The sequence below is a fragment of the Lontra canadensis genome, unplaced genomic scaffold (assembly GCF_010015895.1).
Source record: "Lontra canadensis isolate GAN:19392208 unplaced genomic scaffold, GSC_riverotter_1.0 scaffold68, whole genome shotgun sequence".
NCBI lineage: Eukaryota > Metazoa > Chordata > Mammalia > Carnivora > Mustelidae > Lontra > Lontra canadensis.
The window spans coordinates 1,494,015-1,781,691 of NW_022631062.1; the positions used below are offsets into that span (position 1 = coordinate 1,494,015).

Genomic DNA, 287,677 nt, shown 5'->3' on the forward strand with positions numbered 1-287,677 from the left:
ATTCGACAGTACAAAGAAAAAAATTAATGGAGATAAAATTCCCTTTTCAGGATGTAATTATGATTATTCTAAAACAATCATTATTCATTTTACATATTGGGAGATTGCTCCCAAAACATGACCTGTTTGGAGATAGAAGGCAGCTTCAGTGTAATTCTCTTAAAGGATTTTGATTCTTTATCTCAAATTCAATTGCATTCTAAGAAATCAAAAGAAAAGTGCCATTTCTTAGAATTAGAATTACGGTTTTTGATTGCCTTATGGGGGGAAAAAAGGACATTATGTAGGTGGGCTGATTTGGCAATATTTTATCCTTGTGTGTGCTGTGCTTTTATTTGTGACCCACAAAGTACAAAGGATATTTTTTAATCCATGACTAGACAAAAGAGGGACAAAGACTGGATAGAAGTAAGGTTTGGAGCAGGTGGGATGACAGAGAGAAGGCAGAACTATCCACTTCCTAGTCTGCCTCTGCCTTTAAAAAGGAGCAAAATTGAAAGGAATCAAAGGTAAAGCTGATAACCATTATGAAAGGGGCACTGAGGGTAAATTGAATGGGGGAAAGAGAAAAATACTGAGTAGCTATTATTTAAATCCTCTTACCAACGCGGCAAGTCTATTGTCTTCAGTTTGTGGCATGGGAAACTGAGGCTCAGCTAGTAAGGGCTCAAGCTGAGGTTTGATCCCAGGTCGGTCTGCTCTTGATACTCATTCATTCATTCATTCACTCAACAAACGTCTGTGAGGCACTAAGGACACAGAGGAGCACAGGGAGGAGAGTCCAGCTGGTCCTTGGCGTGTCTCCAGGTAAGCTGGGAATGAACACCTCTTACTCCTCCTTTAAGGTCAGTCCAGGATTGCAAGCCTGTCAGTTTCCATCCTTGGACTTGAGCTTGGGCTTTGCAGGTGTGATCACAGACCCTTCATATCATGTCAAGATACACCAGGAAACTGGATTGAAGCAGGAGTCTCCATCTTAAATAAAGGGAAGGAGAGAGAAAGAGACATCGGTTTGGCAGATCTTGGCAATAACAACAAAAATAGCAAGACTGAAGGCAGGGCTTTACCTTAAACCACACGTTTTCAAATACTCTTAAGAGTCTCCTCAAAATCTCATGAGGTAGCAAGGGCCAGTAGCCTCCTTCTCTGCCTCTCAAGCAGGAGGAAACAAGTTCAAAGGGCTTAGGCCACTTGCCCAAAAGGAAACAGCAGGTGGCCTAGTCTCAGCAACACACTTATTTTTTTTTTCTAAAGATTTTATTTATTTATTTGACAGACAGAGATCACAATTAGGCAGAGAGGCAGGCAGAGAGAGAGGAGGAAGCGGGCTCCCTGCTGAGCAGAGAGCCCGACACGGGGCTCGATCCCAGGACCCTGGGATCATGACCCAAGCCGAAGGCAGAGGCTTTAACCCACTGAGCCACCCAGGCGCCCCTCAGCAGCACACTTCTAACAGGGCGCTGATATTGGCAGGCGGGAAGGGAAATTGACAAGGAGTCATTGTGGCCTCAGTCAACAAGTTCTAGTTCTGATCATCCACGAGTCTCACAGCCACGCTCAGGCACTACACCACTCCTGGTCTGAATGATTTGGCAAAATTTTGATAATACAAATCCTGCCTACCTCTGTTTCATGAATCCACTGATAAATGTATGTGTATGTAGTGTGCATCTACAGATGTATGGTAGAGTGACAAGGAGGATCTCCGAGCATTTTTAAAGGAAAGAGATGGTCAGAGGGAACAGCATATATTAAGGTACAGCAGTCTTCTGCCCCCCCCCCCCACATACAGCCCCAACTTCATTACTTTGCTGGATAAAGTTTCTAGATGGGAGAACAGTTGAAGCAGAGGGAAGGAGGGTCCTGAAACCATATCACGTGGCCTCATCAGAGCAGCAGAAACTGGGGCACCGCCAGTGCTCCTTGACCTTGGTTTCAATCCCGTACGAGAACAGGTTCATTCTCCATGAGGCAGTTTCTGGGCATGGAAATATGCAGCGGCTGTGTAATTCTTGCATCTGTTCCTCTTTCTGAGTTTTAAATGGACCTTGCTCACAGTGCATTTTGGAAATCACCCTGTTAACAGGTGCCTGTCCCAGCTGAACAGCTGAATCCACCCAGAACTCGGTGTGTGCTAAACACACGATGGTCATTTTCCACAACACAAGTTATTTCCTTGTGGACAACATACAGAGATGTGTGCTGGGTGTCAACACGATTGTGGATTACCGAGCTGGCTGAAAAAAAGTCATGCTCGAAGAATGCTGATCAATACGTTGAGGTCAACCAGAAGGAAGAAAGATTGTCAAAATCAATATTTTTATCCACAAGATGGATGGAAATTCAGAAAGCCTGTTCACCAAAAGTTGGAGGGGTAGCTAGTATTTTAGGTAGAAGAATCAAAACTCAGAATGATACTTCTAAGACGTCATGATACTTTTTATACAAACAATAAATTTTACAGAGCCTTCGTTTCGAAATTATATAAGTTCAAATGAAGATACTCATTTATTCAACAGTAACATGAGCATCTGATACATTCTGTGCACGGAGGTTACAGCAGTGAAGACAAACAAGCTTCCCACCCACCTGGAGATTGGATGCTGGGGCGAAGGGGTGAACCTGACAAGGAGAAATAAACATAGTCATTGACAAGGTCGTTTTAAGTAGTAGCAAAGGAGACCGAGAAGCTGTATCCAGTGAAGTAAAAGGAAAACCAGAAATGTGTGCCTTCATAGAAGCTGAGATAAGAACATGTTTCTAGAACACGTTTCTCCCACTGCAAGAGTCCCATCCGACCACGTGGTGATCATTTGTGTCCTTGAGAAGAACAGTTTCAGCAGAATGATGATGCAGGAGTGACAGAAGTCTATTATGATAGGACTGGAGTCCTGGAAGGAGGAGATGGGACAGGAATTTAGAAACTTTATGTTCAAAAGACATCCAGATTTTAGTTAGGCACAAGTTCAGAATCTCACAAGGTTCCTCAAATATTAGCTCCTTCTTCGTCAGCGCATTTTAGTTTATTCCCACTATAGTTATGGCTCAATGGAGGAGAAAAATCTACATTATCTATTCACATAATCGGAAGTAAAATTCCAACTGTGGCGGATCCTAGGAAGGGGAGGTGGTTGGTGCCAGGGGACTGTCAGCTGGGGCACTCACTGACTTAGTAGGGAAGCCAAAGAGGGATTCCCTGGGGAAATGATGCTCGGGTTTTGGGCCAAATGATGTCTGGGCTCCAGCCGGGCAACGAGGCAGCAAGAAGGGCATGTGCAAAGGTCCTGCACTGGGCAGGTGGGCCCGTGAGAGGAGCAAGGCAAGAGCATAGAGAAGGAGGGCAGGCAGGGGGAGGTTAAGGTGGGTCTAGGCAGTGCCTTAGAGGCCATGTCAAGGGGTCTTAAAAAATAGAAAAAATAGATTAACTGGGGGGGCACCTGGGTGACTCAGTCAGTTAAGCGTCTGACTTCAGCTGAGGTCATGATCCCCCCAGTCTGCGTGGCGATCCATGCTCAATGGGGACTCTGCTTCTCCCACTCCCTCTGTCCTTGTCCCCACTTGTACTCTTCCTCTCTCAAATGAATAAAAAAATCTTTAAAAAAAAATAGATTACAGGGGCACCTGGGTGGTTCAGTCAGTTGAACATCTGACTCTTGATCTCAGCTCGGGTCCTGATCTCGGGATCTTGGGTTCGAGTTCCACCTTGGGCTCTGTGCTGGGCATGGAGCCTACTTTAAAAAAAAAAATTATTTTACACCCACTAGGACAACTCTGATTTTAAAATATGGAAAATAAGTATTGGCGAGAATGCGGTGAAATTGGAACCCTCAGACACTGAAATAGGGAATGGTGCAGCTGCTTTCTTGGCTCTTCAGAAAGTTAAACAGAAAATTGCTTCATGGGGCGCCTGGGTGGCTCGGTAGGTTATGCCTTTGCCTCTGGCTCAGGGCATGGTCTCAGGGTCCTGGGATCGAGCCCCGCATTGGGCTCTCTGCTCAGCGGGGAGCCTGCTCCCCCCCGACCCCGCCTGCCTCTCTGCCTACTTGTGATCTCTCTCTCTCAAATAAATAAATAAAATCTTAAAAAAAAAATCGCCTCATGACCCAGCAAATTCCACTAGGTGTATATACCCAGGAGGATATAAAGCAAGGACTAGAACAGATTACTTTTACACCAATGTTTGTAGAAGTATAATTCACAGTAGCCAAAAGGAGGAAACCATTCAAATGTCCCATGGGTGAGTGGATAAACAGATGGTAGTCTAGCCACACAATGGAATGTTATTCAGCCTTAGAAAAGGGAACGAGGGGCACCTGGGTGGCTCAGTGAGTTAAAGCCTCTGCCTTTGGCTTGGGTCATGTTCCCAGGGTTCTGGGATCAAGCCCCACATCGGGCTCTCTGCTCAGCAGGGAGCCTGCTTCCTCCTCTCTCTCTCTGCCTGCCTCTCTGCCTACTTGTGATCTCTCTCTGTCAAATAAATAAGTAAAATCTTAAAAAAAAATTAAAAAAAAAAAAAGAAAAAGAAAAAAGGGACCGAAATGCTGGTACCTACTACAACATTAGGCTGAACAAAAGAAGCCAAGACACAAAGGTCATCTCTTGTATGATTCCATTTATAAGAAAACATCCAGAATAGGCAAATCCCTAGAGACACAAAGTAGCTGAGTGTTTGCCTGGGGCTGGGGGAGGAGGAATGGGATAGCCTCCCTTTGGGCTGGTGACAATGTTTTGGAACTAAACAAGGTTGATGTTTGCCCCACACCCCAATGTACTCAATGTTATTGAATTCTACACTTTAAAACGGTTAATTTTATGTTGTATGTATTTTACCTCAATGAAAACAAACCAAAGAATACTTATTACTTCAAGTGTTTCCAACTCAAAGGAAGAAAGAGTTCCAACCTAACCAGCTGGAGATTTACATCTTAATCACAGCCCCCTACTTGAAGAAGAACCTCACAAAATGACAGAACGTCAGCGATAGAACAACCAGGAGGCCAGGAGAATTTGACAACTTTCGGAAGGAAGAACAGTTAAAGGAGCTTGACCTAGCTTGGAATAAAAGGAGCCTCCCTCAGGGATGGACAGTGGAGGCTGGGAGGCACAAAGTAGTTTGGGATGGAAAACTTTTTTTTTTTTGGAAATTAACATATAATGCATTATTTCCCCCAAGGGTACAGGTCTGTGAGTCATCAGTCTTACACAATTCATAGCCCTCGCCATAGCACATGCCCTCGACAGTGTCCATCACTCAGACACCCCATCCCTCCCCCCACCCCTCAGCAACCCTGTTTGTTTCCTGAGGTTAAGAGTCTCTTATGGTGGGCGCCTGGGTGGCTCAGTGTGTTAAGCCTCTGCCTTCGGCTCAGGTCATGATCTCAGGGTCCTGAGATCGAGCTCCGCATCTGGCTCTCTGCTAGGCAGGGAGCCTGCTTCCCTCTCTCTCTCTCTGCCTACCTCTCTGCCTACTTGTGATCTCTGTCTGTCAAATAATAAAATCTTTAAAAAAAAAAAAGTCTCTTATGGTTTGTCTCTCTCTCTCTCTGGTTTCATCTTGTTTCATTTTTCCTCCCTACCCCTGACAACCCCCTGTCCTGCCTCTCAAATTCCTTATATCAGAGAGATCATATGATAATTGTCTTTCTCTGACGGACTTATTTCACTTAGCGTAATACCTTCTAGTTCCATCCACGTCATTGCAGATGGCAAGATTTCGTTTCTTTTGATGACTGCATAGTATTCCATTGTCTATATATACACCACATCTTCTTTATCCGTTCATCTGTTGATGGACATCTAAGATCTTTCCATAGTTCAGCTATTGTGGACATTGCTGCTGTTAACATTCGGGTGCACATGCGCCTTCGTATCAATATGTTTGTATCTTTAGGGTAAATACCCAGTAGTGCGATTGCTGGGTCATAGGGTAGCTTTATTTTCAACTTTTTAAGGACCCCCCCATGCTGTTTTCCAGAGTGGCTGCACCAGCTTGCATTCCCACCAACAGTGCAGGAAGGTTCCCCTTTCTCCACATCCTCACCAACATCTGTTGTTTCCTGACTGGTTAATTTTATTAGCCATTCTGACTGCTGTGAGGTGGTGTCTCACTGTGGTTTTGATTTGTATTTCCCTGATGCTGAGTGATGTGGAGCACTTTTTCCTGTGTCTGTTGGCCATTTCGATGTCTTCCTTGCAGAAATGTCCCTTCATGGGGTGCCTGGGTGGCTCAGTGGTTTAAAGCCTCTGCCTTCGGCTCAGGTCATGATCCTAGCGTCCTGGGATCGAGCCCCACATCGGGCTCTCTGCTCAGAAGGGAGCCTGCTTCCTCCTCTCTCTCTGCCTGTTTCTCTGCCTACTTGTGATCTCCGTCTGTCAAATAAATAAATAAAATCTTAAAAAAAAAAAAAAAAAAAAGAAATGTCCCTTCATGTCTTCTGCTTTGGGATGGAAACATTTCAATCACATTTGTTGAGAAATTACAGTAGCGAGCTTCCTGTCCTGAGAGGCAGTCAAATATACCTGAATGGCTGACAGCCACAGATAGTACACGAGAGATTCCTGGATGTGGAGGATTAGTCAGACTGAATTATAAAATTCCCTTTAACTCCGAGATTTCTGTGAAACATTTTCAAGTATCACTTGGAAGGGGTGAGAGAAAAATTCCAGCCCAAAGTCACACCATTTTTTTTCTAAGAGGCTACCAAATTCACTGTTGCCAGGCATGCGGGAAGCGTGGGAAGAGTAAGAGAAATCATTGTCAGCAAATGAAAATTAAGGGCTAATGAAATAATTTTGAGCTCCTCACATGGTTCAATTTTAAATCTCATCTGCAAAACCCAAGACCCACTGTCAGATAAGCTATATTCTTTGGTATTCCTGCGAGTTCCCGATCCCCGCTGTGAACTCTGGTCTGGATTCCTGGATGCGGCCAACTCTGCCATAGTCCGAAAGTAGAGTGTCCCGGGAAAGACACAAGCATCGGAGGTGGACAGAACCCAGACTTACGGATTGAAATGCTCAGGACAAAGCAAAGGAAGATCACTTGCCGATGGCTCTGCCTCACAAAAATACAGCAACCAATGAGCTGTGTGTTCAAGGCAGGATGGGCTTTTTCAGCCAGCTTGCAAATCCCGGGCCCCCTGGGATGTCCGGGTTCTCTCTTACCTGTGTCCTCCTCACAGGCAGCCTGGCACTCTGGGACACACCCTGGGCAGGATGTGGCCATTTCTCCTTCTTGAAGCCACAGCTGAACGTGAGGTGGACTCCGGAAGAGGACCCTGGAGACTGGCCCCTGGGGTTTGCCCTCATTCCTGGTGCCCAGACCTGCAATCTTATGATCTGGAAACACTTTCTATGGCTGGTGCTGTGGCAGAGTGGACAGAGCTTGGATTTGGATAGCGCTGGGCTCAAAGCTAAATCTGCCTTTGCCATGTGCTCAGAGTGTGACCTGGGTCACATGACCTCACATCTCCAGACCCAGTTTCTTGTAACAACCATGTGAGGCGGGGACTGTGATTGTACCCATTTTACGGATGGGTTATGTCTGGAAATAAGGTCTCAGGAGCCCAGAAGGCATAGAGCTAACCACCCGACGTGCATGGGTGCTTTATTTAAGTATATCCAGCTGTCATAGCACATACATGTGAAAACAACGACATAGAATGGTAGCACTTGGTGAAAAGTTCTCCTAGCCCTCTCCTCTTCGAACTATCTCTTGTTGGAGTTTCCCTGGAAGTACTTCCACGATCCAGATAAGGTATTTTGGCTGTTCGCATGGGCAGTTTGGGTTTTCACCGGGACACCAGTGGCATTTAGCGGGCCCAGGACGGGGTGACGGGCCTTCCGCAGTGCACAGGAGAGTCTTGCACAATGAAGACATGTCCCCAGTTCCTGACCAATGTTTTTAATGTCCTCTGGACATTTATGTAGATGAAAAATCTGCTTCTAGGGTCTGCCCCCTAAAAAATAAGTCCAGCTTACCTATAAATTTACACAGGATATTTTGCAGTGGTTTTAAGCAACGCGAATTTTTATTTATTTATTAATTTTTCAAGAATGCAATTACTGGAGAAATTGAGGGAAGACAGCACTTTGTCTTGCTTGGAAATTTACCAAGTTGTTCACCATTTTGGAACATCACGGCACTGATGGCAAGGCCACTGTTGGTATTCAAATGCCCAGTCCAACATACCTCAATTGGCTGGCATCTTAGGAGTTATACTGATCTGTTCTTTAATTTGGATTTCATTTGTGGGGAGCCAAAGGGGCATCATAAATATTTGTTAATAAATGACATTAGATCCGATAAGGTTGTAACAGTGGCTCTAATCTTGGTAATACGCTTAATTCTCTCTTCACCAACTTTCAATAATATCTACTGGCTCCTTGACATGAAACATGAGGACTTATGTCCCTTACATCATCCCTCCTCTCAAAGCTCTAGTTCTTTTTCCATCAAACTTTGACAGTATCTTTCGACCCTCACTTGAGCAGCTGGGAGCATTATTGGTGTTGCTTTTTCATTCATATTCTTTCACGTTCCCCTTTGTGTTGTCTGTGCTTTCACTGGCATATTCAAACATGTCAGAGTTTGCTAACATTTTCATTTAGTTCTGCAAACAGAGCTCCGTGTTTTGTTCTGTCCATAAGGTGACTATAAAGTTGAAGACCAATTCATGGACTTCCCATTGGTTCAAGAAAGCAGCCATCTTTCTGAGGAACAGGGGAGAAGGCTCTACAGTGTTGAAATTGTGCCTGATGGGGGCTCCTGGGTGGCTCAGTCAGTTAAGCATCTGCCTTTGGCTCAGGTCGTGATCCCAGGGTCCTGGGATCCTCCCTACTTATGCTCTCTCTCTCAAACAAAAAAAGTCTTTTGAAAAAAATTAGAAATTGTGCCTGATGTGTCAGGAAAGTAACTCTAGTAAGCAAGAAGCAGAGAGATTTTAAGAATCAAACATCAAGCCAAGATTCCACCCATAAGGAGATTTTTGCCCCATGGACAAAACTCATACGTAATTATGAAACAGAAAGGAGTGTGGGGCACACATGATTAAACACCCTAAAGAGACTGGAGCAGACAAATTATGTCCTTACATTTTACAATGAACTTGGACTCCTCGACGAGGCATTGGGCATCAGTAAAACCAGTCAAATTGTATAAAATCAGTTGGAAATGGGATTTCACTTATAGTTTAAAATTAAATAATTAGGAGACCATCTCTACTGTGGAGTAAGGTACAACTATATATTTTGTCCCGAGTCTTAAAGTAATTCTTGCTCGCTGTAGAAGTTTGGGAAAACACAAAAGGGTATAAAAATAAAACTAAAAACTCCACTAATCCCAGAGATAAGCCCTGTTTATATTTTGATATGTGTTACAATATTGATATATTAATAAGGGTAGGACCTCGGCTATAACAAATAAGCCCCCAAACACATAATGGCTTAAACATAACAGTAGTTTATTTTTGGCTCCTGTGCGTGCCCAGGTTAGCTCCCTGCTGTCAGAGGAGCAGGGATGTGTGAGCCTCTGAGCAAGTATAAGCATTCAAGTTGGAGATTTTATGGGTAAGGCCTGGAAGTGGTGGACAGTACTTCTGACCTCATTGGCTAGAACTCAATCACTTAGCCCCACCTAACTGCTAAGAAGTCTGGGAAATGTAGTCCAGCTGTGTGGGCAGAGAGCCAATTTATGTTTGGTAAATTAAGTAATAGTCTCTACTAGTGCATTTTCTTTTCTATATATTTTTTTAAAAGATTTATTTATTGGGGCGCCTGGGTGGGTCAGTCGGTTAAGCGCCTGTCTTCGGCTCAGGTCATGATCCTGGGGTCCTGGAATTGAGCCCCACACTGGGCTCTCTGCTCAGCGGGGAGTCTGCTTCTCCTTCTCCCTTTGCCCCTCTGCCCAGCTCATGCTCACTCTCCCTCTGTCTCAAATGAATAAAAAATCTTTAAAAAAAAATTTATTTTTTAAAATTTTTAAAAAAGGTTTCATTTATTTATTTGACAGAGAGCACAAGCAGGAATAGCAGCAGGCAGAGGGAGAGGAAGAAGCAGACCCCCTGTCGATCAGGGAGCCGGATGTGGGGCTGGATCCCAGGACCCTGGGATCATGACCTGAGCTGAAGGCAGAGGCTTCACCAACTGAGCCACCCAGGTGCCCCTATTTTATTTATTTTTGAGAGAGAGAGAGAGGGAAAGAATCATCAAGCAGACTCCCCACTGGGCTTGGAGCCCAGACACAGAGCTCAACCCCATGACCTGCCAGATCACGACCTGAGCTGAAACCCCATCGGTCACTCAACCAATTGAGCCACCCAGGCGTCCCGTCTTCTCAGTCTTCTAAAATACACATATGTACATACACACATGACAAGGATTATATTGTACATGTAGCTTTTTATTCTGCTTTAAAAAATGACAACAAAATATCCGAGCATTTTCCCACATAATTCTTTGCCAGCAAGGCTGCATAACGCGTTAGCATACAGATCAGGGTTTCACAACTTCAGCATGATGGACATTTGGGGCTCGATGGTTGTCGTTGTGGTGGGGGTTGTTCTGTGAATTACGACACGATGTTCAGCAGCATCCCTGACGTCCAGTTACCAGGAACCCGTGGCAACCCCTCCCCAGATGGGACAACTAAAACTGTCTCCAGGGATTGCCAAATGTCTCCCCGGGGGAAAACCGTCCACGGCTCAGAGCCACTAAACTAGAGCAACAATAATTTATGTAACTTCTCCCCCTTTTATTGAACCTTGGTTTATGTTTCCTCTCACATCTTGCTCTGAGATAAACATCTTTTTACAGTAATTTTGACTGAAACAGTCATTATTTACTTAGGACAAAGTCCCAGAAGCCAGCTTATTAAGTCAGAGGTTATGAATATTTTTATGTCTCTTGATAGGTATTGCCAAATAACTTTCCAGAAAGGCTCTACCAATGTACTTGCCCACCTGCAAAGTAGTCTTGCTTTTTTAGAAATATTTTTAGATATCTTATTTTTAAGTCATCTCTACACCCAATGGGGGGCTTGAACTTAAAAATCCCCAAGATCAAGAGTCATATGTTCTAGCCACTGAGCCAGCCAGGCGCCCCAAATCTTGCTTTATTTTTTAAAGGTTTTTGTTACTTGAGAAAATTTATTTATTTATGATTTATTTTAATAGTCATATTTTATAAATATATATTTTATTATAATTACTATTTATTTATTATTTAATATAATTTTTATAATATGTTATTTTTATTTTTAAATTAGCATTTCTTTGAGCAATAGTCAAATATGCTTATTAGCCATCTTCTGTGCCCTGTCTGTAGTGGTCTTGCTAATTTCCCAACTGCTGGGGTTGGTTTTTTTTTTCTTCTTTTTTCTCCTTCTTCTTAAGGGTGTTAGGGACAATTACTTGTTGAAATAAGTCCGTGACATTTCCAAAGTGAGTAAAAATTTCTATGAAAATGTGGGTTTCCTTCGACATTGTGTACACAACTTCTGTAACTCGGTTTTTTATCACAGCACGCCCTTGTGGCTCTCTCTAATATTTGGACAGCTGTTATTTCTTTTCTTTGGTTAAAAAAAAAAAAAAAATCCAGGACTTCTAGGGAATGACCGAAAGTGGACCAAAGGGTTGACTTTCATCTTGGTGCACAAAACCTTAGAAGTTTTGGTCCCAGAGTGGCAGACTGAGGTCAGAGCTTGCCGAAATGATTTCAGAATGTCATGCCCGAGTCTCCTGCTGCTTTCACCATCTCCTAGGAGTCTCTCCCAAGATGGAGGAACCAACCAAAGCCAACAAGGTTCTTCTCTAACCCAGGACTTAGAATTCCTTTTTGCCCTCCCTCACTTCCACCTTTGGCTCCGGCCTTTGCAAGCCATGTCCCCTCCTGTCCCCGGCACTATAGATGCGGGGGAATTCCCGCATCCTTGCGATGACTTTCCTGTAACCTGGGAACAAAAAGTTAAACCTACGAGCTCCCTGTTTTATTAATGTGTAGAGATTGGTTAGGACTAACTCTTCCCCTGGGGTTGTGAAAATGAGCCAGTGATCCCCTTGGCACAAACCTCTCCCCCTTTATGCAAAAATAATTATTAGGTTTTCTAGAGCTCTGCCTTGATGAAATCTTTCCTAATACAATAAATTTCAATAGATGAGATGTTTGCTCCCTCCGCCCCTTCTCAATCCTAAAGGTTCTCTCTCTGGGGTTAAATGTCGCTTAGGTGTTAACTATGGACTGTTACAGTTTACGTGACGCTCTGTTCAAGTAATACGATGTATTTTCAAAATGACGAAACACAACATAAACTATATGAATCTCGAGCTCACAAATGTCTCAAAAAGTATCAGCTGTGGACAAATGGCTAAGGGTCTCAGAGCTTTTCTAACACCTTTGGAGACAGGAAAACTATTCGCTAAGGCCACAGAGGGAATTGAAACCCCGGCCACTGTAAAACCATTAATTCACTTCCAGGCTCCCGTGCAAGGCCTGAGCGGTGGGAGAAGCGGGGATCGGGGCGAGTCTGCAGAGTCTCCCAGAGCCCGACAGCGGTGGCCTTCCAGGGACCAAGATGGCCGATTAAGGGCACCACTAAACCTCTCACCACCCCAGACTGGAGGGTGCCGCCCGTGCCTTCCCACATCACTGTTGCCCACAAGTAGCTCAAGTCAGTGCTGGCCACGTTGGATGAGCACTGGAATCACCTGGAAAACCTGCAACCAGGTTTTCAAAGCTCCCGGGCTGGTTGTAATGTGCAAACAGGGCTGAGCACCACAGAGTTAAGTAATCACCTGCAGCTCATACAGGATCCGGGACTACCGACCGGGCAACTGCCAGTCGCTGGCCGTCCTTGGGTCGGTGCACAGGCCTCAGTTTCTTCATCTGCGCAATGGGTGAAGACTAGGATTGCAAAGCCCCTTCCAGCTGTTAAACAGTTCGTTTCTGGGACGCGGATCCGCGCCCCCCAGATCCGTCACTCCCCCCGCTCCGACCCCCACCCCCACCCCAGCTTCTCGCGTTCCCGCGCCCGCCCGCTTGGGGGGTCCCAGAGGAAGCCGCCAGCACTGCCGGCCACCCTGGCGCGCCCGCTGCCGGGTTCGGGCCCTCGCTGCGGGCGCACAAAGCCCCCGGCGCTGACGTCAGGGCCCCTCTCGGCGCGGCCGGCCCCCAGTGCAGGCGGAGCCGCGCGGCGCTCCCACCCCGGCCCCGGAGCCAGGAGCCAGGAGCCAGCCGCCAGCCGCCAGCCCAGCAGCGCAGCAGCCCGCCCGAGCCCGGCCCGCGCACGTGCCGGCCAGACCTGCAAACTTGTGCCACCGGCTCTGCCCGTCCCCGGGGAGCCCGCGCGCCCAGAGCCCGCGCCCCTCCCGCCAGTCTCCAGCCATGGGTAAGCGAGCGCGTTGGCCCCGCGCCACCGCCACGGCCCGGGCCCCCGCCCCGCCCCGCCCCACCCCCGCTCAGGTGGGGCTCCCCGGCCGCCTCCGCGCCCGGAGGCCGGAGGTGGGAGGGGCGCGTCTCAGGTGCCGCGGACGCCCAGGTGCGCGTCCCTGCCCCGCGGCGGGGGCGTCCCGGTCCCCGCCGCCCCCTGCCCCCCACCCGCCCCCCAGCAACCCCCGGCGTGCGGCTCGCGGAAGGGCGAGAGCCGGTCTCCCGGGAGGGGGTGCGGAGCGAGCAGACGGGGCGTCCCGGGCGGCGTTATTTAAGGCTGGGGAGAGAGGAGTCTCTTGCTCATTTCCCGGGACGCTCTCCCCGTCGCCCGAGCTCTCCGCTCCCGGTCCGGTCCTGTCCCACCCTGCCGTGGGCTTCCTCCCTTTCCCCCCCAAACGAAACAAACGCCGGGTTCCCCAAGGCTGGGGTCTTCCGAGAGCCCTTTCTGGAGCCAGGACCCTTGAAACCAGGAGCGGGGGAGGGGAGAGGGACAGCATGGGTCAGAGGGTCAGCCTCTTCTTTGTCCCCCGTTGCAACTATCAAAATGCGGACCCGGGCGCAGGTGGAGACGGTTTGCCAAGCGAATTCGAGTGCGGTTGGGGGAACCGACGAGCAACGGTGAAAGCCCAGTTCTGGAGACTGAAAGGCTCCAGCCTGGCCCGGGGCGAATGTTAGGCGGCCGCGGGATTCTTTCCGTCCCCTCCTAACACCCCGAAATGCTGCCGTCAGCAACGTGTCGTTACACGGGGACCCCATCGGAATGGGAACTCGGGAATGCCGTGGCAAACAACCCAATTCCGCCGCACCCCTGGAAATGTCTGCGAGCGGTGATTGCGAGAGGGTTCTCTCCCTGCTTGTTAATCCTTCTCTGTGGCAGCCACACTGCAGCCACAAAAGCCACAGACTGAGGAGCCACGCCGAAGCATTCCTAATGAGGAACGCCGTGGGTTTAACCATTGCGGGCTCGTGGTCAGGGCTTGGGAATCGCTGCCCGTCCCCCATCCCCACTCCTGGCCTCTTACCCAGTCTGCATCCGTCTGCTGTTGAGAGTGTGTGTGTGTGTGTGTGTGTGTGTGTAAGTAAGTGAGGGGGTGTAATTTTGTGCGTATTGTCATTTTGGTAAGGGACAGCAGGGAGAGCTTATTATGTTGAATTTAAAGGGAAGAGCAAAGAATTGTACAGTTAATTCTTAATTTACTAGATGATCAAAATATGAAAGGAAACAAGGCCCCCGAATCCGCAAAGAAAATTTTGGACCAGAAAGTTAGGGGAGAGCTAGGATAAAATCCTTCTAGAAGGGGCAGAATTGCACGACCTGTAGTCTCATCACTCAATGCTCACTTTTATTATTATTACTTTTTAAGATTTTATTTTTAAGTAATCTCTACACCCAAGGTGGGTCTGGAACTCACAACCCCGAGATCAAGAGTCCCCTGCTCCACCAACTGAGCTAGCCAGGCACCCCTCAAGCCCCCCCCCCCCCCCGTTTTTAATGCTCCCTTTTAAGTGAGGTTCAGACACAAAAATCAGATGGCTGCCGCTGAGCATGGAATGATTTTGGCAATGCTTGGCACAAAGATGTTGAAGTTAGAGAAGTACAATGCTCAGGAAAGCATGAACTGGTTTTCCTGAAATAAAGTGATTTCTGGTTCATTAATGCTAGGCATTAGGATTTGTACCAGTTCGAAATGGAGCGTCCAGTTACCACATGGGCACCTTCTTGAGGATGGCTGTCACAGGACCCCGGGCCTCACTGGGGGCAGGCTTTAGTGTTTAAATAGGTGTGGAGGTTAGATGAAGGTGTGCGGAGGTTCTCCTGAAGCAAATAGCCAACCAGAGGCCTGTTCTCAAGGAAGTACTTAGTGTCTGGGACAATTGTTGGTTCTACACTTCAGTTGCGAATTTATGTTAATTTGTGCATACCTTACTGGTTCTGGCAGTATCCTTGGTTTTAGTTTTTAGTTTTAACATTAAAAAAAAAATGCCCTTCATGCCAAAAGGAAACGTACTGATTTCCCTTGGCAGATTCTTCGTAAATACACCACAAGGCCACGAACTGGTTTTATTTTTCCAGATGTATTTAATTACCCAGCATACGCTTATGAATGTTTTAATTGAAATGATTTAATGTTGGGAAAATTCTCACCGTTGGTGCACTGAGTTGGGACTTTGGTTCTTACGCAAGTCACTTCCTTAACCTGGTGTTAGTTCACTTGTAAAAAGGGTGAGGTTTATGGAAATAATGTCCCCTTTGAACTCAAATTTTAAGGTATTCAACATCTTTAAGATGAAAAATTCCTGAGCAGGAGTGGTACATGCGCTTTGACCTATCAGTGTCTCTGAAAACCCTTCTCGTTGAAGGAGTTGCGGGTTTTTTAGGGCTTTGTTGAGATATAATTGACAAACCACACAGTTTGCACATTCAAGTGTACAAAGTCTGATTTTTGAGTGTGTTTCAAGTTGTGCCGCCACCACCACTAAGGACGTCACCCCCTTAAAAGGAAACCCTGTGCCTGTTGGAAGTCCCACCCCATCCTACCCCTCCCAACCCCCACCCCAACCGCTAATCTACTTTCTATGTCTAGGGATTTGCCTCTTCTGGACAGTTCTTGTAAATGCAACGAGCCAGTTGATGTTTGCAGTGTGTTTGACTACTCAGTAACTTTGGTGGTTTTTGCCCAATGGGAAACTGTTGATGTTTCATTTGTACGCAGTACGTGACCTAAGTGAACGGGGCAAGACGACTTACTCCCCTGGCTGCAGGGTTCCGCACTTGGCCAGGGCGCACCTGTGCGCATGCGCACAGCCATTCCCAGTTTTACTGTGGTTTTTTCTGTTGGGAACTCCTGTTGCTTAACAGAATTTTTTTTTTAAAGTAATCTCTGGGCGCAAGGTGGGCCTCAAACCCAGGACCCTGAGCTCAGGAGTTCCATGCTCTAGGGACTGAGCCAGCCAGGCGCCCCCAGAACCCTTACTGTTACCTTATTCACAGCCCTGACGACCTTAGCAACTGCTCGGATTCAGTGTAATAACTTACGATAGAGGCATCTGGGGAATATCGACCCTGCTCTGACACGGCTCACGTGTCCAGAAAGAAACGCTGCTTCTGTTTCATTAGTTGTCGTTTTAAATGCAAATTCTATATGAAATGATCAGAGACAGCAAAATAACTCCTGATTTTCCACTTTGTGGTTAAGGAAGTTCTTGTGAGGGTCGTGAATTTAAATAGTCATTTCACAAAACAGCATTGCCAGCGACTGGTTCCGAGAGCAGTTTTTAACTTAACGTGCAGACAAACCCTCTTTGATTTTGTTAAAAAAGCAGTTTGTCCCGCAGTGGGCCTGGAGGGAAGCGGGGATTCTGCAGGTCTAGCAAGTTCCCCAGGGGGTGCTGCTGGTGCTGGTGCAGCAGGTCCCCAGGGTGGGGGAACCGAGGACAAAACAGGGCCAGCCGAGGTGTGGGCCGAGGTGTGGGCCTCAGTAATCGCAGCAACGTGCTCTGTGGTCTTAGGTAAATCCTTTTCTCGCTTCTTGATCTCCCTTTACATCAGAATAAAAGGATGTGACGAAGTTATTTCTCTGGGCTCTTACAGATCTAAAGGGGTGTAATTTAGAAAAAAGAAAGGAGAGGGTAATGTTATGCTTGAAAAATAGGGAGAAAACAGCTTCCTAATTGTTTAAACACTATTTGTGTCCGTGAAGGCAGCGTCACAGGACTTACTGGAGCCGGGTTGAATGCTGGCACCGTGTCGTGCCCGCCAACGGGAATATTGGCCCCCTTCCAGGGAGCCTGGTGGAGCGAGCTGTGGTGCTTCCAGCTTTGGCTTCCTCTGCCCTCTTCTCCCTAGAGCTGGCGGCTCCAGGAACCTTTTCCCTCCCCACGCACGGGGCCCCCATCACCTTCAGAGGCCAGACTCAGAAGGAAGCCCCCTGAGGAGCCAGACAGGCATACCTACGGGTCTGGTTCTAGAAGTTTGCTTAGAAATCCAGACGCACTAAGGGTCTCCTGATGAACAGCTGTGTTGGAAGTATTTCCAGATTGTTCTAGCCTCCCTCCCTGTGAGTGCAAAGATCTGACATCGAGCCCAACCTCAGGTCTTGGAGAGAGCTCCCTTGAAGTCCGGCTGCAAACTGAAATTTTAAATAACCCTCACAGCCCAGTAGCCCTGAGCTATGTCTGCGACCAGCAGGAAATAATTAATTAGTATATTTTTTGCTCCAGCAAAAGCTGTGGCCTAAACCACTTGACCCCTGCGAGGATTTTAGAGCCGGTCCCCGGGTGAAGCGGTTAGATGGTTTATGGAAAATGCCGAAGCGGTGACTCACCCGAAGTGCCACACGTGTGTCTTAAACATTCTATTTAACCTTAATTTGCCAGTATTTTGTCGCAGAGCTGAGGCCTTGGCTTTCCGTGTGAGCCCTGGTTGGGATTCCTTGAGGTCGCAGCCCGAATTCATTGGCTTCTGATTGTCAGTTTCAGATTCTTTTAAAGTACAGCGAGCGCTTCGGGGCCTGGGGAGCCAGTCTCTGTGCGGAATTCTCTTCTGTCCTCTACCTCACTCCCCCTTACACCTCTACAGTCGTCCTGTCCGTGGTTTTAGGCTGCCATTTTTGCAAGTGACTCAGTTGTAAGACTTGCCAAAGCAGTGAGCTTGGGTTCCGAAGAACTAAAGCTCTTTCTTTTGCACACGTTTTATTAGTCCGTGTAGCATGGAATTAAATTTCATAATTTCAGGAACAAACACAGTGGACATCAATAGGCTGGGAAGCAAATACAAGTGACTCTTAGGTACGCCGTCCAGCTGGTGGCTGCTGTCCACCAGATGTCCTACAGAATATAGATGTTTATATATTCTATCTATTAATATTATATATTCTATATTAATAATTACATATATAATACGGAATATATATCAATATATTCTATATATAATAGATGTCCTACAGAATAGCCTTGAGGCCTTGAAGTCTGTGGACAGTGGTCAGTGTGGTTTATAAAAGGAGTAGAGGATAATAGAGGAATTGGGTGGGTCTGTGGGGTAAACGCTCTGTTAAGGTCATCTGTGTTACCAACGCTCAGATCACAAGGTATGTAAAATTATATCGATGTATTATAAAACTGTGATGAATCATACTAAATGAAAGAGGGCGAAGGACCTCAAGTACTGTTCTTTAATAACATGAGTACTTTCAGCACAGATTTTCACAGAATAACGGAATTCAGAGCTTGAAGACGCTTCAGAAGTAATTTGCCACAGGCAGACACAAAAACAATTTACAGAGTGGTTTGAATGTTGTGTCATTACTTTTTTTTTTTTTTGCCTTCAGCTTTTTTAATTTCTTCTTCTTCTTTCTTTTGATGTCTTAAAATATTTTCCTGTCCTTGGTGAAAAGTACTTCCCTCTTGTGAGATTTCTGAAGTTCAGGGCAGCGTGGAGTGAAAACACCGTTGTGGGGAAATTCGTCATTGCTGCCGGGACCGAAAGGTGACTCCTCAGTCGGACGGAGCGTTTCCATTCTCCTCTGCAGTTGGGTTCAACGCGTGCCACTGCGATGCCCTGTGACTCTGGGTCCTGGGGGCTTGAATTCTAGTTCGAACCCCACCTTAGGTGTAGCGATAACTTCAAAAATTAAAAAAAAAATTAAACAAACCCCCCAAACTGAATTCTATCCTCAAAGCAGCACATCCATCTCAGAGAGACCGATGACAAATCATAGTAGAAGTAAGTATAGCTCCTGTAGAATGATTTCCTCTTTCTGAGGAAAATGAGGTGTGTGTGTGGCTGGGGGGTTGGTGTTGGTATTTCAGAATGGGGTTCCCTGGGGAGACAGTTACCCTTGATGGAAGACTGGAAGGATGAGCAGGAGGACAGGGTGGCATTGGCCGGGAGAAGCTGTCCTAGGCCCTGGGTACAGATGTGCAGGAGCGGGCAGTCCGGGGAGGCTGCTGGATCCGGGGTGGGGGGTGGGCAAGGTCACGGGCGTGGCCTGGGTGTGGGGACGCTGAGACCTGCGGTGGGGCGGGGCCACAGGTAAGAGCAGCAAAGAACTTCAGGTCACCCTCTTAGCTGGGGAGAATTACCAAGACATTTCAAGCGGGGAAGGGACGGGTGGATCTGCCAACCGGAGATGAAAAGAAACCACTGAGCTAGAGAATCGTCAGTGTCTAATTGTAAAATTCCAAATGGAAGTCTAGGAGTTGTGAGAAGGGTGAGATCTTGTAACTTCTCTGAAGCTTCTGGTGGAGACTCGGATTTGAGGTGTTTTGAGAAGAGCGGAAGGGCTTAGGGTGCCGCGGAAGAGAGGTAGGAGCAGGCAAGAGTTACAGGTGGAATCCTGAAGAAACTGGCTTGGCCCCAGCAGAGAATGGGGGTGGGGAACAGTAGGAAATAAGACAGGGCCCAGACGCGTTTTAATTACAACTGGGCACATAGGCGGGGATCTTGCAAAATGTTTTTTAATATTGTGTATGGCCTCCTCCCTTTCGAAGGATAAAGTAGAGAAGGAAAGAAGTGTGAGCCTCTCTGGGATGAGAAGGGTGGGCATTGAAACAGAACCGGTCTTGACTACTTGTGTATTTGATAAGTGATCTTAAAAGTGGCGCTTTTCTTCCTTAAATATTTGAAACGGTTCGCCAGTGAAGTGATCTGGGTCTGGAATTTTCTTTGTGGAAATGTTTAAAGTTCTATGTCCAACCCCCCGCCCCCCGCGCCCCCAAGATAGTACTACTCAGATTTACTCTTTCCCTTTGTTTGATTTTGCCGGGTTGTGTTTTTAAGGACTTTGATTTTGTCTAAGTTATCAAGTTTATGGACATAAAGTTGTTCTTAATATTCTTGTATAAACTGTTGAATGGTGTCCTCTGCAGGCTCTGTAGTGATAGTCCCCTGATCATTCCTCATGATGTAGGCAATTTGTATTCTCTTGTTCTCGATCAATCTTGGGCATTTATTTTAAAATTTATCTCGATAGGTTGATGCTTACATCTGATGATTCCATCTGCTGGATGAACTGACCACTTAATAAAAAAGGAGTACATTTTCTAGTAATTAGAAGATAGGATTTTAATGTCTAGGAATAAAAACTGCTTATTACTTTGTTAGAAAACAAAATCTGCCAAAGGAAAATGTTTTTAAACCTGATCTTTTGAATCTTATCCTTCATGGCTGTATAAAACGCAGTATATTTGAACTCGCTGTGACAAGATGTATGGTAGAGGATGTTGAGTTAGACTTACTGCTTAGTATTTGGTTGCCTGTTTATTTGTTTTCTATAGGACTGTTAAATTCTATTTTCTTCTCGGACTGCTGGAGACAGATACTGAAATAAAAGAAGGCTCCTTTACTTTCTTTTTTGTTTTTTTTTCTTATTAAATATTTTATTTTTAAGAAATCTCTAGAACCAGTGTGGGGCTCGAACTCACCACCCCGACGTCAGGAGTCATGTGCTCTACCCACTGAGCCAGCCAGGCGCCCCTCCTTCCCTCTCGATCGCAGCCTCCTCGTGATTGGCATTTTGGGCTGGACCATTCTTTGTCGTGAGGGGCATCCCTGGTTACTATGTGCTAGCAACACTTTCCTTGTCGTGACAACCAGAAATGTCTCCAGACGGGCCCAAATAACAATCCTCGAGGGGCAAAACCCTCCCATGTCAAGAACCCCGGCTGTAGAATAAGAGGGACTGAAAACCTTTGGTGCTTCCCGGTATTCTAAAATCTCACTAGGGGCATCACTGAGGACTTAGTTGAGCACATTTGCTGAACAGGAAGACCTCTGGTTTGTAAAAGGGCGTTTGCCTTCCAAAAGGGATGCTTGATTTTTCTAGCCGAAGGAAGTTGCTTTTTTTTTTTTTTTTTAACCTTTTTTCCAAGATCATCAGAGAATCGAGATAGAATGGGGGCCCTTGCAGACCACCTCGTTCACTCTTTCTTTGGAGTAAAATGGTAACTAAACAATCTGATTGATTAATGAGACCAAAACCCTCTGGGAATGGAGAGTGTCCTGTGTTCCTTGGTAACCTGTTCTGCTGTTCAGCGCACGTACCTCTGAAAGGTCGGAAATCTATATGAAATTGGCCTTGCTTACTAAAGTCACTTACGTCATCTTTTGTGCTCTTCATTAGGTAGAAAGACATCAAGGATCTAGTCCCATTTTTTTAATATCCGTAATTACCTTGATGGCTTTTCCATGTTTAGAATTTATCTCCTTAGCTGTAATCAAATCTACCCAGATTAAGCCTTTAAGGCAACCTTCCGGCACGTTCGTTCTGTCCTGTCCTGTCCTTAGGGCCCGTAGTCCTGACTTCATTACATTTTTCCATGTGTTCGAGAGATGCAGGCGTTGTAAGAGAAAAGACTGATTTCCCCCTTGTTGCTCACAGAAATTCTTTCCCACAGCTGCATATTTCCCTGCAGCCCCCTCGGTGCCCCACTCTGTCCATGTCCCCCCCCCCCCCAGCCCTGCCAGAGACCTTAAGTTGGTCTGTTCGGAGAGGTTTGAGCCATTTGGAGACTAGTTCTGGTGTAAAAAGCGCAAGAACGTTGGAAGTGCCGGTTAGAAGGAGCCTAGGAAACTGGCTGTTCTATATGTGTATCGGGTCCCTCTGTTAGGTTTAAGAATGTGATGTTTCACAACTCCCCAAAAAGAATGTTTAAACGGAGGGTTTTAAAACGGCAGCTTGAATTCAGGCATCTGTTCTTCACACAAGAAGCAAAGAATGGAGATGCAATTAGCAAAGAAATTCAAACCCTGAAGATAACTTGATTTGATGCAGCACTTTATTTTATATTTTCCATTTAGTTCTCTCATGTGACATATTCTGACAGTTTCCATGGTAAGTGAAACAGAATTCAGAACATTAAAGAGATGAATTTCCATTTCATGAATTATTACCGTTTCGCAAAGCCAGTGTCCCGGATTACCAAAAACAGGTCTGAGCTCTATTACATAAATGCTCTCGTCACAAATACTTTTAGGTGTTTTGTAAGAGGCATGGGTATTATAAAAATCATTTAAAAATTTGCTACTGAAGTATAATATATACATAAAAAGTGGGCAAACCGTAAGCAGACAGCTTGGTAAGTTTTTACCAAATTAACCAGTATGTAGATTAAGAAGCGAAACATTACCAGCGCTGCAGAAATTCCCCACAAACTCCCTTTGAGGCACCCAACCAAGGGTAACCACTTCTAATTTCTGCCAACATAGTTTTGCCTGTTTTTCTACTTTATATAAATGCAACCACACAGGATAAACCCTTAGGTCTCGCAGCCTTTTTTTTTTTTAAAGATTTTATTTATTTATTTAACAGAGATCACAAGTAGGCAGAGAGGCAGGCAGAGAGAGAGGAGGAAGCAGGCTCCCCGCTGAGCAGAGAGCCCGATGTGGGGCTTGATCCCAGGATCCTGGGATCATGACCTGAGCCGAAGGCAGGGGCTTTAACCCACTGAGCCACCCAGGCGCCCCAGGTCTCGCAGCTTTTGATCACCATTAGTAACATTATTTTAAAACTCGGTGATGTTCTCTGTCTGAAAAATAGAACTGCTTCTATCACTATGGTTAAAAGCACTTACTAGGGGCGCCTGGGTGGCTCAGTGGGTTAAAGCCTCTGCCTTCGGTTCAGGTCATGGTCCTGGGGTCCTGGGATAGAACCCCACATTGGGCTCTCTGCTCAGCGGGGACCCTGCTTCCCCCTCTCTCTCTGCCTGCTTCTCTGCCTACTTGTGAGCTCTGTCAAATAAATAAATAAATAATCTTAAAAAAGAAAAAAGATATTCTTCTAAAAAAAAAAACACAAAAGGCTTTGATACATAGAGGTATTCTAGGGAGTCCATAAACCACTGGTTCCTACCCTCTGTTTTCAGTGGGAAACATTGACACAGCAGGTGTGAGAAGGGCTTTGAAAATAATTGATGAGCAATGAGACAAGTACAGGAAAAACATACACATGGCTGAGGAGATTACAGAGATAAGGTAGCCTAGCCCCATTACCCCTCTGGGAAATGGAAAGTACATGATGGCGAGGTTGTAAATAAAGGGGCGTTTGGAGACTAGCGTATTTTTTTCAGGATCTGATCGATACAGCTATTTTATGGCTTCGAATTGTAAGGATGTAACAGATGTTGAGACCCCTTGCCAATCAGTTACTGAGAGAAGATGGTGTTTTAAGAATTTTCTGAATTAGGGGCGCCTGGGTAGTACAGTCGGTTGGCATTGGACTCCTGGTTTTGGCTCAGGTCATCTCAGGATCGTAAGATCGAGCCCGGTGTCGGGCTCTGCGTCGGGCTCTGCACTCAGTGTAGAATCTGCTTAAGATTCTCTCTCCCTCTCTGACTCACGCTCCCTCACTCTCTCTCCATAAAAAATCTTTTAAGAATAAATTGTCTAAATTAATAGTAGCTAGTGGACTGGTGGCTGGCTGTTCCCAGCACAATGCTGGGAACAAAAGGCCTGGGATGACTTCTGGTTTTCATCCTGACAAATTTTAGAAATTTAGATATAGAAGTGTTTTTGCTTGAATCAACTTCTTGTGTTGTTTGGACCTAAACGAGTAATCATCTGCCTTCATTCCTTCAGTGAGGAGCTTTGTCCTCTTTTTGACTGCAGTAATGATGTCGTCGTCAGAAGGAATGCTTTGTCGACACGTGGAGCAAAGTGTCCTCGCTGATTCCCGAGTAGTGGTATCTGTCACACTGACGCCAACAGTGTGTGAACGTGTGTTTCTCTGTACCTTCACCAGTGTTTGGTATCGTCAACAGTGTTATTTTTCAAAAAAATCTGATAGGTAGGAAGCGGTATTTTGTTGTTTTTTATGTTGGAGTTCCCTAGAGAGGTTGAAACTTTTTGGTAGGTTATTGGCTATTTGAGTTTTCTCTTTCTATTTATATCCTTGTTTTTTCTTTTCTTTTCTTGTTTTTTTTTTTTTTTTTTAAGTAGGCTCCGTGCCTAACATGAGGCTTGAACTCACAACCCTGAGATCAAGAGTTGTGTGTTCTCCTGACCCAGCAAGCCAGACGCCCCTATGTCCTTGTTTTTTCTTCTCCTTATTTATTATTATTATTTTTTAAGGATTCTACTGATTTGAGAGAGAGAAAGAGAGAGCATGCACGTGTGCCCAAGCACTGGGGAGAGGGAGAAGCAGGCTCTGTGGCTACCAGGGAACTTGATGTGGGACTTGATCCCAAAACCTTGGGATCATGACCTGAGCCGAAGGCAGATTCTTAACTAACTGAGCCACCCAGGTGCCCCAACCTTGTTTTTTCTTACTGGTCTATAGTGATTTTTTTTTTTTTAAGATTATTTATTTATTTATTTTACAGAGAGAGAGAGAGAGAGAGAGATAGATCACAAGTAGGCAGAGAGGCAGGCAGAGAGAGGGGGAAGCAGGCTCCCCACTGAGCAGAGAGCCCGATGTGGGGCTTGATCCCAGGACCCTGAGATCATGACCTGAGCCGAAGTCAGAGGCTTTAACCCACTGAACCACCCAGGCGCCCCTACAGTGATTCTTTATACATTCTGGATATATTAGTCCTTGGTTAAATGTGTCCTCAACGTCCTCTTCCTCTCTGTGGTTTATCTTTTAACTTCAAGGAATGTATCTCTTGTTGTACTTAGTTTTTTTGTTGTTGTTGTTGTAATAAACCCTAACAGATCTTTTATTCTTTTATGATTTGTGCTCTTTATTTTTGCCTTATTTTAAAATTGTTCCTAAAAAGAGGAGGGGGGGTGCAGCCTGGGTGTCTCGGGGTCCTAGAATCCAGCCCCCACACTGGGCTCTTGTTGGGCTCTTTGCTCAGCAGGGACCCTGCTTCTCCTCCTTTTGTCTCCCTCTCTGCCTACTTGTGCTGTCAAATAAATAAGTAAAATCTTAAAAAAAAAAAAAAATTGTCTTTATCTCCAAGGCCATGAAGATGTTCTTCTGTTCTTCTATCTTTTCTTGTCAAGTTTTTTTTTTTTTAAAGTATGCTTTTCATTTTTCAGTCTTTATTCTGTTGGGATTTTAGTTTTTTGGTTTAAGTATGTAATAGGAATCTATTTTTATTTTATATTTTCTGTGCAGAAACCACTGTGTACTTAATGGTTCATCCTTTCCCCACTGATTTTTATATAATGCCTTCTCTCGTGTTTTAAATTTCCCTACTGATAGTGTGTGTACATCTCTGGACTCTATTCTGTTTCTTGGCTCTGTGTTTGCCATCTGTGTGCTCAGAGTACACTGTCCTGATTGTTGTAGATGTATAATAAGCCTGGGTATCTCCTAGGAGAATTTTTCTTCTCTTGCTGTTCTTTAAAAGTACCCGAGGTAGTCTCATTCTTTTTTTCTTCTTGGTGTACTTTTGGAATCTGCTTTTCATGTTCCACAAACATCCCCGTTAGGATTCTGGTGGGCTTAGCATGAATTTACAGGATAATTTCCATGCTAGTCTGTGTATTTACCATGTCAAATCTTCTATTAGTATATGGGATGTGGCTCTTTATACAATTAGATCTCCTTTATATCCCCCAATAATGTTTTCATGCACCTTTTAAAAAAAAAAACAATCTGTTCTTTAGTAGATCCCTTCTAGTTTTTGTAGCTTTTTAAAAAAGGGAAACAGTAAATCAGTTGGTGTCAAATCTAATTCCGTGGGATGTCATGGTTTCTTTCCACAGACCTGTGGCTTCTGGAAGTACAAGGTAATAGTTACACTTTTCACACAAACATGGAGGCTGTAGAGGGAAGCGGATTCTCCATTACCATGTACCAGCCTGCTTATAAGAACACAAGTGAAGTGAGGTATTTGTACTAAAACGGACCCCTGACATACTCTAGTGACATTAGATAAGAAAACCCTTGATATGTGAAGATGTGGATTTCTTCTTCTTCTTCTTCTTCCTTCTTTTTTAAAAGATTTCATTGATTTATTTGAGAGAGAGCAAGTGAACGAGAGAGAGAGAGAGAGAGAGATCGATCACACAAGTGAGCACATAAGCCGGGGGAGAGGCAGAGGGAGAGAGAGAAGCAGACTCCCAGCTGAGCAGGGAGCCTGATGCAGGGCTTGATCCCAGGACCCTGGGACCATGACCTGAGCTGAAGGCAGAGGCCTAACCCAGCTAAGCCACCCAGGCACCCCAGATGTGGATTTCTTCTTAAAGAAAAATATGACCCAGTTGGCTCCATTACAAAGACCAAGTTTATATTCAGGATGCAAATTCTTGGTTGGAAGAGACGAAAAGCCAATTTTCCACTCATCTGTTAGAGTGATGCAGCTAAGGTAATCCTAGAGTGGTTTAAACATCGCTATTCTGGTGGATGGTTATTTCCACATTTGGTGATGTTATTCAAGAAAAGGAACTTTGTTCATGGCCGACTCAACATTACCCAGTTCCCCTAAGTAGTTCAATGGAAAAGTTTTCCTGGAATATTTTCACATAGCTGTTCACCCTATGCAGAGGGGGCTGCCCTGGGTTGGAGTGCAAACTTGATTTACTCCAGAAAGTGATTTATTCAGCTGTCAAATGAGATTACGTGCACGGCTGTTACCCATCACTTCACAGAAATATTCTGCCACAAGGCCTCAAACGTTTGTTTATCTATTTGGAGGCAACAGAAATCACAAATTTGAATTCTTCTAGGATATTTTAGGAAACGCAATTTTTAATAGATGGTTGTTTCTCCTTTACTGTTGGTGATGGCCAAAACAAGACTGGACTGTCGGACAGTTTCTACACGTTGACTGCCCTCCCTGGGCTCCCTCCCCCACCAACCAGTACACACATATACCTCCATACATTTATTTTTATTTTTTAAAGTTTTTATTTCTTTTTAAGTAATCTCTACACTGAACGGGGGGCTTGAACTCAAGACCCGAAGATCGAGTGGCACACTGTACCAACTGAGCCACCCAGGTGACATGTTGAGTGGAGAGCCTACTTAGAAAAAATGAACAAAAAACTACCTCCATGCATTTATTTCTATTTTTAAAAAAAGATTTTATTTATTTGACAGAGATGACAAGCAGGCAGAGAGGCAGGCAGACAGAGAGGGAGGAAGCAGGCTCCCTGCTGAGCAGAGAGCCCGATGTGGGGCTCGATCCCAGGACCCCGGGATCATGACCCGAGCCGAAGGCAGAGGCTTTAACCCACTGAGCCACTCAGGTGCCCCTATTTCTATTTTTTAAACAGATTTTATTTATTTATTTGCACTTGCACGAGAGAACACGCACAGGAGAGGGAGAGAGGCAGAAGCAGACTCTCTGCTGAGCAGGGAGCCTGATGCAGGGCTCGATCCCAGGACCCTGAGATCATGACCTGAGCCGAAGGTAGATGCCTAACCGACTGAGCCACCCAGGCGCCCTGCCTCCATACATTTAAGATTTGAATAATCTTGCAAAAGTCTGCTCATGAGAATCCATTCTTAAAATTCACCTTTCTGTCAAGTGTTTTTGTTTTGGTCTCTTAATATAGAAACTCTAGAATTTTAAAATTGAAATCTAAATTCGGATGTGAAATTAAGTTTTTTTTTGTCCTCTTATTTGATCATTTAGAGATTGGAACACAAATGGGGGCATTCCTGCTTTTTGAGTGCATTTGATTTCTTCTGCCTAACATGACACAGGAGATACCATGAAAAGGAAGACTCAAACTTCTGATCAAAGTAACCATGACGTAGAGTGGGTTGTCCATTAGAAAGCATTGCTTGGCTGGTGGCTTGAAGATGTTTGACTTGCTGCCTGGGTAGACTCTTTCTTCAGTGCTCAGAGGTAGTATTTGGAAAGTCAGAGCCTCCCTCATTCAGGGAATGGTGAGCTGTGGAGGCCTCAGTTTCTTTAAGAAGCAGCAAGTTATTTTGTGTTCAAAGACTCTGTCACTTAGTCCAATAGTTCTGCTCTGGGGTCAGTTTTGCCCCCCCCACCGGCCCCGGGGACAACTGGCAATGTCCGGAGCCATTTTTGGTTACTACCCCCCAGGGGTGGAGGCCAGAGACGGTGCTAGACATTCTACCTGGAGCCCAGTGTGATGAGTGCCAAGGTGGGGACACAGACGCAGACTGAAATTTTTGAAGTCCCAAAAGACACTCACTGCAGACCTTTAAAATAATAGGCTGTGGCAATTTGGGTTTGGGGCTGAGGTAGAGCGAGGGACAGTAGATCCCAAATAAAGGGGCCCAGGCGTGGGAGTTGCAGGCTTCAGAAGGTGCCTTTCTGAAGGGGAGCCTTCAGGACGAGCCTCTCTGACGTGGACAGACCTAGTCCTGGAAGTTACTCATTATTGGTGCTGTTGTGAACCTGGTAGTTTAATTCCGTTGATGGCCACTGAATTCATACCACAATCAAGGCTTTCTTCATGGTGACAATATGACACAATGACGAGACAAATGGTTACGTGTCTGATATGAAATGGATCATCATTAGATTCAGAAAATTCTTTTTACCTGAGGAGTCTTTGTTATTACCAGCCTTGTTCTAACAAACTCTCCGGTACTTCTGTAACAAAAAAAGAGCACAGAACATTGACATGAACCGATTATTTTTGCATTCTCCATTTAATTTTAAGCAGTAAGGTTAACTTTTTTTTTTTTTTTTAAGATTTTTATTTATTTGAGAGAGAGAGAGTACAAGTAGGCAGAGAGGCAGGCAGAGAGAGAGAGAGGGAAGCAGGCTCCCCGCTGAGCAGAGAGCCCGATGCGGGGCTCAATCCCAGGACCCTGAGACCATGACCTGAGCCCAAGGCAGAGGCTTAACCCACTGAGCCACCCAGGCGCCCCAGGGTTAACCTTTTTATTCTAAGAAGGAAATATTTCCTCCCAAGCGCCATTTCCTGCCTGGCTCTGTAGGGAGACAAAAGAAATCCCCATTCATTTCTTTTTCCTTCTTCCTTTCCTTTCCTTTTTCTTCCTTTGCTTCCTTCCTTCCTAGTTTGTTTGTTTCTTTTTTTTTTTTTTTTTCCTGAAGCGTCGCAGATGGTGGCTCTGGGTTCCTTCTGAACAGTGTTCAGAGGAATCTGGCTTTAGGTTTCTCTGTCCCCAAACCTGGGGTTTCCCTCACAGACACTTACCTAAAGAATACTGCCCTTTGACCGCTCCCTTGCTAAAGCAGAGAATCCCGCTCCAATTCATCTGCTTGGGAAACGTGGGTTTGTGTGTGCCACATTCTCTTCAGGTGTGCAGTACCCCTGTGTGGGCAGTGGTTAAGTACCAGTGACGTGGGGGAAGCTGTGCCCAGTCACGTTCATTGTGTTTGTTTGCTTAAACGTATTAAGTGCTTCTTAGTGGCTTGATATTGGCAGTTAAAAGTACCTCTTGTGAATCTTTGCAGGAAAAGTTTTTCCTCCTTATTTCTAGTTGAACTTGATAAAAACGGCCTTTCTAGATAAGTGTCATGTTTTTATGTCCATGCCCTTTCATTATTCCTAAACATATTTATATCTCTCTTATGAATGTTCGGTTGGTGCATCTTTAGCATCTTCGTGAGAAAAAGCCAATATAATTTCAGATACTGAGGCTTTTACACAGTTTATTAGAAAGTCTTACTCTTTTGTGTTATTTCTATAAAGCTGCTAAGCATTTGCGAACATTCCTTGAACTGAATAAATTGCTCTTTGAGGATGACATTAAGAATGGTGAGACCCATCTTGGTTTCCTAGAATTGAGAGTTCATCCTCTTAGGAAACAGCAAGTAAACAGAACCCTGTGTATTACAGTGCTTATCGTTCTATTTGAAAACAGGCGTTTCTTCACAAAAGTCTTACCACATGGAAATCCTAGAGCTGCCTGATTGCCGGGCAAGAAAACGCTCGGTGGCCCCCCGCCCCCACTTTTGGCCTGTTTGCCCCCATCCTCGGTGGGGGGGCCGGGAGGGTGCGTATCTGCTGTCCTGGGCATACTGGTATTTGAAATCTCTGTGATGAAAAGGTTTGGCTTCTTGACCCCTCCGTGAGACTGAAGAGCGTGTTGGTGCTTCTCCAAGGAAGTAAGTAAAGGGAGTGGAGAAAAGAAAGCTCTGTCCCCCCTGAAGGCCATCTGCTCCCCTTGTTGATTTCCTCGGAGGCTCACTTCCCCAGCCTGCTTCTGGGTTTTCATGGTGCGCACTCCCTGCCCAAGTGCGCTTGTGTGTAGGAGAACCACGATGGTGCGCAAGAGAGTCCTTGGCCTTGAAGAAGAGCCCCCAGACTGGTGGGTCAGCTGCACCTGTGAGCAGCGACATTCCGACAGGGATGAAAAGCAGAACAACAGAAATGTGTTCACAAAGGCCTTTTCTTCTAGCGATTGAATAGTACCGATGCTGGTCTGCACGTCTACGACCTACGTGACCTCACAGTGCTGTTTCTCTCCTTGGCCCCAGTCGTTGGGTATTTTAAGGATGGTATTAACAGGTTTCAGATTCAGTGATAGCCGAGTGTGGTTACTTTCGTGAGCGAACATCGTGCTGGAACATGGCCAGCGGGGGAGGATCAGACCCTTTGCAAAAGGACATTTTCGGAATGTTGCAAATTATTGTTCATAATTCAAGGTCATTAGGGAAATAGACATGGTTGGTAATAAAACTGATCCAGACCCCAGGTTAGGTCACAGAATAAGCCACAGATGATGCCAGTAGCTATTGTAACGTAGTGTACCTCATTATAGGGTGCTTCTTTCCTTAGGAGCCTGGCGACCCCATCGTAGGAACCCCAACATGAAGATGTTGCCCGAACGCCTGGCGAATTCTAGTGTCTCTCCCAGCTGAGTGTGCAGTGGAAAGCCTTATTTCCCCGATTGTATTACCTATGAATACTTATCTTTAGGGTGCAGGAGATAAGGTGTATGTTACTGTTGCCTTGGTAACTTTGTACTCAAAATGGCAGGCTGTTGCTTACGCGATTTAGAATTAAGTACAGTTGTGTTGCCGTAAAAATCCCTACACATAATTTTCTCAGGTGCGGTGAGTCACTCCTCATGTAACTGGCATTTCAGCATATGACTCGATCACATAGTTGTTTTGAGAAATGCCAGAGGTTCTTACTGTGAAGCATGGAAGTTCTTTTAAATGTCTCTCATTTTAAATGGGGATGTTTACCCATAGCATGTTTGTGTCCTTGCCACGTTTAAATGAGTGAAACAACCTTAATGGACCGTTTCTAGATCCCTGAGGAACCTGGGGAGAAGTCGTACTTGAGCACAAGATGGGGTAGCTTGGCTTTGCAGCCTCCCTCCCCCCAACACTGGGCTTGAATATTTTAGTCTCCTTCCATCTCTCCTCTGCTGTCCTGGAGGTCCATTATAGCCAGTCTGCCCCCTAATTTATTTATTTTTTGAAGGTGGAACCCCCTTAAAGCACACACATACCCGCCTCCGCCTCCCCACAAGCTAATACATGAATACATGTTCTTTGTAAACAAATTGAAGCAGTGGCCTACTTGGCCTTCCTTTCTGTGCAGTAGCCTGGAGTGGGTGCCCAAGGGCTTTGTTTCCTTCTTTGTGGAGTGGGCTCTGGAGCATCTGTTGGCCACTCAGTCTTTTTATGCTTGACTATTTTGCAAATGATTGAGGCTTCCAGAACATTTCAGATGCTGCATAAGTTAGGGGAATAACAATTTGTGTCGCCCCCATGCACGTACAGATTGCATTCTGTATCCACACTGGTGATGGAAATATGTCCCGTTTTGGAGACAATGACAGTGACAGTGCTGCCCCTCTTTTACATGCAATCCAAGAACTTGGGGTGTGGTGTGAGCTGCTCTTTTATCCATTTCTGCTCTTCTGGAAATCTTTCATTAGCAGAGTGTATTTCTATGTTACCATCCTTCTTAGCTGGCTCAAATAAGCTCCCTTGGTCAGTGAGAAGATAAAATGATAGTTCCGAGCCCCACAAGGCTGGTCCAGAGACTGCTGCCTTGGGTGCCGTGCCCTTCCTGCTCTGTCCCCGCTTGTCACATCCGCCCCTTGGGTTTGTGCCAGAGCAGCTGAAAATCCTGCTGGGCCTTTCAGAGCGCCTTAGGGGACGTGTAAGTGGCAGATGGACTTAATCATGAGGTATATTATTACAAATGCAGGAGAATAAGCTTTGACAAGATTTTGAACTTGGGACAGAGGGACACTTTATTTTTATGGGTCAACTTGGTTTTCTCAGAAATCTGAATATATGTATGCATAGTCGAGAAATGGAGCCCCCCCCAAGTACATATATACGTACATCCCCGTTATAGATATATAAATGGGTATGTTTTATTTAACGGAGATGTGTGCAGACAGACACGCACGCGTATCTGTTGTACGTATAACCTACATTTCTGTTGTATACATATAACCACATGTGATATATACACACATGCATAACACTTATATGATACACATACACACTTTTGGGGGAGGAAAAATTCTCTACCGTTTGAGGTTCCTCCGGCCGCTTTAACAATTAAATTGACACGAAGCAGATCAACAGGAGAAATCAAACAAAAGTTTAATGTCCTGTACACCTCCCGTATACAAAAGAGAGATCCAGGAAAACTGAGTAACTCTCCAGAATGGCTGAGGCCACCACCTTAAAGACCATCTTTGGCCCAAGGCAAAAGATTTGTGGGTGGGGCACCGGTCATAGGAGATCCCCAAGAAAAGCACCCCTAACGTGTAGGGTTGTTATGCAGATTTCGGTCCTGGTCTTCGCCAAGCCTAAGTCTTTAGAAATTGAGGGTCCCCCCGCCCTCGCCCCCAGCACCAAGGGAGACACTCTTACAGATGGAGATTTCCCTAATACATGTAAATGTCCCTTACAAAAGGGCAAATTCTTGCTTTTCAGAGCCTCTCCAGGGTTTACAGTTTATTAAAAATAAGCAGCCTGGGACAGGATGTTGAAGAGGGACAGGATGTCGAAGAGGCACATGTTGGGTTGGCCGACTTTGCTCCTACTTTGCTCGCGTACAACTTACACACGTAGGAGAGCTCCTTGCTGGGTGGAGGCACCATTCTAAGTGCTTTACCTCCATCAACGGGTGTAATCCCTGCCAGTCTCACAGAGTGCACCCCTGAGGTCCCAGAGCCAGCAAGTAGCAAGGCCAATGTTTGAACCGGAGCTCTCTAGCTCCATCTCGGTCTTCCTGACCTCTGCTAGACACAGGTGCCACAGTCCATGTCAGTTACTGGTATGGTGGATTTTGTCTGGTGGCTGTTGGAGCTTATAGGCACAGGGGACCCTCGGGTGGGGTGGGGTGGGGGGTGGATATGGAGAATGCCATTTCTCCTACTTATTTTCTTCTGCCAGTGCAGGAGAGGGAATAGGGAAGCCTGTTGCTCATTTGTTCTAGTGATTTCAGTGGTGAAGCACTTTTGATGACGGGTTAGGTTTTGAAAAGTGGTCAGTCTATTGGACGATTTATAGTTGGTAGGGTGAGTGACTGTTCAGAGGACTGCCATTTTCGGGACCCCATAAAAATACTGTAAATCTCTGATCCTCTCTGAAGATACTTGGAGAACACCGTCAGATGCCAGATGACTTAGAAGAACAGTTCTTTGTATACTTCTGTAATTGTTTTTTTTAATAGAGTAAAACATAATTTCATTACTTTGTTATCATAGTGATTAGCTGGGATATAGGTTTATCTACTATAATGACCCCCCCCCAAGAATGTGAATAATAACTTCTGCATGCCAGTTTTCATCCTTCTGTTGTTAAAGTGCCAGCTGGTATGGTGGCTCTCCTCCAAAAAGGATTCAGAGGTCCAGGCCCTCTCTGTCTGTTCTGTCTTACTTAAGACTTAGCTTCCTTTTCTTGGTCCAAGATGGCTGCCGCAGCTCCTGCCATCGCCTTCAGATTCCTGCTAATAGGAGGAACAAAAGGTGGCACAGACTTTCTAAGGCCATTCTGTGGAAGTTGCATGTGTTCCTTCTGTTCATATCTCAGTGCCTGGAACTTGGGTCGTATGACCACACCTAACTGTAAGTGATTGTGGGAAAGGTATTCTTTTGCTGGGCAGCCAGCTAAAAATACTGTTACTGTAGAAGAGGAGGGCAATAGATACTGGGGAAACAGGAAGTAGCGTCTGCCATATATATTGAAAAGAGGAGTAAAATTGGTGAACATATCCTGTAAACTATCAGATTTTTAAAAACCTCAAATGTGGCAATAATTTGATTTTTCTTTCAGAATAATGACACACTTGCAATCCAGGTTTCATATTAACATTATCAATATAAAATTAAAAACTCTGTGTAGCTGATGTTATCACCATTACATCCAGGATGGAGAAACGGAAGAGCTTTTTGAGTGCTTGGTAGGGTTAACACATTTTGAATAGAAATTTTCTTGTTTTGTGAAATGCTCCAGTGTTAAGACTGAAAACGAGATAGAACAAGAATATACTGAAATGTTTGTTACCATTTGAGTAGTACATTAGAGTGTCGGCTTACCCCCGCCTTCATTTCACATTTTGGCCGGTGTAAATCGAGGAAGAACACATTTTGTAACATAAAATTGTGCTATTTTGAAGTTACATGCAACATTGAGACAATGCTGCCTCAAGATCAGGTGTGGTGGTCTAGAGAGAACAGAAGGACTGGCCTGTCCTGGGAATATTTAGCGTCTCCCTCGTATTAGCATATAGCTTTTAGCGCTTCAACTTTGGATTATAAATATTTAATATCTTTCATCTAAAAAAAAAAGTAACTAAGATAGTATATTTTCCCTCACACTAACGGAATAGGATGGATGGAGTCCGTAATTTTGCCGACCCCATATGGAGTTTTCTTCAGGCCAAGATGTAGAATCAAAATAAATAGATGAAGTAGGAAGTTTCATCGTTCTCTTTCAGTAACCACGTGGGGAGCCATTTTTAAACAACCTAAGCAGGACCAAGCATGGAAAGCCATGGCTGTGTCAGGGGCACACGTGAGGGGAAGCGACCGTGTCTTAAAGTGCTCCCTCGTTCCACTGTTAAAGCAGAATTCTTTCTTTGATCATCTGTCTTCAGTCTTCTCTTTCGCTTTCACATTATTGGCTTCCCCTTTAGATGATCGTTCTAATTAAATTTTCTTTCAAGTATGAAAGAGTACTGACCTCCTTCCAGTTGTGTCTATCAAAGGGATTGCTTCGGAGGCATCTTATTTAATTGCTCATCTAAACTCCGTATAAACATCCATCATAAGGAACACAAGTAATGGGGGTCAGGCGATCTGGGGGGCTACGGTCGGTCTCCGCAGTTGGATTTTGGATGCTAAGAAGGCGTTCTGTGTAAAACCAGGTTTCAACATTGACAATAGTGAAATCTGTTGCTTCAGCATTACTTTGCTCTTTGAACTACAGAGAAGCTGCAAGGAATTGGCCTCTTTTCCTTAATGGGAAGCAGGGCATTCCAGAATTCAGTCTTAGAAGCAGGAAGCCAAAATTTTGGATTTTATTCTCGGATTTAAATTGGATTAAGCATGTGACTCTGGTAAGTTTGTTCACCTTTGTCTCTGGCCTGCGCCTTCACAGCTCGGGAAGAAGATGGTGGAAGACTAAGGAAGTCATGAAGACCCAATGCGGCTGGAAGGGCCTGGGGCCATAATGCCTTCAATTTCACAGTTTGGGGCGGTGTTCCAGGCAGGCCCAGGCTGGGTGACAGGCTCCTGGTCAGCGAGTTCACACTCCGCTTATCTTGAAACCTTTTCCAGCTCTTGGAAACAAGCTACGTCTTCAGAGTGCAAGGGAACGGGTAATGGCTTTTCTTCAGCAAATATTTTCCTTGCCTCTACTCCATTTTGTGAGTCACACATTCCAGTTTATGGCCGAGCCTGCTGTGGTGATTTTCCCAGACAAATACCCAGTGAGATCACAGAGCTCGTGCTTGTATAAAGCCCTCGGTGGCCTTTTATTTCAATAGAGCTTGAGCTGGGCTGATGAGCTGTTAAATGAGCTCGGAAGCAGAGCCTGGAAGTGAATTTGGTTTGCAAAGTAATTGTAAAAGGCGAAAATGAGAGACCTTTCGTGCCCTCTCTCACAGTGTTTCCCATATGACAGTCCCTAGCTATTTCAATTTGAATTAGGTTAAATTAAATTAAATTCACTTCTTTAGACACATTAGCCACATTGAAAATGCTCAGCGGTCACACGTGGCGAGAGGCTACTTACATTGGACAACACAAGTCTTGTATGTTCTTGTCACTATAGAAAATTCTTTTGGGCAGAGCTAGTCTATAGAGAGGTACCCGAGGAAGACTAATTATGGTAGAGCAAGGAGGAAGCTTGGACTGGAAGTCAAGAGAGGATTCTGTTCTGATCTGAGCCCTTAAAAGCTGTGTGAGGTTGTCTCTGGACCACTCCGGGCCTCAGTATCCCCATATGCTCATGTGTATTATGAAACTAACACGACGATCTGATGTCATAGTGTCGTATTGTGCTTAGAGGGTAGACTTGGAGCCCGACTACTGGATTTACTTGCCAGTTACCTACTGGAGCACTTCTCTGGGTCTTGATGTTCTACTCTGAAGCACAGAGACAATGACATTTCTGTACGATTGAGTGGTAAATGGTTGTGTGTGTGTGTGTGTGTGTGTGTGTGTGTGTATGTGTATATATATATATATATAGAGAGAGAGAGAGAGAGAGAGACTGTAGAGCAGTGGTTGGCCACAGAAAATACTCAATGTTTAAACTTTTATTATTTTTAAATATTTTATTTATCTGAGAGAGCAAGAGAGCACAAGCCGTGGGGAGGGGCACAGGGAGAGGGAGAAGTAGGCTCCTGCCGAGCAGGGAGCCCAACGTGGGGCTCGATCCAGGGCCTGGAGATCATGACCTGAGCCAAAGGCAGACGCTTAACCCACTGAGCCACCCAGGTGCCCCTGTTATTATTATTATTATCACCGGTAACAGTCGATTAACACATATTTTTATGTTATATGTATTATATACTTAAAGTCGGCTAGAGAAAAGAACAGGTTACTAAGAAAATAATAAGGAAGAGAATACATTTATAGTACTGTAGTTGTTAAAAAAAAAGTGCATATACATGGACTCTTGCAGTTCAAACTCGTGCTGTTCAAGGATCAACTGTATTATTACTTCATATACAAAGAGTATAAGGTGCCATCACATGTTTTTTGTTACAAATGATGTTTTCAGTTTGCTGGTATTTTCTCTGTTTTTTTAACCTCTTTGCAACATGTTGCTGCACCTGAATATAAATATTCCACATTGTCGCTTCTTAATGCTTCTGTCCTGCATAAATTAAGCCCATCTGGGGAATAAATTACTTAGCGTGGCAGTCTCAAGATTGGGTCTTTGATATTTTAGCAGTGTAAAAGAAATTAATGAGTTCGATGTCAATACCGAGAAATTCCCAGGAGCAGCCTCTCTTTCGGTGATATTTACATTCATGTCTCTCCAGTTCCATAGATCACGAAGTAAATCACGGGGGCCAGTATTCTGTTCGTAAAGGTTTTTTTCATACCCCACAGGTGGCTAGCATCCTTTGTCAGTGGGCAGTCTGACCGCGTGACGAGGGGGACGTCATGATCCAGAACTCCGAGTCTCGCAGTGGGTTGAATCCCTGGTCTCCTTGTGGGTGAAGGGAAATGTACAGCCCAGCGGTCCTCAAACCCAGCTGCACCCTGGAACCACTGAGCGAGCTTTAAAAATGTGGATGCCTACATTCTGCCCCCAGAGATTCTGATGTAATGGGCTTTTTGAAGCTATCGGGGATTCTAATGAGCAGCCAGGGCTGAGAACCCCTGGGCCACCCTCTACCTGGTGCGGTGCAGTGGACATTTTTTTAAGTGTGTCACAAATGTTCCTGGGTCATGAGCCACATCACCCTGGAGGGAGGTAGCTGCTGCATTTTCACGGGTCCTGTTCTAGGTCCTCGTTTTTATCAGTGATCTGGGTCAGATCTGTGGAACACGGAGTTAGGCTAGAAGGAGAGGGGAAATGTTAGGTGACAGGCACCAGCGACATTACTGACAAGTTAGAGGGCAGAGTGGGTGCATCTAAGGGCAAGTCAAAGAGGAAGAAACGTGAAGCCTTTCAATTACTGTAAATGAAGCCAAGTGAACACATACAGGGCATGGAAAGCTTAGACTAATGGCTGGGGATAGATTTCCATTGGCTGACAGCTGCAGTGATTGGAAGCACATACTTAGAAACCCTTCCTGTGTTTGGATCCTGCTCCAGTTTCCTCCTGGGTGATCTGGAACTTGCCCCTTAGCTTTGCTGGGCTTCAGTCTTCACTATGTCGAAGGACAGATAAAAGGCACCTAATTCCATTATTGTGACCATTACCTGTAATGATGTATGCGGACTCTGAGCACAGCGCCTGGCCCATAATAAGTGCTCAGTAAACACATGATGAGTGCCAAATTGATCTTCAGTGTCATCCGCATAACGAATCTGCCCAAAGAGCCAACAGGGTCAGCTACTGTAGGGACATAAGTATCTGGGGTGAGGCTTGTTATTAATCTTGACAAATATACCATAGTCGTATCAGACATCAATTAATACTAGGGGAAACTGGGTGTCGGGTATATGGGAGCTCTCTGTACTATTTTCACAATAACTCTCTATATCTAAAACTGTCCTAAAATAAAAAATTGGTTTAAAAAAGGTATTGCCACAGTGGTATTGCCTTGTTAAATGGAATTGAGATTTATTTTTCAACGCACATAATGTGTGCCAACTCTGTGCTGAGTAAATGGGAAGTTTATCCCTTTCATCAAGAACCAGGATGTTTTTGTTTTAAATATTTCGGGAGCAGAGATTTCCAAGCTCTCTTTTCCATATGTATGGGGAACCAAATTTGGTCCATTGAAAATTTTGTTTATTTTGAAATAATTTTAGAGAAACATTGTAAAACTGGAACAGAGTTCCTGTATATCATTCCCCAAGCCTCCCCCTACATCGGTAGGCTACACGGCCCGGGGACGATGATCAAAACCAGGAAATGAATACGGGCACGTTGCAGTTCACTTAAACCACGGCGTCCTTTTGGGTTCCATGGGTTTCTCCGCTGATGCCATTTTTCTGTTGCAGATCGGGTTCCGGATCCCACGTGGGCGTGAGCTATGACATCTCCTTAGTCTCCTCTGATTGATGCCGTTTCCTTACTTTCTCCTCTTCTCTCGAGACCTGTACTCTTTTGAAGTGAAGCGGTCAGACACCTGGTAGCCTGTCTCTCACCTCGGGTTTGTCCCATCTTTTGTCCCAATTAGCTTGAGGTTGCACACTTGGGGAAGAGTACCGTGGGGTATCTGAGGTCGTTGCCCTTTGCAGGGTATTGGGTCCGAGGACACGTGCTATCAGTATGTCTAATTGCTGCTGGTACTAACTCTCATCATTTGGCTAACAGAGGCATCTGTGGATTCTGATCGACTTTTGTAAGTATCTTCGAAAACGGACACTCGCGTGCCGTGTTGCAATAGAAGAATGAGACAGGAAGACTTATGCCTGAGCCCAAAAGTGGCTTCAGATAGCTGGGCTTTCTCGGTATAATTTTCATAATTTTCTCTCTTTAATCTCATTTGTACTCTCAGGGATGCCTTCTCCCCATTTTCGGAGTTTTGCCACTAATTGTGGTTGCTAAAGCAGGTAATCAAGCTGTTAACATCGTATATAAAGTAAAAATGCATGGGGTATAAATCGGGACTTGAGAGGGTCCTCTGAAAATGAAGAAATGAAGTACATGAACGTTAACAGGTATTCTTCAAACCCATTTTTGCCCTGTTAACTTTCAAAAGGAAGTGTGGTATTTAATAATCCATTTTAAAGCTAGACAAATCTGGATTTGAATCGGACTTTACATGGTTAGGAGTCATTTTTATTTATTTTTCAAAAGAATTTTTTAAGATTTTATTTATTTGACAGACAGAAATCATAAGTAGGCAGAGAGGCAGGCAGAGAGAGAGGAGGAAGCGGGCTCCCCTAAAATAATTTTTAATGTATTTTAAACATTTTTATTTATTTACTTGACAGCGATCACAAGTAGACAGAGAGGCGGGGGAAGCAGGCTCCCTGCTGAGCAGAGCGCCCGATGCGGGGCTCGATCCCAGGACCCTGAGACCATGACCCGGACCAAAGGCAGCGGCTTAACCCACTGAGCCACCCAGGCGCCATTTTTTAAAGTCCGGCAAACCTGGGCTTAAATCCTGGTATTGCCCTTTACTAACCAGCTATTCAGCTTTGTCAGGCCACGGTCGCCACAGAACATGCAAAGGTAGACAACTAGGGGCACCTGGGGGGCTCAGTCAGTTAAGCGTCTTTCGCAGGGGTCATGATCCCGGGGTCCTGGGATGGAGCCCCATGTCGGGCTCCCTGCTCAGCGGGGGCCTGCTTCTCCCTCTCCCTCTGCCGCTCTTTCAGCTTGTGCTCTCTCTGTCTAATAAATAAATAAAATCTTAAAACAGAACAAAACGGTAAACAACTAGCTTTATGTCCTAATGAATCTGCAAGTGGGTTGTAGAACTAAGAAAAAACCTAGAAACAGACCAACCCCCCCCCAAAACCCTCACCAAATTCAAACTCTTTGGTACAGTTATTCCCTCAAATTTAAGTGCACTTAGAGGATTTTCAAGTTAGTAGTCTTACCCTTATGACCATTGTTCCAGAATCTTCCTGGGAATGACCGCAAAACCACAAAAGAGCATCTTTTGCAGAACCACCACAGAACTTACTAATAAAAGGAGGACCTTTTGAGATTAGCTTATTAAAATTGTTCTGTGGCATCAGTTTGGGGAGTAATGTGATCACAGAAAATGGTTTATGAACTTGGGTGGTGATTTTCTATCCTAGCCGCTGCTCTGTTCTTGGGAACAGCAATATGGACAGCAGTAGGTTGCACATTTCTTCAAAGGGGAACAAAAACCCCACAGAAATGCTGGATCTGCTCTGTTTCTAGGAAGGTGGGATCTGGTTAGGTGTGGTTTGGAAAATACAAGAATCCTGTGATGGTGTGGTACAGCCATTGAATTTAAAATTTCAGGTAATCATAAAGTTATTCCAAAACAAAAAGCTTTGTAGCTTAGCTCTCTTTTTAATATGCATCAAATCTTCAGAACATGGTGGCCAACAGAATCAAATTAAGCTCTTGTCCCACTGCCCCCCCGCCCCCCCCCGCGATAGGGACATGGTGTCCTAGAAACAGCCAGACCTCTACTAGGTTCCATTTTCGGCTTGAGCCTCCAAAATGGGTCTTTAGAATTAAATTTGGCTATTAGCCCAGATTTACTCAAATTTTTAACAAGCGCAGCTTTGTGTTTCAGCATCCCCCCGCCCAGGGCCCCAACTTTGTAACCAGTTAGGGGAGGGGAAGTGGGAGGAGGCCCTCAAACAAAAAACAAAGGCAGCTGCGGGAGAGAAAACCCGCGGAAAGGGGGGAAGAAAAACAGTTCAGCCGCAGCAGCTGCTCTGATGATCAAAAGAGGAAGCCCTCGCCCTGCATTTGATCACTCTCAAGTTTTTGAATAGATGCTCTTTATCCGGGGGGGCGAGAGATGAAATGAGGGGCGTGCCTGAAGCCGGTGGATGAAGGCACCAGGGAGCCCACGTGGGGAGGCCGGGGACTCTGGAGTCCACGGGCCCCCGCTGGCCTTCGGAATTGCCACCTGTTGTGCGGGCATCCTTGTAGGCCGGGGTTGCTTTGCTGTCTCTTGTCCTGCCCCCTTGTCTCACAAAGGGAGGACGGAGCTGGCTCAGGCCGGGTCTTCCCATCTCCGAGGTGTACTAGGGGCTTTGAAGCTTGGGACAGCAGAGCAACACGCGCACGTGGCCCAGAGCCGGGCACACTGGCAGGGTGGGCCGCAGGCTGGAGCCTCGATGTGCTTCAGGGGACGCTCCTGGGAGAGCAAGTCGCATGGAGGCCTGGTCGGAAGAAATCCGAATTCCCTGGGGCAACACGCAAGAGGCCGAGGGGCTCGCTGGCGTAGACAACCCTTTCCTGGACAGGCTCGTTTCCCCGTGGCGTGGATGGCCTGGGCGTGTGCCCCGCTTCTGTCCTCGAGCTTCTTAGGCCCCGGGAACAAGTGCTGTGTTTGACCAGGGAGCCCAGTCCGGCAGGTGGTTTTATCTTCGTATTTGGGAAGTGTTTCATGGCAGCCACGGAGTCTGAAAAGCTCGGATTCCAGGCAGAGCCGCATGTGAGTCCAGGTTGATCGGGCTTTCTAAAGGCCGTAGCCTCCCCTGGCTTCGAAACATAGAGTTTTCCTGAAGGCAGAAGCCAGCCGGGGTTGCAGGAAGCTGCTTCTGGCCTCGGGCTCCCGCAGGCCCAGAGGCGAGCTTCTTGTGCAGAGAGATCCGGAGGCCTTGGGGCTGGATGAGGCGGTAGACGCTTGCCTGGTCAAGCCCGAAGGATCTGCTTGGAATCCTCTGTCCCCTCTGCCACCCCCAGAGTCTCAGGCCCGAGCGGTGGCACGTCCCAGACAGAGACTTCCCGGCTCACTGAGTCTAACACAGGGATAAGCCAGGTGTTTCTGGAAAGAGCCAGAGAGTCAGTGTGTGTCGCAACTGCTCAACTGTGCCGTCGTAGTGCAAGAACAGCACTAGACAATTTGGACGCAAATGGGTGTGACCGTGTGCCAATAAAACTTTATTTACCAGAACAGGCAGCAAGCGGGATGTGGCCTCCTTGCTGGAGCTTGCTGACCCCCTGGGCTAAATCAAGGGCTTCTTAAGGGCTCCACAGGCCTCCAAGGGGCTCCTGGGGATAGAACTCAGAGGGAATTGGGATAGGAAAAAAATACATCCGTATTTTCACTAACCTCCAGTGAAAACTTAGCGTTTGTGTTCTTGTAGATGTGGGCAACAAATCACAGGGACTTTAGCAGTTCCTGTGACTTTGTCACTAATAGAAACCACATATCTATTCGTATTTCATTATAGTGTGGCAGAGACCTCAAAATACTGTTACAGCCGTCACTCCTTTGAAATCGTACGTTACGCCCTCCCCAGCATTAATAAAGGACATGCCTACTACGGAGGCACATACAAGTACGTTATGTGATCAGGTATATTTTATATACATTTCAAACTGTTTAAATTTTGATAGATGAACGTCAGTTCATTTTCTTCTAAGTCCTCTGTGTTTTATTCCATACAGTCAGCGCATTATTCTAAGAAGGTATCCAGAGGGTTGGGCCAATGGCCAAAGGGGGCAGAGGCTCTGTCCTGCTTCTGGGTTGTTTCACAAGAACCCCGCTTGTCGGGTGGTACTGTCCCTCTGCTCCCAGCCACTGAGGAGCGCTCGTCTCCTGCTCTGCCCTGATATGCTCCATTCTTCCCACATCTGTGGCCAGCGCGACCTTAAGTCCCAGGCACAGACGCACATCTGGCTCCGCCTCGCGGTGGGATTGCAATCCTTTGTTTCTTTATGGCCTAGCCCTAGCGAGACAGTCACCTCTGACATCCAATGTGCCATTATTACTTTTGAGAAGGAATTCCTTCTTCCAGCCCTTGGCGAAGCCTATGCAGGGTAACGTGCAGTTAAATGATGGTGACCTTGTTCCTTCCCCAGCCCTGTGCTGGGGAAGACCCAAGGGCCTGGGTGGCAAATCGATCATGTCCACGTTAGGGGTAAGATGCTCTCATTTCTATTGTGCTAACTGCCTGCTTTGGGCAAATACTTCCATTTATTCTCACTGATCTTCAATTTCCTCATTGTAATTGGGCAGTGTACTTACCTGACTCCCAGAAAAATGCCTGGCAGGAGGCCTGGTGCCTGGCAAATGCTCAGTTTCCGGCAGGTAGGGTTGGCTTTGGCTGGTTGGTAGCTGGGTATTGGAGTTAGTCTGTCCCTATGAATCGCAGAGATGCCTTGAAACCCTAGGTGGAAGATAAAGGGATGGAGGGGCCAGGGGCCTGGATTCAAGGGGCTTTCACCTTGCAGAGTACCATGGGCGGTGATGGTCCAGAAGAAGACCTCTTGGACAGAATGGCCATGACAACAAGAGAGCAAGTCTGTCCCATCCTGTGATTTCCCCAAGGAGGTCCCCTTTGGTGACCCTGATGCCCATAGCATGTGGTTGCTGGTCATTTCTGGGAACTACTGTCCAGCCCTAGAGAGCCCTGGGATGGTTCTAACATCAGCCAGTAGAGCCAAACTATGGGCATACCCGGTAATACCCAACTGAGCCTCCTTCCATCCCACAGAGCCTGATCCTTCGTATTTTGTCCACAGATCATTTCCCTGGGGGTGGGGAGGGGGCGACAGTAACTGTCCTTGGGATCCCCAAGGCTGTCTGGATAAATTAGATTGGCTTCTCTGTGATTGGCTTGGCATTTGGGTGTGAGGGTGGGTCACGGGCCCCGATTAGAGTGGGAGACAGAAGCCTGAGGTTCTTCTGGCCTCCTTACTGATTTTCTTCTAGGCTTCAGACAGCTCAGGTGGGAGCTCTTGGGGCCAAGGAGAAGGAGTGCTAGACTAAGGATGGGAGACCTAGGTGGGAGCCCCAGGACTTCTCCTGAGTATCTGGTAATCTTGGGCAAGCCACTAACCCCGGTGTGTGTAAGAGAACTCGTCAAAAGTGGGGTCGTACCCTCCCTGCGGAGGTAGTGAAGCAATGCTTAGATGTCACTTTGTGGGCAAGTCTTTTTATTACAATAGGTAATGCGTCCTGTCTCTAGCGTAGAGTGGCTGAAATGGTCAAGTGAGAGCCAGTCATTGTAAACGGGAAAATAAATCCATATTTATGGAATCACCTTAACAATCAGTTGAGGGGAAACATTTCTGTATTTAGGCCTGGAGTATTTCCTACTTGGTTTTTGAAGGTACCAATCATCAGAAAGGAATAATTATGAAATAGGCTCCTATTCCTATTTTTACCATGAAAGCGATGTGTTACAGAAGATTCTTCTGCAGGGTTGGTGGACCAAGTCTATCAGGGAAAACACAGCCTTGGATTCCTGTTACACAGTCAGCTAGTTTTCTGCCTCCATTAATAACTTAATGATGGTCGAGGAACTGTGAACTCTGACCAACAAGGGATAAATAAGTCTTGATACTAGAAGTTTGTGCTTCATTGCCTTTGGCTTCTGTGTGACACTTAGCAATGCTTTTTTTTTTTTTTTTTTTTTTTAAGATTTTATTTATTTATTTGTCAGAGAGCATGAGCACAGGCAGACAGAGTGGCAGGCAGAGGCAGAGGGAGAAGCAGGCTCCCTGCTGAGCAAGGAGCCCGATGTGGTACTCGATCCCAGGACGCTGGGATCATGACCTGAGCCGAAGGCAGCCGCTTAACCAACTGAGCCACCCAGGCGTCCCTATCAATGCTTTTTTTAATAATAAAACTTAAAATCAGAGGTCACTTAATGAATCTGTAATGGGAAATAAAATCAGTAAGCAGCCTTTGATCTTCCAAGCATCTCTTTATTAGTTGGGAAAGCTTTCTAGGGTCTGAATGTCAGTCATTGGTTGAGGGGAGGGTAAACATAAAGACAATTCGTTGAGTTCACAGCTGAGGTCTTGTGGTCTGTGTCTATCTTCAGGACCAAGTGCGTGTTCTCCGCTCCGGAGGCAGATCTGAATGTGGAGTCCCCAAAGCAAGCAGGCCAAATTCTTTGGATTTTGCAGCACTGACCCTGTGTGTCTGGCTGGACTTTGGGAACAAGAGGTCCTTATTCCTGGCAGGGCTAGGGAAGAGTGAAACCATGGCAGATGCTCTGGAACTCCCTCAAACACCATAAACACTGTGGCAGGGGGAGTGGATTGAGCAAGAAGGATTTTTATAGACTCAGGAGATTGCATCTTCTTTTTAGACAAGGAAGTGGGACGTTCTAGACTGTAACCCAAGAAGCCAGGGAGAGACGAACGCTAGTAAAATCTTGAGGGAGGAAATGCAATTCTCTACAGGTCACTAGAAGCTGCTGCTTCCCCCACGCCTTTCTGTGTCTGTAAACTACCTTAGTGTTTGGGATGTTTATTTTCTGTTTCCTCTATTTTTTTTTAAGATTTTATTTATTTATTTGACAGGGATCACAAGTAGGCAGAGAGGCAGGCAGAGAGAGAGGGGGAAGCAGGCTTCCCGCTGAGCAGAGAGCCCCATGCGGGGCTCAATCCCAGCACCCTTGGATCATGGCCTGAGCTGAAGGCAGCGGCTTTAACCCACCGAGACATCCACGCACCCCTGTTTCCTCTGTATTTTTTTAAAAAGATTTTATTTATTTATTTGAGAGAGAGCATGCGAGTGCGAGCAGGGGGAGGGCTGGAGGGAGAGGAACAGTTGGACTCCCTGCTGAGGATGGAGCTTGATGTGGGGCTCAATCCTGTAAACCTGAGATCACAACCAGAACCAAAACCAAGAGTCAGATGTTTAATCGACTGAGCCACCCAAGCGCCCCTCCCCTGCATTTTTATAGCCATCTCAATTACCATTATGCCAAGTCAGTAGAATAAAGGATGTTTTTGATATGGTGCTCCTTAACTCTTGGAAGGATAAGGATTATGCTTCCTTCATGATTGAGTGTCAGTCTGTAAGCAGATCTACATTCAACTGATATTTTTCAAGCCCTGGCCTAGGTAATTTCCAGATCTATCGATCTCATCTGCTTCTGAAAGCAAGCTTAGCTTCGAGATGTAGGATAATGGGGCCAGAGCGGTGAAGCGACGTCTCAGGTCACAGAAGGGTTAGTATACAGACTCCTCTCTGTGAATCTAGAACCCTCTTCACAGCTGCCTTCCATGTTCCACACCTAGTGTTACTTTTGTGAGTTCTTGAACTCTGGAAACTCTAGTTTGATATGAAACACTGTTACTTAGAAGCCTTGTCAGACAAAAAATGGGCTAGACCTCTCTGGAGGCTTCTGACTATAGTTCGTGGAACTGAATTAAAATATCTTTCAGAAGAAGGATCCCTTAGTTTCACACATCGAAGATTAAGAAGTTAAGCAGTCTCAACATATGGCCCGTTCTGCTTTCTCTTGTTGGAAACTGCAACTGTGTTCCTGTGAGACTGATCTATTAGGGAACAATAATAATCGGAATTGCATATTTGCTTATATTCTGTTTCCTCCTGGTGCAGCACGAGGTAAAAGCAGAAAACCATACCTTTCTGACCCGAGCAGAGTCGGAATGCAAAAGACACGCACATGTGCGCAGCTCCTTCTGCGAGCTCCCTTGGCTCACGATGTGGGGCTCGATCTCATGATCCTTAGATCACAATCTGAGCTGAAATCAAGGGCCATCCACGTAACTGACTGAGCCACCCAGGCACCCCACACTTACCATTGTATTTCTTAATCCTTCAATGTGTGTAACATGATACTACCATTTTTTTGATACTACCATTTTTATTGGATTTCTGTCTTTTTTTAATATGTGTCACTGATGATGTTTTTGAGTGTTGTATCCCTATCCCCATTTTCCCCATAAGCCCTGGGTTTTTTATTGTGTCTTTGGAAAAAAGTGATGATTCTTTTTTTTTTTTTTTTTTCCCGTCCTGCCTCTGTGGCACTGTAGCACAAGGGATGTACGATCCTTTTGTGTTTAACCTTCCATGTGACTACCCTATCGAATAAGTTGTTTCAGAACTGAAAATACTTTATAACACTATGTACTAAAGTTCTGTTATTTATTTGGAATCCAAATAAGAAGGGATAGACTTCTTTGCCAAAAACGCCCAAATTAACAGCATTTAAAAATCTTACAGCTGGAGAGGATGATTCAACAGGAAAATGTTTATTCGTGCCAGGTCGTATTGGACATTTGCTGCATGTCATCCTCATGGCAACCTGCTCAGGTGGTCAGGAACGGAGGCTCAGAGGTGGAGAGACCGCCCAGGGTCCCTATAGCCTGGCAGTGACTGCTGAGGGCTGACCATGAGGTCCCCACACTGTTCCTGGTCCCTGAGCCTCAGGCTTCCCACCAGGTCTCGTGCTTTCCCAGCCTCTGCCACGGGAAAGACTAGTGAGTTCCTGCGTGTTTTCTGATAGTCCGTTTACCCAAGATGGGGCCTTGAAACTTTAACTTTTAAGAGATCATTTTTTAATTTTTATTTTATTTATTTATTTATTTTATTTTTAAAGATTATTTATTTATTTATTTGACAGACAGAGATCACAACTAGGCAGAGAGGCAGGCAGAGAGAGAAAGAGTGGGGGAAGCAGGCTCCCTGCTGAGCAGAGAGCCTGATGCGGGGCTCGATCCCAGGATTCTGAGATCATGACCTGGGCTGAAGGCAGAGGCTTTAATCCACTGAGCCACGCAGGTGCCCCGAGATCATTTTTTTAATCAGTGTTTCTCAATCTTTTTATTTATCTCCACCCCCCCACCCCCTGCAAGGAGACTTTTTAGATTTCTTTTCCTGATTGCCTCCCCGTGAAATCTTTGTACCATGAGTACACGGTATGTGTGTTTAAGTATGGTGTGTGTATTTGTACTTTAAAGAGAGAAAGAGTGAGGTGGTATTTTGCCCCTCCATGTTCCTCCCACTGGAGGTAATGGTGGTCTTGCCCCTGTTGAAAGCGCACATTCTGTATCTTCAATTATTTTCCATAAATCTTCTTTTGAAATTAATAACAGGCTACCTTAGAACAATATACTTGAGTTTGTGGGGGATGAGAACCGTTGTTGGGTTGTGTTTCCCAGTATCTTTTGAGTTAGACTGGTGGGGAAGTTTACACAGTTAGTGACCGTGACACCGAGCTAATCCTTCCGTAAGAGTGGGTCGAAGAGCCAGGGCGTGATTCCCACCTGCTCAGTTTCTTTCCTTCCCTTCGTCTCTCTCCTTCTCCCTTTCTCCTTCTCTCTCTCCCCCTGTCCCTTCACACCTAGCTGAAAACAAATGGGAAGAAATCAACCATTGAGTGATAAGTGCCTCTGGTGTGTTAGCCGTATTTGGCACCTTAAGTCATGCACCGTCTTCTTGGTAAGAACCTGCACAGTAGATGCCAAGTGAGGGTATGAGATGCGTGCTCTCTAGACTTTAATGCACATCAGCCTCCACAGTGGATCTTATTGAAATAACGGATTCTGCATTGGCAGAGCTGGGGGAGGGTGCTGTGAATCTGCATTTCTGGAGGCTCCCAGGTGCTGCTGGTCTGGGAGGGGGGCCACGCTTGGAGCAGCAATATCCCGAAAGAATACAAAGGCGGGTTACAAAGGGTCCTCAAACTAGTCTCCACTTCCAGAAAGTCGAAATCTGTGGTTCTCGGCTGGGGGTGATCTGTTCCCCAGGGGCCATTTGGGAGTGTCCCATCTCAGGGGTGGTGCTGACATCTAGTGGGTAGAGTCTAGGGAAGCCGCTGTCCTCTTATAGCATGCAGGACCGCTCCCTTACCACAGAGAATGATCCGGCTCCAGGTGTACAGCAGTGCCTACATAGGAAACCCCTGCCTGAAGGAAACTACACACTCCCCTCCAGTAAGGCAGCGCAGTGGCCTAAAAAAATTCCCCCTCTCCTTCCCAACCAGAGTGAGATGGATGTGGTGTGGTAGCCCCAAGTAGTCTGTGGTGGTTGGGCTCTGTGGTTGGCATTAATAGATATGTCTAGAAGTTTAACATGGGGAAGGAAATGAGCAGTGATCTGAAGAAATGCAGTTAAGTAGATGAAAAGAGAACACTTCGAAACATGAGCTCTCAGGGGAGACCTCCAGGTCCATGTGGCAGGAGACCCTGCCGTGGAAGGGTGTTATGGCCTTCATCTGGTGGAGTGTGAATGTGGTGGGCTCCCGACCCAGCAGTGCACGCTTGGCCGCCACTATTTACTGGAGTGTGAGGCAAGGGAGCCCATCTGGATGTTTTTCGGACAGACTTGGGACATTCCTTTGGATTCTGGAAGATGACTTGCAGCTGGATAGGAAAGTGGTGTGGTGTTATGATCCACAAATTGAGGACTCTTGAACAGTTGACATAATTCGCTATGGAAGATTTTCCCCTTGAGAGAGTAACAAGTACAGACTGATGGCTGTGTGGGATGTCCACAGGGCAGCATCTGGACTGTTTATTTATTTTTTATAAAAATATTTATTTATTTATTTGAAAGAGAAAGAGAACACACACGAACGGGAGAGGGAGAGAGAATCACGCTGAGTGTTGAGCCTGACACGGGGCTTGGTATCAGGACCCTGAGACCATGACCAGAGTCGAAACAAAGAGTTGGACGCTTAAGTGACTGCCCCCCCCCGCCCACGGTACCCTGGATTTTTAAATAGAGTGATATGATCAGTTTGTATATGAATCATTTAAAACAACAAGAGCGAGACATAAACCTGCTCATGTGAGAATGGATTGTTGGAAAGTTCTTTTCTGTCAGGTGTAATTTTCCATTGGGGTTCACAGAATTTTAATATTGTGCGATTTGCTCCTGTGACATATTTGTAAGTTTGCTCTAACTAGAGACTTTCTTGGACGATGACATGCTGGTCAGCTCGTGTGAACTGAATAATGCTGATCCTCTTGTAGGAGGGAGACAAGGTTTGTTGGGTCATTTAAGATGATTCTACAACTTGTTAACCCCGAAGAAGGGAATTGTGTCTGAAAAATACAATTCATACAAATCCTAAGGCCAGTGGAATTTTATAGACCGAGCTCAGCTGTTGGTCAAGGATTGTGAAGCCTCGGTGTTGTACATACTAAAACAAATCCAGACTTTTCCCTGCAAGTAAAGACCTGTCTGCTGAACAGGTGACTTTGTCATCTGGAATAAATGTTCCTTATTTTTTGTTCCCACCCGTAGCATCAAGTTAATCAGCTGAACCATCACAATTTCTCTTGTTTAATTTTTAAAATGCTAGACTACCCTATTGTCTGCCTGTCTCTGTGTCATTCCCCCGTTACACTGAACCATGGGAAATGGCCAGCGCGTGACCGCTTCTGCGTTCAGAATCAGCAGTCGCACATCCCCGCGGTATTATTCAGTCTAATATTTAGTGATGTATTTTAAGTCTTGTGTTAAAAATAGCTTATAGAAGCACAGGGAGCAAGTAATATATAGGTATAATGTGTGTCTTTTTGAAGAGCTGGCTCTGCCTGTTGCGTGTTTCATCTCTCTCTGCGGTACGGTTTCATACCAGTAACACCTTTCGCTTAGGGCTGGCACTTGAAACTTCATAATGTGTGAGTCACCTTGCTTCATTCTGTTATTTTCCAGGCAACTGGAGGTCTCATTTCGCTTAATTTTTAAAGTGACGAACTCCTTATCGTCTAGCTCTATATGTTTTTAAATTCTTGTTCATAAGCCCTATATTTAAGATTAAAAAAAAAAAAAGCCCTAATCATATCTCAGCTTTTCTGTTCCATCAACTGGACAAGTATCTCAAGATATTGACAGCTATTCCTGGAGGGATAATGGGGATTTTGAGGTCACAGAACTTTCTGGAACACTGAGATTTGAAAAAACAGTTGGTTTGCTGCTAATCTCCTAAAGTCCATTACTAATTTCCATGATAGGGATAGAAATAATATCTTTTTTTTTTTTTAAGATAATAAACTGTGAAATACCTATCAGTATCTCTTGGAACTTGCAGCCCTTTATATACAGTCTGGAAAATCCTGTTCCATCCTAGTCACTTTCCAGAAAGGTTTATTACTAATTGGCTACGATTTTGTCCCCCTAGATGATTGTGTTTTTTCCCCCAGCTTTTGCTCTATTCCAAAATACACATGGGCTTGACCTAAGAATTTTGCTAAAGGAGTATTATTTCCCTCCAGGGAAATGAAAGCAGCATGTTTCAACACAAGTTTAGAAATCTTAAAACAACTAAAAATGAAAAAAAAATCCAGATTATATGAGGTTCTGCAGAAATGAGGTTTGCAAGTTCAATAGTGGCCATTGTCCGTGCCTTTACTGTGGGGCAGGGTCATAGCAGGGAGATGCTAAGGCGCTTACTGGCCCCTCTGGGCTGTTGCAACTATGTGGGTCTATTTGGAAGCTGTAAAGAAAGCAGAGAGCATCAGCCAAGATGCTCCAGTGCACACTCTCAAATTAAGATCTCCCATTACGAGAAAAATCCCCAAAAGAAAATATTTGCATGGCAAGTAACGATGAGCTCTTTGCTCACCAAAATGATGTTGTAACATTTCAGGGAAAGCAGAGACTGCAACTCGCTCACTGTTCTCCTTTCTGTCTCTGAGGGCCGAGAGGTTGTCGGAGAGGATGGGGCCGGGGAGGGTGGGGATATCCAGAAGGCCTGCTTTGGACCTCTGCTTATGTAAACCACGTTTGAGCAAATGTGTAGGTTATTTCCTTCCAATAGGTTAAAAGCAGCAGACTTCTTTTGCTGCAGAAGCAAGGTATAAACTATAAAATGGTCCCAGAGCAAATCACCTTCCAGGAAAGAAGCCAACATTGTTATTTCTGACCAACTGGGTGATCTGCTGTGTTACTTACTCTCAGGAGGTTTTGTGAATTCTTGTTGGATGGAAGTAATCGGTGGCAGATGGATGTATGAAGCTATGATTTAGTTTGTAGCCGAAAGTTAGAGTACAATAGCCCAGTCTGTGATTCAGCTATTTCGGAAGAGTGTGCTCAATTAGGGATATTAATTTCTAACCATAAGACAAAATGAAATAGATGCTTCTGACCCATGGATGAAAAGAAATGCCTTCTACACACTCACACAGATCAAGTTTGGGTGGCAACTGCGCCATGAACTTTCACCGTCTAGCTTGTCTGATACGCTAGATTTCACAGTATTTTGTCTAAATGTACCACAGCATAGCGTCGTTTTCTGCGCCCCCCCCCCCCCCAAAGTCTTTTGGTGCCAGAGTGGGGTGGTTAGTTTGGAGAGGAAGGGTTCTGTGTCATTCATGCAGTGACTGTGAGGCACGCTCATTTAATCTGTGGCCTTGCTTCAAGGCTTAGTGGGCAGAGATGTTTTTGGGTCGCCTGGAAAGGATCAGAGTGGCCAGGCTTTGCTGCTTTGTCTCTGTTCTGCCCTGTGACAACGGTGTCCCCTGAGATGTCCCGGAGTGAGACCCCCTCCCCAGGCGACGGTGACTTGCAGTCTTAGAACCTGCTTTGCTGACCCCTGGGGAGGATCCAGGCCCTGCGCCAGCAAGTTCTCCGCTGAGGACTGGAGAGAGGGAGTGACCTGCAGGGTCGCAGCCTGTTACTCTAGATCTCCAGGCAGGCCTAAGACCCCGGGGAGAGGAGGAGAGTGGCCTCGGGGAATGCCGGCTCCCCGCATAGTAGGCAAATGCCCCTCTTGTGCAGCATCCTAATGACAAAGGCGTTTGTGCGGAGGGCAGTAAGGCAGCTCTGTGCATCGTGGCCCCGCACGGACTTGGGGAATTCCAGTTCGTGGCTGAGAGTAAAGACACCAGCTAGTGGGTGGCTTCTGGGGTCCAAGCCTTTACTTGGAGAGAATTGAAATGTTGGTCACTTGGTGATCCCGGATTTCCTTCTCTCTGCCTGCCTCTTTGGCCATTAGGATCGGCCCTCAGATACAGAGCAGGGAATAGAAGGGAAAGTGAGGCTAGCACCTTCTGTAAATCATCATCAACTCCAGTTATGTGCTGGTCAGAGAGAAGGGGGATGCCAGTACTTGACGGAAAGAGTGTTGTTTTGTTGTAGATTGAGTCCGTGTGGTCGGTGTGGGAGTCCCACGCTACTAGCTGGTGACTCAGTTTGAGCCAGGAAGGCAATCTCGTTATTGGAGAGACCCAGATAATGATAAATAAACCTTTCAGATGGAATTGTTCAGGCACGAGATCCCGAGGATCCTTGGGACCATGTCGAAGTGCTACAGTTAGAATGGAAATCTTTGGCTGGGCGGAAGTTAGGATACACACACCTGCCAACTGAGGTATGTAATTTAGGGGTCAAATCTGGTTATAAAATGACCATCTGGACCAGCAGTTGGCAAACTCCGGCCCGTGGACCAAATCTGGCCCGCCACCTGGTTTTGAACGGCTCCCAGGCTGAGAATGGTTTTTGTATTTCTAGGTGGTTGAAATGCACATTTCGCTAGCTAACGCTACGTTGCAATATCGCCGGGCCCCTGCATTTTCGTATCATCTGTGGCTGTTTTTCTGCCCGCAAAGCCCAGGGTATTTATGGACTGGCTATACACCAGAGGAGTTCACGGACCCCTGACCTAAGCGATCCCGATTATGCATGCATGACGTTTGGTTAGATGACCTTCCAAATGAAATCGCGGTGGGCACAGTTGCTTGTGGCCAGCGGGTACTTGCCCGAGGGTAGGTCTGCTGAAACCCCTGCTCGGGACAAGGCTGCGTGAAGGCGGGTTCAACCTTAAACTGGTGACTGGGTGCATGATTTCCTGCTCCTCGCCATGCTGGGAGTTTTGTTTAAAGATCTCCAAAATCAATTTGATCATCATTGAAAAAAGGACCTAGATGCATTTTATTTATTTATTTATTTATTTATTTATTTATTTTTACAAGTCTGGGTTGGCTTAGCCCCGCATTTCCAGCCCTACCTCTCACCATTCCTGTCTCCCCAATCCTGCCCCCATCTTTCACCACACTCTGCCTTCGCATATTCTGTTCCCGGTCCCTTCCTTACCTTGCCGGCCTAACTACCCCCTACTCTCCTCTGCTCTCAGAGTCTCTCCCGGTCGCCCCCACCCCCCATACGCAATTCCATATTCTCTCCTTTGTGGCAGCGTTCGGGGAGGGGGGCTCTCTTACTCGTCAGGTCACGTAGTTTTACGATTACTTGGGTCCCTGTCTAGTTCCTTCACGAGCCTGGGAGCACTTTAAGGGCAGGGGTTACAACTTTTTAAATGGGGCCCCAAGCCTGACCCATGATGAGGTGCTTAATTAACCTGGATGTGATGGACAAATGGTCACACGTACATTAAATTAGCTGGTTGTTTCGTTCAGTGCTTAGGATGGAAGACTAAACACGTTTCGTGGGGCGCCTGGGTGGCTCAGTCGTTAAGCCTCTGCCTCCGGCTCGGGTCATGATCCCAGGGTCCTGGGATCGAGCCCCGCATAGATCCCAGGGTCTTGGGATCGAGCCCCGCATAGAGCTCTCTGCTCTGCAGGAAACCCGCTTCTCCCTCTCCCACTCCCCCTGCTTGTGTTCCCTCTCTCGCTTGTTTCTCTCTCCGTCAAATAAGTAAATCAAATCTTAAAAAAAAAATACTTTGCGTATTTGCAGAAGCTCATTCTTGGAACTCTCGTCTCTGGAAGAGGAAACGTTAGTACATCCTTCTGAGCTCTTAAGTTTTATCCTTAAGCCTGTCCTTGCCTTTCTGCGTTAGTGATGGGACCAGACTTTGGAGTGATGAGTGGTGAGAATGTGAACATCTTCCCCACTTGGTAATTTTTTTTTTTTAAGATTATTTATTTGAGAGAGAGAGAGAGAGAAAGATTGAGCATGAGTGGGAGGGGGGGCAAAGGCAGAGGGAAAAGCCAGCTTCCCGCTGAGCAGGGAGCCCGATGTGGGCCTCGATCCCAGGACCCCGGGGCCATGACCTGAGCTGAAAGCAGATGTTTAACCCACTGAGCCACCCAGGCACCCCCTTCCCCTCTTGTTAATGATTTACTGCACTGCACAGACAAGTGCTATAAGGAAAATGGAATTGGAATTCTACACCAGAACATTCTGTGTAGGAAAGAAAACGCCCTGAAATGCATTTAAGGTTAAAACTAAATTTTCATGACAGAGATCAGAGCACAGATTCATATTTTCTTTCTCTTTCATTGCCTCATATTATCTTTACGCAGGGGGACACACTTGAGTAGAATGTGGGAGATGAGAGCCATGGTCACCAACGTGGGATGCACAAGGTGGCTCCTAGGGCACAAGAAGGACACACTGACACCTCTCTTCTTTGCTGAAAACGAAATTAACCTTTATTTATATTTAACATATATGTTTCTGGTACTTTAAATGTATGATATACAATTTACAGGTATTGGGAATGTATGAGTTTTTATTCCCAAGTAATAGAGGCATAGAAATAAAAAAAATGGGGAGGGTGGCGCCTGGCCGGCTCAGTCCGTAGAGTATACGATTCTTGATCTTGAGGTCATGAGTTTGAACACCATGTTGGGAATAGAGATTACTTTAAAAATTACAAAAAATCGGGGAGACTGTTGGAAAAAGGGGCAAAAGTGTATACTTTCTGACCCTTGTATGCTGCATAGAAGACCATTTATTTTGGACAGATGCCTCGGGAAAGAGACCCCAAGTTTTTTGTGGAACCAGCTGGGGCCCCATGGACCTTGCTGGAGCCTCAAACGGAGGGAGGGAAGGATCGAGACAGGTTACCATAGATGATTTCAGGAAAACTGAATGGAGGGCGCCTGCTCAGTGGGGAGGCTGCCTCTCCCCCTGCTTATGCCCTCTTTCTCTCAAATAAATAGATAAAATCTTATTTTTAAAAAAGGGTGGGGGACGCCTGGGTGGCTCAGTTGTTGAGCGTCTGCCTTCGGCTCAGGTTATGATCCTAGGGTCCTGGGATCGAATCCTGCATTGGGCTCCCTCCTCAGCTGGAAGCCTGCTTCTCCCTCTCCCACTCCCCCTGCTTGTGTTCCCTCTCTCTCTATCTCTCTGTCAAATAAATAAGCAAAATCTTTATTTTAAAAAAAAGAAAGAAAATTGAATGGACCAAAGCTCTTCTGTATTTGACCAGGAAAGGGAAAAGGTATCAGAGGGTCTGTAAGTGTTGCCTTTGTGTGTTTCCCCAAGGACTGCCCTCATCACAGTCGAGCCTCACAGGTGTCTGTTGAGCCTGTCTCCCTAGAAATCACGGCGCGTTCGTCACCCTCCAGCAACCCAACCTTCACAGGAGGAAAACGGAACTGAGGATAGGCGGAGTAATATGGCCAGTCTTTGACTCAGGCATGTGTGAGTCTCATTGGAGAAGGAAAAATTTTGTTTTGGGGATGGAGCTTCATAGGGGAGGCACAAAATGAAAATTCGTCTTGCGTTCATAGAGACCCCAGTCTTTGTGCGAAGAAACTTCTCAACAGGCTCATTGGGGGACAATTTGGGCAGGCCACCTGCTCCCGCATCGAGCACAGAAACTGATAGTGTGGGCTGTTTAATCACCATCTAGTTTACGGCTTGTCAGAGCCCATTCCTGGAAGATGCCGACGCCTTGTCCAATTAGTCGACAAATAATGGCCGAGGACTTGAAGGCAGCGGCGTCTGGTTCTGCACGAGCTATGCCTAGGACAGGGTTTCCTTGACAAGGAGAGTCCTGAAGTCCTCTCCCTGGGCCAGAATTCAGCTAACCACCCACAGTCACTGCCACTGTGAATGCTTGCTTTTACTGATGCAGATGGTGGCCAGAAAAATCCCGTCTCCCACCCAGGGACTCGGCTGGACAGGAGGGTCAAATGCTCATTTTCCTAGCCCGGTAACGGATTGTTTCTTAGGTACACAATTTGCTGCCTAGGTCTAGAGCACAGCCCAGAAAGAAAAATGCCCCGTGCATGGTCGGCACAATTTTCTGCCTGTGGACCTTCACAAGGCAGCATTGTGGAAACAGAAGCCGCTCAAATTGTTCATTGTTCCATGGCTCCTACTCTGGCAGCCAGAAGCGAATTCATTATGCAGCGATCGCATGCCTTTCTCCTGTGTATTTCAGGCGGCGAGTACAGTACTGCCTTCTGTGCTCGGCCCAGCCTCTTCCTTTTGGCCTCTGGCTCTTTGGGTCTTCCCCTGGCCCCGCTGCCTTCCGCAACCTAGGGACCAGCACACTTGGCATTGCTTGCTTCAAACTGTAGCAAACGGTTAGGAGGATGGATTGCCCCTGACTCCGGGAGAAACACCCTTTTTTTTTTTTTCTTAAGGTTTTATTTATTTATTCGACAGAGATCACAAGTAGGCAGAGAGGCAGGCGGTGGGGGGGGGAAGCAGGCTCCCTGCTGAGCAGACAGCCCAATGCGGGGCTCCATCCCAGGACCCGGGGATCATGACCTGAGCCGAAGGCAGAGGCTTAGCCCTCTGAGCCACCCAGGCGCCCAGAGAAACACACTTTATTCTCACGTCTGGGCCGGTCAGGCAGCCAGCAAGTATGTATGAAGCTCCCAGGGAGCGCACAGCAGTGTGCCTGGCCGCCTCTAAGGGACCTCGAGCTCAGACAAATGTCCACAATTGCAAACATGACACATTTTTCCCTTGCTGTTCCCGCCCCCAAAAGTATGGCCTCTTGGGCTTAGAGGGGGGAGCTCGAGAAGCAGCCCTTTAAAAACGTCCCTTTGTTGGGCACCTGGGTGGGTCAGTGGGTTAAGCTTCTGTCTTTGGCTTAAGTCATGATCCCAGTATCCTGGGATCGATTCCTGCATCAGGTTCCGTTCTCAACGGGGAGCCTGCTGCCCTACCTACTTGTGCTCTCTCTCTCTGTCAAATACATAAATAAAATCTTTAAAAATATAAAAAAAAAAAAAAATAACCCTTTGTAAGGTTGTTTTTTTTTTGTTTTTTTCTGAATTGCTTTGTGCGCCTGGAAGACAAGATGAGCATGACCGCTCACAGGCAAAGGTACTGTTTTTTTTTTTTAATTCTAGAGCAGCGTTTCTCACACTTGGCATGTGCGTACAGATCGCCTGAGGATCTAGTTAAAACTGCAGATAGGAGTCTGTAAGTCTGCAGCGGGACCCGAGACCACCTTCCTGGCAATGCCCTTGCTGCTGCGCCGTGGACCACCATGGTACAGAGTTTCTGCTTCTGGTGATGGAAAAGTTCTGGGAATGGATGGTGGAGATGGATCTCTAATGCTGTGGATGTATCTAATACCTCTGAATCAAAAAGCTTGTGTTGATCTTACTACAATAACAAAAATCTCTGATTCTGTGATCACTGGTTGATCAATAAAACCATACGTTTGCCCAGTTCTAACGTGAAGCCACCTCCCTGTTCCCCATTGTTCTTATACTCATGTTTCTTCCCAGCGCCTGTCCATGGCTCAAAATCCTCCAGATTCTTGTGATCTGGTAATGCCTTGCCTCACTGAACTATCAGCCTTATGTGGGTAGGGCACTGTATCTTTTGTTGCCCACGGTCTCCCCAGTGCGTAGCACGGATTGCCTGGGATTTTTTATTTTTTTGGTAAGATTTTATTTTATTTATTTGACAGAGATCACAAGTAGGCAGAGAGGCAGAAAGAAAGGGGGACGCAGGTTCCCTGCTGAGCAGAGAGCCCAATGCGGGGACCCTGAGATCATGACCTGAGCTGAAGGCAGAGGCTTAACCCACTGAGCCACCCAAGCGCCCGGATTGCCTGGGATTTGGTAGGTGTTCCACAAATACTCGTTGGGATGGATGGACCTACTACTACCATACATGTTAACCTCACTGGGAAAGGGAATTGATTGTTAATCACACATTCAGACTTAATAAGATGGAGAGGAGTGTTTGCGGCCAGGCACAGTTTTTATGATGTTGTGGGAATTGCCTTCACTTAGAATCACTCGGAGCAGTTGATCCTGATGCCTCTCCAGGTCTGAGAAGTCTGTCCGTTCCTTTCTGGTTAATATCCTGTTCTGGCTGGCCCGGAGAGCTCTTGACCGCCACACGAAGGACAGTGCTGTACTTATCCGGCGGCTGGAGAGCAGTCTGCCACGCGAAAATATTTTACAGAGAAAGACGTATTGTTACCATAGGATCGGTTGTGATTCTGTTGTAGATAATTGGCTTGGGAGACAGAAGGCAAAAAAAATAAAAAAATAAAAAAAATTCTTTTTCAACTTCATTTCTATTCTCGGTTTCTTAAAACCATCACCAGGCAAAACAGGGTGGGGAAAGGCGTGTATGGATGAAATGAAATAATCTGGCCCTGTGCAGAAGGAAAAAAGAAGGCAGAAAGTTACATCTTTCTCTTGCAGAGAAAAGAATATGTTTCCTGTTTGCCCTCGCTGAGAGCTAGAGCTTACAGCCTCTGCTGAACAAAGAATAGAGATGTGGCTGACAGGGCAGAGTTTGAGCTGCCAAATATTGGCTTGCTTGGAAACCATGTGACAGTCGCAACTCCTGATTGCATTTACTGGGGTGAGAAGGAAGGAAATGTGTCTTGCTGTATATCCTTTGCGGCTTCACATGAAAAACCATCGAAGGTAATTAATTTCACCTTCCAGAGTTCTGTGGGAGCATTGGAGGAGCCCTCGTGATTGAAAGCTCCCCCCCACCCCCAGCCCCGGTACTGAGCTTATAACCAAATGGCTTTCTGCAAGAGAGTGGACTTCACAGAAATCCATGGCTGCCTGCAGAAAGGTTTTAAAACCGTGACATTTTCCATTCGTATTTATCATGTTCCATATATGTCCTGTGCGACGCCCCTGGCATCCCAGGAAAAAGGACACTGAGTGCTGAACAGGGGGCCCTGGGGATTCTCTAACTCAGTGGTTCTCTGTGTGTTTTTCTGGAATCAACCTACCCATAGAATATAAAACACAGTAGTTAGGAGCATCGGCTCCATGATGCGTGAATTTCAAGGGTAGAGGGGTGCTCCCGTTGAAATCGAAAATTCCTTCCTTCTGCTATGCCCCGTACACCACGGGTTCTCAAACTCTGCTGTCCAGTTAGAATCCGCTGAGGAGCCTTCACAGGCTTCTGCTCTCTGGTTCCCACCTCCCCCACCCCGCAGGCAGGGATTCGGATTTAATTATTCTGGGGTGCTGCCTGGCTGGGGACCGTGGACGCCCCCCGCTTCTCAGGCGCAGCCAGCATGAAGCATCACTGCATCACCGCGCCATCCTTCTCTCCCAGCATTGCAAGTTGCTCTTTCCGCCCTTGGCTTCAAGCGGGAGAGGAGTAAGCCCACGGGCTCGTGCTGATGGCAGCTCCGATGGAAATGGACCCGTGTGCTCCCCAGAGGACTTCCGTTGTGCAGAGAGGTGCTGTCCTCTCGCTACCCTTGTTTCTGGTGTAGTCAAGCCTGTATGAGGAAGTCTGTGCTGCTCAGCCTTCCCTGTATTTTCCCCCAAGGTGGCTCTAGAGTTCTCCCCGAACTGGGAAGCCCAAGGTAATTAATGGAACTAGTTCTTTCCACTTTGCTCATCATCATTTGAGCTTGACTTACTTGTCTGTTACCAGCAGTGGAAACACTTGGCATTTATCAGTAGACACACTAAATACGGATCGGACTGCAGTTAATGGAGTTGGAAGACAAAGGCCACTATTCGGGGGGGACATCCGCAGCCTAGTACCCCAATTCATGTGTAGACCATCGGGGATAAGGGCTTCTATATTCCGCTGTCATTATCTTTGATTCAGCAGTGACTTGCGGTCGAGAGAAATGGGACCCAGAAGAAGTCATTCTCTTTAGTTCAATGTCAGTCATGTTGAGAGCTGGGGAAGGGACGATGGAGGAGTCACTTCACTAAGAAGGAGGAGAGCTTAGGGGTTGATGGCCTCCCTTCATGGAGGCCGAGAGGGGAAAGGTCTTGAAATTTGAGTACAGAAGCCTGGCTCCTCTAGGGGCTCTGTCCCTTCCAGGCCCTGTAAAGTCAACAGTGCTGGGAACTTAGAAATACTGTGGATGTATAATGGAAGCATTTTTTCACATGCTCAAGTAAAGAGCTGTATCCTCATACATACAGTACTGTAAACATACAGATGAAGGAATGCAGTATTTGTGGGGAATGTTCCACGATTTTGCCAGGGAAAAACGTGGTAGCCTACAAAGAGATCCGTTGACTTCCTAAAGGGATTGGGTGAAATGAATCATTGATTAAATATGAAAATTCAGGATGAGATTTTGCTTTCTAATTTGTTAATTTAAAATTTGAATAAATTTGCATTGATGCCTATGCAGAATGCTGATCTTGGCCGCACTTAATGGGAAAAACAATAAGCATGTTATGCCTGTGAGTTGTAGAATCAGGAGAAGGGGATAGATAACAAGGTCAGCATCGCATTTCTGTTGCTCATTTAACCACTTACAAGTATATCTCCGAAGAGTGCAATGTAAGCTTTTGTGCTTTTCAGATGTTCTTTCTCTGTGTTTTAGCTCTAAAAAAAAAAAAAAAAAAACCACAAAAAACAGCCGTGTCCATTTTTCACAAGGGCCCATTATGATAACAGTTGGAAGTGATGGGGGTGAAAAACTGAAACTTCTCAAAATCAGCATTTTATAGAGTTGCTGTATGGTTTTCCCATATAAGGCAAGCCTTGTGTCCCTGCCATGCGCATTTGCCTTCTCTGCTCACTCCCTGCTGTTGAACGTCTGATTGCGCTTCCCTCACTCTGTCACTCTTTGTCACTCTTGTCTGTGGCAGTGACACCGGGGGTGGGGGGGATTTGGGGGGGGTGGTGTTGTTGGCGCATGGGAGGTTGTGTGCTCCCCTCCTCCTGTCCTCCCCCCTCCCCACTGCAGTTTCTTTTCAGATGCAAAGGGTCATGGGCACCTTTGTGTCCTGAGGAGGGTGACCACGCCCCACTGCCATTACCACATGCCCTGCCCTGCCCTCCCCCTGCCTCTGGAGATTTTGCGAAGAGGAAGCAGAAATAGCCCAGGGCAGGATGGGGACTAGAGCCACTTCTGGAGGTCCTTGCCTTCTCCCTTCCCCCAGCAAACCTTCCTGGTGCCTCAACCACTGTCAAACTCTAGCAGATGTTTCGGGAGGTTGATCTGTTTGTCCCAGGGTTAACTTCCTGGAGGAATAAGAAGGGCATTGGGCTTACCCTTCCCGGACATGTATCTGAACAGCAAAGGGTTCTCCCTTTTCCCGCGGGAAGCAAGATGATTAATGGAGTATTGAGTCGCTTGTGTTAGCTAATATGTTTGGGATGAAATAAAGTCGCAGAAACTTCGTTTGTTACAAAGTGTCTGTATACTTTATAATAACCCAGTTCTCTATGTATAGTTATAGCTTACTTATGCACAGTTTATATAGCCTTTGTTAGAAAAAATGGAACAGAATGGTTAAAGAAGATACCCTTTCCTGGGAACGCAGAGTGGGGAACAAGTTACTTGATTTCTCCTTGAGGACGGTTATAAGCTCTCTGGGTTGTAAGCCCCTTTGTGTCTTTAGGAGGCCGAATCCAGTGCTCTGTGGTGACTCATGGCCCCTGGTAACAAACGCAAACTATATGTAGATGTTCAACAAATGTTAGTTTCCTGTCCCTTCTCTGGGTCTCCTCCCCCCTCTGAATTTCAGGGTGGGCCAAACACTCTATGGGGTCGCATCCTTTAGGCCCATCACCCCAGGGATCCTCTCTGTTTTCCAGGGTAGAGAGTTTATATTTCCTTTTGTCTTTTATTTACATCTTTTGTCTCTCTGATCTGGAGTCCTTGGTCAGGAAATCGGGCTCAATTGTCCTAATGTCTGTGGGAAAGCTCAGCCCATTTAATAACATGCTGCATTATTTTGTAGCTCTCAAGGGAAAAAAAATGTGGCAAGAAAACGAAGAGTGCTTGTTACTTCTTCTTACACCGGGGTCCCAGCCTCTTTTGATACAAGTAAATAAAGATGAGGTAAGAGCTGCAGAATCTGAAGATTAGTGATTTGGCGTTATCAGTCGATAGGTCCGAAAAATCATTTTTTCTTGGTTTCAGAACAATGTAGAATTTGCTGTATGGCCACTACTTGCATGACTCCTGAAATAGATAAAGTGTAGAACATGAGTCAGCCCTCCGCATTTGGCTAAGTTGAAGGAGGCTTGATGAATTTATTTGACATCCAGACTCTAGACAAATCAGATACTTGTTTCCAGATTAAAAACCTGATTAAGAGGGGTACCCGGCTGGCTCGGTCATTAGAGCCGGTGACTCTTAATCTCAGGGTCATGAATTCAAGGCCCGTGTTGGGTGTAGAGCCTACTTTAAAAAAAAAAAAAAAAGATGAAGAAAATATGCATTGCCAACATGGAAAACTTTTTCAGATATTTTATTCAATATAAACGATTCTAGAATATCCAGGATCCATGCTGTCTAGTAGAAATATAGTGTGAGCTACATATGTGATTTTTAAAAGGCCATTAAAATTATTTAAAAGATTAAAAATGGGTAAAATTAGTGATATAACTTATTTAACGATATATCTAAAATGTGTTTCAACATGTAATCTAAAAAATTGGGGTATTTCAGCTTTCTTTCTTTCTAGATTTTATTTATTTGCCCAGAGAGAGGGAGGGAGAGAGACTGTGAGCACAGGCAGAGGGAGAAGCAGGCTGCCTGCTGAGCGAGGAGCCCAAGGCAGGACCCCGGGATCATGACCTGAGCCAAAGGCAGACACTTAACTGAGTCACCCCAGGCATCCCTCACACTGTTTTTCATGTAAGTTCTTTTTTTGGGGTGGGGGGGAGAAGATTGATTTATTTATTTTTAGAGTGTGTGCCTATATGTGAGTGAGGAGAGGCAGAAGGGAGAGGAAGAGAGTCTCAGAGAGACTCCCCGCTAGGAATGGCGCCCCTATATGAGATCCTTTTGAAGTCCAGTGTGAATTTGACCTTTAAAACACTTCTTAGTGGGCCTGGCCCCGGTCGGTCGGGTGCTCAGTGGTGATATGGGGCTGGTGGCTGCCCTATTGGATAACAAAGCGGTGGATCTTCATTCTTTTAAACCTAGGTGGTGAGAAATTAAGACCCTTGCCCTGACTTAGAAAGATGACGTGAACATTGAGAAAAGGAGTTCTTTGAGAAGAAATGTGCTAGAAACCTCAAACAGTTGGTAGTAGGAACTAAACCACTTTGCGTATAAAATCTTTGTTTTCATCCAAGGACCACAATGAGAGGCTACCTGTCTAAAATGTTTGCATGTGAATTGGAAGGGCATCTTCTCTAGCCTGCGCTTGTGAAAAACCAGATCCCAGTGACGCTGGGAGGCAGGTGTACTACACTCTAGTACATAATTTTTGTAGCTACAGTGCCTGGGTTCCAATCCCTGCTCGACTACTAACTAGCTTTGTGGTGTTGGGCAGATTAATCTTCATGCCTAAGTTTTGTTAGGGTACGGAGTCGACCACCCCTCAATTAGAGAACACTCTCGACAATGCAAGTCACATAGCAAGGTTTATTTCCAGCTCGCTGGGGTCCAAGTATCCACCCGGCGCAGCCGGTTTCAACAAGGACCCCGAGCACTCAACGCCAAGGGTTTATATAGCATTTTCAAGGCACTTTTTCATAGCTACATACATATCTTGCGCCCCACTCTGACAGTTTAACTTTGTTTAACTTTTTGCCACCCCGGTGTCACCCTGGCGCGGTTAGGCAAGATTTAGGTTTAGAAGAAATTTAGCTTTATCTACATTTCCTTCTGCCTCATCCTTCCTCAGTTTTATGGTGGGGAGGAGGACCTTAGGCCTTGAGGGACTGAGCCATTTGTCTCAGGAAATTGGGCCATTGAAGAGATGGCCCTTTTTGTTGTAAATCACCAGGACATTTGCAAACCAAGGGAGACTCCTGTCTTGCAGGATTGTGATCTCTGCAAGTTAACTATTTGTTTTTCTTTAACATTTGGTCCCTGTGGCGTCATCGCCTAACCACCCTGGTGGTATATGATTAAGTTGCTTCCTAGGTTTTAGCTACTTTCTCTTATCTCAAGTCACCGTACGCCTTGTGGGCTGGTTAGGGACGCTCAGCAAAATGGCTTCCCGGCCTTCAGGATGGCCATTCTTATGCTAACCCACTCTTACAGTGCAAGGTGCCAGCTTTTGCTTTGCCAAGATGGCTGTACTTATGTCAGGGCTAGACTCGAGGTGGGTACAGCCTTGTTTTTCTTGGCCTCCACACCTGGAGCTGGTTTCCAGGACTAGTTTTTTAAGTCCCCTGGGAGAAGGGGAGCAGGGACAGTAAAATAGGTCCTTACAGTTTCTTCCCCCGCATGCGTTGGCTGGCAATAGTAACTGTGTCCTAGGCTGTGAACGTTAAATGAGCTGATAGACGCGAAGGACTTAAATCAGCACTGAGCAGTGAGTGACTGTATGATATCATTAGCTCTTAAATGGTCATTATTCTCATTGAAAATTCTGTCAGTTGCCTTATGTCTCACTTTTTTTTTTTTTTTAAAGATTTATCCATTTATTTTAGAGAGAGAGAAAGCAAGCCGGAGTGGGAGGGCAGAGGCAGACGAGAGAGAATCTCAAGCAGTGGGGCTCGATCCAGTGACCCTGATATCATGACCTGAGCCAAAACCAAGAGTTGGGCACCCGACTGACTACACCACCCATGCACCCCTTGAGATGAACAAGATTCCTGCTCTCACGTCTTACATTTTAGTGAAGGGAAATGGGCAGTGAACAAGCACGTGGGGAAATGAGCTCATCTCTAGAACAAGTTAGTGTGACTGAAGACTTGGGGTAGAGGGTCGATAAGCAATCAAGGCAGACTTCACGCTGGAGGTGACAAGGCACTCTTTGAGTTAAGCCCTGCGGCTGGTGTGGATCTGGGCGGCAGCAACAGGCCCAGGGAATGGTAGGTGGTAAAGGCGGTGGGTAGAAACTGATGTATTTGAAGAATGGAAAGGCGACTCTTGTGCTTGGGGTGTAGACCAAGTATAGGTTAGAGGTGTAGTCAAGCAGCGGGTGAGGGCTGGATCACAAAGACCTTGCAAAGCCTGGAAGAGAGTTTGGAACCTTATTCTAAGAGCAAAAAAAAAAAAAAAAGATGCGGGGTGGGGAAGTGGCGGGATCCAGTTTGCCTTTGGAAATGGCCCTCTGGCTTCCTTGCATTTTATGGGAGTGGGAGGGGGCCCCCACTGTCGGTTTTCTACAAGAACAAGAGATGGGGCACGACTCCTCATTCCTGGCAGCGCCCCCTCTGCCTACCCTGGGTTCCACGAGCCTTCATTTTCTGCTCGTACAGGCGTGTAGTGAGGCCTGTCCCCTACTGTGGTCTGCTGTTTCAGACAATGCCATAACCACGCACATGCTTGCACGTTTCTAGGACAATCAGTGGGTGTGTAAGCAATGGGTGGGTGTTCTCTGCAAAGCGAGGGAGAAGAAATCCTCCCAGAAGCCAAAAGTTGTCTGTAATGATTTACAAGGTCGGGCTCTGTCCTTCATACACAAAAAGCTCATTCTGACCCCCATGCATCCCCTCCCTGCCGTGAAGTTGGTTTTCAGGTAAGAACCGATTCATACGGGCAGTTCTCAAAAAGTGAGAAGTAACACCAGCATCAGGTGGGAATTTGCTAGAAATGCGAATTCTTGGGTCCTTGCTCTGCTGACCAATGGAGTTAGAAACTCGGGGGGTGGGCTCAACACTGTTTTTAACGAGCCCTCCAGGTGATGCACCGTGGAATTTGGGGACCCCCTGGCTTCTGCTGCTAGAGATGGTTGCTGGGAGTAGCGCGTTTGACTCGGTGCTGAGCACTTGGGTAACTCATGGAATTAAGCGTTTGCGTCTAGCTCTTTGTGACTGAGGCTGTTCATGCTGTATTTCGGTTTTTCCTATCAGATGCTCCTGGATGGCATAATATTTACAAGGTTCCTGGGCTGGTTGCTTATCAGAATTTTTAGACTTGTAGAACTGAAGTAATTAGGTCCATCCTATGTGGAATTTTGTGGTTTAAACGAAGAAGCCGCTGGCTGTCCTGCTTTAATTTTTTTAAATTAATTAATTGATTTTTAAAAATATTTTATTTATTTATTCGGCAGACAGAGATCACAAGTAGGCAGAGAGGCAGGTGAGGGCCGGGGGAACAGGCTCCCTGCTGAGCAGAGAGCACGATGTGGGGCTCGATCCCAGAACCCTGAGATCATGACCTGAGCCGAAGGCAGAGGCTTAACCCACTGAGCCACCCAGACGACCTTTTCCTGCTTTAAAAATAATAAAAATAAATAAAATATAAAAGTTCTTCCTGAGAACAACTGGCCACATTGTACCTGCCTTTAAAAACCATGTTTTCTGGGCACGTGGGTGGCGAGCTCTTCCTCGCTTCTAAATGATCTGCTTGTCTGAGGCCTTTCAGGGCGCTATTACAAACCCCCACTGACTGGGAGGCTTACAGATCACAGAAAATGTATTTGTTCTGGTTCTGGAGCCTCGGAGGTCCCGGATCAGGGTGTCAGCAGGTGCCGTGTCTAGGGAGAGGCCTCTTCCTGGTACCTAATTGGGCTCGAGAGGGTGCAGCCTCATGACTTAAGCATCTCCCAGAGGCCCCACATCTTGGGGCTTAGGATTTCAGCATTTAAATTTGGGGGGGGGGCTCAGCGGGTTAAGCTTCTGCCTTTGGCTCAGATCATGATCTCGGGTCCTGGGATCGAGCCCCACATTGGGCTCTCCGCTCAGTGGGGAGTCTGCTTTCCCCCACCCCCCGCCCGCTTCTCTGCCTACTTGTGATCTTTCTCTCTGTTAAATAAATAAGTAAAATCTTTGAAAAAAAAATAATAAATTTGGCTGAGGGACACAGACATTCAGCCTCTAGCACTGCTTAAGGAAAGTGGGCTGATTTTATTTATTTATTTATTTATTTTAACCTTAACGTACAGTATAAAAAGTACATCTCCTGGCAGGGGAGAATGGCAGATAAACATTGCAAACAATACTGTGAAAGCAAATGTGGTTTTCTTCCTGCTCCATGAGTTTCTGGTGGCTGCTCTAACAAATTGTCACAAACAGTCGCTTAAAACACAAATTCGTGAGCTTACATTCAGGAGAAGGGGGTCAGAGTCGAACCAGGGTCTCACGGGGCTAGAAACAAGATGTTAACAAGGCCACGTTCCTTTGTACAGGCTGTAGAGAAGAAGCCCTTTCCTTGCCCTTCGAGGCTTCTAGAAGCCACCCCCATTCCTTGGCTTGTGGCCATGTTCCTCCAGTTTCCAAGCCAACCATGGCGGGCGTGCCAACACCCTGTCTCTTCGGCCTGCCTCTTCCACATTTAGGGACCGCGTGACTACAATGGGCCCACCGGGTCTTCCAGGCTGATCTCCCTATTTTAAGGTCAGCTGAAGAGCCACCTTAATTCCATCTGCCCCCCTAATCCCCCCTTTGCTGTATAATGTGACGTAGTGGTAGGTTTCAGGGATTAGGATGGGGACATCTCTGGAGGGGGAGGGGCCGTGCTTCTGCCCACACAGCAGGTCCCTGAACTTCCTGCCTGTTTCCTCGTCTGTTTATAACGGGGTAGCGAGTGGTCTTGAAGGAGCTCTTTGAGCATGTAGTGAGGTGTGTGTGTGAAAATATCTGGCACAGGGCTGTCCCTTAGGCAACACTCTTGTGCCCCCAAATCTCTACATTGGTTCCTTCTCATTCCTACCCTCCTCTGCCGTGTGCCTTGGCACCCCCACTGGTGGGCGGTCTCCTGCCCAGGCGGATGGGGAGGTGGACGGAACCAGAGCATCGGCACGTGGTAGCGGAGGGAAACACCCTTCTTGTCCCAGACCATCTGTTCCTATTTTCCCCTCTAAACCCTAAATAGGAAAAAAAAAAAAAAAAAGAGAAAAAAAAATCCGCAGAAGTCTGGGTCCTTCATTTGTTTTTTTAAATCTGCTTTATTAAGTTGAATTTTTGATTTGTCTTTCTCTGAGTTCTCTATAGGCCTCTGTCTGCTGTTGAGGGCCTTGTGAAATCCTGGATTTATTTATTTGAGAGCGAGTGAGAGAGCGTGTGCACAAAACCTAGCCACCCAGGCACCCCCCCATTTTGAACGTCTTGAGGACTGTCCCACAGTGGCTGCTGCAGTCCGCCTTCCCCCAGGGCACAGCGGTTCCTTTTCCTTCACATCCTCACCAACACTTGTTTCTTGTGTTGACTTTAGCCATTCTGACCGGTGTGAAGGGAGACACCGCATTATGGTTTTAGTTTGCATTTCCCTGATCAGGAGTGATGCTGAGCATCTTGTCGTGTGCTGAGAATTTTTGTTTTGTTTTTGTTTTTGTTTTTAACTATTGCTGGGGAAGGAACTCTAATGTTTGATGGGGCGCCCTAAGGAAACCATCCGCCTCAGCACCACTGTGCGGTTTGCACGCTCCCAGGGCTCTTTGGTGGGTTATGATTTCCCAGTTCAGAGACTGTTGAGATTCTGTTACGTTATTTTGTCCCATATGACAGTCCCCTCCTCAACGTCCAACGGCCCGTCTCCCTTCCAGAAGGCGAGCGGTCCGTATCTGGAAGGAAGGCGCTACCATCATCTGTGGTTCTCGCCACAGGCCTCTGCCGGGTGATCTTCAGCTGTGTGGGGGCGGCAAGGAGCTGCTCTGTGGGACAGTGTGGTCAGCAAAGTGTCCTCTCCTGCCCCATGATCCAGGCCTTGCAGACACTGCAACACAGCTGGAAATTATGTCACCCAGAAAATAGTCTTGGCCTATGGGCTCCTGTGAACCCCAGGCTTGCCACCCCTCCAGCTTGGGAGACAAGGTCGTTCTCCCAAATTACCCCAGTGGCTTGTGCATTATTCCAGGGTCTAACAGGGGGTGACATACCATCATGGTATGTGCGTGATGTCATCTCAGACGTTGTCAGACAACAGACCCACTCAAGTTGCGCCTACGGCCCTCTGTCGTGGAAGCCGCATCCCGCTGGGAAACGGCCGCTGTCTTGTCCGCTGGCCCCAGTGATTATAGGTAGCTGTGCTGTGCCTGAGTTTGCACAGGCTTGCAGAAGGTTCCCTATGCCCTCAGAGCCGGCCGCAGGCCACCTTCACAACGCTGGATTGTTCCAGACCACCTCGGGCCATCGGACTGGTTCCATCCCTCCATCTGCCCTGCGCGCTGGCATCTTATTCCCTGATACTCCCATGAACAGCTTCAAGGTCCACGTGACATTATCTGCTCAGAAGGGGCTTGTGTTTTACCGCTCCAGGTTGACCACTTAGGCTGGGACCGCGCAGGACTGGTGGGCTTTCATGAGAGAACACAGGCACGTAGAAATTATTAACAAGTGAGACTTAAAAATTTTGAAGACGAAGATGGAGGGGTCTCGCGTGTCCCCCTGTGTGTTTCCCTTGATGGATTCCCAATCAGTAGTTTCTCAGTGACCTTCTAAAGACCTGTGAACATTCTTGTGAGGGACCCACAGGTAGTGAAGGACCCAGTTTCTAGTCTGAGGCTGTGTGGAGGCTTGCGGATGGCCATTGTTTGTTGTGTATGGCTCTTCCCTTGCTTTTTTTTTTTTTTATTAAAAAAAAGATCACCTTAGGTGCTATATCAAGTAATCTGTGACAAATGAATTACCATTAGTTCCTTTCTTTCCACAGAACACATCACTCTCACTGTGGCTTCTGCGCTTGTGGAATTTTCCCTTGCTTCTAGGCCCTTCATTCAGTTTATTTTATAGTTGAAAACATAGAAAGTTGACCAACTAACCATCTTAAAGCATGCAATTTGGTGGCATTTGGCGCAGCCACAATGTCGTACACACATCACCACCATCTGGTTCTAGAATATCTTTGTCACCCCAAAACAAGGCCCCGTAACTGTTCCTCATCCTCCCCTCCTCCCAGCCTCTAGCAACTACTCATCTGACTTCTATCTCCGTGATTTTGCCTAGTATGGATATTTCATACAAAAGAAACCCTAGAACGCGAGGTCTTCTGTGTTTGGCTCTTCTCACTTAGCGTCACGTTGTCAACGTTGGGCTGCGCTGTAGCATGGCAGTACTTCATTGTTCTTGGTGGCTCAGTGCCATACCGTTCTACAACTGGACCATATTCTGTTTATCCGTACGTTGGTGATGAAGGGTACAGATACTATCATGGATAGTCCACGTCATGAACCTGTGAGTACAAATTGTTTGCACACCTGTTTTAAATTCTTCTGCATAGGTACCTACCTAGGAGTGAAATTGCTGGGTCATAGGGTAATTTGTTGTTGAACTTAACCACGGGTGGTTCTTCTCCTGCCAACCCTCTTCTACCACATTATGTCCATTCCCATGACCTGCCTGTCCTTGACTCTCCTATGAAGGAGCGCCTCTCCTTCAGCTCTGCCTAGAGTCACTTCACTTTGGCCTTCTCCTATCTTCAGCTGTGTCTGCCCCGTTTCTCCAGGATGGAGATGGATAGATGTTCTTTGTGCTCAAATGCACTTGGTACTATTCTTGCCTTTCTGTTTTTGGGCTCTTCTTGTAACGATTGGAGGTCACAAGAACAGATTTTTATTCTGTTGCTCCCGAAACTCAGGTTTTTGTGGAAATTTTGGCCTCATAGATAGGTTCTACCATATTTGAAATGCTAAAATATCAGAGAGTTAAAAAGTAGGCCAAAGAGAGGAACGGAGTTTGAGGAGAGGGATTAGGATGCATACAGAGCAGATATAAAAGTTGGCAGAATGATGATAATAGCATTAATGCTGCCTTCTTGACTTTGGTCTCACTGAATCTTCATGACAACCATGTGGGGTGGATTCTTTTATTCCTACTTAACAACAAGGAAACTGAGGCACAGACAGATGTAGTATCTGACTTAAAGCCACACAGCTCTTGTGTGGCAAGGTCAAAACCGACTTCCCAGCCTCTCCCCTTGACCCCTTTTCTATTCAACCACTGTGGTCCTTGAAGAGGGTATGGCCAAGATGGCGGGTATATCCATTTCCCAGGGCTGCCCTAACAAAGTACTATGACACCGTGGCTTAGACAGCAGAAATTTATTCTCTCACAGTTCCAGAGGCTAAAAGTCCAAAACAAGGCCCCAGCAGGGTTGGCTCCTTCTGAAGGATCTGAGGGAGAATCTGTTCCATGCCTCTCTCCTAGCTTCTCATTGTCGTCTGCAGTCCTTGGCATTTCTTGGCCCACAGAAGCATTTCTGCCCCCAATTTCTGCCTCTACCTTTATACTTTCCCCTGTGTCTCTTCTCTAGGTCTGAATTTCCCTCTTCTTGTAAAGACCTCAGTCACGGGGTTAGGGTCTGCCCAAACCACATATGACCTCATCTTGAGTGGATTTCATCTGTGAAGACCCTATTTCCAAATAGGGCCACATTCATAGGTCCTGGAGGTTACGATCCAAACACAGATTTTTGTTGGGACACAATTCAGCCTATGACAGTGTGTAAGTGTACCAGCATCACAGGCCTGACTGGTGAACCTCCAGCTTTCGGAGCTGCTCCCCAGCCCGTGTGTCCCCTGGCACCCTGTGGAATCATCGAGTGTATGCCTTAGGGCGTATTTGTCAAATTTGATGATCGAGGAATATGCCATTGATGCCATTAACTTTCGCCCACATACTTTTTGTTAATCTTTCTCCTTAAGCCTCGGAAAATTGTAGGCTTTTCTTTATGAAATTGTTCCGATTTAGTCCCAGATAAGAGCTTCCATCTTTACTTGCATGTGTTTACAAACTGTTGAAACAAAGCCTTTGACTGCCTCATAATGTCTTCCTTAATCCCATTCTTTTTGGATAAAAATAGTATTTAATATATCCATTGTAAATCGCTGGCAGCTCGATTTGAAATGTGTCTTTTTGCACAATATGCACTATTAAGTATTCTCCTGTGTGGTTGCTCAGGGTAAGAAAAGATGACACAGTGGTTTTTGTCATTTAAAAAAGCCCAGTTTTTTTTTTTTAATGCTCTATTTAATTTTTAAAAGACAAAGTACAGCTTAATGAAATGGGAACTTGCCATTTCAATGATGGAAAATGTGGAGGATAGGATACTTGAGATACATTTTAAAAGGAAGTATGTATTTAAATAAAAATACTTGTTTTAAAATCATCCATTAGGCAGAAATGGAGACACTTGAATGGTCTCGATCCCTTGAGTACATTTTCATGGTGCTTACGTGGAATGAGGCAGCTGGCCTGCATTGTAATCATAATCGGTATGATCGGAGGGCTTCCTGTGTATCCCACTTTGTTCTAATTGCTTAATGTGGATTGACCCATTTAATCTCAAGACCACCCCATGAAGCACATAGTCATTCCCCCCCTTTTAAAAAAGATTTTATTTATTTGACAGAAAGAGAGAGAGACAGAGAGAGGGAACACAAGCAGGGGGAGTGGGAGAGAGAGAAGCAGGCTTTCTGTGGAGCAGGGAGCCCGATGTGGGGCTCTGTCCCAGGACCCCGGGATCATGACCTGAGTGGTACTCCATCTCCACATCTCTCTGTCGTAGCACTCCTGCGCTCCTCTCAGAAGCTTCCAGGTCCTTCACTGGGGCTGGGCTGAGGGGGAAGCCGGAGAGATGCCCAGGGTGCGAAATGATAGGAGGCATCCCCTGTGCAGGTCGTGTGGGCTCAGGGTCGCGCTCTTCCCCCAGCAGGTCATGCCCTTGCCCTGTACCTCCTCCAAGGTCACGTTCAGTCATCCCTACTGGTCCTTCCCTCTCTCCACTGACTTCGAGGAGCCTCCACCTCCGACTCTGCCTCTTGTCTCTGATCATTGATTTCCGGCCTCTCTGCGGCTGCTCCCGGGCTGCCCGCCCCTGACAGCGACAGGCTGTGCGTGACTGTTTTTTTCCCTTACCCCGCACGCCCAGCTGGTGGTCCCACTCGCCTCGCGTTCTCCCGTCTGTGTGTTGAGGACTCTCAGACCCACAGTTGTAGCCCTGTTCTCTCTTCCACCGTCTGCCCTGGTGACCAGAGATCCTGGTTGCCCTGCAGAGTCCTCTAGGCACTCCTAAAAGCAGCCTCTGGTCAGCTACTGCAAACCCACCTCCCCAAAGCCTCTGCTTCAGTAAAATGTCCCCAGGCATATGAAATTCAACAGCGGAAAATCCCGTTCCCCATGGTTTTGCCTAAAGGTGGTGCCATCTTGGCTCGCTCTCTTTTGATAACAAGGAAACCTGTTTTCCAAGGATGAGGGGAGGTTGCCACACCTGCAGGAACAGCTGGATCCAGCAGCCTCCACCTCTGTTCCCTGACCTCCGTCCTCAAGGGCTGCTGCTCTGTTAACACAAGCCCAGGGCTAATAGAACTTTCAGCCCCGATGGAAATGTTCTAGGTCTCCATGGCCCAATAGGATAACCACTGCCCACATGAGGCTGTTGAGTGCTTGAAAGGGGGCTCAGGCAACTGAGGAATTGACTTGTAAGTTTTGATTTAAATGACCATGTATCCCTAGTGGGCACCGCAGCTCACGCGGAAATCTTGACAAAAGGCAGAGTCTTCCTCTGGAGGTCTGTCCCAAGACCCCAGAGCCTGCGTTTCTAACAGCCTCTCAGGGGATCTTCATGGGGCTGGTCCGTGGACCACACTTGGAGGATCGAGGCTCGAGGCCAAGCTGTTCACCACACTGGGGAAGGTTGAAAAACCTGCCAGGTGCCCAGGCCTTGGCCCAACACAGGTAAATCAGGAGCTCAGGGAATAGTCTGGGCACACGTATGTTTTGCAAGGGCCTTTGGCGACCGTAACGAAACACGAGCCCAGACAAGACTTCGCTGAAGGTTTCAGGGTAACAAAATGGGGAACGAGCCGGTGAGGACAAGTCAGGCAGTTGCCAGGGTTTCTGTGTGGGGCCCACTCCTCTCCAGCCTGAAGTCCCCGTCGGGGACCCCTCCCTGCCTTTCACCCCAAATCTCGTGCCGCTGCTAGAGGTTGGAACAGGCTCTGACTTCTTTAAACAGCTTTTGAAGCTGCCGAGCAGACTTGGCCTCGCTTCCCCTTTCTGCTGGACTCTTCTAGGCACATGTAGATTCGTTGGACGGTTTGAAGGACTTAAGTACAGAGAGCCGGGCTGTCGAGGAGTTGGGTGCTTCCAGAACCCGGGTCCGGGGTGCCAGCCTCCCCCTGGAGCAGTGTTGGGGCTCTGCTGCTCCTACAGCCCTGAGTTGGTACCTCGCAAGAATTAGGTTATCACTGGGGCACCTGGGGGGCCCAGTGGGTGAAGTGTCTGTCTGCGGCTCCGGTCATGATCTCCGAGTCCTGGGATCGAGGCCCGCGTTGGGCTCTCAGCTCTTCTGGGTGTCTGCTTCTCCCTCTCCCTCTCCCTCTGTGCTCTCCCTCTCTTTCTCTCTCTCAAATAAAATCTTTTTTTAAAAAAAGAAGAAAGAAAGGTTATCATTACTGGGGACTTGTCTCTGTGCCTATCTTCCTTCTAGATTGATTCTCCTCCAGACTGGGGCCACTGTCCTCTCTGCCACTCCATCCGGGCCACTGTGAGAATCTCCTGGGAAGCCTCCCTCTGACCTACTGGCTCGGAATCCCCAGACATTGAGGCAGGAATGTGTGTGTTTAAAAGGCTTCGCAGACCACCTTGACTTGTAGACAGGAATAAGCATCATTGCCATAGGGGCTCACATTCTCTCTGGCACTGGGCGAACTGTGAACACGTATTTTTTTTAGTGTATGGAAATAAGGCTTAAATGTTAAATCTGTGGAGAGTCTCTGCAGAGCCCGCCCTCGCCGAGGGAGATGGAGGGTAACATCTCAACACCGTCCCCCCGACCCCCCCATACGATGCATTGCCCGGGACCCGGCCTCGCTTCTCTGCTTTCCTTCCCCATCACACACAACCCGAAGCGAATCGGGAGGACTCCTCAGACAAATTTGCACTGAGGGTTGTTCTACAAAACACTTGACAGGAAGACTGAAGGTCATGAAAGCTCAGGACTGAGGAGCTGTCACAGATGGAAGGAACCTAAGGAGATGAGACCCCGGAACACACTGTCACGTCTTGAATCGGATCCTGGGATAGAAAATGAACGTTCGTGGGAAAAACTAGCCAAATGCAAAGGACTTCTGTGCTTTAGTCAATAACACCGTTATCGAGGTTAATTGTTTAGCTTTGATAAATGGTCTGTAATTATGTAAGATGTTAACCTAAGGAGACGCTACAAGAAACATATAGAGAAACTGTCTAATATTTTTGGCACACTTGGGTTATCAGCTGAAGTTCTATCAACCCGTCTCTCCCCAAAGCATGGTTAAAAACAAAATCTAGGGGCGCCTGGGTGGCTCAATGGGTCAGGCCTCTGCCTTCAGCTCAGGTCATGGTCCCAGGGTCCTGGGATCGAGCCCCATGTCGGGCTCTCTGCTCAGCGGGGAGCCTGCTTCCCCCACCCCCTCAGCCTGCCTCTCTGGCTACTTGTGATATCTCTGTCAAATAGGTAAAAATCTTTTTAAAAAAAGATAGTTTCTTAAAAAAACAACAACAACAAAAAACAAATTCTATATAAAGGAGTGGGAAGTAGTTGAAATGTCGCTGAGCAGGGGATCCTGGAAGGAGAAGAGGCCCAAGAAGAGACCGTTGGTTCAACTAAGAAACTACACTGGGCAACCTGATGATGATTGGGTGATCCCATAGTTTCATCACAAATCCCTAAGGATTTTTTTAAAATCCCTCACCAACATCAAATTTTAGAACATTTCTATCCTCCTAAAGAACACCCATCCCCATGTCTGTCACTTGACCTTTCCCCCACTCACTCCCCTGGCTCTAAGCAACCGCTCATCTACTTCCTGTCTGTCTAGGTCATCTTCTGTGCATGTCCTGTTCTGGGCATGTATTTTGAATGGACTCCTCTGTGATCTCTTTGGGTCTGAGATCTTTCATGTAGCTCTAGTGTATTTGAGATCTGTCCATGTTGTAGCTTTCGTCAGTACTTCTTTCCTTTTTAGGGCCCAGTAGTAATCTGTTGTATGGATACATTCCACATCTAGCATATCCTTGCTTCAGTTGATGGACACCTAGTATCTTCTGGACATCACTCTGATGGCTTTTGGTCACATCCAATGGTAGAATACTCCCCCAGGCTCCCATGGTCTATGCATGTGTTGTCCCAGAAGATAGACTTGTGATAACGTGTGTCCACCATCTCCAAGCGTCCCATGCGGTGCTTGTTACTTACGTACACGATCAGCCACTTTGGACCATCTTTAGAATTGAGGCAGGGAATGACCCCAGGGTCGCAGAGAGGGACAGGAAAACGTGGATTGTTTCAGGTCCAAATCAATAATCACCACTTCAGGGAGCTGCCCAGTGAATTACTTTATTGAATAAGTGTGAGAAAGGAAAGATATTATTGTCCAAGAAGGCTGTTGCCAAACTTGGTGGAAACAGAATCTGGTCTGTGGGAACAGCTTACATTTTATCCTGTGCCATGGAATTTCCCCTCGTTTGACCCAAGGGGTAAAGGAAAACTCTTATGCAACTATCTCATTTCAAAAGTTATTCTTTCCTATGTAGGCCGGGTAATAACCAACAGTAGACAATTTTATCTGAGAAAAGATGACTAAGATCCTGTATTCCATTTTTAGTGAGAGCTGATTTACATATCTAATTCATGTTCTATTAGCAAAAAGTTATGGGAAATAAGGAAATGGAAGAAAAATCCGACACTGGTTTTAGGTATGAATTTAAAATCCTATAGTTACATTCAGCTGTGAAGATTACCTTCAAAACTCAGAAACCGAGTAAGCTGTCAACTTACTCTGCTGAGGTGTTGACCTTTTTTTGAAACCTAGTGATTGTCAGTTAATGCTCTGTGAAAGTTATTTTTAATACAAAGCATTTTTCCATCTTTTAAATGACTCCTTTCTAGGAGGACCTTTATACACTCGCGTGTGAGCACACACATTTATTTTTTAAAAGTTTTGATTTTTAAATAATCTCTACACCCAATGTGGGGCTCAGATTCAGGATCCCGAGATCAAGAGTCACATGTTCTTCTGACTGAACCAGCTAGGCGCCCCCACACACTCTATTTTAATGTCTGTGAAGAGCTTTTCACTTTCTGGAAAATCCTTTGCCCAACTGGAATCTTCCTCAGGACTCTGCTGTCCTACAGAGAGGAAATGGAGACCTCCCACCAAATCTAAGCGTACCTGGCTGTGTGAGGTACTTAGCGCATAATTTCTAATATTGCCACCAGGCCTTTCACCCAGTAACTGGATTCCTAGTCATGCTGGAAGTGCGGTGTCCAGACACCAAACACAAGATGTCTTGGTTCCATGGTTTTGGTCAGTCAGTGTAAAACTTGAGTTGACCTTTTGGGGCCCACATATTTTGGGCTCAAGTTGGTGTTTCTGTCAACTAGGCCCTTCAGCCTTGTTCTGTGTGTCACTCATGAGCCTGTCCTTCTACCGCCTTCTCTCACACCCCCTCTGGAAATCTGGCATTTGGTTTCTAACAGCTAAATTGGGATCTCACCTTTGTTCCCGTGATATTTAACCTTTCCGGAGAGAGTTTCCTCATTGGACCAAGCTCCTTTTGGCATCTGATGATTTTGTCATCAAGGGTGTTGGCCTTACTTCCTAGTTTCCTGTCACCTGCTGATGTGAGGTGTCAGTACCTTTGTGTGAGCCACTGATGGCCATGGTTCAGTAGGGAAAGGGCCAGCCCGAGGCTGCCTGGCAGCTTCAAACTTCCTCACCACCCCTGGCACAGTCCGGACATCTGGTGGGGATTGACATCACTAAAGGCTGGTTCTTCCACATTCTCTTGTAAACAAGGGCCGCTTGAAAGACGTTTACGGGTGCCTTGCCTTATCCAGATAGTTTTCATCTGGAAAATTCCCTCAGCCTTCCAACTGAATTACCTTCTCTGGATGAAAACCAAGAGAGGCTAATCTTACATCCAGTAATCACTGCATCCTCTCCTAAGTGCTCACAAGATCTTCTTCAATAATCTCTCACAGACCCTTGACTAGGATGTATATCAGGTTCAGTACTCCATAGTCTTTGGGGCAGAGATCTTTTTCCCATTTGAAAATTGCAGATATATTCCCCAGACTCCATTGGTATCACAGGGGAGGACTGAACTCTTTTCTCTTCCACTTCTGCAAGTACCTGGTATGATCGGTCGTTGCTCTAATGCAGAAGTCCGTTTAGAACATCTTCTAATCAGTTTGGGACTCGGTGCTCTATTCCGAGTATTTTTTCCCTACTCCTTCCTGGCTGAGGGTCCTTGTTCTTGTCCATGTGTCAGAAGCAAAACGACGTCCAAGAGATAGACGCGTTTCCTTTCACCTATTAGAATTTAGTCTGTCACCTCCTGGCTGTTCGTGACCACGATGGCCCGAACTGCTTTAGAGTTGACGAAGTGCTCTCAGGTACGTGTGATCTTTACGGCCACCCCGTAAGCCAGTGACTTTACTACCCGATTTTAGAAATGAGGAAGCAGAGTTGAACTTAAGTTAAGTGACAGGTAGGGGTGAGTGATTTTCTTTTTTTTTTTTGGTCCCCTCCCAAGTCTTCATGGCACCAGCCCATAGCAGCGCCCTGCTGGCCTTCTCACCACACAGCCTTGGCTGCATTTAACACGTGCACTGCCACGCCCTGCGGGCTCCTGGTTCTGCCTTTATCCCCTGGGATTCTTGTTTGTCCTTGACCACATATCCTTTTCTGTCTCTCACACGCGGTGCCTGAGAAGGGCAGTTCCTATAAAGCCTTCCAGCTTCCCTCCCCTTCACCACTTCTGGGGCTCCTTGATGATTGCCAGAGTAGCCTTTTGGAGATCATCCCAGTCCTCTAAAGCAGTCGTCGTCGTCGTCGTCGTCGTCATCCCAGTCCTCTAAAGCAGTCATCGTCGTCGTCGTCGTCGTCCCAGTCCTCTAAAGCAGTCGTTGTTGTCGTCGTCGTCGTCTTTTTTTTTTTAAAGACTTATTTTTTAGAGAGAGGGAGGGAGCGGGAGTGAGCACGGGCAGCGTGGAGGGGCAGAGGGAGAAGCAGACTCCACACCGAGCAGGAGCCCAACCTGGGGCTTGATCCCAGGACTCTGGGATCATGACCTGAGCGGAAGGCAGACGCTTCAGTGACTGATCACCCCCAGCGCCCCTCTTCTAAAAACTCTGACCCTGGACTCAAGTTTGCCATTTCCGGAACCTCTGGAGACCCCAAAGCCCGCAGCCCTCCCCGCGCTGTGCCCGTGTCCGGGGGCGGAGGACCAGGCTGCTTCCTCCCCGGGCTCCCTCCACTGGCTTCAGACCTGGGGGTCAGCTTTCGGTCCAGGAGAGCGGCCTCCTTTGCTGCTTTTTGTAGGAGGGAATGGGCTGCAGGGCCACACCAGGCGATTTAGAATTCATCAGCTCTTTTTTTTTTTTTTTTCCTGTGAATAAGGCGCTGCACGGATTTGCTTCGGTGATTTATTTACGTGAGCACGCATGTGCTCAGAGAGATGGGTAGAAGGTTAAGGGTGCGCATTGATTTCTTTCAGACATGTCAGGAGTCCCCGGCTGATGCTCAGTGTCTCTTTGTACTACAAGGTGGGGTAGCAGGTGACAGATGACCTTTTTAATATAAGTTTATTGATACAATGTATGGCACCCTTTTCTCTTGCCTTCCCTGACCCCTGATGCTTCCCAGAAGCAAATGGGCCACATCCTGCTGTCGCCTGTCATCCGTGCGGGCTATAATAAAGCGAGATCCCATCAGGAGCTGCTTTACAAAAAAATACCAGTTTGGTAATCGCACGCCATACAAATAGGAAAGCGCGCCGGGCGCATTTCTGGTGCCTTTCACAACCTCGCCACAAACCAAAGAAAAGGGACAAGGAAGGGAGCAAAGGGAAATTCTCTCTCTGTTGTTTTGCCAAAGACTTCATCTCTTTCCTTTCAAACTGCCAAAGATCCTGAAGTTCTGAAAACGGCTAGAATTATCACAAGACCATTCTTTCTCTTGCAAGAGAGGGAGTGAGTTGCCCATTAGGAGATGATGGCTAAAATAATCCGTCAGCGCTGGGACCAAATGCAACTAGAAAAGGGTTCAAAAGCTGCATTCATTCGGGAGAGAGAGAGAAAGAACAACCTTTCCCATAATGAGCCCTGGGAAGTGGCCACCATGGAAAGAGGTCGCACAATTGGCAGTTTGGCGGCTGAGTAACTTCTGCTAGCATATTTTTGCGGGCGGTGGTTTAGCTTTAGTGGTTTTCTCTGAGGCTGAATCCCTGGGGCCTTCAAACACAATTTCCACTGAGTCTGTCTTCTTTGAAACCACCGGGCATTGTGAAATTGTAATCCACCATTTTCATAGGAAACAGTCACTGTGGCATAAATGAGCAAAACGGGGTTCAGGAAATTTTGGTCTCGAATGGACGTAGCACGTGGGGAGGGCGTTTGTTCCTCTCCAGAAATGAGCCGCCCTGAGACTGGGTGAAATGAGAGCTTTAGCTGTTCATTTCTCAGATTGCCCGTGGAGGATGCTTTAGTTGAGATGATTTGTATAATATGTAAACATGTGCAGAGTCCCCTTATCTAAGGAGAACTGGGAAGGATACTGTTCCTGAGGATTCTGCTTGCTGCCTATCCAAGAGGCAGAAACAGTGCTGGTTGTGATGGGGTGGGGAGTGTTACTTTACTTTAAGTTTATATGGCTTTCTGTGGTTTATGCCAGTTTTTAAACAATTTTTCTACAAATGAGGTTGGACGTGAAGAGCTCTTTGGGGGGTAGCATTCACAATACTTTTCTCATGGGTATTTTCCCAAAGCTCTAAAATGTGCCTTTATTTATCACTGTTTGCTTTTATATCCTCTCTGTTGCACCTACACGCCATGTTGCACAGTTAACTCACGAAATCAGGCATGTGACCTCAGCAGGACAGCGAGACCCGCCAAGCTCCCCACCCCAGGCTCCGCCCCCCAGGCTCCCCTGCCCAGCCTCTCCCCTGTTTCCACCTGGATCTTGATTCCTCTGCCCACTGGAAGGGGAGGCCACAGCTGAAGGCAGACAAATGTTTCCTTTTGGTTTGAGCTTCCAACGACCAAGATCTCCTTGACAGACTCTGTGGTTTTAACTTGGTGACATTTTTGCCATATCTACTGACTTGACAACTTAATCCATGACTGCTTCTCTCTCTCTCTCTCTCTCTCTCTCTCTCACACACACACACACACACACACACACACACACACCATACCCATTTGCCCTAAAACTTGACCCACTGAGCTATACTGAGAATCAGACTCCTGGTTCTCACCATTTTGGGGTCACAGAGCACTTGAAGAACGTGTTGGAAACTTCTGACATGCCTACCCTGAAAGGTGGCAATACAAGCGTGTGTAGGTTTTGCCTACAGGTCTATAGGGCTTTGTACCTTCCACGGAGCCCATGCCGAGGGACTTACTTTTACTATGTGGTCTTCATTTCCATTTTGTTTCCATCTACATATATTACTTTTGTTAATTGAATCTGTTTCGGTTACTTTTTCAATTACCAAATTAATTAGAAGACCAAGAGCCTAAAATGGATTTTTCTTATTTGATTAAGTACAATATCGAGTGCTGAGAGTGCATTTGAAAGCAGAGTGTTTGTGATTAACCTTTTCAGTGCCATAATGTGCCCTTGGGGTTGCCAGAAAGCCAGTGTTGAGAGCCAGAATTTCATGAGAGGAAAACGATTGGCAGTCGGATTCTGACCTGCATTATTTTTAACAAAGATGACAAAAGAAATCTCTTATTTAAAAGTAGATAAAGGGGCGCCTGGGTGGCTCAGTGGGTTAAAGCCTCTGCCTTCGGCTCAGGTCATGATCTCAGGGTCCTGGGATCGAGCCCCACATCAGGGCTGTCTGCTCAGCGGGGAGCCTGCTTCCCTTCCTCTCTCTCTGCCTGCCTCTCTGTCTACTTGTGATCTCTCTCTCTGTCAAATAAATAAAATCTTAAAAAAAAAAATAAAAGCTGATAGAAATATGTTCAGGGCTTGACTGTGACTGTGTTAATGGTCTCATCCACATGGGGAAAATCTTAAAGTTGCCAAAATGTCTACTTGAAAGCAGCGAGAAGGTAAGAGTGGATAATTACCACGTCAGCAGCAGAGCTCCGCAGACACCTCGCTACAGGGTTTTCACCAGAGCTTATCTTATGTGACTATCTTTTTTATTTAAGAAGCATTTTCTGGAATCATAGTGAGGGCTTTGCACGGGTTGGGCTCCACGTGGGAGCCGTCTTTTGTACCGAACCTCTCACTGTTACCAGAGTGTTGTAAGAGTGCCTGGATATTTTAAACGGCAGTCGTATTTTACTCTTCCCAGCAAGGTATATGTGGCATTTTGGGGTTCTGTTCTCACGGTCCTTAAGACGGAAATAACTAGAGGGAGGAAAGAGGCTGATGGAAAGTCAACCTCGTGAGTGTTCTCGTGCCTTCTAACGTTCCTTCCTGTGTACAAACCACATGGGCACCTAACAGAGGTTTGTTTTCAGCTCACCGAAGTGTGTGTCTTGCGCGTGTGTTGGGATGGAGTGATGTTTGGGTTGTTGCTGTAATGTGATACGGTTTGCCGAGGTGAGGAGACACGGATTTCTTTTTCAGCCTGAGCCTGGCATGGAGGCTGGGGAAGAAGAGGGAGGTGAGCCGGGGAGAGGGACAAGCCCAACCGCCAGGCATACTTGAAGTGCCTCGTTCAGCTATTTCAGTAGCTGTCTGGCCTTTCTTTTTTCATTCATTCATTCTTTTTGTTTGTTTGTTTGTTTATTTATTTGACAGCACAAGCAGGGGGAGCAACGGGCAGAGGGAGAAGCAGACCACCCCCGCCTCCCACTAAGTCTGACACCGGACTCGATCCCAGGACCCTGGGATCATGACCTGAGCCGAAGGCAGATGCTTAACAGACTGAGCCACCCAGGCGTCCCTGTCAAGCCTTCGTTTCAAACAGGACTGAATACTCCGTGGGTGGTAGGAGTATGGGGGGAGGGGGGAGAGCATCGGCACCAGAGCTAACCCCTCTTAAATCTTATTGTTCCAAGCACAGTCATGTGCATGAACTACTCTAATCTCCATGACAAGCACATGGCACAGTGGGTTTCCAACCTGACCCCTCCATTTCCTAGCTGTGTAAACATCACTTTTTTTTTAAATGATGAACTTAAAAGTACCCCATCCCTGGGGCTGATTTTTTTTTTTTTTTAAAGATTTTGTTTATTTATTTGATGGAGAGATCACAAGTAGGCAGTGAGGCAGGCAGAGAGAGAGGAGGAAGCAGGCTCCCCGCTGAGCAGAGAGCCCGATGCGGGGCTCGATCCCAGGACCCTGGGATCATGACCCGAGCCCAAAGCAGAGGCCTAACCCACTGAACCACCCAGGCGCCCCCCTGGGGTTGATGTTAACATTAAAGGAGATGGTCAGTATAATACATTCATAACTGCCTGATGAAAAAAAAAACTAAAGATGTAAAAAAAAAATTAGCAATAAAAATAAAATCCATGTACACAAAGACTTACAAGCAAATGTTCACAGCAGCATTATTCATAGGGAGCCCCAAACTGGAAACAACTCCAACATCTTTCCACTGATTTGAAAACGGATTTTAACAAACTGGGGTCTCTCCATGCTGTGGAACACTGGTCAGCAGTGCAAAGGAAGATCTAGGGATACACACAGGACCTCAGAAGAGTCGAAAACATCATACTACGTGAAAAAGGGTACATGCAAATACGCCGTATGACTTCACCAATAGGTAGTCTGGAAAAGCCAACCTCTAGCAACAAAAAGTAGGTAGGTGGTTGCCGTAGCCAAGTATGGGAACTGTTCTGGGTCTCGATCGTGGTGGTTATACAACTGCTTATAGTTGCTAAATTTCATCCCACTGTACACTTAAAAATAGGGAAGCTTAGGGTCCCTGGGTGGCTCAGTCAGTTAATCATCTGCCTTCGGCTCTGGTCATGATCCCGGAGTCCTGGGATCAAGTCCCACGTCGGGCTCCCTGCTCAGCGGGAGTCTGCTTGTCCCTCTCCCTCTGCCCCTCCCAGTGCTCGGGTTCTGTCCGTCTCTCTCTCTCTAAAAATAAATCTTAAAAAAATAGACCAAGTTCAATGCCTATAACTTCTACCTCAAAGCTAAAAAAAGCAGCTTTCTGCAAGTTGTAAGGCTGTATGATTGTAGGTATTGTTGTATCTTAGAACAGGTCTTGGGACTATTTAGATTATTTCGAAGAAGAAATTAAGCAGGTACTACCGAGCGCTCCCTGTCCGCCTGTCTGCTGCGAAAGACGCGCAGGGACCTACGCTACTCGTCTCTTCTTTATTCTTACAGAAGTTGTCAGAACAGCGCAGACCGTTCACTTACACTAAGGCTTCGAGAAATCCCATGAGCAAGTGGAATTCCAGGTGTGCAGTGCAGCTGAGCACGGGATGGATCAGAAGGAAGGGAGGAGATTCGGTGGGGATAGGAGTGGCTGGGAAACGGCCTTGACAGAGAAGACTTGAGAAGGGCTGGCTGGCTTAGCCTGGATATCACACAAGCAGTGGCATAGAGGTCACAGTGACACGGGCTACCTGGAGCCTGCTGGGAAGACTCCGAGGGTGGAGGACCGTGAGGCTTGTCATTTACAACCTGGAAAAGGACAAACGCAGTAGGTCTGGGACCCCCACCCCTCGGAGAGCAAGTTGTTAGCGGTTTACCAGCGCACCACAGATAGTGATTGGAAATAGGTATGACATTGAAAGAGAGGGGAGCAAACAGAATGATCGAGCGGTGCCTGGGGAGGTGTTGAGAGAGCCAAAAGAAAAAGAAAACTGTCATGGAGGGCAAGGAGGCACAGATGTTTAATCCTGGAAGAGGAGTGGGATCATTTTGGTTGTTTGCACAAGGACGGGAACAGTAGCCCGCCTTACCCCAAGGGCGGATGGAGTTAGCAAGTCTTGCGCAAAATACAGTATCTTCAGACCTTCAGTAAATGGGGCTCCCTCTTGCCTCAGCAACTTCTCTGAGATGTCTGCGATACCTGAATTATCGGCACTTGCGGGGTCGACCTGGTCCTCCGTTCTCTGCCCGCCGGCAGTCTGGGAGGGCAGCCTGGCAGTGGTGTGAACGCAGTCACGACCTAGTTGTGAGCACTGTGTTGCTCGTACTTTGTGTTTGCGGTGCGAATCTCACTGACTTGTGTGTTTACCTAACAGGGTGAACTCCAAAACAGCCAGGAATTTTGTTTCCTGGTGTAGCCTAGCACCTGCTACCATGCTCATTGAAATGACAAGCGAATTTAGTCGATTCCAGTTTTTTGATAACATGTAGTTATCAAAAGATCAATTACATTCTGTTCAATAAAACAAACCCAGGCTGCCTTAAGTATTAAACAGCGGGAGCACTGGATTGTGTGAAACATGGGCTCACGTCCTTGTTTCTGTACCTCAGTTTCTTTCTTTGATCTGGAAACTGAAGCCCTTCCCTGTCATGATTTCTCCTGAGTCTGAGATGCTAGGATTCTAAGAAGGGAGGAAAGCTCAGAGTCTGTGGGCTTAAAGCCGTGGGTCCTTTATTGCTGTACATTACACTACCGAGTGATACGTGGTCTAGAAATTTTCTGGATTTTTTCCCCCATTTTATTTTATTATTTTTTTTTCCAGCATTCCGGAATTCATTGTTTATGTACCATATGTTCCACGCAATCCATGCCCTCCTTAATACCCACCACCAGGCTCACCGGTCCCCCTAGCCCCCTCCCCTCCAAAACCCTCAGTTTGTTTCTCAGAGTCCACAGTCTCTCATGGTTCATCTCCCCCTCTTTTTTCCCCTCAATTCACTTTTCCTTTCCTTCTCCTAATGTCCTCCATGTTATTTGTTATGCTCCACAAATAAGTGAAACCATATGGTAATTGACTCTCTCTGCTTGACTTATTTCACTCAGCATAATCTCCTCCAGTCCCATCCATGTTGATACAAAAGTTGGGTTTTCATCCTTTCTGATGGAGGCGTAATACTCCATAGTGTATATGGACCACATCTTCCTTATCCATTCGTCCGTTGAAGGGCATCTTGGCTCTTTCCACAGTTTGGTGACTGTGGCCATTGCTGCTCTGAACATCGGGTACAGATTCTTCTGCCTATAGACGTGATGCTTTCCCCAGTTCTGTGTACATAGGATCACCTGAGTATCTTGTGCAAATGCAGACTCGGATTCGGGGGCCCTGGGGAGGAGCGTGAGCCTCTACAGCTGTGCCCGGTGGTCAGGGGACGCAGGTGCTCCTGCTACCCGCTCCCACTTTGAGTAGGAAGGTTCTGGAGGCGGCATTCATTTGCCTGGGCTTCTGTCTCCTCAACCACCTCTGGTCAGCTTTGCAAAAATACTGTATCCTGTTGAGGCTCCTTGGTTTCTAGAGGCATGTAGAGAATTCGAGAACGTTCTGTGGTGAGCCATGAAGACTTGGAGCAGGGCCAACGTGGGAAGCATAAAAGACCTGCAGTTACTCAACCGGCAGAAAACAAGGCTGGGGGATGATTTAATAATGACACATCAGAAACTCAAGAGCTCCTGAGTGGGAAGCGGTGGTTACCTGCTCCTCGTCTTTACTGAGCCAACCGCAGGGTAAAATAGCAGAAAGAACTGGGGATTGGGAACAAGGGGCTGCCAGGGAAGACCGTGGATTTGAGGTGTGCCTTCGGGCACCTGCCAAGGGCCCTGGGACCCAGCTCACTCCACCTCCTCATTCCCAGGGGATGAAATGGGCCGAGTGTGACCTTTGTGAGGTTCCAAGCAGATGATGGAGTCTGGAGTACAACTCGTGGCTTGACCAGATTCATTGTGCTCCCTCCGTGGAGGCTGTGCTGCGGGTTTAAAGATGGGCCGTTGCTTTGCTCTTCGAAGTGATAGAAAACGGAGGCTGTCTCTGGGGGGACAGGCGTGTTCTGTATCTTGCTCTGGGGTTTGGTTCCGCAGGTGTGTGCCCGCGAGTGTGAAATGCGTCCACTCAGAGGCTTTGGATTTGTGTCCTCAGCTGTCTGTCTGCTCATCAGTTAAAAAGGCGTTTTACTAGCATTTTGAAAATGACCGTGGAAACTCTCCATGATAGCCCCGGACCGGCAACAGTTCAAGTGTACTTCCACAGTGGACCAAATAAAGAAACTAGGGCATGTTCATACAGCGGATTTCTATGCAGTGGCGAGAATAAATCAACCAGTGTCACACATGGCAACGTAGACGAGTCGTGCAAGCAAGTGGCTGAATGAAAGAAGCCAGGCGCAAGAGACACCAGCCCACGTGATCTGTTGCTATAAAAGTCGAAACTGAATAAGTGTATCAGTGGTGTTAAAAGTCAGAATAGTGGCTCACTTTGAGGGGATGCTGGGGCACGAGGACAAGGGCTCCTGGGTGCCGGTGAACTGTCTTTTTAAAATCTGGGATCTGCTTACATGGGGATGTCCATTTTGTGAAAATGAAGTGAGATGTGTGCTTCTTCGTGCATTTATGTGTATTTCAGTTAAAAATTAACTTGACGGGGCGCCTGGGTGGCTCAGTGGGTTAAAGCCTCTGCCTTCTACGCAGGTCATGATCCCGGGGTCCTGGGATCGAGCTTCACATAGGGCTCTCTGCTCAGCAGGAAGCCTGCTTCCTCCTCTCTCTCTCTCTCTCTCTCTTTCTCTGCCTGCTTCTCTGCCTACTTGTGATCTCTGTCAAATAAATTAAAAAAAAAAATCTTAAAAAAAAATTAACTTGACAGCGGGACCCTCTCACAAGCCTTCCTACTCTCACGCTCTAAAGAGTTCAGTGTTCTGGTTTATCTTAAAGGCACACAGGTAGATTGCATGAGAAAATGGGTTCTTTCACAGAAACCTTGAAACATGTATGCTGGAGAGAGAAGTCTCCCGGTCAGGAATTTGGAACGTGGATATTTAAATCCCAGTTGTAACCCAAAAGCCATCTGTTCGGTAGTTGGCTTTTTCCCTGAGCCTGGTACAGCCCTTCTTGCAGGGAAATCTCTGAAGCCGGTCCCGGCCCTCAATGCCTCTTTGGCTCTTTGTAGTTCTATAGAATGAAAGAATGGGGTCATTTTTTCTTTTTTTTTTCCCAAAGCAGGAGCTTGAAATAACTAGTAATGGTGTTGGGAGACAGTTCTATCCTGCCGGGTACAGATGTGGGTGAGAGTCTCTGGGGCAGGCCTGAGGCTGCTCTCCCTAATGGGGCCTGTTCCCTACACAGATCCAGAACATTCCCTTGCTGATAGGGCTGGTCCAGAGGCGGGGCGGGGGGGAGGGGCGGGGCTCGACTGTCCAAACAGTATGGTCCGAACTCCTGCTCTCCCTCCTGGAGGCTGGGATTTGGATCTGTCTCTCTGTGACTAGCCAGAGCCTTTTTGACGGCTTCCCTAGGCAGAAACTTCTCAAACGTGTTGTGGTTCTGTTGCTGAGAGCAGGGTGTGCTCTGAGTGACAGAGAGAGCATGGGACAGTTGCACGTGGATTCCTGCAGCCTCCACGTGGGGCTTCTTTCCTCGCGGGTCGTCTGTATGGCTGTCATAAGTCTTAGCCATGAGTGTAGCCATGTGCGGGGTCCCAGTGGTCCCCTCTGGCGGATCTCTGCACATAGGTGGGGTCTTGGGGACGCAGGTATTTAAAGTAGGTTTTATTCTACTTTTGTTCCAATGAAAGTAAGGTTAGGAGATACTCTTGCGTGCTGCTGGTGGCCACGTGGACGTGGACAACCCTTGTGGACAGGTTGTCAGTCTCCAGAGACCAGAAAGCAGTGTCTGCCCATGGAGGGGGTCCCCTTAGTCTCCACGGGCACCATCAGAGGGTACGTTTGTGCTAGGAATTCCTGTGCAGCTGGAAAAAAAAATGGATGAAGAAGTTGTGCATTGCTATATAGAAAGATTTCCCATGTCTATTAAATAAAAAAAAGTTGAGGTGCCTGGATGGCTCAGTGGGTTAAAGCCTCTGCCTCCGGCTCACGTCATGATCCCAGGGTCCTGGGATCGAGCCCCGCATCGGGCTCTCTGCTCAGCAGGGAGCCTGCTTCCTCCTCTCTCTGCCTGCCTCTCTGCCTACTTGTGATCTCTCTCTGTCAAATAAATAAATAAAATCTTTTTAAAAAAGGGTGCAAAATTGTAAATGCAGTATTTTTGTTTTTTTCCTTGATGGGGAGGGTACGTTATTAAAAAGTGGTTACCTTTTGGAGACAAGTGAGATAGAACAGAAGCCAGAGAAGTGAGAATTTCCAAAGCACAGTTCCTTGCATTTGATGTTCTAATCCTGTCCTTGTATTACCTATTAAAATTTTAAAAATTAATTAAAAATGAAAAGGGCTGAGAAGAGTCACTATCAGATGTGGTATATCAAAGTCATGCTATTACAAGCAAAAATAAGAACAACTGTATTTGTATTTTCTTTAGAGAAGGGGGGGACGAAGGGGCAGGGGGAGAGGGAGAGAGAATCTTAAGTAGTAGGCTCCATGCTAGCACAGAGCGCCATGGGGGCTCGATCTCACAACCTTGAGATCATGACTTGAGCCAAAAGCAAGAGTCGGACACATAACCCACTGAGCCACCTAGGCACCTCCCAAAATTTTATAATCTTTGAGCTCACTTCCCCCCCTTTTTTTTAAAGTTTTTATTTATTTATTTGACAGACAGAGATCACAAGTAGGCAGAGAGGCAGGCAGAGAGCAAGGGGGAAGCAGGCCCCCCACTGAGCAGAGAGCCTGATGAGGGGCTCGATCCCAGGACCTTAGGATCATGACCTGAGCCGAAGGCAGAAGCTTTAACTCACTGAGCCACCCAGGCGCCCCACATTTCCCTTTCCTTAAAAAACTATGGCCTACAACCTAGCCACCTGTTTTTGTAAATAACATTTTGGCTCACGGCCATGCCTGTCCTCTTCCACATTGTCTATGGCTGTGTAGGTGGAATGGAGACCAAGATGGCTGACACAGCCTAGAATACGTACTCTCTGGCCCTCTGCAAAACAAGTTTCATGACCCTGAACCCATCGTGTTGTTTACTTGTGGCTTAGATCATAATATACTTGATAAAAAGCAAATAAGAAGATACTGTATTTATATGAAAAGCACTAGATGACCAGATAAAAAATCTGATCACTACTCTTGGGATTCATATCCAGTTCATTTTCCATTCTATTCATTTTCCATTTCCGTTCCCATTCATTTTCCACTTGAACAGGGATTGGCATTCTAGCCCTTAATGTTGGCATATGTTGTTCTGGGATTTCCTTTTACTAGCCTAAGTAACGTATCTATAGCAGATGTCATGGGGTCCTGCCCCTGTCCCCTCCCCTCACCCCTGCAGTGAACAATGGTCAACCTCCAAGTGCCAGCACCCACATTTCTTTGCCTGAGGGTTTCAGCCGCCAGATTCTGCCTTGCTTCTCTCGTGGCAGGTCAGAAGTGTCAAGAAAATGAATGCCCTCCGGGAGTAGCCGCCTCCAATTGGTGTATAAATACCCCAGCTCCCCTGCCCCATGGTGGGCTAACTGAAGCATGTCTTCTCTCCCATCTCAGAGTTCTGTAGTAGGACTAAGACCAGTCATCCTTAGTGATAACTTGCTTGTTAATGAGTCTTTATTGCCTACCTTCTCTTCTTTCCTCTCACTTCCCCTACCCACATTTCCTGGGATCCACTCCCAAATGAGCTACTTGCAAGCAAGCTTTGCTTCAGGCTCCATTCCTCCAACTAAGATGGGTTCCTTATGAACTGTCTTTCTGTTATCTTCAGGCCCACATATGAAATACTTAAGAGTGATCCTGTTCTTTCTGTATTTTATCAATGAATACAGTACAGAAGGGAAATTTTCAATGTACTTCATTATCTTTCCAAGGAACTAGATGTTCTTTCTGTAGACCAGAACACAAAGGCTAGATAAAGGGAATTCTCTTACTCTCACTGAATGTATCATAGATTGGGTTCACAATAACTTTAAAAAAGGGGCTTCCATCTCTTGATGGAAGTTGTTGCCCTAAAGACCTCTGGATGTGTCTTTATTTGATGTGGTCATTCATTTGTAATAGGTAAAGCCAATGGCAGTCATTTCAGAGAAACAATTTTTGATAAACTTTGAACACATCTCCCTGGAATTTGGAGTGTGCTGTGTTGGGTGTGTGACCGTGTAGGGGGAGGGAGTTAGGTAGAGAGGAGTTCTTCTCTACAAAGATGCATTAGTCCACGGGTGACACCTGTCACAAGAAATCTTAAGCAAAGTAACAAGTGATCTCTTTTCTAAAAATCTGTATGCCTCTGAGACAAGGAATAGGCCACTTTCCTGGCAGTGGTACCCTGGCTAGATGTTATCTTTGAAGCTTCATGTCATCAAAAATTGCGGAAACTGTGCTTCTCCAGGGGAACTGAAGTCTGGGATGGGATAATCTTCCCTCTATGTCAATTGCATGTCTGGGAAGACTCCATTCCTCCTTGTAGAACAAAATGCATTATTCTTTGAGACATGTGGTGGTTAGCAAAAGGGTGGTGGAGAGCCATAAGCAAGGCATGTCCTTTAATGATGGTGATTTTATGTGACTAACAGTGATGGTGGCTCCTGGTCCTCCAGGACCTGCTGTGTCATGGGCAGCAGATACTGGGCTCTGTGCATCCTAGATCTGTTGAACCTCCCATAGACCTTAGGGGGCTGTTACCATCCTCTCTTTACAGGTGAGGAAATCGAGGCTGAGAGGGTTTAAGTTCCTTCCCGAAGTCATGCAGCCTGTAAGTGGCAGAGCTGAAATGAGAGAACCCAGCTCAGACTCAAAATCTCTCTTCTGGTCCCTGTACTGGAGTGACGTGGGACAGAAATTAGGTACTAGGTAGAACTCTCCCCAAATAAACCTTGAAGTTCTGTCCAAGAAGTGACTATGACATAGCTTCAGTTCATTTGTAAATTGGATCAGTGCTAATGTTTTAAATAAAAATTGCAAGAAAAGCAGTAAGACATTGAGGGGGGCAATACATTATCTTCTTCTACTTTTTTTTTTTTTAAATACCACTCTAATCACACATGGTCCAAGAACACTCAAACAGGAAACCAAATATAAAGTGATGTCAAAGATCGGTCTTGAGCCATCCCAGCCAGTGATGGCACGCGGTCCTTTGATCTCGCCGACCTAAAACTCATCCACCCATCCAACCGCCAGCCACCACGCCATACAGCAGAGCTTCCTTCAGTGTGAGCCGTTGGAAGCTACCAGTCTGACCCTCTTGGCTATTTTTTTCAAGCTCCACCTCAGAGGGAGCAGCTCCACCGTGGCATGGTGCCCAAATGTGACCAACCAAGGCTTTGGGGAAGTTGTGGCCATGGTTCCAGAAAGGTCCATCACCCTGGATGGCCGCTGAATGTCACCCCTGCAATATGTCACCCCCACAATAAAAACAGTAATGCTTGTGTTCATTGCCTGTCCTAAGAGCTGGACATAATTTCACTGATATTTTCCATGGACCTGGTTTCAAGGAAGCCAGCTGTTAACAGAACTTAAGCAAATTTATCTTTCACACTCACCTAAGTAAGTTGGGTTCACCCAGGATCCAGACTCTTACCCTCTGGACCCTCTTCTTTCTCCTGCTCTCCATGGGCTTAAGACTTGACTTAGTAAAGGGACAGACTCTCAGGAAAACAAAACTGTCCCTCAAAATATTCCTGTATTTAAATTTTTCCTTCAAGATATATACATTGCACCTGTTGCTTTTGGCTGACTCCCTGATTGTGTTTTCTTTTCCCTTTTTTGCTCTCAATTTATGGTGGTTATTCTCTAACAAATCGATTTTGACTCTGTTATTGTGGTGCCAACTTTAGCAAACTCTTCTGTGAAGGTAATTGCTAGTTCTATCGTCTTCACATTATGAGGGCTGTTAATATAATCCAGAATATTCCATGATATTCAGCCTGGGGCTGATTTTGTCTCATTGGCCCACCATTCACGTGTTCTTGTGTGTTTGTGGTGCACCCACGGACACATCCAGCCTCTAGGCAAAGACAGTGTGCACAACTCAATCGATTGATCATGGAAGGCAGGGTGTGATTATGTCCAGATGAACGGGACTGAGTGTTGGTGCTGTGAGAGTTCACATGATGCTAAAGCGGGTAAGGAAAGACTTTGTGGAAATCCCAACTGTTCTGTCTTCTGAGCTTCTCTTGAATGAGTTCCCCTTACTATAATTTCATTCCTCCCTGGCCCAGGCCACCCCCGTCTCTGATCCAAATGACTGTACCTGCTTCCTGATAACTTCTCTGACATGGAGGTAGGACTTGCGTCCCATAGCATTCACCGGTATTAAAGTGAATTAAATGACTTTCAGTAAATTTGCCAAGTTGTATGGCTCCTGGCACCACAATCCCAGTTTAGAACATTTCCATCACCCAGTAAGATGCCTTGCGTGAGTTTACCATTCGGCCCTGTTCCCATCCCCAGTCCCAGGTTGCCTGGGGACCCACGAATCCACTTTCTGTCCACTGTTTGCCTTTTCTGAACATTTTATATTTTTTAAAAATTTATTTATCTATTTATTTATTTTTAAAAGATGTATTTGAGAGAGCATGTGCATAAGCAGGGGGGAGGGGTGGAGGGAGAGGGAAAAGCAGATTCCCCGCTGAGCAGGGAGCCCGATGCGGGGCTCCATCCTAGGACCTGGGATCATGATCCAGGCCTAAGGCAGACACTTAACCGACTGAGCCCCCCAGGCTCCCCGTGAACATTTTACATAAAGGGACTTCCGTATATTCTTTTGCGTCTGGCTGTTTTCACAGAACGTAACATTTCAGAGGTTCATACACGTTGACGCGTGTATCAGCACTTTGTTTTTATTGCCAGATAATATTCCACTCTGTGGATGGACCACGTCTTGTTTATCCATTTTACCAGCTGACGGGCACTTGGGTTGTTTGTACTTTTTGGCTATTGGGATTAACGCTGCTCTCAACTTTCGCGTTTATGTTTTCGTGTGGACCTGTGTTTTCATTTCCTTTGGGTATATACCTCGGAGTGGAGTTGCTGTGTGGTAACTGTCTTTAACTTTCTGAGACACTTCCATGTTGGTTCCCAAAGCAGCAGACCTGTTTTCGGTTCTTGCCAGCAGGCAGTGTCCGAGGGGTCTAGTTTCTCCATATCCTCACCAACACTTGTTACTATCTTTTTGGTGATGGCCATTCTAGTTCTTTTTTTTTTTTCTTTTCTTTTTAAAGATTTTATTTATTTGACAGATCACAAGTAAGCAAAGAGGCAGGCAGAGAGAGAGAGGGAGAAGTAGGCTCCCTGCCGAGCAGAGAGCCCGATGTGGGGCTCGATCCCAGGACCCCGAGATTACAACCTGAGCCGAAGGCAGGGGCCCAACCCACCGAGCCACCCAGGTGCCCCTCTAGTTCTTGCGAAGTACTATCTCATCCTCACACGTAGTTTTGCAAGGTGAAGGGCATTTGTAATGTGGGGCAGTTGCCTGAGTAAACAGGAAACGTGACTGAAGATCTTAGTTTATTGTTTTGGTGGGTAGCTCCCCTGATATCTTTGTAATGGCTGTTGAAGATTCATGTAGTTCTAGGTTGACACTATAGAGAGAAAATGTATGTGTTTACTCTGTACTTTACATTTTATATCTTGAAACAAAATTTAAGAACGGTATTTTAAAAAATCAGTTAATATTTAAATAACAATGTTCATAACATTTGAAAAAGAAGCCTGCTATGAAGCAAGTGTTAAGGCTATAGTTTGGAGGGCCCTTTGGGCTTGATTATAAAGTCCAAAATTGAAATTACTCATTTGATGTGATCCATAGGAGCCATTTTCTAGTGTGCCAGCATTAATCCACTTAGAGCTGAGTGACTAATGGATTAGCAAGCCATTCCATTTTCTATAAAGAAATGGGTATCACAAAGGCCAGAGCAGCAAAAAGAAAGCTGACTAGAATCATAATTCATGTATTCAAACCATGCAAAAAATATAGGTGGTGTTAATGTTGCATTTGAGTTTAGATGGGATGTTTAGGCATTGTGTCTAGAAATATAATATTCTGAAATCCATAAAGGATAGGAATCCTTAGGTGTTTAAGTAGACTCCAAGAGAGAAACTTCTTGGTAAATGCTAAAATTGGGTCTTGGAATACTTAATTACGTTAAAAATTGCTTGGACTTCAGCAAAAATTTCCTTATTGCTCTTTCCACTGATTTTCTGCCAAATTTTTTCTGCTCGGTGCGCAGAACTTCAGCAGCGACTCGTGTGTAAGGATGTTTGCAGACACACAAGATGATATTTGTGCTTATCTTAAGTCATTTCATCAGGTCTCATCTTTATGTTATTACTGGTTTAAGGATTTGGGATTTCTAGGACCTTGTTGATATTTTTGGCAGACTGAAACATGACAAGTGCTGGGGGATAGATCATAATACACAGAGACATATTGACAGACCATCCGAGCCATCTGCATGTCATGTCCAGTAGGAGTTGTCTTGTTGGCGTAGTTGAGAAAAGGTGCTCACCCTTCCCGTCCATGCCTGTGATGGGACCAGAAAGTGAGCAACGGCTGTACGTGTTGGCGGCCCACTAGGGTACTGGCGTTTGCTGCAAAAGTATGAGTCAGTTCTTGGAATGATGATTAGTCAAAGAAGAAGAAAAGTGAGTGTACCAAAAAAAAATGTGTTGGGGAGAGAGAAGTCCATATTTGCTCCAGCTGTTGAATGTCACTGTCTTTATGCTTGACTATACGGGACAAGAAAACAGAAATATGACCTCCAGTGAGTATAAGGCAGCCTTTTTGTAAGTAGTGGGTGTTGAGTCTTTTTTTTTTTTTTTTTTTTTTTTTTGGTTCAGGGAGGGCCTGGGGACATGGATAATAGTGCCGAGGAATGCAGAGCAAAACCAGACAAACTAGTGTAGAGGTTCTGGGGATGATAGGGAGCTACAGTAGATCAATGTGTGGAAATTCTGAATTCCACAGAGGAAACGCAAGCATGGGAAAGGAACAGAGCTCAGGTGGAAAAACCAGAGGTTTAGATGTTGCAGGAAGGCAGCCAAATGGCAGAGGAAAGGACAGACAGAAAATGAGGAAGGAAAGAAGGAATGGAGGGTGGAGAGCAGGGCTTTTGGCATTCTTTCCTCCCCACTCAAACAGAGAACCCACCAACTGGGGCACAGTGCCTCTTCGTGGATTGGGAGAATCCTCAGAAGAATACCACTCCCTGCACGGAGAGGGGAAGTTTCTGAGAAAAGGCATGATGGAGGGAGGGTCCGTGATTTGGAGGTTCCACCTGGCCCTGAAAATTTTACACCTGCCTTCCACAGTCGCTGGCTGTCCCTGCAGACAGCTAAAACATCCCATTGAAATGGTAGAATGCTCAAGATTTCAACAAAACCCCCAAACTGATTTATAAATCTATAACTCACGGTACGCTGAAAGCCAAAGAACTTTTACTTGACCAGAAACACAGAAGTACGTATTAGAAGAGAAAGAATTGCTGCTCTTAACTTCCTCCTGCAGGGAAAAACAGATTCCATCTTCTTTGTAATAAGAAACCTTTTGTTTTGGGAATGGTTGCAGGCATAGGTTGAAAAGAAGGCCATTTCATACAAGCAAACACAGATTCCGTGAGATGGAAAATGGCATTCTATCCTAAGCAAATACGGAAAGAGCTGGAAGCCTTTCGGGTGCTTGCATTTCTGCTGTAGAAAAGAAAAGCATTCTGGCAAATGTTAGAAGATCCCAGGTAAGTGAGGCAAGATGTCTCCCAGCTTTCTCAGTCTCACTCTCGTTAAAGACAGCGAGTTGTCTCTTTTCTTACTTTCCAACGCTAGAAGATACGCGGGTAGGTTTCGAGGGGAACAGCCTGTAGCAGTAGGCAACTGGCAAACGCCAGGAAATATTTTGTCCTGCTGCAGTCTCAGGATCCTTCTAGATCCCAACACTGACCTGTAGAATGGCATTCTTCAGTTCCCCTGGGCTCCGAGTCTATCTGTCCGAGGCCTGGCAATCATCTCATTGTATCCCGCTGAAAAAATTAATTTGATATTTGTTCAAATAATTTTGAATATACTGAAGTGGGGGAGTTGTTAAATGGGATGCTTGACTTTCATAGGCTAGGTACGTGACTGGGTCACTTTTCACAGTCAGAGGATGAAGGCACTAAGAGGTTTTGCCGTCTAATGGACAGTCGGATGTGAATTTAGGTTTTTCCAGCCAGTTCTAATATAACCAGCGTTTGAGTTAAAATAGGATTCTACCAAATTAGAATTTGGGGGTCCCCAAACAGCCTAATGACCCCCCAAACTACAAAGCTACGGTAATCGAGGCATTTTGGTACTGGCCTAAAAATAGACAGATAGAGCAAGAGAATAAAATTGAAATCCCTGGAATAACCCTTACATTTGTGGTCAGTTGATTTTGAACAAGGGTACTGCTCTAGAATAAATGTGCACCCCCCAACCCCCCACCACCCTGCTCACGTGTTGAAACCTAATTCCCAGTGGGACAGTATTTGGAGGTGGGCCTTTGGAAGGGGATTAGGTCATTAGGGTAGAGCCCTTATGAATGGGATTAGTGCCCTTATGAAAGAGGCTCCAGAAAGCTCCCTCACCTCTTCTGCCATATGAGTATGCGGGGAGAAGGACCCTCTATGAACCACGAAATGGAACTCACCAGGTAGGGAATCTGCTGGCGTCTGGATGTTGGACTTCCCATCATCCAGCACTGTGAGAAATAAATGTTTGTTATTTAAGCCCCACCAGTCTATGGTAGCTTGCTAAAGCAGCCCTAATGGACCGACAGATACCAAGACAATTAAAAACAGGGTAAGAATACTCTTCTCAACAAACGATACTGGGACAACTGGATAGCCACATGCCACCCCCCCCCCCCAAAAAGGTGAAGTTGGACCCCTGTCTCACACCATTCACAAAAGTAATTCCTAATGGATCACAGATCTAAATGTAAAAGCTAAAACCAAAATCATTGGAAGAAAACAAGGAAGTAAATCTTCATGACCGCAGGACAGACTGGTTTCTGAGATGTAACACAGAAAGTATAAGCAACAAAAGAAAAAAATAGATACGTTGGACTTTATCGAAAATACAAAGTTTAGTACTGCAAAGGACGCCATCAAGACTGAAGAAAGCACCTGGCAGACTGGAAAAAATGTGAAAATCATACATCTAAGAAACTAGTATCCTAAATATACGCACACACATACACATATATGTGTGTGTGTATATATATATTTTTTTTCAAAGTCTTAGAACTCTGTAATAAAAACAACCTGAAAAGAAAAACAGAAAAGGGTTTAATACTCATTTCTTTTAAAAAGATATGCAAATAGACAGCACATGAAAAGATGTTCAACGTCATTGGTGTTTGGGGAAATGCAAATGAAAACCACGGTGAGATTACCCCTTCACAGGCACTCGGATAGGACGGCTAGGATCAGAAAGACGCGATAGCAAGAATTGGTCAAGATATGGAAAACGTGAAACCCTCTCACACTGCAGGTGGAAGCAGAAAATGGTGCAGCTGCTTTGGAAAACACTGGCAGTTCCTTAGGTGGTTAAATGCAGTTACCATGTGACCTGGCCATTCTACCTTTGTGTATAGACCCACGAGAAAGGAACATTTAGATCCGCACTCAAATTTGTACGTGAATGTTCATAGGAGCGTGATTCATGATAGCCAAAAAGTGGGAACAGCCCACATGCCCACACGCTGAAGAATGGACAAGCTGAATGTGGTATATAGTCCCATAGGATATTATTTATCAGTTAAAAAAAGGAAGTTTGGATACTTGCTGCAACACGGCTGAGCCCTGAAAACATTGTGCTCAGTAGATTGGTGGTTGTGCAGAACTGGGGTTGGGAGGATGGGGTAGCGTGGGGGGAAGGGCGAGTGACTGCCAATAGGATCAGAGTTTCTTTTAGGGGCTACCAAAGTGTTGACAATCAGATTATGGTGACGGTTAAATCGCAGAAGCTGAACAAGTCGAAAGGAAGAAAAAAAAACCTAAAAACTATTAAATCGTACATTTTAAATGGCTGAATTATATGGTGTGTCAATAATCGCTCAAAGCTTTTTATTAAAAATGGTTTTTGGCTTAATCATACATCATAACCAGGGAGAGAAATATGCTGAGTAAATGTTAAAACATTGTTTTATCTTCTGCCCATTGACTCCTATTTTAATTAGGGAAATATGCATTTCTAATTACTGCCATTGTGTGCCTAAGGCTGATGTGTTTGGATAGATCTTTTTGACCATGGAAAATAGTTGTTCTTTAATCAGGTCAATAAAATAATTACTGCTGGCAGATGGATGTGCCTCCTGTTCAACATTGAGGTCATTCGGGGCCCCTGGGCTTCACAAACTCTAGGTAGAAAATTAAAACCACTTAGTGTTTCTACACATCGCCTCCCAACGTAACACAGTCAGCATGCAGGTTTGCGCTCCATAATACACTTGGCCAAATTTTGCCTCTACACTAATGGAGTGCTGCTTACTTACCAGTTTCTTAAAAGAGATGGTACCATGCAGTCCTTTTTTTTTTTTTTTTTAATATTTATTTATTTGACAGAGATCACAAGTAGAGAGGCAGGCAGAGAGAGAGGAGGAAGCAGGCTCCCCGCGGTGCAGAGAGCCCGATTCGGGGCTCGATCCCAAGACCCTGGGATCATGACCCGAGCCAAAGGCAGAGGCTTTAACCCACTGAGCCACCCAAGCGCCCCAATTTTTGTTTTTAAGATAGAAAAATGATACTCCAATTTTAGAAGCCACGGGACCGAAGCACTCAATGAGTTCTCATGGAATGTGAGCACATGTTTCTAAACTTAGGGTAGGTGTTTTTGGTATAGCACCAAAGAAGGGCCCTGTAGGGTCTCTGTGGCATCAGAGGTCAAAGTCATTTTGGAATGGAAGACTTAAACACGAGGGTGCTTTGTGGGAAAAGGTAGGACGTCGTCATGTGGTAAATTGGCGGGGTATAGACCCAAGATGGTCTGAGAAACGAATCCTTGGGAGGGTTTCCCACAAGCTGTAGCCTTGGAGTTAGGCCACGGAAGTGAATAGAATTAGGACAAGTGAAAGGAGGGAGGGAAGAGAGAGAAGGAAACAGGTCCAAGAAGTAGAGGCAAGAGGCGCCATAGGTAACGGAGAGAAGCACTGCAGGTGAACGCCGATGACTGGCTTTGAAGGACGGTGATCCCCATGGGTCAGCGAGAGCCAACTTGATCTAGGAGGCAGGGATTCCACTGGAGACGGAGCGAACAACTCAGCAAGAGAGTTAGGTTTGGACAGATGAGCTTTGGTTTGGGGTTTAAGATGGGGAGATCGTAGGGGTTGGGAATCAGCTACACGGCCCTGGCCTCCATCCAAGCTTCAGGCCAGGAGAGGTTGGATAAAGGGGCAAGGATGGATTTGAACTACTGAAACCCACACAAGCCAGTACCCACCCAGCATGCAGAAGTCCGAGCCAACGACTATATATTTTAGAAAGAGAGTGTGTATGGTATATAGAGAGATTTTGTGGAATTTGAGTGACTCTTCCAAACAGCACGTTGACGTGGAGACCTGTTATGACCACTGTAGAGATGTGGGCATGGATGGCAAGAGAGGTAGAAGTTAAAGGCCTGGTAAACGGAGGAGCTGGAATTCTGGAATTCTGAATGCCTAAAAGCTGTAAGTTGTTCAGATGAGGGTGATGCTTTTGACAGCAAGGGAGAGCTTCGGGAAGGATGAGGGAGGCATCAGGTGGGGGTGGAGAAGATGAATTCAACTTAGCACATTCTGAGTTTAGAAGGATGTGAAATGCTTCACAGAAAGTACGTGTATACATGAATATGATTATGCGCATATGTGCCCACCCGTGTGTGTGCACGTGCAGGAGGGTATACGCGTACATTTGCATGTGCACGTGTTTATGCGTACATACACGCGCACACATCTGTGTGTGCGTATGTCTGTGAGGGATTTTTGCCTGCATGTACATATACGTGTGTGCAAATATGTGTATCCTGATATGACGCACCTGTACACACAGGCATATATACACCTGCATAATTTTTTTTTTAGATTTTATTTATTTGAAAGAGTATGAGAGAGAGCACAAAGCAGGGGGAGTGGGAGAGGGAGAAGCAGACTCCCCACTGAGCAGAGAGCCCGACGCGGGACTCGATCCCAGGACCCTGGGATCATGACCTGAGCCAAAGGCAGACGCTTAACCCACTGAGCCACCCAGGCACCACCATCCACACAGTTTCACTTGAATGTTTTACATCTGTCACAGTTAAAAGTATTCTAAGCCGAATTCGTTTTCCTCGACCTCATCGAAACTTTGTCATCCTTCTGTTCATGTATGTATATACGTACACGTGTGTGAACGTGTGCTGAAACATACATGTGTGTGCGTTGTGAACGAGCCACGGGAGCTTCGCAAAGGAATCACCCCCGATTTCGTGTTGAGGGGTCTTGGGGAGCCACCTTACCCTATCAGAAGCGGTGTGACTTCCCTAGAGAGGCTGGACCCTTAATTCTCTGAGCCTCTTACACGCTCACAGATGGGTGAGCATAGGGGGTGGCCAAGGAGGAGGAAGACCGAGGAGAAGGAACTCCTTTTTGGAGTGGGCCAGCGTGCGAGGCCGCGCTTGAGTGGACACAGCAGCCTGACCAAGGCCTGTAGGTGGGTTAGTGGTTTGGTTTGAAATATTGACTGGACGCCCGTGCGCCAGGCACTGAGTGATGGCCCCGGAGACATCAGAAGTCTCCGATACGGAGCCAGCCCTCACCAAGTCCTCAGGCCACTGGTGGTGAGCGAGAGGACACGCGTGGCTTGAGAAAGTGGGCCTGCTCCTGTGGCTGCGGGGGTCCGGCTACAGGAGTCCCCGAGGAGGATCATCAGCTCTGAGTCGGGGTGGGGGCGGTAATGGCTGTTTGTCCTGCAGCACAGGGCCCCGACCCTGCTGGGGCAGCGTCCAGAAGGACGTATTTCACGCAAATTCATCCACTGGGTGAAGCCCAGGTCATTAAAAGCGTTTACACCAATTACTGCGCACCTCCCTAAGCTAGCATCCTGATAAAGTGTACCTTGGCAGAATGTTGGTTTGTCGATCTTGCTTCCAGTGTTGGATGGAAACACCTGTCACCAAGCCCAAGATCAGGTAGAGTTCCGCCTGTATTTTCCTCTGGGAGTTTGATAGGTTAATGTCGTGGGCCCTGAGCCGTTTTGAGTTCCTTTTCGCATATGTGTCTGACTTCGTATTTTGCATATGGACGGCCAAATGTTCCAGCACCATTTGCTGACAGGAATATTCTTTCCCCATAAAATTACCTTCTTCAAAAGTGAGTGTATTCATGTGGGTCTATTTCTGGGCTCTCTCTTCTGTTCCGCTGATCCGTGTGTGTCCTTTTGTCAAAACCACACTGCCTTGATTGGTATGGCTTTGGCGTAAGTCTTGAGATTGGGTAATGTGAGTCCTTTGACTTTGTTCTTTTTCCGAATGATTTCGGCTCTTCTAGTTCCTTTACCCTTTCTAGAAGGGCATGAGAGTTAGCTTGTTGGTAGCTACAGAAAGCTGGTCAGGATTTTGACTTGATTGCATTGGACCTATAGCTCAGATTGGAGAGAATTAAGCTATGGTTTTGAGCATTAGGTTTTGTTTTGTTTTTTTAAATACTGTATTTTTTTTCCTTCTAATTTTTCAGCTTTTATTTTAATTCCAGTGAGTTAACATACAGTGTTAGTTTCAAGTGTACCATCTAGTGATTCATGGACATCAGTTTTTAAATTGGGCTCTCATTCTTAGCAGAGCTGAATTTAGGGGAGGCCCACGCTGCTGAGTGGTGCAGGCCAGCGAGACAGCAGTAAAGAGAGACGAGAGGGCATGTGGGTGCTGTGCAGGAGAGAGTGAGATGGAGGTGGGAGCCAGGGAGTTGGGGGTCCATTGGAGAAAATGGGCCTAGGGGAGGGGGCAGTGTCTAGGCATCTGTTAAAGGCAGGATGCTAGGCCAGCTCCGTGGGGACATGGTTGGGAGGCAAAGCAGATGGCCCCACCATCGTTTTCAGCCTCCTCCTTCTCCCTTCCAGAAGGGAGAGAAGGCAGGAGCGCATGGGCCGCCTTCCAGAGCCAAGCTTAGCCCCAGCGGGCGCCTGGCTCCATCTTGGTCCTCAGGAAGGAGCTCTAACTGCGCACAGCCTCTCCGGCCTTCCCTCCCCTGGGACCTGGAAGATCAGCCCGAGCCATAACGAAGGAACCAGAGCTTTGTGGAGCAGGGCGTCATTTTAATTACCTCTGATGGTTTGGAGTTATTGTTAAGGGGCAGAGCCCTTTCAAAACATTCATTCCGAGCCAGAGGAATCATTTCTCCCCCTTGAATTGAGATTCCATCTTTTGGAGAATTAATATCTGGTGGAGTGAAACACAAATCATTTCTCTGGCTTCTTAGAGGTTTACTGGGTTGATATGGTTTTTATGACGTTTCAGACGTTCCTGTCTGCTCTGCCAGCCCGAGTCTGTTGCGGCTTTAGGGCTCTCCTTTAGCAAAGACGAACGTGACGTCTTCAGCAAACACAGGGACACAGCCTGCCAGGCAAGGTGAAGTCATTGCTCCCAGCCCATGGTCCGTTGTCTCAAGGTCATCAGGGTGTTCCTGATGCCTTTCAGCCCACCCCCTGCCCTTTTTATTACTGAAGATCAAAAACATATAAATAAACTTGGCAAGGGCGTCCCCTCCGAGCCTCCTTCCCCGCAAGAAGTATTACAGTAAGTGAATTTCTTCCTTTTGTCAATTTCTCCAGGAGCAAGGGAGGTGCCCTACTCCACAGCAGGACAAGAGGAAGTTTAGGGTTTATAATTAATTTTTTAAATCAGAGTTTAATTGCAACTTAATAATGAGAGGGAAGACGTTTATTACCTAGTGGCCCAGTAAATATTTTCTGCTAAGTTTCGAGGCCATTTGAGAGGAGACCTGCTGTAAGGAAATTGAAAAACTCGCAAGTCGCTTTGAGGGAGGCAAATCATTACATTCAGACACTGTTGCTAAGAGCAGCCCAGCCCTCTCCCCTCCTCCTCTCCCTCCGCTGGTTTTAAAAAACAGAAGCTTAAAAGCCTCCTTTGTGTGGAGGGGAGAAATATGCTAATTTGAGGCCCATTTCCCCTCCCGAGTCTTCTCTGGGCCTGTCATCGCTGCAATATGAATGATGATCCGGGCAGGCTCCGGTCCGTATTGTGCGGGGACAAAAGGGATGAATAGGGCGGCAGCTCCGCTCACCCGTGACGCCCCCCAGGGCTGTGGGCTGCGCGGAGCTGAGTGGGTTCTCATGGGTTTGCTCTGTCCTCCCACCCCCAACCCAGGCATTGCCTCTTGTTGCCAGACAGCCCGCTTCTCCAGGGCACTGAGGCCGCCCCCTTGCAGGAAGACTGTGTGCTAGGGACTCAGGGTGGCAGGGTAGGGAACTTACAAGGCAGAGCCAAGAAAAAAAGAAATGGGCCGTTTGAAATGGCAAAAACTTGATTAAGTCAAGGCCGTGACTGCAGGGTTATCCAGATCCCTGCGCTCGCCAAGGCAGCCTTCTCGCCCTTTAATTTGTTGTTTTGTCTTGTCTTCAGCTTAGTCATTTGGTTCTGTCCTTGGATGTGTTAGATTTGTCTGTGTTCAACTTTGATTTTTAGGTGGCAGAGTTAGACAGGATCCCTGTACCATGAGATGACCGTATTGGATGTGGAATCCCACGTTCAACAATAGGAAAAAATGTTTTCCTTCCTGCTCCGAATGGCTGATTTTTATGCGGGGAAGTGCACTGATTTAATTCCTGTGGGCATGGTTTAGCTCAGTTAGTTCTTTAAATGTGCGAATTTTATAACTGAGGAATAAGACATGCATTGCCAAATAGCCATTAAGACCAACAAAAGTGCTTCCCAATTGAAATTTCACATGACTCATTGGAGGCAATTTGTATATTTGTCATGTATACTTGTAGTGGCGGCTATGCCGCACGTGATCGTGAGTCTTCTACCACCGTTTGAAGCTAGAAAATGAATGTTAATTGAATTCTAGATTTGTGCTGAGTGCTTAGTAGATACTGATACGGGCACGGCCTTCCGTGCAGAACAGAATTATGGGATGTCTCCATTGTGGTGGCATCTTTGTTTCTCTTGACCATAAATTCAGGAAAGCTGCTTAATCTTTGCGCCGTAAACAAGGGGATGTTATTCACACCCAGGGAACTTCATTGGCTAGAAACCGCGGTTAGAGCTCATTTGTTCACCTCTCCAAGAGAAGTAGCTCCCGGACTGGATGCAAGCAGGTTTTCAATGACAGGCTCTGTGGATTTGTTTCTTCCAGTTAAGGTCTGGGTTTTGTTCATTGGTATGGTAAGCACGGTTTCGCATTAAAATCACAGCTGCTCGCTCAGCAGCCACCATTAATCTATTTTTCTGATTAAAATCAGTGGGTCAAGGAAGTCATGGTGAAGAAGCAGATCCGCCACCTAATTTTAGTGACTTAAAGTACCAACTGGTGATGGTGGCAAGCCCAAGACTTGTCTCATTCAAACTCGCATCAGAAAATCAGAAAGCAGTGGTTTAACACGTGTTTTGTTTGTTCATTTGTTTAACCTCGACAGGTGGTGTAAGATCGGCATTCAAGAGCCACCTTGTTCTTGGTAGCGTGTGTGTGCGTGCATGTGTGTGTGTGTGTTAATACAGAATCTTGTTGAGAATTTTTTTTTTTTTTTAAAGATCCTGTTTATTTTAGAGAGGGAGGGGAGGGGCAGACAGAGTCTTAAGGACACTGTGCTAAGTGCAGAGTCCCATGTGGGGCTTGATCTCACGACGCCAAGATCATAACCTGAGGGGAAACCAAGAGTCAGTTGCTCAACCGAATGAGCCACCCAGGTGCCCCTTGTTCAGCATTTTTTTTCTACATCTAGCAGTGATCATCCACTCATACGTTTCACAACAAAAATGCAAAAGTTGAGGGGTTCCCTGGGTGGCTCAGTCGGTTGGGCACCTGACTTCGTTTTGGCTTCTGTCATGATCAGATGCGGTTGTGAGATTGGGTCCCCCATCAGACTCCACATTTAGCCTGGAGTCGGCTTGGGATTCTTTCTCTCTCCCTCTCCCTCCCTCTCTGCCTCCCCCCATGAGTTCTTTCTGTAAAACAAATAAATACATCTTTTTTTAAACTGTAGAAGTTGAATGAAACTGGGGGTTAAGCAAACCCCTGCAAACGAGACTTCTTGCCCCCGTTTTGAAACTCAGATACACAAACCCCTTGTAGAGTGAAGGGTTCAGGCGGTCGCTGATAATGGTGGCAGCTTGGAAGAAGTCTTGTATAATGCTGGCTTTGAGAAAGGCACGCGTAAGGGACTAGCTTTTATCTACGCTGACCTACAGTTAACGCCCCACTTTGCTACATTCTTATTTACTCTCTTATGTCACTTGAAGGTGTGTGGACTGAATATGACTGGGCTCTGCAGGTGAAGATCTGGGTCCTAATTAGAGGTTTTGAGGAACTTGCTTCCCAGGTGGCTTTGGGGAAAATGGTGAACTCCCAGTTCGTACAGTGGGGTCTGGGGCTCATGAAGACAGTGTGAAATCCCCACTGCTCCATATCCCTCAGGTACCCACCCAGGGCGTCTTTCCTCCAGATGTCCTCCTTGGCGCTCACGCCCTGCCCCCAGCCTTTAACTGCCATCCTCCTGTGAGATGAGCTTTGTTCCGTCACTGCCCCGTAGCCACCCACCCCCCAGTTCCTCCCGTCCTCCCGCAGTGGGTTGTGTGTGTGTTCTGGGAAGCTGAGAACCTGGTCCCTCTGGTTGTCCCATCAGTGACACCCATAGTGGTTGCCAGATGCTGGGCCCGTGCTGGGGAACGAATTGGCTGTGAAACCTGTGCTCGTGGACTGTCCATTCTGGTGACGGTGCCCTCACACCATGGGGTAGGTTGCTATTTGCTCATCAGAAGCGAATGTTTGTGTCCTTCTGCTCCCAAGATCCCTTTAGCTGATCAGACGGCAAACCACCCCCACTCTCTTCTTAGACTCACAGGGCCCTGCACAATCCCTGGCACATGGCTGGAGCTTGAGAAATGGGTGTCGAGCAAACCAAAGAGGTAGGAAGCGTTAAAAGGTTTGGAACTGCTTTTCGGTGTTGCTAGCAGTACATTATAAGTCTTTAAAAAGGAAAGAATTGGCCTTCATCACCTTCTGTGCCCTTTCAACTGTAAGCCTTAGTGTAATTTTAATTGAGAAATAATGAAGTATCTGGATTTTTTTTTTCTGAATAAAAAACAAAGGGAAAGAAATACAGATGTTCTGGCTGAGAAGTTCAGAAGGTGAGATTTTAGGCAGAGGTTTCAGACCAAGAACCATGAGGGCAGCCCAAATGAGAGGGAGTAAAGCAGATAAATGAACTGACTGCTTTTTATTCACGATAACAGTTTATAAACTATGAATTAATTTCTGTCTTTACCCCACTGAATGTATTAAAACAAGTTTGGGGTTAACAGGTTTGAAATTGAGATCTCCTTTCGTTTTGAATATTACCAAATTAGCAGTCATTAGTGAGAAAGAAATAACTTTTTTTTTTTTAAAGATTTTATTTATTTATTTGTCAGAGAGAGAGAGAACACAAGCAGGCAGAGCAGCAGGCATAGGCAGAGAGAGAAGCAGGCTCCCCACTGAGCAAGGAGCCCGATGTGGGACTCGATCCCAGGACTCTGGGATCATGACCTGAGCCGAAGGCAGTGGCTTAACCAACTGAGCCACCCAGGCGTCCCAAGAAATAACTTCTTAAAAAGGAATAAATGCACCAGGTAATTAACATACCGACTGATCAGGTATTGGGAGTGAATGTGACAAATTACCTGTCATTTTCACCCATGAAGCTGTTCTGTGAACAGCAGAAAAAGTTACACAGTGAATAGGATTTTTGACATTTTAAACAAGCTAATTATCAGGGTGGCCAATTAGAAATAAAAATGTCCATGGGTCACCTGGGTGGTTCAGTCGGTTAAGCCTCTGACTCTTGGTTTCCGGTCAGGTTGTGATCTCAGAGGTGGTGGGATCAAGCCCAGTGTGGGCTCCATGCTCAGCAGGAAGTCTGCTTGAGATTCTCTTCCTCTGCCTACCCGGTCCCCCACCGTGTGCACCTCTCTCTCAAATCTTAAAAAAAGAAAAAAATTAAACTGTTAGATTTTCTAAATACACGTGAGTTTCACAGTACGGTGTTCCATTTATCCTTTCTCTGCCAACCATCAGAAACAGGCATTTAAAAAAACAAGGCTACAAACTCAAGTTTAGTTTTGGGACTTGAGGAATCGGCCTAAATCAGGAATTTGCTTATTTTTCTCTGTCATCACAAACATCGGGGAGGCTTTCTTCTTTGGTGATAAAACAACAGCAACAGCAGCTTGGATTCTTTTAAAACATTCTAAGTGCTGAGTGGCATTTCATGTCCCCCCAAAGCAGCCATTCTTTTTTTATTTTTTTTTTAAGATTTTATTTATTTATTTGACAGAGAGCGAGATCACAAGTAGGCAGAGAGGGAGGCAGAGAGAGAGGAGGAAGCAGGCTCCCTGCTGAGCAGAGAGCTGGATGCGGGGCTCAATCCCAGGACCCTGAGACCATGACCTGAGCCGAAGGCAGAGGCTTAACCCTCTGAGCCATCCAGAAAGCATCCATTCTGAGCTGTGGGATGGATCACACTCACGCTACAGTTCTTGGTGAGAGGTTCCAATCTGTTGCTAATAAGAAAGCATGGAGGTGTGCATAGATTTCGTTTTTATCAGGATAAGCGTATGCATCTGTTCTTACCATACACTGCCATCCCTCCCTTGCACTTTGATCTACTTTTCTGAGTGGGCAAAAATCAGTGAGACCTCCGCTGGGGAGCTGGGAATTTCCCATAATCCTCAGTTCTCCCCTGAGAGTGGGTGGAGCAGGTGACCCATACCCATGCATTATCCCGTGGCTGGGGCTGGTTGACAAGTTCCATCCTGGAGCTTTATTGCCTTCGTGAAAAAAGCATTTTCAACCCCACTCTGGTCCTGCCTATTAATCATAACAGCTACTTTTTATTGAGTGTTCCCAGCTCTTGTGCAAAGCCCGTGGCATGCATTAGCTCACTTAATCCAATGGCGTGCTTTATCAGTGGCTTTTCATTAAAGAGATAAATTGATGTTAACAAGCATTGATTTCCAAAGATTTATGTTGTCTTTTCCGTTACACTGTCTTGGCTCAGTACGATTTTACTTTTAAAAGGTATTTTGTAAAATTCATGCATGTGTTTCTTTGCAAAGATGTAATGTGTATTTTAGGAAGAATTATCTCTGTCGAGTGCGTGCTTTGCCGATTTGGTGGTTGGGCTTCATCCTAACAGAATACTTACTTTGATAATTATGCATCAGGCAAAAACAAGAGCATGTTTGGCTGTGAGTCAAGAGACCTGAATCTTTACTCCTGTCTTTCCCAATTACAGACTAGAAAAGGAGAGAAGAGCTAGACGGTTTAAAAATTTTCCTCCTGCTTTTAGAATTCTCTGTGTGCGTGACATTTATTTTAAGCTGGACTGGAAAATCAGGGAAGAACTGAACAAAACTCTTCTCGTGGGGCTTCTGTGAGGAAATTCTAGGTTGATTACAGGGACTTCATCTTAAATGCCCAGGTGGTAAAATGAAGGTAAATGGCTTGTGCTTTCTGGGCCCTGGGTGACATTGCCACCTCCGTGGCAGACGGAGGGCAGAGCCCAGTGACATAGTACTTGGTCACCTTCCTCTCTGAATTGACCCCCTCATTTGGCGGCCACTTTGAAATCACATTAGCCCATTCTGATTCCACTCGAGTATATGATTAAGTGACCTCAAACTGTTTGTTGATGGAGAACATAGAATGAACATTGTTTTTTTTAAAGATTTATTTATTTGAGAGAGAGCGACAGCACGAGCTGGAGGGGCAGAGGCGGGGGGAGAGGAAAACCCAGGCCGACTCTGTGCTCAGCGTGGAGCCCGACGTAGGGCTCCCATGTCATGACCCTGAGATCGGGACCTGAGCCGAAGCCAAGAGTCAGGTCGCTTAACCGACTGCGCCCCTCAGGCACCCCTAGAATGAACACATTTTAAAGAATTCTTGTGCGTCGCTGACATCACACACTATCTTACTCCCTCAGACAGGGGAAGGGTTTTATCCAGTGGCTTGTGGGGTCATTGTGGAAGAATTCTGCTCTGTCTTCAAATCATGGGGGGGTCGCTGAGTCCCTTCTCAGCGTCTGTCTGGCCTCACGGCGATTGTCCATAGCGGTTTTGCGGTCATGGCCAAGAGTTCTCTCAGGACCCTGCTGTACACTTTTGGGGTCTAGAGGCACGATTTTCCATTTTTGACAAAATCGTAAACTTTCACATTTAGCAATGGTGTGGCCAATTTGTGTCCTAGCCACAGCCATGGAGAGACCCAGCAGCTGATGGGCTTCGTGGTCCGTGCTCATTCCTGAGGTCGGAAACTATACCGAAGTCGTTTCTTGGAGATGTTCAGAATCTGTATATTCCCCAGTAGGAAGACATAACGTGCGATTTAATGGTGTAAAATACTGTATTAGTAGCTTTCAATGAGATTGCTCACCTAGACTCTCCATTGATGGTCCTTTCTACACACTGGGATGGCTTCCATCTGACCAGGCAGGGATGGGTTGTTATTTCAAGCGGTCTCAGTGGTTTCCGACTTCGAGAGCCCACCATAGTGGTAGAGTGAAGGACCTATCTGAGTTCCTCCTGCTTCTAATTTCCATTGCTGAAAATAAACAGAAGAGGCGATTTAATAAAATATTGCATTTGAAAAAATGTGTGTTTAAAAGTATGTGGTTGGGAGGTCTTTTTTATTTTTTTATTTCTTAATTTTGACCAGTGGTGGCGGTGGGGGGGATCTTCTTTAGTATAGATTTTCATCAGCAGTAGACTCAATGAAATAGCTCATGTTTTTGTGCAAGTCCTATATTCTACAAACTCCAGCCCAGCCAGTGGCTGACCCACCAAGGCACTGGGTTTCTGGGGACTTCCATGTGAGGGCTCTTGAATGACATATCTCCAGGTCCAGAGTGTTTCCCCGAATTAGCAAGAGCAGGCATTCTAATACCGGAAAGTCAATTTCAAAGACTCTGTCAAGCTACCTCCTGGCAAATTTCAAAGAGGTTGCCAAGCTCTGTTCTGAGTAATCATACTCTGCTGTGTGTGCGTGGTTTTTCAGACTTCAGTGTGTAGATCAGAATCCCTTGGGGTGAGGCTGCTTCTCTGAGTCGTTCGTCGTCCATCTGAGTAGGCAGGCTCAGGAAGGTCACGTCTAGAGGAGAGGAGGGGAAGGTGATAGCCACGTGCTCACCCAGATCCCCTTAATCCTCCTAGCAGTTCAAAGGCTGACAAATACCATAGTCTTCCTAGCCTAGCCTATGAGTAGCCTATTTTTTCATTGTTAAAAAGTACATAAATAGACTGTTTCGGGGGTACAACCAAATGTGATCCCTGGCCCATGAATCATTAACTGGTTTACCAATTTTCCACTGAAACTGTACCAGATTCGTGTTTGCGGCGGGAGGAAGGACGGACCAAAGCCTGTTAGAATGTCAAGTTCAGTTTTCATACTAGTCTACAGAAGGGCACTAAGTTTTATCCCTTTTGTTTGTGAAATATATTTTTAAGTGAGTGATAAGGGTCTAAATTTTGTCAGAAACTGTCTTGGTGTCATGGTTTGACTGGTTTCCATTGTCTTTGCGCTCTCAGCATATGAAGAAAATCCATATAATGTGACCACTTTGAGAGGTTCAAGGGCACGGGTCAGTGACATCAGAGCTGAGAACAGCTGAGCTGTCCCCCCAAGCTTCCAAAGAACCAGTCGCTGGCATCTCGCCCCGAGAATGCCGGGAGCCTGGTGGAATCCATGCTGGGTGTTGAGACGTCTGTTCGAGCAGGTGAAAGGTCATTTGTCTTGCACAGTTACACGACTTAGGTGGACAGGAACAGTGATGGAGAATGGGGGTGCTGCAGGAGTCCTTACGCGAGCTTCTTTTACTTCTTACAACCGTCCTGCTGAACTGGTTGGTCACTTAAGGCCCAGTGGACCTTAGAACCAGGACAGGTTTCACGAAGCATCTTGTCCGGTCTCTGACCAGCGAGAAAGCAGAGAGGCTCAGGTGTGAGAAGCCCAAGTCCTCAGGATGGCGAGCAACAGAGCCAGTGCTTGCTTAGTAGGAAACATGGCACCCTTCCCTTGTACTACCTTGGAATCTCACAGAACTTTCCCCACCTTGTGGGCCTGTTGGAATTCTGTGCTCACGGGCCATCGCAAATGTCACATGCCAGGAGGATGGCGAGGAGCTCGGGGCTCCTCCACTCGGGCGCCAGCTCCACTGGCCGATCGGGCTGCACTTGCGAAATACAGAGTTAAAGATGAAATTATGCGGAATTTGGAGACCGTGACCTCAGAGCATTAAACCAAGTTTGAGGCCCTTCTTGAGGGCAGGGCTCTCTATGTCTTTTTTTTTTTTTTTTTTTTTTTTTAATAAAAATCAGAGGCAAATCTAATTTGGTTCTGAGTACCCAGGTGTTAGCAACGTCCTCCAGATTCCAGAAACCAATTTTGACAATTTGTTAAAGAGTGCCCTTGGAGACACATCTTTTTTAATCTCATTGCCTTATTCTCCTTAGCTCCGTTTATTTATTTGGAGCTTAATCACAGACTTGAACCTCCGCTCGGAGGTGTGGGGGGACGTGGGAATCAGGAGTGCCCTTAAAAATCCAGTCAAGCCAGACAAGGGCTCTGAAATGACCCCCCCACACACCCTGGGAGACACAGAAAGATCTGGAAGGATAGAAATAATAGCACTTCCAACATGCCACATAAGGGGCGTCGTGGAGACTTTATGCACCATAGTTGGCTCCTGCTGAAGGAGGCTCTTTGTGAGCCTGTTAAATGGGCGGCAGGGCTGAGGCCCAGGAGGGTCCTGTGGCCTTGGGAGGTCGGTCACCGGTAGAGCTGGGCCGCAGGGGCTGGCAGGTCGGGCTGTGGGTGCGGGCCCCCCACTCCCTGGGGAGGAATGCCGCCCTGTGTTTCACCAGAGGGTGGTTGACTTTGGCCTCCAGTGGCCTGGGTCCAGGTTCAGCTCAGCCTCTGACCTGCCGTGTGACCTTGGCCAAGCCCCTCGGGCTGCCTTTGGTCTCGGTTTCTCCATCCGTTCAAGAGGGGGGCGGTTAGGAGACGGCTGCGGAGGAGCGAGGATGAAGCCCCCCACCCCCCGGGAAAAGAGAGGCGGCCCCCAGCGCGCTTCATGCTTCCTCTTGCTCGGATTGGTAGGAAGTGGGCACCGTGGAGGACGGGTTTGGAGGGGTCCATTCCCCCAAGAGGTACATGGGGTGGGGGGTGCGGTGTGTGCTTTCCTGCCTTTACTCAGCAGCCTAAGAGCTAGAAACCCGCTAATCCGCACGCTGACTCCGTGGTAGGGCAAGGAGATGGTGAGTCCCATGTCTGGACGACAGTAAGGCCTCCTTAAACTCACAGGGATGCCTCAGAGTTTAAAGGGCGTACCATCAGCTCTCTCCCCCGCTGCAAGGCCCATCCCATGACTTTCCAGCCTCTGTTGTGGCGATTTTCACAGCACACGTGTCTTGTGAGTTCACCTTGAATTTGAAAATGTCTGGCTCCCGTGGGGGTGGTACAGCGTGCGGGGGCCAGGGGTCCGGGTTGGCATGAGTCTTTGTCTCCCACCTGCGTCAGGCGGGGCTGGGGGCAAGGAAAGGCAGGTTGAGCCACCAGCTCTCTACCAGCTCTCTCTGGGCGAGAGACTACTCCAGCCGCCGTGGTTTCTGGCAAGCCGGGCAGGAGCTGCCCCCGGAGACACGCCTGGGTCCCCAGGAGCCGCGGGAGCTCGGGAGCCCCGTCCTTGTCCGCGGGGGCCGGGTTCATCCGGAGCCCTGGCAGGGAGCGCTCCTGGCGAGGGATCGGGGCTCCCCAGGGACGTGATAATTAGTCAGGAAGCTCGTTCTCAGTAGATCAGCTGCCTCCGGATGTGTGCCTTGTGTGCTTAGGAAGGAGGAGAAACTTTGCCTTTTTAATCAAAACCACCTCCTCCCATCGGGGCCTCCTTGCTGTTTGGGCTTCCGGTGTGGTTCCATGGCACTGGGGCCCGCTTCCCTCCAGTGTGATGAGACACACAGCAAGGGTGTTGCTTATCTCCCTACCCCACCCCACACCCCTCCCGCTCTCTGATCCCCGGTGTTCCCTGGGGTCCCCGATCCCCTAAAGACTCAGTCCCACTCCAGTCTCCAAGTGATCTGGACTCGCCTGAGACCAAGCCTCCCCTCCCATTATGTCACCCCTAACAGGGGGCTGTGGGCCCTCCCTCTTCGGGCTTTGACATGGAATGACTCCAGGAACAAAAGCCCCTTCACAGCTCCGCCCCCGTCCCTTTTCACCTCCCCATCCCCATCCTGGCCGCCTCTTCCAAGATGGGATTCCTTACGTCTTGGACCGTCTTTTTCTTTTCACTCTCTTTCCTGCTTCCTCACTCCCACCTCAGAGGGGAAGCGTTCTGTCCTCCTCCCACAGCTGGCCCCTGCCTCGCCTGGGATCTCGAGTCCTCATTTATCCACATCCACTGGCACCTTAAATCTCCTTCCCCCGCCGCTGCCTTTTCAGCGTGAAACATTCGGGGACTCTTCCTGTGTTCCCCCTTCATCCGCCTGCATTTTTCTCTCACTTTCCTGTCACTACCCAGTTTCCTTAGAAAGCCGGCTGCCCTGGCTTCTCCTCTTCGCTTCCCAGCCCTTAAGTTCACTGGTTTCCATTCTAATCTTGCTGTCGATGCTGGTAAGGAAATTGGAATTTTCCATGTCTGTGGCCTTTGCCGAGTCTACGCGTTCTGGCTGCCTTGACTGTGGACCACCTCTTCCTTTTCAGACTTTCCTCCCCCTCTGGGACAGGCCCTGCCCGGGATCACCTCCCACTTCCTGAGGTGGTTGGCCTCCCCGTAGGTTCTTCCCTCTGGACCATCTCCCAATCGTGTCCCGTAGAAAAAAAATGTTGAAGCCGTAACTTCTGATACCTGTGAATATGCCCTTATTTGAAAATGGGGTCTTTGTGGATGCAGTCCCATTAAGACGAGGCTATCCTCTATTAGGGAGGGCCCTAGTCCAGTGTGACTTGTGTCCTTAGAAGAAGAGACACAGACACACATGGAGAACGCCACGTGAAGATGAAGGCCGAGGTCAGAATGTTGAATCGACAAGCCCAGGGATTAGGGGGAGCCACCAGAAGTGACAAGAGACAGGGAAAGATGCTCTCCTAGAGCCTTCAGAGGGCTTTCCTTTCCCGGAAAGGAAAGTACAACAATATGGAGGAGGGACTGAGGAAATCAGGAAAGGGCATAAGGAATCAAAAGGCCTTATAAACCCACACTGGATGTGAAATCAGAAAGTTCATTCTGATAAAGGGAGGTCAAAGTCTTGCCCAAAGCGATAAAGCTTTGGGCAGGTCCAGTTATGAAAAAGACTGAATTCTAAACAATCCTGTTCCCCATTTCCGGCTCTCTGTTTCTAGTTCTGGTGGTTTTTAATTTATGTGACATTTTGCACAGAACACAGATGCATTCATATGTTGAATATTATTGCTACTTTATATTAAAAGTATCTTTTCTGCTTTAAAGGTAAGCTTTAAGAATTCTTGTGCTCTTTGTAATTCTTCTCTCTCCAAGGCTCAGATACTTGCTGCTGGAACACCTCTTTAAATTTTATCATGGGAAGTAATGTGAAGTAGGAGTCACTTCACAAAAATTTCTTTGAAAACACAGTTTACGTACAATGCATCCATTCAAGCACACTAGAATGTGAAGTGAGGCTGTTTCTGGGGACCAGTTTCCTTTGGGGGGCACAGGAAGGCTTATGCCTGGGCCTGTAAATTACGTGAGGCATGTGGACGCCTAGAAGGCCTCCTAGAAGGCCCCAGAAACCGTGTGGAAAGAATGGGGCTTGAAGAAACTCACTGGCTGCGAGTTGCTTGTCTTGGTTTGGAGCCGGTCATCATGATGTTCACAAATGCAGTCTTAGCTATTTACTCGGGGGTGAGAAAAGGGGTCTTGGGGAATCGGGAGGGCGTGCGGGCTCATTAGAAAGCAGGGAGCATCCATCCACCGGGAGAAGAGAGACGATCTGTAAAGAAAACTGTCAGTGGGGCTCCTGGGTGGCGCAGTTGGTTAAGTGACTAACTCTTGGTTCTGGCTCAGGTCGTGATCTCAGGTTTGTAAGGTTGAGCCCCACATCGGGCTCCACGCTCAGTGGGGAGTCTGCTTGAAATTCTCTCTCCCTCTCCCTCTGCCCCCCTCATCATCCCATGCTTGCTCTCTCTCAAATAAATCTTAGAAAAGAAAAGAAAAAAAAAAAGCAGTGACAAGAGTGGGAAGGAGAGGAAGAAGGGTCTGTCCCCTGGAGATGTGGGGCCACTAGGAGGCTGCATCTCGGATACTAAGAGGCTGGGCTTTTGGGGGAAAACCATTGGTGGAAATGTGCAGATTTCAGAGGAATTAGTAGTTTGAATAAATATGGAAACATCCCTTTGGGTGACTGAATGACTCCCCACTGGGGACTCATTCTGAGGCCAGAAGAACCTATAATATAATTTCAGGAAAGTGGAAATGATGTGGAGTTGTTGGGGTTCAGAAGGGAATCGTCTAGAAAGACTTCTTGACCATTTTTGGTGCAATAAGGTGGTTTAATTAACGCCCCGGGACAGGACCCATGGGCAGAAAGAGCGGCACTGGGGTTGTGATGGGTGACTGATTATATACTTTCAAGTGGAAGAAGTTAGGGATGGTGTAAGTCTCCAAGGTATTTTGGAAACAAGGTTTCCAGGACCTTGACAGGGCTAGCTATTGTTAGGAAAAGGTCATTTATTACTGTTTCTTGTAAAAACTCGGTCATGGGATTTTTCAGAGGTGTATCAGCGGGCCGTATGCTTGGGGGGGGGATCAGTAACACATGGGGGGGGTGGTAGAGATCAAGATGGTAGAGATCAAGGAAGTTTCCAGAAGAATTTATGGTTTTTTTTAAAGATTTTATTTATTTACTTGACAGAGATCACAAGTAGACAGAGAGGCAGGCAGAGAGAGGGGAAGGGAAGCAGGCTCTCCACTGAGCAGAGAGCCCGATGTGGGGCTCGATCCCAGGACCCTGAGATCATGACCTGAGCCAAAGGCAGAGGCTTAACCCACTGAGCCACCCAGGTGCCTCGAATTTCTGTATGTTAAAGGATCCCAGGTGGTGGGCTAAGATTGCCCTTGGCAAAGTGTCAACATCGAGGCAGCTGAGTCTCTAGAGGGAGGTCACTCTGCCTGTTGCAAGGACTTGTCAATGGGCTGTGGTCAGTAAGGACATTTCATTTTTTTCTTTTGCCTCTGGTTCCCACATCAGAAGGAGTAGGCATTGACAAACTTGATGGGTAGCCTCGTGACCTTGATAAGACTATGTAAGTAGAGTATTGTGCAGTCTCATGCGTTTATCCCATTCTCAGTCAACTCCCAGTTGACTGAGCAGTCACAGCCACGTAACATAGAATGGTGACTCACTTTCTGGCCTGCGGTGGGTGCTTAATGAACCTTGGTTGAATGAATGATTGAACGAATAAATGAACATGTGAACGATCAAACGAACAAACCAGTCACCTGATGAGGACGACGTCCATAGTGGCCCACATGAGCATCTGACTGTGGTCTTGTTATGTTCTACACTGCCATCCGTATTTGGATCACAGACATATGAGATATGTAAGGCAAATTTACTAGGAGCCATGTGGAATTGTGATTTATTATTAAAAAAAAATACACATTTGGTTTTCACTGGGGGCACAGAGCTCCTGAAACCCTTGGAATTCCTGCAATGGAGAGCCTCACAGGTGTCTTTTTTTGTTAATGAGGTGACTGACTTCTGAAAGCTAAGGTTTGGAGTCTGCTACCAGTAGAGCCAACTATGTGATTAGAATGATGGAACTTTCCATCCCAGTCCCACTGCCTCATGCCCCCCACCCCAACCTCTAACCCAAATCTCCACCTCTGGCCAATGATTTAATCAATTGTGCCTCTGTAATGAAGCCTCCATGAAGACCCAAAAGGACAGGGTTCGGTGAACACCTGGAGATTTGGGGACAGTCCTGTGCTGGGAGAGGGCTTGGAACTTGGTGCATTTCCCCATACCTTGTCCCTGTGCATCTCTTCATTTAGTGTTTGATTAGTGTCCTTTTGTATCATTTATAATAAACCCCTAACCTAGTAGGTAAAATGTTCCTCTAAGTTCCAGAAGCTGGTCTAGCAAATTAATTGAATCCAGGAAGGAAGGGGGTCGTTGGAGCCTCCGATCTGTAGCTGAGTGACAGCCAGACTTGGAATTGGCACCTGAATTTGCAGGGGTGTGTGGCGATGGGGAAGGGGGGGCGGGGGGCGGTAGTCTTATGGGACCGAGCCCTTAACCTGTGGGACCCCAATGCTGCCCCTGGGTAGCGAGTGTCAGAACTGACTTGAGTTGTAGGACGTGCCACTGGTGTGAGGCTGCTTGCTGGTGTGGTTCCCCCCGCCCACCCTGCACACGAGCGAGCATGCGGCGGAAGTGCGGGCTGAAACCGTTTGGAACAAACCTGGGAAGGTAGTCATGGAAAAACAGTGTCCCCGGGAGCATCCTAACTGGAGAGGAAGGCCGGTGGAGAAGCCCCAGGTGTCTTGTTCCTCCCCTGCCATCACTCAACCATCGCTCAAAAGATACTTTCTGCTTGTCAGTCCTCATCCTCTTTGCTCCTTCTATGGTATTGGACCACATGGGACACTCCCAGCACGGGACTGTCCCCAAATCGACGCTCTGCCCTTTGCGGACCGTCTTCTATTCCTCTCCTTCCACTTTGGCCTCGTTCCCCTGCTTCTCGCATTTTCCACCCTTAGCCTTTTTGACCCTCCCTTTTACGGTTTCCCTTTCCCTTTATAGTCAAGAGACCGTGTTCCTTAAATTCTCGTCTCTGTGTTTTTAGTCTTTGTCTCTTACCGGTCATTTGTTCACCCATCATTTAAAATATATTTGCAGAGGACCTCCGGTGTGCCGGGGGACCAAGACCATGTCCTCACCCATCCACGCTGGAAACTCCAGATTGCCTTCCGTGCCTTTTCTGCTCCCAGGCGCACGTATCCAGTGTGAGGTCACCAGGGTTCCCCGGTGCCAGAGCTCGGCCCTCACGTGGCTTGTTTGTCAGCCTCGTGCCCAACACGATAACCTTGGTAAAGCACAGGTCAGACCTGTTCTCGTGCCTTCCCTCTCTCCCCCATCTGCCTCTGGGATCAGCAAGGTGGTCCACTAACCCGATTCCCAGTCTACCACCCTCCAGCTCCTACACGCTCCAGACCCCCAACGTGCTCTTGGGCCCTCTGTTGGAAAAATCACCTCTCCAACACGCCGACAGTACCGTTTTCCTGTTTATGAGCTTTTCCATGTTTCCAGGGACGCTCTCCCCCATCCCTGTTCTACCTTTCCCTTCTCTACCTTTCCCTGCTCTTATCCACCCTGCCCTGCCCAGTCCTTTTCTACTCTTGCCTTCCCTTCTCCACCCTTCCCTACCCTCTCTTACCTGGCCATTCCCAACCATACAGCAGTAGCCAGCTCCGCTCAGGTCTGCTCTGCAAAGCTTTCCCCAAGTTCTCTTTCCCTCCTCTCATCTTCTTTGTTGTGATACTAGAGGACCTGTAGCCAGTAGGATCACCCTGGTTTCAGAGGCTTCTCTGGGGCCCATCAGTCTGTGGGCGACTCAGAGACAGGCACCATCTTGTTAAGTTAGTGCTTGGAAGGCGAGTCCATGCATGCTTATGGAACTGACTAGAATTCTACAGACAACTTGCAAGTGTTGAACCCTGTGAAGCTTCTGTTCTTAGTCCGTGTTCGCAGTTTTGTGTGGCCTGATCTAATATGTCCATTTTGTGTCAGTATTTGCTATTCCCGTCTTGGCTTTCGGAAGTAGTCTGTCCTTCAGTCAGACTGACTTAACTCAGGGGGCTCAAAGAATATTTTCCAGCTTTATGAAGACCTCTCCCATCCTACTCATTATATGTATCTAATCGTTCCAGCCAAAAATGGGGGCAGGCCCCAGAAATGTTATAAATGTATGCTCTTCTTTCTTGCTGTTGACAATTTTTCTATCATGCTTTTTTTCCCAGCTTGGATGGTTTTTCATAAACTTCAGTGAGATTTTGAGGCTGTTGGTAGAGGTAACTTTTTAGCAAATGGTCCTTTGTTATCAGCCTAATGAAAACAATATGGGGAAGTTGTGAGCAAGGCAGAAATGGTGACTGGCTCCTTTGCTTGTTGTTCTTCGAGGGGAACATAGACCAAGGTATCACCCAGAGAATGTGTGAATATTTTGTCCAGTGGTTTTGATTTCTAAGACTGTGATACAGAACCAGAGTTGTCCTTGAATTGAAAATGTCTTCTGTATTTAATGTATACCCTCTTCTGTATTCTGCCTTCCCCCTTTAACAATATCTAACAATAACATTCTTAAGTAAGAGCCAAAAGTGTTCCATCCGGTGTATAATTGAGTGGTTTTGCTGGATGCTTTTAAAAGAAGACCAATTGCATAGCTAGCCGTGATCACCCCTTTTGGTGCTGAGTTGCATTTTTGTTTTGTTAAAACTAAACTGCCGAGGGAGAAGCCCACTGCAAAGTCACAATTGTCATCTTTTGCTCCGAATGCACTTAAGTAGTCTTTGCAAAAATGCATAAGGCCATCCTGTGTGGACGCATCATCAGGTTTCCCCATGGACGTAGTTAGATCACAGACGAATTTCTTTCTGTCTGAAGTTTGAGACCGCCATGCTTTTCACTGCTCTCGACAGGAGACAGTAAAATTGTCCAGAGCCATCAGTTAAAGGAATAGTTGACTGTGGGTGCGGACTTCTCAGAGCATAGCTAAGGTGAAAAATGAGAAGTAACATCAGAAGAAAACGTTGAAACAGGCTAAACGAGTTTTCAAAATCTTTTCTGGCTTACCAGGGGCCAGAGGTATGGAATGTAGAAGGTTTGGGGGATTATCTCACACTAAGGCATTAAAAGATCAGGTTGTTGGAGGATTTTGATTTGGGATCTCGCACTGTGTTTTTTTTTTTTTTTTCCTTTGTAAGCGTTGAGCAACAAAGCATCAAACCTTGGAAGAGTTTTTTTTGGGAGGGGGGTGGTCTCTAACTTGTCTCGATGTTTGCTTCTAAGGTGGGCACTCAACCCACCCAGCTGGCCAGCTGCTAGGGTCAGAGAACCCTTCACCCTGTGATTTTCCGGATTCATCCCTGTAGTTGACTTGAGTTTCTATAAATATCTTTAATAGAGATAGTGAAGGGAAGTGGGTCAACCAAATCCTTAAATCATGGCACAGAAACCAGCGATGCTTGGAAACATATGGCTCATGACCAAGAGAAAGGATTTTCTATGCGTGGATGCATTGAGAACTGTGGTCCCATAGTGTCTGGATACATACACAGGGAGGCTCGTGAAACCGGCAGGTAGCCGTCATCGGTGCGATAACATTGAGACCGCTCTTGAAAACACCTGTTTGACCTTGAGGGAGAGGTTCTAAATGAATAAAACCCTCTATAGAACTAGTCATGGCCAGTAAGGAAAAGCATTCTATTTTCATTTTCATTCCAAAAAGTCACCAAAATGTCAGCTAGATGGACTTGGAGAGTGTCATGCTTACTTTTAAATATGGAGGGATACCTTTTTATGAATTGGGCTCGAGCTCAAGTTTCTCTTTCTGGCACAAATGTTGGTTGCAGACAGGGAACGGGTTATAATCCTGATGCCACACTGCATACAGCTGTGGCCATTTTGTGGGTTTTCTTCCCTCTTAGGTATTTTTTTTCCTCCCCTCTTTAATATATATATATATATATATATATATTTTTTTTTTTTTTTTTTTAATGGTAAATGCTTTTTTTTTTTTAAAGATTTTATTTATTTGACAGACAGAGATCACAGGTAGGCAGAGAGACAGGCAGAGAGAGAGGAAGGGAAGCAGGCTCTCCAGAGAGCCCGATGTGGGGCTCCATCCCAGGACCCCCGGGGATCATGACCTGAGCCGAAGGCAGAGGCTTTCACCCACTGAGCCACCCAGGCGCCCCTTTAATATATATCTTATGATATGTATCTAACATATAATTATATACCAATATTATCATATATATACTTGAAGTCTAGCTAGCTAGCTAGAGATGGCATGAAAGACAAATACTAAAGAAAGTGAATGCTACAGAGACCATGGGCTGGTGCTCTTACTGTGTTCTGCCGGGGTGGGGTCAATGAACTTGAGCGGCCTGTGATGCCCCACGAAGGGGTCCCCCATTGAAGGAAGGAGTTTGCAGGGATGGAAGCCCTGCGTTCTGCAGAGAGAAGAGACGTCCCGACCCGCTGAGTCACGTGGTGGGAGGGGGCTCAACCGCGCTCTCTCCCTCTCCCTCCCCTTCTCCTCCACATCCCGTCCTCTGATGTCACAAATCTGTTCCTCCCTGGGAGAGCTGATTAGCATTCAGTGGGTGCAGTTGGCCGGGAGCGAGCGGCGCGGGCAGGCGGGCGGGGGCGCGGCCGTTCCCGGGGAGCCGCAGTGGGACTGGGCGCAGGATGGCCACGTTCTAACTGGGATCCTCGCTGACGTGCGGCCGCCGGCTGCTTGGCAGCCGTCTTTGCGGACCAGTAGGCAGAGGGGAAACGGACGCTGCTGAGCCTTTTGCATCTTGGAAGGGACTGTAATCTACTGTAGGGAAGAAGAGAACCTCTCAATCACGCGGTGTAAATAAGAGACGGAGGGGAGCCCAAAAGAAAAGGAAGAGGAGGGGAAAAGTGTGTGTTGGGGGAGCGGGGGGAAAGCATTTTTGGTGGATGGTATGAAGCCAGCCATGGAAACTGCAGCCGAGGAAAATACTGAACAAAGCCAAGAGAGAAAAGGTACCCAGCGCTCTGACAATAGCCTGTTTGCAGCTTTTCACTGGGGTGCTTTCAAAGGGGTAGCCCGGTTTTGTGTCTCTTGGAAAATAGCTCTGAAACAATCCCTGTGGCATGGTCTTGCTTTCAGGGTGGTTTTTGCCTGTAGGCTGATGTTAAATTAATAGAGCAGCCTTCCTTCAGCCCAGTCCTGTTCCAGATCTTCTTACCTAGTGTGGGATTTCCCAGGATGTCCGCAGTTTGTCACCTTGGGTAGCTGAACTGGGGAAACGGTCTTTTTGGTTGTTTTTTTTTTTTTTCCATTAATATAATGAGTCATAACTTAAGTCCCACGTTCTGCATGTTATATTCCAGGGGCATGGAATGCGTTGTTTTCTGCTAATGCTGGGGAAGAACTGGGGGGGGAGGGGGGGGCGCAAACTAAATGGCTTTGGTTCCGCTAATGCCGTAGTGATTTTGGACATTTTCTAGTTTTCTTATTGAGTATGATAGTTCTTTCCATGCATTGGGTCCTGACTGTAACATGTGATAACCATTTACAGTGGGAGCTTCAGAGAGGGGACATCAGCTCTGTGGCCCTGGTGCTGATGGAGAGGGGTGAGGGGGTCCCCTGCCGTTTATGACTTGGAGATTTGGAGGAGGAGAATTGGTAAATGTCCTGACCCTACAGGGGAATCTTATCACAATGCTGACATAGGGAATGGCCTTTTTAGAGAAGTAAGTGCTTTGCAGTAAAAAAATGACAGAAAGTAGAAGTTAAAATTCATCTGTTTTTTTCCTAGATAAAAACTGATCTCAAGCGCGATAGCCCGTAGAACGCGCTCAGCCACTGTTAAATTACAATGCGGTGAGATGCCGCTCACCTGTCTCCTGCAGGCAAAGTTACAGACTCTCGTAAGGTGCAGGAACGCGTACTACACCTGCAGTGGCTCTAATATCACCAGCCTTCATGCCAAGGTTATTTCCCACGGCCCTGAGATCGACCGACAGGCACAAAACAATAGTGATTGACTTAGGAAGATGTTGGTTCAGCTGTCTGAAATAGCCAACCATTTTACACCTACAAACATGGCAATTTCATGTGCTTGAGCCTAACAGCAGGCTTGGGTAGAAAGCTGCTTGTGTTTATGCAGAATTTCTCCCGTACATGGTACTTTAATAACATCGTTTCGTAAGCAGCGCAATTTCATTATTTATTTTTTCAACTAATTAAATTTCAGAGTCTCATGACATCTGCATAACATGAAGTTTGCCATTGTAACCATTTTGAAGTGTGTATTTCAGTGCCATTAAGTATTGTAATTTTAAAATTGGCAGTTAAATTCAATCCCTGCATGAAACCTACCTCCCCCCCCGCAATGAAACAAAACAGAAACTTTGCCTTTTCTCGTATGTATGTATTTTTAATTTATATGAGTGGCCAAAGAGCAATAAGAGAAGCTTTGGGGAGTATTTATGAAGCTGAGGAATGGAGATAAAAGTAACGATTGATTTCCGTGATGATGAGAGATGAAGTTTGCAAGGGCCTAATCACGTACAAGCCTCTCACGGTTCACAGCGATGTTTTCCTAAAACAGATGATTTCATGTAGTACCCACTTTTTTATTAATATGGTATTTGCCATATTAATAAATCAAAGTAACCATTGATAAACCATTAATAAAACCATCTTGGTCTCTGCAAAACCATACCTTTTTTGTTTTCCTCTCCAAAAGCAAGCGAGGGGCATGAAACCAGGATAAAATCCTTACTGCACAACTACATAGCTCATCCTCATTTAGTTACAGACGGCTGTTATTTTATAGTAATTAAATACTATTTAACACCAAATCTATAGGCTGTACTACCGGCATTGGCCGTCTATAGGCAAAACCTTATTAGCTAGTTAGCCACGGTTTCAGAGACAAAATCAGAAGCAAGAGACAATGCCTGGAGGAACTTTAAAAATTGCCAACATGGATAAACACTAGCTGTGGAGGTCATTCGGAAATGGCAGGTGAACACAAGCTGCCGTCACATGTAGAGTTCAGGCGTGAGTAAGCACACAAGCCGGGGCGTGTGTGTCCGCTGCCACCACGGGGGCTGTGGTCACTACGGGACCACTTATGCCGATCTGGAGGATGGCTTATCTGCTCATCTTAATTTAGACGAACAAGTTCACGTGCCAGCTGCACCCAAGTCAAAAACCCAGACAAGTATCATCTTTGTCATTTCCCAGTTTGCTCGCCCATTGTCATTCTGGGCACACACACATACACACACACACACGCACACACGCACACATACACACAGGCATGAAGTGACAGTCACAAATGTTTCTGCCTGCCTGTCACTCCGATTTCATTTGAAATATACAAGATAAATGTTGATTTCTTTGAAATGTACATTGAAAATTTTGACATAATTGGAGAAGGCATTATATAATTCTTGAGCCGGTGGATCTGGGTTTTTGTGTTTTCCTTTTAAGCCTTTCAGCAAGGGATTTAATTTCTGAAATCTAATCCTGTACATTTTGTCACTTCCCACACAGTTTTTCATGCATATCTATTTATTCCCCCTCTCTGCTCCTCCTTTTGCATTTGATTTTAGTAGTTGGTGCGAAGGGCTATACCTGCCTCTTAATCTGGGGTCTTATTGCCCAGTGGGAATTCTAGCTTTGGATCATTACTTCTTTGGAGAATTATTTAGATTATGATTAAGAATAGAAATTAAACTTAACTTTATAAATTGACCTCAACTTCGTTAGTTGGCCTCACTTCCTTCAGCAGGACAAAGAGAGCTATTTCTTTAAATTGGGAGGACTTTGTTCCTATTTCAACAAAAAACATTATCCAAATCCTTAAAAAATGTATATATATATATGTGTGTGTGTGTGTGTGTGTGTTTGAAACTGCCTCACGGCTCTTGCCACAGAACACTACTTAGATGGTCAAAATTCCCCCAGAAGTATTCAGGAGATATTCAGAAATGTTTAGGGAAAGCAAGCTGGTCTTCCCAGATGGCTGTAAGAAATGCCAGGTTATTACAAATAACGGTTTTTACATGGGACACATTCCACTGAAGCGTGAGGACTGAATAAAGAGTTTCACTGAAGTGAGGTTAGTGGAAGGACTGAATAGGACAGAATCAAAGAACCAGATCATGGGTCTCACCAATCAAGAGATTTCTATTTATTTCTGTGGAGGATTACTTGATGTCCATTCATTTGTGAAAACCAGTGCATCTCGAAGTGCTGGGAGTGCTCAGTCAAGGGGTAGAAAAACAATTGATTCAATTGCTGTGCTGTGCGGGAAAAAAATCTGTGATGCAAATTGTTTTTATTACATGTAGGGAATTGGAATCTACTGGAACCATTAGAGTCGAGGTAGTTAAAGTGCCTGGAATTGCCACTGAAATAATTTTGAGAGCTCCAGGCATCAAACCAAAAAGGAAGAACAACGTAGCAAACGGGAAATAATGTGTAATTGGAAATAAACTCTAGGATGTAAGGAGTGTAAGAAACGAATTCAGATTGTTGACTTGGGTAGAGAAACTGACACATTCATTTAAATTTTTGGAGCAAATGTCATGTCTTATGTGTTTAGGTTGGGTTTTGTTTGTTGCGGTTTAAATGCGTGCACTCTGGGCCCTGTCTTCTTTTTTTTAGGAAGAAAACTCTTCTAGAATATATGGCCTGTGAGCTAAAAACCCTGAGGGACACATTTAATGTGTCATGCTCTTCCTGGTGATGTAGACGTGATTTGATTTTGAGATCTTTTATTGACAATTTCTAACTTGATTATGTGAGTTCTGTACAGAGAAAGTTTTAGATGTAGTTTTTCCCTCGAAGGATCTGCCAAGGAGGACATTTGAAGAGAGGGTGTCTGGGGACTAGGCTGTAGAGAAAGGCCTGGCAGGCCAGATGGTGCCGGACGTATGTGGTAGGTATGAGACAGCTTGCTTTTACCTTATTTTATTTCACTTTATTTTTTTAGAAAGTTAAGCGTGGTGAAGATCTCAGTGAGCCATTTGGCGTATCTCCTACTTTTATACGGTTGCTTCCATTAGCATATTTTGTAAGGTTTGGCCTTGCTATTTCAGGAGACAAAGAATTCCAACCCCTTTCTGGAAATTTAGATTTGCCTTGCTTGAAATTGGGTGGAAACCTCAAGTTCCGATTGTCCTGTTATGAATCGCGTTTTTCTATGGCTTGAAACTACAAGTCGATTTAGAGTAAATCATCTTGATGGCATGACTTGGGAGCCTTGATGTATCAGAGAACGTGTGAAACAGCCAGTGAGCATCCCCACGATGTAAATTTCCCCTCGCTGGGACTTGGTGATGGATGAGATTGTTCCAGAGACATGTTCTTGCTTTTTCCTCCTTGGGACCAAATGTCCAGCCCTGTGAGATGGCCGGCCAGGAATAGGGATGGCTGTGGCGACACACACTCGCTTGTAAGAAAGGGAGGCTCCAGTGTCAGCTGCACAAATGTGCCTGGTTGTTCATTTATTCGTTCATTTAATAATACTCTCCTTTGAAACATCACCCGTCCTCTATCTTCCCAGCACGCTGCACAGGAGTACAGGGGCCCTTAACTCATCTTAGGGACCATTACGTATAGCAGGATCTTGGTTTTAACCATAATTTTGTCATCTCAGTGCGGATTACATAGCAGGACAACAGTAGCAGACGGGAGAACTTTCCTCCTCAGCCTGCCCAAGGACCTGTCTCTTCCAGACACGTGTGAAAAAGAGAAAGTAAACTAACTTCCTGTCTTGGAGGCCGACTGGATTAATGGCGTTGACTTCTTTCTATATCCAAGCCTTACCAGCCACGTTCCATAGCCAGGGTCAGCACGCTTCATCCATGAAGGGCCAGGGAATAAGTATTTTAGGCTTTGTAGGCCACACAGTCTCTGTTGTAACTACTCAGATCTACAGCTGTAGCGTGAAACAGCCATGGATAGTATATGAACCAATAAATGTGGCCGAGTGCTGATAAAACTTTATTGACAAAAACAGGTGGCCATCGTTGGCTGACCTCTGCCATTTCTCGTGGTGTTGTTAGGGCTTTCCTTTAATATTTGAAATAATACTCACGAATGAAAGACGATAGATCCAGCTTTCGAAGACCTTGCCTAGGGAGTATGGTCTCTCGAAGGAAGCTCGGTCTTTGACACTTTGTTGGCTCCAGTGATAATTTCGTAGATGCCAGAAAGTAGACCGGCCCGCAGTTCAGTCCGCAGTTCAGTTATTCCAGCCTTGTCGCAGAAATACATCACACTCTCTAAGTAAATGGGGAAAAAAGGTACAAGGCTTCGTTTTGTTTTCCTCAATTCCCCATTGTCTGCTTCATACCCACCTTTGGTGATGACCGCCCATGGTTGTGACTGTCACCATTAGCCATCACGGCTCCCCTCAGCCCCAGCTGTCTGTAGTTGCTCAGATGTCACCGACTTGGGAGGTCTCCTGCCCATCCCTGGCTTCCGTTCCCTGGCAGGAATATTTGCTGTCCTCCCTCGGTAGGGCCTCAGCAGGGACCTTCCTGGCTGTGTGCGGACGTTTTCCCATTTCTTGCCAGCTGCCCAGCATTGACACATCGACACTGTTTTAACAGACTATTCGAGCCGAGGCTTCTCCTTGCAATCCGGTGACTCTCTCATAAACATTGGGACCCTGGCCTTTTAAAACGAAACGTATAACGTGCTCTTTGAAATTTTAGAATTAGTCTTATATTTAACATCTCCCAAGATTTGGTTCCAAAATGGGAAATAGACATAATTTTCTTTTCTTTCACGGGGAAAAATTTACTGTTGTGAAAAGGCCTTCCCAGAAGGACTGGAAAACAGCCACCCACTTGCTGACCCCATCGCCACATCTGCTAGAGAGGCAGTATTTACGCTGAACTAAGCATGTCTGGCATGGCCGCCATGTTTTGGTCAGAAAACCTAGAAGCTTTGGGCAGCCCCTGGTTCTTTATTGTCGTTGCCTAGCAGCCTGTGCCTGATTGCCTGACTGTCTGGAGACTTCCCCATGCATGAGGAGAGGAGAACAGAGAATGGCTGTGTCCGTGCAGAGACGCATGGCCTGGCCTGGGTGAGGTCAGTGTGGTGGGGGGACCTGGAGGTCCGTATCTTGGTCCGCAGGGTCCTGGGGTGCTGCCTGGCCTTCAACAAGATACTGCCCCAGCAGACATTTGATGGGGCCCCTGCTGTGTGTTGGGCATGGCGAGAAAAATGGTATTTAGAGGACAATGACAGATTTCCAGATCAAAAGTGCTCGAGTGAAGACTGGGCGTCATTGCTCTCAGACAAAGTAGCCCAACCCGCATCCGAGAGAGCATCTCCTGGGCAGGGACGCGGAGCTCTAAACCCAAGGCAACTTGAGAGTTAAGTCCTTTCCAGAACCCTGAGATAACACCAGGCGCTTGGGACCTGCGCTCTTTCTTGGGGAGGCACAGAAGCACAGCTCACCTCCACACTGACCTCAGAGAATCTCCTGTTGGGCGGACCGCTGCCTCCGCGAAAGAGCAGGGACTTTGAGCAGCTGTGCCCGCCACAGGGGGCCGGCCTGGTGGTCTTGAGGCCTGTCCTTTGTTGTCACATGGCCCAGGCGTGGCCCCGGGCTCCTCCTCCCCTAGCTGCATGATCAGGGGGGTGGGCGACTGACCTTCTTCTTGCCCTTGCTCCCTCCATCTAGAAAGGTAGACTCCTCAGAGCCCCGATGTCATAGGACAGTGGGTGCAGACATCTGACCTTGGATGATGGAGGGAAAAGGTGCAGCATGCTTGGCGTGGCGCCTGGTGTCTCACCAGCGCCCTGTAAACGCGGGCTGACCACCAGACAGCAGTGAGCAGGTCCTTGCGCAGGTCTGACCTTGCTCTAGCATCCTTTTTTTTTTTTAAACCCCTTTTGAACATCTTTGAATGTCTTTACATGTCCTTTAAGAGTTGGTGGAAGCCATCAAGGCTTTCCCTGAAATAGCACCCAGAAAAGCCCCCACTCACCAGTGGGAGAGAACTCGGAGACCACACACGCTTCCAAGGGGGTTCTCTGAAGGCTTTGCGAGGTGCTCTGTGCCCCTGGTCAGACATTTGCTTTGTCTGTGGCTGCTGGCTCTGGGGCCCTGTGGAGCGTTCTGACCTCCTGCTGATGGAATCATGGCCACTGTCAACATCAGAATCCCTTTTTCACCTTAAATATTTGTGCCCCCGAACTCCTTATTTGGTTCTGTGAGGTTCTGTGTGATTGGCATACGTGAACTGGCATACTTGACCTTCTGAGCTCTTAGGGATTTTAAGACTGTGGCTGTACTCATAGTTACGAGCAGCCTTTTCTGGGTCAGGGACACGGGCAGACCCGTAGCTTTTTCTCCAGTCCCTTAAGAAGTGGGAAACAGAGTGCTCTATGACACAGGGACCCGAGTTCCCAGGAGGCCACTCGTCACCATGTGGGTGAGGAAGCAGGGGTTGCAGCCCAAGACCAGCAGCCCATTTTCTCTAAAACACTGGGAGGTCATCGGAACAGGATTTAATCCAGAACATTCTGGACTCCGAAGTACTGAGCTTAAGACGAGCTGACAGAGAATACTGCAGGTGTCAGTGGGAGGACAGGAGTTTGGTCCAAGATTCAGCAAGTCATGGGCTCACTGGCCAGGTTTTCAAGGCTGCAGCCGGGCCCTACCACGGAGGCCGTGATTATGACGCTCTGTTGGTCCAAAAGGGAAACAACCAGAAAGACCAGCAGCAGTCTTGGGAGAAGCCAGATTTCCACCCTAAATAGCGTCTGCCCAAAGTGAATGTTCTGAGGGGCGGGGTGGAGGCGGGGGGACATCCTGGTGACAAAAAGGAAGGAAAAGGCGGTTTGGGTGAGTTTTGTCAACGTCAAGAACGGAGGAGACTGCAGCGTTCTCCATGCTTCCTGCCTCGGTGATCAGCCGGTAGGGAAAGGTTGCATTTCAGTCTCGTGTTTTTTAAACTCGTCGTTTCCTTTAACTGTATGGTAAGAGAGTAAATGCTGATATAGAACCTTTGCTGGAGATAGAGACACTGACTCTTTGCCACCTGAAATTGGCAGTGAACAGCAGAGCTGAAATGGAAATTGGCAGGTACCACTGGATGTACCCAGGCTCAAAGAACCACCAGTACCGTCCCGTGCCGACCCTGGGGGACAGGGCTAGCCCCTTGAGCAGTCCAGGTAAATACAGCCTCGGGCCGAGTTCGAATAGCAAGTCAACTGTTACCTTTAATATTATTTGTAATGGCTCTTTCAGTGTGGTGCTATTTTATGTTTTGTTTGATGCATTAATTTGTTCACAGGGGCGCGGGTGGAATTGGCTCTTGACGATTTTTTTAATCATCTTTTGTTTTTCTCTCCTCCTCTCCATTCCACCCCATCTTTGGCCTCTTTCTTCTCCCTCCTTCCCCTTTCCTTGCCCTCACCTCCTCTTCTCAAAGCGAGCAGTGTGCAATGACTTAAAGCTTGGGGGGTAACTCCGAAATTGCGAATGTCTGAACCAGTAGCGGGGGGCGGCGGTGGGTGTCACGTGTCTCCTCCACAACACCGAGAACGGGGCCAGGACGCTCCAGGAGCCTTGGCTCCAAGAGGACCGGTAGTGTCCCCAGGTGGCTCCCGGCCCCACTGCTTTGCAGCACTCTGTTTGAACATCATTGTCTTTGAGAAGGAAAAATCCAAGCCCATGACATGAGGATCGGATAACTGTACTCGATCCCATCAGGTAGGTCTGGTGGGTCTGGTTTCCAGTTTCCTCACTTGCAAGGAACACTGGTCTCCCAGGACCGCAAGGTTCTAGGTTGGAGTGAGACGTGGGGGCCCAGAAGCGGGGAGAACGCCCACCCTCCCACTTGCCAAAGTCTACACCTATCTTAGACCCGGCTCAGTTAGCGAAAAGTCAGAGGACTTCAAGTTATTTAAAATGTGCATAGATGGGGATGGTGTTCCTTAGTGTTCCTTAGTGTTACTTCTCCCAAATGGGTGCACTGCATACTCTTTCAGGAATCAGTCAGAAATGATCGTGTAGAATCTGTAATTCAAGAAAGAGCAACCCCGAGGTACGGTGCAGGACATGCATTGAGTTCCAAAGTCTAACCCTATCATCAGTTTAATACAACTTTTTCCTTCAAAACCCATATTGTGGCTTCGGATTAATTAACATGAAGTCTGATTTCGGATTTCTACATCTTGAATTACGCATTTTGTGTTTTGACCTATGGCCGTTAGGCACCAGCAGTGTGTGTGCGCGCGCGTGTTCCAGTTAGAAAGAGCGAGGGAGAAGTGATATAGACATCTGTTCTCATACATCCTTGAAGGGTTGGAGAGGGTTCTGGAATCTTGATTGAAGAATTGCTGTTAGACATGATCTATTCGTATAGTGCAATACTATTCAGCAGTAGAGTAGAAAGAGATGTTGCTACGTCTTATAACTTGGGCGAATCTCAAAAACATTACACCAAGTGAAAGAAGCCAGACATAAAAGACCAACTCTTGTCTGATTCCATTTATATTATATTTCCAGAATTAACAAATGCACAGAGAGAGAACATGGATTCCTGTTTGTCAGAGACTGGTGGAAAGGGAGTGTGGGCCGTGACTAATGGTTACAAGGGATCCTTTTTGGAGTGATGGGAAGGTTTTAAAGTGACATTGTGGTGATGTTCACACAACTCAGAGCCATCGAGCTGCACACTTGGCACCGGTGAATTGTATAGGTAAAGGGTACCTCATGCTGTTTTTAAAAAGCGCCCCCCACCCCCACGGGCCCCAGGACCTTTAGATATGCACAGTTTGTGGGGGAGGGGGAGATATTTGGTACCAGGACAGGAAGGCTTCCAAGTTACCAGAAACTGCTAGAAAGCGCCAAGTAATCTCAGATCTGAACCGGTTTTGCTGCCGGGTGAGCCACACCAAAACCCCCCATCCTGCGTTTTCAGAGCTTTTGGAATTCTGGAACACTCTGAGGAGAAACACAGAAGTCTGACAGTATCCCGTTGCCGGTAAGACTTCATGTGAGAATTCTGTGAACGAGCAAGCAGGCTCTTGTCTGAGGGGGAGAAAACAAAAGCCCTAAACCTGATTTCTAGAATCATCTTCCCAGATCCTGCAGTGGCCTTTACAAAGCGCACACAGTCTGACCTTTTTGTCTGTACTGACTGTGGTCCCTGGAATGCACGTGCCTCCTGGGCACACACCCTGGGGGGATGGTTTGTGGCTGGACCCAGCCACGTGGCCCTGGTGCAAGGGGACCCGACCCAGCCGAGTGAGCGCCTTCCCAGTCGCTTGGAGAGTTTGTTGGCTCTTACATCAACGCAGTTGCCATTCTGTACTTAGATCCCAAACCAGATGGTGTGAGGGAAAAAATAGAGAATTCCATATGGCTCTGGTGTGTCCCCTCCCCCCCCACCCCTGAGTTCTCAGTTTCTTTCCATGGGGCGGGGAAGAGGTTTCCAGAGAGGCCGAGCTGATCTCTGCCACAGGAAAGTGCCCATCCTGTACGCGGCCATGGTAGCAGTGAGCCCCTCCGCCTGCTGCCCCAACTGGCTTTCCCGGTGGGGCTGCTCGACGCTGGTGTAGACGGTGTGGTGTAGGCTTGCGAGTGGAGGCCCCGGAGGCTGGATCCTCTGCTCTGAGTGCGATCTGCAGACTGGCCTCACCTGGAACCTGTGACAAATGCAGAGTCTCAGGCCCCAGCCTAAACCTGCTGGCTCACAGTTCGTGTCTCAGCAGGATTTCCAGATGGTTCCAACAACATGCGTTAAAGTTGAGAAGCACTAGCTTAGAGGAAGGCCCAAGTAGTAAGAAGGGAGACCTGGAAAGGAATTGAAGAAGCGATTTTTTATCCTCTAGAGATCTAGAAGTCTCTTTCTCTTTGCAAAGGCTGAGGACTGCCCTGGGGCTTCACTCCTCCCCGTCTGTCTGTGGAGAGGCTGGTTATCGAGGCCCTGAGTCCTGGTTAGTTTGAAGGACAGTGACCTTGGATTCTCTCTTCTGCTTGTCTGAGGCCAGGCCTCCTGGGGGACCTTGGTTTAAAGTCTTGGTGAAGGGGGGTGGGGGAGGGGCAGCACAAGCGGGAAAGGTCTGTCTTCTTGTGGCAAGGAGAGGGCGAGGGGACCGCTGGTGCAAGCTTAGGAGAGACTCTCAAATGCCCCTCTTCGCGTTCCTTACTATACCCCAGTGACTCGCCAGATGCTGGTACTTCCTCTAGGCTCCGAGCAAATGCCCCAAGGCAGACCCTTCACGTGCCGGCCCACCCCCAGCTCAGTGTCCAGTCTGAGAGCTGAGCAGCAGCAAAACCATCCCCTTCACCAGTCACCAGTCCCCTCTCTGCCCATTTCCCAAATCCGAATTGTTCTTGTGCTCGGTTTGAGAGGGCCGTAGATCATTCCAGAAACCCAAGGAGCGCACGCGCGCATGCCCTCACACCCATGGTCATGGGTGAGTTCTAGGGAGCTGCCCTGGTGTGACCCGGGAGGGCGAGCCCCCTCACATCTCCAGCCTGTACCCCTCATGCGTTTTGGCTTAAACCGGGGTTCATCGTGGACGCAGGGCAAATGAATCACAGCCCAGGCCCCCCGCGATAACATTTTGAGGGTTTGGGGGGTTTTCTGGTGGTGGTGGTGGTGGTTTGAGATCTTTGCAATTCGTTTCCTGCCGTGGGTCAATTGTTCCGTTTTTCGCATCACCTACAGGCCTCACGAAACACGTGCCGTAGACAGCGAGTCATGATTTTAGAGCTCATTTACCAAAGGCTGTTATTATGTCAGCCAAATAGGTATAATTTCTTGTTTATGAATGTTCGTTTTTTATCAGCCGTCTTGTTGGTGTGTGGTTATGCTTGATTATGTAACAGCGGCTGCCGTGTTCAGGACTCCCTTTGCCTCTTGGTCTCGTGGCTGATCCCCTCAACTCCGAGTCGGCAGACAGAGAAAGGCAGAGGTGAAAAGCACGTCGCTCAGTATTGAAGATCTGGACCTTTCTCTCAGACACGACATCTGGTTGTAGGGACACCGACTTGGATTATCCAAAGCAGCGATTCCCCCCTCCCCCGTCTCTTAGAATTAGTGACATCTGGTCTTGGCTCCCTTCATGATACCCCTTGTGTGCTATGTTTCCGTTCGAGTTCATGAAAATGAATTGTGCTTCGAGACCTTTTGGCACCCTTAAGAGCTAACTGGAGATGCTGTGAAGCAGGAGGCTCGAGTCCGCCCACCTCCCCAGGCCGTGTCCTTTCAGGCACCCCCTCCTGTTCACTCACAAATAAGCCACACACACCCACGTGTTTCCATGTCTGTCAAAAGCTTATATAAAATGGCTTTTGTGCTAAACAGAAAGCTCCGCGTGTCAGAGAGTCATGTAGGTGGGATGAGTCTTTCTCTGAAGACCATCATGCTTGCATTTTATCTGGAAACTTCTGTGGATGGAGCTTCCCCCCAAGGAATAATTGTAGTTGTAAAGTGTCAGGCAGGGGGAAGTAAAGGGATCAAAATGAGCCTTTCGTGCTCTTAAAACAACCCTGTTTACGTTCCTGTCCTCTTTCCCAGTGGTAATAAGCAGAGGTTATGGACATTCCTGGGAGGACTTGACTTAGCCCAAGCTGGTGATGCCACCCACCGCATTTTTTGTAAATAAAATGTTATCAGAACACACCCCACCCATTCACGTACAGCTTGTCTGTGGCCGCTTTCCTGCCACAACAGAATCGAGTGGTTGAAACCACATGCTCTGAAGAGCCAGAAATATTTGCTCTCTGGCCCTTCACAGGGGAAGAAAATCCTGCCAACCCTTGACTTGAAATGCTTGCATTCTTAGCCCACGTTGCAGATTTAATCTATTTACGGAAGACAACACCCAGAGACTTTGCTAGTCACTCACTTTCCTGAGGTCATCATCAGGGATCCCTCCTTTTCTTCTCTCCAGGCTTCAGAATCCTTGCTCCCCGAGGGGACCCACTGTTCACAGGCTTTAGGCTAAGGCTCAGCCCTTCTTCCAAGCACCTTGGCCCTTTCTAGAAGCTCAGCCCCTCTGGTCTCTTTCAGGTTCTTCTCTGAGCATCCCCATAATGAACCAAGTCCTGTGACATGATGTCAGGGGGTTCTTCTCATCAGCTGTGCCCTCCAGTATCCTTCAGATTTTCTCTTCTGTGACCTATAAAGCCTGTGTCTTTTTAATCAGTGTAATATTGGGGGTCATTTTTTAAAAAAGCTTTATGTATTTGAAAGAGTGAGAATGTGTGTGGGGAAGAGGGGTGGGGGGCAGAGAGAGAGAGAGATAGAGAGAGGGTGTGTGTGTGTGTGTTAAGCAGACTCAGTGCTGAGCATGGAGCCTGAGCGGGGCTCGATCTCATGACCCTGAGGTCATGACCTGAGCAGAAACCGAGAGCCATCTGCTCAACTGACTGCAACCCCCCCAGGCATCCTGGGTCTTTTTTTTTTTTTTTTTTAAAGTTTTTATTTTAATCACCCAGTACTCATCAGGACAAGTGCGCTTCTTAATCTTGGGGGTCATTTCTCTAAGTGGTGTTTCAGAGTCTGAGTCTCTGATGCCCTGAATCAGAATCACCAAGGATGCTGGTTAAGCATTCAGATTCCCGGGCCCCACCCACCTTGGGATGGGTCCCAGGAATTTGGTATGTTTTAATATGTTCCCCAGGCAATTCAGATGTGCTCTGAAGTTTGAGCACCATGACTGTATGTGCAGAGGGTCATAACCTTGGTTAGGAAACTATATCCTTGTTATACCATCTCTGGCAAAGTATCATTTCAGTTCAAGATACCTTTCTGAAATTGAAATTCAAAGGCAACTTGTATACCTGTTGACGCACCAAGGTGCCCCAAACTAAATCACCAAATTGTAGCAGACCGCATTACCGAATTCGACGACTGCTCCTCTTGACGTTCTTATATTGCCATTGTGTTTTTCTGTATTAAAAAATGTGGGGATCCTGTTGTAGAGTCACTGGCAAACTCCAGAGCTATGGCTGCTTATTCATTATCTACTGTTGAGTGGCAAGTTAAGTTTGAATTTAGCAGCTAGACACAACATCTGTTATCTCCATTTCTGCAGCTTGGGAGTCTGGGCTTGGCTTAGCGGTGTCTGGATGTCCAGTGAGGCCGCTACAAGTGTCAGCTGAGGCCGCAGTTTCATCAGAAGGCCCAACCGTGGAAGAATCCACTTCCCGGCTCACTGTGTGCTTGTTGGCAGGGCTTGCTCCTTCACAGACTGTTGGCCCAAGACTTCTCTGGATTCTTTGCCATATGTGCTTTCCCCTAGATCCCTCATGACTTGGTAGCTGGCTTCATGAGAGAGAGCAAGTGAGCGGATGAGAGAGAAAGTTCTGGCAAGCCAGAAGTCATGGTCTTTGGAAACCTCATCAGGGAAGCACGTCCCTAGGTCCAGGCCGCACTCAGGGAGAGGGAATCACACAAGGGTGTGACCATCAGGAGGTGCGGGGACCTTCGGGAGTATCTTAGGAGGCTGCCTGCCACAAGCCGTATACACATTTCCGGGTAGACGTGTGTCCTTCCTCCCCGCAGAGCGTGGTCTTCTCTCCTTGAGGACAGTGGCCCCTTCACTTTCCTGTCACCAAGTAGAGGAGCCTGTGGGTTCTGCAGCCACAGAATCTGTCCCCCCAGACTACCCCACCCAGGTGGGGGGTGGCTCCTGCCTTTTGCTGCCAATCCTTCGTTACCCAGAGAGATTCACAACCCTCTTAAAATTACTAGTGTCTTTTGTAAACAGCAAGCTTAAGAAACAGGTCTCTCTTTTTTTTGGAAGGTATAACTGACATGTGTATGGTGCTTGCATTTAAAGTGGCCCATTTGTTAAGTTGGACATATGAATGTGCCTGCCAAGCCAGCAGCACAGGCCAGATGGTCCTTCGATTCGCAGGTGTCCCCAGGTCCCTCTGTGGCCCTCCCTCTCACCTGCCCTCTCCGACCGGTACCGATGTGCTTTCTGTCTCCCTGGGTTAGTTTCCATTTTCTGGAATGGCCCTTCTGATGATTTGTTCACATACATTCCCTACCATTTCTCGAGCCCAGCCATTCCTGTAAAATGTGGTGTGACACTGACTGTGTTAGATAATAAAAATCCCACTGAGTAAATTGTAAAGATCCAATTGGTTCTGTTAAACGATGGATGACTCTGTCGGCATCCCATCGAGCAAGTAGAGGGGCTCTGAGTATTTGTTCAAAATGGAGGGTTTTCAAAGAAGGAGGGTGGGGCAAGAAATTTTATAGCGGAAGGAAAGGATTGTTCCAGGGAAGGCCCTTCTTCCCTTAGGGGGAAAAGCAAGGGGTCCTGACATCTCATGCGGATGACCTCATCTTTCCTTGGGGGATGGAGAAGACCCCTGTGGCAGACTCTTTGGCGCTGGCTGATTGAAAAAATTCCTGACTGACTGGTTATGACTGCATTTCTGGGAGAAGCGGACATAGCTAATAGATTAGGTGTTAAGCCCCTGGCTTGGGGACTTGGCCTAAGTGACGCCATTTTGGGCCTGTGGTTTTCCTATTAGAGCTGCTTCATGGCTCCAACCCTTGTCTGATTTTCATCCTTCCTGCCTCTGTGGAACACACCCTGTGCCCTTTGACTAAAGCTCTGAAAGGCCCGTTCTGCTCGCACCCACTCCAGTCCCGCCTACACAGCTGGGCCAGATGGATTTCTCACAGCGCCCCTCAGGCCCCGTCACTCGCCTGCTCACGAACCTGCCTCTGTCCCCGCTGCCTGCCAAGGGAAGGACTCCCGGCTTCTCCCATGATGCTGCCCCAGTGTCTCCATAAAGTCGGCCATGTCCTGACCTCTCCCACACGCCCCTCGTCCCATTGGGCCTCCTCTCCTTCCCCCCCTGCACGCTTGTCCATCTGTCCTAACTGCCAGGGTAGGGAGATCCGTCTCACTCCCCCTGTCCCTGAGTCAGTTCTCTTCTCTCTTGTATGTAGATGGCTTCTTGTCTATGTCCCTCACCCCACTGTCAAGTGGGGCCCCCTGCGCCCCACCCCCTGCATGGGCCCTTACACACAGCAAAGTGCACCAGGAGGGCGTGGATGCTGTCGCCCAGATGCTCAGGGAGGTCGAGTGCTGCTAAAGCTTACACGTAGTTTTCAAGTTTTTTGACTCCCCTGCAGAGCTCTGTGCTTGTCCGATCGGTCACCTGAACCCAGAGCTGGCTTCCCCGGCTCTCTGTCAGCCTCCCCGACTCGCCACACCCCCGGCGGACTAGGCAACGAGCCCCCACGGTGATCGCTAGGAAAACCAGAGCCAGTTCCCACGAAAGGCAAAGGAAGACACCAACAAGTGTCCGTTTCTTGAATTTGTTTACTCTTAATTTGCAAAGATGTCATTACTTTGATCATAATTATCTTGTACTGCTCATGCCATATTGCAAATGTTAGAGGCTAATCTATTTTTAAGATTTTCACAACATGCCGCAAATATGAAAATTTCTTTTTTTTTTTTTTTAAGATTTTATTTATTTATTTATTTGACAGAGAAAGACACAGTGAGAGAGGGAACAGAAGCCCGGGGAGTGGGAGAGGGAGAAGCAGGCCCTCCACAGAGCAGGGAGCCCGACGCAGGGCTTGATCCCAAGACCCCGGGATGATGACCTGAGCTAAGCTAGATGCTTAATGACTGAGCCACCCAGGCACGCCTGGAAATTTCTTATTTAATAAATTTTAGGACAAGAATTTAAAGAGAGCTGTTGAAAAGCCATTTCCTTTGCATCATTAAAAATAGTTGAGTGTTCTTCCCATTAGACCGTTGAACTTTTGGGTCGGTGAAGGTCGGGAGAGAATGGAGAAGCAAGGCATTTGAGTGACTTCTCATTTAGCGCTTTGTCAGGACGCTTCCCATCCACTGACTTCATGATACCTTCTTCATGCCCTGTGCCAGCGGTTCACATGCTTTTGGCTGTTAGGTCCCCCTCACACTCTCAAAAATACCTGAAGACCCCCAACAACCTTGGCTGATGTGGGTTATATCTGTCAGTGTTTTCTGCATTAGAAATTATAACCAACTTATTAAATAATGAACTTATTTCAAATAACAATAACAAGTCTATTACATGTTAATATCATGTTTAGAAAAGATAACCACTTTTCAAAACAAAATAAAACTTCAGTGAGAAGAAGAGTACGGTTTTAGATTTTTATAAATGTCCTTGAGACCTGACTCACTGCTAGACAGCTGGGTTCGCCTGTCTGCCTCTGTGTTCATCCCCAGGCATCTCGGATAACTGGTTTTGGTTGAGGTATGTGATGAAAACTTCGTCTCTTGACATACCTACGAACGGTTTAATGGCCTTTCCATGTATTTGTGAAACTCCTCCTGATAATACACTAAAATTCAACAAGTGGTGGTTTCCTAAAGATTATTTGTAATGTGGACTCTGGAGACATATTCGTGACCTTGTTTTATACTCTGTCGCTCTCCATTGGACTTTATGAGTGGCTCTGTGTACAAGAATGATTTTGCAACCTTACATGTCGGTCATGCAGAAAATACTGGTTCTCCGAGTCACGCAGATCTTCCAGATAACTGACATATTTCATTATGCCACATCAAAAAAGTCCCATTTGTTAATATCGCCACCAGTTTCACCCAGAAGGCTTTTAGGTGTTGGGAAAGCTGGGACTTTCACTGTGGCAGGTACAAGGTTTTCAGAATAACACCAATGGTTGTCTAGCTCACTTAGATCATCTTTGAGAAAATGCTAGACACCCAAGTCTTCATAGCTAGAGTTTGTCACTAATTCAAGAAAAAATGATGTTCCAAAACAAAAAAAAGTACTTGTTTGGCTTGCAACTCAGTCACACTAGAACTTTCCATTAGGACAGCCATCACACTTCGGTGTGCTGCACATGTGCTTTGTGCCTCCCTCCGGCTTCATCACACACACTATTTGAGAGGTGTATTCTTGGGAGGTTGTGATTTGGTAAAATTCATCACTTCTTTACTGTGTCACGGACCTTTTTCAGTAAAACTATTTTTAAATTTTTTTAAAAAGATTTATTGAGAGAGGGTGTGAGTGGGGGAAAGGGGTAGAGGGAGAGAGAATCGCAGACCCCCTCTGAACATGGCACCAGACGCGGGTCTCAAGCTCACAATTCTGAGATCATGACCTGTAATCGAGCTGGAAGCCCAACCGACTGAGCCACCCAGGCGCCCTCCTTCCTGTTTTTGTTTTTGTTTTTTTAACCGTGCATGCGTGCCGTAGAAGAACGCCTGGCGGCTGAGTACCTTTCACTGCTACTGCCTGATGGGAGCTACTCTGTGGCCGGGTCACCGCGCAGATGTCAGCACAGTAAAAACAGTAACATCTCAGGAGCGCCTGGTTAAGCATTTGACTTTTTCAGTCGGTTAAGCATCTGACTTGATTTCAGCTCTGGTCAGGATCTCAGGGTGGTGAGATCAAGCCCCATATCAGTCTCTGTGCTCAGCACGGAGTCTGCTTGGGATTCTCTCTCTCCTTCTGCCCCAACCCCTGCTTGCTTGTTCTCTGTTTCTCTTTCTCTCTCCCTCAAAAATAAAATAAATGAATCTTAAAAAAAAAAAAAAAAAAAAAAAAAAAAAAAAACAGTAATGTCTTAGTGGTATTTCTAAAAAGAGGTTTAACCTCACAGACCTCGTGAAAGAGCCCCCAGTCTCCCAGGACGGCCCAGGCCCCAGCTCCTCCCCACCCCCCCCAACCCCATTTCCCTTTTCTGGCCTGTGGGGCCAGCAGAATAGAAGAGTCTGGGGGTGGGTGAGAAGTGCAGAAGCATGCTCTCTCACCGCCAGCCCCCCACCTGCCTAAACAGAATCTGCATTTAACAAGCTCCCCAGAGAATTTCTAGGCCCGTTAAAGTTCGAGAAAGACTGCTGCCTAACAGGGCTTTGCAAACTTTTCCCCTAAGGGGCCACATGGCAAATATCAGTGGCAACTACCCAGCTCTGCCTTTGCAGCTTGAAAACAGCCGCACGCTGTACGTAACCTAATGAGCATGGCTGCGTGCCCGTCAAACTTTATTTATGGACACCGAGAGCTGAATCTCCTTTTGTCATATCATGCAAAAATAATAAGAAATAATATTACTCCTGCAGGCCATAGGACGAGCGGAGCGTGGCCCACGGTCACAGGTTGCTTCCCCCTTCTCTGTCATGCTTGTTTTCCAGCTTTGGATGCTCATTGAGATGGTTTCAGGAGCTGGCTTTTGTCCTTAAAAAAGCCAGAGCCTCTGGTTCGCGAGCCCCAGCCTCAGAAATCCTGAGGTAATGGGTCTGTGGGGAAATCTGGGCATCAGGGCTTGAAAATGCTCTTCAGATCGTTCTAACGTGCGGCGGGACTGGAGACGTTCTGGGCTGTCATGTTCTTCAAACGGAGTGAAGTGGAAGTGTTCGTTCGTCTGTCTGAATTGTAGAATTTGACACAGACCAGGGCGGCCCGTGTCACCTGAGGGCGGGGCTTCTCACAGCTGACCCTCTTGATGTTTTGTGTCCCCACATCCCTTGTGTGCGTGTGTCCCCGCGTGCGGTGCGAGGGCGGCGCGGTACCCTGCAGGGTGACCAGCGCCGTCCCCGGCTTCTTCCTACAGCACGCCAGTAGCGGACTCCCGGTTGTAATGATGGAGGGTGTCTTCACTCGCTGCCATCAGTCCCCCGGATGTAACCTTTTGTGCTTACGCTGTCTGGGTTATTCTACCTCGGTACTACTGATCGTGATGTGGCTGTCCCGTGAGCTGTAGGGCGTCGAGTGGCGTCGCTGGCCTCTGCTCATGAGAGCTGGCAGCAACCCCCCACAGTGTGGTATCAACGGAAAAATCTCTCCAGATGTTGCCCAATATCCCCTGGGGGGTAGAGTCACCCCCTGGGGTGGGGGGGGATCCGCTGCTTAGTGTCCTTCAGCATCCAGGAGGGAGGCCTCGGGCAGGTGCCACTTCTGTGTCTTTGAAGTCGGTTTCTGTCTGCTTCTATTTCCTTGGTGCCTGTTGTTTTAAAGTTGCAGACAGTTACTTCTTTCCTTCTTAATTTTTTAGCTCCTTGGAAATCAGCAAAGTAGCAAGGAAGGCCCTGTTTAGAGGGCGTGGGGGTGTGTATGAGAGCGGGCCAGAGTGCCTGCATGTGTTTCTCCTTCTCTCTCTCTCTCTCTCTCTCACTCACTCACTCTTTCCCTGGGGAAGAATCTGAGCCCTTGTTCCTGCAGCCAGGATCACAGACAACTCGGGGCAGATCACTGGGCTGTTATGAACTCAGCCATGGCAACGGCCATCCGCCAGCCCGAGGACAAGACGTGTTTTATTCTGTTGTTCAGCTCAAAAGGTTCTAGAGATGCTGGAGACAACATGGCCATTGAGAGTTGGAGGCATTGATGCGTGTTTTCTCTCCCTACTATGTGGTTTATATTTAAACTGTCTTAGGCTAATGCACACTGGGGTTTTTGTGTGAATCAAAATCTAAAAATCTCTTTGGCCAGAGCCCAGCTCAACGAAGGCTTAAGACATTCTGAACCTCGCAGAGCTTTTAGGGGTTCGCTGAGAGGAGCTGGCAGTTCCTGGTAAAACGTGCTAGAAACTCTAGGGTTGACTTTTAGTTTTACTCCGTCTGCTTACATGAGTAGATCATGTTCGTCCAAACCTGCTTGCTTGGCCTTTTCAGCTCCGCTTTACCCAGTGTCACTGCTGGTGCGACGCTCGGGAAGGACGCGGTCTGTGGACCACAGGGGTGTCCGAGAAAAGCGCTGATGTCCCCTAACTAGCATCAGTTTCCCCCAGGGGCTGCTCTGCCGATCCTTGACACCAACCCCACGCCGCCTGCCACTCCTCATCCTGGGGACAGCCCCAGTCCCTGATCCAGTCCCTTTGTCCAGCCCCTTTCGTGACCCAGAGGAGGGGACCGCGCTGGGGCTTTCGCGGGCCTTGCTCCGCCGGACCCCGGAGGTGAGCAGTAGCCAGTAGCCGCTTGGCTCAGAGGAAGCCCTCCAGCTGCACTCCTTTCGAGACAGCCGAACAACTTGGAACATTCTGTCCTTCTTCACTGCAGACCCTGGGACTTGCTGTGCATTTGATGGGCAGGGGCTGGAGTATTCTGGCCAAGCCCAGTGGGCTGCCTCTTAGGGGAGAAAACCCCAAACAGGGGTTGAGCCCCAAAGCGGGCCCTTCGGATGGAGTTGGGGGCACGCCACAGGACCGGGAAGAGGGGAGAGGGGACTGCTGGCTAGAAACGGGCCTCTCAGACTCCCTGGCGCGCACGTCACCACGGGGCTTGCGAGGATGCCGCTTTGATTCAGCTGATCCGGGGCGGGGCCCAGGCACCTGCCTTTCTTGCCATCCCCCCACCTCACCCCGATGGAGTTGCTGTGGCTCGGCCAAGGACCACGCTTTGCGAAGCAAAGGGTCTGAGTCACTTCCGAGTGAGCAGTGGTCCGCTCATGTCTTGGTCTCTGAAAGCTCTCGTTGCCATCCAACAGCAGCTCACAGGGTCCAGCGTCAGCTCTTCGGAGCTACAGACCCAGGAAATCAGTCGCCCCCTGGAAAGCTTCCCCTGAGATGACGTGCGGTGTCCTCAAACTCAGCATGTCTAAAACTAAACTCATCGTCTCGGTTCCCCAAGCCTGGCTGTCTTCCGGTCAGCCTGAGCTCGGGGAACAGCACGACACCCATCCGGTTACCTGCACCAGACATTTAGGCGTCCCCCTTGGTACTCCCCGGCCCATCCCCAGCCTCACCAGCGAATCCACACCGAGTTGTGCCCATCTGACGTGCTAGACGGCTCTCGGACCCATCCGCTGCCTCGGCCCCACTCCAGGCTCCCGTCATCTGTCACCTGAATTATCACCCTGGGTTCCTGGTCCTCTCCACATCCCCTCTGTTGCTCAGCAGCCACACTGCTCTCGTGCAACCCCAGTCTGTTCCCTGCGGACAAAGATGCTCCGTGGTGTCATTTGGTTCTGGGGATAAAGTCCAGCAGCCTCGAGGGCCCTCGGCGGTCCAGCTCTGGTAGAGCCCTTGTGCCTTCCTTGTCCTGCCCTCCCTCTGCTCTCCGTTCTGGCTTCTTGCGGGCCTGGGAAAGTGTTCTGCTCTTTTCCACCACAGAACTTCTCTTCGTGCTCTAAGTCCTTCCTGGAACCCCTCTCTTACCCGTCCTTCTCTCTCCTGATCAAATGAATTCAAATCCATCCTTCCTATTTAAGTTCTGGAAGCCATCCCTGCACCCCACCCCAAGCCTCCGAAAATTGCCACTCTTTGCTCTCGTAGCACTTGGGAAGTAAAGCCATTGCGTGAATGTCCCTTTGCCCCATAGACTAAACTCCATTAGACTGTGTATTGTGCCTACCTTAGCCCTTTACCGAGTCCCCAGCGCCCGGCTCTGTGCTTGGGACCTCAGAGGCACTTGGCGAGCCCTGACCGTGCACTGATGGAATGAAGCAGAAAGAATGAACAGTCGCTCCCCCCGTCCCCCTGCTGTCATCCACCCCCGTATCTGTGATTCCGCTTAGCTGACAGCTTCGGGGAGACCAGGCCTTCAGGAGACCCCAGTCACGGAGGTAATGATCAGAGTGGGGTCATGGGCAAGAGTCTCTCTTGTCTGCATGAACACTGAGCTGAGATGTCCCCTGGAGGGGGGTGCGATGGAGGCAAGAATCTGCACGTTGAGCACGCGCAGAGGTGCCGCTGGGCCTGGGACCACACTCTGAGTGCCACGGCCGGCCACCCAGGGTGGCTCTGCCGCCCTTCTCTGTGAGCGGGGAGCGAGTCCAGCTTTTGCAAGCCCCGTGCTGTGGGTCCTGGCTACTCCACTTGCCACTGTAGGCCACAGGTGGCCACGGTGTGTAAACAAATAGGTACAGCCGTGTTCCAGGAAAACTGTATTTACAAAAACACGGGCTGTATGTAGTTTGCCGACTCCTGGTTTAGGAGAACTTGGAGCTTTGACTGTGATGGTTGTGAGGGTGGGAGGTTGCACCTTGTCCTTCTTTCTGGCCCTGACTCGTATCTCTATAGAGCTGGGGCACTGGGCTAAGGATGGCGTGGCCAGCGAGGTGGCGTCTGCCATTCTCGGCCGTACTGGGGACACTGTGAAATGAAACAGGATGCTCCTGTGGGCCTATCAAGGGAAAAGAAGGCCTCTTGCCTCCTCCCACGTGCCTACACTCAAAATTGGCTCTGGAAGTGGCAGGCCCGGTGCAGAAGGAAGATTCCAACACCCCTGTTCAAAGATGATGACGACTGTCAAGACGGCAATAACCGTGCATTCAGCTGAGCACGGGGCCCCGTAAGAGCACAGAGCAGATGCCTGGGAGGCTGGCCTGAGCACACGTCACTGTCCTGGCCTCCGCCGCCACCCTCTGCCACATACATACCTGCCTGTACTGTCAACATGAGAACACAAACAGTATTGCTATCCATAGTCAGAAAGCTGATTCTGAGCATTTAGGTTTCCCTGGGGTAAGTGTGTGGCATAGGCCCAGACCACCCTGTGTGTAAAGATACCTTACACCCTTGGCGAGAGAGAGCTTCTAGACTGACCTAGAAAGTCCAGTGGGGTGATCCATTCATAGAAGGTCAGGGGGCCACCGCACATGCAATGTCAGCCCCGCAGGTCACTGACCAGCGAGGTAGACCATGCTCCACATCCAGCTATGTGATTTCCTATATATTCTTCCTGTGTTGTGTTCCAGAAGCTTCTACTCACATTGGCTGGCAGGATCCATAAGAGTTTTGTCTGTGGGCACCTCGGGGAATTCAGTCGGTGAAGCCTCTGCCTTCGGCTCAGGTCATGATCTCAGGGTCCTGGGATCGAGCCCCGAATCAGGCTCCCTGCTCAGCGGGAGGCCTGCTTCTCCCTCTCCATCTGCCCCTCCCCTCTGCTTGTGCGTGCTCTATGTCAAATAAATAAATGAAATTTTTTTTCTTAAAGAGCTTTGTCTGTGTGTGTGGAACCACAGTGACCGATGTGGTGAGTTGTCGTGTGTGGGAACCAGTACCTGCAGCCACAGAATCATTTGCTGCAAACGTACGAGCGCTGGCGGGTGCTGAGAGTGTCATTCATTGACGTGATCCCCCAAATCCTCCAGTCCCTGGTTTTCCCTGCTGGTCCCAAACTCGCCCCTCGGCATGGGGTATCTGCAGTCCTTGAGAGCAGGAACTCCAAGAGAGAAACTTGAGCCTTCCTCTGCTGGTAAATCTGGGCCTGAATGGCTTCGTTCTTCTAGCCCCACTTGTCTTTTCTGAGCCAGGGAGCAGCTGCAATCGTTCCTTTGAAAGAAACAGAATGCTCTAACCCTTTGGATGAAAGACTGTTTTGAAGTGGCAGCTGTGGGCTTGGAAGGCTGAGTGTTGCCGTTCAAGGGCAAGCGCACTGCCCCACCGCACCCCCACTTGCCGCCGTGAGGAAAGACGTGGTCTTCCCAGAATGCGTCCGCGGGATGCACTGAACATCGGCCCAGCTGACGTGTCCGTGCTGGCATGTCCGCTGTGTGCCTGGCCTGCACATTGGGTCTTTCTGTGGAAGCCTCCAAAGAGTACTGAACTCATGAAATCTGAACTAAAACTCCCAAGAATCCAACTCACTTTTCAGAAAATAGCAGAGGCAGCAAGTCAAAAATGTATCTTCCAAAGCAGGGTTCTGTGAGAATAGAATGTTCCATAGTTACTGTGCAGTATGGTAGCCTGTAGCACGTGCGGCTGTTGAGCATGTGAAATAGGACAACTGAGGAGTGGAATTGTTTTATCGGCCGCTCTGTTGGACAACGTGGTCCCAAGGGCACCCAAGTCTCTTGGTCCAGTGGGGACCAGCTGTGACTTGGTTAGCTGGGGAAGCAGGCGTTCATCTTGATCTTCACACCATCTTACAGGCTGAGAAGGGGGGAGGGGTGAGCGACACCCCACACCGGGGTCTGTGTGCTCTTTACGTAGTGGGACACGAGGCTGAGGGCTGTCGTTGCTCTTGCTTTGGGAGTCTGGAGAGAACTTGTACTTTCAGTGGCCCGCTTCTCCCCTCCCCTCATTCCCCAGAGAGCTGTATGACAGAATGAGATGGAACGCCATCCTCCTTGCTCCCAAATATCAAGTATCCAAAGCTCTTGACTTGCTGGTGAACTTGGACTATTCCACGCACTGATTCCCGTTGTACGTGGTTTCATAAACCCATTTCATGGAGGTTGGTCTCCATAATGACAGCCAGCCGTCTTTTTTGCAGTGAAAGAAAGCACACTTGCTTATTTAGCCCGGACCTTTCCTTATTTTCCATAACTGAAGAGGAATCTGGTTTATAGTCCTCTCTTGTGGTGGGTTTAGACAGATGCTGCTTTTGAATGGGATGCTTCTCAAAATGGCGCAGCCCATCTCCAGTCCTTCCCTGTCTACTGGAAAGACCACTCCGGGGGCAGGGGTTGCAGCTGGGTTAATGTGCTGGCCTTGAAGTAAATAACTGCTCTCGATTGCGATTAAACATCATGATGCATTCAGGTTCGATTTCCCTGACAAGCCATTTACTTAAAGGCCTGGACGATACAAACAGGGCACCTAACCCCAAGGTCACCACTGCTTTAGATGAAGCAGAGATGTCTCCATACTGAAAATGTCACCTGGCTCTGTCCCTGGGGGGGAGCATTATGGACCTCATCAGTAAAAGTTTATTTTTAAAAATGAAGAAAAATCTTCTTAAGATGAACAGTTAACTGTGGCTCTTTCTTCATTTCACTTCATGGATGCTCATTTTGTCTTTATCTGTTTTTTTGTTTTGTTTTGTTTTTCTTTTCTGTTCCTTTGCCTTCAAGTACTTAAATGTCACCCGCCAGTTCTGGATTCTTACTCTGAACACATTTTGGGGAAGGAGGCAGATGGAAGTGTGGTGGGAGGAGTGGGAGGAGGGATAACGCACTGCTGGTATTGCCTGGGCCGGGCAGACGTTTTTATTAAAGAGATGAGGGGATTTGATGTTGACATGAATGAAACCTGAGTGGACCCACTTGAGTGGATGTTGGTGACTGTACTTGTAGGGACCAAAGAAATCCATCACCTTTCCACAATGACCATGTTGATATTTTTTTCTGAACCCAGCTTCACTGCTGTCCTCTCTGTTGACTTTGTTAGTGGAACAACCGCTCCTCCCTGTCACTCGAGCAGCACCCCTATCCCCACCAGCCCCAGGTCAATGAGGAAGCCCTAGAACTGTGACTTACTCCCGAACTCGTTGTCGGGTGGTTGCTCTGCTACTCACCCCGAGTAAATTAAGCCACGTTCGCCTCTTGGAGCCCCGGGATCCTCCCCACCAGAATGTGAGCCGAGGACAGCCACCCCACTGGCCCTCGGTGTGGCGAGCTTAATCGCAGAGCGCGAGAGGGGAGCTGGCAAGGGCGAGCCCTGTCTGCGAAGGGCTGGTGTTGATCAAGACCAAGACGTCTCGCCCGTAACCGCTGCCTTTTCTCTCCTTTGGGTCCAGGCTGCTTTGAATGCTGCATCAAGTGTCTGGGAGGTGTCCCCTACGCCTCTCTGGTGGCCACCATCCTCTGCTTCTCTGGGGTCGCCCTGTTCTGTGGCTGCGGGCACGTGGCCCTGGCGGGCACCGTGGCGATCCTTGAGCAGCACTTCTCCACCAACACCAGCGACCACGCCCTGCTGAGTGAGGTGTAAGTACCGGCTTCCCCGGGGAAGGGCATCCACCAGGCGACTGCCCCGGGATGGCCCTGCTAGCAGGAAAGGGAGGCTTCTGGTTAACGCTTACGTGGACGCAGGCAGAACAAAAGCCCAGGGAGAAGGCAGGAGAAGGAAGGGCTGAGAAGGCTGGGAGTGTTTGGCCCCCGGGGTGCCTGGCCCAGGTTGCTGTCGGGTGGGCGGTGGGGGCTGCCGGCTGCGGGGTGGGAAGGGGTCCCAGGACGTGGCACAGCCTCGTCACGCCCTCCAGAGGCCCACAGCGTCTGCTCTTCACCCTGTGACGAATGTCGCCATTGCGGCTGTCGTCCTCCCTCCCCCAGGATACAGCTGATGCAGTATGTCATCTACGGGATCGCGTCCTTCTTCTTCTTGTACGGGATCATCCTGCTGGCCGAAGGCTTCTACACCACGAGCGCAGTGAAGGAGCTGCATGGCGAGTTCAAAACCACCGCCTGCGGCCGATGCATCAGCGGGATGGTGAGTCCGAGCCTCTGGGTGTCGGCCGCGCACGCAGGGTCCCGCCTCTGGTGGGTGTTTGTATTCAGTGAAGGCTACACCATCGGTCACAGATGGCGAGGCCATGACGCAGACGCCGTCCCACCGTGTTAGAGTGGGGAGCATGAAGAAACCCTCCAGCTCATTATTGATGGTAGACGAAAATCCCTGGCTGGAGTACTAACGTTTCCCTTATGCATATACACGAAGTAAGGGCCCCGAGGGTTTTCGAGTAGAAAGTTGTGGAAGGAGGTCACTTGTGTATTGTCTCTGTACCCCCTCGCGTTTGTCTCTGAATGTGGGTTGTGGCCCTGAAGACGGTGTACTGTGAGAAATTGTCCCACTCGTTCTGGAAGTACCGAGTGCTTTTTCTACTAAGCACCCGGCTGCAGATCTTGCTAGTCGCTGTGGGTGTGCAAAGAGGAAAACACAGGCTCTCGTCCTCAGGCAGCTCAGAGCCAACTCCAGCCCTTGGGCCAAATCCGGCCTGCCATCTGTCTCCGCGCGGCCCACGAGCTGAGAATGGTTTTCTGTCCTTAGATTGCTGGGGAAGGTTATATGCGGGAACGAAGTGAAAGTCGCATCCGGGCACCCTAGGTGTGTTGGCCACCAGCCCCACGCGTGAGTTGGTGTGCCATGCGCTGCTTCGTGCTCTCCCAGCACAGCCGAGGGGTCGGGACACGGCCGGCGCGTGGCCTGCACAGCCTCCCTGGTCCCTGCCAGGCCTTCCACAGACATGGGGAACCTTGAAAGACGGGCTTCTTGAGTGTCCCAGAAGGAAACTCGGTGGTGGGTTGGGCAGCTGGGACGGGGGGGATGTGTCCGTGCAGCTGCTCATCCCCGGACGGACCCTTGGTCCTAAGAAAACGGCTGAAAGGCCCTGTCCCTGTTGCTTCCCTGTCTGGCCCTCAGCTCTGCTAAGTTTCAGAGTCCCCCAGGAAAGGGGGGGTGCTCCCGCGAGCCAGCAGTGTGCCCCAGCTGGAACCGAAGGGTCTAGTGAAGAAGGATGGAAATGACGCTGCTTGGGAAGGGGAGACACCAGGTCAGGAAAGGGCCCGAGTGCCAGGCTCAGAATCCAGCGTTGAACAGGGAGTGCTGGCATCCCACACACGAAGGCGAGCGCTTTCTCGGAGTGGCTGGGAGAATGGGGCGGGGGGTGGGGGGAGGCAAGGTCAGCGAGAGCGGGGTGGGCGCTGGTGTACAGCGGAGATCCCAGTTGGGCCCCTGTGGCAGAGCGGAAGAAGCGGGGCACAGACCAAGTGGGGGCGAGCTGGCCGCTTAGGACTGGGCCGTGGGACTGATCTCGAGAGGACGGGATGAGCGGCCAGTCTCCAGCTGGGCCGTGTGTGCTTTCAGTCACTGGAGGCCGTGGCGGGGGTGGGGAGTAGGTGGAACATCACCGAGAACCCTGGGCCGGGGTTTCTGCGACCGCTTGGGCTGGAAATGAGAGAGACCGGTGGTAGGCATGAACAAGGTGACAGGATTGTGGAGGAAAGTGCCCTGGAGAAAAGCATGGTCTACCGGGAAGACCCCAGAAAAGGAGCCTTCATGGGGGAACGGAGGAGAAACAGCCAGAGATGGAAAGACTGTCGTGCATGTAAGGACATGCCCGCCTCCAAGGGTGCAAATAATCTGATAGAGCCTTGGGTCCTATCTCCATGTCACTCTTGCTGTGAATGCCCACCTCCCAGTCCTCTGAACTCACAGGCAATGGCAAGTGGCACCTCGGGGGCTGGCATCTCTGAGCCGGTGAGCTCTGGAAAGTTCTCTGACAGCTGGTTCTGCCCTGGCTCCGCCCTCTGGCAGGCTGCCGAACTGCCTGTCTTGTCCTCCATCAGGGGCTGGGCCAGTCCTTAGTTCCCATAGCACGACTGCCCCCAGCCTGTGCCTGTGATGGTCGTCCTGAGGGCAGGGCTGCCAGCTGTGATGCCCGCGTGGACAGCGCTCCTGCGGGAGGCCGGGGGCCTCTCTGTGCCCAGTGACTGCCATCAGCGAGGTCTTACACCAGGGCCCGGCGCAGCTCTGTGTCGCTGTCCCTGTCAGCGCCAGGCCGGGGAGATAGTGCGCACGGGGAGCCGTCCCATCAGCACGGAGCCGCGCGGGGCCGGGTGGCACCACGTGAGCTCCCCGGAATGACAGCGTGTGGGGGACTTCAGAATGGCACTGTTGGGATTTCGGCCTTGGCGGGGCCCCTGTGGGATCCGCATGCCTCCTCTGTGCTCATGTGCAGGCAGGGAGGCGTGCGTGTGCCCGTGCACACGGCATGTCCCCGGTTGCGTCGCCCCCGGAGGGGCACGGGTGGGACAGACACCGTGCAGCAGTGAGCCCCCACCCCCTGCTCACTTGTTTAACTCTTTAATTCTTGGATGATAGGAGCCCCTCCAACTCCACATCCCCTATGGGACTGTCCTGATGGGACTGTCATTTCAATTTGGCTTTTTAAGATGAAGTCCACAGAACAGGGAAATAAATGAGTTTAAAACTCTTTATTTAAAAAAAAGATACAACTACTCTCCAACTTGGGGGGTGGTGCTTAGGTCGGGGAAGGAAGCAGCCATAGGAGGAAGAAAAGAAGTCAGGAGCCTAGGGGAGAGAGCAGCAGAAAGTAGATGTGTGGGGGGACCTCAAGCCAGTTCCCCCCTCACTCGGGGAGTCCAGTTTCTGCCCCGACGCAGGGCACATCTGCCTGGTGTTGAACATGTTGGGGGACGGAGTCTTTGTGAAGTCGCTCCCCGAGTGGCCCTAATCCCTTGGCAGCCCATGAGAGCAAACTGAAACCAAAGCCAGAGTTGGGGCGCTAGTATCCCAGAAGAGGAAACTTAAGAAAGCAGCCATGCCCCGTGCCCCGCGGGCTTCCCCTGAGCCAGCTGCTGCGCTAGCAGCCTGTGACACGGGGTCTGAACTTGGACTCCGTGTCTGCCCTCGCGACGCCTCTCCCCGCGCTGGTGCTGCCCCAGGGCAGCAGATGTGTGTCCACACACGCCTGCACAGGTCGTGAAAGATGTTAACGTGCCTCAGTTTACCTCGTAAAGGTGTTCAATAAGGGGGCGGTAGGGAGTGCCCCAGAGCTGTGCCGGGGGGCTAGGAGGGAGAGGGCCGGGACTCGGGGCGGTTCTTGGGGACCAGGCGCGAGTGCACAGGGGACTTAGGGGACTTCTGGCCCAACAGGTCAGGCGTGAAGACCTCCGCCCCGCCGCCAGCACAGCTTACTTTTGCCTCTTTTACATGTTCAGTTTTATTCAAGAAATCTCTGTTCCAAAATGTTGAAAAGCCACCCCGGGTGCCTTGAACGCAGGGTGGCTTCATACGTCATACTTCACAGCCGCTGTGGTGGTGGAACACGGAAGGGCAGGAAGGGCTGCGGCCATCCTGTGGCCAGCAGGTCTGTCGGTGCCATTTTCCCAAAGTATCTGTTTTGCGTCTGTCCCATTTTGGTACTTCTTGCAATACTGCAAACTTTCTCCTTATTCTGTTGGTTGTGGCGATGTCTGACGTTGCTCGAGGCAGTAACTGACACAGGCTGGGTCCGTTCTTCCTGCTCCACGGACCAGCCATTGGCCCCATCTTTCTCCCTTGGGCCTCCCTATTCCGCGAGACACAAACGTATTGAAATCAGGCCAGTTACTAACCCTACAGTGGCCTCCAGGTGTTCAAGGGAAAGGAAGAGTCACCTGTCTCTCTCACTTTCCACCAAAAGCTAGAAATGACCAAGTTTAGCGAGGCAAGTAAGTGGAGCGCCGGGCCAGGCGGAAAGCCAGGCCTCTTGTGCCAAACCGCCAAGGAGCGAATGCGAAGGAAAGTTCTTAAAGGAAATGAAAGGTGTTAGTCCAGTGAACACACAAGCGATGAGACCGTTGTAGTTCTCTGGACAGAAGGGCAGACCAGCTGGAACATGGGGAGGAAGCGGCAGAAGGGAAGTCGGAAGCCAGCAGAGGTTGCTTCGCGGGCTCTAAGGGAAGAAGCCGACCCCACAGCGTCGGAGCGCCAAGTGCAGCAGCGCGGATTTCCAGTGGAGACCGAACAGCCCTCCCCTGGAGGAAGATGCCCCCGAGGACTTCCGTAGTTGGAGAGGAGAGGTCAGCGCCTGGCTTCAGAGCCGCAAAGGGCAGGCCGACGCGCTGGCTAGCGGCTGGGGACGGAAGGGGCTCCTGCTGAAGCCGTCGCGGCACTGGCCAGGACTCTGTCCAGTTCTGAAAGCGGTTGGGTGGTGACACGCTGTCGCACAGCCGGGCCTGCTGCAGCACTGCGGAGTGACAGGAAGAGGCATCTGCTGCACAGACGTCACTGCCGAGCAGCCAGCAGCGACCTTCCGCCCGCCGGAAGACGGACCCACTCTAAGTTCAGGTGACGGTTAGCACTTTTGAGCAATAAATAAAGTGTATTTTCTTAAAGGTCAGTACCTTGTCTTTTCCAGACCTAATGCTCTTGCACACTGACCAGACTACAGTATAAAGAGGAGTTTGCACTGGGAAACGCCCAAATTAAACTGACTTGCTTTACTGTGATGGTCTGGAACCAAACGGCACTATCTTGGAGGCAGGACGGTACCTTTGAGGAGACCGGGGAACAGACCTGCCTTGGAGCATGCTAGGTGACCGGGAGGCCGGATGACAGCTAGCGCAGACCAGCTTCCGCCAGAAAGCTCCGCGAGCTCTGCCCACCCGGGACAGCGAAGCTGCCCTTTGTCCATGAGCAGGCCCGGTGCTCACCGGTCCATTATGAGAAAGCCGCTGCTGGGGAGCGCGTTCTGGAAGCGCCTGTGAAGGCCCCAGGACAGGAGAGGTCCGCAGGGGGCGCTCTCCACAGGCCTGCCCTGCGGAGCCCTGACGACCTCTGGAAGGCCATGTTCGAGTCTTTTCTTTTTGATACCTCCGCAAAGATCCTTTTGAAGGGTGGGTAAGGAAAAAGCAGCCTGGTCTGGAGCAGCCCATCCATAAGCACAGGGCCCACAGGGAGTGTGAAACTGCTGAAATGGGCTTTACTCTCCCTAGAAATGCAAAAGCCTCTGAAAGTATCCGTGCCCCTGAGATACAAGCAAAGGTGACTTCTGCAGTTTCCTGCGTTGCGAGCCTGTCCCCCAAGCAGCCCTGAGCTCCTCCAGCGCTTTCTTGCAGGATGGAAAGGGACACCGGGTCTGCAGGTCTTGAGCATCGCCTGAAGAAGAGAAGCGCCCAATGAGAATAGCAGAGCATCGCCCACAAGCTCCGTGGGTGCCCGATCTGAAAATAGGACTACCCTGACGTGACGTTTTTGGAACAGCTTTCACCAGTCTCTGAAAACTGGTAGTCAAGGCAGGTTAGGCGGTGAAGCGAAGCCCCCAGATGAAGTTCTTCCCGAAGCTGTCCACACACACGTGTGCAGAGCAGGCTGGAGAGCGGCCGTGCCCACAGAACTGCTGCGGATCTTCCAGATGGAACAGCGGAGAGGGAAAGGGATGTTGTACCAGACACTGCCTTAAGCTTGTGTTCAGGGCTGTTTCAGACTGTTACCTAATGCCTTTAGTGACTTCGCGGGCCTGTGAAACTAGGAAGTTCCTTCCGAGAAAGGGCTTCCTGGAGCACCTGTCACCGTACAACGCTTGCGTCGCAGAACATCAAGGCCCGTGAAAGCAGCCGGACGCTCCGCTTGGTGAGTCCGGGAAAGAGCGGCAGGTGGGCGGCCAGCTCCTGAGAAGGGGACCTGCACAGGCGGTCACACTGTCCATCGTGGAGCTCCGGAAAGCGCGACCACCCTGGCCCAGCCCTCGCTTCCCCTCTCCTTGTCACTGTGCCCATCGCTCCCGTGGCCCAGGCAGTGCTGGGAATGCAGCCCCCGGGTTCGCCATCCAGCCAGAGCTGTGGGAGCACTGCGCCCCCAGGTGCTGTACCCTGCCCTGTCCCCCCGCAGTAATGATTGTTCTTCCTTTTCTGCTCAGTTCGTGTTCCTCACCTACGTGCTGGGAGTGGCCTGGCTGGGTGTGTTTGGTTTCTCTGCCGTGCCCGTATTTATGTTCTACAACATCTGGTCAACCTGTGAGGTCATCAAGTCACCGCAGACCAACGGCACGGCCGCTGTGGAGCAGATCTGCGTGGACATCCGACAATACGGTACCGTCCCCTTCCGTTGCCCTGCGGAACCTCTAGCCTCTTGTGCAGCCCTCTGGACCTGAGTGATTACACGGGTGGCTTTTTGAATCACCATGATCGCTGTCATACGTTATTCTTAACGTGTGCTCTGTTTTCTGGAGGGAAACATCACTTACACTCTTAGTTGTAATACAGATTTTTGTTGTATTTTCAAGTATAGAGCAAAGGAAACTTTTCAAACTGGGTTACCAAGTAGCAGTGCATTATAATCCATCTTCTGGACATCAAAAGATTACAGATTTTTTTTTCAATTTTTTTCAGTTTTGTACCATTCAAGTCTTTATCCAAAATATTGTGTATACCCTGTAGTCCAATTAATTTCCATGTCCCACTCCTCAAATCAGGGCTTTTAAAATGACCAAATGCTTAAACTTCAGCTCTCCTGGAAAACACAACAAAATCCAGACATATTTTAAAGTCAATAAAATCTGGCTTGTTGGAAACCCCTTCAAACCCATTTTCTAATGAATGGGATACTTGCAATGGGCAGCTAAGGTTGGTTCATTTTGACAAGCCGCAGAAGGGCCATTGCTCTTCCTGTCAATTAAATTGAGAGGCAGCCTCCCAAGTCAGGACTTTAATGAGTGCTTCTTGCCAAGATGCTGAGGGACCTTGTTCCTGGCAGAAACAGCAAGGCGGGGGGGGGGGGGCTTTTCATTAAAATTAAAGACAAGATTTCTCAGGAGAGAGGACGGTTTCATTTGTGCTTCTTGTTTTTCCCATGGGGCTTGGCTTCAACATCTTTTCTTACAACATAATGAGAAACTTGCCCAGGACTGCCCACTGGAGTAGTTTTCTCATAAACACCAAGGTTCAGCCGCACTAGTCTTCCTGATGGTTTGAAAACAGAGCCTAAAGATGATTTTTTAAAAGTGTTTGTGAATGTCTAGATGTATATCGCTTCCTTATTCTTAAATATTTGACTCAACACTTCTGGCCATTAGCGATCCTATTTTTAAGTCTTCTCTATGTGAAATCACTGGTTTTCACGGACAGCGTGGGGACTTGTCATTGCCCGTTCTCCTCCAGGATCTCTGGGCCCATGGCAGGGATGGAAGGGATAAGGCACTTTGTAAAGAAAGCCTTCCTTACCTCCCGGGAGAAGAGTAACTTGAGCTGTGTTTAATATTTAAAAGCACACACCTAGTACACGGCACAGAGACCAGCAACCCGGTGGGCCATGGTGCGGTAGAGAGGCGGAACAGGGGGTACAGGGGATGGACTCCACCATGCTTCCGTTTTTTAAATTTCCAACTGGATTTCCAATCCCAGTGGAAATGAATATAAAAGACCTACAGAATCCAAATTCCATAAACTTTGAGTATAGACCCTCAGTTTTGGGACTTCGGTAGGAAGTCCATGGACTGGGAAATCCTGTATGAAGGTGGCTGTCCTCCAGCTGTTTAACTGGTTGGAAAATCAATTTTTACAATATGAGGTCAACTCAAGCAAGCGCAATTGGCAGGGAAAACAAAGCAGTTTAAAGCACTTAAGGACCAGTTGACTTGGCTCTTGTCCAGCTGAGTAGGACTTCTTACTGATTCTCCGGCCTGGTCAGCAGAGGAGTCGTGTTGGCGGGGATGGGCGAGAGCAAGGGGCACTGCGAGGGGGGCGGCACTAACCGACCACTAACCTTCTGTTGGGCTTCACCTCACAGGTATCATCCCGTGGAATGCTTTCCCAGGGAAAATCTGTGGCTCCGCCCTCGAGAACATCTGCAACACCAGTGAGGTAAACCGGTCTCCTGTCAGGGCCTGGACATGGCTGCTTGGCAGAGCTGGCTGGGGAAAGGGCCCTCCTGGGGAGACAGAGCAGGAGGTGGTACAGATGCTAGGAAGGAAGGCTTTTTAATATCAGACTTTTTAATATCAAACCAATAGTCGGTCTTCACCCATACTCACCCATTTCTGACCTAGAAAAGGCCCCTTTCGCATGGTCCAGCGGGTTCAGGGAGGACCCTTAGCACACCGAGAGCTTTCTCCTCGGGCACTAATTTGAGAGTGACCCTAACCGCCTCCATCTGAAAACACACGTAGCTTCTTCTCTTTCACCTTCACACGGTTTTTCAAAGTGGGACATTTATCACGGGACAAATGCAAATTTTCATATAGAAAAGATCCCCTTTAAAAAAAACCCTAGAATTTGTATAGAAGACAAATTCCTCTCAATCTAGTCACAGCTGGTCATCACTACTTCTCACTTACTCTTAGCTCACAGTACACCCTAACCCACTTTGCTTTAAACTCAGGCCTTAGAACATGCTTTCGGCATTGGTTAGAGCTGTTTTCTCAAGGGCACCAGGGGGAGCTCGCATCCTTCGGGGAATCCGAGCCCGCTTTGGGAAAGCCGTGAGTCACTGAAACCGTCAGCCCCGCCTCCGTCGTCGGCCAGTTGGCTTCTCCATACCAGGGCCTGGTTCCAAGCAGGGGCTCCCAAGAGTGGCGGCACAGGGCAGTCATGAGGAGAATTATACCGCCCATCACTGAGATTTAACTAGTCATGGGTACAGCCCGGGCCTCAGGAAGCTTTAGCAAGCCCCCCCACCCCCCACCAGGGAGCGGCCCCGGGAAAAGCAGCCCCGGAGGAGCAGGACCAGGTAGAGGCTCGTCCCTTCCACCTACAGTGCTCACCCGGTGCCCTGTTCTTTCCTAGTTCTACATGTCCTACCACCTGTTCATCGTGGCCTGCGCCGGAGCTGGTGCCACCGTCATCGCCCTGGTGAGTAACTGCGGCCCCGCGCCTGCCTAGTGCCGCTCCCCTCCCTCCAGGCTCTCCTGCCAGACATGCCTTCTTGCGGTCCACCTCCGGGACAGAGCCCCGGTTCCATGTCACCCGTGTAGATCTCCCCCCGGGCTGGGGTGCAGGCAGACTGTACTGCCTGTTAGGCCCAGAGCGCAGGTGGCAGAACTTGGATTCTGTTGGAAGACGACAGGGTAGTACCCAGGCCTGGCCTAGGGCAGGGCTGCACCGTGGGCCTGGACTTGCCGGGCATCTCTGCCAAGAAATCTGCATTTCCAGCTGGCACTGCCTGTAGATAGCCCTCCGTCCCGGGACGGGTGAGCTGCTTTGGTGGTCTCCCCTGCCACTGAGCCGCTGTTTCTAGAGGGACACACAGGGTTCACTTTCTGCCACCACCGGGTACATCTCTTGCCAAACGTATCACCACATAACCTTGTTTGATGTGGTTCTGCTCCAAGATACCTGATTTAGTGTAGACCACCACGGTGTTAACACTGAGCTCCTGGTGTCCACACTACGGCTCCTACCTGAAGGAAGCTCCGTGGCCCCTCCGAGCCGTCTTGCTCTCTGTAGACTTTCAAGAGCCCTTCGTTGGGCACTGTGGTCAGGAAACCTGTCAGGAGCAAAATCACAGAATGCAAACCCCCTCCCTGCCCCAGCACGGACTCGCCTGCGGCAAGGCGGCTCGGTGACAGTCTGAGACAAGCCACTGGGGCCTTGGCTGACCGCAGCTGGGAGCCTAACCCCGGGCCCCACTCTGCGTGTCCGCCGGGGACCAGGCCCGTGCCACGAGCAGGGATGGTCGCATGGAGGGAAAGGGGCTGATAGGGAACCAGCCGCTAAGGAGGAGCCGAGTATAAAGGGCCCCGGGTTCCTGCGTGTACGGCCAGAGGTCGGGAGGGCTCGCTGTGGGCGTTCAAGAAATCGAGGCTTGGTAGACCCAGAGGGAAACTTTCTGGCCCCCGCAAACGACGGCCTTTCGCATCCTGGGGGCGACCTGTGCTCTTGCTGGGCGAGGGGCCGGCGGTGGACTCTGTGCCGCCACAGGGGCAGGCTGGGGAAGACCAGGGGACACGGGCCCCCAAGCTTTCCCTGGCGCTTTTCATCTTCCAGCACCTCCCAGGCTTCTGCATCAACAGCCTGAGGGCAGAGGCCAGGACTAGTGGTGTGCATGTGAAGCACGAGGACGTCTGTGTGCCCCGCAGGACCCCCTTCTGGGTGATGATAGATGGGGAAGAAGCCAGGCTGTGGGTCCCAAGCGGGCGGCCGCCCTGACTGCCGTTATCTTACTGTCGTGTTCTGTTCTCTTCCACCAGCTGATCTACATGATGGCTACTACCTATAACTATGCCGTCTTGAAGTTTAAGAGTCGGGAAGATTGCTGCACTAAATTCTAAATTGCTTAAGGCCAACGAGGAGCCGTAGGGAGCGCTCCTCGGGAGCCTGACATCTCCCTGACTAAAGCAGAGCCTAGGTTGCTGCAGTCTGGTGACAGGAATTTGTAAATAGCTTTAGTCCACTCATTTTGCATTGTAGATTAATAAGATGACTTACCCTGAGTGAATTACAAAAAGATGAGATCTGGCTATTTCCACGTTGTGAAAAGGATTCAGTTATGTACTGACCTTGGTGAGCATCCGTTAAAAACTAATTCTCTTGAACTTGGAGCAGTATCTCTAAATGAAGTGTTAAAACTTTGTAACACCGGCCTTGTCTGTTATTGTCGCTTGCTTGATAACCAATACCAGTGCTGGAGAGGAGATGGCAGAGAGACGCGTTTTCATCGACTCTGGAAAAAAAGGCAAACGCACTGTAAATTTGACTACAACTCTTTTTCTGATCTCATGGCTCACTACCCAGTACAGGCCCCTCCAGTTAGCCCACCCAGCTAGAGGACAATGTGAAGAAAAAGCAAGGGCACCCTGTCATTTTCTGTGGGACCAGGATCTGTACGTGGGGCGTGTAGCTCTCCGCAGCACACTTTCTCAGCAACCTCGCCTCGGTGCGTTTCGGTGCGGAGTGTCTGGTTGCTCGTAGCCGGCTCTCACCCCGCACGTCCGGTGCTGAGCGCAAGAGCGATGGGGCCTGGATCGGAAAGTCTCAAATATGTTGAAAAGGAAATCGGAGGAACCGGAGATGTAGATTTTGCAGGGCAGATGAGGAAAAGGAGCGGGCGAGAAGGGTTGGCCACCTCCACTGTGGAGAAGAAGGATTTGTACCCCGGTAACCTGCACTAACGGCAGGCCTAGAACGGAAACCGGAGGTGTGCTACTGCGCACGCGCTCACGCAGACGGCGGGCTGGGCCTAGAGGGCTGCATTTTGGGCTTGATATTCACTTAATTTTCCCGTTAACTCCGCAGTTGATGAGTTACTCAAAATAAGTATCATTTCACTTGTAGGCCTTCGGGGAATTGATTTTTAAGATCTTGGCACTGCCCCGATTTTAAGATAAGCACACAAGGTGCTTCGAACGTCTGCGTTAGTTACAATTCCTCCCAAAATGGTAAAGGAAAAACAAGACAAAACAACCCTCTCCTGTTTCATTTTTGCTTTTTCTTAACAATAACTTTGGCCGTTTTTTTTTCAGTTCATTGTGTTTGTATACTAACTTTTCTTCAGCCTCTTACTCTTAAGCATACTGGTAGAGCATGCTTCCAGATCTGATGGCTCTGACAGCAGAATGAGTATTAATCCAGAATAACCCTCTCCCCTTTGACAGCACAGACCGTCTAACTGCCTAGCAGCTTGCTTTGCCTTCTGACATGCTCACTAGCCATCATGCTCACCCTTCTTTTCCAGATCCACTTCCTCATGATACTGTCTTCTAACTGGGCTTACTTAAAGGATGCAAGCAAAATGCAGGCTTACCAGGATATCAAAGCAAAGGAAGAACAGGAACTGCAAGATATCCAGTCTCGGTCAAAAGAACAACTCAATTCGTACACATAAATGTTTGCCAGAGCGTTACGGCCGACGCGTTGACAGCTCTGCCCACTGCCGAGACAGCTGCTCTGCAGTACAGATGTGTCCCCCACCAAACAGCCTATCCACTTCACTGTCTGGCTCCAGCTGCTGGGATGTATTTCTAGGAACACCTTCCAGCAGGTCAATCTTTTTCTTTAGCGCAGATGTTGGAGGTTTCATGTTAGCCATTTTAAAAGGCAACACTTTGACAAAAGGATGGTTGATCTTTCTGAAATTGGTGGCATGTTCAGGTTTATCGGTAGAGCGATCCTACCAGGACAGGCGATGGGGACATGGCCTGTTCCTTGAGAGGGACCGAGGCTGTGCCGGCATCAAGGAACGTGACCATCAATTCACATACGCCATCTGTCCTCCAGTCACTCATCTATAGTGAATAAAATGGAATGGGGGTGGGGGGGGGTTCCATTTCTGACAGCTGACATTTATTAAACTTTGGCTCAAAGAAAATGTGATTCTTAACAATTGACTTTTTAAAATTAGCTGCCTTCCCTACCCCTTGGGTCCAGCCTACATTAATCTCCTGACCCAATCAGAAATCTATTTTTCAATAATGCTAAAAGGAGCTACTATAATTCTGCTACACCTGCCCCCAAAGAAGCTGGATTCTAACTCCTTGACAAGCTTTCCAGAATCAATTTAATAATAGATTTCCTTTAAATAAAATGGCCCAGTTGTCATTCTTCTTTCCTGGGAAATAAATGTCAGCTCTGCCTTAATGAGTATTTGTTTTAAATTTCTAGGAACTTATTTTACAACAGGAGACCCCAAATCCTTCACAGACTTTTGTTCCACCAATGTTTTTCTTAATTAAGAAGTGTTACCTTATTAAAATGACCACCATTCGCAACCATTTCTACGTGGTCTGAATAGCAAGTTTACAGTTTCATACCAACTATCTAAAACCTAATTACAAGTAGACCACAGACCTCCTCCTACTTTTATAGACTTGAATACTTAAGTGATTTAAATTAGGGTTGGTATTTATTTCATTTTTTAAAATCTTTCCTGGAATAATAAAAGTTCGATGTTCAACATAAAAAAAGAAAAAAACAAAAAAACACCTGCTTGAGTTTAAGCCATTTTCAAAAGAAACTTGCCTTCTAAATCATTGTGTTCCAGAACATTAAGTGATTATAGGTACTGGATATTAGTGACGGTAAACTTTGTGTTGTTCTTTATGAAATGATACATATAACTGTTGGGTGCATCAGTGCTTTTTAAAAGGGGCTGCATAATATAGGGTTAACTATGTATATTCATGTTAAGAATTAACTTGTGGTTTGGCTGTTTCCTGGATTTTAAAACATATACATGTGCAGAAATGTATTAAAATGAAAGGAAGCATACCTTTATCAAGATGCTATTAAAATTGAACATCAAGTATAGTATTTCATTTGGATTCTTTCTGTTGTTGTTGTTAATGCCTAAAAATGCCTATTTGGATCTTGACTTTTTTTCTTTTAACTGGGAGAAGCTCTCTTCCGTGTAGAACAGTTGTTCCAGAATAGCTTGTTTTGTTTTCCTGTTGCATGACAGACTTAAATATTTTTTTTCCAGCAGTGGAGGTGCTGTTAGAGTCCAGTGTTCTAGAACAGGCAGTGTCTCAAGCCTAATTTTACTTTTCTAATTCTGGTAGCTATTACCAGGAATTTTGGAAGTTTTTTGTTTAAGTCTAATATTTTTTATGTAAAGAGCATTAAATTTTGCTATGTATAAATTTTTGTAACCTAACAGTGAATCAATATTTTCTATCAGTGCCAAGGGCTTCCTGTAGTTCTATTCAAGTGTTACAATAAATATTTGTAGATAATAGTCAATACTTGTGTATGCTTATTTTAAAGATCTATTTAGGTGGAAATAGTTGTGGATGTACTAAGAGTAATGCAATAAAGGTATAGCTTCACTCACTTGCCTTTTTACCATACATAAATACTCTTCTTTCTCTGGCTGCAGTACGGTGTCATTTTTCAATAGTATGCATGATCAAGATTTCACATGTGGATGGAAATCGTGTTTCTAGGAGGATGCCGCCCCATCTCTATAGTTGTGTGAAGTATAGAAATTTTCTGACTAGCGTCGGCAAATAAAAGCAATTATACATACGGGATTAATATAAAGCTTAAGTGTGGGGAAAGTAAAAACAATGCTGAACCTTCCCAAGGGACCATGTTCCACTGGCTCCAAGGTAGAAAAGATCTAGATCGGGGGGGGGGGGAATACACCACCACCACTCTAGATCTAACAGTTAACTCTCAAAAAAAGCAGAGCTAAGTTTGTTACTTAGGATCTCGTTTTACTGTCTGTTCTGTTTACTTACCTGTTAGCATGATCAGGCACTGGGATTTTCATCATCTGAAGTTTCTGAGTAAGGACCACCAGCCCTTGTCACTTACTGAGCCACGGCTGTTGCTGAGATGCCACCTCGGGATCCTTGGCAGAACAACATTCGGGACCCCAAGTAGTATGCTCTTTGTCACACTACCTAAAATCTGCTTTTGTAGCATTTTGTGCAGCTGTTTAAGTTACATAATAAACTGAGTATGTCTAGATGAGATGACATGCAGTCTCTCTGACAGTAATCCGGCCACAGAGCACAGGAACCTCTAGAGGACAGAGTAGCAACCATTCATTTCTCGAACTTTGACTTCCATATTGGTAAAGAGATGAAAACAAAGTCACAATTTAAGTCCACTAAAAAATGACAAGTAAAGATTCCACAGTAAAAAACTTGAAAAAAGTCCTTTCAGGGCTTTTTAATGCTAGGATAGTCCTACTATTAGAAGATTTAAAAGAGATGATCCCCTTGTTAGTATCTTCTCCTAAAGCACGCCTCTTGCTCTAGCCAGGGCAGGGCGCATCTGCTCTCAGATGTTTGTGCAAAATCTCAAAATGAATATTAGGATGAATAAAACTATAGAGAGTTTTGAGGAAACAAAAATACAAACACAGTTAAGTCAGGTTGGGCCAAGAACATCCTTTTTACAACCTGTGCCCCAGCCTTCCTCACTGTCTCGATACTGGAACTTGACCCACCTGGGGAAGGTATGAATAGAGATGTGTTCAGGGGGTCTCGTCTGGGGGGAGCGGGCTGGGGACTTCTCACGTCACACGTCACGCATCCATAGCCTTCTAGAGGATGCGGCCACCTAAAAAGTACGTAAGAAGCCTCTGATCTTTAAATGGGATCTGTCCTGATGTGGAATGTTAAGAATACCGCTTAGAGTTTAAGTTGACTGAAAAACGAAGCTATCAAACTCCAAGCTCTAAAGCAATATACAATGAGTTACTTAGATGAGGTCTTTGAAAATACAAGGTGGGGAAGAACTGAGTCATATCAAAACGTGTTAAGAAGTGAGCTGAGGGATCTGGCCCAAGATGGGGACACAGGAGGCCCCTGAACTCCTCCCCAGAACACAGCAAATGCACCACTACACCCAGATTCATTTTTGATGAGAAAAAATCCAACTGGCTGCGCTACTCTTCTACACACTGAAATGGGCAGGAAAAGCTCAGCCAAGCCCTCACCATAAACCCCAACCCTGACCTGATGCCGCACAATCAGCCGGAAGCTGCCAACCCCAACGTCCCCCCGCCGAACAGGTCGGACCCCACATTTAGTGCCTCAAGTTTTAACACAGAGATGGGCCCCTAAAATGGCTTTTTTAAGATTTTATTTATTCCTTTGAGAGAGACAGAGCACAAGCAGGGGTAGAGGGGGAGGGGTAGAGGGGGAGGGAGAAAGAGACTCCCCGCCGAGCTGGGAGCCAGACATGGGGCTTGATCTTAGGACCTGGAGATCATGACCTGAGCCAAAGGCAGACGCTTAACCCTCTGAGCCCCCCAGGCATCCTGAAACACCTCTTTTTAAGCCAGCAGGGCTTGTAGCCATGAGCCCAGGCCCAGAAGACTAACAAGGAAATGGTGCTTAACCAGCCCTAGAGGACTATCTCTTGATCTTTCCCTGAAAAGGTTCTGTTTGCATATATTAAAAACTGTTGTCTCAGAGTCCAGCTTCTACATTTAGCACACATCTAGGGGCTGCCTGCTAAGCCACCAGAGAACAGGGAAGCCAGCGGATGCCTCCTCTGTCCACTCCCCTCTAGCCCACTCCAAAGCGCCTGTATCTCCCCGGAAGGAGCTTATACACATTGGGCCTTAGTTTTCGTGGCTGCCACCCAACATATCCCTGGAGCACCCGGCTTGACAGCCCATGCTGCTTGCACTCAGGAGTTCACAGGACTGTAGCAAAAAAAAAGAAAGAAAGAAAGAAAGAAAAAGAAAAAGCAGTTTTTAATGGGTGCAGGAGCAATACTTTCCCTACTCCCCCAACTCCCCCACCTCCTTGGCCAAGCGCAGAGGAACTCGGCCTAGGGAAGATGGGAAAAACACCCATCTCACAGTTGACCTCAGAAAGAGGCGTAACTTCCATACTTTCCCAGTGGCTGAGAGTCTGGCTTCTACTCAGACTGCATGTGTGTGTGCTGTGATCTTCCCCGCAGAGACACTATGCAGCCTTGACAAACACTCAACTAGCAGCAAACACCAAGAACAAAACAATTGTCTTAGACGGTCACAAAAATTTAAGAAGCAACCAAGAGCTTGGGCCAGCCTGACCTGGGCACCTCCTACCCAAGACCACTCTGGCCTAGGATAGGTGCCTGGTCACAGGCTAGAAGTCAACACACAGCATGAAGGAAAACGAAGAGACGATGGAGTGTGGTCTCAACAAGAGTCAAACTCCAAAACCAAATTGTAATGAAATAGAAAGAAGTGACTCACCTAAGAGTGCGAAGTGAGCTCTACAGACGCTCATGGAGGTCAGAGCCACACATGAACAAACCGAAAATCTCAACAATGAGAAAATTAAGTATCAAATCATACAGCTGAAGAACACAGGAACAGCTGAAAAATTCAGTAGATGGGTCAACAGCAGACTAGATCAAACAGAAGAAAGGATCAGCAAACTTGGAAAACAGGCCAGTGGAATTCATCCTGTCAGAGTCAGGAAGCCTGAAGAGTTCCAGAAAGTATCAATCTAAAGAAATGCACACGGACACAGTGTAACTGAAGTGGCCAAAGTAAAGAATCTTAAAACAGGAAGAGAAAAACCTTGCAACATACAAAGGAAACCCCATAAGACTACCAACAGATTTGTCAGCAAAAACTTGACGGTCTATTCAAATTGGTAAGAACAAACTGCCAACCAGGAATAATACCACACTCACAAAGTTGTCCTTCAGAACTGAAGGATAGAGAGATTACCAGACAAGAGCTAAAGGAGGTCATGACTACTACACCAGCTCTACATGTTAAAGGGAGTTCTTCAAGCTGAGATGAAAAGATGCTAATTAGCAACAGGAAACCCTATCAAAGTATAAAACTCACTCATAAAGGTAAACATACAGTTAAATTCAGAATACTCTAATGTTTTAACAGTGTTGGGTAAATCACAACTCTAGTGTGAAGATTAAGAGATAAAAGTACTAAAAATTAACTATAATTTGCAAATGAATATCAAACAAAAAGTGGAAGCAATGTATAAATATAAAGCTTCTGTAGACGTTCAAACATAAGTTGTTATGAGCTAAAACTAGACTATTACAGGGGCGCCTGGGTGGCTCAGTCAGTCAAACGTCCGACTACTTCGGCTCATGTCATGATCTCCGGTTATGGGACTGAACCCCACATTGGGCTCCACGTTCAGCAGGAAGTCTGCTTGAGATCGTCTCCCTCTTCCTCTGCCCAGCCCCCTGCTCACCCACTCTCTAATAAATAAACATATCTTAAAAAAAAAAAAAAGACCACGTTATATACCTTGTATGTAAGCTCCATGGTAATCACAAAGCAACAATCTGTAGCACATACACAAAAGATGAAACCCAGCGCCTGGGCAGCTCAGTCAGTTAGACGTCTGCCTTCAACTCAGGTCATGATCCCAGGGTCCTAGGATTAAGCCCCGTGTTAGGCTCTCTGTTCAGTGGAGAGCCTGCTTTTCCCTCTCCCTGCCACTCCCCTTGGTATATACTCTGTCAAATAAATAAGTAAATTCTTAAACAAAGATGAGACCCCCCAAGCATACCACTACTGAAAATCATCAAAATACAAAGGAAGAGAAAGAAACAAAGGAATTGCAGAACTACCAGAAAACAACAACATGGTGATTGTAATCTTGTACCTATCAATAATTACTTTAAATATAAAAGAACTCAATTCCCCCAATCAAAAGACACAGTGGCTAAATGGATTTAAAAAAACAAAAAACAAAAACCAAAAACCAAGATCCATAAATACGCTGCCTACAAAACACTCACTTTAGCTTTAAGGACACACGAGACTGGAAGTGAAGGGATGGAAGAAGACATTCCATGCAAATTGCCCAATGTAGGGGCAGATATAGTAAATCAGAGAGAGTAGATTTTAAGCCAAAAACAGACAAAAGTTCATCATATAATTATAAAAGGATAAATTCATAAAAAAAAAATACAGCATTTGTAGGGGCACCTGGGTGGCTCAGTGGGTTAAAGCCTCTGCCTTCAGCTCAGGTCATGATCCCAGGGTCCTGGGATCGAGCCCCACATCTGGGCTCTCTGCTCAGCAGGGAGCCTGCTTCCTCCTCTCTCTCTGGCTGCCTCTCTGCCTACTTGTGATCTCTCTCTGTCAAATAAATAAATAAAATCTTTAAAAAAAAATACAGCATTTGTAAATATTGATGCACCCAACATCAGAACACATACACATATAAAGCAAATATGAACAGACCTCAAGGGAGAATGAGACAGCAATATGATCGCAACAGGGGACTTGAAAACCCCATTTCAATGATGGAGATCATCCAGACAGAAAATCAATCAATAAGGAAACACTGGACTTCAACACCACATTGAACCAGATGGACTGAACCAACATTTACAGAACATTCCAACTGTTAACCTTAAAAATAAAACAGCCAGTTATTTTACCAGTACAATGAGTTTATTTAGGACTAGCAGAGGAACTGCAATTTGAGCCATGCAAGCTATAGGAAACCATAGGCAGAGTCTGGAGAACAAAGGAGAAGAACCTTACAGAGAAAAAAGGAGGAAGAACAGAAGTCTCTTAGAGGAACGCCAGACTTCAGGGTGGTGACAGGGTTTCTCACCAGCTAGGCAACTGCCAGGCAAGGAGAAAACCTTCCTCCTGCTGAGCCCATAAAGTGACCTTCTTCCTGCCTGGGAGTCTGAAGTGAGCTGGGATAGAAAGTTCGTGTGTGAGAGCATCCCCTCCAGGGTGTTCGGACTCCATTCTAAATCAAGTTTCCTTCTATTTTCACATTTCCCCCTTTTGATCAAGATCTTTCTCCAAAAGCCTAACCGATCAAGACTTGAGTTCTCTGTACTCACGGCTTTTGTCCCTTGCTGCCATGAAGGGCTTTTCCCGGTTGTCACGCCCCACGTCAGAGGCAGAATGCCCAGCAGTTACAAGCCATTTCAGGCCCCATTTGAGTAACGAGAAGGTTAGGAGGGAGAACTCCCAGGCACTTCCCATCCAAAGGCTCTATCTGGCCACAGCTGTACACACCAGATCAGCTCGAAGCACTGAGCCAGTGCCTCCTTACTGGGGATATCATTTCCACAAAGGTTTGACAGGCCACAGGCACAAAACCTAAAATCATAAAGTAGAATTAAAAGTAGCAGGGCAGGGGCACCTGGGCAGCTCAGTCGTTTAAAGCCTCCAACTCATGATTTTGGCTCGGGTCACGATCTCAGGGTCGAGATTGAACCCGGCGCTGGGCTCCACGTTCAGCAGAGTCTGCTGGAGTGTCTCTCCCCCTGCTCGCACTCACCCTCGAATAAAAATCTTAAGGGGAAAAAAAGGTAGCAGAACAATTCCGAACTGTATTATGGCTCTGAACTAGGACCCTAGGCCTGAAGGTAGCCACTGAACAGATCAAGGGACCATGGAGAATCAGGTAGAACTTGCTGCAACCACTGTGTTTGCTCCCCAACTTTTTACAGCTGGATTCCGTCCTGTCCGGAGGCACCTACCCATGTGCTACGGGGGCGCGGGGGGGTGGGGGATCCGCGATTGCACAAACCCCTCCGCGTGTATCAAGTAGCTATGCAAGGGCCATCCAACTATCCAAAACCACTTCTGCCAGTGAGTCAGGTGGTCACTGCTGGACAGCTGCTGCTCTGGCCGTGCAGCAGACCGGCACTCCCCAGGGCGGCCTGCCTGCAGCAGTCACGTACGGCTCCTGGAAGTTCCTGTTTCGGGTGGCTGTGGAGGTTTCATGGGGCGGACTAACAGGGGAGGCTTCTATTATGGACGTTGACAAGGACAGTTAAACATCCCGGTAAGGACTGACCTCCGACTTGCCAGCTATCTAAACACTCACACACCCATGGGAAATGCCACCCAGTGTGGACCGAAATGAAACTGGGGGGAGTACAGAGGGCCCCAGCTGAGGTCTGCTCAGTGATAGATCCATTTGCTGGAACTCCCTGATGGACCACTTTTTTTTTTTTTTTTTAAGATTTTATTTATTTGAAAGAGAGAGAGAGAATGAGCAAGGGCAGGGAGAGGGAGAAGCAGACTCCCCACTGTGCATGGAGCCCGACATGGGGCTTGATCCCAGGACCCTGAGATCATGACCTAAGCGGAAGGCAGACACTTTAAGAACTGCACCACCCCGGCACGCCCGACTGACCTTTTCAAGGCAGGAATCAGAGGAACCGGCATGCCATTCTGAGGGACCATCCCATCCTGAAAGGTCTTTTCTGAAAGTCTTCCAAAGAGCAAGTAGCCCATCTGCAGCTCCCTTGCAAGGGAATGGATCGTACTGAGAGAAGGAAAAGAATGTGGGTGTGCCACGGTCATACGACTGGCAAAGGTGCAGGTATTGGACTGACCTAGTCCAGTTATGGCTAGAGGAAGCGTGAAACAAGGAGTGAGAATCCCCGCTGTAAATGGCCTCGTCCGACAGGTAACGCCCGTGAACGTGCCAGTATAATCAACAGTGGCATCTGGGACTAAGACAACTGGTGACACAGAAGACCGAGGGATGTCTGACATAATGAACCTGTCCGTTTCTGGACAGATTCGACAGCCACAGAGGTTTCCCTTTTTGGCAACAGGCTGGGAAATATGGGTCAGAATGTTGTCATCCCAAACAAGAGAGGAAGAAATTAAACAAGCAGCAGCAAGAAAAAGGCATACAGGCCTGGTCTGCTCACCTTGGGAAAGCGGTTGCCTTTAGCGTCTGTTTCAGCTTCCGGAACCTTGACTTTCAGGTCACCAGACAGTGTGTGCCCACTCAGGGTTTGGCACTTGCTTAGATGTGATACCTGGATCCAAGAGCACATTCCGAGAAGTCAGCCAGCATGAGGGTCATTAACAGTCCCTGACAGGGCCCGTCCATGGGGTTGAAGTGTCTTTCTGGAGATATCTTTCTAATGACAAATGTCTCTGGCCTGCAGATGACAATGCTTTCATCTACCAAGAGCACACTGTGGAAGATTGTCCCACCAAAGTGCTATTATTCCCTATGGCTTTGTTTGGGCTTTTGCAAAAAAAAATCCCTTTTTACCAACTGTGGATCAAAGGAAGCAGGGGGCTAGGTGTACGAGACATCCTGATACAGAAAGAAGAGATTCTCACTGAGCTGTCGCAAATATATTGTCGTGAAAAAGGCGGTTATTTAATATGAGTTCCAGAATTCTGGACAGATCAGGTAAAGAAAAAAAGATAAACAGGAGCCTGGGTGACTCAGCCATTAGGCATCTGCCTTTGGCTCAGGTCATGATACCAGGGTCCTGGGATCGAGTCCTATATTGGGCTCCCTGCTCAGTGGGAAGCCTGCTTGTGTTCCCTCTCTCACTGTCTCTCTCTGTCAAATAAATAAATAAAATCTTTTTAAAAAGAAAGAGAGAGAGAGAGAAAGAAAGAGGCATCTGGGTGGCTCAGTGGCTTAAGCCTCTGCCTTCGGCTCAGGTCATGATCTCAGAGTCCTGGGATCGAGCCCCGCATTGGGCTCTCTGCTCAGCAGGGAGCCTGCTTCTTCCTCTCTCTCTCTGCCTGCCTCTGTGCCTACCTGTGATCTCTGTCAAATAAACAAATAAAATTTTTTAAAAACAGAAAAAAAAAATGCTTCAATCATTGGTACAAATTATTTTAAGTTACAGACAGCTTAAAAGGAGAAGGGGAAGCAGGGAGGGTCTTTTAAATCTAGAAAAGAAAGCATTAAAGCAATCAGTTTTCCTTTAGAGTTTGAGAAATTCTTACCCAGTTCAATGTTATGATCTTAATTGAAAACCTGTATTCTAGAGCACCTGTCCAATTTCCTTGTCATGAATCTCTTTGAAGATGAAACACTTTTGTAGAAATGTGTCGTACAAGCATCAGATTAAAACAACAACCGTAAAGGACAAAAGACGTAAAAATGGCCACAACTGAAGATCTGTAAGAGCTTACATACACACACCAAAGAGACCAGTGATGCAACTGACAAGTACATTTGCTTCATTCTGTGACATACATTTATTTTAACTAGTTATTAAAGCTTTTGACAAATTAGTTACTATTAATGCTAGTATTAATGCATTTGACATACTAGTTATTAATGCATTTGATAAATCAGTTACTATTTTTTTAAAAATTCAATTAATTAACATACAGTATATTACTAGTTTCAGAGGTGGAGTTCAGCGATTCATCAGTTGTACAGAACACCCAGTGCTCATTCCATCAAGGGCCGTTCCTAATGCCCATCCCCCAGTTACCCCAACCCTCCCCCCTCTCCCCTCCAGTAACCCTCAGTTGGTTTCCTATGGTTAAGAGTCTCTTATGTTTTTTCTACCTTCTCTATGTCTTTATTTTTCCCTCCCTTCCCCTATAATCCTGTTTTGTTTCTTAAATTCCATAGGAGTGAAACTGTATAACTGTCTTCTTCTCATTAACTTATTTCACTTAGTATAATACCCTCTAGTTCCCTCCACATTGTTGTAAATGGCAAGATTTCATTTTTTGATGACTAATATTCTATTCTGTGTGTGTGTGTACACTCCATATCTTCTTTATCGTGACATACATTTTAAAATAATGATGGATAACACTATACCAGGACATACCAGAATTTTTAAGTTTCATGTAATCTTTGGGACATGCATATTAACACACAACTATACAAACACAAACTAAAGAACTCTTAGTATTCCTAATTAGACAATGCTTCCCATGTAATTTAACATATCAAATAAGCCTAGTTAGCGTAAGATCCATTTTTATGAACAGAGAACATTTTGAGATGTTCCAGGGACCCACTAGAAATTCTTATCATGAGTTTGAGGCCAAAAAATTTTCATTAAAAATTTTAATTTTGTGAAGTTTGTCAAGAACAACAAAAGGTTTGGACACTTGGGTAACAACAGGGCTACAGAAAATTAAAAAACAATACTTAATTATCTACTTACCTAAACTGACAAAAAGATTCCAAGTATAAATATAGATCACACAGCTGCAAAAGTTATAACTCTTTTTTAATAGAGAACACTCAGCTTTTCTAAGTAATCAACGATCTGATCAAGATAAAACAGAGGGTGAGAGATGGGCTAGATGGGTGATGGGTGCTAGGGAGGGGCACCTATGATGATGAGCACTGGCTGTTAATATATTAAGTGATGAATCATTGAATTCTACTCCTGAAGCCATTTTCACATTATGTTAACTAATCAGAATTTAAATAAAAATTTGGGAAGAAATGTCAAAAAAAATAATAATAAATAAAAAAGTCAAGTGACTTCCAGAAAGAAAAAAAGAAAAAAAAAAGATAAAACACAGAACCTTTGTTTCCTAAGCAGATTAAATTAAAAGCAAAGAAACTTTAAAATTTCTTTTTTTTTTTAAGATTTTATTTATTTGTCAGAGAGAGAGAGGGAGAGAGAGCGAGCACAGGCAGACAGAATGGCAGGCAGAGGCAGAGGGAGAAGCAGGCTCCCTGCAGAGCAAGGAGCCCGATGCGCGACTCGATCCCAGGACACTGGGATCATGACCTGAGCCGAAGGCAGCTGCTCAACCAACTGAGCCACCTAGGCATCCCTGTTTAAAATTTCTTATTAAGAACAGATGAAGGGCGCCTGGGTGGCTCGGTGGGTTAAAGCCTCTGCCTTCGGCCCGGGTCATGATCCCAGAGTCCTGAGATCAAGCCCCGCCATCGGGCTCTGTGTTCACCAGGGAGCCTGCTTCCCCCTCTCTCTCTGCCTGCCTCTCTGCCTACTTGTGATCTCTCTCTCTCTCTGTCAAATAAATAAATAAAATAAAATCTTAAAAAAAAAAAAAAAAAAAGAACAGATGGATAACATACCACAGTTGTTCAGCATGGTGCTGGAAGTCCTAATCTCAGCAGTCAACAGAAAAAAGAAAAAGGCACGCAAATGGTCAAGAAAGAAGTCAAACTTTCACTCTTCACAGATGACATGATATTCTATGCAGAAAACCCCAAAGACTCCACAAAAAAAATTGCTAGAACTCATATACGAATTCAGTAAAGTCACAGGATATAAAATCAATGGGCAGATCTGTTCCATTTCTATACACCAATAATGAAGTAGCAGAAAGAGAAATTAAGGAATCAATCCCATTTACAATTGTACCAAAAACCATAACATACCTCGGAATATACCTAACAAAAGAGGTGAAAGACCTGTACACTGAAAACTATAGAACACTTATGAAATAAACTGGATGATACAAAGAGATGAAAAGCATTCCATACTCATGAATTGGAAGAACAAATTTTGTTAAGATGTCTATACTATCCCTAGCGATCTACACTTTCAACACAATCCTGATTAAAAGAACAGCGGCGTTTTTCACAGACCTACAACAAACAAACCTAAAATTTGTATGGAACCAGAAAAGACCCTGAATAGCCAACTAATGTTGAAAAAGAAAAGCAAAGTGGGAGGCCTCACAATCCCAGACTTCAAGCTCTGTTACAAAGCGGTCATCGAGACAGGATGGTCCTGGCACAAACACACATAGATCCATGCAAGAGAACAGAGAGCCCAGAAATGGACCCTCAACTCTATGGTCAACTCATCTTTGACAAAGCAAGAAAGAATGTCCAAAGGAAAAAAGTCTCTTCAACAAATGGTGTTGGGAAAATTGGACAGACACATGAAGAATGAAACTGGACCATTTTCTTACACCACACACAACAGTAAATTCAAAGACCTAAATGGGAGACAGGAAACCATCAAAATCCTAGAGGAGAAAACAAGCAACAATCTCTCTGACCTTGGCTGCAGCAACTTATTAGACATATCTCTGGAGGCTAGGGAAACAAAAGCAAAACTGATCTATTGGGACCTCATCAAGATAAAAAGCTTCTGCACAGCCAAGGAAACAATCAACAAAACCAAAAGACAACCAACAGAATGGGAAAAGATATCTGCAAATGACATAATGGATAAAGGGCTAGTATCCAGAATCTATCAAAAACTCATCAAAATCAACACCCAAAAAATAAAATAATCCAGTTAAAAAAAATGGGCAGAAGACATGAACAGACGTTTCTCTAAAAAAGACACACAAAAGACTACGACCCGTGAAAGGATGCTCCATATCACTTGGCACCAGGGAAATGCAAGTCAAAACCACAATGAGACACCACCTCACGCCCGTCAGAATGGCTAAAATTAACCAAGTCAGGAAACAGATGTTGGCGAGGCTGTGAACACTTTTGCACTGCTGGTGGGAATGAAAACTGGTAGCCACTCTGGAAAACAGTACGGAGTTTCCTCAAAAAGTTAAAAATAGAGCTACCTTATGACTCAGCAATTGTACCAGGTATTTATCAGAAGAATAAAAAATGCGGATTCGAGGGGCACATGCACCCCAATGTTTGTAACAGCACTATCAACTATAGCCAAATTATGGAACGGGCCCAAATGTCTATCAACCAATGAGTGGACAACAAAGATGTGGTATTTGGGGGTACCGGGGTGGCTCAGTTGGTTGAGCATCTGACTCTTGATTTCGGCTCAGGTCATGATCTCAGGGTCACGAGATGGAGCCCTGTGTTGGGCTCCATGCTGGGTACGGGGCCTACTTAAGAGTCTCTCTCTCTTGCCCTTTGCCGCAATTCTGCCCCTCCACCTTAAAAAATAAATTGTGCTATATATACAATGAAATATTGTAGAAGAATGTAGAAGAATGAAATCTGGGACACCTGGATGGCTCAGCTGGTTAAGCAATTGCCTTCCGCTCAGGTCACAATCCGGAGTTCTGGGATCGTGTCCCGCATCAGGCTCCCTGCCTGGTTCTCCCTCTGACCCTCTCCCCACTCATGCTGTTCCTCTTTCTCTCTCTCTCAAATATATAAATAAATAAAATCTTTAAAAAAAATGAAATCTTGCCATGTGCAATGACATGGATGGAACTAGAGTGCATCACGCTAAGCGAAATCAGGGAAAGACAAATATCATATGATTTCACTCATATGTGGCATTTAAGAAACACAACAGATGAATATAGGGGAAAGGAAGGAAAAACAAGATAGAAAAAACAGAGGAGGAGGCAAATCTTAAGAGACACTTAACTGCAGAGAACAAACTGAGGGTTGCTGGAGGGGAGGTTGGTAGGGGGATGGGCGAAATGGGTGATGGGTATTAAGGAGGGCACTGGTTGGGATGAGCCCTGGGTGTTATATGAAAGTGATGAATCACTAAATTCTACTCCTGAAACCAATACTATACTATATGTCAACTATAAATAAAAAAAAAGAGAGAGAGAGACCAATAATGTAAGAAAGCTTTTCCTCTTAACAGTCAAAACCCCACAAATTGTTAACTATGTACCAGGATACTTTTGATTTTTATTTTTCAAAAGATTTATTTGAGAGAGAGAGAGAGAGAAAGAGAGCGAGCAAGTGCGCAAGGGAATGGGCAAAGGGAGAGAATACCCAAGCAGACTCCCACTGAGCATGGAGACCTATACGGGGCTCGATCTCACGAACCATGAGATTAGCACCCGAGCCAAAACCAAGAGTACAACACTAAACTGACTGAGCCACCACGGAACACCAGGATACTTTCGATTTATTAAAACTCCTTTTTTTAAAGATTCCATTTATCCATCTGAGAGAGAGAGAGCACAAGCAGGGGGAGTGGCAGGCAGAGGGAGAAGGAGAAGCAGGCTCCCCACAGAGCAGGGAGCCCAATGTGGGACCCGATCCCAGGACGCTGGGATCATGACCTGAGCCAAAGGTAGATGCTTAACCGACTAAGCCATTCAGGCTCCCCTTAAAACTCATTTTTAAATGAATTCATTTTAATCTTAGTCAGCTTGATTACATAGAAAATATTTTTCCCGAGACCCCTTTTCCACAAACCTTCTCCAACTTTCCTTGTCCACTTCGGTTTGCCCTTTGCTCTTTCCCTTTCCGAAACAGCCAGCTTTCCTTTAGGAGAAAATAATTTTCATTTTCCTCAACAAAATACATGTCCATTCCTCATACCTTCTTTTACCAAAAACACATATCCTACTTTCTCTGCAAGCTTTTCATTTATAGTTGTTTTCTTTCATGCTTATTGTTTCTAGCAGTTGTATTTTTACAGGTATTTAGAATTCTTAACAATCAGAATCCTTAATTCCCAGCAAAAACGAAATTGTAAGCAATTACGGACTAGCAAATTTATAAATACATTTTATCATTTTTAGAACCATGTGTTTTTCTCATAGAACACTTTCTCAGAGTGGCATAAAGTGTGTTTACTAATAGACTCAAATACCTTTAGTTTCTCTGTAATAAGAAGCCAAAAGTGGATCATCTATGTTCATTACTGTTTTAGTATTTTACCTTGTTTAAAAAATTACCCAGGTACCTAAAGAAATTCCATCATTTAACTTAACTCAGCAAAACTCTCAAATTTAGAGTTACCCAAAAAGATCTGGGGAAGCTATTTTTTTTTTAAAGCTTTTATTTATTTATTTAACATACAGAGATCACAAGTAGACAGAGAGACAGGCAGAGAGAGAGAGAGAGAGAGAGAGAGAGAGAGAGAGAGAGAGGAGGAAGCAGGCTCCTTGCCGAGCAGAGAGCTGATGCGGGGCTCGATCCCAGGACCCTGGGATCATGACCTGAGCCGAAGGCAGAGGCTTTAACCCACTGAGCCACCCAGGCGCCCCCTGGGGAAGCTATTTTTAAGCACACAAGCCATAAAAACATAATTACTACACCTAAGAACTCTTATCTCATTTCGTTCTTCTAGTCATGCTGTTCCCACATGTTTAGGTCACTCACAAAAACTTCATGAGATATTAGACAATGCCAGCCACCATCTTAAACAAATTTTCTTGCTGACAGATTTTGCAATAGAGATAGCATAAATATTGACTAATAAACCCAGGTAGAATAAAAGTTCTATGTCTGCATTATAGTCAATGTTGATAATTCTAAGACATGTTTGTCTTCATTAAATCGACAAATTAGCTTTTATTTACTGATTATCTGGGAACATGTGAACCCAAGAGACATCTGGATTAGTTTACTTAATTTATATATGCACTTGTTTTTCTTTAAGCCAATTGAATGGAGCTCTTTACAAATTAACTTTGGCAGCACTAGCTGTAAAGAGAAAAATACAGACATATGTAGACCTACATAAACAGACAAACACAGAGTACTTAAGAGCTTTTGTTTAAAAAAATAAAAATAAAAAAAAAAAAACAGTGGCACTTGGGTGGCTCAGGTGGTTGGGCATCGGCTTTTAGCTCAGGTCATGATTCCGGGGTCCCCAGATCAAGCCCCCACATCAGGCACCCTGCTCAGTGGGGAGTCTGCTTCTCCCTCTCTTGCTCCCCCTGCTTGTGCTCTGTCAAATAAATAAAAATCTTTTTAAAAAAATAAAATAAAAAACCAAAAACCTTAACCTTAGCCATGTCTCAAGTACAAAACTCAAAGAATGGCTGCATCCAAGCTAGGTTTCAGGCAGACAGATCAAGGAAAGGTTACCTGCTTAGATAGCCGACGTTCGCTTTGCCTTCTATTTGCCTTCTATTTGCATGCTGTTAAGAATCCTTCTTCGAGATGTTTTTAAAAATTATTTTGCTGTTCAAAAGCTTCTGCTTATCAAAGAACGCACCCCATTGTCTCTGAGAGGGTTGGGATCCTCTCTCTATAAGGGTACCCCTTAAGGTGGATTTATCAAAGTCAAAGTTTCTGAGAATGGCCACTACAATTCCAAATTATCCAAAAGTTTGCCTATTTTTCCACAGAGGCCAAGAGCCTGGTCCAAGGACTAGGGCAAACCCATCTTGCCTTTAGATTCCCTGAAGTGTCTTACCTTCAAGGGACCCTGTTTTCTAAGAGCTGCTCTGAAACACTGGGAAGCGTGTTTCCCCCTTTGGACCAGGATGGGTCAATTACGAAGAAGGTGCAGCGAACCAAAAGAGGGCTAACAGAGACCAAGGCGTGCTCACCACGTCGGGGTGGGGGGTGCCTTCAAAAAACCCAAACCAGATGCCAAATAAAGGCAGACAGCTCAACCAAGGGAGGGGGTTTGAATCTGGGAGGGGATTTACTCAAAGGAAAGAAAAAAGAGGAGTCAGGGAAGCAGGGAGTATGGAGGGCTCGAGTGGGTACCGCACACGGTTCTGAGGCTTGTTACTTCTGCAGGCGTTCATCTCCTTCAGATCCCACTTCTGAGCACCAAGTCACATGAACTTTATAAATAAAATAGCAAGCTATGTTACCAGTAAAATGAGTTTCTTCAGGAATGGCTGAGGAACGGCAATTCAGAACCCGCAAGCAGACCACAGGCAGAGTCCGTGGAACAACGGAGAGAAACGTTACTTTATAGAGAAAAAGGAGGAAGTTGGGAGGGGCTGCTTTGAACGAAATTTAGGGTGCTGATGGTTACTTACTGTCTGAACTATGGTAGTTTCTCATGGGCTAGGGTGGGGCTGGGCTAGAAAATCTTCCTTCCCCTGCTGGAGCAAGCAAGTGAACTTTTTCTGGCATAGGAATGAAGTAAGCTGTGACAGAAAATTCATGTGTGGGAGAGCTCCCCCGACAGGGCTTCCCAATGCCATTCTAAGTAAGATTTCCCTTTATTAAGTTTCACACATCCAACAGGAGCAGACTACACATTCTTCTCAAGCATGCACAGAACATTCTCCAGGATAGATCATACGGTTGGGCCACAAAGTAAGTCAAGAAATTTAAGGAGACTGAAATCGTATCAACCACAATCGTATAAAACTAGAAATCAATTATAAGAATAAAGCTGGAAATACACAAGTACATAGAAATTAAACAACATGTTCTTGCCCAACAAATGGGTCAAAGAAAGAGAAATAAAAAATCTCTTGAGACAAATGAAAAGGGAAATATAACATACCAACCTTTATGGGATGCCGCTAATGCTCTTCTAAGAAAGAAGTTGACAGCAGTAAATACCTACACTAAGAAATAAGAAAGACCGCCTGGGTGGCTCAGTGGGTTAAAGCCTCTGCCTTCGGCTCAGGTCATGATCTCAGGGTCCTGGGATCGAGCCCCACATCTGGGCTCTCTGCTCAGCAGGGAGCCTGCTTCCCCCTCTCTCTCTGCCTGCCTCTCTGTCTACTTGTGATTTCTGTCAGTCAAATACATAAATAAAATCTTTAGGGGAAAAAAAAAACCTCAAGGAACTACAAAAAGAAAAACTAAGCCCAAAACTAGCAGAAGGAAGGAAATACAAAGATCAGAGCAGAAATAAATGAACTAGAGACTAAAAAAACAGCAGAAAAGATCAATGGAACTAACAGCTTGGTTTTTTTAAAAGATAAACAAAACCTTGGGCTACATTAACCAAGGGTGGGGGGGGGAAGAGGACTCAACTAAAAGTACAAATGACAGAAAACATTACAACTGATACCACACAAGTATTATTATGAGCAATTATACGCCAACAAACCAGACGACCAAGCAGAAATGGATAAATCCCTACAAACCTACAACTTACCAAAACTGAACCATGAAAGAAAAATCTGAAGAGACCAGGACCTCTGGGCGGCTCAGTCGGTTAAGCGTCTACCTTCAGCTTAGGTCATGATCCTGGGGTCCTGGGATAGAGGCCCAGGTCCAGCTCCCTGCTCGGCAGAGAGTCTGCCTCTCCCTCTGCCCTGCCCCCCCGCCACACCCCCTGCAGCTCACGCTCATGCTCTCTCAGATGAATAAAATCTGTACACACACACACGCACACACAGAAAAGAAAACCTGAAGAGGCCAATTAGTAGTAAGGAGATCAAATCAGTGATCAAAACTCTCCCCCACAGAAAAGCCCGGACCAGATGGGTTCACTGGTGAATCCTACTAAACACTTCCTAAAGAATCAACTCCAGTTCTCAAACTCTTCAAAACAAGACAAAACAAAACATCAAATTAAAAATCTTCTGTACAACAAAGGGCACCATCAACAAAGTGAAAAAGCAACCTGTCCAAGTGGAAGAAAGTATTTGCAAACTATGCATCTGATAAACGGTTAATATCCAAAATACAGAAAGAACTCATATGACTTAATAGCAAAACACAACGCAATTAAAAAAATGGGCAAAGGAACTGAACTTTTTTTAAGATTGTTTATTTATTTGCGAGAGAGCATGTGCACAAGCAGGGGGAGGGGTGTATACATCCTGGCTCTGCTACCTGATGGCTGTGAGACCCCGATGGAGCTACGAAACTCCTTGTGCCTTGTGTTTCATCATCTGTAAAATGTGGGTGGTCAGAATACACATGCTTCATATGGATGATATAAGAATTAAGTGAGTTAATACATATAAAGGTTTAAAATTGTACCTGATACACAAAAAGTGTTTGGTAAATGTTACTTTTTTATCATCATCTAAGAAGGAGTTGTGTTCATTCTCAAGAAGAAGATGTGAGAAGTAAAGACCAGAGGTGATATACGGTATTATTTCTAACACCTGGGATGGAAAGACCCATGTCCTTATTTTCAGGGACAGATCAGACGGAGAGTGTTGGGGAAGATGAAACTCCTATTTGACAGTGGGTAGCCCAACTCTGGAGAGGAAAGGAACACAGCTGAAACTTCCAAAATATAGGCCTGGAACTTGACCAAGAGGTTTTCAAATAAATATAAGCTATGACAAAAATGGGGAGGAAAAAAACCCCATTCTAGGGTCATGCAAAGCCTGAAAGGAAAAATTCTTAATAGGTGTTACTTGACTAGATGATTTCTGGTTTATATACCATGAAACCAAACAAAATTATGAAAAACAGAATCATACAGGATTACACATAAAATTTTTATTGAGAATTTTGTCTTGTTACAAAGAATTCATAGGCCTTTAGTTATATGGGTAAGATGCTGGACAGCAAACATGGTTACCAAAAGTCATCTGTTTCTTCGTGAGAAAAGCCCGTGAAACTAAATTAGGGAAAGATAAAAATAATTTTAATTTGTTAAATTTTTGTCGAGTTTATTCAGGGAGCCTTATAATGTTCGCATTTTTTCTCTGTAGGGTTTCCATCCTCGTTTAAAATTTTCTTAGAAGCAATTTTACAAATTAAAAAATGAAACAGATTTATCTTTTTGAAGTCCTTAATTTTGATTGTTTCACTAATTTCTCACAGGGAGACTCAAATATCTGAACGTTCCCCTTGGCCAACACACCGGCAACGTAATGGTTTGCGTAGGAACACCGCACTGAGGAAACCATACCTTTCGTCTTTGTCGCTAGATGGCAGCGTGTCCACTTCTGAGGCTTCTCTGCCAACTTTCTTTGAACTCTGACACAAAGAGGGAAAAAGAATTCTGAAATTACTATGTATCAATCTTATTCAACACTCTGATTTCTCTCAGGACTAATCTGAGATATAGATGCAATTCAAAAGTCTAAGAAAGAGGGGACTTTTAAACATGAAATTCAGCAAGCACATCAAAAAAAAAAACACACACAAAAAAAAAACCCTATCTGGTGCCCATTCTCCACACCCACGGTGAGATGGAAGTAAAACACCAGGGCTTCAGACAGTACTCAGGCATTCACTGTTCACGAACAGACCTTCATTATGTTCTTTCTTGTTCTTAAAATGACAGACATCCTAAACTTTTATAAAGTATGACAAAACAAAACCTCTTCAATCTTCACCCAAGCAAAGCGAGGAAATTTTGTCAAGACTCTCATGTATCAAAAAGACTCAGGGCTCTATCTGAACTGTGGATTTTCTATGCTTCCACCTTTTTGGCTCCAATGGAGAAGGCAGATCTGGGTCCTACAGTTTTCAAACAAACCAAAGCATCTTGGCAGCCCCCTCCACAGAAGGCCGGTCCGCAGCATCAGCACCTTTTCTGCCGTCTCCTGGTCTTGTTCCTGCTGAATAATCTTCATGTATTTCTCCAAAGGATTTTCACCACAAACGGATTGACCTTTCATTTCCTCAACACTGATTTCTTTTTCCATTTCAATCTCCAAGGACTCTTCAATCATCCTCTGTGGAATTACAGGCGCCAACACAGGAAATACACAAACACGTTAAAACAACCTATAAGTGTTTAAAAGGGCACAGTACTATAATCTTGGTCCTGTAAGTACAACCTGCATGCCAAAGAACTGGTTTTTTAGTTGAAGTCATTGCTATCAAAGGGGGACAAACAGGTCATCTCACTGAAGGAAGGCATTAAGTCACCTCAAGTATCCTGTGCTTTATGCCAGATGAACCAGGAGTCCAAGGAACATCCATAGGGAAGATAAATTCTGGTAAGACTCAGCAGGTATGTCAAGTGGCCAGAGTAACCCATGTGCCTGGGACCAGAAGCAGGACCGAGAAAGCCAGAAGAGAACCAGAGGAAGGAGGAGAGCAGGGGTGTCCCTGAAAGCCACTGCTGACCAGCAGTCACCTCCGCAGGGTTACCCTAGTTCCAGCTAGCTGACATTAAATGTCTTCTTTAAAACCCATTTAAAAAGGAATGACCTAGAGCAAAGCCAAGCCCACCTTCTTTACGGCTTGTTTCCAGGACCAGATAAGAATGCACGAGAATGAGCTTGCAAAACCTCCCCGTTGCTGCTGAACTCCTAAGGTCTATGTTACACACAGGCTTTCTCAGTGCTCTTAAGCAAAGAAGACCGGGATGCCTACCACAGGCTTTTAATACTAAACTTAGTAATAACTAAAATTTGTATGGAACCTCAAAAGATCCAAATGGCCAAAGCCATCTTGAAAAAGAACAAAGCTGGAGGTATCACAATGCCAGATATCAAGATATATGACCAAAGCTATAGTAATCCAAACAGTATGGTACTGGCACAAAAACAGACACAGAGATCACTGGAACAGTGAGCCCAAAAGTAAACCCATGCTTGTATGGTCGACTGACTACAACAAAGGAGGCAAGAATATACAACAGGGAAAAGACAGTGTCTTCAGTAAGTGATGCTGGGAAAACTGGGCCACTTTCTTAAACAAAAATAAGCTCAAAATGGATGAAAGACCTAAATGTGCAACCTGAAAGCACAGAAATCCTACAAGAGAGCAAGAGCAGTAACTTCTCTGACACTGGCCTGAGCAACATCTTTCTAGATACGTCTTCTGAGGCAAGGGCAACAAAAGCAAAGGAAACCCCCCTCCCCAAAACAACAGCAACAAAAACCAAACACAAACAAAAACCTACTGGGACCACACTAAGATAAAAAGCTTCAGCACAGTGAAGGAAACCATCAACAGAACGAAAACAAACAAACTGAATGGGAGAAGATATTTGCAAACGACATATGCAATGAGGGATTAATACCCAAAATATATAAAGAATTTACACACCACCAAAAAACCCAAACGATCCAATTAAAAGCGGGCAGAGGGCCTGAATAGACGTTTCTCCAAAGACGACATCCAGACGGCCAACCGACACATGAAGAGATGCCCAGCGTCACTCATCATCAGGGACACGCAAATCGAAACCACAGTGAGCGCTCACCTCACGCGTCAGAACGGCTAAAGCCAAAGAGACAATCGACAGCAACTGTTGGTGAGGATGTGGAGAAAAGAGGAACCCTGTGCCCGGCTGGTGGGCACGCAAACGGTGCAGCCGCTGCGGAAACAGTATGGAGGTTCCTCAAAATATCAAAGACAGAATTACCCTACGATCCAGTAATTCCACTACTGGATATTTACCGAAAGAAAACAAAAACAGTCATTTGAAAAGATACACGCACCCCGATGTCTACTGCAGCATTAGTCACAACGGCCAAGAGAGGGAAGCAGCCCGAGTGTCCGCGCATGGGGGAGTGGGTGGAGAGGGGCTGTGCACACGATGAGCCACTGCCCAGCCACAGAAAGGAAAAGGATGGGGTCTTGCCATCTGTGACAACACGACGGACCCAGAGACTATTACGCTGCGTGAAATAAGTCAGACACTGACAAATGCCATGTGATTTCACTTATGTGTGGAATCTAGAGAACAAAACAAATGAACAAAGAAACAACAAACCCAAAACACCCAAACTCAAATACAGACAACAAACTGGTGGTTGCCAGGGAGGAGGGGGGTAGGGGGTGGGTGAATAGATAAAGGGGATTAAGAGGTACAAACTTCCAGTCATAAAAAGGGTAAGTCACAGCAATCTGGAGTACTGCGTAGGGAACACAGTCAGTAACACCGTAATAAGGTATGGTAGAAGAAATCCCGAACCAAACCACCTGCCACTCTCTGACTTCGGGACACAGTAAGGACTCATGTCCCTGGGGGCGAAGTACTGACGGGAGGCGCACCACAGGAAAAGCAGCGTAGAGAATTTGTGTGTACTTAGCATTACCCGCTCTTGATCCAGTTTTTCTAGTTCTCTTCGTTCCCTTTCTAAAGCTTCTTGCCGCTCACTCTGCCTTCTTTCTTCTCTCTGCCTGCGTTCTCTCATGTGCTCCTCCCACATTTTTTCTTCTTCCTTCTGTTCTCCCATTTGTTTTTGATCCACGCCTAATGGGACAGAAAAGAAAGGGAACGTAGTTTCCGGCATCGGATTTTTCAACTATACACACGGCTGCTTTGCAGGGGCCCTTGCCAAGGCTCAGGAAGACTCTGCGTGGTTTCTCATGGACTCCCGGCCTGCTCCATCTTCAAGCCCCCAAACCCACTCCTAGCCCCGCACCTGCCTTTTACTTTGCTAAGATGAAGACCGGTCACCCTTCAGATGAGGACTCTAACTGCCTCCCACGCCCCCCCAGTCGCAGCTTCTTATGCTCTTTGCTCACTTCCGCCCTTCCCAAGGCAAGCCGTGCCTCTGGTTAGGATCCTGCGCCCAGCTACAGGACTCAGAGTTAGCCGTCAGCCCCTCTTCTCTTACACAGCACTTCCTCAGCTCTTCCCCTCGCTCCCATGCAGGCATCCCATCTCTCCTGCCCCAGAGAGGACGCCGCCACCACGCTCTACCCACCCCCCCACCCCACCCCCTCCGCCAGAGCCACCTTCTCCAGGCTGATTCCCGACCCTTCCCACACCTCCTTCCTAGGCCCGACCTCTCTGTTTCCTCATGCCTTGGCTTCTAAAAGGCTTCCCGACATCAACACTTGGAGATCCCACAGCCCTGGCTTCCTTCCTAGACCCCTCATTCCTGCGGAGGGTTCTGTAACCATGTTTGATCACAGAGCATGCCTCCTTCATCACGCTCTTCCCGTGCTATGTCCACTCGGCCAGCAGGGCTCACAGGCCCTCCCTCCTGCTGCACTGAGGGGCGCTGCCACCACCTAGTTAGTGCTCTCCATGACGCTGCTCTCTCCGCCTGCAGGCAACCCACCTTCACCACTGTGAGCGCGTGTCACTTCCTGGGTCTGCTCCGCACACTCTCTGCTCTGGGGGAGTCCAAACCCATAGCAGTTCAGGCTGACAATCTGCCTTCTTCTTTCCAGACTTCCTCTATCACCGTAACCTTCACATTCGAGACCTGCCATCCACAGAGCGGCACGTCCACTGTCCGCTGAGTACAGCCGCACTGGCCTCGCGCCACGCCCTTGCTTTCACGGCCTCCTTAACCTGAGGTGCTCCCTCCCTCCCCCACAACCTCACCTGCTACGCAAGCCCCCACTTAATGCCACCTCGTGGGTGAGGTCCTCCTTACTCCTAAAGTCACAACTGGCTCCTCCAGCACCACATTCACATGTACTTTGTACCTGCCTTGTCACAACCCACCGGCATCTGTCTTCTCTACTTGTATTCCTTCGGGCCAAGGACCATATTTTCATCGTCTGTTCCCTCAGTTTGCAACACAGGCCCCCACGCCTCACATGCTGAATTCAACCTCAAGTCCACAGATGACTGTGCTGACCTTCTCCTCCAGCCCTGGCCTCTACCCTCCACCTTCCCCAGCCATGCTAAGCAACGGTAAGTGCACAGGTTCACCATGGGACCTCAAACCTCACAGCCATGACCTGTCCTAAGTCACTAGCAAAAAGTTAGTTTTACTAATAGGACAGAACAACAATACTCTCTTAATCCTGGTCATGAAATTCTAAGAGCAGAGGAGGCGCCGACCACTTCCCTAAGCAGCGACACAGTCTCCTGCCCGCTGGGGGAACGAGGGTCACTCCCCGATGTGCCACTCTCACCCGGAGCAGCAACCCCAGAATGAGAACGCTGTTTGCGAGCTTATTTAAACAGATGAAAAGGGCTGCTTCTTCCCTGGGAGGTGTATTTTGTAGCTGCCCAGGCACAGTGAAGCCGCCCCGGACCTTAAGAATAAAGAAAAGAAGCGTTCCCACTGGCACAAAGGTATTGAGCCTGGGGCCTCTGCGTCTCCCTGTGCACCCCAGATAAAGAAGTCCAACAACAATATAAGAGACTTTCTCAATGACTGCAACATAACCACACTACTTAACAGTCATTTACAAAGCCATTTACTATCATCTATGTTGTGTGTCAGAAACAAAACACCTGTCTGCTCAGTTGCTTTCCCTTATTCTATCGCGTTTTCTTCCCTCCTCACTCAGATCTTGGCCAAATGCCTGCCCATCAGACCTGCTCTCGGGTGCCACGGTCCCTATCGGTATCTATCCCACAGGAGGTCCTCGATGGCCTGACGACTGCCCGACTCTCCTACTAGAAGCTCCAGGAAGCAGGGGCCTGGGCTGGTACACTGCTGTCTGCCCAGCCATGAGGAAAGTGCCCAGTAGAGAAAAGGCTCAATGAATCTCTAGCATCATTTACTCTGGAATTGGCAAAAATCAACCCTTTCCAAGTCTCATGCCTCCGTCAGTGACTGCTCATATTCCCAGCCGTGTCTCAAACCAAGAAACTGGTTGTAACAGGCTCTGCGGAGGTTTTAGGGAGGATGATCTCCCCGTGTTTGGAAAGGACCAGTAGCCAGTTTTACTTGAAGCATTTCCTTTCGACTTTGAAGCTTCAACACTTCGGTCCAAGGAGAAAAGGACCTGGCGGTTGGCTGAGCCCTGGAGCAAAGCCCCAAGCTCCCCACTACACCTTTCTTCCACGCTGGGGAGGGAGTGGGTCAGCTGGAGGAGGCAAGAGGAAAGACAGGGTGGGTCCGGCAAGACAAACCTCATGGCCAGTTTCCCTGCAACGTCACCAGCTTTTCTGCAGACTGAAATATATCAAGGTTTTGCTTGTCCTACTTTCTTAAGGCATGGAGGAAGAGAAAACACAGTAAGATTCAGCACTACTAATTCGTTAATCTACTTTGTTCACTAAAACAGAGGAAAACTTACTCGGGTAGTGACAGGACACAGGTCTGGCGGCCGCGGCGGCATCCGCGTGAGGCATGTCACCGGCGGGATGGAGGCCATCCGCTTCAAACTGCCTCGCCGCACTCCCTGCATCTACACGAGGTGCAAACAAGCGTCCCGTGAGTCCTCCACAGCGAGGGCAGGAGAAGGGAGCGTAGCGCAGTGGAGGGAGAACTCACGGTGAAGCGCTTGAGTTTTGGCCCAAGCAACAGGGCCAGCTCTTTGCCTAGAGAACTCTAGAAGTCTGCATCGGAGCCACCTGACCATGGTACTCACTTCTCCCAGTGTTGTCCTGCTTTCGAGAATTAGATTCCTTTATAAAATCTCATTGGTTCCCTAATAGGAAAATCTACCAAGGGAAAGAATTCACCTGGCTCGCGGATAAATCACTTGAATTCTACTTGAAATCAGTGATTTAACAAACTTAGTCACAAGGATTTTGAAAAGCTTACTAAGCCTTATCATTTAAATGTTCAAAACCTGATACTTGCACACTGGCCATGAGACCATGAAGCAAAATGGCAGGTTACACAGAAATACAAAGATGGCCAAGCTGGAAAGAACTGCAGGCATGAGCCCACTTACTCTGTCCCACTTACTCTTCCGTGCTGGGCTCTGGGGCATGGCCACAGCCAGGATACCAATTCCAGAATCACAAGCTTATATTATTTTACCTCCATTCTTGAATTAAAAAAAAATGGGCTTTCTAAATCTTAGGCAGTCAATGGGATCAATAAAAGTAACGGCATACTCATGTTCCATAAAAGGGAAAAAAGAATTCTTAAAAATCACTTACGTTAAATCTGAGGCAATCCCAAACTTGGTAAACTGAGTTAAGGATTCACTTACAGGCTCAGCTCCAATTCTGACATTGTGAGCTACCCTGGAATGCTTGATAAATGGAACTCAGAACACACCCCTGAAAATCTTCGTGATGTAAAGATGAGGCAATATATCTGTATTTGTGGTTTTATCACAAAATAAAAATGTCATCATCTGTAACTGCTCTGCTCTTCATGAGTATGCTTCACCAAAACTAAGCTTTCTCCATTTTGAGCTTATAAAAACCAGTACTCGTATTTGAACTTACATTCGAAAGATGATTCAAATTCCTCATTGTTCTTAAGAGGTAGCATGGCCGGATTTGAAAATTCACTTTTGTCCTGAAGCTCCATTTGTCTTTGACAAAGACTAGAATGGAAGAATAAAAGTCAAGAGCGTCAAGTTGTAGGAATGTAAAACCCAAGAGCACAGGGCGATGAAAACCCTTTGGGACTCGAGAAAATGCTTTCGGAAAGCAGTTGTTCCTGGGCTCTCGGAGAATAAGAGCTAGGCTGCCGGGGGAACCTTCCGCACACCAGGCGTCCCTCTAAGCCTCTGGCTCGGTGACCCCTCACGGCCACCACACGCCGCAAGATAGGCACTACCACCATTACCACAGTGCTCCTATGACGAGTTAACTTTCTCAAGAACCAGAAAGCATTTTTGAGAAACCTGGATTCTGCACACCCTCAGCACATGTCAGCTGAAGAGGTTGTACTACAAGCCCATGTGCATCAAAGGGCCCTAACTCAGCTTTCTTCCTGGCTTTATTACAACAAAGAATGATATAAAAACACCATTACAGGCGTTAGGATCGTAACAGGCACATGTGGCAGTTTTCAGCTCTGCACAGTGTAACGGAGTCAATACGCAGAAGCCCAGACCAGAGCCCGGAAGTAAGGAGCCAGCGTCTCCAGCCACGGGGACCAGGCACAAACAGGGGTCCTCCGTAGGACTCAAATCCCAGACTGGGCAACCCACTGCTGAGCTCCTCAACACACCCAATGCCTCCTGCTTCACCAATCACACCGCAGACCCACTGCCTGGAATTTATTTCAATGATCTACGAACTGGAATCTTATACGATCAGGAACAAGACAAGATGTCCACTCTTGCCAATTTTATTCAACACGGTACTTAAAGTCCTAGCCACAGCCATCGGACAAGAAATACGAGGCATCCATATTGGAAAGAAAGAACCAAACTGTCACCATCTGCAGATGACATGATTCTAAACATAAAAAATCCTAAAGACTCCACCGAAAAACTATTAAAATGCATGGATTCAGGGAAGTCGTGGCTAGAAAATTCATACCCAGAAATGGGCTGCATTTCCACACAATAATAACAAAGTAGCAGAAAGAGAAATTAAGAAATCAATTTCATTTACAACTGCACCAAAAAATAACACCTAGAAATAAACTTAACTAAGGAGGGGCATCTGGGTGGCTCAGTGGGTTAAAGCCTCTGCCTTCGGCTCAGGTCATGATCTCAGGATCCTGGGATCAAGCCCCGCATCAGGCTCTCTGCTCAGCGGGGAACCTGCTTCTCCCTCTCTCTCTGCCTGCCTCTCTGCCTACTTGTGATCTCTGTCAAATAAATAAATAAAATCTTTTAAAAAAATTAAAAACAGAAATACCATATGATCCAGTAATTTCACTACTGGGTATTTATGTAAAGAAAAGGAACACACTAATCTCAAAAGATACATGCACCCTTATGCTTACAGCAGCCTTATTTAAAACAGCGAAGATATGGAAGCAAGCCCAGTGTCCACAACTGATGAATGGTAAAGAAAATGTGGTGCATACACAGCTATACATAATGGGGTATTACTCAGCCATAAAAAAGGAAGAGATTTTTGCCACTTGCAACAACACGCATAGATCTGAGAGTATTATGCTAAGCGACATAAATCAGACTGAGAGACAAATACCACGTAATTTCACTTACATGTAGAGTCTGAAAAACAAACGAACAAACAGAGGCCGCTGGCTGGCTCAGTCGGTTAAGCACCCAACTCTTGATTTCGGCGCAGGCCACGATCCCACAGTTGTGAGACGGAGCCCTACATTGGGCTCCACGCTCAGCACAGAGTTTGCCTGAGAGTCTCTCTCCCTCTGCCCCCCCACCACTCACGTGCACTCTCCCTACAATGAATAAATAAAATCTTTAAAAAAAATGAATAAACAAAGAAAAAGCAGAATCAGACCTATAAATACAAAACAAAGTGATGGTTGCCAGAGGGAAGGGGGCAGGGGGATGAGCAAAATGGGTGAAGGGAGGGGGAGGTACAGGTTTCCACGTATGAAACGAACATGCCATGGGAACAGAAGGCACAGCACAGGGAATATGGTCAAGGGCCGTGCAACAGTGTTGTACAGTGACAGGCCGAGCTCCAACTGTGGGGAACAGAGCGTAATGTGACGAGTCCCCTCACTACGTTTTCTACCTGAAATGAATGTAACGTTGTCAACTATGCTCAAGTACAAAAAGAGACTGGAACCTTGTTTGTTTATATTTAAATGCCAAAATATTTTTATAGGACTTTTTAGTGATGTGTCAAATTGTTTTAAGTTTAAACTGAATTTGTTTTCGCAGATTTGGTCCATTTGTTTTATCTCTGTTAACTGGGTCTATTTTTTTTTTTTTTTTAAGATTTTATTTATCTGAGAGAGAGACAGGAAGAAAGAGCATGAGAGAGAGAGGAGGTCAGAGGGAGAAGCAGACTCCCCAAGGAGCTGGGAGCCCGATGCGGGACTCGATCCTGGAAGTCCGGGATCGTGACCTGAGCCGAAGGCCGTCGCTCAACCAACTGAGCCACCCAGGCGCCCAACCGGGTCTATTCTGAAGTACGAAGCTGTTTACTGATAGCAGAGTGTAGATCCTACATGCCAAGTTTAGCAAACAAATAGAAATTACTTCTTTACTAAAAAGAATGTTCCTCCCCACCCTCGGCCCAGGTAATTTAGATCATTCTCAAAAATCACACGTCATCTTACAACCTGACTACCGATTCTATACTGCCACCGAAAAGCCCAGCGAGTCCAGGGTGAGACCCCGAGCAGCTCAGCAGACTCAGCTGAGGCCCAGTGGAAGGTGGTATTACCTGGCCTGCTCCGGAGGGCTGGGCGGTGGGTGGAGGGCAGCGCTGTGCCTGGACTCAGCAGATGAAGGCCGGGGCGTTCTGTCGGGACAAGGACTGGGGTCAGCCGCATGGGATCGGTCCAGACCTAAGGGGCAGAAGGCTTGACTTTAAGAATTGCAAGGAGAAGACAGCAACATGGTCTCCAAACAGTTCTACTACTCTGACAATGAGTTCTACTATCCTTGTAAATAGCTGTGTATGACATAAGTGATCTCACCAAACTAACAATTCAAGCCCCTAAATGAAACTACAGTAGGAACAATAAAATGTACCCAACTAACCAGCAGTAAAGGGAAAGCCACTGTTGCTCTGCACATGTCTGTGTGCCCAGGAAATTGCTAGAAAAGGACACTACCCCACCACTGCCCACAGCAACCCCGCACACCTTAAGGGAGATGCCCCTGTTAACCAGGAAAGGCAGGTCAAGAGAGAGGACACCAGTGCTGGGGCTCAGGCGACCCCGGGCTCGGCTCCTGCTCCCTCCTGCCATCTCGGGCAGGCTGCACTCAGACTGGGGTGAGAGGCCCTCCGAGGACCAGAGCAAATCCAGAGCTTCCTGCAAGCCTCCTGGCAGCCACTCACCTTCCAGATACATTTCACCATCGAGGCTCCTTTTTGCTTTGGGAACGGGAGTGGAGGAGAGGCGTCTGGAGGTGGTGCCCCTGCGTGGCCGCGAGGCCTTGCTGCCCGCCCATGCCTCCGAGGTGCTGCTCTTGTCCTCTTCGGGGATGCCCACTGGAGGCTGCTCAGAGACAACTCTGTCCTCAGCACAAGTGCGTCTTTGGGATGAACTCGAATCGATGCTCTGGAGTGTTCCTAGCAAGTGCAGGGGTGGTGGGCTCTTGGCTGCTAAAGGGCTTTTAGCAGGGAGCTGACTAACTCTTCGATGGTAATTTCGGAAAGCTTTCTCCAAACGTTCGGTCTCTTGCTCTAGCTCTTTCATCCTGGCCTTGGTACTGGCTACAAACTCAAGGTCAGAATCGCGGGAACTGCTCTCTGTGCTTGCATTTGGGTAACTTATGATCCTTGGTATAACCACCATCGGCCTTTCCTGGTCGAGAGGATTTTTTAAGAAATCCCCGCCTACATCTGCATCACAAGGCACCGCCGTCCTGCCACTCAGTAGTCTGCTGACAGACTGCTCGATCAGAGACTGCTTGGGCCTGCGGTACACTTCGTTCTCGAGCGCTGCGGGTTCCAAGAAGACCACGTGAGAAATGATGGGAAAAGGCAGAGAAGAGGGTTAAAATAGATCGAGATCGTGATTTTTCAAAAACAAAAGGCAGTATTAAGGACAAGTTTCCACCTTAGTTTCTGAAGCTGCGGTCATGAGAGTATTAATATTTATGAAAAGGTTATATATGTACGTTTCATTACGCATGATATTACTTCACAATCCATTACCACGATCGTGAAATCTAAAAAAGCCCTGAAAACTGAAAATATATTCCTAACTTATTTGGTGGCAAAGCCCAACTGATTTGGTTAAAAAGCTTGACCTGAACCAACATAAACACATTTACAATCTTCACTTACTCCACCTAGCATGAATATTCGTCCATTTGATCACAAAGTAATTACTGTGTTTCACTGCAGGATGCTGCGCAGAACCCCCAGGGCCGTGGCAAAATCCACAAGCCACAGCCCCAGCCTGAGTTTCCAATAAGGGAAGGAGGACATGCAGTCACAACAACGCTGTGGGCTAAGAACGCTCCCTGCTCCCATTTTACGGATGGAGGGCAGAGACTACTGAGGCTGGCTCACCCGGTGAGCAAGGTGGAGAGCCGCTGGCACTTCCCAGGGCAAAGCCGGCACTCCGGACCACTACCTCTCCTGCAACGCCTCCTTGAGGACGCCGCCGGACAGAGGCTCGCAATGTGCAACATGGGGGTTCAAAAGGTTCTACCTTCTTGAAGTGTTTTTTCTGATATGAGGTCACCAGAATTCCAGCTGTGGACAGTGCAGCAAACAGAATTATGGAGAGACAGTGAAGAGCAGGCAAGAGTAGAAATGAGTAAAGGGAAAACCTGTGTGGGGAGAAGGGAACAAGGGCCTAACCAGGACAGAGTGCGACTGGGACGGAGGGGGTTTCGGAACAAAGCAGCGGGAAAGCACGCCCACCGGTAACACGGAGGGACCTGCTTTGTGCCTGCAAGCGGCGAAAGAAGGTGCGGAAGCTTCAGTGTCCCTGTTACGAAGTAGGAAGGGGCGGACGTCATGCACAGCAGTGAAATTGGGAGTAAGAAAATGACAGCAGCAACCACCCCCTCGGTGTCATGTGTGTCCCAGGACCCGTACTGCCACCCATCTCGCTTCATCTTCATCCACACGGCCCAGCGCCACTCCTAGCCCCGTTACACAGTGAGGACACTGAGGCCCAAGGAAGTTCAAGGGAGTGTGCCCAGGGTCAGAGAATGGACTTCACAACGAGGATCTGAAACAAGGACTCCGCTCACAGTGGTGCTCGTTTTTCTGACCGCCCTGCTTCTCGCACGCGAGTACACGTCTGCCCGGGGACACGTCACACCACAGAACAGTCAACTGGTCTTTGCAGCAGGGTCACACGCAAAAAAGGAAAGCCCAGGTTCGGGATGAATCTGGGGACCTCTGTGTCACTACCACACCTCTCCTGAGTCATGGGGCACCTGTGAAAGCAGGTCACTAGAGCAGAGGACCTGGTTGCTAGTCCTGAAATACAAGTTTTACTTCTCAGCTGAGACATATTTCTATAACTCTTCCCCTGCTATGAGAATTACTAAAAATTCACTGAGTAATCATCATTACATTTTCACAAACATCAGAAGCTTTACACACACACACACACACACACACACACACAGACACACACACACGTGTGTTAAAAATGTCTTTGACCTGTCTGGGTTTGCTTCAGTTGCAATTTCAAATCGGCAACCTGTATAGTTAACCTCTTTACGGAGTCCTCATAATCAACTATCTGGGCCTTCAGCTGTGCAGAATGTTCGATCTGAAAAGATTTAGGGAAGGAAAAGAAATGAACATAAGACAAATCACAGCTTATTTCAAAAGGACCAATTCTCTCCTCTGGCTTATTCTTTTTTTTGCCAATTCTGAGCAGGTTTATACTTATGAAACCACACAACACACTAACAAGTTTTCTAGCTCCTTCTTTACTCGTCTCACACAGCAGCTACTCCAGGACGGAGACAGACAATATTAAGTCTTGGGGTGAGGATCAAGGGATACTTTGAACAATGGGCACCATCACGACTTGGAAAACCATGTGTGTAGGGGAATTTACTTTCCTCTTGATTGTATCACTATTATGAATATAATGTCACAATCACTCAAGAATTTTCTCAGATGAGAAACAACACTGGTGGAATGATTAGCATACAGGGGGAATTTCTCATGTTAAAGTAGATCTGATTTATGCTGGTGTGACGCACACCGAGTTTACACACCCACAAAGTGCACCGCCCTGACACCCAGATGAGCCCAGAGCAATACTCACTTCACTCTGCAGCTGTTTCTGCAAAGCCTTCTTGTGGCTGTCGAACTCCTTATGCTCAAATGCAATAGCGTCTTCTGCTTTCTTTAGTTCTTTCTGAAAAACCGCCAACTCAGGAGATGGCTGAGCTATACCTATGGAGGTAAAAAAGCTTGGTCATCACCAACCTGAAGTTTTCTCATTTCCCTTCACACAAGCAGCTAAAGAGGCTTTAAGATGGTTTCGCGCCTTCTTTGTATGCACATAATTAACATTAGTTTTGCTAAATGGTCTAAGAGCAATCCCAAATCACCAATTTCAGAACAAAAGAATTTAATGCACATAACTGCAAACTCTACCACTCTTCAGAGTTCTACTCCCAGTACAAGGACTCCTTCAAATCCTCAAATGAACGTGAATGACCACCTCCCTCCTCTACTCTGCATAGAGGCACAGAAAGAACGCTGTCAAAGCCTGCCTGTGACGGCCCCTAGGTCCGATCCGACCTGTGCCTCTGTTAGTGGCACTCAGGGTCCAGAAAGCAAGCAGACGGTGTTCCCAGCACGGGCCATCAGAAGACCCTTTAATAAAGAGACACTTACACAGGGTGGCCACAAAGGGTGGCACAGTTCCCTGGGCTGGACTGCAGCCACGCAGTTACCAGCCCTCAGGCCTGGAGGGTCGAGAAGGGAGGCACTCCCAGAGCTGGACAGAGCGAGCAGGCACAGGGCACTGCTGGAGCGTCAGGAATTCCACTTTGCTGAGGCCCAGGGCCAGCCCAGGGCTACTCCGCAAGGAGATGGAGAAGGGATCACAATCACCTCAACCTCGCTCTTCCCTCCTTCCAAGCGCTTGATCGTGTCCCCACTGGCCGGACACCAGCAGTCCGGAGGGTTCAGTGGGCAAGGAGAGCTGGGGACCCTCTTGTGTCTTAGTGCCACGACTACATAGCAGCAAGCAAAAATTAACTCCGATTCGAGAATCTTAATTTTATAAAATCCTCCCAATTGAAACTTCCCTGACAGGACAAAGCGCTTTCAGAATACCAAGCTAATAGCAATTACAAAGCCAATTAGAAAAAAGACCTACGGTTTAGGAGACGCACGTTTTCACTTCTAGTCTCTTCCAGTTGTTGTTTAAGTAATTTATTTTGTGCCTGAAGCTCCAGTTTCCCTTCTTTCAGGAGCGCATAGTCACTCATCTCTTTTACCTTTTCATTCAGCAGATGGTTCTGCTTGGTTACTGCCGAAGACAGGGCTCGGACAGACTCTAACTCAAGCTGCAATTGAAACAGAAAAACCGGTACTTGAACGGTGACTTTACAGGGTTGCCTCCGTGTAAGCTGGCGGGCCGCCCAGAGCTGGGCATCACGACTGAATTAAGGCCCCTTGACAGAAGTCTGGTTCTCCGCGACGAGACCCCAGCTCCCGCAGTACAAGTCATCTTTTGCCCTAGAGCTGGGCCAGGGGCAAGTTCATCCAGCTGCTACCGTGTACACCCCTGTCCTGCAAAGCTAGCGCTTCTGATCATTACCCCATTTTCCAGATGCAACTAAAGGCTCAACAAAGTCACGGAATAAACAGTCCAGACACATCAAGAGGATAAACGAAGATAAATTACGTATGACTAAAATTGAAGTTTCATACATTGTCTTAATGTCTGTTTCAAAACAACAGGTTTAACAATTACCTCAAGCTCTTTGACACGATTTACTGAACGATTAAGTTCTTCCTTTTTTGAATTAATAGCTGTGAGCTCCTCTTGCAAGTGTATAGCTTTTTCTGAAAGAAAGAGCCAACCAATTAACATCATCATGTTTTCTTAGTGAATATAAAATCATTTAATAATTTATGGCCCATAGATCAGCTCTAATGACTACTATTTCATTATCTAAATAAGCAGACGTCAGGGCCAAAAAAAAAAAAAAAAAAAAAAATCAGCAGGCAAGCATGAAATAAGCCCTGTTACACAACAGGTGATGGGATGTTAGCTGCAGCTGTCAAATATGCGGCAAACGCCCTCCCGCTACACATATATTAAAATGCAAAATACCTCAAAGACTGAAAAATTATCCAGCTTTCCTAGTTTTGGGCTAATGTCTACAAGAGTTTAAGAGGTTATCGATCGTGTGAAAATATCACGAAACAGAAAAATACACTAGAAGTAAAAGAAATAAGAAACTAGGTCACAGGGACAGGGAAGTCAAAATTTTCCTCAGGAAGAAATGAAGTCTCTTTCATGGTTAAGAGTGGTATTTAAGGGATGTCAGTAAGTTGCTGTCACCTTCTTGACAATCACATTTATCAAAATACACTGAAATCAAGTTGGATAAAATCCTGCTGATAAATCACTGACCTTTGTGAATATACAAAAGGTTAAACGCTAAGGTTCACAAAAATGTAGTGAGAGTGTTTTACTTTGTGAAATTAAGATAACAAAAAACAGGTAACTTTTGTAGTAACAAGGATGTGTTAGCTCTGTCTTTTTTAAGATACAGAAGAGGCCCAACTAGGAAAGCTAACAGCCTATATCAGTGCTGAAAAATACAGCTTGCCCCCAGTCACCTTTATGCTTCCTTTCCTCTTCAATCAGCCTGTTAGTTCTGGTGATATAGTCATCTTTTAGTTCAAGTTGATACCTGCCAATCAGAAGAACCAAAAATGAGCTCCTGGTCGCTTTCCCGGACAGACTGCCGTCAACACATGAGCTTATCTACAGCACCGGGGACCCCAAGGTGACAACAGGTAAACCTCAGGCTCTCTCAAGACAAAAGCCAGGGATCTGAACATAGAAGGTCCATAAAACCCGGCTGTGATCCTATTAATCAGGTCCCAAAACTCAATCACACAAAAATCAAGGGTCCCGAAGTTGTTGTGAGGTTACTGAGAGCAATTATTTCTCAGTTGGTCTCGACGGACACGAGGTAGTAAATTAAGGTCAACTTACAGCGTTTGTGACACTCTAGATCCCAAATGATAACCACATCAGTCACTTACAATCCAATTCACCTATCCTTTCTCCCCCCTCTAAGATACGCACTTTTGCCCTTCAAGGCGGAGCACAGTACTGAGAGCCAACTGCCAACAGCATTAGACCCGAATTAGCGATACCCAAGGCACAGCTCACGCGGCTTCAGCCACCTCCACCAGCCGTTACCAGCGGACTTTCTGGTTCAGAGGCCAGAGAAAGGAAGGAGAAGCAATCCTGTGATATTCTCCCAACTTCAACACCTGCGAAAGTCATCTGAGGACACCCAAACCCCGACAACTGATACCAAACAGCTCATTCTATCCACGGCTGGGCAAAGCTAGCAAACTGTGAGGAATAAGGGAAGAAAAATGTGTGTGACAACTAGATTTACTTCAGTGTTCGCTGGTATGTTAGAGGAGCAGACATAGTACATAGATGAGACTCATCATTTCAAAACTGATACATGAAAAGGTGCTACTTTTCTTTTTTAACAGAATTCTTTTAAAGAATAACCTCCAGAAACCTTTGTGGGTACTACGGAGTGGAATACCCATGACAAGTTATGGGCAAGGCAATAAGGTGAGGCCAGTGGGGGGCGCCTACGTGGTTCAGTCAGTTAAGCACCTGCCTGCAACTTAGGTCCTGATCTCGTGTCCTGGGATGGAGCCCGACACTGGGCTCCCTGCTCAGCCGTGAGTCTGCTTCTCCCTCTCTAACCCTCCTCCCTGCTTGTTCCCTCCCTCTCTCATTCTCTCTCTCTCTCAAAAATGTTAGAGGCCAATGACTAAGTCACGGCCAGGGGAGCTGAGCGGAGCCATCGCTTCAGTCCACACGCACTTAGTACTAAGAGAGCACGCGGCGTGCGCCAGCTGCCGGGCCACACGGGAGGGAAAGCCACCATACGGGCTTAACATCTTTGCACGAGGACACTATTCACCGGAACACACAACGCAGGCTACAGGAAAGCCCCAGACACTACATCTGTCCATCTTCTCCTCTTCTGTGCTGTGTTTTACTTCACAGAGCTAAGCCTTTTTCTGGATTCGGACTTGGAGGAACCTTGAAGGAATACCGGGCACACGTTCAGCGACAAACGCTGTAAGCAGGAAGAAGGCCACGAGAGAAATCGTGGCCTATCCCCATCTTCGTGCCGTGAGGCGAGAACGGAAAGTGATCATACTTCCAACTTTGCAACTGCTCAGCTGTGAAAACCGAGCAAATCCTAATGTGTCCTAAAAACTGAAGCAAACCATAAGCCTTCAGTCAGTGTCAGAGAAGCTACGAGTAAGAATGAGCAGAGGATGCCATTCTCGGTACCTTTTTAAACCCATCTTAAACATTCACGGGAAAGGTGTGACTACCAATGAAAACGTGTATTTTTTTAAACACCAAATGTTGCCATAAACTGTCCATCTTATCTATTTCATCAGTGTTGCTGTGTTTCTAGCAACTCAATGGAACACAGGATTCCTTTAGCAGTGCCAAGCAATTACTTGAGAAGTTCATTCTTGAGCTTCTGGTCATAGCTCTCCTCAATGCCCTTTATATCCAGCTCCTTCTTCCTAAGTGCGTCAGCTATGCTTTTATTTTTTTCCTCTTCCAGCCTCTGAGCCCTGAAATTAGCAAAAACAGAGAAAGCAAATAAGAAAACCACAATATCTGAAGTAACAAATTTAGGGGAAAAAAATCACCTGTGTTTTAGTTCCTCCATCTACTTAATGAACTGACTTAGTTCATCAACTACCAGACGGAATTATCCAGTGGCTCCTGGCTATGGGGAGGGTGAATGTACTAAGATCAAAGTGGTCTCTTACCACACTCAAAAAGAGGTTCCAGCGAATCGATGGCCATCATCAATTTAGGGATGAAAGAGTGATGTTTTTAGTCACAAAGCTACAACCCAAACTCTAGTGTACTTAAATGCTTATTTCTTCTAGAATATTATTTCTAACTGTGAGACTTAATTGATGAGCCCATAAGAATTATAGATAGAAGATTCATTTTTGGCATTTAATAATCCATCAACTGAATGTCGAAAGAGTGCCAAAAGAAAGAGGAAAACGATAGATGGGTGCTTCAGAACCTCCAAATCCGGAGAACGGAGTGCTTTTCATGGTGAGACACCCCCCCCCCATCACCCACAAAACCAACTCTGGAGCCAGGAATTCACAGGTACTTAGACCAAACCACAGTGAGACCTATGAACGCCACCTGTTCCAAGTAAAAGATAAATCCTTTGTGTTAGAGCTCCCTCTGCTGGCTAATCTGGAAGGCAAAGGCGCATTAAATCCACTTTAGTTTAACATGCTTAGACAGGAGGAGTCGGAGAGGTGGAGGTAAGGAAATGACAATATAATCATGATTATGTAACCAATAATCTGCACACATTTTGTGCCTTTACTTTTCTCTCTCATTATCCATGTGCCACTTCCGTACCGCGAAAAGGAGAGTAAGAAAGGCAGAGAGAAGAAATCAAATGAACAGAGCCTAAGAGAATGAAAAAACATTAATGAAGATGGAAACAAACTTCAATAAAATCGGACTCCTGGAGTATCTATGAATGTCAAGATCCCAAATGGGAAAGAAAGCTCATTCCACCAACTACAGACTGGTGAGCCTGGTATTAATCCCAGGTAAGACGTGAAGGCTGATACATCCATGAGCACTTAGAAAAGTAACACAACACCAGGAGAAACAGTTTCACCCAGGACAACTCAAGAGTCAGAGCTAACATATTTCCTTTTTTTTTTTTTTGGCAGCAGAGCAGGTAAAGGTGGAAGGTCTGGGTGTCTGGAGTTCAGGTGCTATGTGCACATGCAACTCTGAGAGCTGAATGACGGCCCGTAAGTGAGAAACATGGGATTTGTCAAAGCATCATTAGCTTCTTCAAATTATGTGTCTGGTCTTACTGTAGCCCAATGATGGTGCCTCATTCTGCTTTCACCCTAATATCTCATAAATGAAAACCTAGTCTTTGTCTCTCTTGTGCCTTTTAAAATCAGGTGTTGTCACTTTTACATCCAAAACTCCACTTGGCAATTAGCATCGGACTATTAAGACACCTATTTAGTTCTTTAAAATCTCATTCATTCTGAATATGTGAAAAAAATCTCCGTTACTCACAATTCAAAAGCTTCCATTCGCTGCCTCAGCTCCGCTTCTCTGCCTCTTAGCAAATCTATATCTTTTAGTAGAAGCTGCCTCTGAGCATAAATTTCTCTGGTTTCCATCTGCGTAAGAAAGCGTTAATTTTCAGTAAGCAAGCTAAAGGAAATAAAACAGATCTGAACTAACAACCTGTTTCCTAAGTTCCGGAGAACAAACTCCAGACATTTAGTGCCACAATTTCCCTTTTAAGAGGCTCTGAATGGAGGTGCGTTTTCCTAATTCCTCGCCCAAATCCAAATATGTGTTCCCTCCTTCAAAGACTGTGAAACTCCGTTAGCCTGTATTCCTAACATCCCTCATCTATTTATTCTACGTAGTATCTCTCAGACACTTAAAATTTGGTAAGTGCTTCAGCAAGGAAAGAAATGACAAAATGTGTATTTGGCAATAAAGCTCCCGAAGACTAGAACGCTCCTGGTTCTGTTGCTGTCGGAAAGTTCCCGTTCCTAAGTCATTCTGACTCAGCAGCAGCAAGCTGAAGGAATGGGCCTCACTTCCATTTGTGCGTTCACTGAGCAAAAGGCTTCACAGAATACCTAGCCTGTGTCAAACAGCACTCTTGGAGCTGGCCAGAGAAAGACGCAGAGATACAGGTCCCACCTTTCCAAAATTCACAGTTTAGTCAGGGAGAGAGAAATAATCAGACGATGCCGTGAGGATGTTATAACCGAACTACAGAAAGACCGCGGCTGGAGCGGCAGCTGAATGGGTCCATAGACCAGGGAAGGCGTCACAAGCAGGTAACATTCAAGCCGGATTTTGAAGGCCAAGAACGTTTCATCAGAGACAGAAGGAGAAGGGCATTCCGGGTGGTGGAAGAAAGACACAATGCTGTGCGTGAGGAGGGCCCTCCTGTCCAGAGCCCTTAGAGCATCAGTTAACTAAATGAACATTCTGGTCTGGTAGCCGACTGGGCTGAACGAGTCAGTCACCTGACTTGAGGATGCCCTTATTTATCTAAACATAATCCAGTCATCTCAAAGACAGACGGTGCTGCCCACATTTATTTTTGGAGGAGCCCAATCACCAGATAAAGTAAACAAAATCATACTGGGGTGCGGTCAGCATGAGCCGGCTGGGTGTGACCGCAAAGCCCCGATCAAGAGCTCTCTCAAGAGTTGCCGGCGGGACGCAGTCTTTGTGGACCACAGTCTTTGTGGTCCCAAGCCGGGCAGGTCGAAGACAGCCCCTTGTGAAAGGAACTGGATCTTCCTACAAGAATGGACCCACAACCTTTCCACCTCCTGTCCCATCACTTTCCACGAGAGAAGATCAAACAGCCACCTGGCTGACTTCTGCAGGCCTGGACTCCGCTGCTCTGGGGACCCCGCACTTTGACCCAATGGCAGCACACAGCGTGTTGTGGCCAGTCGGCCTGAAACCTTAACCTCTTGACCCACACTTATCCGTCCTCCTGTCGGTAGCCGCAGACCTTGTCCTTGAGGTCTCGGACACTGCCACGTGGCTCTCCCTTCTCCCCTGGGTTAGCAGCTTTCCTACTGGCTCCCTTCACCACCCCCACTGAACCCCCAAATCTTTAACTAAACAGGCTGCCTTTGTCAAGCCAAGTCACTTCAGCTCCATAAAGCTCCACTCCACAAGGGCCTCTTTCTACCCTCGCTGACCTTACAAGGCCTCCCAAGAACTGGAACAGGACAATCGCCCACAAGCGCCCCGTTTGGTCGGTATCAGACGCAGGCTGCCCGTCTCAGCCGGGCCCTCAACACGGCGCCGGCCGTCCTATCTGCTTTGGGGCGTTGCTCTGCCTCTCCCCCCACACAGCCGTAATGCAACTGCTGATCCTCTTCTGGAAGCTGCCCCCCAACCCTCAAACCTGCCCGAGAGGACGAAGCTTATTCAGTGTGAGTTTCTCACAATCCCCACATGGATGTTCACACTCACAGTGCTTTCCTTCCAGCAATTTCAGAGCAATGAAGTCTGCATATCGCTTATAGGCCAATCCTTCTACTTGTGCCCTTGAGCCCAATCCCTAGCACCCTCGTAGGGCTCTGTCCCGTCTGACCGACTGTCCCATCCCAGTCTCGGACCTTAAGCCCCTCTACTAAGAGCTGCAGGAAACAGACACCCAGTAAATAAATTTAAAATGTTACCTCTTGGTGCTTTTGAATTCTCTCAAGGGCCATCTTTTCCCGAGAAATGAGGACTTCAGATTTTGCTTGACAAGCTCGCTCCAGTTCGTCCCGGAACTCAGCTAATTCCCTCTCAGACTTTCTTTTCTCTTCCATTTTAACTTTTGCTATTTCCGTATCTTTAAAATACTTTAACTGCCAATTGATTACAAATAACTGTAAATACCAATAACTATACTAAAGAAGTAACTTCTCTCTTGATGGTTAGAGTTAACACGAATGCTGCACTTAAATACATTCAGTTTAACTCTTTAGTTTCCTCTCATTCACTGTACCTGTAGCGTTCATTCAAAAAGCACCAAAAAATGACATTAATTAGACAGAATCTTATGTGCAATAGTTTCCCATTCATTAGTAAAGATTCCACATTTTCTCCCTTATACCTAAGACCAAGACAATAAAAGACAAGCACCAGTATCACCCCTGCTAAGAGCAACAAGATACAACTTACCTTTTGACACATTTCTTCCCGAAGCTGCTGTTCTATTTCTCTCTTATATGCACTTAACTTTAGTTCTAAAGATTCTAACTTGGGACACCGAGGGTAAGCATCAGCAAACTGATCATCAATGAGCTGAAGCTTTTTCACTATTAAAAAACAACAACACAGGAAGTTAGGATAGAGAGATGCGGTCAGGTGAGCACGAGGCTAGAGCTCTGTTCAAAAGCGAAGCGAAGAGTATACTTAGGGGGAAGTGTAGGGATCTCTGCCACTGACTCTGAAACATCAAAAAATTAAGACGGATTAACGGATGGGACAAACAAGGGCTTGAGCAAGTATCACACAAATTTATTGGGAGAATCTAGGTACACCAGTGTTCAGCATCCAACTATTTCAACCTTCCTGCGTGTTGGAAATTTTTCATCCTCAAATATCAGGGGCGAAGAAAGCAAAGTGTACAGTATAAGCCAGAAAACACTGGATTCTCTTTCTAGTCCCTAAATGCCAAGGCAGAGAGCACTTTCAGTGGACTTTGGTTAAAGGTGTGACTCACACATTCAGAACACTGACCTTAAAATAAACAAAGATCATGTACTTCAACTCCTCTGCTTTCTAGGAAAGGAAAGTGCCCGCTACAGTTTGAGTCCTAGAGGGCTAAGCAACTACGTGACGGCCTAACGGGGACTGAGACCAGGCCCACGGGCTGTCCCATAGTCTCCTGCCATCTGCAGGACCCACAGCCCTCAAACCAACTGCGGATCAGCATGAGCCACGCGGCATGCAAACCTCGACCTAGAGGACCACCACCACCACCCACCAAAGAAGATATACAGGGTAAAAGCCTGGCAGAGGTACCAGCAGTGTTCGTCCCTTTAGAGAATTTTAGACACACTTTCCGTTGTCCTTTCTGTATTTACCAAATGCTCTGTAATTGTTACTGTTCAATACAGGACTCTCTAGCCGCATGAGGCCACTAAGCAGACAAAATGTGACCATCTGAACTGACATGTGCTTTAAGTGTAAAAGACGCACCAGATTTTAAGGACTGAACATAGAAATTTTATCTAATCTCATTAGTTTTTTTCTTATATTGATTACATGTTGGAATATTTTGGTCATATTGAGTTAAATAAAATAAATTAAAACAAAGTCACCTGTGGGTTTTGTTTTTTTTTTTTTTTACTATGGCTACTAGGCCATTAAAAATTACACATGTGGCTCATATTATTGGACAGCACTGCTCTAGAATAAGCACATACCATATTCCCAATGGAATAAAAGCTATGCCAAAATAAATTAAAGGCCTCATTATACAGTGTAACTTTTACAGATTATAGGCTTATCTTCTTACAGGTTAAAAGCACCATTACTCGTTAAGACTTGGGAAGGGCCAAGAAATCGATTAATCACACAATTTCGGAAAACCTGGACTCTATTATCAGTTCTACCCCAGACTTGCTTCCAAGTTGCTCTTCCTCTGTGGACCCCCATTTCCACAACTATAAACTGAAGTGATACACCACTAACTTCTCTAGTTTTCTACAGTGCAAGTCATCTAGGATTTCTCAGGTAGTGGCTATAAAATTAAGTTAGATGAGACACAGGGAAGAACCTGCCAGTTAAGAGAGGTTGAATTGCAACACACAAGGAAGAACGTGGGCCTTTGGAGTCCCCTTGAGACGTGGAAGGTGCAGCCTTAGCAGTCGCAAGAGGAGGGAGCAGTACTGGAGAGAAGTTCGGGTCCCTTCCCACAGCGATGCCAGAGGAAACGAGCCCCCCCCCCCCGCCACCTGCGGGTTGTATCCCTCCCGGACAAGGAACAAGCTCATAATACAGTAAATGAAGTCATTGAGAAAGCAGAACCATTAAAATTCTGAAAGAAGGCTACAGTTACCGAGAGAGTCTTTGCTAGGAAATGTTGAATTTGTCTGCGTTTCCGTATCACGGCTCGCTTTGGACTGATGATATTCTGCCAATGCTCTTAAAAACTGCATGAGAAAACCTAAAAGACACAAAGCGTATAATATAGTTTCACGGCACCAATTTCTTTCATTTAACCATTGCTCAGTCACTGTTTATATAATCTTGGTTTTAGAACATTATCCGTGGGGCGCCTGGGTGGCTCAGTGGGTTAAAGCCTCTGCCTTCGGCTCATGATCCCGCAGTCCTGGGATCGAGCCCCGCATCGGGCTCTCTGCTCAGCGGGGAGCCTGCTCCCACATCTCTCCCCCTGCCTCTCTGCCTACTTGTGATCTCTGTCTGTCAAATAAATAAATAAAATCCTCAAAAAAAAGAAAAATTAAAAAAAAACCACATTATCCTTTTCTCCATTCTGTATCTTTTAAGAATAATTTCTAAGGAAAGGCCTTTGCGAACATGGCACAAAACCTAGAAACAATAAGGATAAATATCAGTCTAACAACGTAAAAATCAGAAACCTATACGGCATGAAATGAAGTCAAAAGACAAGTGATACACTGGAAAAAAACATTTGCTGTAATAATATGGAAACAGAGGACTAATTTTCATAGTATCAAATTGCTCTTACAACCAGTAAGAATGGAAAAATGGAACAAGACCTGGACAAAGTTTACACAAAAAAAAGTTTAACTGTCAAACGTGAACAAAATGATAAATAAATGCAATTTATTTGTTGTAATAAATTACAACAGGGAGACTGCATTTTCCCAGTAAGATTGCGGAGATTAAAAACACAGGCACAGGGGTGCCTGGGTGGCTCAGTGGGTTAAAGCCTCTGCCTTTGGTTCAGGTCATGATCCCAGGGTCCTGAGATCGAGCCCCGCATCGGGCTCTCTGCTTGGCAGGGAGCCTGCTTCCTCCTCTCTCTCTGCCTGCCTCTCTACCTACTTGTGATCTCTGTCAAATAAATAAATAAAATCTTAAAAAAAAAAAAACCAAAAAACAGGCATATAGGACTTCTGGGAAGATGGCAAAGTAAGAAGATTGTAAGCTCACCTCCTCCCATGGACATACCTAGGTAACAGCCACAGCAGAGCACCTAACCCAGAAAACAAACCCAAAGACTGGCAAAACAGACATCACACAGTTAATCACAGAGAGGAGGCCACACTGAAAACAGTAGAAGGGGCAGAGACACAGTTGGGAGCCAAACTAACCACCAACTGGAGGGACACCACAAGCACGGAGAAGGGAGCAGAGCAGACCCCAGCCACACCAGGCATCAGACAGGAGGGACCTGCACTGGAGAGGCGAGTCCCTATATCATTTGGCTTTAAAAACCAGTGGGGCTTAACTTAGCCTGCCTTTACAATCAGCAGGGCTTTCCTCCAGGTATCTTAATGATCAGCAGGCTTAGCTCTGGGAGAGCTGGAGGGCAAAAGGAAACAGGGTCCACCCTTAAAGACCCAGCAACAGAGAACAAACATACAGCAGGTAACAAAACAGCAGTAAGTATGGACCTATTAATAACTACTTTCAATGCAAACGGACCAACTGCTCCAATCACACAGGGTGACTAAATGGACAAAAAAGGCAGACCCATCTATGGGGCACCTGGGTGGCTCAGGTTTTGGCTCAGATCATGATTTCATGGGTTGTGGAATCATGCCTGCACCAGGCTCCTTGCTCAACAGGGAGTCTGCTTGAAGATTCTCTCCCTCTGCCCTCCCCGCTATGTGGCTCTCTCTTGCTCTAAATAAACAGATTCATCTTAAAAAAAAAAAAAAAAAAGCAAGACCCATCTATATGCTGCCAATAGGAGAACCACCTCAGACCTAAACATACATGTAGACTGAAAGCGAAGGGATGAAAAAACGTGATTGTGCAAATGGACATGAAAGCTGTGGGAGCAATATATATATTGGACAAAACAGACTTTAAAACAGAGACCATAAGAAAAAACAAGGGAGGACACCATACAGTCATAAAGGGAACAATCCACTAAGAAGATACAACAATTGTGGGGCACCCCACTGGCTCAGTGGGAGCGTGCAACTCTTGATCTCGGAGTTGTGAGTTTGAGCTCCACACTGGGTGCAGAGATTACTTAAAAATAAAATCTTAAAAAAAAAAAAAAAGAACAATGTAAATACTTTTGCACCCAACATAGTAGCATCCAAATATATAAAACAGCTAATCACAAATATAAAGGAAGTAATTGATAGTGATACAATAATAGTAAGGGAGTTTAACACACCCCGCTTACGTTAATGCACAGAACATTGAGACAGAAAATCAATGAGGAAACAGTGGCTTTGAAGGAAATGCTGGACCAGATGGGGCTAACAGATACATTCAAAAGGTTCCATCTTAAAAGAGCAGATTATACATTCTTTTCAAGTGTACAGTAAATATACTCCAAAACAGAGCACACATTAGGCCACAAAACGAGTCTCAAATTCAACAAGATTGAAGTCATCCCATACATCTCCAACCACAACAGTATGCAACTAGTAATCAACCATAAGAAAAAAATCTGGAAAGAATACAACTACATGGAGGCTACTGAACAATGAATGAGTCAACCATGAAATCAAAGAGTGAATAAAAAAATACATGGAGACAAAGGAAAATGAGAACACAATGGTCCAGTATCTTTGGGCTGCAGCAAAAGCTATTAAAGATAGAAGATTCTGACAATTTAACAATGCAGGCTTATACCACAAAGCAAGAAAAATCTCAAATAAATAATGTAACCTTAACACCTAAAAGAGCTAGAGAAAGAACAAAGCCCAAAGCCAGTAGGAAGAAGGTAATAATAAAGATTGGAGCAGAAATAAAGGAAATAACAAAATAAAATGAAATAAATGAAATAAAACCCAGAACAGATCAATGAAACCAGGAGCTGGTTCTTTGAAAAGATTAACTGACAGACCTTTAACTGGACTCATTAAAAAAAAAAAAAGGAAAAAGAAATAGACTTAGTCCTTTAGCTAGACTCATTAAAAAAAAAAAGACTCAAATAAAATCAGAAATGAAGGAGAAGAAATAACGACCACCACAGAAATACAAAAAATTATAAAGAGAGCATCTGGGAGCCTGGGTGGCTCCATCAGTTAAGCATCCAACTCTTTTTTTTTTTTTTTTTTATTTGACAGAAAAACACAGCGAGAGAGAGAACACAAGTGGGGGCATGGGAGAGGGAGAAGCAGGCTTCCCACTGAGGAGGGAGCCAGCCCTGCTGTGGGGCTCAATCCCAGGACACCGGAAGCATGACTCAAGCCGAAGGCAGATGCTTAACGACTGAGTCATCCAGGTACCCCAAGCATCCAACTCTTGACTTTGGCTCAGGTCATGATCTTGGGGTCAAGATCAAGCCCCATGTTGGGCTCTGTACTCAGTGAGGAGTCTGTTTGAGATTCCCTCCCTCTCCCACGGCTCCTCCCCCCAACTCTCTCTATGCATGCACACTCTAAAATAAAATCTTTTAAAAACATTTTTTAAAAAGAGAATATTACAAAAAAGTATATGCCCACAAATTGGACAACCAGGAAGAAATGGATCGATTCCTAAAAACATAACCTTGAAAGCTGAATCAGGAATAGGAAATCTAGGGGAACCTGGGTGGCTCAGTGGGTTAAGCCTCTGCCTTCAGCTCGGGTCATGATCCCAGGGTCCTGGGATCGAGCCCCGTGTTGGGCTCCCTGCTTCTGCCCTTCCACCTGTCCGCGCTTGCTCTCTTTCAAATAAATAAATAAAATCTTTGGAAAAAATAAAGATAAAACTATTACCAAAAACAGAGGGAAAGGGAAGATTCCAAATTCATTCTACAAGGCCAGAATTACCTATACCAAAATCAGATAAAGACACTACCAAAACAAAGCAAAAACCAAACAAAAACCCACAAAAGACTATAGGCCAATATCTCTGATGAACACAGATGTAAAAATCCTCAACAAAATATTGGCAAATCGAATCCAACATTACAAAAATTATTCACTATGAGCAAGTGGGATTTATTCCACAGATACAAGTGTGGTACAAATATCTGCAAATCAATCCAGGTGATATATCACATTAATAATGGAAAAGATAAAAACCATATGCTCATCTCAATTGGTGAAGAAAAAGCATTTAACAAAGTACAACACCCATTCATGATAAAACTCTCTCAACAAAGTAGGTTTATTTTTTTTTATTAAAATAATGGCATTTACAATAGCACCAAAAATAAAATACCTAGAAATAAACTTAATGAAGGAGCTGAAAGACCTATACTATGAAACTATAAAATACTGATGAAAGAAACTGAAGATGACACAAATGGAAAGATATTTCATGCTCACGAACCGAAAGAGCCAGTACTGTTAAAAGGTCCATACTAACCAAAACAACCTACAGATTCAATGCAATGTCTATCAAAATACCAACAGCATTTTTCATAGAACTAAAATAACCTTAAAATTTGTATGGAACTACAAAAGATCCCCCAAAGAGCCAAAACAACCTTTAGAAAGAAGAACGAAGCTGGAGATATTGCAATTCCAGACTGCAAGACATACTACAAAGCTGTAGTAATCAAAACAGTATGGCACCAACACAACATCACACACAAAGATAATGGAACCCAAGGAGAGCTCAGAAATAAACCCATGCTTATCTGGTCAATCAAGCGTGAACTCCTACAACAAAGGAGGCAAGAATATATCATGGGGAAAAGTAAAGCTCTTCAACAAATGGACAGCTACATGCAAAGCAATGAAACTGGACCACTTACACCACACACAAAACAGGCTCAAAATGGATTAAAGTCCTAAATGTGAGACCTAAAGCCAAAAAAATTCCTAGAAGAAAACACAGGCCATAATACCTCTGGCATCAGCTGTAGAAACATTTTTCTAGACGAGTCTCCTCAGGCAAAGGCAACAAAAGCAAAATTAAACCACTGGGACTACATCAAAATAATGAGCTTTTGCCCAGCAAAGGAAACCATCAACAAAACAAAAGGGCAACCTGCCGAATGGCAGAAAACCCTTGCAAATGATACACCCCAAAAGGGATTAAAGTCCAAAATCTATAAAGGACTTACACAATTCAACACAACAGAACGATCTGATAAATAAATGGGCAGAGGACGTGAATACACATCTTTCCTAAACCATCCAGATGCCAACAGACACATGAAGAGATGCTCCGCGTCACTCATCATCAGGGACATGCGAACAAAGCCACAGGGAGCTCTCACCGCACACCTCTCCGAATGGCTAAAAGCAACAGCACAAGAAACAACAAGTGTTGGCAAGAATGTGGAGAAAAGGGAACCCTAGTGCACTGCTGGTGCAAATGCAAATGGGTGCAGCCACTGTGGGAAATAGTATGGCAGCTCCTCAAAAAATCAGAAACAGAATCACCATATGATCCAGTAATTCCAGTACTGGTATTTACCCAAAGCAGACAAAAGCACTACTTTGAAAAGATCTACGCACCCCTTTGTTTACTGCAGCTTTATTTACAACAAGCAAGATACAGAAACACTCAAGTGGCTTTTTTTTTTTTTAAGATTTTATTTATTTATTTGACAGAGATCACAAGTAGGCAGAGAGGCAGACAGAGAGTGAGGGAGAAGCAGGCCCCCTGCTGAGCAGAGAGCCTGATGCGGGGCTTGATCCCAGGACCCTGAGATCAGGACCTGAGCCAGAGGCTTTAACGCACTGAGCCACCCAGGCGCCCCTCGATAGATGAATGGATAAAGATAGGCACACAACGGAATTGTCACTCAGACATCAAAAAGAATGAAATCTTACCGTTTGCAATAACATGGACGTACAGGGTATAATACTAAGTGAAACGTCAGAGAAACAATTATCATATGACTTCATTTGCATGTAGAATTTAAGAAATAAGTGGAAAAACAAAGGAAAAAGAGACAGATTCAAATACAGAGAACTAATGGTTGCCAGAGAGGAGGTGGGTGGGGAGATAAGTGAAACAAAGGGGATTAAGAGTATACTTGTTACAATTAGTACTGAGAAATATACAGAATTGTTGAATCATCACACTGTACACCTGAAACTAATATACCATTACATTAATAATTGAATAAAAAAATAACAGTATACTCAGGCAATGAAATAATACATAGCAATTAATATGAACAAACCAGTGCTAAAGTAGTCTGAATCAACGTCATAACGCTAAAAGAAAGAAGTCATACTCATGACATACTGCAGGAGCCCATGCATATAAAGTCTAAAAACAGGAATTAACAATCTACGGTGCTAGATAGCAGAATAGCAGTGAAGACTGGGAAACTGGGAAAGCGTAGTGATTGGGAAGAATACAAGAGAGGCTTCTGGGATGCTGGCATTGTTCTATTTCTTATACTGGGAGGTATTTCCTGGGTACATTTATTTTTTGATGGTTTCACCAAGCTGTAATTTCTGCATTTTGTATTATTATACAAATACATTTTTGTTGAAAAATGTGTGTGTGTATATATATACATATAAACATATATACACGTGAGTATATGTGTGTGTATACATATATATACACACATAAAATAATGTTCATGATTGCATTGTCCATAATGCTGCTGGATTCATCAATTATGGCTTTAAATTAAGTGGGGCACATCCATTAAAAACAAACAGGAATACCTTCGTGATCCTGCAATTTCAGTTCCAGACCAGTGCAATACAGTGAGTATCACAATGAATTAAGTCTAATGAATGTTTCCCAGTACATACAGAAGTAATATTCCCACTATACTCGAGTCTGCTAAGTGTGCAATAGCATTCATTATGTCTAAAAAAAGCAACATACTTATCTTAATTTTAAAATACTGCTAAAAAATGCTAGCCATCATTTGAGCTTTCGGCCAGTCACACACGGTCTGGCTGGTAGAGAGGATCTTGCCTTGGAACCGATCAGGGTGGTGGTTGCTGGAGGTGGGGTGGCTGTGGCCAACAGCCAGACAACACTGAAGTCAGCCACACTGACCCTTCCTTTCACGAGTTCTCTGTAGCACATGATTTACTCAAAATAGAACCGCTTTCAAAATTGGAGTCAATCCTCTCGAAACCTGGCACTACATTTATGTAATAATGTAAGCCCTTTGTTGTCATTTCAACAACCTTCATGGCATCTTCACCACTAGATTTAGTCTCAAAAACCACTTCCTTTGCTCATCCGGAAGAAGCAACCCATCTGCTCAAGTCTGACCCTGAGGATGCAGCACTTCAGTCCCACCTGCGGGCTCCAATTCTAGTTGTCTTGCTATTTTCTACCACATGTGCAGTGACATCCCCCACTGAACTCCTGAACCTCTCAACCATCCGTGAGGGTTGAAGTCAACTTCTTCCAAACAAGGAAATGGGGAAATAGACAGGCTCGTTCGCTTGGGAGGGAATTTTGTCGGGGTCTGTATATGCTCAAATGCACATGCCCTTTGACCTCATCATTCCACTTTCCTAAGTTTACACAGCTGTACTTACAGAGGCGCACAAACACTGTGCTGTACACACCGACTGCTTCCAGTGGCAAAACAATAAACAATAAAATCTCCACCAATAGGGGTTAAATATGTTCTTTAAAGATAATTAATCTGGGGCACCTGGGTGGCTCAGTGGGTTAAAGCCTCTGCCTTCGGCAAGGGTCGTGATTCCAGGGTCCTGCGATCGAGCTCCGCATCGGGCTCTCTGCTCCGTGGGGGGTCCTGCTTCCTCCTCTCTCTCTACCTGCCTCTCTGCCTAGTTGTGATCGCTGTCAAATAAATAAATAAAGTCTTAAAACAAATGAAAATAAAAATAATTAGTCTGAATATACAAAGAAGTGTTAGTGAATAAAGCAAATTGCCAAACAGGATAATACGATCCCATTCATGATTATGTGTGTGTTTTAATCACACAGACTACCACATTCATAACCAAAATTCTGGCAGGATGAACTACTCATTCTATGTATCAGTGGAAAGGGAGATTACAGAACACGGGCGGCAATTTCCACTTTTCTTTCACTTGATACTTTTCTGAATAGTTTGAAATTTTTTTTTTTTTTAACCATGAGTATACATTTAGAAGTTTTTTGTTCCTTAAGACAGCTGGAAGGACTTAGCTTCTTTATCAGCCAAGTTAAAGGCCTTTTTGTTATTACCCTTTTCTGAAGATGTTTTAAAATCTAGTTTCTCACTTCCTCTAATGTGACCGACATCTGTTCTTTCATAGCCGTTGCTTGCAGTTCCTCTTGGGCTCATCCACTAATCTCCGGACCTTTTCCTCCCAGTCCTCCTGTCCTCTCCCCACACCTTCCTGCTACTATTATGCTCAGGGTGTCTGCTCTGCCTTTATGGAAAAGGCAGGCATAATGCAGAAATGTTCTCCGAGATCCTGCAGTAGATAATCTTCTAAGGTGTGCTCTTCCCTCTCACTCGTTCTAGGTGAAGAATGGTCACCTTTTCCCAGTTGCGTAGTACTATTCAAGGGCCCCTAATTAGTTCACTTCCCCCCTCCCCTCCCCGATATATATATCCCCTCTAAGAAGCAATTCTCTACTCTCATTTATTCAAGCATTCATCTACATCGGTATGGACCCAGGGGTATTTTACACATTGTATTTCAACTCCTCTGTGATTATGTAACATTTTTGTATAATCCAGTATTTTATTTTGTTGCTCCATTTGTTCTAACTTTGGCCTTTGGAAGGTCTTTCATGGTGGATTTTTTTTTTTTTAAATTAAGCCCTTTCATCTAGCACTATAAAAGATCCAGGCTCATTTTGTACACTCTCTGCCCCAGTCCTGGAATCAGCCATTGCTCCCGGCAGCCTTGGCTCCTCTTATTACAGAATGGTATTGGAATCAAAATCTTAGTGCTCCGAATGGGCCTAGGCCTCTAGGCCCTCTCAGCCTCCAGAATAAGGAAATCTCAGTGTTCCACTAACCTGTGTGGACACACATCTGTAAATACCTCTGTATATCCTCTGCATCTATATTAAGCTAAACTTGAGCTTATCCTGAGGGCTCCAACAAATCCATTCCCACACGGATCATTCCAGTCTCTTCCACTCACTGATCCGTGAAGCTGCACTCTCCAAATGCTGAGCAACTCGGCGCTCCCCCTCTACTACCCATCTGGTTAACTGTGTGGTTCCAGCACACATGTACAATGGTTTTCAAACTGTTAACCAGCACCTCCATGAGAAATAACCATCACCCTGAACATGGTGCCTATATACAGTTTCATTTGCTTTTAGCCTCACGGTTTCATTTCCAAAGCCGGTCAAGCTCAGGTTCTTTTTTTTCGCCATCCCCTCCGGTGAGGTTATTAGCTGGTTTGGTCACAGTCTGCAGTCCATCCTGGGATCACCTGACCTCCTAAAACTTTATACATTAAGGTTCACCCTTTGTACTATAAAGTTCTACAGGCTTTGATCAATATCTAGAGCTATATATCCTACCATTACAGTATCCTACAAAATACCTTCAGGACCCTAAAAAATCCCCTATGCTTCACCTATCCAACCTCCTACACCCCTTCCGTCCAAATCCCTGGCAACCACCAACCCACTGACCAGCTCTATAGTTTTGCCTTTTTTTTTTTTTTCCCCTCAACTTTTTAAGACTTTATTTGATAGCCCAAGAACAAGCAGAGGGGACGGGGAGAGGGAGAGGGAAAAGCAGGCTCCCCATTGAGCAAGGAGCCTGACGCAGGGCTCGATCCCGGACCCTGACATCACGACCGGAGGCAAAACCAAGAGTCAGAAGCTTAACCAGCCGCACCACCCAGGTGCCCCAGCTTTTGTTTTGGCATGGATTGACAATTCATTCCTTTGAGCCCAACAGTATTCCAATGTCTGGATGTACCACAGCTTGTTTACCCATTCACCTACTTAAGAACAATTTGGCTGCTCCCGATTTCTGGCAATTATGATAAAGCTGCTATAAAAACATTTCTGTCTGGGGATCTATGTGGCCCTAAGTTTTTCAACCAGCTGGGTAAACAACTAGGAGCATCACTGTCGGATGGTATGGCAAGACTAGGTTTAGCTTTGTGAGAAACCACCGATCTCCCCAAATGCCTACAGCATTTTGCAGTGACACTATCAATGAATGGGAGTTCCTGTGGCTCCGCATCCTCACCAACATCTTGTGCTGTAAGGTCTGGATTTCTGCCATTCTAACAGGGGCATGGGGAGATCTCTTTGTTGTTTTAATCTACACTGCCCTGATAACAAGTGCCATTGAACATCTTTTTGTATGCTTACTTGCCATCTCTAGATCTTCTTTGGTGACTTGTCTGTTCAGATCCTTTACCTATTTTTAAACCGTGTTGTCTCTTTAAGACTTCTTTGTATATTTTTGATATGTCTTTTAGGAGAGGCGGCCTTTGCAAATATCTTCTCCCAGTCCTGGGCTTGTCTTTCCATGCTCCTTGTCTTTCAGAGCAGATGTTTTTGATTTTAATAGAGTCTAACTGGTCCTTTTTTTTCTTCATATATATGCTTTTAATATTCTATCTCATCACCAAACTGAAGGTCACATACATTTTTTAATGTTTTCTAACATGAGTTTAATAGTTTGATACTTAAAATTAGATCTACCATTTATTTTAAATCTAAGATAGAAGGTCTGTGTCTAGGTTCGTTTTTGTGTATGAGTGTCCAACGGTTCCAGCACCACGTATGGAAGAGACATCATTCCGCCCTTGAAATACCTTCACCTGGGCACCTGGGTGGCTCAATGGGTTAAGCCTCTGCCTTCGGCTCAGGTCATGGTCTCAGGGTCCTGGGATCGAGCCCCGCATTGGGCTCTCTGCTCAGCAGGGAGCCTGCTTCCCTTCCTCTCTCTCTGCCTGCTTCTCTGCCTACTTGTGATCTATCAAATAAACAAAATATTAAAAAAAAAAAAAAGAAATACCTTCACCCTTTATCAAAAATCAGTTGACTATATAGTTGACCCTTAACACGGGTTTTATATGGGGATTTTTTTTCAATCAATATAGGTCAGTACTGCTAATGTATTTTCTCTTTGATTCTTAATGATGTTTTTCTCTAGCTTACTTTGAGAGTATGGTATATCATATATTTAACACACGAAATATGTGTTGACAGTTTATCAGTAAGGGTTCCAGTCAACAGCAGGCTGTTTGTTTTGGGGGAGTCAACAATTCTAGTGGATTTGGGACTGTGCAGCGGCCCTGGTGGGGGGGGGGGGTCAGAGCCCCTAACCCCTGTGTTGTCCAAGGGTCAACTGTATTTGTGTAGACTAATTTCTGGGCTCACTGTTCCATCCCGCTGATATATGTAGCTACTGTGTTACCCATCACAGGTAAAGATTTTAAGTTCCAGAAAATAAAGAGCCAATGTTTAAATTTTCTGTCTCACCCAAATTCTCTACACAGCTTTTTTCTCGGCATTAGTATCTCTGAGAAGTTGGGGATGGAAAGGATGGGTAAGTGTAATCTAGGGGGAAAGTACTACAGCCATTCAACAACCCAGCACCCTTGAAAGAGAGAGTAAAATAAAACTATATACAGGTCTCTGCTAGGGCCTAAACAACAGACACAAAATATCTTCCTATGCGTCTTCTATGTTCTCATTTTCTTAACTGGAAGCCACAAATTTTTTAAATTATTTCATTTTAACAATAGCTATTTTAGTGTCAGCAATGAGTTCTACCCAAATTTTAAATTTTGACATGAGGATGCCTGACATGTCTACTATGCAGTTTTTCTGAAATTCAGAACCTATACTAGGAGGCTGGGTGAACCCGGGAAGAGCTTTTAACCACATGTCTTTCCAAACCAGAAGCATTTTGACAGTGTATAAAGGTGAAAAACTATTTTTCAAGAGAATATGAAATACCTGTAACAAGTGGATTATTTCCTAATATCCCTTTAGGCCCTGAGTTTCCTTCTGAAAGGAGAGTAAAGGTACAGATAAATGCTATATCCCTTAGATCTTCGTGCCCTGGACAATAGGATAAGCACTATTCGTGTGTGGCTATTTAAACTTAAGATTCAATTCTTCAGTTACACTAGCCACATTTCAAATGTTTAACAGCCACACATGGCTGGCGGCAACCATATCAGACAGCAGAGACACAGGTGCTCCCCCCATCACTACAGGAAATTGACACTGGACAGTCCCGTCTTGGAATACCAAATATAGGATCGCTCGCCATACCAAAGCTCAGTATGGATGACCTACTTTGCAGGCACTCCAGAATGTCCTGTGATCTGATTTACTCGTCCTCTGCTAACATTACTCCCAAGAGACGAGGCAATTAAGTCATAGACTAATGGCTGGCAGAAACTAAATACTCAAATGTTTGATGAAAGTTAAGTTCTCAGTGAATGCCCTACTGGGGATGGTGGCAATACTGGCAACAGACAAAATCCTGGAGCTCACCAACACAAAAGGGCCACTATGTAATATTACAGATTATTTACAACAGACCTAAAGAGTATGCATTTCATCCAAGTTACCAGCTTAACTTCATGCCACAACGTCTATCGTCTAGTCTAGCTCATGGTCTGGCATGTTATGGACTCTATGAAGGTTAATATCAAGCCCAAGAATAAAGCAATTTATCAGGCTCATATAAACACTTAATAAAAAGTATATATGTAACACTTATACTGACCCAATACTTCATTCTTTAAGCAAATATTAAGAATCTAGGAACTGTACTTGAGGGGGAGATCTAGACTAAAGACACCTAGCCTTAAAATCGTTAGTTTGTGTGTGTGGAAATGTTCCCAACAGTGGGTATCTTTACAAAATGCAGCTTTCACATCATTTCTAGGGTTCTATCAACTCTATATATAGTTTTGGGGGTTTTTTGGTATCTAAGGGCAATTAAGAAGAGTGGAATTTAGGGAAGTGATTGACGTCTGTCAAAATAGATGAACTGTTCTATTTAAAAGGTAAGGTATTGGGGTGGCTGGCTGGCTCAGTCAGTGGGGCGTGTGACTCCTGATCTTAGGGTCATGATTTCAGCTCCACGTTGGGTGTAGAAATTACTTAAATAAAATCTTTTAAAAATATTAGGTAAGAAGGTAAGGTACTGTCACAGCATGGAAACTCAAATTCATATTAAATTCCCTACTCATACCCCTCAATATTATTACTTTCATAGTTTTACAGGAAAAAGTACATGACAAAAATGCTGCTATTTTCTACAAAGATGAAGGCTCCTACCTTTGTTTTCTTTATCAAATCCTGAAATCTGTTAAAAGAAAAAATTTTATCTTTATTCAACTGTTCAGTTACAATTAACAGACCAAAGCAGGTTATAAAAACTAAACAATCCTACCAGTGATTTGTAGAGACTGGATTCAGGGTTGATTTTAATGAGTTGTAATAGATCTTCCATAGTAAATACCTTAAGGAAAAGAAAAGTTAGAAATGATAAACTAGGATATTTCTGAAGAATCATAGTTCAGACCAAATTAAAAAATATTTTGATCATGCTAAAATAAAACTGAAGCACTTTCTTATACTATTGATAACATATTGAAGTCACAAGGATAAAATATTTTTCTTGATCACATAATTAACCTCCAACTATTACACACTGAAGACAATAGGTCTAATATGTCTAAATGGTTAATGCCTTACAGATTACAAACACTCTAACAAGTGAGCCAGTGAATACATGTGTGAATTCCAGGGTCTTTCAAATGCAGTTAAGTTTTTAAAGTATTACTGCTTCAAAATATAAATAAACTTTTACTGTCATTTCCAGAATGAATAACTAAAGCATACCTAAAATAGTCTTAAACATTTTGGGTGGCTATTTGTTTTTTTTAAAGGTTTTGTTTATTTACTTGAGAGAGAGCCAGAGAGCAAGCAGGGTGAGGGGCAGAGGGATAAGGAGACTCCCCACTGAGCAGGGAGCTCAATGCTGGGGCCCCATCCTGGGACTCCAGGATCATGACCTGAGCTGAAGGCAGATACCAACTGAGGCACCCAGGTACCCGTTGGGGGGCTGTTCTTAATATATATTTCTACTACAATATTCATCATTTACTAGGTTTACCCTGAGAACATGGATAGGTTTTCAAGTGGTTTTCCTTTATAGAAAATATTCTGCACAGCATTTTTTTTTTTTAAGATTTTCTTTATTTATTTGACAGACAGAGATCACAAGTAGGCGGAAAGGCAGGCAGATAGAAAGGGGGAAGCAGGTTCCCTGCTGAGCAGAGAGCCCGATGTGGGGCTCGATCCCAGGACCCTGAGATCATGACCTGAGCCGAAGGCAGAGGCTTAACCCACTGAGCCACCCAGGCGCCCCTCTGCACAGCATTTTAGAGTAGAACCTTTAAGTATGTGAACCAGATTAACTACTGCTGTAACAACTGTGTAACTGACTATTACTCATGCAATAAGCAAAATTGTGAAACGTAACTGGAAACTCAGGGGTGCCTGGCTGGCTCAGTCAGTAGAACATAGGACTCTTGATCGTGAAGTCCTGAGTTCAAGCCCCCATTTGGGCTTAGACCTTACTTTAAACAAACAAAACTTAAAAGACTGATGGACCAAATAAGAACTCCTAATGTCGACTAATAAAATTCGGTTGTTAAATAAATACAGCATATTTGAATTTTCATATACTAACATTGTTCTTATTTTCTTAAAACATCTGAATATGAACTTTTAGTCAATTATAGACAAGATAAAGAACAAAAATAGAGAAACAACACCAAGAGTTAAACTACGGACTTTAGGGGTGTCTGGGTAGCTCAGGCAGTTAAGCATCTGCCTTCAGCTCAGGTCATGGTTCTGGAGCCTGGGATCAAGCCCAAGTCAGGCTGCCTGCGAAGCAGGGAGTCTGCTTTTCTTTCTACCCCTCCTCCTGCTCCCTGTTGCTCTCACTCTCAAATAAACCTTTTAAAAAATAAATAAAAATAAACCATAGACTTTAGGTAATAAGATGTGACAATGTAGATTCTATGGCAAAAATGTATATAATGGGGGCGCCTGGGTGGCTCAGTGGGTTAAGCCTCTGCCTTCGGCTCAGGTCGTGATCTCAGGGTCCTGGGATCCAGCCCCACATCGGGCCCTCTGCTCAGCAGGGAGCCTGCTTCCTCCTCTCTCTCTGCCTACCTCTCTGCCTACTTGTGATCTCTGTCAAATAAATAAATAAAATCTTAAAAAAAAAATGTATATAATGGGGGCACCTGGGTGACTCAGTTGGTTAAGCATCTGCCTCATGATTTCAGCTCAGGCCATGATCTCAGGGTCGGGAGATCGAGTCCTGCTGAGGGCTCCACAATGGGCATGGAGCCTGTTTAAGATTGTCTCTTTTCCTTTGTGCTCCTCCCCACCTCTCCTCCCCACCTCCCTATTTATTTTTTTTGGGGGGGGGGTAAAGATTTTATTTATTTATTTGACAGAGAGAGAACACAAGCAGGCAGAGGGAGATGCAGGCTCTCCACTGAGCAGGAAGCCTGATGCAGGGCTCAATCCCAGGACCCTGGGATCATGACCTGAGCCAAAGGCAAATGCTTAACCCACTGAGTCACCCAGGCTTCCCTCCCACTCCCCTCTTAAAAAAAAAAAAAAGAAAAGAAAATCAAGTATATAATAAAAAATGTTGCTAGTAGGGGAGGCTGTGCATGTGTGGGAGCAGGGAGCATATAGGATATTTTCCTTTCTGCTCAACTTTGCTCTGAATCTCAACTGCTTTAAAAAATTAAGTCTACTAAAAGAAATAGGCAGTCAGCTGTATCAGTCTTTAAAATAATCAAGTGTTGGGGCACCTGGCTGGCTCAGTGGGTTAAAGCCTCTGCCATCGGCTCGGGTCATGATCCCAGGGTCCTGGGATCGATCCCTGCATTGGGCTCTCTGCTCAGCAGGGAGCCTGCTTCCCTTCCTCTCTCTGTCTGCCTCTCTACCTACTTGTGATCTCTGTCAAATAAATAAATCTTTTAAAAAGTAAAATAAAATAATCAAGTGTGACTAGATTTCTCGACCATCACTGTTAAACATTAAGCAACTAGGAAATTGGTAAAAATAGGTGTTTTAGTATTTGAGAATTCCATAGATTTTTTATTTTTAATTTTTTTTTAAAGATTTATTTGACAGATCATAAGTAGGCAGAGAGGCAGGCAGAGAGAGGGGGAAGGAGGCTCCCTGCTGAGCAGAGAGCCTGATGCGGGGCTCGATCCCAGGACCCTGAGATCATGACCTGAGCCAAAGGCATAAGCTTAACCCACTGAACCACCCAGGCGCCCCAAGAATTCCATAGATTTTTAAAAACTATTGTAGCCCTCATTTCCCTTGTGTAATTCTAAGGAACAGAAATATTTGAAGAGACTTTAACATAGTAAGAACAACACGTTTTAGAGATCTAGATTTATGGCCCTGCATTGATATTTACAAATCATGTGACCTTGAGCAAAGTACCTCGCCTCTCCGGAGGCTGGCTCCTCATCTGTAATACAGGTAACACCCGCTCTGTGACTAGTACAGTAACAATCTTACAACAGATTCAACATCAATGATGACTCTGAGTCTTAATAGACAACACCGAATGGGAGCTCAATTCTAGCTCCAAAACAGTCATTCTACACATCACAATTTTACCAAAGACTAATCGAGATTCCAAGAATTGGTAACAATCAACTTTAGTACTTCTACTTTGTTACGTGATCGAATGTATGATGTGAATTCAAAGATAACTGAGAAATGGACCTCGCTCGCTAAGGAATAGGCCACTAGGGTACGACACTTCCCGTTAGCTCAGAAAAAAAACCTGTTAATAGAAAATTCAAAAACAGAAAAGGAAAACTTTACCTTTTCTTTGGCCAAACCACTTTCCGGAAAGAAAACAGAGCGTGAATACTCGTAGCCACATCTTTCTAAGTGATCTGCTACTAGACAGTTAGAAGCGTCCACTAAGAGGGCACTCCCTTCCACTGAAATGGACCGGGGCTTCAGTTCTCCACTCAACACAGGGTGCATCAATTGGTGAATTAGCTGGTTGCGGAGCTGTGTCTAGCTCAAAAAAACAGAAAACATGAAAAAAGGGAAAAAATTTCAGCGGGATTATTTCATTGGAGATACACAGATCTGTACATGAATTAGCATCTTTATTTCCAGAATGGTTCTGAACCCATGACCAAAAGCTAGGAATGACTCTTTAGATAACCCTGTAACACAAGCAGCCCACTGAGTTTCTGGAAAAAACTCATTTTCACCAACTTCCAAGTTAACTTGTGGTTCCCAGAACACGTGCATACTCTAACTTCACTTCCCCAGGAGCCCATTTCAGCAGCTTTTCACCAGGGTATCAAGTGCAGGAGACAATTCTGTACCTTCTCACCTCTCTGTGGGCTACTAAAGGATATGAAAATATTGGGCATATTGATCAAAACAAAACTGGGTTCCCAAAAGGGAAATCATATATGCAAGAGAGAAATCAGTAAACCCCAAAACATATTAAGATATACTCTGCATACAGTATTTACATCTCAAGACACTGAAGTATAATAATTTTCTTACATTTTATAAGTGAGAAAATTATAGTGTAAAGTGGGTCATTTTCTCAAGGTTGTAACACTAACATTATTCATCTGGGTTTTAACAAAATTCCCAAAATTACTCCGACTACTGGGTATTTGTTCTAGTCTATTTTGCTTATCATCTGAAAACATACATTTGGGCTGAGCTTAAGAATACACTGCCTAGACTCATGGGGTTCAGCAGTAAATGATATCTAATGAGTTCATGTTAATAGAATACAAGCCAAGAAACAAATGGAGTTCTTATTATACTTTTTTCTATCCTTTAGCTCAAGGGTAGAACAGTACATAATTACCAGTATAGAATAGGCCCTAGTATAGGTCTAAAGTCTCCTACTTGGGGTGCCTGGGTGGCTCAGTGGGTTAAGCCTCTGCCTTCAGCTCAGGTCATGATCTCAGGGTCCTGGGATCGAGCCCCACATCAGGCTCTCTGCTCAACGGGGAGCCTGCTTCCTCCGGTCTCTCTCTCTCTCTCTCTCTGCCTGCCTCTTTGCCTACTTGTGATCTCTGTCTGTCAAATAAATAAATAAAAATCTGTAACGTCTCCTAGTTTAAAAAAAAAAAAAAGACAATTACACTTAACAGAATACGCATGCCCTGCCTCATCTAGTACAATTCCGTAACTGAAATAAAATGAGAGAAATTATAGCATTCTCCACCAGTAAAATTTAGAGATACTTTAATTAAATTTGTAACAACTAAAGAATATACTTAGATTCAGCTTAATAAAAATGACTTAGGGTGTCTTGCAAACAAATACTGAAACAGGATAAAATTTAGAAGAGTGACAGAAGCAGAAAGGAAAGTAAGGGGGGAGGGGAGAGCAAAGGACCTTACAGGTGAATCCCCACCTCAACAAACACAAAAAGCAAGCCATCCATCACTTGCTGGAAGGAATCCCACAACCGGCTGGGACTCTCCAGCAGCCAATATGAAGAGGGAAATCGATTCAGAATAGTGTTCCTAAAATAGAAGTAAGTACAGTAACTGTGGGGGGGGGGGGAATGGAAGAGAAGAAACTTGTGTAGCCTCAGCACAACTCTCTCCGAAATTAAGAGTAGACTCAAAATAAGGAGAAAGACTTGATAAATTCCATTTAATAGATACCAGACTTTGTACTTCACCAGAAATTCTTTGCAAACACCCAAATAGAATGTTAATTAGGCCATTAAAAATTTCAATGAATTTATTTTTTTTTAAGATTTTATTTATTTGACAGAGAGAGAGTTCACAAGTAGGCAGAGAGGCAGACGGGGGGGCGGGGAGCAGGCTCCCCATTGAGCACAGATCCCGATGTAGGGCTCGATCCCAGGAACCTGAGATCATGACCTGAGCCGAAGGCAGAGGCTTTAACCCACTGAGCCACCCAGGCGCCCCAAAGATTTTATTTACTCATTTGACATAGAGAGATCCCAAGTAGGCAGAGAGGCAGGCAGAGAGAGAGGGGGAAGCAGGCTCCCCGCTGAGCAGAGAGCCCGATGTGGGACTCGACCCCAGGACCCTGATATCATGACCTGAGCTGAAGGCAGAGGCTTACCCACTGAGGCACCCAGGCAACCCCTCAATGAATTTTAAAATTAACTCTCACTCAGGCCACCATCACTGAACTGAGAAAACACAAATTAGCTCAGACTTAGTAAGTAAAAATCTGTCTTGCCACTGGTAAAGCTGGGATAACATAACTGAACAGCCAGCTACGCAAAGGAAACAGTATTTCTCTAGAAGATACACGTTAATAAAGTGAACCAAGGTAATATAATCCTGATACCAAACCCAAACAGGGACAGCTTAAAAAGGATAAGGATACATCAGTATCATTTGTGACTACAAATAAAACACTCTCAAATCTAATTCCGAAGCACAGTAAAAGAAAGTATGCCATGGCCAGGAATCCAAGGATCATTCCACATTAGAAAGCCTGTTAGTGCACTGTACACTACAATTAATTCCAAGTGGGTTACAGAGTTAACTGAAAAAAAATAAATAAAACCTTTTTAAAAAATAAAGAGTATTTGTTCTTTTAGAGAACGGAGAATAATCAGCAAAAAAAAAAAAAATAGATTTGACCATATTAAAAATGTACATCACTATTTAGAACCAAATTAGAACTGAATATCAAGATAAAGTATGGCTGCAAAATTGGAAAAGAAATTAAGTTCCTATTAAAAGAAATCTTACACATTAATAAAACACCACTGGGGCGGGGGAACGGGCAAGGAACATCAACTGCCAATCCAGAGAAAACATACCAATGGCCAGAAAACGTGTGCAACCTCATTAATAATCAATGGAATAGTAAAGATTTTCCAATGTTTAAAAAAATGTCACGATAATATCACTGGAGAGATAAGCATTATTAAATTGCTGGTGGAGTATATACTATTAACAATCTTTCTAGAACAAGACCCATATGCCGAGAGCCTTAAAGCTCTGCCCTTGGGTGGCTCAGTCGGTTAAGCATCTGACTTCAGCTTGGGTCATGATCTCAGGTCCCTGGGATGGAACCCAGTAAAGCTCTGAGCTTAGCCGGGAATCTGCTTCTCCCACTCCCTTTGCTCCTCCCCCTGCTCTGGCACCCGCCCACTCTCTCTAATAAAATCTCTAAGAAAAAAAATCTCAGGGGGCACCTGGATGGCTCAGATGGTTGAGCATCTGCCTTCGGCTCAGGCCATCATCCCAGGGTCCTGCTTCTCCCTCTCCCTCTACTGCTCCCCCGCTTGTGCTCTCTTGCTCTGTCAAATAGATAAAATCTTAAAACAAACAAAACTCGGGCTTTTGGTTCAGTAATGTCACTTAACCTAGACTAGGCAAAAAGTGAGAGATTAAATGAAGGAATTTGCCGGCCTGGGTATAATGTAAATCTTCAACAGGGAACCGCTACATGAATCACCCATACATTCAAAGACAAGCCTGGTGCCACTGAAAATGAGGATTTCAAAAAACTCTGAAGGACACAGGAAAATGTTCACCATATAGTATTAGATTAAAAAGGAGAGGTGTCTGGCTGGCTCACTCAATGGAGCATGGGACTCTTGGTCTCCAGGTTGCGGGTTCGAGCTCTGCATTGGGGAATGGAGACTACTTTAAAAAAAAAGCGGGGGAGGGCACCTGGGTGGCTCAGTGGGTTAAAGCCTCTGCTTTCTGCTCAGGTCACCATCCCAGGGTCCTGGGATCAAACCCTGAGTTGGGCTCTCTACCTGCCTCTCCCCCTACTCCCTGTCAAAAAAAAAAAAAAAAAAAAAACAAAAAAAAAAAAAAAAAAAAAAAAAAAGACACTTATGTCAATTAGTAGCTGTATTAGCGATGATGTTTCTCCATGTTTTTCTATATTTTTTCAGATTAATCTCAAGATTTAAGTTACCAAGACAATGGGAGAGAGAAAAATTTTTTTAAAAGCTCACTTTTTCTTCAACACTTTCTTTTAAAGAGAAGGAGCAGGGTAGGGGCAGAGGGAGGGGGAAAGACGGAATCTTAAGTAGGCCCCATCCCCAGCACAGAGCTGGTTACGTGGGCTGAGCCCACAACCCTGATCATGACCGGAGCTGAAACTAAGAGCTGGAGGTTCAACTGACTGAGCCACCCAGGTGCCCCCTTAATTTGACATTTCAAATACAAAATATACTTTTGAAATGTATACAGTAATAAAAACATTTGAGCTAATCCTACTCTTTGCTGTTCATATATGTACTAGTATCTGCTGCCCAAATATTTATACATTTCAATATATTTTAAGCAAGAGCATTCCCGAAATTATTCTCCGGTAAATCGTTCACCTCCTGTTTTCCATATGGTGTCTATTTCCTTTATTCAAAAGCGAGTACGGTTACAAAACCACTTATTAATTCAGGACTTAAAAACCAGATTTATAAACCAAGTCCAACTTTACTAGAATGTGTTCAGTTTACAAAGCTACCCACTACCACCTTAATATCAGTCCAATAAGCCCATGATTTGAATACGCTCTTTTAAGACCACTCAAACTCGAAACCATTTTTAAGACTTCCTGGCGATTCACAGACCTGTACCCCTGGGGATAAAAAATATATGTTTATAAAAAATAAAATTAAAAAAAAAAAAGACTTCCGTATTCCGTTACAAAGAGTTACAGAGGAACATAAAAATGTAACTTAGCAATACAAACTATGGCTTACTTTAAAAGCCAAGACTTGAATGTATTTAAATCTGGACTGCGTGTTACAGGTTAACTTGTAAAAGTTATGTAAAAGATATGGCTAAAACGGATACCTTGAGCGTGTCCAGTATACCCCGATCCTTAAAAGTCTGGTAAAGCTTTTTTCGCAGTTCATCTTGACTCAACACGTCAGATTCGCGGAGCATAGTGAACTGGAAGAAAAAAATGGTTACGGGTTACCCGGCGGGCAGATGGACCATGAATTTTTGAAAACAGAGCAGTGGCCTCCCGGGAAACCCTAAGAGGCTGAGCAGGGGAAAAGCAGCTACAGAGAAAACAAACAACAGGTTACGTTTCCACTGGTCCCTGGGGAGCAGCCAGTGTATCTACCCGAGCCGTTAGCGGCCAGCTTCCCCTGCCCCCGACTCCTCCCCCCCCACCCCCGCCCGTCCTGCCTTGGCCCGAGTTAACACCCCGCCCGAGCTGCAGGCTCAGGAGGAGTCCCGGCGTTCAGGGCTCGGTCTCTGCCTGGGGCCAGTCGGGAAGAACAGGGGAGCTGAACACTTTGTCTCTCGCTCTGAACTAGGAACTCCAACCGACTCGCACTTCCGTTCTCACTGCTTCTGACGGGTAGGCGGGGTCGCGGTCCACACGCGACTTTCCCACGCGGCTGGAGGGCGAGGACCGGTAGTGAGGCAACAAGAGAAAACCGGGTACCAACCGGAATTCGCTGGGCTCCGCGTTGAGCCCGCCCTCCCCCGAGGCCCGCCAAACGGAACCGCCCTTGTCGGGAGTACTACGGCGCACGCGCTGGGTTACATGGCCCTCTGGCCGGAAGCTCCTCCCACCTCTCGCGAGATCGCAACCGCGGACTCTCGCGAGGTTTGCTCGGGGAGTTCTGACAGAGACTGCCAAGCGCGGGTCGGCTGAGGGAAGTGACTGGCTGTTTCCGTTGGCGGCATCTCCCCGCAGGTAGGAGATGGGGTGAGTAGGGGGCGGGAGGTCCAGGGGACGTTCCGGGTCCCGCGTGACGCGGGTTTTGGCCCGGTATCTCCAGCCCGCCCGGGGACAACCGGATCGGACCTGGGCAGTCCCCGTTCGGTCACATCCCAGGCCACTGGGCCGACGCACCTCGCGTTTTAGCCCGCAAGTGTCGATCAGCTCGGGGCCTTTGCTTCATTTTGCCTTTCACTGGGACATTCAGCTAATTCAGGGTTTTTTAAACGGCCGTACTGTTGTCATGCGGAGCTGGAAAATTTGTGGGCCCCGTCCGGTGAGGGGCGGGGATTAGTCGTCTCACAGGCAGCCTGATAGCTTGTAACAAAGTGCTTGGTAACATTGTGTGGAATAAGTTTCCAGGTAGCCTCAAAGGAGCAGCCCTAAGCTTGTCCTCTGGGCAGTTTGGGATAAATCTGTCACCCAGAGTTTAAAGACTTGGTACACACGTAGGTACTGCCCTACAGATCTTCCTTGTCCCAGTCGTTATCTACACCAGGTCCTGGCAGTCACTACTGGCTAATTAGAAGTGGCTCACCAGCGATAACCCATTTGCCATCCCTCATCATATCCCTTTTCCTTTGGACCACATTCATTATATTTGAAGGTAAGATCGTGCAGTATCTCACTCCCAACCCCCAGAAAGGCCTTCCCATTTAAACATTCTGTTCCTTCAGTAGCTCCTTTCCAGAGCATTCCTTACAACACACAGTTCAGAGTTACTGATCCTTTTAAAAGGAGATTCCCAGAGGTGCGTATGTTCCCTGGAGGTGTAATTAGTTAAAAGGACATGATCTTAGGACAGCCTCAAATTGGCATTAGCTTTTTGGGTTACTGTATCAGACTACTGCCCCTTACTGAGCTTGCATTAAATGTAAACTTTTGGGTCCCTGTAGATGAACTGCTCTTAACCTAGGTTTCGCTCCTATTGTACAGTTTTGGGTTTATTTTTCCCCCGGTTTTTAATTTTTTTTTTTTTTGCGTTCTCTTAAATTCTGTCTTGTTCATTTCACTTAAATTCTCTTAACCTGGAGGGACTGTTGAACCTTTAGTGTTGCGTTCCAGTTTATTAGCTGCCCAAGCGTGTTATCCTTCAATGTGATAAATTGTCCCTCACTTAAGCATTCAGAATGTTGATCTGAACTAGGTTAATGTCACACGAAGGTTCCCGGTCAACCGACTTGTACAACTTTTAAGTTCTTTGGGCACTGACATTCAAGTCTGGTAGGAGTGGTCCCTCACTCAACAAATAAAACGAGTGCTGCTGCACCCCCGTCCCCTTGTAGCTCTGACAGTACCACGGACTTCTCGGAGCCACAAATCTCCAGTTTGTTCTCAGGCAGATACCATGTTACTTCATACAATGATTTGCCATCCCCTGGATTTCTCTTCTAAAACAGAAAGTCTAGCCATTCAACTTTCTGTCAAACAGTTGTATAAAGCAGCAAAACAAAGGGGGGGGTGATTGTTGTATAAAACAGAAAGTCTAAGTTTGGTAGGGCTTGTTCTCATATAACCAGTACTTTGACTAACCACTTGATTTTTGTCTGGGGATTCACATTAATGAAGTTAATGTAAATTAAAAGCTCCTAGCCTGTGTTCTGACCGGAGACAGGTATTTCATACGTGTTTCTCTTGGTGTTTTAATCTATTCCAAAAGTACTCAGTTACAGAAGATAAGCCTTTGTTTCTGAAAACAAAGATAGGTAAGTAACACTTAAGTAACACCTATCTGAGGTGGTTTGACAGTTTTGTTCCTGAGATTTCCCATGTCCCTGATGAGTATACAGCCACTTTTGTTAGTCAAAGATATAAGATTTGCTAAGACTTGAAGATCTGTATTTATGGAGGTTTTTTTTTTTTTTTTTTTTTAATATACCTGTCTTGAGGTTCCTACCCCGCCTAACTTTTTGTCACACTTGCTATTAGAAAATCATGCTCTTTGAGGGAGCGTCTGGGTGGCTCAGTGGGTTAAGCCTCTGCCTTCGGCTCAGGTCATGACCTCAGGGTCTTGGGATCGAGCCCCACATCAGGCTCTCTGCTCAGCCGGGAGCCTGCTCCCCCCTACCCCAACCCACCCCCGCCTGTCTCTCTGGCTACTTGTGATCTCTCTCTCGCTCTCTCTCAAATAAATAATTAAAAAGGAAAAAAAAAAAAAAAGGAAAATCATGCTCTTCAAGAAAACTGAAGTTCAGCAGATCTGCATCCTATGCACCAGGTGACCTTTCTCCCCTTCTTCCTGATTGTAGTCTAAGAAGGCTTTTGTTTTTAACTTATTTCACACATTTCCATTCATTTTGCGCTTCACAGCCCCTCTCATGCCCGCCTCACAGATACGTGATTATTTTTTTGCGTTCATTACTAGTTAGTGCCCTGTTTCTTACATCATGTACATGCCCTCTTCCAGTTCAAGGTAGTTCAGAGCTCCTGGATCACCACATTGATTTTAGTTGTCGCTCCCTCTCAAACAGCTCAGCTCACCTAGCCATCGGGGACAGCTACTGTTTTCATCCCAGGTTAGAGTCCTTGAGTCAACAACTCCCATCAGTGGTTATGGGAGGTTCTTCACAAGTGTGGAAACTTCAATTTCTCACAAAGGTGCTGTTAATCATTGGATCACAGACCTCCCCAGTCAGGCCTCTGAGACCCTGAAGGCCTCAGCACTAGAACCTTCAGAAGGTTCTTTTCTGTGTTGAGGCCAGGTAATCCCAGCATGCCTCTCATTCCTGTGTTCCGGCTTCACCCGACACTGCCCCAGCTACTGTCCCCCTCCTCGCAGTTCCATTCCCCAAGTGTGTCGCACTTACTCTGTACCAGGCTCTGTGGTAAGCATTAGGGAGGCATGCTGGGCAAGTAAACCACTTAGATTACCCTCAGGTTTCCCCAGGTAGCTTCCCCCTGACGCACCACTGTCCCCCGCTTCCTTCCCCTCCCTCCGACCTTCTACAGTGCTTTGAAACTCTTGTCCTGGGGTAAGTGAACTCCTTTTTTTCCTCAGTCTCCCTACAGAATGCACCTGCTTTCTGTGAGCACTTCAAATATGTCCTTTTCCCCTCATTCCTGCAGCGATCTCGGCTCTGACGTGTGTGCTGTCTACTGCTATAACAAAGTTGGGTGGCTTAAACAGCACAAGTATGTTACCTTACGTGTGTGTGGCACAGACGTCCGCCGCGGGTCTCACTGGGCTGTGTTCCCTTCCGGAGGCTGTCGGGAAGAATCGGTTTCTTTGTGCTCTCCAACTTCCGGAGGCCGCTCGCCTGCCCGCCCTTTCTTCCCTCTTCAACACTGGCAACGTTGCATCTCTGCGACACCCCTTACCCCCTCTGCCATTGCGCTTCCTTCTGACCTTTTGGGCCTCTCTCTCCCACTTTTAAAGACCTTTGGGATTATACTGGGCCCACCTGGCTGGTCCGGGCTGCTCTCCCTGCCCTCAGGTCAGCTGGCGAACCACCTCAGTTCCACCTGCAGCTTTACTGCCCCTTGGCCGGGAAACGAACATTCACAGGTTTTCTGGGTCAGGATGTGGTCAGGGCGGGGCGTGCGGTTCTGGCACCACCACATGCTCAGAATGGACGTGCTCATTTCATCCCTCTTTTTTTCCTTATTTCCTTTCCTGGTGAACAGACTCATCTTGATACTCTGCTTGATCACCTCAGTCCGGCATTTGGAAACATCCTTGATTCTTCCTCTTCCTCAGTTCCCCAGTTTAATCCATTGCCAAGTTCTGTGTAGCCATCTCCTCCCCGCTGGAGACTTCGTCTTCTTAGGAGAGGGGCGAAGGGCCCCTACTTTAGGTGGTGGGGAAATGGAGCAGACACACACTGTTCGAGCTCACACAGACGCACAGACACCGGCAGCTGCTTCCCTTGTACTAAGTAACACTTTGTGGATGGAGGAAAGCGGTTGCTTCTTTTGTATCACAGACTGGAGTACTAAGTAACACTTGCTTCCTGGATGGAGGGAAAGTAGACTTGGCAGAACTTAAAACATTTCAAATCATTGTTACAGAGCCAATACAGAGGCCACCGTCCAATACAGTAGCGACTGACCGCATGTGGCTTTTTAACCAAACAAAGTGAAAAACTCAGTTCTGCGGACACAACAGCCACCGGTGGCTACCACACCGGACAGCGTGGATACAGAACGTTTCCCTTTCCGTGGAAAATTGAGTGTATCAGACAGCACAGAATTCTATAGTGTGTCTCATCTTTGCCTACCACCTTGGCATAATAAACCTCAAATACTAAGTGATGTAGACATTCCCTTCCGAGACAATGTGGTTGTAGTCTCCCAAGATTTCCATTTCTCCCATTTCACCTTCCAGTTCTGCCTGTAGAGTCGAACAGTCCCATTACTCGTTCAGCTGCTGTGAAATCAAATTATTGGCAGTTCAAGTTCTGTCCAGCTGTAGAGTCTATGATTTGATCTTTATGTGGTGTTTCCTCGGTTCCCTTTCTGTTTATCGTCACCCTGTACTGACACTACACAGGTTTCCTTCCTTAGATGTGTATTGTTTTCTGCTGCTGCTTCAATGTTTGTGTGGCAGAAATGAAGCCCTTCCTTTGGCAAACTCCAGCTGCAAACTCCTATTCCAATTAAGGACATCATTGTCGACTTTGTTCAGATTGAAAGTTCTCATCCCTTTGCCTCTTGACAATTTCTTTCAATCTCGAGAACTGTTGCTAAGTCGGCTGGCTTTGCAGAGCTTTCACATCATTCCTGCCTGTCTTGTTACCCAGTTTCACTATTGGGGCCTTTCCCCCCATCTTTCCCCTAAGACACTTGCTGTAAAGGATCAGATGGTCTCCGTTGCAGCTGCTCAATCCATCATTTTGTCGTCGGGCAAAGGCCGCCTTCAGCAACAATAAAAGGATGGACAAGGCCAGATTTGGCCTGCAGGATGCAGCGTCCCAACACCTGGCCCGAGTGACATTCTAAATTCCCTTTACCTCATCATGCCAAGAGAACGTCTTATTTGCCTCTTCTTCTAGTCATGGGCCTTCCAGTTCCAGAGTTCAAAGTGCCAGTTGTGCCTTGATTTCCTTAACAACGGAGGTTGTATTCATTAGGAAAACATTTCAGGTTTTCTCTTGTGCAGTGTGATTCAGCAGGAGTCCCAGTGAGGCTTGATGAGCCCTGGGCTCTGACACACCGCACCGTACCTGCCCTGAGACGGTGTCCTCTCGGTTAGCCAGGTGGCTGCCCCACGCGGAGGCCTTAAGGGTCAGCACGTCTCCGCGTGCGTATGCTCCTCTGTGTCGTTCCAGAGAGCCAGATATCGTGCCTAGTGCTTCACATGCATTACGCTGTATAATCCTCAAGGTCACTGTAAGGGATCCTGATGGTTGCCTCTGTCTCACCGGGGAGGAAACTGGCATTGGGAGTTTAAGGACTGTGCCTGTGGTCATGTTTCCAGTAAGTGGCATAGGTAGACCCGAACCTAGCTTTGTCTGATTCCAAAGACCCTGTGCTAGAAGTACATAAATACGTACATAAATCCTTCCACCCATCTGTCTGTTCATCCAGATTTTGATTGTGCTAAAAGCCACAGAATCCCTGATTCCCCCCACAACCAACCCCACCCCCAACACTTTCTCTTCATTCCCTTAGCAAACCTATAAACACCAGTTCTAAGATTTCTTAACACCTCAAGTGTCGTTCTTTTTGGATTATGGTTTCTTTCATCTTTTCTAGAATACAGAATTGTATCTTCCTTTTTTTTTTCTCTTTTAGTTATCCCTATATCCAATATGCGGCTTGAACTCACAACCCCGACATCGAGAGTCACACACACACCACCGAGCGAGCCAGCCGGGCGTCCCATGTCTTCCCTTCTTACGAATGCTATTTGAGGAGGCATATCATAGGCTCTTGCATTTGCAGAGACTTAGAATTATAGCATACATTGTTCAGGTAGAAAGAAGACAAAATCCGCACCTTTTATCAACTTCTCCCAGTGTTAGTGCTAGTAATGCTAACTGGTCCCGTCCAGGTTTGTTCCAGCTTTGCTCTGAATATTCTTTTGGGGTCATGAGAATGTTGTTTTTACGATTTTGTATTAGAAGTCTTCTAGTTTCCCTGTGAAAATAAGGTACTGGATTCTATAGGACATATCACAGACCTAATTTGTATAGTCCCAAAGCCATTTGTCTATGGCGATATACTGGAAAACGTGACAGGCTTTGTGGTCTCCTCTTCTACAATGTTAGGTTTAAGTAAAAAATTGAATTCTAGACTTCTTGTTAACCATTTTTCATTTTCAGTATGGAGTACTGAAAACATGTTATTTTCATTTAACTAGGAGCTATATATTGAAGACAATGTCTGGAAGCTTCTACTTTGTAATTGTGGGCCACCATGATAATCCGGTTTTTGAAATGGAATTTTTGCCAGCTGGAAAAGCAGAATCCAAAGTGCGTATGGAACCTTAAAAAATTCTGTAAGAATTCTTGTTGTAATGATAATGGTGTGGCACAATTTGACAGCTGGGAGAGACCCGGACAGATGAGGTAACTGGAATCCACCACAATTAAATGAGGCTTGCCCTGCAATCCCATAGGTTGAAAGAAGCCGGCCAGGGAACAGTCTCCGAGTGGTTGACTCATCCTTTGGTCCACCACACACTTGGCAAATACTAACTAGCAGGACGCTCTGGGTCTCTTCTCTGATATGTAGTTCACTGTGTCACCCGTTCTGAAAAGCTGCTCCTTGAGCACATAGGAACATAGTCCACCTGTTGTGGGACCGGAAGAACAGTTGTTACTGACTGGAAATGCCCTGAGAGCCCATGCTGTCCAGGGGAATTACACTTCTCCTCAGGACATACGGAGTAGGGCCATCTACACCTGGGAGGGCTAAAAGAGACCCTTGCTTCCATGCCCCGCTGGCCCTGAGACTCCAGCAGTTTCCAGTGCCCTTCTGCCCCCGCTGCTAGCTGGGTGGAGCCCGCATGCCATTCTCCCCAGTGACACCACCCAACTTCCTTGTTGCCAGTAATGGTTCCAGAAAAACAAGCTCAGTTCAAGAACATGCCATTCAGAGTAAACATGTAGAATCTCGAGATGAGGATACCTGCGGCCCTTCCATCTTTTTGCACTGCTCCATATTGCTCATAAAAAGTTGGGCTGTGTTTCTCCCAACCCCAGAATAAGCTTTCGTGTCCCTTAAGAATTGATTTTTGAAATTAACTGGAACACCTCCAGGGTGTGATGCTTTTCAGCTATTTAAATCTTGCCACAAAAATAAGATAGAAGTGTGGTAAAGGTATTCTGTCAGGTGGCTCTTGCTACATTTTGGTCCCACCTTCCTGTGAGCACCGTGCTTATGAGAACTTGCTACTGAGGCATCTCTGTAGCAGCGGCTGCTTTGTGGTACAGGGCTACTTACATAGTTTCTGTGGACTTGTGGGAGGCAAAGCTGTGCCTGCAGAAACACTCTGTGGCATGACTTGCCCTTAGTTCCTTCTCCTGCTACCACTCACCTTAACACATTTCTACATTTTTCTTCTAATTGATGATCCCACGGAAAACACTGCTGTAAGCCAGACACAAAACACATCGATCTCTCTAGGGACGAAATTAGCTTCGTCATGGTGATGGGAGTGGAGTACACATGCCTGAGCTGTGCAGGGGATTCCAAGCAACTGGCAGCCTTCCTCCAGCCCCGTCCCAGGAACAGCCTCCGCAGCAGGGAGGTCATAGGACGTTGCCTTTCCCAGGGCTGGCATAACAGAGCATCACAAACCGGGCGGCTTAGAGTAAAAGCAGCTCATTGTCTCACGGCCTGGAGGCCAGATGTCCAAGCACAATGCGTCTAGGCGGGGCCAGGCCCCCTGTGAAGCTGCCAGGGGAAGATCTGTCCCAGGCCTCTCTCTTAGCTTCTGGTAGTTCCTTGGCTTGTGGCCACAGAACCCTAGTCTTCACATGGCATTCTTGCCGTGTGTCCGTCCCTACATGCCCCTCTTTCATAACTATGCCAGTGATGCTGCATTAGGGCCATCCCACTCTAGCACGCTAACAACAGCTGCAGTGACCCTCTCTCCAAAGAAGGCCACGTTCTGAGGTACCGGGTGGGGTGGTGGGTGGTTAGGACTTCAACAGAAGAATTCAGCTCAACCCGTTAATGGAAGCCTTCATGAAAAGTTTATTTTGAAATAAAGAATTCCACAGGGGTAAGACTCCCAGGTTGTGAATTCCCTCTCCACATTATGGGGGACCGTCCCACCTCCAGTTAAGCCCACGAAAAGGACACTCAGCTCTGACAGGACTGTCTCCTGATGTTGAGACTGGTGACTACTCACAGCTGGGGCTGAGCATAGCCTCCTGCCACTCCCAGGTCCCCCTGTCACCTAAGCTCCATTCACCTGAAAGAGGCCAACGCCAAGCCTGTAAGAGTGCCACCTCCTCAGCCGTCTCCGCTCACCAAGTGTCACCGTGTCCCAAGGCCTTCCCTGCCCTTTTTCCCTGCTGACCCTGAGACCCATGCCGATGTCACTTCTGTGTAGCTCTCCTTTGCCACCTCCTTAGCTCTCCAGCCACCACCTGTCCGCTAGCCAGAGCCACTTACGTATTTTTTCATAAATATGTATTATTAATTATTTAATAAATTATTATTCATAAATATGTATTTATTTTTCAAAAAATAAATTTTTTCCTCCAAAAAGATATGAGGGTGTTTAAAGCAGAATCTCTATTTTTAACCTACTGTACTTCACACACTGAAATAATTACCAAATTTCATAACTTCCTTCTTGCAAAATTAAAAAAATAATCTATATTGTTTCTTGAACACCAACATTTCATTTATTAATTGGCTGTTTCTATTTGTTGAGTCTTAGATAGCAAATAGAAAAGAATGTGATGTGAAAACACTTAAGATCTTTTCTAAGTCCCATGACAGTAATAAATGAAGTAGCAGCAGATGCCCCCTACCCCCAAGAAGACTATGTATAGAATTTCCAGAATGAAATGTTGGGTGTTCTCGATGCTGTCTGGAAATGTTAATCTGGTGCTACTCACGTTGTCATCTAGGACGATCATCGTCATCTGAACCAGTTCATAGCTCATGCTGCCCTTGACCTCGTAGACGAGAATATGTGGCTGTCCAACAACATGTACTTGAAAACTGTGGACAAGTTCAATGAGTGGTTTGTTTCGGCATTTGTTACTGCAGGTCATATCCTTATCTTTTACAAAAAGATCTCTAACTAAAGGTTGGGTAACAGACTAGAACAACATGGGACATAGATGCCAGACTGTGAGTCTGTGGACTTCAAGTGTCAGGTAAACACTGCCATTTATGGGGCTACTGTTATTTGGAGGGGGGAAGCATTTGTTTAATATTTTTGTTTAACAGATAATTTTGTTTAACAGATATTTTAGAACCAAGTCTCAAATAAAGCTGTGGTGAAGCTGAACCATTAGGTTGATTTTACTTCATTCTGTAGTGACTTTCTAACTTAGAAAGATTGTGTCCTCTGATAAAAGTTACCTAACTTCAAACGCAGTTCACACATTTGGCTTTTCCATCACGAAATACAATGCATGTGACTCATTTGAAGGATATCGTATCACCTGACAACTTTTCATTTTTCATTTCTATTAAGATTATACCTTAATTCTTTCACATATGAGATTTATTATGCTCCATGACATAAGGCAAGAAGATGGAATAAAGAATTTCTTCACTGATGTCTATGATTTATACATAAAGGTATGGTATGCTCCCTAACTTTTTAAATTTGATTGTAAAAAGGGATTCCAACAGGAAACTGGCCTGTGGCGGTAACTCCCTTGTACTGTGGTTTTCATCTCAGACTAGTCCCCGCTCCCCCCAGTCAGAATGACCCCTGGAAGCTCCCTCACAGGCAAGACTTCACCACCAGGCTAACATGTATTTAGGATAGAACTCATGGTAGTTGTTTTTAACCTGGTTTCAGTTTCCCCCCTTTGGCACATATAGTTGATTTTATTAGGGAACCCTAAAAAGAGAAGGAAGCAGGCTACAAAAAAGGAAATTGCTTCATAATTTTAATCTAAAATGTTCTCCATCTACTTTACAAGTAAGTTACACAGCAATGATTATAGGTCATAAACTGTCAGGAAGTTTACCAAATAGTCCTTCAAGGGTAATGGTGCCACTCACATTTCTGAATATTTAGAAAAAATAAAATAGTAGTAGGATGTCTGTGGTTAAACTGCAGGGCTAACAGTCTGCTCCTATTAATTTTAAATGGTCTGTATTTAGACAAGATTTTTTGCATATCAGCACAGTTAATATTCCTGGTCAGATTTAGCAAATAAAAATATTTAGCTCTTAAAAAGATAAGACAACATCAAGTAGATTAAGGTATAAAAACTATTTAACGCCTTTGCCTAATTAGTGATTCCATTTGACAGTTTTCTCACATGTATTATGATACACTCATTACACTATTTAAGAACCTGATCATTTAGCCTGTGTTAATGGAGTGTATTCAAAACCTGATTGTTAGAAATTACTATATAAGGGTAATTTAATATAGCAGCAATGTGGTATAACTTTTTTTTAAACTATGAGCATATGGTGGATTTTTAGTTTTATGCAGCCAAAGGGCCTTATAGATAAACCCATACATTTATAATTAATGTGAGTAGATTAGTATTTCACACAGAGGGTGAATCCTGAAAGTTCTTTAGCTTACAGAGGCAACGCTGATCATACCACCATTAGTTTTGCCACAGGCACTTCTCAAAACTGAAACACTAAATCAAAAATCTCCTCAAGGGGGCATTACTATTTAACAACAGAACATTTTTGTTGAAACTTAAAAATGTGGTCTTCACTTTTGTTTTAGATGTCTTTGATGATTTAATTTAGAACTTTAAAATAATTTCCTTCTAGAGATCTAGGATTTGTCAGCCTTTGTACTTTGACAAGCTTACTAATACCTTCTTCTTTCCTAGTTTGCAATGAATCCATTTTATGAACCCAATTCTCCTATTCGATCAAGCGCATTTGACAGAAAAGTCCAGTTTCTTGGGAAGAAACACCTTTTAAGTTAAATGTGGAAAAATCTGGAAATAAACAATACCACTACAATGGGGTATTCTCAGGAATGTGTACGTTGTAAGTAACTTGACTAAATAGCCTGGAAGTTTTACTTGTAGTCTAAATTTATCTAAACCTAATGAAATTCCTTGTATTATTTCAAAACAGTACATTCAGTTTCTTAACGATTATCAACAGATTATCAATATTTGCTTGTGAACAGTGTTATTTATAAACTCTTTATAACCTTGAAAATATCTTTATTCTAAAACTTAAAGATGAGCTTTTGACTTTACTCATTCAGACAGCTTGATCTTGATGTCACAATTCAGAACTAAATGTCATTGTCAAGATTTTGGTAGACAGATTTAAAAGTTTCTGCCGTAGGGAATGAAGCTGACAGCGTGTGCATGGGTTTCTATACATCTATACTGTTATAAAACCACGCGGGCAGTATACATAGCACTTCACAAGAGGCCGAAGCAAGCAGCTTTTGCGGTGCCAAACACCACAGGCCTGTCTCTGTCAGAGATTCTGCTATAAATCAAGAATCCATGTTTGTAAAATGGGAGGCTGGGACCAAAGTGACAGGTTATGTTCTTATATTGTCTTTCCCTCCGACAGTAAACTAAAGTAAGCAAACTTGTTGACAGTTATAATAGTAAAAAGTTGTAATAATAGTAAAAAGTTTATATTACATTAACATTTGCATTCTTAGCTTTTTTAGGCTATGCACCAAGGGGGTGGGGAGTGCTCTGTAACCAGTGGGATCTTACTGTAAACTAGTAAATGTCCATTTAAAAACAAGTTATAACCAGATATTTTGTGTGCTAATTGTGAGCACTTACTTTTTTTCCATCCTGAGTAACTTGAGCAAGTAGTTCTAAGTTTGGTCTCATACCCTTGTGTGAAGTTGCTACCATAATTTTTTACCCTATCTATTTATTTGATTTCTTTAATAAAGATGTTTGTCCAAGATTATGGAAGTTTGGTCAAATTTTGAAAGTGTTGCTTATGCTGCTACCACGACTGTTTTAGTCCTATTCCCCCTAGTGAGAGTCTACAAGCTATTACCTTAACCCATTTTCTAGAACTCAGATGCCCTCAAACTAGGTATCAGAGCTTTGGGAGTGGGAAGATACCCCGCTAGAAATCCAGGAGTGGTTTGAGCCGTGCTCACTGCAGAGACCCCAGTGTGTACTTACCGCATCCCGCCGGCCCTGCCCTCCGTGAACAGACCGCGCGGAGAGCAGCAGGAGGGTTCGGGCGCCCTGCAAACCCTGCAAACCCTGAGCTCGTGAGGGAAGCGGGAACAAGGACCGCAGGCCCCGCGTGAGTACGTCACTGCAGTCCAGCACCGAGCTGTGTGTGTGCAGGAGCGTGAAGCCAGCCCACTGCCACGTGTGGGGGCGGATGGGACGCCAGATGTGAGCTGCACTGGATGAGCACATGGGCCGCGACGGTGCGGGGTAAGCTGCCCTGGGCACACAGCACGGCGTGAGGGGACGAACCAGGGGCTGGTACTTAAGAAAGCGGAGAAGCCAGCAAAGCTTAGATCTGGTCGTACGGGACGTCACACAGGTTCAGGGACACAGGAGCGACGGGATGACATCATGAGCACCCTGGGCATGAGGCCCGCTGGCACACGTGTGTCAGCACCACGTCAGGGCTATGTTCACACACCCACAGGGACCCAAAGACGACGCACAGCTCTGATCCTGTCCTCTTCCCTTTCCTAGGTGCTTCACCGGTGCCCACGTTTCCCTCGTACGTAGAGGGGGATGGATTTCTGCTCTGCCCGCACTATCCCCGTGCTCTTTCACGTTTCACTCAGTCAGCCCTTTCTGGTTGCCAGGCCACAGTGGGGGCTTTGCCCAACGCACAGACAGTGCGCAGGTCCACTTTTCCATGTCACTGGCCCCAAGCCACGGGTGTCCACGGCGTCATGATACGCAAGGGAAAGCTTGCACACGTTTCTACAGAAACGTAAGACTCAAGCTTTCTCTTAAGGGACATCTAGGACATTTTCACTTCCACTAGGGAATTTTCCCAAGGTGACAGCCATCCCCCCGCTGATGGGACTGTACTTTTCCATCTTGCACGCTGCGCGCTGTTATTTGCCACGCGGGCTGCAAACGTACGACTGTCCGTTCTCCAAGTTCGGTCGTCCGCCTTTTCCGTAGCACTGAACTGTCTCGAAGGCTTCACGGGAGTAGAGCTCAGAAGCACACGCTGTCACAGAGCGGGTCTGACGCCGCGTGATGAGCACGGGCACTGGACCACTGGGGCCTTCCCTCGCCACACTGGGGGGCACGCGGACCGGTCCTCCCGCTGGCCTCCTGGGGGCTCTGCAGCTCCTTCCACCAACCCGGCAGCCTCCGGCGCTGACTGCTTTCTTCCCCAGCTCCTGTTTTCTCGGTATTTCTCATCTTTCTTTAGGTAACACCAGCCAATCAAAAGACGTTTTTGTTCCTAAAAGACTTCTCACTTCCTAAAAACAAGAGTCAGATCTGCAGCTACCTCTCCCGGCTTGTTGAAGAGCTTTCCCCCTCAGTTCGTTGTAGTCTCTTTGAAGGCCGCAGCTCCTGGCAGTTTTGTTCCTCCTCCGTGGTCCCATTTCAGTCCTGTGCTCGGTCAGCCAGCCCCGCTCACTGGGTCCCTCTGAGTCTCGGTGTTCCACTGCATTACTCTCCTTGCTCGCCCGCCTGTCTTTACACACAGGAAGATCTGTTCCCTTGGCCATTTCTTGCTTCCCAGCTCTAGAACTTCTTGAATATTGGCTGGGAAAAAAAGTTACTAAAAAGCTACTTGGACGTTTTTTGTTTTTTTTTAAGATTTTGTCAGAAAGAGCACAAAGCAGGGGTAACAGCAGGCAGAGAGGGAGAAGCAGGCTTCCCGCTGGGCAGAGAGCCTGATGAGGGACTCTAACCCAGGACCCCGGGATCATGACCTGAGCCGAAGGCAGACACTGAACTGAGCCACCCAGGTGTCCCTGCTTCTAAATTTTTAAAAAACCTCCAAAGTAGTAGTTAAATCTATGTAAGAATCAAAACTACACATTATGTAAATACCCACACACACACATACATAATATGGGCTGAATTGTGTCCCCCCAAAATACGTATGTTAATAGCCCCAGCCCCTAGTCCCTCAGAATGTGACTCTATTTGGAGACAGAGCCTCTAAAGAGGTGATTAAGTCAAAACAAGCCCACTAATCCAATCTGATTGGTGTCCTTTTGAGAGGAGGAATTTTGGACACAGACACATGGTGGCATGGGTGGGGGTGGGGGGGCATGCTGCACACAGAGTAAACGTCATCTGCAGGCCAGAGAGAGAGACCTTAGGACAAACTAAACCTACCAACACCTTGATCTTGGACATACAGCCCCCAGAACTGTGAGAAAAATTCCCACTGTTTAAGCCACCCAGTCTGCATTTTGTTATGGCAGCCCTAGCAAACTAATACAATATGCTTCCCTTACGTACTAAATATCTAGCTTGATACCCAAGAAACAGACACATGCTACCTCCACGGACAGGAACTGGGTGGCAAGGGTACAGATATCTGTCTCTTAAGTCTTTGGTTGGTTTTTTTTTTTAAGATTTTATTTATTTATTTATATTTTTTAAAGATTTTATTCATTTGACAGAGATCACAAGCAGGCAGAGAGGGGGGAAGCAGGCTCCCTGCCGAGCAGAGAGCCTGATGTGGGGTTCGATCCCAGGACCCTGAGATCATGACCTGAGGTGAAGGCAGAGGCTTAACCCACTGAGCCACCCAGGTGCCCTCTTAAGTCTTAACATGACTCATCTATTCAAAAAATGAACAGAAAATGTATTCCTGGGGCGCCTGGGTGGCTCAGTCATTAAACATCTGCCTTCAGCTCAGGTCATAATCCCAGGGTCCTGGGATCCAGTCCCACATCAGGCTCCCTGCTCAGTGGGAGGCCTGCTTCTCCCTCTCCCACTCCCCCTGCTTAGGCTCCCTCTGTCTCTCTGTCAAATAAATTTTTAAAATCTTAAAAAAAAAATTTACTCCTAATACCCACTGTTGAATAAGGTGTGGGAAATTAGTACTTTCAGATAGTGCTGCTGGATGTCTGTCACTAGAAAACAGACTGAATAAACTGGTAAACATCCGTAAAGCTGATAAGGTAGATATGCTGTAATAAAGTATGTTCACATATATTAAGAGGAAACAGCAAGTCACAAAACAATGGGGACACTTTAGACTGCAGGGGTGGAAGGCGGGAAGCAAATCCCCTAGAGAAAAAAGAAAGAATATATAATATACACCGATTTGTTAATGGATTCCTATTTCAGTTTTTTTGATGGAGGATTACAGTTTTGGGAGCGGGGATTGATTATAAATACTAAAAACAACAACTGCCTCTAACCGAAGAACATGAAGAGATTTAATTTCCCCATAATTCAAAACGTCCAAATGTTTTGCATATAGCCAAATTGCTCTGTTAGGAGATGAGACTGTCAAAAGCTTAGCTTACTGAATGATACTGCAATTCTTTTCCAGTGACTCCCCATGAGCAGGACATGCTAACCCTGACCGGCACGTCCTGACAACCCTCAGCGGGTTGGTTTGCCTCTGCAGGATGGGACAGGCACAAATGCAGGGCATATGAACTTTACCCGCAGAAAGACTACAAATCGCTTTATCAAAATCTCCTTGAGTAGAAATCACTCAACAGTGTTCAATGATAGGGAAGGCATTACATATGTGACCTAACAAAGATGTCGTTTATCCTCACATGAAGTACAATCCTTTGTATTTTCTCCAAGAGTGATAAAGTTGGCTTCTGTTTTGGGGGTGGGGGGCCCCACATGTAGCACATGAATGATTACTAGTGAGAGCAATTCTGATACGGAGAATGAAATGTGAACACTTAAATAATTTTAAAGAGAATGAAGAAGTAATCAAATAACTACAATGCAAATGCATTAGGTTTTAATCTTTATTATTTAACATTATTGCTTTCAGGAATTTCTTTCCCTCACCCAGGAACTGAATGCTAATTACATAAAAATATACACATATAAAAAGTAGTTCTCCATTTTCCCAGGAAAAAAACAAACAGTAACTTCCAGAATATTCAAGTGTTTTAATTATAATTAAAGTACTGATCATCTCATTTATTAGCTCTGTAACGTACATATTTAAACATTAACAGACAACCATTACAATTTATAAATGTACGGAGCCACTACTGAATAAATTGATTCTTCCATGAGTGGATGTGTCCCTTCTCCCGCCCACTAACAAAACAGCAATATGGTTAGTTTAATTTTATGAGTAGATGATCCATTGCTGCAAATGCTAATTCTCTTCTCCACCCTGTGTTTTTCTGTGTATGTGTGTGAGTTGGTTAGATCACACAGGCAACCTCTCTAAATGGTCAACAGCAAGACGAGCTAGGCTTGGGCTTTCGGTGCAGACTGACCGTGTCTGTCTGGATCAGGTGATCTGACCTATCCTCAGTAGCAAGCACTCTTCGAACCGCTTCCTCAAAGGCCGCTGCGACATTTGTGGCATCTTTTGCGCTTGTTTCAAAGTAAGGATAGTCACCGTTGTCCCTGCACCAGGCTTGGGCTTCTTCTGTAGATACTTGACGTTCACTTATGTCGATCTTATTGCCTAAAATCACGAAAGGAAAGCTTTCGGGCTCTTTCACATCTGCGTAATATATGAACTCTTTCTTCCAGTTACTCAAGTTCTGGAAGCTCTGGGAATCATCGACACTGAAAGTGAGCAGGCAACAGTCAGAACCTCTGTAAAATGGCGTCCTCAGGCTTCTGAATCGCTCTTGACCGGCTGTGTCCCAAATCTGCATAGTAACAAAATGTCCGTCCACCTCCAAATCTTTATTTAAAAATTCCACACCTATTGTATGGAAGAGCTGGGTATCAAACTTATTGGTCACATATCTGTTCATAAGAGAGCTCTTCCCAACTCCACCATCTCCAAGGAGAATTACTTTAAAAAGCGAAGATTTTCCTGCCATTATTAATCTCAAGGTTTTGACTTTAGAACCCTGTAAAATAAAAAGGTACCATTACATTCCTTTCGACCTGTACATTTCTCTACATGATTCTATGAATATCAGTGCATAAGGTAAATAAAATGCCGAGTCCCCCTTCCTTTCTGTACAGAAAATACCTAACAGCGAGAGCTGTCATAGCCTGAGCACTCCACCACATACCAGATGTGGCCCTACTGTTGCTCCGAAGACAGCCGGCAAGGGCTCACTCTTCCGCTCCTCGGGTCACAGCTGACAGAGGCAGACACTCAAGGCCAAGTCTCACCCAAAGACCTTGCTCTCAACCATCACTCTCTGCTCACAGTAAGCCCCGCCGCCATCTGTTAGAGATGCAGGAGGAGACCAAAGTAGGCAGGTATTTGTAACAACTTCAAACAGCCCTTTGGTGACACAGTGACAGTTTTACTGATGGCTTTCATCTTGTGCCAAGGGTTTTCTCTATGACCTCCCCTTTCTCTCTTGCAACGCTATCACCATAGGCACTGGTAACCAGGAAACCAGAGACAGAAGCTGACTGATCTGGCTGTGAACAAAAATAAACCAATGACTGAGTGAATGGACTCCATTCTCTTCCTTAGGAACACTATTTGGACTTGGCTAAAATTAACGTCAGCAGCAATGGAATTTTTTAGCTGAGTATCCTAATCTAGCGCATTCTGCCCACAAGATTCATTTGGGCAGCTGCAACTCTTAATAAATTCGAACCTGGGCTGTCACTTGTGTGTTTCCAGAGGGAATGAGATAAACCTTAAAAAAATGTGGTACTCTAGGGGCGCCTGGGTGGCTCAGTCGGTTAACCGTCTGCCTTCAGCTCAGGTCATGATCTCAGGGTCCTGGGATCGAGCCCCACATCAGGCTCCACACTCAGTGGGGAACCGGCTTCTCCCCCTGCTTCTGCCACTACCCCCAGCTTGTGCTCTCTGTCAAATAACTAAATAAAACCTTAAAAAAAAATGCAGTCCTCTACGTACTCTTTTGGGGAAGCCATGGGGCAGGATTAAACATTTCCCTTTACCACAGGCACCAGCCTATGTGGGGTAGAATTTCCGATGCCCATTTACAGATGGCTACTTTTTTTTTTTTTTTAAGATTTTATTTATTTATTTGACAGACGGAGATCACAAGTAGGCAGAGAGGCAGGCAGAGAGAGAGGGAAACAGGCTCCCCAATGAGCAGAGAGGCCAATGCAGGGTTCAATCCCAGGACCCTGGGATCACAACCCGAGCTAAAGAGAGAGGCTTAACCCACTGAGCCACACAGGTGCCCGTTTGTTTTTTTAAAGATTTTATTTATTTATTTACCAAAGAGTTTGAGAGAAGAGGGGACAGAGAGCATGTGAGTACAAGCAGGGGCAGCAGCAGCGGGAGAAAGTAGGCTCCTTGCTGAGCAGGGAGCTTGATGTAGGACTCATCCCAGGAACTTGGGATCACGACCCAAGGCAAAGGCACTTAACCAACTGAGCCACCCAGGCAACCCCCAGATGGCTACTTTTATTTTTTTTTTAAAGATTTTATTTATTTATTTGACAGACAGAGATCACAAGTAGGCAGAGAGGCAGGCAGAGAGAGGAGGAAGCAGGCTCCCTGCTGAGCAGAGAGCCTGATGTGGGGCTCAATCCCAGGGCCCTGGGATCATGACCTAAGCCAAAGGCAGAGGTTAACCCACTGAGCCACCCAGGCGCAGAAGGCTACTTTTCAGTGCCAACAGGAGCACTGTTCCTATTTAAGACTTCTGTTTTTAGGGACGCCTGGGTGGCTCAGTGGGTTAAGCCACTGCCTTTGGCCCAGGTCATGATTCCGGGGTCCTGGGATCGAGTCCCGCATCGGGCTCCTTGCTCGGCGGGGAGCCTGCCTCTCTCTCCGCCTCTCTCTCCACCTCTGCCTGCCTAGAGGCAGGCTTGCGTGCTTTCTCTCTCTCTGACAAATAAATAAAATCTTTAAAAAAAAAAAAGGCTTCTGTTTTTATTCTTTATTATGGAAAATTTCAAACATACACAAAGTTTCTGAATAATGAGAATAGTACAATGAAACCCCCCATGGATCCCCAACCTAGTTTCACCAATTATCAGCTTACAGCAAATCCTATTTCTTCCATAATTCCCCATTCTCCCCAGTTATTTTGAATCAAATTATATCATTTAATCTGTAAATATTTCACTATCAGATGGCTTTTAAATACATTAAAATTTGTAAAAGGAGACAACCTTTGGAGCAGCACTAATAAATTTTCTGTAATGACGGAAATGTCCTCCATCTGCACTGTCCAATATGGCAGCCACTAACCACATGTGACTACTGAGCATCTGACATGTGGCTGGAAGCAATGAGAAACTGAATTTTAAATTTTATTTAAGTGTAACTAATTTGAATAGCCACATTTAAAGAGGCAACAGCTGTAGTGGCCAGCACAGTTCTAGAGCAAAAATGGTAATTAACTTTAACATGAAAGTGGATATATTATGACTCCCTCAATGGGAAGGTAATGAGACATGAAAAATCACCGTTACACTGACTAGGATGGACTTGGAAATTCACTGCAGTAAACGTTATCTGGCTACATCCTGGTTATATCCAAATGTGACCCAGTATAATGGAATTAAATACTCCCTGTAATGTGTAAGAATTCTGCATTTCCAACTCCATGCTACACTATTCTGGTAAAACCTGTAGAACTTGCCTATAACTCTTATTGGCTCTTTTAAATTACTACTGCTGTAATTACTACTATAATTGATACAATTTAAATTGGCCAACAAAGCTGTGAGGCAATCAAAGTACTTACCTCTTGGAGACTTTTCTGACTTCATGGGATTGCTCTGCTCAATGCCAAAACTAAATTCATGTCAGAGAGGAAACTGAAACAATCCCAAATCCCTTAATCTCTTGACATAGGTAACAACTTGATAAATCTGTTCCTTTAACTTTGCAATCTTGCTTAAACAATTTCAATTCATACAAAAAAAAAAAAAAAAAAAAAAAAGAATAACAAAACCAAAAATGCACGCCAGCTATTATGACATGGGGAAAAAGCACTGGTTTAAGGCCTTATCCTTAATGCTCTTCACTAGTTCTCCAGAGATTTAGATCTAAGTCCAACTTCTAAGACAAGACACCTTAGCCCTGCTCCCCATTTCTGACTTCAGTCATTTGGAAATACACAGTCAGATGGGACTGAAATTCAGTTCTACTTGCTTAGCTCTCACGCTCTCCCTGGCCTCGGCCCTGGCACATGCTGCTTCCTCTGCTGGTGATCCTTCCCCACCCACCTCACCTAACAACGAACTGCTGAGCCCTCGGACCTACTCAGCATGGTCATCACCAACACCAGGAACCTTCCCCAGCAGCCCCCATCCCACGGTTGTTCCTTTCACAACACAAAAGTTCCATTACGTGTTCTAAGGATGTAAGAGATGTGCATGATTCTAGTGTATCATTAATTCCAGTATTTGAGTAAGCTCTAACTACCTGACCAGACACAAAATTTTACTGCACAGCACTGAATTGTTAGGATCTTCACAGCAAATTACAAACCAGATTATGCAATCTAGTAACCTCCACCCAGGTGACTAGCTGCATATATCTACCAAATTAAGTCTCCTTGAGATTTTTCATTTATAATTTTATCAGGATACTTTGACACAGTTCTTTTCTTTATTCATAATAATGTGGGACTTCCTAGTTGGTGCCATTGTGCTAATTAAACAAATCTGGGGTACTCTAGATCCATGCGCCAGGAAGTGGGATATGATTTTTTACAATTCCCATCTATAATATGGGGCCTCACAGATACCCTATTTGCAAGGATGCTGGCATTTGCTAAAACAGTATATATACAAACATTTCTGCTTCTTACTGTAGAGTTGTATATAAACATACATGGTGATACAGATAAGTGTATAAACCATCTTATTTTCCACTGAATCCAACACAAGCTAGCTTCAGGCAATCTATACATTAACATAACCATAACTGGCTTAGAGACATTAAAAATACTCCCTTTTTCTTTTCTAAAAACAGTAAAATCCTTTCAAACTTCAGTATAAGATGAATGAATAAAGGTATCCCGTTATTTTCAAAACTTACCTTAAAATATAATGTGAAGTCTTTTATATTCCACAGTTCAGAATGATTGCCCACGGGCAATAATGAAAATCCTCACCAAGGTTAAAACATGACTTTACCAATTCAGCTAAATTTGATGAAGATTTCTGAATAAGAAAAGCATTATTACATAAGTCATAAATGTTACCTTAATTGTTCAGTTCAAGCAGCATCATTATCTGCAAAGAAAAAATTAGAAAGCTCACCTTAGCAATGGACTTTTAATTTGTTTTATAGTTTTAAGAGTTAAAAACAAAAATTAAAATGTGAATAAATATGACTTGTATTAACACCCAGATTCTTAATTTGAAAGGAAAACCAGAAAAAATAAATAAAAATAAAAGGACAAACCACACCTGAAAGCTGTCCATGACCTTTCTCAGCCCCCCCAAAAATCCTAGAATCAAATACTACACACTTTTTTAAAGGTTTTTATTTATTTACTTGTCAGAGAGAGAAAAAGTGTGTGTGTGCAGCCACACAAGCAAGGAAAGCAAGTGAGCCCCCCAGGTGCCCCCAAATACTACACGTTAATCATTATTTTTTCAAGAAGGTTTTTGCCTGCCCACCCTTCTAAGTTTCACACTCAGACAAATGTAAAATTTTTTAGGATAAAATGTAAAATATGGGGGCGCCTGGGGGGCTCAGTCAGTTAAACGTTTGCCTTCGGCTCAGGTCATGATCTCAGGCCCTGGGATTGAGCCCTGTGTTGGGTTCCCTGCTCAGGGGGGAGCCTGCCTCTTCCTTTCCCTCTGCTACCTGTGCTCTCAAATAATAAAATTTTTTTAGAAATGTAAAATGTCAGTCTTCAAAATCTGCCCAAGTTTTGAGTGGATTAGAATAATCCTATTCCAAAGAATTAAATAAAGCTAACACAAACAAGAAAAAGTAGAGTCACGAGAGGGAGGGGCACCAATGCAACAAAGGAAAAGCCGTGCTGAAGCTACGGCAACACTGTGCGGGGAAGCTGCTGGGCAGCTAAGGCAGACGGGAAAACTTTCTTGTGACAGAACAGCAAGCCACTATCAGAAAGGAGGAGGGTTCTTGGTACCAAAGGCCAAGAGCACACACCCCTGGGCAAGCTACCTGACATCCTACCTCCTGGGGCTGTTGGGAAGATTCACTAGGTCATGGACAATAGGTAAAAGCGTTTCACCACAATGCCAAGTTCACTGCAGGAGCGCAGGAAGTTTCTATGGAATGAATACATGAAGTCTTTACTGGTGGCTTCAAGGAAAAGTTTCTTTCATGACCATTTCTTAAATTTCTTAAGTTTCTTTCATGACCATTTCTTAAATTTCTTCAAATTTCAGTAAGGGTCCTGGGCAGAACAGAGAAGAGGATTATGCAGGCGGACGTGAAGAAGCCGAAGGATCCTCGCCATGGAGATCGAATCAACCAGAAGGTTTCTGAGTGACAGATTATGCTGGAAGCTGGGCTACAGCACTAGCCTCTCTTAGTCTAAACCAAAGGTTTTACCCCCGACACAGACCTTTTTTAAGCAAAGGGCATTTTTGTGAAACTTACATACAGCAGCCCTTAACTTACAAATTCAATCAACGAATAAATGAGACTCTTCAGAATTTTGACATTTGACTTTAAAGATGAAACAGCAACAGTAACAACAGCCGTTAACAGTGACACTGACTAAACTCTGTAAGCCCTTACTCTGCTTCACTGTATCCACTCCTCTCAAGTGTCTCCCTATCCTCACACTACAGATGAGCATGACTCGGGTCCACTGCCTTGCCCGAGGTCATACAGCTAGGAAAAGACGGAGGGAGGGAGATCGCAAGGCGGCTGACTATTCCACAGCCTGCCACGTAACCTACCAGACTCAGTTGTCTTCGCATTTATTTCTGAGGGTTTTCCTGTTGGCTGCTGCAGGCAGAATGAAAATCAACAGCTGTGATGCTAAGAGTCTTTCAACTGCTGACTTTATTTCAAGAACCGCATAAGACGAGTTAACCTGACAGAACCAGTAGTGTTCAATCCACTGACAGGTACTATAAATAAAGCACATCTAACTGTACCTAAGGTTGTTTTGTTTTGTTTTTAAGATTTTATTTATTTATTTGAGACAGAGAGGGAGGGAGAAGTAGACTCCCCACCAAGTGCAGAGCCCAACACGGGGTTCCATCCCAGCACCCTGGATCATGACCTAAACCGAACGCAGGCGCTTAACCCACTGAGCCACCCATGTGCCCCAAGTCCTAAAGTTTTAAGAGAATTTCAACAGTTTAAATTTTTTTTTTAAAGATTTTATTTAGGGGCGCCTGGGTGGCTCAGTGGGTTAAAGCCTCTGCCTTCAGCTCAGGTCATCATCCCGGAGTCCTGGGATCGAGCCCCGCATCGGGCTCTCTGTTCATTGGGGAGTCTGCTTCCCGCCCCCTCTGAAATAAATAAATAAATAAATAATCTTTTTTTAAAAAATTTCTTTTTTTTTCAGAGAGAGAGAGAAAGTGGGGTGGAACACACACACACAAGCAAGAAGGAACAGACGGAGAGGGGCAGTAGACTTGATGCTGACTGTGGAGACTGGCGTGGGGCTCGATCTCACAACTCTGAGATCATCACCTGAACCGATATCGAGAGTTGGATGCTTAACTGACTGAACCACCCAGGCGCCCCATACATGTTTTAAATGCAGTGTGAATCAAATGTTGGCAGAACTCTGAAGCATCTCCCCAGAAGTCTGGAGTTCCACACGGAGGGTGGAAAGCAGTGTTTAAACAAGCGCTTAGTGAAGCCTCCTTTGTGCCACACCCACCCAGGCCCAGCAGGTGCAGCTCGCAGTTGGGAAAGCGACAATCTGCACACAACCCATGTGTGCTACACCTACGGCAAGACCTACCCATGAAAGGCACTTGACAGAGAGTGCAACTACGCACACCGAACCAGAAACCAAACCACCTGAACAGTGCCCCAGCATGTCCCTCGGTGAGTGAGAGAGGCAGCGTGCACACCTGCGGCGCTCAGCCACATCCAGGCCCTACATGTGAGCATTTGGCATGTGAATCCAGGCATCGGGGCACTTAATTTTCCTACACTGCGGCCCTGTAACTCAGCCGGCTACTTCACCTGCGGCTCAGTTAAAAAGGTGGCAACTTGCACGGCCAGGGGAAACTGGGCTGTGTGCAAGTGTGTCCGTGAGAAACTACACACCAGCTCCCAGAGCGGGTTCTTCCAAAGCTATGTCTCAAGGATCATTTTGCTGTCCCTGGAGAGCAGCCTCACCAAGGTCTGATTCCACCGTAGGGGGATCTGACCCCGGCTAACTGGGTCTGATCACAGGCTGAGCTCAGAAGCGGGAAGCTCAGCAACACGGGGAGGAGAAAACCCCAGGAGAAGCAGAGGGAGCCCAAGCCAGGAAGCGGCGAAGGCAGCCTGGCAGAGCGAGAGCGCAGAGCAGGCCTGAGCGCCGGGAGCCCAGAGGGAGGAGGGCGCTGGCCGCAAGGCCCGGAGGGCGCGGGACTGGAACACGCAGGGCCTGAGGGCTGCGGGAAGGACTTCGGCCCACACCCCCGCGATGAGGAGAGCCCTGAAACGGCTTCCGCGGCGGGCAACCTGCTCAGATGCGGAGTCCGGAAAGGTAACTGGCTGAAGTGAGGGGAAGAGGAAGGCCTCGGGAAGAGCTTCAGCGGATGCCCGTAGGAGTCCTTTCAACTACCAATGGCATCAGCGGGCTTTGGGAGTGAAAATGGTGGCTTTTCTGCCTTGTCGGGGATCCCGCAGTAAAATGTTCCCTCTGCGGCTTATACCTCACCTCCCTCTGATCCTCTGCTCTTGCTACCCTTCTAACTCCTGCTCACGCCTGCAGATGCAGCCAGACCTCATGTCCCACTGAAGTCCCTTCCCCCACATGCCTAATGCATCCTGAATATGCCTCTAGGTGCAGAGGTGGTAACAGTGACACTGGCATGCCTACTATGTCTAATAAAAATGAAACATGCTGGGGCGCCTGGGTGGCTCAGTGGGTTAAAACCTCTGCCTTCGGCTCGGGTCATGATCCCAGGGTCCTGGGATCGAGCCCCCGCATCAGGCTCTCTGCTCAGCGGGGAGCCTGCTTCCTCCTCTCTCTCTCCCTGCCTCTCTGCCTACTTGTGATCTCTGTCAAATAAATAAATAAAATCTTAAAAAAAAAAAAATGAAACATGCTCAGGGCACCTCGCTGGCTCAGTCTGTGGAGCATGCAACTCTTGATCTTAGGGTTGTGAGTTCGAGCCCCATGCTGGGTGTGGAGATTACTTAGAAAAACAAAAAACAAAAAAAAATTTTTTTTTTTTAAAAGAAACATGCTCTCTAAAAGGATTTGTTTCGTGGAAACATTATACCATTAAAAAATGCCCATACTTTTCCCCAAGTTATCAATTTTCTAAACTATAGCAAAAAACTACATCCCCATACTATTCTAAAATCATCTCAAAAAGAAAAAAAGAAAGGAAGGAAATTTTGCAAAAATGTAAACTGTAGGGCAAATGCAAATGCCCTAAATGCCTAACTGGAGATGTTTTTTACTCCCTGAGGAAACATGGAAAGGTGGGACTATAGAAATATACTGTTCCTGAGTGTTGAAACAGCACACAGACCACGATCACACCACATAAAACCTTACAGGTTTATATTAAAGTCTGCAAGAGGGACACGTGGATGGCTCAGTCAGTTGAGAGTCAGACTCTTGGTTTTCAGCTCAGGTCATGATATCAAGGGCTGTGAGACTGAAACCCATGTCAGGCTCCAAGCTCAGTGGGGAGTCTGCTTGAGATCCTCTCTCCCTCTGCCCCTCCCACTTGTGCATTGCCTCTCTCAAATAAATAAATAAATAAAATCTTTAAAAAAAAGATTTTACCTATCTACTTATTTGAGAGAGAGAGAGCAAGAGAGAGAGAGCGCGTAAGCCCAGGACCCTGAGATCACGACCTGAACCAGACAGACACTTAACCGACTGAGCCACCTAAGTGCTCCTAAATAAATAAATCTTTTTTTTTTTTTTAAGATTTTATTTATTTGAGAGAGAGAGCTTAAGCATGGGGAGGGGCAGAGAGAGAAGCAGGCACCCCGCCAAGCAGGGAGCCCAATGAAGGGCCTGATCCCAGGACCCAGAGACCATGACCTGAGCCAAAAGCAGTCGCCCAATGACTAAACCACCCAGGCACCCTAAACAAATAAATCTTAAAAATAAAAAACAAGTAACCCAATTTAAAAATGGACATAAATGGTCAACATCATTAGCCAGAAGGGAAATGTAAACCAAAACTACAATGAGATAGAACTTCATACCTCTAGGATGGCTAGAATCAAAACAGACAGACAATAAACAAGTACCGATGAAGATATGGAGAAACTGGAACCCTCACACACAGCTAGTGGAAATGTAAAATGGTGCAATGACAGTGGAAAATAGCCTCGTTCTGCAAAAAGTTAAACATAAACTTTCCATATGACCCAACAATTCCTCTCTTAGATATATACCTAAGCGAAATGAAAACATCCTCCACACAAAAACTTGTACATGAATGTTCACAGCAGCATTATTCATAACAGCCAAAAAAGTGGAAACCACCCAAATGTCCATCAACTGAGTCGTTAATAATATTACATGTGGCCTCCCATTTATATGTAATGTTCAGAATAGGCAAACCCATAGATAGGTAGTAGATTTGTGGTACCAGGAAATGGGTGGGGAAAGGTAAATGGGGAGTGATCGTTAATGGGTACAGGGATTCTTTTGCGGGGGGTGATGATAATATTCTGGAATTAGATAGTGGGTGATGGTTACACAACTTTGTGAATATACTAAAAACCACTGAACTGCATACATTAACAGCGTGAATCTTATGGTATGCAAGTCATAGCTAAAGAATGTAGGTGTGTATTTATAGACGCACACACTCACACAAATATGTGTATGGTCTAAGAATTGTCAATCAAACCCTAATATTAGATTTATGTAAAGCCACAAATGACCTCCTTGTTGCTTCAGCAATGTCCTTTTGAATAAATAAACCTGTTACACACACAACAGATACCTCAGGATGACAATCCATGGGCCGGCACCAACACATGCTGTATACAGCACACACTGGTCTGTATGAGGAAACGGAGTAAGTAGGTCACTCTTAGGAAAGAAAATGAACTATGCTTTCAGCAGATATCTCAAAACTGAAGACAAAAAGCACTGTATGTCAACCCTTCCCTTTTTACAACACTATTTTTCCAACTTTTCTATTGCGTACTTTAATCTTAATTATCGATAGTTTATTAGTAGTACCCTTTTCTCTGGTTTTCCCCAATCCCTTGCTGGTTTCCAAAGCCATTATACTACAGCAAACCAAGAGGGAGTCAGATCCAAGCAGAGAAAATTGAAATCTCTAATAGGAATGTTTGTAGGGATTAAAGGCAGACATTTTTTATTGTTTATAGATCCAACTGTCTCCACTCTTAACAGATAACTAACCCCATTTATTTCATTATTTTCATTATATAAAGGTTTTGGGCATGGCATTCAAAGGGCCATCCAACTTCAGTTACAAACCTGTCCCAATTGTATCACTACAACTCATAGTCCCACACCTATCATAGGAATTTACAGCTCAATCTTTGTTCAGGCCCTTATCTTAGACTGGGAGTTCCCTCCCAACTCCCAGCTGTTCAAAGGCCTAGTTAGATCACCTCATCCAGTAAGCTTGCGGCAGCCACCCCCAGAAACTTAATCTTCCAATTTTCTTTGCTCTCATCATCACTTCCATCTGGTTACAGCTCTCACCCACTTGTCATTGTCAGTTGTGTATGTGTCTCTTTCCTAATTATGATGTCAACTCCCCAGGAGGGACACAACACACCTAATTCTATCCATTTGTCCTTTTTTGGTTCTGCAACATCTTGTACAACACTTTACACACAGTGAGGTATCAAATAAACGGAAAATTGAGAACAAAGAGTAAATAACTTCCCCCCTTTTTTCTCGTTATTCTATTCTTATTTTTCTATTTGTACTTTCCACGCTTACAATTTATTCAATTAGTTCTTCCCCCATTCTATTTTTGAAGTCTATTAAAATGTGTGGGAAGGGACAAAAAATTGATTTTTTTCGTGCAAGTCCAATGAAAACACCACATTAAAATAAGTACTACTGGCGCCAACAGGGAGCTGGTGAACATTAAAAACAACATTCCTCTAACAAGCTGCAGAAGGGAGAGTGGGCCAGGTTTGTAAACTGCTCTTCTCAAAATCTCAGACTTGAAACATATACTCTGTAACCCCTTGACTAGTTCTTACTTCCAAACACTTAAATTGAATTTATCACTCTTGGTTTAATTTAGGAACAAATTTTTTCCCTCAAAATCACACATCCCTTTGGCATTTACCCTGAATGTCCCAGTTTAGAAACATACCACTTATCCTGAGGCTCAAAGAAACTAAGCAAGGAAACAAAAGCACGGATAATCTCTGAATTATTTCTATTTTCACTTAGAGCTGGACTCATTCCTTGAATCTTAAGTTATCAGTGTGTCTCACGTAACAACGTAATTAGTTCCACTCTGTTTCCAGTCTTCTTGGTTGTCTTGTTGAAATGCATGAGCAAGAAGCAAGTCAAGGAAGGCACTAACTCTAACGGGTGCTTCATCTCCACAGCAAGAGGTGTACACACACACACACACACACACACGGTGAAGACTTAAATAAATCATCTAGCTGATCACTGAACATTACTCCACAGAGAGCGATAGCAAGAGAAGGGAAAAATTGTAAATCAAACTACACTATCACAATGCCAGAGTTGAACACCCTATTTAAAGAACGCATTTCAACACCCTATTTAAAGAACTCATCTCAATAAATACTTTTTAAAAGATTTTATTTATTTATTTGAGAGAAAGCGAGCGAGCACGAGTTGGGGGGAGTAGTGGGGGAGCGAGGAGGGGGAAAAAGTCTCAAGCTGACTCTGTGCTGAGTGTGGAGCCCAATGTGGGGCTCGATCTCACGACTCTGACACCATGACCTGAGCCAAAACCAAGTTTAACTGACTGAGCCACCCAGCAGACCCACTAAGCACTCTTTTTTGGAGATAAGTCACTTAATTAAACTTCTAAGACATATATACTCACAATTTTGCTTAAAACAAGGTACCTCTATAGTTAGGTATACAAACTAATCATTAACAGTGATGGAGAGAGTGTAGGGAAAAGAGAGGTTATGGAACTAAGTCGTCTTAAACCATTCTGAAAATACAGAGCACCAATGATCAGAAAGAACCGTGTGCAGTGATGGAAACGCTCTATTCCTGCGCTATCTACTGTGGTAGTCACGAAACACACATGGCTTTGAGCACCTGAAATGTGACTGATCTGAGGAACTAAATTTTTAATTTTATTTAACTTTAATTAATTGAAATTTAAGTTGCTACATGAGTATTGGACAGTGCGGGTACAGAGTGTGCTTAATTGCGGAGTCCACAAAGGAGCCGCAGAGAGAAAACACACGTCCTAGAACGACACGTGAACTAGAATGTATAGATGGAAGTGTGTGCTCCAGCTTTTCTCTGGCAAGAGTATGCAAAGGGTTTCAAAAATCTGGCAAATTAAAAAAAAAAAAAAGTACAAAGGGTTTCATGTGATTCTTAAAGGGATCTGGAATGATAAACACATGTCCACATCATTGTGTGTGTATATGTGTATGAATTTTTTATAAGGTAAATTCTACCCCCAACATGGGGCTCAAACTCACAACCCCTGAGATCAAGAGTTGCCTGCTCTACCTGAATGAGCCGCGAGGCGTCCCTTCGTCATTTGTATATGATACGTGATCCATGTGTTTAAGTAACTCATAACCCCCTCCAGACTTTCATCTTTATTTGGCATCACTATTTCTCCATTGTCTCCCTCACCTGTGAGACTTACCTATTACATTTTGACCATGAACCGTGACAGTTCAGTGAACAGACTTACTCGTGCAAAGCCGCTAATCTCGGAAGTGAGGATAATGTTTTGCTCTCTGTTCTGTTCAATGGGGTCCTTTTTTTTTTTTTAAATGAGGTCCTTAAAAGAACACCCATAAATCTATAATAAGACATTTACCTGTGAAAGACACTTAAACTCCCTGAAAATAAAGAAGAGGGTTTTTTTTAGTTTAAGGTTGTTTAAGATACTTCAGCTAGTTTAAGGCTGCACTGTGAGGGACACATTTCAAAGACAAAAAAAAATGGATAAAGGTCACAAGATAGGAATACTGGAAATTCTGCTAGGTTTCAGAAAGAAGACTGCATTGTGAAAGAAATGAATTTAAATATGCATGTTAGAAAAACGCATTAAAGTAGCAAAACGCAAATTAAATATGATCTACAGTGACCTGCTGTAACTTAAGGGAACATTGATTCTTACTCATCAGAGAAGAAACCCATGTCTTTAATTTGGAGCAGAAAAGGGTAAGGGCTAGAGAACTTCCATAAAAACCCAGGGAATAGTACACAAACACGACCGATAAGACATGAAGCCACAGCAAAGTAGAACTTCTTGGCTATTAAGAAATTAAGTAAGAGGAATGGGGATTTCCCAAGATGTATTTCAAGAGGACAGCTATACATCTAGCATACAGGACTCAACTGGATGAGAGGAGCCCATTCTGCAGGGAAGTGGTTACCAGGTCAAAATGAGAAGACACAGAAGAGAACTGCAGCTGTCTTACAGGAAAATTCACTTCATCCCACTTCTCCACCAACGATGCCCCGGTTTGTCCCAACCAAGGTACTGAAGCTGGCTTTGCTTACAAAAAGCTTCCCAAACCCAAACTTACTCTGCCATCACTACTCATTTCACCTCTATGCCTGATCAGCCCTCTACTCCACTCACTGCACAGAGGCTCCCAACTTCTCCATCCCTGAGTGTCGGCAGAAGCCACCAGAGAGCTCCTAAAGTAAGGCCAATCCAGGGGCTTCCCCCAGTCCTCATCTAAATGGCCTAATGGACCAACAGCCCTGAAGCAAAGAAAGAGAAAAGTGCTTCTCTTAGGACTTCACTGTGTACACTTCCAGAAAACACTTCCAGAGCTGACCACCTAGGACAGTCAGTTCTCTTAGATATAGCCCTTTGTCTGGATGTACAGGACATAAAAACTCAAAAGGGTACTCAAGGCATTTTTCCTAAATAAGGGAATGGAGGCCCAACTGGGAAAGGATCTTATGAAGTATCACACCTCTAGCTGGAGGCATAGGTGGGATCTTCCAGTGTGAGCCAGGACTCGGCCACCATTACTGTCTCTGTTAGGTCTAACAGCCTGGCAATGACCGTGAAAATGCTTTCTATTTAATGGTCCATAAAACTCCCCTTAGCTGGGGCGCCTGCAGTGGCTCCCTCAGTTAAGTGTCTGCCTTCGCCTCACGTCATGATCCCAAGGTCCTGGGGTAGAGCCCTGCACGGCAGGGCTCCCTGCTCAGCAGGGGGTCTGCTTCTCCCTCTCCTTCTGCCTGCTGCTCCCCCTGCTTGTGTGCGCACATGTGTGCGCTCGCTCTGTGTCAAATAAATAAATACAATCTTAAAAACAAAAACTTCCTCTTGGCTTTCTGCAACTTAGAGGACTCCCTCTTCTAACAAGCTCTTAAAAGTAGGTATATTGCAAGGTTGAAGTCCTTACCTCTTCCCAAACCACATCTTCCTGGGATATAAAACCCAGTGATTCATAAAGTTGACCTCCATCCTCCCCCTCCTTGGGAAAAGAATTCCGACCCCTTTCATAATGTTCCTGTGATGCCCCGATGGCAGTTCAAGTGCAACAAACGTAAAGCCAAGCTGATTATCTTCCCCATTTCCAGAATCCCTTCTATTCATTTCGTCCACCCACACAAGAATGTGTCCACTTCCCTCCCTACCCATTGCCATTGTCTTCTTTGCTCAAATAACCTATGTTATGACCATAATAACGTGAGCCACCACTGATTACTGAGTATCTACTAGGTACCTGGCATACAGCAAATCACCTGCAAACTGGGACACTACCACCCTATGTTCTATATATCACAAAGATTAAGTAACTTCCTTGATCTAATTAAACAGAGCTGGCTGACCATGTGTTACCTTCACTCCCACCAAATGACAAAAAAATTCTAAAAAATATATAAACCCAAAAAGGTTAAGAAGAGGGAAAAACTATAGATGACAGACAGCAATGAAATTGAGATGGAAAGCAAATGTTCTAGTAACGACAAACGGAAGAGACAAGGAACGCTAACTGGGGGAGAAGCAGCTAACAATGAGAAAGCTGATTCCCAGGGAACACCTGAAGAGGCATATGGACACTTCTGGAAATTTCTTGGGACAGGCTGGCCAGGCTGAAAGCACAATGGTTTCTCCTGAAAGGCCACAGACCCCACGACCACCCCATCTGCACCTAGAGGCCCCTTTCTCCACTGGCGAATCTACACCCTAAAGATGTACATACAGCGGAAAATGGAGACGAAACCCTACAGACAACAAGGGAGGCCGGGCGGGCTCTTCTAAATTTCTGAGGGAGCCACAGAGGTGGCAGACGTCCGTAAGACACTGCAAGCTGGCGCTCCGGGGAGCTCAGGGTTTCAACATGCGATTGTACCACATTCCTTTCCATGACATCATTATCTTCGCACAGCTGGGTTTTCCAGGGCTGGTGTGGTAAAAATCAAGTACTACGCAAATATTAATGTGGAACAGGATACGAGGGTAGCAGCTGTTTGCTCCAAAACTATTTATGAAATTTTATTTAGGATTACTAGAACTCAGGGCATCTGGATGGCTCAGTCTGTTTAGCGTCTGCCTTGGGCTCTGGTCATGATCTTGGGGTACTGGGACAGAGCCCACTGGGCTCCCTGCTTAGTGGGGACTCTGCTTCTCCCTCTCCCTCTCTCTCTCTCAAATAAATAAATAAATAAATAAGTAAAATCTTAAAAAAAAAATACTGGAACTCATTCCAGAGACTGTTCTGCATTCACCAATGTGTGGTCCTCAAGCAGTTCTTCTGTTGTCCTGTTCTGACTTCCAACTAAACCACGTATGTATTTTCAGGTATGTTTATCTAATCACTGCTGATTAAATACACAAATGAGAAACTGCACAGACCAGAGCAGGTGCCCAGCCAGTGAGTTCTAACTTTTTTGAACCTGTTAAATCATTTAAACACTCCTCTAAGGGAACCTGGGTGGCTCAGTCGGTTAAGTGTCTGTCTTCAGCTCAGGTCAGGATACCAGGGTCCTGGGATCTAGTCCCAAATGGGGCTCCCTGATCAGCGAGGAGTCTGCTTCTCCTCCCTCTGCCTCCTCTCCCCCGCCCCCCACCCCGCTCATGCTCACTCTCTCTCTCAAAAACAAACAAACAAACAAGCAAAAACCCTTAACTAAATAAAAACTCCTCTAAGTGTTCTACATAGCAAGTCCAGAAGAGAAATCTGTAAGTCTTTTTTCAGGCTTCTCTAACACGGACAATGCAAACACTCGTATGAAAACTACATTGGCCTCTGTACCCAAAAACCTAGTCCAATTCCAAACTGTTCAGTGTGTTAGTTTACACTGCTCTCCTAGCCTTCACACTTAGATAATGAATGTGGCCACAGAAGGAGTAGATCAAGTTGCTCCATACTCTTTCTCGGTGCCCTATCAAACAATAGCATAGATTTGGAAGGCCTTGGACAGAAGTGGTCTGGGTCCAGACTCCCCACCACAAAGTGAGCTGGCTTCAGTGAGGACAGAATGTAAAGCCTCAACCACCTGCTTCATTTCTGTATTTCCTTCAAGCTACGTACCCGTCTTTCCCCACCCCATGTTGATCTAGCTGTCAGCTTACCTGCAATTCATTTACTTCTAGCTGTCCTCTGTGTTCACGATAAGCAACAATACTCTAAACCCTGTATCCACCCTGGTCAAAAATTAACAAAAAATAATGGAAGAATACAGAATGTGGAAATAGCCAGAGCTCCACTTTCGTAACATGTACAATATCAAGATTCACTCCAGAAAACAGGGATTTCCTCTCCAAGGTATCTAACAAGCCTAGGCGCCCCCAGGCTCCCTGGCAAGCACAGGCCTGGGACGACCTCCAGCCTTACCTCTCCAACCAAGGAGAGGCCCCACCTCCTCCCCCTGCTTACACACCGGGGGCCCCCAGGCCTCCTCCCTCAGGTATCCAGAACGTGCCTCTGCATCACTGCTTTCCCAACTCCATGAGGCATTTTATGAGTTCATCGCCCCCCCCCAATCCTTAATAAATGTTCTCTGTTGATGACCTACTTGACTAAGCCCTATTTTCTCGTCCTTGGTTTTGACTAAGAAATGTATTACCTAGTTAGCTTTCAAGTGAGACGCGTTTCTCAAACACACAAGCACACTTCTATTTGGCTCACTTCTTCCTGCTGCTTAACCAGCATGTTGCCTGGAGCAGAACTACCCGGAAGCCGGTAACGTGATGTCTCTATTTGGTGTCATATAATCTCACAGAGATCGTCAAGTGCAACCATCTCATTTCACAAAGAAAGAAACGTGGTGACCTAACGTGGCCAAGCAGCAAGCCAACTACAGACGCAGTAAGCCTCCTCTGAGGCCAGCGCGGGTTCCTCCTGCACCCATTCCTCTTGACCCTTCCCAGAATGAAATCCCTCCCATCAGGAAAGAACACATATATCCCTTTGCCAGATCCCATTCGATAGCAGTCATTTTTAGGTGTACAATTCAGCATCCCCTTCACCCCACAGGAGATAACTCCTGATAAGAGACAGAGAAATCTATAATTAACAGAGAACATGCTGTCCATTATCAGGAGTCCAAAGCAAAGCTACCCACAAAGCATGCCACCTTGGCTTCATGAATAACACTTTCACAGCGATGCCTAAAGAGACAGCCAAACCTTTGGACTCCTCCTCTGAATCACTTACCCCCAAAGTTCCCCTAACAGTTACACTGACCACCACAATGAAGTAATACATATACTGAAGGGCCTAATCTTAGACAGGTATGGTGAAATGGCTGGAAAACAACAGAAAAAAAAACGATGCAAAGGTCGTTTTTTTTAAAAATTTCATCATTTAGGGGCGCCTGGGTGGCTCAGTGAGTTAAAGCCTCTGCCTCCGGCTCAGGTCATGATCCCAGGGTCCTGGGATCGAGCCCCGCATCGGGCTCTCTGCCCCGCAGGGAGTCTGCGTCCTCCCCTCTCTCTGCCTCTCTGCCTCCTTGTGATCTCTGTCTGTCAAATAAAGAAATAAAATCTTAAAAAAAATTTTTTTCATTTATTTCTTGATTTCCATGATAAAATGCATGTGTAACTACTGCCTACTAAGGCTAAATGTAAGGAAGAATTTTATGCTCAACAAGAATGGCTTCTTGATTTGATTCTTGTAAATATTCAGATGTGGTCAACCTAAAAAGCTATCAGAAACACAACAGGGGCATCTGAGGGGCTCAGTCGGTTAAGCGTCTACCTTTGGCTCGGGTCATGATCCTAAGGTCCTGGGAGTGAGCCCCACACTGGGCTCCTACCTCAGCAGGGAGTCTGTTTCTCCCTCTCCCTGCCACTCTGCCTACTTGTGATATCTCTCTCTCTCTCTCTCTCTCTCAAATAAATAAATAAATAAATAAAATCTTAAAAAAGAGAGAGAGAAAAAAGAAATACATCAACTGTTTCCCCATTTTACCTAAGTCACAGTAAATGGCCTACAGGTACCTGTGATTTGGTATACAGCTGTTTTGTTTCTTTCTTTTTTTTTTAAAGATTTTATTTATTTATATGACAGAGAGAGATCACAAGTAAGCAGAGAGGCAGTCAGAGAGAGAGAGAGAGAGAGAGAGGAGGAAGCAGGCTCCCTGCTAAGCAGAGAGCCTGATGCGGGGCTCAATCCCAGGACCCCGGGGTCATGACCTGAGCTGAAGGCAGAGAGGCTTTTACCCACTGAGCCATCCAGGCGCCCCTGTTTTGTTTCTTAATGACACCTAGCCTCTGACCTTGAGTAGCCCAGGCAATAAATTTCATTCTCAGACAGAGTCAGAATCTGCTCTTAGGATTATGATTAGACTGTAAGCTTCACAGAGTTGGTGACTCCCTATTACCCTTCATATCACCAGCACCTTCCTATCAGTGCCCAACAGACTGCCGGTGTTTATGGACAACTGGAATAATTCAGAAACCAAACCCCTAAGTCTATTTCAACAGCTCTGAAATGGCTCTCAAGTTCTTTTTGACACTTTTGCCTTAAAAAAAAGAAAAAAAAACAAAACGATTCTGGGGGCACCTGTATGGCTCAGCTGAGCACCCAACTCTTGGTTTCATCTCAGGTCATGATCTCACAGCTGTGGGATCAAGCCTGGTGGCAGGCTCTGCGCTCAGCGCAGTCCGCTTGGGATTCTCTCTCCCTCTTCCTCTGCCCCTCCCCTGCTCCCATGCTCGGTCACTCTCTCTAAAATGAAAGAATAAAACCTCTTAAAAAAAAAAATTCTGGGGGCACCTGGGTGGCTCAGTCAGCTGGTCTGACTCTTGATTTTGGCCCAGGTCATGACCTCAGGGTCCTGGGATAGAGCCCTGCCTGCATGGATCTCCCCTACTCGGTGGGGAGTCTGCTTGAGGATTTTCTCTCCCTCTCCTTCTGCCCCTTCCTCCGCCCACATACATGCACTCTCTAAAATAAATCAATCAATCTTTAAAAAGAAAAAAGATTCCGTTATCAGAAATGATCTGCTCCCTCCTTAGTCTCTCAAATGAATGAATAGGTCTCTTGGTCAAGGGAAATTCTTCAAGTTCTTGAATTTTCCCCACTGCTCTTTCTTAAAAATGATTAGGAGGTATCCTAAATAGGAAAAATGACATTGCAGTTGAAGAACTACAGAAGCCCTGAAACGTGTTAGCCCCGGAGTTACACAGACTGCTGTAGAGCAGGGTTTCTCAATCCTGGCATTAGGGACACTTTGGGCCAGACCACTCTGCGTTGTGGAGGGCTGTGCCATGCGCTCTAGCACGCTCCGTAGCACCCACAGCCTCGAGCCCACTACATGCCAGCCAGCAGCACTCCCTCTCAGGTGCGAACCAAAATCACCCGCAGGCTTTGTCAAATGTCTCCAGGGTGAGAACTACAGCTCTAAACTCACAAAAGGGGGTGCCTGTGGGGCTCAGCTGGTTAAGCGTCTGCCTCTGGCTCAGGTCATAATCTCGGGGTCCTGGGATCGAGCCCCGCATCAGGCTCACTGCTCAGTGGGGAGTCTGCTTCTCCCTCTCTGATATCTCTCTCGCTCTCACTTTCTCAAATAAATACATTTAAAAATCTTTTTAAAAAAAGAAAGAAAGAATGAAAACAAAACAAAACTCACAAAGGCTTGCCTTGAATACTGGCTCTGCCCTCTTCCCTACTTGTATTACCTGGGAAACAGACCTAACCTTCCTATACCCCCAGCAAATTCCTCACAAGTAAAATGGAGCTAACATCAGAAAACTGTTGTGAAAATTCAGTGAAATGATGTATGAACAGGAATTATATGCACTTTAACATCCAGTGCCAGAGTGACCGCCCAAGAAATGGTGAGAAACAAGGGGAGGCTAAAAATTAAGTTCTAGAATCAAAGGAACGTGGCTTCAGGCCTCCAGAGTACTACAGTCTACAGGGAAAGAGTGGTGGGGATAGAAAGAAATGAAAAGCACGAGAATGGAAAACAGGAAGAGCACTAACGTATTTCCCCAACCTCCAAGAGAGCCGAGGCCAATGATGTTCTTAGTTTTCGTTGGTCTACTCTAACCTCACAAATGATAAACCAAAAATAACCCCAAATCAGAAACTCTCCAAAATAAGTCATCAAACCAGAAGCTTTATAGTATACGCAAGAGGAATTTACTACAATGCCCATGCAAAAATACTAAAAGCATCTGGATCACACCACTGTCTTACATTTGGGGATCTAAATAAGATACTGAGAGTTACGGACAAGTAGCGATGGTAATTTCCACATAAGCTCCTGAAAGAGAAACTAAGCACAGCCATCCTATTTTAGTGTATGTGCTGCCAAAGCGAGCACAAGCACAGTCTTCCTAAATGGCTGGAAAAAAATGAACAATTCTGGATTTCCTTCATCTCTACAGTTTGGACCCGCGATAGTTTTTGAGACTACAGGCAATTTAGGGATTTTTTTTTCCATTACGATGGTATCAGAAACAGAAAAACATGTAAAGATTTTTCCTTTAATTTTAAAAAAGAAATCAAATTCTACTGATTTTTATCAGGTTGCTGAAATCTTGTGAAAAGACTGTGATCACATGACATTTTGGAAACTAGCAGAAAAGTCATTCCTCAAAAGAACCGTGGTCACGGGATGTATCATCACTTAAAAAAAAAACACAACGACAAAAAGACAACTAATACCTCCACAACTATTTGGTCGGCACTTTAAATTCTCATCTTGCCTCTTGACATACGAAGTTGGAAGAAAGGAACACGATTCTGAAACCTTAGCCAGAGTCTCAATCAGATAACGCCCCAAACGGCCTCCGGCCCCCAGCATGGGCTTTACATTCCAAACTCCTTAACTGAGTGGCCATTAACACGTTAGCAAATGTTCACCCAGGCAGCGTGTCAGAGGTCGCCCAAAACAAACCGTGCGAGCGCCTTTGCTTCCTCTATGTTAATCATTCGGGGGTACGGTGTGGTTTGGTTGGGCTGGGGTGCGTGGATGTGCGTGTCCAGGGAAAGGCTGGTGTATCTGTGTGTCCCCGGGGGGCTGGGGGTATTTGTGTGTGTGTGTGTGTGTGTGTGTGTGTGCGCGTGTGTTTTCCAGGGGGTTGTGTGTGCACCTCTCCCACGCCACCCCACCCCCACCGCGAGAACGTGCGTACGTGTCGCTCTCCCCGGGAGTCTGGGTCCGTGTGCGTCCCGTGTTAATGGATCTCTCTTCCCCGAGTGCCTGCGTGTGTCCCCGTGTGTCTTCCAGATGTCTGGGCGTCTCTCCATGTGTCCCCGCGTGTCTGGGTGTGTGTCCCTCTCCTCGGGTTGTGTGGGTGTGGGAACTCGTCTTTTCTCCTGCGTCAGTCAGTAGGAGACAGGAGGCAACAAGCCGTCCCCCGTCCCGAGACGGACGATCGCCCCGCGAGCGCGCGCAGCCCCCGCCCCAGCTGCCGAGGGCCAGGCCGCACTCGGAGCCCACGCGCCCCCCAGACCCTGACGCTCGCGCGCCCGACGCTGGCGCGCCCTGCTCCGGCCCCCGCCCGGCCCCGAGGGGCGTCCGCGCTCCACTCACTTCGTGGCCACACAGAGGACGCCCGGGGAGCTCCCGACTGGCCCGTCCGGGTGCAACGAGGAGAGAAGGTCGGGGGTAGGCGGCCAGGAGACCGTAGCGCTGCCCTGTGCAACTCCAGCTGCTCACGTCCAGCGCCAAGGGAACAACATGGCGGCGGGCCGGGGCGGGGTCCGGGGAGGCGGGGCCTCGAGGCCGCGATACGGCCCGCCCTCACCTTCTCTCCCCGACTGCTTGTCTTCGCGCTAAATCATGGGTTTTCTTGGGGTGGGCGACTCCTCGTGTCCTCAGCTGCGTCCTGGCGAGAGAGAGCACGAAATAATAGTTCTCTTTACAAGTTTACGTAAAGTGGAAATAAACAGATCGCAACAGCACAATCGCAGGTTTTTGTGATTACCATAAGAAAACGAATATGGAAACGGAGAAGAAAAATGGAAGCAGCTGTGACATCGTGGAATAACAGGAATTTTTATAAAAAGTAAATGTAAAACTTTTCCGTAATCTTTTTAAATTCCGCCTCTGTTATCTCTAAATATAAAGCAGTAGTGGAGAAAGACTGTATTGGAAAAGCTCTTCTTATATATGGAGTCCCTCACTTTCTATATGGAGTTGAGGGCATGGTTTTTATGATACAAGTCTCTGGAGGGACTTTTACTGACCTCTCAGCAAGTATACTTTGTGGGATATATTTCATTTATTTGTATTGCAAGAGAAGGACCTCACTTTTATGATTTGCTGGGCCCACAGTCATTAAATAACCTCTGGCTCTTTAGGGAGTCATTTTCAGCTAAAGAATCTAATGTAGTCTTTTCATTCAGCACTAGAAAAAGTATATATAGGAGAGTTTCTCCCAAGTATAAAAGGTAATTTTAGAACAGTGGGACAGTGGGATCTGTAATAAAGATTGAGTTCTAGTTTAGGCTTAAATGACTTTTTCTTTTATAAAGAAATCTATTTTTTAATGCATATAGGATATTTTCCCAAGGAAATATGAGTAAAGGTTTATAAATTATAAATTTTTTTAATATAAATCTCTTGAAAATAGGGAGGGGAAAGATATTATCTTAAACACAAAATAATTAAAACTACACGATAAAACATATAAGAACATTAGAATTAATTTTCCCAAAGAAAAAATATATAGTGTCGTGTACATTGACCTAAATTGCAACAAGCAATCCACAGGATCACTAAGGAAAGTCTACCTGAAAACTGGATATCATATCATAGTCAGGGAGTGATGCACTTTAATTTCTGCAACTGCTAATACCAACCAGCTATTAACAAGAGCTCCTACAGAATTATTGTATCTTGATTTAAAGTAAGCCTTGGGAAAAAAATAAAAATAAAAATAAATAATTTTTTTTTAAGTTTTAAAGGGGCACCTGGGTGGCTCAGTCAGTTAAGCGCTTGCCTTCGGCTCAGGTCATGATCCAGGGGTCCCGGAATGGAGCCCTGAGTCCTGCCTGGGCTCCCTGTTCAGTGGGGAGCCTGCTTTTCCCTTTCCCTCTGCCCCTTCCCCCCACTCATGTTCTCTCTCGCTCACTCTGCTCTCTCTCTCTCTGTCAAATTAAAAAAAAATATCTTAAAGTAAGCCTTGGGACATTCAAGAGTTTTCCAAAAAAGGGTTCTAAGAACGTCCTACCAGTGATTCTTGGGCTGTTCCAAAATGTAAGCAAGGCATACAAACATCTGAGTATAGCTTTTTGTCAGCACCTGAAGAAAGAATAAGGAGTTACTTTTCCTGAAATAACTATTACTTAGACACTAGACAACTGACACTTAAGAATATTCATATTTCAGGTCTCTCCCACCATTCCGTTCTTTGCCTGATTGATTTGACAGTGCAAAAGTAGCCTGGGTCAAAAGATTTTTCCCTGAAGGGCAAGTTTGGGGGATTTTTGTTGTCAGATGTGTGCGGTCCTCAACAGGACACAAGTTAGATAGTGTCTATCTCTTTTGCTCCATGAACTTGTTTATTGATGAAAAACATTTAAAAATTGACCTCATGGGGCGCCTGGGTGGCTCAGCTGGTTAAAGCCTCTGCCTTCGGCTCAGGTCGTGATCCTGGGGTCCTGGAATCGAGCCCCGCATAGGGCTTTCTGCTCGGCAGGGAGCCTGCTTCCCTACCCCACCCCCACTCTCTCTCTGCCTGCCTCTCTGCCTACTTGTGATCTCTGCCTGTCAAATTAAAAAAAAAAAAAAAATTTGACCTCATTTGACTCACTTCATCTAACTAAGATTTTTGTCTTTATATTCTGTAAACATCCATTGCATCACTCATGGAGGAAAAAGAGATCAAGTTTGCTAAGCATTCATGTTTTCTTTCGTTAAATGACACCTACTTACCACTGTGAGCACTGGGAGTTAATACCCCATTTCCAGCTGGAGTCTGAAAGAAATCATGTCTGGTATCTCTGAGGAAAACCTATAAATAAGTGGGCCCCAAACTCAGGTTTCATAAATACTGACCTAGCTGAACTGATTATACATTTCACATACAAGGAAAAACACAGAACTCCATGGTAGGCAATTTGACCATTAAATGACCTATCTCAATAATCAGAAATTTGACATTTTCCCTAAATCGTTGACCAAAATAAGAGATTTGTTCTCAGTATTACATAGATGTACTTGCATAGCTGTACTAAGAAGAGAGAAAAGCATAAAAAGTAATTCGAAATGCATTATATTTGGCTTTAACGTCAGAGTGAAAATATGTAACAACATACAATAAGTGATAAAGAATGTTATCAATAGTATATGAAGGCAAAAAAATCCCAGTCCGGTGGAGGAAACACTTTTCCTTCTTTCTTTCTTTCTTTCTTTCTTTCTTTTTTTTTTTTACAATTTTATTTATTTATTTGAGAGAGAGAGCACATGAGAGAGAGAGAGAGAGAGAGAGAGAGAGTGCACGTGATCTGGGGGGAAGGGGAGAGGAAGAGGGAGAAGCAGACTCCCCGCTGAGCAGGGAGCCTGATGCAGGGTTTGATCCCAGGACCCTGGGATCATTACCTGAGCCAAAGGCAAATGCTTAACCAACTGAGCCACCCAGGCGCCCAGGAAACATTTCTTATATAAATAAGTATTGAGTAATTTCAATATTTATTTTCAATATTGAATAAATAAATAAATATTTGGTAAATATGGAAATATTTCAATAAATATTGAAAAGGAGTAGTAAATCAGAAAATGAATGAATGGTACCATCATCCTTAATCTCTAGATCGTCAGTAAGAAACTCTCAGGATTTGCAATCTTCAGCTTGTTACAATCAAATGGAGAAAGTCTGATTTGCAACCATGATAGAACATATGTTCCTTCATGGGTCCCATGAGCTCTGTACAATGGCTGATGTTGAATGGCCACCTCGGAATCAAAAGCCACCAAAACGCTTCCTCCAGGGGAGCCTGGGTGGCTCAGTGGGTTAAAGCCTCTGCCTTCAGCTCAGGTCATGATCCCAGGGTCCTGGGATCGAGCCCTGCATTGGGCTCTCTGCTCATCAGGGAGTCTGCTTCTCCCTCTCTCTCTGCCTGCTGCTCTGCCTACTTGTGATCTCTATCAAATAAATAAATAAAATCTTTAAAAAAAAAAAAAACTTCCTCCACCTGGCACCCCCCAAGTTTGTGGGTAACCACCACATCAGCCCAAACCCTTCCAATACCTACGGTATAGACAAAATCTACCCTCTTCCCTTGGGTGGTCTTAAGATTTTCTGGGAAATGAAAAGTCATTTCATGTTAATACTTATATATTCAACAAATATATAGAGAGTGGCCACACTGTGCCAGGTACTGATAATACAGTGGTAGATAAGATGCAGAATGAACTCAAGGGGTGTCCCTAAGCACCCTCCCTGAATTTTTGCTCCCATCTACCAGCTGTGTTCATAACATATGACCTTTCCTCGGTGAATGAAATAGATCCAATCCCTTTCTCAGGGCAGCTCAGAAGAGTGAGGGAAACACTGAGTAAGCAACTAAACACACGTGCAGTTACAACTAGATTAAGGTCCTTGAAGGAAATAAACAAGGTGCAGTCAGTGGGAATACAGGGGGAGGGTACCCGAGAAGGCATGAATCCGGGGACTTGTGCTGAGCCCTCAAGATGAGCAAGCAGCAGTGGGAAGGGCTGTGGAAGGGGGGTACCAGCTGAGAGATAAGCGGTTTCCTAAGAACCTAGCACATAGTAGCACTCAAAAAAATTCTAAATAAAGAAAAGATGCAAACTATTAGGAAATCTTCAAAATTGATGGAAAAACCAAAATTATAATTGTTTCTTCAGCCACAGCTAGCTCTAATGTGTTCTCTTAAAAGTATTAAGGGCATTTTGAATAGTGATGCTCTTTCTCTACCACACTCTAAATATAGCTTAACTCCGGTAATTACAGGAGGCAGAATGGAATAGGCATTACAATTCAGAGATGAAGTGGGGAATCTGATCCCTTTGCTGATTTCCTGATGAATGTGAGTTATAAACTGAACTTCACTTTTAGAGGCAGTAGAAGGAAACTTCCAGGCACACACCATGGTTAGGTTACATAAAAAGTGTGTGTGTGAGTGTGCGTGTGTGTGTGTGTGTTTCTCCATAAGAGTGTTTATTTAAAAAGGAATGGTAAGCAGCAAGGAAAACCAAAACAGTTGAATTGTTAGGGCAGCAGTATTCTGGGTAATTTTTATTTATATTTTGAATTCCATGTTACAGTATTTTTTTTTAACAATAAGTAGAAATTTTTTTAGCAAAGGAATTGTAAGCACCCTTTAGAAGTACCTCTATGGCATCCAAATGTAATCTTTGCCTTTGGCTATTATAGTTAGGCAAGACAAAAATTCAGGTATCTTGCAACTTTTCCCTTTAAACAGAAGCCCTCCCAAACCCACAGACACATCCAGAACTTCGTGTTGTTCTTAGAACTCAGGACGGTAATGTGGAAGTGTTCCTCTTCCCACCTCCCCACCGCCAGATGTCTGAGTACCCAACACCCATTGGCAGCTTCCTTGCCCTTCTTGGTTGAAATCTGAGAACACTATTGCACTCACATAATCAACTTCTTATTCTCTCATCTTCTCCCCTCATGGCCATCCTGGTAGACATAATAATCCAAATTTGTACAAGCTCCTGGCCATAGCTGGAGCCAGGCTCATTCTAAACCCAACCCCTGATTGGGCTAAAGCGTTAAATCTCTCACCTTCTCTGCCTAATAGAGGACAGAGGGAACCCTCAGCCGTGGAAGATACCGTCTAGAGCATTTATACACAACGTCCGGCACTCAACAAAAAATATTAGGCATGCAAAGAGGCAGCAAAAAGTGACTAATAATCAAGAGAAAAGAAAACAATATAATTTAATGTCTTGCCAATTTGTGTGTATTTCAGGGATGCAAGGGTGTTTTTGTGTTTGTTTGTTTGTTTTAAGATTTTATTTATTTATTTGACAGAGAGAGAGATCACAAGTAGACAGGCAGGCAGAGAGAGAGGGGGAAGCAGGCTCCCTGCTGAGCAGAGAGCCCGATGCGGGGCTGGATCCCAGGACCCTGAGATCATCACCCAAGCCGAAGGCAGAGGCCTCAACCCACTGAGCCACCCAGGTGCCCAGGGATGCAGGGGTGTTTTAACATTAACAGTTTAGGAGCACCTGAGTGGCTTGGTTGGTTAAGCGTCCAACTCTGGATTTCAGCTCAGGTCATGGTCTCAGGATTGTAGGACCGAGCCCTGCTTCAGTTCTATATGGATGTGAAGCCTGCTAACGGTTCTCCCTCTCCTCTCCCTCTGCCCCACCCCACCCCTGTTGGTGCATGTGCGTGCACTCTCTCTCAAAACAAAAATATTAATAGTTTAAAGGGAAAAGAAAGCACACAATCAAGTCCACAGATGAAGAAGAGAATGCATTCAATAAAATTCAACACCCACTCGTGATGGGTGATCTCAGCAAACCAGGAAGAGAAGGGAGATTCCTTAACTTCACAAAGAGTATCTCCTAAAAACCGGTACCAAATGTCATTCTTAATGGTTAAAATCTGTAAGTATGCCCCCCCTTTTCTTTTAGAGATGGGGAGCATCAGAGGGCGAGAAAGAGAGAGAGAATGAATCCCAAGTGGGCTCCACGCTCAGCATGGAGCCCACTGTGGGGGTTCAGTTTCACAACCCTCAGATCATGACCTGAGCCAAAATCAGGACTCAGATGTTTAACCAACTGAGCCACCCAGGCACTCTATAAGTATGCCCTTGAAAACAGGAAAATGAGAACTGTGTCTGCTGCAAGGACTCTATTTACACGGCACTGGAGGGCATAGCACACAGAAATAAAAGAAAGAACAAGTACTAGGATTGCAAAGGGAGCAACGAAACTGTATTCAACACAGACAACATGCCTGGAAATTCAAAAGGACTCTATAGAAAACTTACCATTCAGAGAATTCAACAAGGCAGCTTACTGTAAACTAGATGCTGGTGTCTCCTCAAAATCCAGGGGTTGAAATCCTAACCCTCAATGTAATGGTATCAGCAGGTGCGGCCTTTGGGAGGTGATTAGGTCATGAGGGTGAAGCCTTCACCCTGAGATCAGGGCCCTTATTAAAAACACCTCACGGGGTGCCTGCCTGGGTGGCTCAGTGGGTTAAGCCTCTGCCTTCAGCTCAGGTCATGATCTCAGGGTCCTGGGATCAAGCCCCGTGTCCGGCTCTATGCTCAGTGGGGAGTCTGCTTCCTCCTCTTTCTCTGCCTACTTGTGATCTCTCTCTGTCTCTCTGTCAAATAAATAAATAAAAGATCTTTAAAACAAACAAACAAACAAAAAAAAAAACACCTCACAGAACTCCCTCATCCCTCCCACCCTTCCACCATCTGAGGACACCGTGAAAATAGGGCCATCGATGAACCTGAACATGGGCTCTCAACAGACACCAAGTCTGCAAGCAGATCTGCGTCTCCCAACCTCCAGAACTGTGAGAAATAAATATCTGTGGTTTATAAGCCTCCCACTTAATGGTATTTTGTAATAGCTGCCCAAATGGACCGAGAGAGTAGCTAGATAAAAAAATGTTAACAAAAATAAATTCCATTTATATAACCGACAAACACAGGAAATGAAAATTCAAAAAGATACCAATTCCAATAACAAAATTAGAAAACATTTATAAATAGACATAACAGAAAATGGGAATAGCTTAGTGGAGAAAAGGAAAGCCTGCCTCAGGAAGAAATACACTTAGGAGTTGTAAAGTTTTCTTATCTTCTGGGAGTGTCAGGGGGTTGGGGAGAAGAGGTTTTGCTTAGCACCTGAAGGCCCTTCTGTTCGGGAGACAATGGTTTTGTGAGTCTTTTCATTATAATAGCTCTAAAGGCCAGATACTTAGATACCTGCTCTTCCAGAACCCTGGCAACAAGGACGCAGGGCATGAGACCCAAGACTGGCCAGTCAGATACTCTCTTTGAAGATCTGAATCTTAGGCAGGGAACACAGAGATGCTGGAATAGGTGGTAGCTCATTCTGGCACGTGCAGTCGTGGCCCCTGGTTTCCAGTGACCACAGATGGGGCCAGTGGCTGTACCTAGCACCTGGCAGTGGGCCATGCATGTTGTGGACTCCCATTGTTTCTGTCCACTGTCCAAACTCAATACTCCAGCCTTGCCTCTTAGAACGATTCAGTATCTCCCCCCAAGAAATGCCTTTTCTAAGTTAGAACGAGGTGATGTCTTTATTTGAAACTACAGTTGACACTTGAACAATGTGGCACTTTGGGCACTGACTCCCATACTGTCAAAAATCCGCATGTAACATTTGACTCTCCCAAAACTTAACTACTAATAGCCTACTGTTCACCAGGGGCCTTACCAATAATATAAGCAGTTGATTAACACGTATTTTGTATGTTATACGTATGACATACGGTGTTCTTACAATAAAGTAAGCTAGAGAGAAGAAAATGTTAAGAAAATCATAAGAAAGAAAATATATTTACAGTACTATAACTGTATTTCTATTTTTAAAAAATCCATGTTTAGGGGCACCTGGGTGGCTCAAGTTGGTTAAGCGTCTGCCTTCGGCTCAGGTCATGATCCCAGGGTCCTGGGATCAAGCCCTGCATCAGGCTCTCTGCTCAGTGGGGAGCCTGCTTCTCCCTCTCCCTCTGCCTGCCTCTCTGCCTACTTGTGTGCTCTCTCTCTGTCAAATAAACAAATAAAATCTTTTTTAAGAAATCCATGTATAAATGGACCTGAGCAGTTCAAACCTATGCTATTCAAGGCTCAACTGTACAAACTCTGAACAGTATACAAAGTCAGAAGATATCCTATAGATCATCTACTGCAAACTTCCTGTGTTGTAATATACGTTCAGGTAATTGGAGTTACATCTCCCTTAACACTTTTGTGTTGATCAGTCTAGGCTTAGCCATGCTGTGGTTGAAAAAAAAAAAGAAAAGAAAAGATCAAAGGAAACAAAGGTGGACCCTCCCACCCCCCACCAAATCTCAGTGGCTTATAAAAACAAAGATTTATTTCTCACCTTAATGTCTGTTACAGGTCAGCTGTGGTTCCATTCCATGTTATGTTCCCTCTGGACCCGGGCGGATAAACCTGAGCTAACGGAGAAGCCCATCTGATACACCGCAGTTCTCATTGGCTGGTTGGCTCTTAAAGCTTCTACCTGGAAGTGACATGCATCATTTCCACCCATGTGTCCTTGGCCAAAGTAAGTTACATACTAGGACGTACAGTCCTTTTAAAGGGATAGGGCAGTGCAAATCACATGGCAAATTTGATCTAAGTGGTATGGTTTTCCAGAATTGTCTCACTGGGAAGGTCATCAAATACTTGAGCAATAATACAATCTAACACAACCCTTATGACTCAGGGCTCTCTTTCATTAATTTGGTAAGTTTCAAATGCCATAACATGAGTGAAATAAATTTATTTTGAATAAATTATTATTTTTTTTTGAAGAGTGGGTTTGAAACGTTAACCATCGTAACATGTGATCCAGTTTTATTACAGTTAGATACAGTGCTTCCAAAGCATGGGGCAGCAGATGTAGAAGAGAAACACATGAACTCACTGAAATTCCACTCTAAGCAAAAACCCATTTTACAAAATTGCACTAAGCATCTACCATGCCCAGAGTTCATCTTGGGCCTTTGAGGGATACAGACATACCTAAGATGTACACAAGGAACTTAAAGGACAATCAAGGGGGAAAAAACCATATCTACAAATAACTTACAAAGCCGTGATAAAATAGAGGAGAGACAGAATGGAGAAAATTCACAGGACAAGCTAAGTGTGAAACCTCTCTGCCTAGAGATATAATAAATTGTGTGAGGAACTGACTACTTTAAAACAAGCCATATACTGGACGCCTGGGGGGCTTCATCAGTTAGGCATCGGCCTTTGGCTCAGGTCATGATCCCGGAGTCCTGAGATCAAGTCCCTCACTGGGCTCCCTGCTCAGCGGGGAGCCTGCTTCTCCCTCTGGTGCTCCCCCTGCTTGTGCTATCTCCCTCTCTGTCAAATGAATAAATGAAATCCTATAAATGAATGAATGAATGAATAAAATAAGCCATGTAATTCTTTTTGTTTTCAAGCCATTTAATTCAGAGGCACAATAATTTTATACCACATGGTATGTGTGTTTGGAAGATGTGCAGGGGAAGAAACACTGATCCAACAGGTTGCTAAGAATTCCTCACTTTGGTCCTCACTAAGCAATGGCTACAAGTCTTTACTGAAACAGTGGTTATAGTGATGAGAGCTGATTGAACTCTACTTCACCAACTAAAATAAGTGGTGGAAAATATCCATATTTCCCTTTTCTTTTTTTTTTTAAAGATTTTATTTATTTATTTGACAGAGATCACAAGTAGGTTGAGAGGCAGGCAGAGAGAGAGGGGGAAGCAGGCTCCCCGCTGAGCAGAGAGCCCGATGCGGGGCTCAATCTCAGGACCCTGGGATCATGACCCAAGTGGAAGGCAGAGGCTTTAACCCACTGAGCCATCCAGGCGCCCCATATATTTCCCTTTTCTTAAAGAAAAAAATCTTGTGACCTTTATCTTGTAGATGAGTGGGGGTTTTTTTGTCTTTCAAAATGTCAAGTTTTAACATGTGATTATATTGACATAAAAATTTGAAGAAGTGCAATTATGACAGACGTAAGTGTTAAATTATGTATGTAAATTCAATTAAAGCTGTGCCTTAAATAAAGGCCAGTACAGTCCCCTTGGTTAGTAAAATATGGTTTATTTATCGAATTAAAACAAAACAAAACAAAAAAACCATGTGAAAGAAGCCAGACACAAAAGGCCACAGATTACATGACTCCACTGATGTGGATTGTCCAGGGTCGGCAAATCCTTAGAGACAGAAACTAGGTTAGTGGTTCCCAGGGGCTCAAGGGAGAGAAGAATGGCAAGTAACCACTAATGGGTTTAAGGTGTTTTTGGTGGGGGGTGATGGAAATGTTCCGGAATTAGATGATGGTGATGGTTGTACAACTTTGTGAATATACTAAAAACCAATAAAAAAAAAAAAACTTATAAGTTGCAAACAATGTTTATATATGTGATTTGGGGGATGATTATTTTCAAAGAGGCACTTTTAGAATTACCGACATACAGCCAAGCATAATCTGTAATACACAGAAAAACTCAACAGCGGCAATATCACCAAACAACTCTTTCAAATATGTTCCTTACCTATGACTAGTAGGGCCTTCTGGAAAGTAAAACAACAAATAGAAAGAATTTTATATATCTTTTAAGGATTTTATTTATTTATTTGAGAAAGTTGTGTTTTATTTTGTTTTGTTTTTAAAAGATGCTCAACATCATTAATCACTGGGGAACCATAAATCAAGACCACCATGGGATACCACTTCATGCCCACTAGGATGGCTATAATTTAAAAAACGGGAAAATAAGTGTTGGTGAGGATATAGAGAAGTGAGAACCCTTGTACTTTGATGGTGCGGATGTGAAATGGTACAGGCACTTTTGGGAACAGTTGGGCAGTTTCTTAAAAAATCAAACACAATTTTACTATACAACCCGGCAATTTGGTACATACTCAAGACCCACACAAAGACTTGTATACAAATGTTCACAGCAGCATCATTCATAATAGCCAAAAAGTGGAACAACGCAGATGTTCATCATCTGGTGAATGGACACAAATTATGGTCTATCCAGTCAAAAAAAAAAAAAAAAAAAACTACTGCTCAGTAATATAAAGGGATGAAGTACTGGCATCGTGCTGTGACAGGAATGAATTTGGGGAACGTTTGCTAAGGGAAGGAAGCCAGCCACAAAACACCACATGCTTCCTGTGACTCCATTTATATGAAACGTCTGGAACAGGCAAATCCACAAGGACAGAGGCAGATGGGTAGTTGCCTGGGGTTGAAGGTGGCACTGGGAAGTTAGTGCATTATAATGGGCACAAGGGATTCTACTGGGGTGATGGAAACATTCTAAAATTGGATTGTGGTGAAGGCTGCACCACTCTGGAAAACTGTGCAAACTCTCTACAATTCATTAGTATGTGTACTTAAACTGAGTGAGTGTCATTGTGTGTAAATTATGCCTCAGTAAAGCTGTTAACAATATCCAGAATCTGACCACATTATGTTTTCTGCCACCATATCTAGTGTGCTGTCTTATAAACTTTCCCTTTTTTTCCTTTGTTTAGAGAGATAGAGAGAGAATTTGAGAGCAGGGGGAGGGGCAGAGGGAGAATCCCAAGCAGGCGCAACACCCAGCACAGAGTTGGACACGGGGCTCCATCTCCAAACCTCAAGATCGTGACCTGAGCCAAAAACAAGAGTTGGACGCTTAACCGACTGAGCCACCCAGGTGCCCCAATCTTTTGTCCATTTTTAAGTTGGGCTTCTTAATCTTTGAAATAGAGCCACAAAGATTTGTTGATGGATTGGAAGTTCAAAGGAAGGGAAAGAAAGGACTTGATCATACCTCCAAGGTATTTAGCTTAAGTTATTCAACTATGGAGTTCCTATTAAGTGGAGAAGTAGTGTTGGAGAGAAGATCAGAAGCTTGATTTGAAACATATGAAGTTTGACATGCTTGTCAGATGTCTCAAGTAGGCTGTTAGATTTCGGGACTTGGGATTCAGAGGACATACGCAAGCCCGAAGATAAAGAGTGGGGGTGATCAGCATATAGATGGTACAGAGAGCCATGGAACTAGATAGATCAACAAAGGAGGGAGTGTAGATAGAGGTGTCCGGGAACTAAATTCTGGACACTCCAAAGTTAAGAGGTCAGGAAAATAATGTGGAGGCAGCAATAATATTGAGACAGAGTGGCTGGTAAGAGGAAAAACTGGAGAGAGTGCAACCTCCCACAGCCACATGAAGAGTGTTCCCAAGGAGGTCAGCGTCTCAAATGCTGCTGACAAGTTTCAGGGCTGAGGACTGTCGCTTGGATTTAGTAGTGTGGAGAGTGGACGTGGTTGGTGACCAGGACAAGTGGAGAGACGTGTGTAGCTAGGAACTCGAGCATTTCATCCAAAAGCATAAGAGGGAAGGCCGAGTCCCCAGGCCCGGTTCGCGTGGACAAGAGAGTGTTCACAAGCTGTAATTTGCGCTATGAGGAGTCACTGAGGGCTTTGTGAAGACGTACATTCAGATTCAATGGGTCTGAGATGGGGGGGTGAGGGGGTGCATTTTTGTATTTGCTCCCAGGTCTGGCTGATGCCGCTGATGCCAGGGCCTCGCTGTGAGGTAGTCAATCTATCTGCAGTTTCTTTTCAAAGTACAGATCGGACCAGGACGTAAATGGCAACAGCTCTGGGGTGACGCGAGAAGACCGTCTGTGTTCTAGGGGCTTGATGTCATTCACAGTGCAGCTCAAGTCTGTGGCTTGAGAAACGGGGAGGAAACATAGGGAGCTGAGACTGTGGATGGAAGCTTTAGCCCTGGTTTGTTTTGTGACTGAGAGAGGCAGGGGCTTTCTACGTGGAAATGCAAAGGCTGGGGCCGGACAGACTGCCTGGGCCAAGGCCTTGAGCTGGTGGGGGTGGCTCCCGCAAGGCCCCTTTGAAAGCGACCACCATTATGTCTCCACCGCGACATATGTCATTTACCGCATGAATATACTAAAGGTTCAGAATGATTTGCTGAGATAAATACCCAGTAGAGGTCCTACTTAGAAATCTCCTCCCTCAGTTCATTTTTTTCTTGAAGATTTTATTTATTTATTTGACAGAGAGATCACAGGTAGGCAGAGAGGCAGGCAGAGAGAGGAGGAAGCAGGCTCCCCGCTGAGCAGAGAGCCTGATGCGGGGCTCGATCCCAGGACCCCGAGATCATGACCTGAGCCGAAGGCAGTGGCTTAACCCACTGAGCCACCCAGGCGCCCCTCTTTTTTTTTTTTTTTTTTAATAACAGCTTTATTTACTGAGCACTGATTCCCACACCACACAATTCGCCAGTTCCAAGTGTATGATCTGACAGTGTTTAGCACATTTGAGGAGTAGTGTCACCTTCGCCACAATTGATTTTTGAAAGTTTTCATTTCACCCAAAAGGAACCTTCAGGACCTTTAGCCGTCGCCTCAGTTCAAATGGCACAGAAACCCACTAACATGACTGCAAGCTCTCCGCTAGGCAATTTGTGAGAAGTCACCAAGCTGGGGGATAGGCGTACATCTGTCGCATGAAAACAAAACCACAGGCACACCTGGGTGGCTCAGCCGGGTAAGCCTTCAGCTAGGTCATGATCTCAGGGTCCTGGGATCGAGTCCCAGATCGGGCTCTCTGCTCAGTGGGGAGTCTGCTTCCCCCTCTCCCTCTGTCTCCCACTCCCCCTGCTTGTGCTCTCTCTCTCTCTCTCAAACAGATAAATGGGATCTTAAAAAAAAAAAAAAAAGGAAAAGTAAAGAAACATTTAAAAACAAAATAAAATAAAAATCTTAAAACAAAAACAAAAACAAAAAAAAAACCAGAACAACCAAAACTGTAAAGCTGCAAGTCCTCGGTCTGAGAGACACCAAGGACAAGACAAGACACCTGGTGGACTCAGAGACACCAGCACTCCACGTACACCTGGGACTTCTTTCTAGTCGGATGTGGGGGACCATCTACCTCAGCTTGCCCGCACAGAGGAGCACTCGGTTCCCCTGCCCTGGGTAAGAGCGAAGCAGCACAGCGACTGGCCAAGCCCCAGCCGAGCCGTGGTTGGGGGCAAGAGAATGGAAAGTGGGTTGCAGTTCTGTGTGCTCGGACCTCACTGGGCAGCTGTGGAAATGTCTTAATCTTTTGTTTCCACCCACCCAGGTGAATATATTCTGATAATAGTAAGTTTTTGAATGGGCAATATTTAAATTTGTTTATTATTTAGATCTATAAATTTCCTATGGCTGTTGTAGATGCCTGAGTGGCTCAGAAGGTTTAAGCGGCTGCCTTTGGCTCAGGTCATGAACTCAGGGTTCTGGGATGGAGCCAGGGAAGGGGCTCCCTGCTCAGTGGGGAGTCCACTTCTCCCTCTCTCTCTGCCCTTCCCGCCCCCCCCCCCCGCTTATATGCATTCCCTCTCTCAAATAAATAAATGAAATCTTTAAAAAAGTTTCTAAAAATATGTGCCATCATTTTAAACAGTAATGACTACTTGGAACCTACTCCTGTTTGTACCTTGTTCGTATTTTAAAAGAAAGAGTATGTCCAACAAATGCTTTTACCTTTTTTTTTTTTTTAAGATTTTATTTATTTATTTGACAGACAGAGATCACAAGTAGGCAGAGAGGCAGGCAGAGAGAGAGGAGGAAGCAGACTCCCTGCTGAGCAGAGAGCCGATGCAGGGCTCGATTTGATCCCAGGACCCTGGAATCATGACCTGAGCCGAAGGCAGAGGCTTTAACCCACTGAGCCACCCAGGCTCCCCTGCTTTTATCATTTTAATTGTCCTGTAGGATGCTTGCAATCATTTAACAAAAGATACGACACAGCTTGGTTGGTTTGTCACAACTGATTACTACCTTTGTTATAGAGTCTCCCTAGGTCGTACAGAGAGGGGAGATACAAAGGCCAGGATAATTTAGAGGAAATAGTATTTGAAACTGCATTTATACACTTAGAGTCTTCAAATTCCAAAACTATATAAACATGTAAATGTCTCTTTAAAAGCTACACGGTTTTTATATTTTAAAATTTAAGTATTTAACAAATCACTTACTTTTCAGAAAACCCGATAAACCCCATGCGGGCCACAAGGTTTGGGAAGGGTCCCGCGTCAGGACAGCGGGCGACCCAGGCTGACCTCACTATCAGAGGGAGGAATGCAGAGCACTGGGCCACACAGAGCCTCGAAACCACAGCTGAGAAACAGTTGTACCTGGAGTGGAACGAATAGGAAGTCTGGACGTTTCTGGAAGCAAACAGATATACAAGAAAACAGCCCGCAAATGACACCCCACCTGGCTCTGGCTCCGTGTAGCCCTGTGTTACTATCCGAATCTCTCTGGGCCTCAGATTCTCACTTCTCAAATGCTGGCGGGGTTGTTGTGCGGGTTAAATGGGAGGTTGGAGATGAAGTGCCAGGAACCTAGCGAATGCGGTGATGAAATATCCGTCCCCCTTCCTCTGCCTGGCTAACCTCATCTCAACATTCAGCCTCAGCATCACAGCCTCCGTGAAGCCCTCCCTGATCCTCCTGGGTATGGTCGGTGTCTCTGTCCTAGCTCGTAATATCTAGACTGAGAGCGTCTTTGGTGCTTCCCCTGCATCTTGGCCTCAGACACGGCTGTTGATCACCTCACCACCCCCAGCACGGGGCCATAAAAGCAATGGACAATTGCCACCGCGGGGCATTTCTGATAACGCCCGGCAACGTCTCTGCAAACCTCATTTGCAGCAGTAATGCGGATGGAATTCCGCGAAGCTGTCATCCTTTCTCCTTTTGGACTGTCGGCTCTTCTGAAAGCAAGATGACGCCTTCTATAAATCCAGGCACTTACAGTAAATACCCCTGAGAGATATAAAAATATTTGTGTAAAATATTTTGCATTTACTGGGCAGTTATAAATAAAGCCGTCGGACCAGAGAGACCAAGACAAAATCACCGCCCTCGCAAAGGCAGCCGAGCACGGCCAGCGGCGGGCTTCCTGGCTGGTGCTTAGAAATGGTAATAGGGAATGAAAGGAGCCTCTCATCCCAGGAAGTGCTGGGGGAGAGACAGAGCTGCAATTGTATCCAACGTTTTATCTAAAAAAAGTAACCCGGACAAAAGCAGGGTGATGTGGGGAAAGGCACGAAGAGCCCTTCCAGATTCAGGTGTAACAGTGGATGCTCATGCCCTATGCAGTGACTCCTCGTAACCAGGGCAACCAAGATCCAGGCTGCGCTTGTATTGTGCTGAATTTCTGTGCTGTGGGTTCATCTTTATTATGGGTCACGGGTAGGGAGTTTGCGGTTGTTGGAAGTGATGACACATCCGTTTGCAAAACTGCCAACAGGAGGAAGGGGAACAATATGTTTTCCTCTACCCCATCTAGCTTCTCGGCTGGAGCTCTGTAAGGAAAGACAGGTTAACAAAAGGAAAGCACTCACATTTGATACAAATTTTACATGACACAGGAGCCTTCATAAGGAAATGAAGCCCCAGAGAGTGCTAAGCCGGTGTGTTTTGGGGCAGGTCAGGGAGGAATGCGATAGGACAGAAGGGGGTGAACTAAGAGGGAAACCTAGAAAGTCCTCTTGGCTCAGATTCCCTCAGTGTCCCTACCCTGCAGAGACCAGGGATGCTCCCTTCCTTGGGTATGGGGAGGCACCGCTCCTAGGAGTGTCTCGGGACCTGCCCGGGGGACGGAGGGAGAGGCAGGCAGTCCTCTGGGTACAGGTCCTTACTCCATTTCCTTCAGCTTCCTGGTACTCGAAGGTACCAGATTTTAGAGTGGTGTTTCCTGAGCCCTGTCGCCAAGGACTTGATCAACTGTAAAGATGCAGGGAGACCATCTAGTGTACTCTTGTTTGAACCCAGTCACGTGACAACTGGACCATTGCTGTGGCCACCTGACTGGGTGTCTCCGCACCCATCCTGGCTTCCCTCCCCATCTCACTTAACAAAGCAGCGGGAGGAGAACTTCCGAAAGGCTCCTGAAGTTGTATCACTACGAGCTCCCCCCTTCGATAGCTTCCCTTGGAAGAAACCCAAAGTCCTTATGATGACTGACAAGGGCCCTAATGAACCCAATGGCTTTTGTGACTTCCCCTCTCGTCCTTCGTCCCCTTGCCACCGTCCGTCAGCTCTGGTGGGCTCCTTTGGCCA

General features: G+C 46.1%; 4 protein-coding genes across 20 annotated transcripts; 2 read left to right on the top strand and 2 right to left on the bottom strand.

The window, feature by feature from the left end:
• The first annotated feature begins 13,222 nt into the window (after nt 1-13,222).
• On the top strand, nt 13,223-165,499 carry GPM6B (glycoprotein M6B). Of its 6 annotated transcripts, XR_004385276.1 has the most exons (9): nt 124,194-124,585; nt 132,639-132,758; nt 150,999-151,185; nt 151,531-151,687; nt 157,620-157,791; nt 159,488-159,561; nt 160,483-160,548; nt 161,886-162,198; nt 163,370-163,480. XR_004385276.1 is itself a non-coding variant. In XM_032880161.1 (8 exons), the coding sequence occupies exons 1-8, from the start codon at nt 124,525-124,527 to the stop codon at nt 161,964-161,966; spliced, it is 918 nt and encodes a 305-aa protein (XP_032736052.1). In that variant the 5' UTR covers nt 124,194-124,524; the 3' UTR covers nt 161,967-162,271. The 6 variants fall into 6 exon arrangements, 5 of the variants coding, with proteins under 5 accessions (XP_032736054.1, XP_032736052.1, XP_032736055.1 ...); XM_032880161.1 differs by lacking the exon at nt 163,370-163,480 and having other exon boundaries at nt 161,886-162,271; XM_032880159.1 differs by lacking the exon at nt 161,886-162,198 and having other exon boundaries at nt 124,198-124,585; nt 163,370-165,499.
• Nucleotides 165,500-183,819: 18,320 nt separating this feature from the next.
• On the bottom strand, nt 183,820-230,726 carry OFD1 (OFD1 centriole and centriolar satellite protein). Of its 7 annotated transcripts, none has more exons than XM_032880167.1 (23): nt 230,630-230,726; nt 230,125-230,223; nt 225,152-225,352; nt 221,667-221,735; nt 221,552-221,579; nt 208,326-208,433; nt 206,441-206,577; nt 205,951-206,124; nt 203,795-203,901; nt 202,165-202,284; nt 200,266-200,339; nt 199,391-199,482; nt 198,791-198,980; nt 197,726-197,856; nt 197,107-197,218; nt 194,815-195,420; nt 194,194-194,317; nt 191,353-191,453; nt 190,245-190,355; nt 187,346-187,503; nt 184,880-185,026; nt 184,255-184,322; nt 183,820-183,960 (listed from the first exon to the last, which is right to left on the bottom strand). In XM_032880167.1, exons 2-23 carry the CDS (start codon nt 230,215-230,217, stop codon nt 183,918-183,920), a joined length of 2,994 nt encoding a protein of 997 aa, XP_032736058.1. In that variant the 5' UTR covers nt 230,218-230,223; nt 230,630-230,726; the 3' UTR covers nt 183,820-183,917. The 7 variants fall into 7 exon arrangements, with proteins under 7 accessions (XP_032736058.1, XP_032736059.1, XP_032736057.1 ...); XM_032880168.1 differs by having other exon boundaries at nt 230,618-230,711; XM_032880166.1 differs by lacking the exon at nt 230,630-230,726 and adding an exon at nt 230,485-230,550.
• Nucleotides 230,727-230,873: 147 nt separating this feature from the next.
• On the top strand, nt 230,874-243,016 carry TRAPPC2 (trafficking protein particle complex 2). Of its 4 annotated transcripts, none has more exons than XM_032880176.1 (5): nt 230,874-230,942; nt 237,309-237,420; nt 240,037-240,181; nt 240,633-240,718; nt 241,951-243,016. In XM_032880176.1, exons 2-5 carry the CDS (start codon nt 237,328-237,330, stop codon nt 242,047-242,049), a joined length of 423 nt encoding a protein of 140 aa, XP_032736067.1. In that variant the 5' UTR covers nt 230,874-230,942; nt 237,309-237,327; the 3' UTR covers nt 242,050-243,016. The 4 variants fall into 4 exon arrangements, with proteins under 4 accessions (XP_032736067.1, XP_032736066.1, XP_032736065.1 ...); XM_032880175.1 differs by having other exon boundaries at nt 230,929-230,983; XM_032880174.1 differs by lacking the exon at nt 230,874-230,942 and adding an exon at nt 230,976-230,995.
• Nucleotides 243,017-247,134: 4,118 nt separating this feature from the next.
• RAB9A (RAB9A, member RAS oncogene family) lies at nt 247,135-270,575 on the bottom strand. Of its 3 annotated transcripts, none has more exons than XM_032880178.1 (3): nt 270,414-270,575; nt 252,339-252,369; nt 247,135-248,084 (listed from the first exon to the last, which is right to left on the bottom strand). In XM_032880178.1, exon 3 carries the CDS (start codon nt 248,052-248,054, stop codon nt 247,449-247,451), a length of 606 nt encoding a protein of 201 aa, XP_032736069.1. In that variant the 5' UTR covers nt 248,055-248,084; nt 252,339-252,369; nt 270,414-270,575; the 3' UTR covers nt 247,135-247,448. The 3 variants fall into 3 exon arrangements, with proteins under 3 accessions (XP_032736069.1, XP_032736070.1, XP_032736071.1); XM_032880179.1 differs by lacking the exon at nt 270,414-270,575 and adding an exon at nt 270,013-270,051; XM_032880180.1 differs by lacking the exon at nt 252,339-252,369 and having other exon boundaries at nt 270,414-270,572.
• Between the last annotated feature and the right edge of the window lie 17,102 nt (nt 270,576-287,677).

Bases quoted from the DNA above. Each gene is read 5' to 3' on its own strand.
- TRAPPC2 (XM_032880174.1), top strand. The intron at 240,182-240,632 runs ATATCCTTATCT...TAATTCTTTCAC, and splicing joins GGCATTTGTTACTGCAGGTC to ATATGAGATTTATTATGCTC. The intron at 240,719-241,950 runs GTATGGTATGCT...CTTCTTTCCTAG, and splicing joins TCTATGATTTATACATAAAG to TTTGCAATGAATCCATTTTA.
- RAB9A (XM_032880178.1), bottom strand. From the start codon at position 248,054: ATGGCAGGAAAATCTTCGCTTTTTAAAGTAATTCTCCTTGGAGATGGT.
- GPM6B (XM_032880159.1), top strand. From the start codon at position 124,525: ATGAAGCCAGCCATGGAAACTGCAGCCGAGGAAAATACTGAACAAAGC. The intron at 124,586-132,638 runs GTACCCAGCGCT...TGAAATTGGCAG, and splicing joins ACAAAGCCAAGAGAGAAAAG to TGAACAGCAGAGCTGAAATG. The intron at 132,759-150,998 runs GTAAATACAGCC...CTTTGGGTCCAG, and splicing joins TAGCCCCTTGAGCAGTCCAG to GCTGCTTTGAATGCTGCATC.
- OFD1 (XM_032880167.1), bottom strand. From the start codon at position 230,217: ATGCTCCGCGAATCTGACGTGTTGAGTCAAGATGAACTGCGAAAAAAG. The intron at 198,981-199,390 runs GTAATTGTTAAA...TTTCAATTGCAG, and splicing joins ATCGTGTCAAAGAGCTTGAG to CTTGAGTTAGAGTCTGTCCG. The intron at 185,027-187,345 runs GTAATGCTAAGT...GTAATTCCACAG, and splicing joins AAAAACTGGATCAAGAGCGG to AGGATGATTGAAGAGTCCTT.